This window comes from Dipodomys spectabilis, unplaced genomic scaffold, assembly GCF_019054845.1.
Source record: "Dipodomys spectabilis isolate Male_0828 unplaced genomic scaffold, ASM1905484v1 ptg000190l, whole genome shotgun sequence".
Lineage (NCBI taxonomy): Eukaryota > Metazoa > Chordata > Mammalia > Rodentia > Heteromyidae > Dipodomys > Dipodomys spectabilis.
In genome coordinates this window covers 4,245,084-4,491,211 of record NW_024870867.1, presented here as the reverse complement: position 1 = coordinate 4,491,211, position 246,128 = coordinate 4,245,084, and the positions used below count along the sequence as shown (strand labels likewise).

At 35.9% G+C, this 246,128-nt stretch overlaps 2 protein-coding genes across 7 annotated transcripts; both read left to right on the top strand.

Moving 5' to 3' along the window:
* The first annotated feature begins 46,359 nt into the window (after window positions 1-46,359).
* Prps1l1 (phosphoribosyl pyrophosphate synthetase 1 like 1) lies at window positions 46,360-47,514 on the top strand. Its single transcript, XM_042695815.1, has one exon. The coding sequence runs from the start codon at window positions 46,558-46,560 to the stop codon at window positions 47,512-47,514; it is 957 nt and encodes a 318-aa protein (XP_042551749.1). The 5' UTR covers window positions 46,360-46,557.
* Window positions 47,515-122,801: 75,287 nt separating this feature from the next.
* On the top strand, window positions 122,802-245,384 carry Snx13 (sorting nexin 13). 6 transcript variants are annotated; one of them, XM_042695792.1, is made up of 26 exons: window positions 122,803-123,036; window positions 152,762-152,874; window positions 156,799-156,901; window positions 160,222-160,311; window positions 161,549-161,670; window positions 171,614-171,735; window positions 171,829-171,930; window positions 173,456-173,544; window positions 178,815-178,898; window positions 181,896-182,034; window positions 182,406-182,494; window positions 185,332-185,431; window positions 186,694-186,887; window positions 192,468-192,572; window positions 194,103-194,235; window positions 200,653-200,690; window positions 205,790-205,859; window positions 213,064-213,203; window positions 217,620-217,727; window positions 219,923-220,033; window positions 229,203-229,364; window positions 230,596-230,667; window positions 235,516-235,661; window positions 236,264-236,332; window positions 239,644-239,756; window positions 241,894-245,384. In XM_042695792.1, the coding sequence occupies exons 1-26, from the start codon at window positions 123,025-123,027 to the stop codon at window positions 242,139-242,141; spliced, it is 2,874 nt and encodes a 957-aa protein (XP_042551726.1). In that variant the 5' UTR covers window positions 122,803-123,024; the 3' UTR covers window positions 242,142-245,384. The 6 variants fall into 6 exon arrangements, with proteins under 6 accessions (XP_042551728.1, XP_042551726.1, XP_042551725.1 ...); XM_042695791.1 differs by having other exon boundaries at window positions 213,031-213,203; XM_042695794.1 differs by lacking the exons at window positions 239,644-239,756; window positions 241,894-245,384 and adding an exon at window positions 239,566-239,626 and having other exon boundaries at window positions 122,802-123,036; window positions 213,031-213,203.
* The last annotated feature ends 744 nt before the right edge of the window (window positions 245,385-246,128 follow it).

The following is a 246,128-nucleotide window of genomic DNA, read 5'->3' as shown; positions in this document are numbered from 1 at the left end:
ATTCAGCAATCTCTTACCTGGTATCCTTGCTTGCATTCTTGTCACACAAAAGTCCAGAGGAATAAAAGCCAAAGTCTTGATAATGGCATCCAAGCTCCCTAGACGATCAAGTCCCCATTGCTTTTACTAGTCTTTTATCTAATCGGTGCCTCTTATTCTTCGCTGGTCTCTTATGCTGCTGCTCAGACTCTTTGTATTTGCTGTGTCCTATGTAGGAATGCTCTTCTCCAAAATAAGTACATGGCACACACCCCCTTTAATATATTGTTTATTCATAACCTACTTATTTAGAATTACAAACTAGACTCTTCATTGTAAGGATTCCATCCCTTTGCATCATCTTCCCTGGTTATTTCTAATGTGTGTGCGTGCATGCGTGCGTGTGTGTGTGCGCGTGTGTGTGTGTGTGCATGTGTATATGGGTATAGCTGTTTTACATACTGTAGTTTTTACTTATAAAATGGAATACTAAAACTAGAAAAACTCAGAGATTTTCATCCAGCCCATGCTCTATCCCCAAATTCTTTCAACTGGTGTTTAGCATACAGTTGGTGCAGTTTCTAACAGAATGGAATCATTTGGGGAACATAGAATGGAAAGCTAAGTGGGTAGCTTGAGGAAAATATACTGAAAGTCATAATTTGCCTTTCGTAAATTCTTACAAGTGAGAAATTCATCTAAAAATGAAAATTTGAAAACAAAACTAATGTTACAAACTGATTTTTTAAAATTTTTCTTTCTTTCCTTCTGTGAAAATGACATCCATTTCCTGTGATTTCATTACCCAAAAGTACTAGCTGTGTTGGTATACATGTTCCTGGGACCACTTGGTCCTTTCATACCCATCAATCAACATCACTAACTGAGTTGTCACTGTTGATAGCAGAACTACAATGTGTTTAAAATGAATTGTACCATGTTTTGCTTAATCTTTCCAATTGTCACAAAGAATATCATAAAGGCAACAATACTTCTTTTAATTTATATTGCACCAAAGCTGGAATTTACAGTTAATCAGAAGACCACACTATCTGTACTATCTGCAAAATATTTGATGTGTATATGAACATTTCCAGGAAATATAATGAGAACTATTTATAGTGTTTTAGATCAATATTTTCAAGTGCCTTTAAGAATATTCATTTACACATAGCTCATTGGCAGGCTATTTGGAAATTATTTTGATATACTTAACCAAGAGCAAGAAACCAAGAGCAAGAAAGTTCCATATGTGCATCACCGTCACAGCCTCTCCATGTCTCAGCTTCCTTAACTGTAAAGTGAAATCATAGGAGTTTCACATATTTAATAATTTGTTGTTAATATTAGATGGTTATTGTTGCTAATGTGCTTTGTAGACTGCCTGGTACAAAACAAGTGCTCAACAAATATTTGCACTGTACTTGTTATTATGTCTGGGATAGATAGGCAGATGGATAGATAGACTGACAGACAGACAGATAGATGCCATGTTCAATAGCTCTATGCTTTGTTTCTTCATGCATTTGGTGATGAACGCTATGCTGTCATATACTGGACCCCAACCAAGCCAGCAACATGGCCAAGGCTCATGAAGTTAGGCTTGGGCCCAGGGGAAAAAACAAAACAAAAGCAAACAAAACCGTGTAGAGCCCTATCAAGAAGTAACAAATAAAAGAGTAAAGTTAGATTTGGCTAACTGAGGGAGATCAACACTTGCTAGAAGAGCAGAGCTGCTCTTGCTAGAAGAGCAGAGATAAAAGCAGAGTCTAGACACACAGCCAAGGCCAGATGGATTATGACTGAAGAGTTTAAGGTGGGAAGGAACTAATTCTGAGATTACTGAATGTTTACATTAGGGTTAAGTATGTGTTTCTTTGGCCTGGGACCTGTTATTAAAGTTCCGGGTAGAAGAGAGCAGTAGATAGATGAAAGGGACACTAATTTTGTTTGCCCTCATTCTCCATTCTTCCATCCATTTTCTTTCTTTCTTTTTTTTTTTAATTGTGAAAATACCATACAGAGGGGTTACAATTACACGGGCAAGGTAATGAATACATTTCTTATCAAGCATTGTTGCCTCTTTCTTTGTTTCCCCTACCATCCCTTCCCATCTCCCACACCCCTTCCCCCAGCCAAAGTTGTAAAGTTCGTTTTTCGACATAACGACGGTACAAGTCGTTATGGACTTGTACATCGTTATGTCCATCCATTTTCTTAGTGCTCCCACTTGGCTTCTCTTTTGATATCTTATTTTTATAGGCTTCATCCTTCATCCTCCATTCTTGATTCATGAATTAGTTTCTTGGTAGATCTGGTGGCTCAATCCTGTAATCCTACCTACACAAAAGGTTGAGATCTAATGATCTGAGGGTAACTATTTAAAGCTAGGCCAGGCAGAAAAGTTCATGAGACTCTTATCTCCCATTTATCAGCAAAAAGCTGAAAATGAAGATGTAGCTCAAGTAATAGGACACCAGCCTCGAGAGAAAATTAAGGAACAACACTCATGCTCTGAGTTCAAGCCCTAATACCAGCACACACACACAAACTTTTTTCCAACCTTTAGTCTTCTAGTTATAGTACAACTCCTCATGTTTTTCAATTTATAGGTAACAATAGTGTGTTTATCTAGATTACCATCATCTCATGTATAAGACCCAGATAATTGTGATTATCAAGTGATAGACCACTAGAAGACTATTGTTTTAATCCTAGGGGCTCATTCAAGAGAAATGAATATGTTTGTTTATGTAAAAATTGTACATAAAAGCTTGTAATGGCTTATTCATGATAACTTTAAGCTGAACAACAACCCAAATGTCCTTAAGGCAATGAATTAATAAAACACACTGGTATAGCCATGCAATGAAATGATACGAGCAAAAAAAAGAAGAAAGAGCTACTGTTTCATATAACTTCACAAAAGAATCTCAAAGACCTTCTCCTAAGCAAAAGAAGTCACATCCCAAAAGCATATTGTGTACTGCTATTTACATGATTTAATGAAAAACTCATAATAGAGGTACAAAAGCACATCAGGACTTATCAGAGATTGGGGTAGAGAGCTATTATATAACAGAATTTAAATGGATGGTGGAAAAGTTTTGTCTTGTGTTCTTGGTGGTGGATTTATAAAAGCAATAGACAAATACCATAAACAGGAGGATTTTTTTTACAAAGGCAAATACATCAGTTAAACAGGACTGGTGATAGTAGAGCTATTATGAATCTGAAGCCCACAGAACCAAGGTAAAGAAGGGGAGCCCTGGAGAGAGGATCACAATGAGAAGAGTTGTGTTCTATATTAAAAGAAACATAAACAACCCAAGGAGTAGCTACTAGGAGGAAGCCAAAGAGATAAACACAATAGATACACTTTACTCTGATGCCTTATGAGATTCCTATTGGCTGAATACATTTGAAAGCAAGAATTCATTACCTTACTCCTGTAACTGTAACCCTTCTGTACAGTATCTATACAATAAAAATATATATTAAAATTTTAAAAAAGAGTTCAGAGAAGTAGAAGTACATACAGAGCATCCTTTCAAGGCATAGAAGAGGACCAAGAGAGTGGAATGTGAGTATGGGGAGACCTGCAGAAGATAAATGCACCTTCAGGAAGGCAGCAAATACAGAAGGCAGAGAATAAATGTCCCAGTTTTTCTGTTTTCCTGCATTGGACAAAGCCAACCAGAAGTCAGAAGGTAAGGACACCTGGGCTTCTGCAAAGATCAGCTCTCCCTGCATGGAACCAAGTAGATCAGCTGACTGAGCTGCAGGAAATAAGGTTTGGATAGTAATATAGCAAATAGAATAGTCAGTATACATATACATATATATAATGTATTAAACACTGTACTTTGCATTAATGATACTAATTATATAAATAAATCAGTCATGCCCCCAGAGAACTTACAGACAACTTGGAAGACATCAATAAAAGAAATATGATTAATGACTTGTAAAAAGTAAAGCAGGCTGGTCTGGGCATACAACCAAAGCAACTGGGCTAAGTAAGCCCAAGATTCTAGTGGGGCAAATGGAAAAAAAAAGCCTGAGCCATTGAAGGTAGTACAGACATATTTTGATCTGCAACAGAAAGTAGAAACTGAAGAACAACAGAAATTGCACGTTTATTGTCAGTTTAACTGGAAGGCCCTTGGATCTGCATTGTTGTCTTTCTGAAAGGCTTAGGTATCTTGAGTATGTTTGGAAAGACTTTCCCAATCTCCTTCACCAGTATGAAGAGCTGGCTGCTGACCTCTGGGGACAGAAGGGAAGCCGAAAGGAAAACAAGGAATCACTGGGAGGCACTTTTTTAGCTATGTCCACTCTTGTGCTTTCATGTCTTTAAAAGCCCTTTTCCTGCCATTTGATGGGGTGTCACAGAGTTCAAGTTTTTCCTGGTTCCTAGTTTCTACTAAAATGTAGACAGAGTGGCATACAATACAAGTCTCATTATGTCACATTTCAGTTTAAAACATCTTAGAGGTATTCATTTCCCTTAAACAAATGCTTAAAATCCTTTAATATGTGATAAAAGGTGATAAAAAGGCTCTTTGTAATCTGTTCTCTATATCACAAGCTGCGTTTCTTGGGTATGAAAATTGCATTCTAACTATATCAAGCTAATTCATATCAATATGAAACAGTGAATTCTCTTTGACCTTAGCACTAGTTCCTATTGCTTGGACTCCTTTTCGTACTTCCTCTCTGTTTCTCAACTGCATTAACTTTGGAACATCGAATTGTTCCTTCATTGTCTAGCTATGAAAGTAAAAACAGATATCAAGGACTACCAGACATTTATGAGAAACCCTTTCCTAACTAAAAATCAAGCAAAAGCAAATATCAAATGGAAGGAAGTAAGGAAACTATTAGAAGAGACAGCAGTTAAAGAGTTAGAAAAGACTTGATGAATCTATTACCAGTATCTTCTACAAGATATGGACAAATAGAATAGCCATAAAAAAGAAAATGATGTTGATTACTTGAAATGGAATAGCTTTTGTGTTCATTGAACAAATTATTACACATTTGGTAGCACGCGAACGGAAAGCCAAGATCTGATATCACTGGACTGAAACCAGGTTTTTGGTGGGGCTCATTTGCTCCAGAGACTCTGGAAGAATAGATTGTTTCCCCCTTGTAACTTCTGGTGGTTGTTGGCATTTCTTGGCTTGTGGCCATATCATTTCAGTATGTGTCCCCATGGTCCCAGGACTGCATGTGTAGGTAATTTTCTTTTGCTCCCCTCTCCTAAGGATACTTGGGGTGGGTATAGGGCCCACCCACACATTCTCATATGAAGAGCCTAGATCTAATCCCTTACACAAGACTCTTTTTATAAGTAAAGTAGCACTTGTAAAATCTGAGAATTTGGATATTTTAGATGACTAAAATTCTTTTTTTTTTTTTATTTTTATTTTTTGTGAACACACTGTACAGAGGGGTTACAATTACATGAGCAGGATAATGCGTACATTTCTTATCAAACATTGCAGCCTCCTCCTTTGTTTACCCTTCACATCCCTTCCCAGCCTCTCCCCGATCCCTCCATCCTCCCCGCCTTCCCCCTCCACCCCTCCCACACCCCCACCCCTGCACCAACGTTGCAAACCTCATTTTCAACATGACAACTTGTACTTCTCATTGTTGCAACAGGTCCACCTGTATACTTAAACGACTTGTTTTTCCCCATCTCCTCTACAAGTTATACTGACATCAAATATAGTGAAAGCAGGGGTTATACTGTGGGGGAGGGACATACAAAGCAACAAAGAGATAATCTTAAAAATGCGTTAGAGACAAATGCATGAAAGAAAAAATCATTAAAATACATATCTAAGGGTTCATTTTCCTAACATCACATTATCTGACCTTTTCCGCTTGACTCATACACATACTAGATATTGCAAATAAGGGAAATCATGGGACCTATGTTTCTTTGGGCCTGGCTTACTTCACTTAATATATTTTTTTCCAAGTTTTTCCATTTCCTAACAAATGGGGCAATGTCATTCTTTCTGATGGAGGTATAGAATTCCATTGTGTATATATACCACATTTTCTTGATCCATTCTAGATGACTAAAATTCTTTTTCAAATTTTTAGAATGATTTTTAAGCAGTTGAACAAATGGCTTTCAATTTAACATATCAATTTACAAATACAAAATAGAGTGCATCTTGATCAATGAGAAGATGATAAATCTACCTACCACAGTTTTCCTCTTCCCTATGTAGAAAATATAATAATATTAAAAACTAAGACAACAAAAACAAAACCTGTCTTACTCTTTTAGCAATATAGAGGACAATACAAAAGACAAGAAGCTAAGCCATAAAGACAATCATGACTGTAGAGGGAAAAAAAATGATGGAGGGGGTCATTCTCAACTGACATTGCACTAAAGAGTAGCGATGTGAGCTTTCCTACTCAAAAACATTCATTTTCGGTTGTGAATTATACTTCTGCATTTTCATCCTGATGACCATGGCTGCACCATCCATGGAAAACTTAAAGAAAACAAGAGCTCCAGTTTTTTTCTGTAAGGCTCAGTTCTCTCATACAAGCTTAGTTGAGAACTACATGCAGAGTTCATTGGCAAAGTAAAAATTAACTTCAGAAAAAGTAAAAGATGCAGTTCAGAAACTGCAACTTTTAAAAGCTTTCAGCAGCCTGCGGTTAAGAGCAGAAGACAGTAAAGGTCAGGCTGGTGCACCGAGTTCCTAGAGGAAGGGTTTCGTGAGAAAGGAAAGGCACTTCTTCCAGCACAGCTAATGAACAAAAACCCAAGTGAAATGAATGCTGGTACATTTTAGGTCTTGTCAGGAAACTCACATAGGAAACTTACATAGGATCACTCATTTTCCCTGCAAGATAAGAAATTGTGCATCACTTTACTTTAATCCCTTCTGTATTGTGACTGTCGCCTACTCAATGAAGCCACTATCATACAATAATGTCAGAAAAATCACTGCCTTTAAAAAAATATATTTCTGTTTTAGCTTGGTATTTGGGCTAGCATCAGCTAATAATCATTTCCTGAAATGTTCCATTCAATTTACACCCTTCGCCTCCTAGAAGGAAGGATGCTAGTGGTGAGGAAAGCTGTCAAGTCTTTGATTACTGCCTACAAATGTTATCACTTGCTACTGTTCAACAGTGTTCTGATGAAAATATTACTACTAATGGAGCAGCATGCATATGCCGTTAGGATAGAAATAGTATTGCTACATTCTGTTTGCTTACAACTAAAGTAAACTAACATTGAATTGAGGTGAAAAGTAATTCCCTGAGCAAAGATCTCATGAAATTTTAACTCTGAAGGCAGACATTTCACAGATGATTGCAAGAGACTTTAGATTTGAACGTGTTTTTAAGTAAAAGTGTAACTCACATTAAACATTGCTACATAGTAAAAAACATTTAATATAGCTCCTAGGGACCAATTTTGTATTTCTAGATACTGGGTGCCTAAACTTCCCTGAAGCCCCTCACAAAAGACAAAATACAAAGCTAGAAACCATCATTAATTTGATTTATAAATTTCATCCATACATCACCTATTTAACCAATTATTTTTTAAAAACTTGAGATAATCATGTGGTTCTTTTTTTTAAATAAGTATTTTATTGCGAAAATACTGTACAGAGGGGTTACAGTTACATGAGTAAGGTAATGAGTACATTTCTTATCAAGCATTGTTGGACCATGTGGTTCTTATCCTTGCTCTTGTTGATGTGATGAATTAATTGATTTGCGTATATTGAACCAGCTTTGCATCACTGAAATGAATCCTGTTTGACCACTCTGTATGATTTTTTTGCTGAGCTGGTAAAGTAGATTGGCCAATATTTTGTTGAGAAGTTTTGCATTGATGTTCAACAAAGAAATGTATCTATAGTTCTTTTTCTTTGATGAGTCCCTTCCTATTGTTTCTAACAGATTTAAAATGTACCATGTGATTTTTTTTTTTTTTTTTGCTTCTTTTGTATGTTCTTCCCCGATGATATAACCCCTATTTTCACTGTATTTGATGTAGGTGCTCTGCATCTTGGATATACATTTTTTTAATTTGGGGAGGGGACGGGACATAACAAAATGCTGAATTAAGGATACAGGTTTACCCATTGTAACAATGAAATGTACAAGACACTATGTTGAAAACAAACTTTACAACTTGGCGGGAGGGAGGAGTTGAGGAAGTGGGGAGGGAAGAGATGCTAGGGGATAAACAAAGGAGGAGGTAACGATGCTCTATAGGAAATGTACTCATTACCTTACTCATGTAACTGTAATCCCTCTGTACACTATTTTTGCAATAAAAAACATAAAAACTTAAATCAAATGTATAAAAGTGTATCCAATAGCTTCAAAGACGGCATAACTGTAATTTAAATTTTAGAAAATTTTACTTAGGGGTGCTGGTGTCTCAGGCTTTTAATTCTAGCTACTTAGGAGACTAAGTTCTAGAGGATTATGGATTAAGGCCATGTCAGGCAGAAAAGTTCACTAGATCCCATCTCCAAATTAATCAGAAAAAAGCAGCACTGGAGAAGTGGTTCAAGTGGTAGTGTGTCAGCTATTCAACCAAGCCAAGCACTAAGCTCTAAGTTCAAACCCCACAACCACCAAAAAAAAAAAAAAAGAGAGAGATGACTTTTATTATACAGTATATTAAAACATGAAAAGAATAAATGGGTGCAATAATTTTACATATAAGACAGGAAAGAAATTTTAAAAATAAAACTGCAGAAGATTTATAAAAGGGTAGGGTGGAACTTTATCCCTAGAAAGTAGTATATGTGGGCAGCTATATATAGGTAAAGATGTTTATCACAGATTAGCATTATTCTTTTGGGTTTTTTTGGTTTGTTTGTTTTGCTTTTGTGCTGGTCCTGGAGTTTGAACTCAGGGCCCAGGAGCTGTTCCTGAGCTGTTTTACATAAGGCTAGCACTCTACCTCTTGATTCACAGATCTACTTCTGGCTTTTTTGGTAGTTAATTGGAAATAAGAGTGTCACAGGCTTTACCACCTGGAATGGTTTGGAACCCTAATTCTCAGATATCAGCCTCCTTGAGTAGCTACAATTACACGTGTGAGCCATTGGCATCCAGCTACATTAGCATTATTCTTATTTTTAAAGGTTAAAAAACAAAATCTCTATCAGTGTAAAAGTAGGCAGTGTATTTAACTTTTTAAATACACTGTAGAACTAACATTCAATGCCACTGGATATAGGATAGAGATTTTCTTTCATATCTTACCATGCAAATGCTTAAATGAGTAAAGAATAAATAAGAATGTACATGATGGTAAGATATCCAAAATATATTAGGTACAAAATGTAGGTTTCCAAACCTATGTGCAAAGCATGATCTGAACACGATTGCATGTTTGCATACATATTTATTTATGCATGTGTATACAAGTTTGTGTTTAAATGTATGGGCAAACCTTTGGATAAATAGACTCTAAATCTCACAGTAGTTATTTCTGTGAATACTTTTGCTATATACACTTGTGAATTATTTGGAATTTCTATAACTAGCATGAATTATTCATAGCATGGGATCAGGAAACAAAGAAATATTCATTTTTCAGTTAAAATATATGCTTGGTAGATGTTTTAAATGACTAGCGGGAAATCCTTACATTGAAATGTTTAAGACAAGAATGTAAAATTGCATGTAAAGTCTTAGAGTGTGTTTTCAAAAATTCAGGAAAACATGTGGAATTTTGAATACTGTTTCCTACTCATTTGTACTTTTTTGTAGCTTTCAAAATTTCAGTAATGAAAGTTTATTAGTTTAAAAATAGGGATACAGGGGTGAGGGAGTGTAGTTGTGGAGGTGGGAGGGAAGGGATGGTAGGGGAAAAGCAAAGGAGGAGGTAACAATGCTTGATAAGAAATGTACTCATGGAGCTGTGAAGGTGGCTCAGTGGTAGAGTGCTTGCCTTGCATACATGAGGCCCTGGGTTTGATTCCTCAGCACCACATAAGCAGAAAAAAAAAGCCAAAAGTGGTGCTATGGCTCAAGTGGTAGCGCGCTAGCCTTGAGCTGAAGAGCTGAGGACAGCACCCAGGCCCAGAGTTCAGGCCCCACGACCGGACCAAAAAAAAAAATAGAAATGTACTCATTACCTTGCTCATGTAACTGTAACCCCTCTGTATAGTATTTTCACAATAAAAAACTTATTTAAAAAAGAATTATAATGCTCCATTCATAAGGAAATGGAAAGGCTTAGAAAAAAAAATCACATTAACTGAAGTAGGCCAGACCCAAAGAAACATAGATCCTATGGCTTCCCTCATTTGTAATACTTAGTATATGTCTAGGATAGTCTTACTAGATGAGCAGAATAGCTCAATAACTATGTACATATGACCAAATAAGATGATGCTAAGCAAAATGAGCTCCAAGATATGGAAATAAGAGGTTTTTCTTTCTTGTTGTTAATGTACTAAGTGATTTCTCTTTTTTTGTGCTTTTTATTCCTATGGTTTATCCCCTGTTCTCACTGTATTTGATTTTGGTACCTTGGGTATTGTATTAGGAAAGGGAAGGGGAACAACAAAATGGGGAGATAAAAGACAAAGGGCAAACCAATGCAACAGTGATACTCACAAGACACTATGTTGGAAATAAACTGTACAACTTGAGGTGGGGATTGAGGAGAAGGGAAAGTGAGAGAAAAATGAGGGAGGGGGTAACGAGCTTGACAAGAAATGTACTCACTACCTTACTTATGTAACTATAACAGTCTTACTGTATGTAACTGTCTCTCCATAAAATTAAATTTTAAAAAATCCATCGAGGTTGTTACAGGTATCGACATGTTTCTATTTCTTTTTTCTCAAGTATTGATTATTATTCCATTATGTAGACAAATATTTTTTATTTTAATATGAAGAAATAGAAGATATTTGTTTGTATTCCACTTTGCCTAGATATAAAGCTATATATGCACTTACATACTGATTTTTTAATTTACTATTATTGAAGGGCAATTTTGGGTTTCAATGTGGTTGTGACATATATATTCATTGTACCATTATTAAATCAAGATGTTCCATAAAAAAGAAAGTTTATTAGTTTAAAATATGAAATAGACAAAAAAATCTTAGAGAAAGTATGAATTACCATGTAAAAGTATTAGCATATTAATAAATGATAGTAAATAGTACTACATGTAGTATATATGCTAATATAATATAGTATATGCATAATGTATACTCTATAGTATATAATATACATACTATATACATATATACACATACATGCATCTATATGTATATATACTAGTGCAGGGAGAAAGGATATATATGTATACACACACACAACCTAGATTCAACACATCATATGGTATTTGTGTGACAAGCACTTTCTGCCAAGTGTTCACTTATTAACTTTTGAAAACAATCTTGGTATATTTGGTATAATCTAGAACTCCCCATTTCTGGTTCTGCCGTGTAGTTGACCTAATCATATATTAAAATGTCTGTAGCTAAGGTGACTAAGTCTGGGATGAAACACTAACAGTTGCATAATGTATCTGTGTTACATTGATACCAGCAAAATATAGATGACTATACTTCAAACTGACAAGGTAAGAAGGTGGTGCTTCTATGACTTAAGATAGTTGAATAAACTTGAACTGGGAGTGTAGGGAAGGTAAATGCATGTGTCACTGAAGTTGGACAATATTTGATTAGTTGGGAAACGATTTCCTGTAGTAATTATTTATATACAACAAGTTTCAAAGTTAGTACCTTACCACTTAGATTGGCAAAGAAAAGTCCTTTGTATTTTATAACGAAGATACTAGTTATTGTAAGCCTCATCCTTCAGAGACCTAGTGAGTGGAGTTCTGTAGGTAAAGGAGACAAACATATCAAATGTTGGTTTTCCTGTTCTTATCCACTTATTGATGAGTCATAACTTTTGAGATTGCTGTCCAGGCTTTCATCTGATCATTGGCAGATAAGTAAAGAGTAAGTCCTTATATGTAAAAGTATGTTTATAATCACCAGATTGTGGTTTCCTGATTGAACCTCCTTTCTCATAGATCCAACAAAATAAAACAGAAGTGGTGTCACATTCTTTAATGAATGAACTTGAAGTTAGTTGTGTTAACTTTCCTAAGAAGGTAAGTTATTTAGGGGCAGTATTGTCTAAATTTATATCAAGAATAAAAATGTTTACTTGTTAAGTTTCCTCTCTCTTGTCTTTTTTTTTAATTTCATGCTAGTTCTGGAGTGTGAACTTAGGGCCTGGGCACAGACCCTTAATTAGCGTTTTTGCTCAAGGATGGCACTACCATTTGAGCCACAGCTCCAGTTCTGGCTTTTTTTGTGTTTAATTGAAGATAGTCACAGATTTGTCAACTCAGGCTGACTTTGAACCATGATTCTGAGATCTCTACCTCCTAAATATCTATGTTTACAAGGGTGAGTTACTGGTGCCCCAATCCTCTTACTTCTTAAATAAAAATGTTTATTTCTTCATCTGAAGATCCATACAGAGAAATAATTTTGTTTAAGGAATTAGAGGGTACTTTAAACATTGTTCTCTTTTTTCACAAAAAGTCTAGATATTCAAAACTTCTTAAGGCTCCTTACTTTGGATATGTGCAACCCAGGAGATGGGAAAGCCAGTAATTTTTTAAAGCGTACTAACCTTCCAGTTCAGCATTACGACTATGCTACCCCAGTTATAGCTTCCAAGATTCATCTGTTAGTTTCTGAATAGAGGGACAAGTTGACTACCAGCAACGTGGTGGTCTCAGGTCTGTGGCCCTTTAACACTTCATGGGCAAGAGACTCTTCCAAGGCACTGCTGCAGGAACTTGAGGAAGAAAGATGCTGAGGGAAAGAAGGTCTGGCTTTCTTCTGAAGCAGGTCATACTCAGAGTGGAGTCTTTCTTCTTTAACCCACTGCCAAGAGAGCCCAGGAGTAGCTTTTACTACCAGTCTGGAGAGAGAAGTCAGTGACTAAAAAACCTTACTCATTTCCCTCTGACATATCCCAGTTGTCTTCACAAAGGACTATGTGTGTTTGGTTTTTCCATATCTACCTCAGTTAGGCATGTCTGAGTCATCTACCACTAAATAAATACGTGGTGAATACCCACTTCCTTTTTGGTGCAGAGCTCCAGCTTTAGTCGGAATAACAAAAGACATAGGAAGGCATACCTCCACACTAAAATATGCTGGAGGCTGAGGAGAAGTCAAAAGCAAAGGCAGGAAAATTCCATTGTAAAATTGGAGTGCAGAGGTTCTTAGGGAGAATGGACCCTGCAGGTATCTGGATGGTAAGCTAGGGCTAGCTTGTAGAGAACATTTAATTCTGAGTGAAAATGATGAAATGCTACAAATCTCATTTCTTTAGCAGTGGTATTTCTGTGATTTATGTCAACAGTTTATTTTTGCATCTTTAAAAAAAGTTATTTTGGTCAGTTTAAATATACCACAGGCACATTTTTAAACTCCTAGATTTTGTTAACACCTGCAGCTTTGTCATTGTACAAAATAAGTCACATTAAATGCTAAGTGGAAAAGCTTAAATTAAGTCTTTCAAGAATAGCCTCATCTGGAAACCAATGCTTCTGGGTGAGGTTTTGGAGCACCATTGCTTTAATATCATGCTAATCACTCTTAAATTTGACTCTGTGATAAATACTCAAGGAAACTTGAAGAAAGGAAGCAAACAGCTTATTGATCATTCATCAAAATCATTAGCATGCTCTATTAAGGAGGAAGCTAGCATACATCACTCCCTTTCATATTTATAATTCTAAACTAAATTTAATTCTAAACTCTAATGAAATTTATTTTTTTCAGTGCTAAAGATGTAACTCAGGCCTTTGCACAAGTTCTCTACCTCTGAGCTCCATTCCCAGCCCTCATATTGATCTTTAATCTATCATCATAAATCTATTACATGATCTCTACTTTTGCAAGAATGAATGTTAAATATATTTAAGTGATTTCCATTATCTACTACTAAGCATTATGTGCTAGATTTTAATATATGCTATTCAATTTAATCCTCACAACTCCATGAGGTAGAGTTTGCTGTCCTCATTTCAAAATAAGGAACTCAGTTGTCAGCAAAGGTAAGAAACAGAGTTTAGTTACATAACTGAAAGTGGCCAAGCAAGGACCTAACCCAGTTTTGTCTAATTGTAAAACCTCTGCACTTCCTTCATTACAGATTTCCTGGACTTCACATTCAAGGAAACAAATATATATAATAGATATAATATATGTTATATATTATGTGTGTGTGTGTATATATGGGATTACAGTGTTAGTATATACTGAAAATGGTGGAGTCATAAATATTGTCCCATGGAATCAGTAGCAAAGAAATCTCCCCATAGAAATGTAGAGATGCAGGTCTAGACTAAAGAGTAAATACTAGTAGAGAGATCCTCTAAAGTAAATATGAGTGGAAGAGAAGGTAGTTCTCAGAAACTTTCAAGTAATTTAATAATGTGAAAATACAATATAAACAAGAGGTTTTTCTTTGTTGTTGGGAAGTTATTTGCTATTTTTGCAATTTTTCTTTTTTCCCCTATGGTCTTGTTATCCCTCGTTGTCACTGTATTTGATTTTGGTACCTTGTGTATTATATATATGTTTATCTGAATTAGGGAGGGGAAGGGACAAACAAAATGGTAAGACAAAGGACAAAGGGTCAACCAACGCAACAGTGATACTCACATGACAATGTTGAAAACAACTTGGTGGGGGGGCATTGGAGGGGAGGGAAAGTGGGAGGAGAAAACAAAGAAGGAGGCAACAATGCCAAATAGAAATAGGAATTCAGGCTGGTAGAATGGCTCAAATAGTAGAGCACCTGCCTAGCAGGTGCTAAATTCAAAACCATTATATATACATATATAAAATATACATACATACACAAATTCAAAACCAATCTCTTCTATATACACATATATGTATGTTTATATATGGTGTACGTATAATATGTATATGTATGTGAATGTGTGTATATGTGTATATAATGTATGCGTATGTAGACAGACACACATAGGTGTGTACATAATGTGTGTATATATGCATATACAAATATGCATGTGTGTTATGTGCACACACACACTGTCAGTCACGGATGGTTCATATGTATAATTTTAGCTTCTACTTAAGTAGCTGAGAGTGAATGGATCAGAATTTGAGGCCAGTAGCCCAGGGAGGAAAAGTTCTCAAGACCCCCTTCTCTGAGCACAGTGGCATGGACTGTCTCCCCAAGCTACATGGAAAGCTGAAACTGAGAGGATAGAGGTCCCAGGCTGGTCCATGAAGAAAAGTTTTCAGGACTCTTATCTTCACAGAGGCAAGCTGGGCATGATGACAGGTGCTTGTGATGATGTGATCTTGGCAACAAGGAGGAGCCTATGTAAGCAGATGATGGCTCAGGTACCTGAGTGGAAAGAGATGTCCTATTCTAAAAACAACCAGTGAAAAACAAGGTTGGAGGTATGGCTCAGTGGTAGTGTACCAGGTTAGCAAGATTAGGGAAGGCCTGAGCTCAACTATCAATTATGCCAAAAGAAAGGAAGAAAGAAAAAGCTTGGAACCAGACTTGACATGCCTATAATCCTAACTACTCAGGAGGCTGATATCTATAGGATTGGGGTTCAAAGCCAATCTGGGTAGAAAGGTCTATGAGACTCTCCCTTCAAAGTAATCAGCTAAAAGCCAAGCTGAAGGGGTGATTCAAATATCAGAGCACCAGCCCTGCAAGAAAAGCTGAGCACAAGTCAAGTCTTATATCAAAAAGAAAAACAAATATAGAATCCAGGCAAAAATCATTCATTTATTCATTATACATTTATTGTGTATTACTCTAACCCAGAAGCAGTGTTGATCAGTAGGGATACAAAGATGAGTAAGATGCTTTCCTGTTTAGGATATTCTGTTGGAATTGACATTCGTTTTCTAACCCACCAATGTAACAATGTGAGGATAACCAAATTGCAAGAGAGTCTTTCTCTCTTGCAGGTCAGGGGCCAGTGGCTCACACATATCATCTTAGCTACTCATAAAGCTGAGCTCTGAGGATCCCTGTTCAAAGCCAGCCCCAGCAGAAAAGTCTTGTGAAACTCTTCTCTCCAATTAACTACCAAGAAAGCTAAAAGTAGAGCTGTGGTTCACATGGTAGAGTGCCAACCTTGATCCAAAGAACTAAAGAACAACACCTAGGCCCTGAATTCAAGCCCCTGTACCACGCCACACAGGTAAAAAAAATAAGAGAAACAAGAAAGAATTTTAAGCCAAAGATTCAAAATGACACTGAGACTTCTCCATAGGTGGATAAAATCATTTAAGAAACTGATAGATGAGTTGAGGCAGCCTGATAATTCACATACAAAACACCAGGATTAAGAATAAATGGATGGAATTAGAGAGAGAGAGAGAAAAAAATAGTGGTGAACATGTTCTAGAAGAAGCAAATACAACCCTAACACTTGTAGAAAAGAGAAGCAAAACTGAGAATATGAGTTACAGGAATAAGAGTTACAAAAATAAATGATCCCATAATGGGAAAAATCATTAATAATTGCAATAAAGCTTGCATATCTGAAGTTCTTACTATGTTCCAAGAGTTCTAAGCATTTAAGATATATTAACTCATTTTATCTATAGAGTAACTCCATAAAGTAGATAAAATCTTTCCCTCCACATTTGAAATGAGGATGTGCAATCCATAAAGGTGAACTAAATTGTTCAAGACTTACATCTAATAGATGACTGATTTAAGAAAGAGGTTAAAAACAAATGAACCACACCAAAAAAATCACATTCTTCCTAGTACATTATCAGAAGAGATATTATCTTGCATTGATTTTTATAAATAAAATTTGAACCTTGATCTTATAAAAGTATAAATGTAGATTTTACATTATAATTTTTCAATGTATTGTTAAATAATGTAATAAATCTCATGGTGTATACATTTAAATTATTTTAACTTAGGGAAAGGTCCTTGAAGGATAAGGTTTAAAAGTCAAGTGTGGATGATCTGGAAAATCTTCACAAATCCTTTCTGAAGTTATGATCCCTTTCTCTAGCAAATGAGCACAGTGTCCAGTTTCAAATCTATAGGATTAAACTGACTGTAAAATAAATCCTTCCATAAAGACTAAAAATGTATTGTGTGCATATATGTGTATATATTTATATTATATATTTATATATTTAATTTATAGAATGTATATATTCTGTATGTACATTTAATCTGTAGAATGTACATATTCTGTACAGTGGCAAAAGAATGGCTTCTCCTTTGCAGTCTTGGGGCCAATGGCTCACATATGTAATCCTAGCTACTCATAAGGCTGAGCTCTGAGGATCCCTTTTCAAAGACAACTCCAGCAGAAATGTCTTGTGAAAGTCTTCTCTCCAATATGTATTCTGTATGTATATTCTATAGATTAAATACGAGTACTTAGAGAACAGTATTGGAATGTGGCACATAGTAAATATCTCACATACATATATATGCAAACATATTTCAAAGATAACTATGTATATGTACTATATATAGCATATTTATACTCACATACATACATATAACCACATTTATACCATATATTCACAAATGTACATAGGCATATAAAAGTATAACTATCTGAGTTTGTATACATTTAATTATGTGTGTATACATAAACAGAAGTATATATGTCTAGTATATTCCTAATTTTATATTTGATACACCTAATGAAAATTTTAATTTGGAAGAAAGTAATTTCTATATTCTTTTCTTAGAGTAAATAAAATTGGGGGAAAAACTTAAAAATGCATATATTTTCACATTGCAGTCATCTTATATGTATTTCTTTTTAATTTTCAACTTTTTGGATTGATTTTACCACTAAAATAATAAATAAATCTTTGGTTATCTATAAACAGACATGGCTCCTTTGTTACGTTTCCTCTCCCCACAGAGTCACTCAAGACTCCTAGGCTCTCCACTTCTCTACTTCAATAACAGCTGTTATCAGAAAAGGCTATGAACAACCCACTCTTACTATGGCTAAATGCAAGAGAGGTTTAATATCCACTTACATTTCAACCATAGAAATAACCAGTGTCGGGAAGGATTCAGATACTGAAGTAAGGATTACATGAAGCTGGCCAAACCTATTATTTTGAAGAAATACTTGAAAAAAGGATAAAGATGAAGGGTGGGGAGAGCAATGGGAATAAAATTGAAAGGTATAATTTACATTTCAATCTTATAATATAAGGAAAATATTTTCCATAAATTGAGCATTGAATATAATATTGCTGAATTGTAGTGGTTGAAACATATTATTTGTAAGACTTTCAAACTTACAAAATTAAAAAATCAAACTTACTTTTTTACAAGAAACAAGCAAAGACAATGAAGATCATTTTATATTGATAATGGAAACAATCCAAGAGGAAATACTAATCAATTGCAAAAATTGCACAAAAATGCATTAATGCACCCAGTTCATAAACCAAATACCACTGAATATAAAAGCCTAGACAGACCTCAGCACAATAAGAGATTGACTTCAATACCCCACTCTCACCAGTAGGTATGTCATACAGATAAAAATAAATCAACAAAGAAACTTCAGAATTAAATGATGCTCTTAATCAAATGATTTTAATGGATGTCTTTAGAATATTCCTCTCGACATGGATGTCTTTAGAATATTCTTTCTGGCAACTATAGAATACATATTGCTCTTAGCAGCCCATAGAACTTTCTCTGAAATAGATCATATTTTAGAACATAAAAACAGTCTTAACAAGCCAGGAGCCAGTGGTTCAAGCCTGTAATGCTAGCTACTCAGGAGGCTGAGATCTGAGGATTGCTGTTCAAAGCCAGCCCAGGCAGGAAAGTCAGTGAGACTCTTATCTCCAATAAACCACTAGAAAAACCAGAAGTGGCTCTGTGGCTCAAGCAGTAGAGCGCTCCCCTTGAGATGAAGAGCTGAGGGTCAGTGCTCAGGCAGAGTTCAAGCACCACAACCGACATAAAAAAAAGTCTTAACAAACACAACTACCTGTATTTTAACAAACCAGAAAGAAATACAACTAGAAATCAACAGCAAAAGAAACTAAAGAAAATCAGCATACACACACACACACACACACACACACACACACACACAAAGACAGACTTATAACTCAAGTTTTATTTAGGAGTTAGAACCACAAGCTGGGGCAAACTGAGTGGCTGAAGAAGGATGAATATAGTCAAAATACTTTATGTAGATATGTGAAAATCAGACAAGGAAACTTCTTGAAATAGGTATGGGAAGTGGAGGACTGAGAATGAGGAATTATGATCAAAAAGGAGAGTCTGATTGAGGTACATGTCAAAATAAAATCCCCATAAATATAATTCATTGATAATAATAAAGCTAGGCGGGAGTGTGGGGGGAGAACAATACAAAGAGTTAATGAAATAACAAATGTCTTCTTTGAAAATGTAAAGGAGATGGAGAAACTCTTAGCCAAGCTAACAGTAAAAAAGAGGGAGAAGACCCAAATTTAATGAAATTAGAGATTTAAAAAGATAACACATCAAATACCAATGAAATACAGAGGATCATTAAGGACCATTCCAAAAACTGATATTTTTCAAAACTAAGAAATCTAGAAGAAATGGATAAATTTCTAGATATATTGACTTGCCTAAATTGATGCAAAAAATGTATGAGCAGACAATAAGAAAGACTGTCTTAACAAATAATAAGGCAAAACTGGAAAGATTTGCTGCCAAATTCTACCAAACATTAAGGAAGAACTAACACTAAAATACTCCAAACTATTCCACAACATATAAAGGGAAGAAATGCTACCAAATTCACTTTATGAATCTAGCATTAATCCAATACCAAAAGCAGATAAAGACACACTGAAAAACAAAATCCAAACAAATTTCCTGGATGAACATAGGCACACAAAAAAATCTCTAAATAAACTACTCTTGCAAATACAATTCACTAAGATATCAATAAAAGTCATACACCATGATAGAGTTCCTTTCACTTTGGCATGAGAGGATGGCTTAACATATACAAGTGAATAAATGCAGTAAGGCATAAAAACAGAATAAAAAACAAAAGTGATGTGATCCTCTCAATTTCAAATTGAAGTCCTGACATGGATGGTATTTGCCCCCAAAATGTTTCTGCTATATTGGAACTTTGGCCCTCAATATGGCAACGTTGAAAAAGAGGGTAGGACCTTTAAGAAGTAGGGCTTAGTAAGGTGTCATTAGGACATGTGAATAATTATTCTTGGAAGGGATTATATAGTTTTCCTGGGACCCAAAATTAGTGTCTACAACAAGGATTTTAGAAAAAGAACAAGCCTAGCCTGGGAATGTACCTTAATAGTAGAGTGCTAACCCAACTTTGGTTTGATTTCAGGCCCAAAATAGGCCCAATGGAATAGAATAAAAGACCCAAAAATAAACCTAAAGACCATCTAATATTTGATATGGGAGCTAAAAACATAGGATTGGGGAAAAAAACCTTTTCAATAAATGGTGTTGGGAAAATAATAGATAGATAGATAGATAAATATAGATAGATAGATAGATAGATAGATAGATAGATAGATAGATAGATAGATAGATAGATAGATACCAAAATGGATCAGAAGAAGTAAAAATGGCCAATACGCACACAAAGAAATCTTCAACACCTCTGGCCATAAAGGAAATGTCATTGTCAAGAAAATAAACAACAGAACCAACCAGATATCCCTCAGTAGATGAATGGATCAAGAAAATGTGGTAAGCAGACCAGAGACTCCACCAAGAGACTGGTTACAGACACAAGTGAGAAACAGAATATTCCCATCCATCCCTCAAAAAAAAATCAAAGAACTCTTTTTTTGTACCTTTTTTAAATTTTTGATTAAAAATTTGTTTTCTATTAATCTTATTGTCCTTTTCCTCTTATAATATTTAGTTTAGGGGTGTGTGTGTGTGTGTGTGTGTGTGTGTGTGATTTTTTTTTAAATTTCTACTGACTTTTTGGTCCTTTTTTTTTCTTTCTCATTCTTTTCATTTTTCTTCTCTTTTGTTCTTTTTTGCGTGACCTAATTACTATTTTGCTCATCCTCAGATATACCCGTTGTTGATTATTAGACCTTATCCCCCATTGTGTACACACTTAACCCAGAAATTTATCACTCATTTCAAAACCTCTTAGGCTTAAATTCATTAATAGCAGTATTACCTCTTTATACCTATATAATTTTTTAAGAATTTTTACTTTTTAGTTTTTCATGTCTCCTTTCTATCCCTCCCCTCCTCTCATCCTATCCCCACTCTTCTCTCAATTTCATCTTTAAAATTAGATGATTTTTAAGTTTCACTTTTTAAATTTAAATTTTTGTTTTTTGTCATTTTTTTCTTGTCTCTTTTTTTCTCTCTCTCTCCTATCATTCAGTCCAATTCATTTCCCTCTTTGAGATTAGGGCTTGGTTAATTTCACTCTCCTTTTACCTTTCCACATTCCCCTAATCCTATTTTTCCCCACCTTTCTCCCTAAACCTATAATTTCTGGTTTGCCAAATTCTTCTTTGATGTTCATAGTCCATTAGTACATAATTGTTTGATGTTGAATACATTGGATCTGTTGAACTAGATTGTATCTGCAGCCTTTTGACTGTGCAACTACAGGACTTTGGTTGATGCTTGCCTTAAAATAGTGTTCTAGCACAAAATTGGTGTCACTTTCATACCAAATGGGCAGAACAAGCTAGAAAAAGCACAAGAAAAATGGTAAGTCTGGGTATCTCAACTCCCACTCATGAAATCAGGTGACAGAACAGATAATGAATAATCCAGAGGAGAGTTCCTAAAAAGCTCTACACACATTACTGGTAAACATGGTGAATGAGAAATTGAAAACCTGCAAATGACTCAGTGTGAGCGTGATAGAGAAAGAGAGGAGGCAAACCAAAGATCAATACAGGAATCTCATAAGTGTGAGGAAGCTTCTCAAAGATTGATACAGGAATTGCGTGAGCAGGTTGAGAACAGTCAAAGAAAAATAAAGGAATTGCGTGAGCAGGCTGAGAACAGTCAAAGAGATAGACAGGAATTTCGGGAGCAGGCTGAGAACAGACAAACAGAAAGTCAGGAATGGTGTGAGCAGGCTGAGAACAGTCAAAGAGAACTACAGGAATTGCGTGAACGTGAGGAAGATAAACAAAGAGTAATACAGGAATTGCAAGAGTGGGATGAGAATAGACAAAGATCAATAGAGGCATTCATGGAATCCTTAAACAGACAGCTGAAAGGATTCAGGGAGACCACAAGGGGAATGCTGAATGGAGCCCCACAGAAGGAATGGGAGTCCAAGGAAACCATAACCAATCAATTTGAAAATAAACACTGAACACCAAATTAAGGAAGAAAAGAAGTTCATACAAGATCTAAAACAAAGCTCCAATAAAGAATTTGAAGCCATCAAAGCTGACCAATTAGAAGGAAAAGAAATGAAAAAACAAAGTAGAAAATCTTGACAGTAGGTTAGACCATACAGAAGATCGAATCTCGGGAATGAAGACAGCTTAGATATTATAGAGAAAGAACGTACAACTATCCAAGACAAATCCAAGAAATATGATAGATCTATTCAACATCTATTCAATAGAAGGCCTAATCTGAGGATAAGGGGTGTAGAGGAGTACCTAGAGACAGAAGTTAATGGTGCCTAGGAAATTTGTTTAACAGGATCCTAGCAGGGAACTTCCCAAACATGCAAAAAGATAGGCTTATTCAGATACAAGAAGCTTTTAGAACCCCAAATAGACCAGACCAGAACAGACATCCCACTGTCACATTATAATCAGCACAGGACCAATTCAGACCAAGGAAAAAATCCATAAAGTTGTCAATGAGAAAAGATCAATCACCTATAAAGGGAAACCAATTAGAATCACCTCAGATTTCTCAGCAGAGACAATTACAGAAAGAAGAGGCTGGAATGATATATCTCATGCCCTAAAGACAAACAACTATCAACCAAGAATACTGTACCCAGCTAAACTCTCCTTCACAACCGAAGGTCAAATAAAAACCTTCCATAGCAAGGAAAAACTGAAATAATATTTCTCCACCAAACAAGCCCTACAAAAGATACTTAAAGATGTCCTACACAAAGAAAACCAACAAGACCACAACAAAGGCCAAGAAACCACACCCAAACTGAGAATCCAAGAACCATAGTACGAACGCAGTTGCAGCTGCCCCCAAGAACGTGGCTAACATGTCAGGAACTCCCAAATACCTCTCAGTCCTATCTCTCAACATTAACGGACTTAACACTCTAATTGAGCAACATAGACTGTATAGTAGGATTACAAAAAAAGATCCTTCTAACTACTGCCTTCAGGAGTCACACCTTGCTCATAAAAACAAACACATTTTGAAAGTGAAAGGCTGGAACAAAATCTACCAAGAAAATGGCCCTCATAAACAGGCAGGAGTTATAATCGTAATATCAGATAAAATAATCTGTAAATTAAAATTTGTGAGAAGAGATAAAGAAGGTTGCTACATACTAATTAAGTGATATCTCCTTAAGGAGGATATTACAATTCTAACTATCTATTGGCCAAACAAAAGAGCATCCATATTTATCCAAGAAACACTAATTTCCCTCAAATCTCACATAGATCCAAAGACATTAACTGTTGGGGACTTTAACACACCAGTATGCCCACTAGATAGATCAACTTGGCAAAAACTCAACAGAGAAACTGCAGATCTAAACAACTACATAGATCAACTAGATTTAACAGACATCTACCGAATATTTCACCCAGCAACATCAGAATACACGTTTTTCTCAGCAGCACATGGAATATTTTCCAAAATAAACCACATTTTAGGTCACAAAACAAACCTGTCCAAATTCAGAAATATTGAAGTTATACCTTGGATTCTCTCAGACCACAAGGGAATAAAATTAGATCTAAAAACAAAAGACACCAAAGAAAGTCCTGTAACACATGGAGGCTGAACAACACACTGTTGAATCACCAGTAGGTCAGGGAAGAGAGTAGAAGGGAAATTCAAAAGTTCATGATATTCAACAATAATGAACACACAAATTACCAGCCTCTCTGGGACATAGCAAAGGCAGTTCTCAGAGGCAAGTTTATAGCTCTGAGTTCCTACATCAACAAATTGGAAAGATCTGAAGCCAACAATTTAAGGAGACATCTGAGCCTCCTTGAAAAAGAGCAGCAAGATAAACCCCAACCCAGTAGATAGAAATCATTAAAATTAAATCAGAATTAAATAAATTAGAGCCAAAAAAATAGAAAGAATCAACAAAACAAAGAGTTGGTTCTTCGAAAAAATTAACAAAATTGACAGACCCTTAGCAAATCTTATCAGAAAAAGAAGAGAACACACCCAATTAAACAAATTCAGAGATGAGAATGGAAACATCACCACAGAAATAACCAAGATTCAGAACATTATAAGCGAATACTTCTCAAACCTTTATGCTAATACATTTGAGAACTTGGCAGAAATGGACCTTTTCCTAGCAAATATCGACATACCTAACTAAACCAAGATGAGTTAAACCATCTTAACAGGCCCATATCAAGCATTGAAATAGAAACAGCAATAAGAGACCTCCCATCCAAGAAAAGAATTCTACAAGGCCTTCAAAGCAGAGCTTACACCAATACTCCTCCTACTCTTCAATGAAATTGAAAGTGAAAGTTCACTACCGAACTCATTCTATGAAGCCATCATTACCCTTATCCCAAAACCAGGCACGGACTCATCAAAGAAAGAGAACTACAGACCCATTTCTTTGATGAACATTGATGCAAAACTTCTCAACAAAATTTTGGCCCATAGACTTCAACAATTCATCCAAAAAAATCATACACCACGATCAAACAGGATTCATTTCAGGGATGCAAAGCTGGTTCAATAAATGCAAATCAATTAATATAATTCATCACATCAACAAGAGCAAGGATAAGAACCACATGGTTATCTCAATAGATGCAAAAAAAGCATTGGACAAGATCCAACATGCTTTTATGATGAAGGTTCTGGAAAAATTAGGAATCCATGGAACATTCCTCAATACAATAAAGGCTGTATATGACAAACCTACAGCCAGCATTATACTTAATGGTAAAAAAAATTAAGCATTTCTTCTCTAACTCAGGAATGAGACAAGGATGTCTACTTTCTCCACTTCTCTTCAATCTAGTATTAGAATGCCTAGCTATAGCAATAAGACAAGATGCAAACATAAAGGGGATCCAAATAGGGAAAGATGAAGTAAAACTCTCCCTCTTTGCAGATGACATGATCTTGTATTTAAAGAATCCCATCGACTCCACTCCCAACTTACTCAAGCTGATTCAAAACTTTGGCAAAGTAGCAGGGTATAAAATTAATCCTCAAATGTCAATGGCTTTTTTGTATGCCAACAATGAGAAAAGTGTCGATGAAATCAGGAAAGCAACTCCATTCATAATAGTCCCACAAAAAATAAAATACCTAGGAATTAACTTAACCAAAGAAGTGAAGGACCTCTATGATGAAAACTTTAAAAACCTGAAAAAGGAAATCAAACCAGAACTTAGAAAGTGGCAAAACCTCCCATGCTCCTGAGTTGGAAAGATCAACATTGTGAAAATGGCAATAATTCCCACAGCTATCTATAAAATCAATGCGATACCTATCAATATTCCAACCTCATTCTTCAAGGAAATAGAAGAGGCAATCCAAAAATTCATATGGAACAATAAAATTCCCTGCATAGCAAAAATGATCCTCAACGGAAAGAACACTCCTGGAGGAATATCAATACCAAATTTCAAACTCTACTACAAAGCCATAGTAATCAAAACAGCATGGTACTGGCACAAGAACAGACCTGAGGACCAATGGAATAGAATTGAAAACCCAGTAATGAACCTAAAGACCTATAGCCACCTAATCTTCAATAAGGGAGCTAAAAAAATAGAATTGAAGAAAGACAGCCTCTTTAGTAAATTGGTTAACTACATGTAGAAAACTAAAGCTAGATCCTTATATATCACCCTGCACCAGAATCAACTCCAAATGGACCAAAGACTTCAGAGTCAAAGCAGACACTCTGAAAACATTAAAGAATGGAATAGTAGAAACTCTAGGTCTCCTTGGCACAGGCCAAAATTTTCTTAATAGAGACCCAGAAACACAACAACTCAAAGAAAGGTTAGACAAATGGGATTGCATAAAATTGCAGAGCTTCTGCATGGCAAAGGGCATAGCTAGCAAGATCAATAGAAAGCCCACGGATTGGGAGAAGATCTTCACTAGCCATATAATGGATAAGGGTCTCAAAAAATTAAATCTCCCAACAACAAATTCTTACAGAAACAACTGCCTGATTTACAAATGGGCTAAAGACTTAAAGAGAAACTTCTCTGAAGAGGAAAGAAGGATGACCAATAGACACATGAAGAAATGGTCAACCTCCCTAGTCATACAAGAAATGCAAATCAAAACAACATTGAGATACCACCTCACTCCAGTTAGAATGGCTATGATGAAGAACTCTAATAACAACAGATGCTGGAGGGGATGTGGACAGAAGGCAACCTTACTGCATTGTTGGTGGGAGTGTAAACGACCCAGCAATTCCACTTTTTGACATTTACCCAAATGATTATAAACAAGACCATATTAAATCTACCAGAAAAATAATGTTTATTCCAGCATTATTTACCATAGCTAAGATCTGGAACCAACCCAGATGCCCCTCAGTAGATGAATGGATCAAGAAAATGTGGTATATATACACAATGGAATTCTATGCCTCCATCAGAAAGAATGACATTGCCCCATTTGTTAGGAAATGGAAAGACTTGGAAAAAATTATAGTAAGTGAAGTAAGCCAGGCCCAAAGAAACATAGGTCCCATGGTTTCCCTTATTTGCAATAACTAGTATATATTTGAGACAAGCAGAAAAGGTGAAGTAAGTTAATATTAGATGAAATGAACCCCAAGATAAGTATTCAAATGTTTTTTCTTTCATGCGATTGTTTCTAACATATTTATTAGATGATTTCTTTGTTGCTTTGTATGTCCCTCCCCCACAGTATAACCTCTGCTTTCACTGTATTTGATGTTGGTATAATTTTTGGAGGGGAAGGGCAAAAACAAATTGTTCAAATAGGGATATATTATCTTGCCCATGTAAGTCTTACTCCTCAATACAGTATTTTCACAATTAAAAAAAAAGAAAATATGGTATATATGCACAATGGAATTCTATGCCTCCATCAGAAAGAATGACATTGCCCCATTTGTTAGGAAATGGAAAGACTTGGAAAAAATTAAGTGAAGTAAGCCAGGCCCAAAGAAACAGGTCCCATGGTTTCCTTTATTTGCAATAACTAGTATATATCTGAGACAAGCAGAAACGGTCAGATAAGTTGATGTTAGGCGAAATGAACCCCAAGATAAGGACTCAAATGGTTTTTCTTTCTTGGTATTGTTTCTAACATATTTATAAGCTATTTCTTTGTTGCTGTGTATGTCCCTCCCCCATGGTATAACCCCTGTTTTCATTGTATTTGATGTTGGTATAGTTTGTAGAGGGGAAGGGAAAAAACAAATTGTTTAAATAGGGATGCAGGTGGACCCATTGCAACAATGAGATGTACAAGACATTATGTGGAAAAATGAACTTTACAACTTTGGCGCAAGAGGTGGGGGAAGGGGGATTAGAAGAGATGGGAAGGGGAAACAAAGGAGGAGGCTACAATGCTTGATAAGAAATGTACTCATTACCTTGCTCATGTAATTGTAACCCTTCGGTATGGTTATTTTCACAATTAAAAAAACAGAATATAAACAACAGTAGATATTGGCATGGATGTGGTAGAAATGGAACTATAACACACTCCAAGTGGGAATATAAATCTATTCAACTACTCTATAAATCAGCTTGGGGATTCCTCAGAATACTATACATAAAATTAGCATATGATCCAGCAATTACAAATCAGGATACAGTAAAGCCATTTGTATAGCCATGTTCACTGCAGCACTATTCACCATGGCCAACATATAGAATCAGTCAAGTTACTTCTCAATAGACAAATGGATCAAGCAAATGTGCTGTATATATGCAATGGAATTTTATTCATCCATCAGAAACAATGATATTGCATCATTGGCAAAGAACTTGGAGAATCTGGGGAAAACCATATTAAGTAAAATAAGTCAGGCCCAAAGAGACAAAGGACACATGTTTTTTCTGATATGTGGAAGCTGCAACTAATTTATACATGTACAAGTCAACACATACAAGATCGTATACAAGTGAACTCAACTGTAATCATTGAAGTATGGTATTTGCAGGCAAGAATCTAATGATGTAATTCCTTAGACAAACTCACAGCTCAACAAAGTGAATACCAGGAAACAGGCCCTAGAAAGGTATGTGGGAATATCCAGGGGAAGGGTTTGATGAAATTTAAGCAAATAGAAGGGAGAGGCTGGGTTGGCATGGATGTGGGAAAACGATGAAAAGAACAACTTAGGTCAAGATGTAGTGGAATCAAAAACAGATTTGTTCAGTGGTAAACCATTTGTCAACCTAAAAACAATGAAAATATAATTTAAATGCAAATAAATAAAACCTCTTTCTTTGCTCTGCTTCTTGTCTCACCACGTGGTTTCTCCTTCATTCACACACTCACTGTGATGCCATTCAGCAAGACAGCATGCAGCAGTGGATCCTTTGCTAGCATTGTGTTGTTTGAACTTTCAGCTGCCAAAACCGTGAGGTAAGTAAACCTCTTTTACTTTGTAAAGTAGTGGGCCTCAGATATTTCAATACAGTAATAGCAAAGGGACGATTAAGTGAGATTGTTATGCGCAGCGTGGGGTGCTCTTTTGGCAAATGGTTGTAACAGAGGAGAGACGAATAGGATCAGAAAACGTTAGACATCACAGTATTCTATTTCTTCCTTTTGACAGATGAATCCAGAATAAAGAAGTTGTTGGAACTAAAAAGATGAACGGGTGGGTGAGAATTGCAGTTCTCAGGATATATACAGTTTACATATACAAATATATCCTTGTTGCTATTTTATAATATCCAGAATCACATAATATTAGAGTGAGAAGAAACTGTTGCTATCACATAATATAACTTCTAAATTTTACTTATAAGATAACTGAAGGCTTAAGAAAGTGAGTGACATTTTTGAAATTATCTAGTATTTAAAGAAGGAACGTATGGAAATTAGAATGCAAGTATTCTGACTTCCTTGTCAGTAATTTTATGCGATACCATGGTAGGGAACTTTGAAGTGAGCGACTATCTTAATTCCTCACAAAATTCTTCACTCAGTTCTTAAAGTAGTATACTTCTTAAGAAGAAAAAATTACTTTCTTACATATATCAGTGAAAATACTTAGTGAACAAATGAAATGATTAGCCATAAGGATGAAAGCAGGGCAATGTTTCCAAGTGGAGATAATATATCTGAGTGAATGATACAATTTATAAAAATTAGAGAATTTCAAAATTAAAGTAATCCTACCAGGAAAGTGATAGTAATTTTGAAGTCCAAAAATGTTATATTTCTAAATTCAGTATCAGAACTGAATGACAGAAGTACAAAATTATTTCCTGGATGCTTTTTTAATCCTAGCAAAACAACCAAAAACAAAACAACCTTTTATTTAAAAGCCCCATAATAAACCTGGAAGACAGGTGTTATTGCTGACCCTATTTTACAGACAGGATCCTTAAAGCTGAAAGGAATCAAGTGAGTCATACATATTTATATTTTTGATACATGTTCACATTTCAATCTACCTCTATATTCCTTACTTATATCTACTAAAGCAAACTGCAATCTAGCTAGCCAAAGTGGCATCATAAGCAGTCATAAGGACCCTAGAGTCAGACTGGGGTGAAATCCAAACTTTATAGGCTGTGTGACCCTCGATGAACTATTTAATCTCCCTGTGCCCGTCATTTCTTTCTCTGCTGAGTGGCATATAATAATTAGTGTTAGTTATTACTACCAGCATTGAGGAGACAACTCAAGCTAAAATCAATATTGTGGTGGTCCTAGGCCCAGTAACTTATTCAGTAAACCCTCCATTAAAGTCCATGTCTTTGACTCCTTCATCTAGCGAGAGGCAGGTTTGATAGGACATCTCAAAGAACTCCTTGGTTTCTTCCGCTGTGATAAACAGGCATCTTCCCATGCCAGAACTTGCTTGGAGATGTCAGCCAATGCTTCTTTCAGGAATTATAAGTGAAAAAAGATTAACATTGAAGATAAGCGCATTTTCAAATGGCAAATCAAATCAATATTTCTACTTCTAGAGAAATAGGTGCTTTGTCAATGTGTTCTTAAATATGCCTGGACAACTCTTGGGGTTAGAGCTAGGTTGACTCAGTACCAATTATTTCAAAGTATCTGTGACTGGCCCAAAGATATCTTAAAACTCCTTATGCAAATCTAATGTATGGCCATAATGGGGAACCAATGGTCTAACATTACTGAGAATAATTTTTTAAAAAAATTCTTGAGAATTTGTTGTTGGGGGATTTAATTTTTTGAGTTCTAAGTATATTTCAGATATGAGACCTTTGTCCATTGCATGGCTGGTGAAGATCTTCTCCCAATCTGTGGGCTTTCTACTGAGCTTGCTGGCTATGTCCTTTGCCATGCAGAAGCTCTGCAGTTTCATGCAATCCCATTTGTCCAACCTTTCTTTGATTTGTTGTATTTCTGTGTTTTTATTAAGAAAATTTCAGCCTGTGCCAAGGAGCAATAGTGTTTCTCCTATTTCTTTCTGTAATGCTTTCAGGGGGTCTGCTTTGACTTCGAGGTATTTGATCCATTTGGAGTTGATTCTGGTGCAGGGTGATACATAAGGGTCTAACTTTAGTTTTCTACATGTGCTTAACCAATTTTGCCAGCACCATTTACTGAAAAAGCTGTCTTTCTCCCATCCTACTTTTTTTTGACTCCCTTATCGAAGATTAGGTGGCTGTGGATCTGCAGGTTCATTTCTGGGTCTTCAATTCTATTTTATTGGCCCTCAGGGGGGCTAAAGACTTAAAGAGAGACTTCTCTGAAGAGGTAATAAGAATGTCCAATAGGGCTGGGAAGGTGGCTCAGTGGTAGAGTGCTTGCCTTGCATGCATGAGGCCCTGGGTTCGATTCCTCAGCACCACATAAGCAGAAAATGCTGGAAGTGGCGCTGTGGCTCAAGCAGTAGAGTGCTAGAAGAGCTGAGGGACAGTGCCCAAGCCCAGAGTTCAGGCCCAACAACCAACCACAACAACAACAACAAAAAAATGGCCAATAGACACATGAAGAAATGCTCAACCTCTCTGGCTATAAAAAAATGCAAATCAAAACAACATTGAGATTCCACCTCACCCCAGTTAAAATGGCTATAATCAAGAAATCTAATAACAACAGATGCTGGGAGAGGCGGAGGATTTGGCCAAAAGGGAACCCTACTGCACTGTTGGTGGATGCCTAAACTTGTTCAACCACTCTGGAGGTTCCTCAAAAGACTTCACATAGAGCTCACCTATGACCCAGCAATCCCACTTCTGGGCATTTATCCAAATGATCACAAGCAAGGTTATACTAAAGCCAACAGCACAACCATATTTATCACAGCATTACTCACCATTGCTAAGATATGGAACCAACCCAGATGCCCTTCAGTAGATGAATGAATCAAGAAAATGTGATACACCCCCAACCTCCTCCCCACACACACACTGGAATTCTATGCCTCCATCAGAAAGTATGACACTGCCTCATTTGTAAAGATATGGAAAGACTTGAAAAAAAATCATATTAAATGAAGTAAGCCAGACCCAAAGAAACATAGGTCCCATGTTTCCCTTATTTGCAATAGTTAGTATATATCTAGGATAACCTTAGCCGATGAGCAGAATACTTATGACCATATAAAATGACACTCAGGAAAATGAATTCCAAGGCATGGATACAAGAGGTTTTACTTTGTTGTTGTTGTTTTTAATGTACTACGATTTTTTTTGTTTCTTTTGTATCTTCTTCCCCCAATGGTATATCCTCTGTTGTTACTGCATTTGATTTTGGTACCCTGATATCACATATACACTGATTTGAGTTAGGGAAGGAAAGGGGAACAACAGAATGGAGAGACAAAGGACAAGGGGGAAACAATGCAACAGCAGTATACACAAGACAGTATGTTGGAAATGATCTGTACAACTTGCAGGGGGTGAGAGGGAGGAGGGAAGTAGGAGAAAATGAGGGAAGAGGCAACAAGTTTGACAATTACTTATTACCTTACTTACATAACTGTAACCCCTCTGAACATCACCTTGAGAATAAAAAAATACTAACTAAAAAAAAAACTTTCTTGGGTTTGGTTCTAAAATTTTCAGAAACATTTATGAGTGGTCATATTGGAGTCACTGATTTAGAGGATGTAACACCCCCTAGTTACAGTTAAAAAAAAAATATCAGGCAGAAAATATTTTGGTGTTAATATTTTGCATTGTAGATTATGAACTTGGAACTTTTTTCTCAAGATCTCACTATTTCCTAGACTGTGAACAACATACAGTAATGGGGGTTAAAGGAGAGCTTTAAAGTTTTATTTTCTTCCTCTGTTTTACTTAAATCATGGCAGTTAGCATTGAGCTAATGTATTTGTCTTTTACCTACCAGGAATTATTTTTACATAAAAATTGTGTGAAATTTATTCAGAAACGATAACACAAAAATCACAGCTATGCGGCTCTGAGGAAAAACAGTGCTGATTTATGAAACTTCACAGACTTCGAAATAGAAACAAAGCACTAAATATTCATGAAATCCAATACAGTGCTTGCACATAAGATACATTTTTGTGACTTATAGCTGAGTTATAGGGAAAAATAATAATCTGAGCATCTCCAAACATATGGAACCTTTCAGGTGTTTAATTTTACTAATTTTTGGTCTTACTTTGTTTTGACTTATAAGTATTCATTATCATGTAAATCATTGGTCACAACATATATTTCCCAAAGAAAAAGTAAACAAAGATTTCACCAACAAAACAAGAGTGTAAATATAAAATTGAGGATTTAATTTTTTAAAAAGTCTTCTCTGAAAGGTTTTTTAAAGTGGTAGAAGATCTTTAAAGACATAAGCCATAACTATAGAAGTAAAATCCTATCACTAAGCCAATAATATCATAAATGTATCATGTAAAGCAAAATGGAGTTAAAATAGAACTTTCATTCTTTATATTAAATCGTAAATTCAAGAATACTCTGATAGATTAATACAATAATCAAAAGAATCCTAAATTGTATGGTGTTACCATGACAATTTTGGTTCCTTAATGTGATTATATCAATTTTTTTAACTGTTCTAATGACTGATGCATATTTCAAAGGGACACTATGCAGTCAATCTACATTTAAAGTAGAAAGATTAAAAGCACATTATTTGCGAAATCTAGCAGTTGACTTTAAGAGATATTTATTTAATTTATCCACTTTGGCCTTTTAAATAAATATTATTCTATCCACTTAGGCCTTTTAAATAAATATAATTGAGTTGATCATTAAAAATACAACCTTTGCATCTTCTTAAACCATGTATGTATGTATGTCTATTTCTTCCATGTACAATGAATGAATGACTAATTAACACAAAATGGTTCATAGTGTTAATCTTTAGCAAATATTAAGTTGTTTAATTAGAAATAATTCACAATGACAATCTGCCCCCACTCTACCTCATCTCTGTCATATTTGTTTTCAACAGGCCTGTGACACAAATAACTGCTAGGAGATAATGTATAACCTCCATGAAAATTCTTTTTGTTCTTAAAAAAGCAAGTGTGATAGGAGCTGCATAAATAGTAATTAAACACTAGAAATGTGTGGTAACACAAGCAGTACAAGACTATTCTGGTCAGACTCATAAGAGAAGAATGATTTAGAGCCATTCAAGAGATAGTACAGAGTAGTAGAAATGATCAAAAGATCTAGAAATAGGACAAATAATGAAAGCTATAACACAATGAGATTGTTTAGCAAAAAAGACTGCATAGTAATGGTCCTCAAATCTACAAGAGAAAAATCAGTTGTTTTCCATTTTCACTGAGGACAGAATAAGCAGCACTGAGACTAAACTTTACCAGAGAGACAGAAGTATTATATACATTTCAGTTCTCAAATGAAAGAGCAATTATTAACAAGACCTGTGGATTTTCCTTGAGATACTGTAAATAAGACAAATATTTATAGTAGAATAGTCTACTATCATAGAATGTCAGAATAGAAAGGTCAAGTTGCCCAAACACCATTTATTGCTACAAATAAACCAAAACCAAAGAAAATAGACAGCTATCAGCTGAGCATTTTTCAAGATATTTTATGCTTAATAGTTTAAACTGCTCTTAATGTGTATAAGATAAACTGAGGGTACAGAGAATAATCTTTTTTTGCTTAGCCAATAATTTTCCACATTGCCTCATGATGAAACACATTTTTAAAAGGGCTTCATGTGGAGAAAATCTGCAAGCATAAAGATGCATTAAGATGCCAAAAATAAGGATGAAGACGTCTCAGACATAGTATAAAGAAGTAAATGCTGCTCGCCTCTATGCCTAGCCACCACATTCACCCAAAACCCCCAAATCCCTTCTTGATCTTACATCATTTGTGGTCATTGTGTTGCTATTCTTCATGCAATACGGACTTATTTCCAGTTTTCTAAAGCATCACCCTATTGATCAACCAAATTCTCCATGGTCACCTTGTACTTCAGATTGTGATTGAACAGTGCCTATCTGGCTGACACCCGACTGATGAGATCCTTGGATAAAAACTCACCTGGCTTGAAGACGTACTTTTAGCCACGAGCTCATTGGAGTTGCAGAAGGCATATTTTCACCAGTTGGCTTGTAATCACAGCTCATTCTAACCCCCTGTAGTTTTCCTGTTCTGCTTCATTGTTGGTGCCTTTCAAGAGGAAGATATGTGAAACCCAAGGAAGAATCTGGAGTGGATTTCCATGTAGCCCAGGTCCTGTTGTCACCTGTCAAAACTGTTAACACCTATCTATATCCTGTCTATAAAAAATAATCTACATTTATAAAGTACATGTGCTATACTGATAATTTATAAAATACCTAATGGTTGAAAACTGTTTTACTAATTTCAGTTTCACAAACATAGCCGATTGCTACTACTACTATTATCCATTTAACAAATAGGGTGATACTAACAAAGATGTGGAAAGTAATTTGCCCACAATCACTCAGATATAGAACTACTGGATCAGACTCAAGGCACTCCCGTCCAGCAGCAAAGACTATGTGCATATGCACAACTCCAAATCACATCTCTAGGTAGAAGAATCTTTTTTGTTTTTATATATTTTTGCTGTTTGTTTTGTTTTGTGCCAGTACAGGGGTTGAAGTCAGGACCTGAGCACTTTTCCTTAGCTTTTTCACGCAATCTACCATTTGAGCCACTGCTCCACTTCCAGCTTTTTGCTGCTTAATTGAAGATAAGAGTCTTACCTGTCTTACAGTGTCTTTTCTGTAGAGTCAAATTGTAATCCTCAGGTCTCGACCTCCTGACTAGCAATGGCAAGTACATATGGCATCAGGTAGGTTAACCGAAGGAGATGAGAAGTCAACTATTGCTATTCTATTCACACTTGGAAAGACTATTGATCACCACTTTTCTAGTTCACAGACAGATAGAATCTACTAAAGTTTGTAAAAATAAAATAGTGCTTTAAAATATGTAAGCTTCAAGAAATGAAATATTAGTTGATGGTCATGAATTCACTTAACCACTGTGGCTAAACATCTTTTCCTTCTGCCTACAGAAGGAATGAGACAGATTGACACTAATAAGCTGTTCCTTGTTTTTCATTATAGTTTATTTGAAACTTGAGCTCATGAACTGAATTGATAAGAAGTAAATTAACATATAAGGATATGAAACAGAATGTATTTACACAAAAAGAGACTGTTACTGAAGTAAGCTGCTAAAGTCAACAACAATCACAAGTAACATTTTTAAAGATGAATTATTAAAAGTGTGCTGAATGTACATTCATTGTATGCATTTTGTGTCTATTACAAATGACCTGAAGTATGTCATAAATCCAAATGACACCCTGATTTCCAAGGCTTAATGCACACAGGGAAGATCATGTTGAAATAAATATTTTACCATAATCATGGCATAAGCTTATTAACTAATTTTAAAAACTAGTTCTATCTCCAAGTGTCTCTCAGTGAACTATTTCTGGTAATTTGTCAGAAGACTAGCTTTTTTTATTCACACAAGATCCCACTTCATCCACTCCAACAACCTCATTAGCCACCAGAGCATGGTCTTTGATACCACTAATTTTTCAAGATGGCATCTCTTCAAAGCACAGATCTCTCTGACAATGGCATTTTCTGCTTGCTACTTGCTGCCCATATCATTCAGGGTAAGGATATACACACAAGCTTTAAAGAAGAGCTAAGACTAACTCTAATTTTGGGCTTTCTTTTTACATATGAAATTGGCCAAGGAGGTTGAAAATGAAGACCAAAGGCCTTCCCAAGGTAAAGAATCTAATCAGGAGATCGTCTATTTCTTCTTTCTTTCTTTCTTTCTTTCTTTCTTTCTTTCTTTCTTTCTTTCTTTCTTTCTTTCTTTCTTTCTTTCTTCCTTCCTTCCTTTTTTTTTTTTTTTTGATTGGTTGTGGGGCTTGAACTCTGGGCTTGGGCTCTGTCCCTGCACTCTTCAGCTCAAGGCAAGCGCTCTACCGCTTGAGCCACGGTGCTACTTCCAGTTTTCTAGTGGTTTATTGGAGATAAGAGTCTCATGAACTTTCCTACCCGGACTGGTTTTGAACCGCGATCCTCAGACCTCAGCCTCCTGAGAAGCTAGAATTACAGGCGTGAGCCACCAGCGCCCGGCAAAATCTTCTATTTTTTTTTAACTTTTCATTACAATTTTGTTTTTGTTTGTTTGTTTTTTATTGTGAAAATACTGTACAGAAGGGTTACAATTACATGGCAAGATAATGAGTACATTTCTTATCAAGCATTGTAGCCTCCTCCTTTGTTTCCCCTTCCCATCCCTTCCCATCCTCTCCCTCCCTCCCCCCCCCCCCCCCCCCCGCCCCCTACCCAATCCTCCCCGCCCCACCCCCCCACCCCCTCCCACCCCCCGCACCAAAGTTGTAAAGTTTCTTTTCGACATAACGACTTGTACATCTCATTGTTGCAATGGGTCCACCTGTATCCCTATTTAAACAATTTGTTTTTCCCCTTCCCCTCCACAAATTATACCCGACATCAAATACAGTGAAAGCAGGGGTTATACTGTGGGGGAGGGACATACAAAGCAACAAAGAAACCCAGAAATGTTTTTTTTTCTTTCATGCGATTGTTTCTAACACATTTATAAAATCTTCTATTTCTTAAATGGTACACTGAGCTTCCTCCTCTTTCTTCTCCTCCTCCTCCTCCTCCTCCTCCTCCTCCTCCTCCTCCTCCTCCTCCTCCTCCTCCTCCTCCTCCTCCTCCTCCTCCTCCTCCTCCTCCTCCTCCTCCTCCTCCTCCTCCTCCTCCTCCTCCTCCTCCTCCTCCTCCTCCTCCTCCTCCTCCTCCTCCTCCTCCTCCTCCTCCTCCTCCTCCTCCTCCTCCTCCTCCTCCTCCTCCTCCTCCTCCTCCTCCTCCTCCTCCTCCTCCTCCTCCTCCCTCCCCCCCCCCCCCCCCCCCTCCTCCTCCTCCTCCTCCTCCTCCTCCTCCTCTTTCTCTCTCTCTCTCTCTCCTCTCTCTCCCTCTCTGTCTCTCTCTCTCTCTCTGTTTCTCTGTCTGTCTCTGGCTCTGGCTCTCTGTCTCTGGCTCTCTGTCTCTGGCTCTCTGGCTCTGGCTCTCTGTCTCTGTCTCTCTCTGTCTCTCTGTCTCTCTCTCTGATAAACTATAACTTGCCTCCACAATCCACATTAGGGAGAGATGACTTGTGAGTACAACAGATAAATAACATGAAGGCCTGGAGAGGAACTCTTCAAGAAGTTGTGACCTTGGTCCACACTTTCATAGTTCTGCCATCTGGTGGTTTAACGTTCAGATAAGCTGGATAAAATGCAGCCCTGTGCTGACTGAAGGTAATCCCAAACTAGTAGCAACTAGAGGAGAGGATCAGAAGCAAAATTTTCTCCAAAAGAAAAAACTAGACTTCAAAGAATTTCTTCAAATAGATTCTATTACCATGACATTATGGAATTAAAAATATACAAGCACAAAAGGTAAAAGTCATGATAATCAAGGAAAATAAGTATGCCAAGCCAAACTGAAAAAAAAAGGAATAAAGTTTCTTTAAATGAAAATTACAGTAACTCAAGCTTAAGTTAATAGGCTAGATTTTTTTAATCTAATAAGGCTGAATAGAAGCACAGTAAGTAAACTTGAGTACAGGTCAGACAAAAAGATGCAGAATGTTGTCTAGAAATAGTTTAAAAGGAGAGATAAAGACTGCAAATTTGGGAGAAGTGTTGGAGGAAAGGGATAGTAGGGAAAAAATTAAAGGAAGGGGTAACAATGTTCAACAAGAAATGTACTCATTACCTTACTTATATAACTGTAACCCCTCTGTACAGTATCTTTACAATAAAATATTTTAAAAAACTGCAAGTTAAAGATGCATAAAAAGAATTCTAGATGTATTTTGTTTCATCAGAGTTTCAGTAAGAGAAAGACTTAGGGAGAGGCAGGATTTGAAAATGAAAAATACTAATCCACATGTTCAAGAAACCATATACAATTTCAAGTATTTAAAAAATCCATACCTAGACATAAAATATTGAATCTTCACCAAAACACAGATAGACAGACAGACAGACAGACAGACAGACAGACAGACAGACAGACAGACAGACAGATAGATAGATAGATAGATAGATAGATAGATAGATAGATAGATAGATAGATGCAGCCAGGGGCCAGGATGTATTATCTTCCAAGAGTCTAATTCAAATGTGTCTATATTTTAAACAGTAATTATAAAATTCAGGAAGAGATGACATGATTAATTACTTCAATGGGCTGAAAGAATACAACTGATGAGCTGAAATTATATTTGAAAGTGTCTTTGAAGAATGAGAGTGACTCCGTTTCTAATGAAAGAGAAAAGAAAGAGAAAAGGAAGGAAGGAAGGACACATTTCAGTTAAGTTGGAGACATACCTTAGTGTAGAACCCTCACTTAACACTTGTGAGGTCTTGAGTTTCATTCCTTTCCAAGTATGAAAAAAGAAAAACAAGAGAGGAGGTGGTAGAGGAAAGGGAAAGAGAGGAGAAGGTAAAGGAGAAGAGAGGAGAGGAGAAGAGAGGAGAAGGGAAGGGAGGAGAGGGGATGGGAGGAGAGGGGAGGGGACTTTGAAAACCCAGAGAAAACGTGAATAAATATCTCAACAAGTTAGAGAAAGAGTAGCAAAGAAGGCATGAAAGTAAATAATTAAAAGTAATTTGGGGGTCAACAAAGTTTAAATAAGCAACTGATGGAGTACATCAATAATTTCAAATGAATTTAGAAGGAAGTAGGGGGAACAATTGATAAAATGCATGGACTTGTGAAATTGATTGAGAATAGAAAGAAAACAATTACAAAAATCTAATACCAGTGATAATAAAGTGAAGCACACTAAAGATAGTATAAATAATAAAGATACAAAAAAAAAGATAATATTGAAATCATCTAGCCAATTAAACTTGGAAGTCTAGATGAACTAGATTCTGAGAGCTGTGGTCAATAGAACAGTAGCAATGCCCTCAGCTACTGTTTTCTTTTTTTCAAAATTTTTATTGTGATTAAGTGATTACATAATTTCCCATATTTCACAGTATTGTGGGATAGTGATGCTCAGTTAAAGTCACAAACATATTCTAACTTTCCTGGAGCAAATTGTCTATCATGGTCTATAACATTTATGAGTTCTATGAGCTTTTCGATACAGTTATTTCTTCCACATTGGGTGATATGTACATTTCTTTTGTTTTGCATAGCATCAGCTGTTCCCTCTTTCCCACTTGTTCCCTTCCTCCCATCGCTGCCATTGAGTTGCTTAGTTCATTTTGGTCAATGTCCAGTGCAGCTGATGGGTCCTGCTGTTATGTTTTTTCCTGATTCCCTCTATTCTGTGTCATCTTCCTGGTTTCCCTCCAGTATACACATATATACCATACATGTGATCAGCAGCATGGGGTTATTTAGTAGTGATTCGACCAGATGAGTAGAAGTTCTTTGTTTCTTAAGTCCTGCTAATTTTGTCATATCACCTAACATTTTGGATTTAACATCCACTTATCAGGGAGACCATGTACTGTTTGTCTCTTTGCTCTTGGTTTACCTCGCTCAACATGATTTCTTCTAGCTCCATCCATTTCCCTGCAAATGCCGTTATTTTGTCATTTCTAATGGCTGCATAATATTCCATTGTGTATAGATACCACAATTTTTGGATCCATTCATCTGTGGTGGGGCATCTGGGTTGTTTCCATATCCTAGCTATTGTGAACAGTGCTGCAATAAACATGGAGGTGCATGTATTCTTGTATATTGGTTCTTGTTGTTCAGGGTAGATGCCTAGGAGTGGTATGACTGGGTCGTAAGGGAGGTCAATCTTTAGCTTTCTGAGGACCCTCCAGACTGCTTTCCAAAGTGGTTGTATAAGTGTACACTCCCACCAGCAGTGTAATAGGGTTCCTCTTTCTCTGCATCCCCTCCAGCATTTGTCATTGGCTGACTTGAGGATGTGGGCCATTCTGACTGGGGTAAGGTGGTATCTCAGGGTTGTCTTTATTTTCATTTCCTTCACCACCAGGGATGTTGAACATTTCCTCATGTGTTTCTTTGCCATTTTTATCTCCATCTGAGAAGTCTCTCTTTAGTTTCCTTGCCCATTTGGTAATTGGTTTGTTAGGTTTGGGAGTGTTTCATTTCTTGAGTTCCCTGTATATACTGGATATTAACCCCTTGTGTGATATATTGCTGGTAAATATTTTTTCCCAATTAGTTGGTTGTCTTTCTAGTGGCTGCTATAGCTTTAGCTGTGCAGAAGCTTTTTATTTTAAGGTAGTCCCATTTGTTGAATCTCTCTCCTATTTGTTGTGGCCCTGGGACTCTGTTCAGGAAGTTCCTTCCTGTGCCTATAAGTTCAAGTGTCTCTCCTACTCTGTCCTGCAGTAGTTTCAGAGATCGATTTTGAGTTGATGTTGGTGCATGGTGATAGGCTGGGGTCCACTTTTAGTCTTCTGCATGTGGCCGCCCAGTTTTCCCAACACCAGTGGTTGAAGAGGCTATGTTTCTTCCATTGTATGTCTTTGGCTCCTTTGTCAAATATCAGCTGACTGTAGGTATGTGGTTTTATTTCTGGATCTTCTATTCTATTCCATTGGTCTTCGGGTCTATTTTTGTGCCAGTACCATGTTGTCTTTGTTATTATGGCTCTATAATAGAGTTTGAAATTTGGCATGGATATACCTCCCATGTTGTCTTTATTCCCTAGAATTGTTTTGGCTATTCTAGGTCTTTTGTTGTTTTTTGCACTGTTTTCCATATTTCAGAGTTGTTCGTCATTGGGATTTTTATAGGAATTGCATTGAATTTGTATATTAATTTTGGCAGTATTGCCATTTTCACTATATTAAGTCTGCCTATCCAAGAGCATGGGAGGTCTTTCCATTTCCTAATGTCTTCTGTAATTTCTTTCTTTAACTTTTTATAGTTTTCATTAAATAGTTCTTTTACATCTTTGATTAGGTTAATATCTAAATATTTTATTTTGGGGGAGGTTATTGTGAATGGGATTGCTTCCTTTATTTCCCTCTCTGCTTGTACACAGGAAGGCGACTGATTTTTGTGGATTGATTTTGTATCCTGCTACTTTGCCGAAGTGATTTATGATTTCTAAGAGTTTGGAGTGGCGTTTTTGGGATCGTGAAGGGATAGTATCATGTCATCTGCAAAAAGGGATAGTTTAACTTAATTCCCTATTCAGCTACTGTTTTCTTAGAAACACAAATTCCAGGCTTTTACCTCAAGCCTGAAATCAGCTCTCAGGAGGGTGTAACAGTGCTCGATAGGAAATATACTCATTACCTTGCTCATGTAACTGTAACCTCTCTGTACAGTATCTTTACAACAAAAATATATACAATCTGAGAAACTTTGTCCTAACAAGTTCTCCCAGTGATTCTGATGTACCTGATGTTAGAGAACTGAGAACCATTCCAAACACATTTTACTTGACTTTCCCTTCTGTGAATGAATAGCTTGTCTCAAGGTTTATTATCAGAGCAATTACTACTGAAGAGGGGGAAAATAGACTTTTATTAGAAGTTTGGATAACATAAATAAAATAAGTTTGATAGCATAAATAAAGTTTGTATTCTGTCACTGTATAATTAAAATATAATTGTATTTAGCTGGGTGATGGCGGCTTATGCCTATAATCCTAGCTACTCAGCATTGGAGATCTCCTAGCCAGCTCAGGCAGGAAACTCTCTGAGACTATTACTTCCAATAAACTACTCAGAAAAGCAAAGTGGTAGGGCATAAGCTTTGAGCAAAAAGAAGCTCAGGGACAGAGCCCAAACCTTGAGTTCAAGCCCCAGAGCTTGAGCCACAGTTTAACATACAAGTACATAAAATTGCTATTCTACATGAGAAAGGATAGAAAGGAAACACCCTTTAGCAAAAACTGTCTTACAAACTGCAAAATATTTTATGTAAATGATAGAAAATATTTTCCTACTTGAAATTTACTAGTTATTGGATCATCTTACATAGTGCATTGTCTGACATTACAAAGACATACTACACAGATCATGTAATCTCCTTGTTATTCCAAGATTATTATTTCATGTTAGGACTGTTAAATTCATCAGAATTTTTAAAAATTCCAAAGTATATTTCAAAATTATCTTTATAAATCTAAGATCATTCAGAACTAAGTCTTATTTCTGAGTCACAACATTTTTTTTCTATTCTTTGCTTCATTTCACTGTTTTATTTATCTTTGGGCTATCTACACATTTATTATATAAAATGACAGATTTCCCATGAAAAACTCAGTAAACACACACAGTAGTCAGCTCCAATTGTAAACAATCACAAAACAAACTTTAAAGCATTTATACCAATGTAAAACTCTGTGGGAAACTGTTTTCTCAAAGGATTGTAGATGATTATTACGAAGAAAATAAATGAGGTAAGGTAATATCACAATAATGATCTGGAACTGTGAGTCAAATGAGTAAGATTAAAGGCACAAAAAGTCTTCCTAATAAACAAGCAGATAACTACTGGAAAGAAAAATATGTTCCTTGTTGGAACTGCCACACATTCCCAACCTACACAAAGCTGTCATAAAGGACATCTAAATCTGTCCTTGTTTGTAACGTGTGTTGTGACAAGATTTGACAGTTTATCAAAGAACTATAATTGCCACCTAAACATCTAGCATTTTGTCAACTGCAAGTTTGTTTAGTGAAAGCATTTATTTTCACTTAAAATATAACCCTTTTTCTCTACTTTCTGAAAGAACTGATTGAATTTCTTTTCTCCTAAGCCCATCAAACTGCATCAGGGTTCTCTTTGAATTATTTATGTTGGAATTGTGAAGGGTAAAAGAATAATCAGCAAGGCAAGTAACTATTATCAAAGTAATATATATTTCTGGGTATTGACTCAAAAGACCTTCAATTCTAGATCTGTAGAGATGACATTTAAATATGCTTGCCTTGGGAAGGAGAAAGATAAAGGCTCTTTGTTTTTTTACCACAATTTCCATTTCCAGTGGAATATATTAAAAAGCAAGGTCTTAAACAGAGAATTTATTGTTTAGGATTTTTCTTATTTGTAACTTTTGAAAGAAAGAGTCAATGATAACAAAATAAAATAAATAGGATCTAAATCTTCTTACAGTTGATTCAGAAAACAGAAATATCAAAATAACAAAGATATTCAATGATACTACTTCTTTTGGAATTTTTTTGGTTTTGTTTTTGTCAGTCGTGGGGTTTGAACTCTGGGCTTGGGTGCTGTCCCTGCACTACGCTAGCACTCTACCACTTGAAGCACAGCACCACTTCTGGTTTTCGGGTGGTTTATTGGAGATAAGAGTCACATAGGCTTTCCTGTCTGGGCCTCCTGAGTAGCTAGGATTACAGGCTTGAGCCATTGACGCCCAGCATTCTTTTGGAAAATTGTGTGTGTGTGTGTGTGTGTGTGTGTGTGTAATACAAAGGATTTTTCAGTCTCATATTTGTTCTTCCTTCTAATAATGCAAAAAAGAAACATTTTTGAAACTATTTCTGCACCAATTTTCTTTATTATGATAAACCTCAAAAAAGTAATATAGCAAGGAAAATCAAAGTCATACTTGGAAATCCAGGAATCTCACATTCTAAATCTAATACATACTCTAATTACACAACATATCACATGAAAACGTTTTCTCTGGGCTCAGTTCTCTGTCTATAAATTGGGATATTAAGATGACTGGGGAGGTGTCAAAGGCCATTTCCATCATTAATATTTTATATTTCTAGATAAATCCCTGGAACTATGAGGTGTAGCACCAGCCAAGAATTTGGTGCAAAAATAGCAAGACAAAAATGTCTCCTATTTAACACCTCAAGAAAAATGCAACTAACTATGAGTTTTAAATGTTTACATTAGCATTCAATCCTATTTAGGTAATATTAAATCTATTTTTAAAAATCTGCTTTTTCATTAGAAACTGAAAAATATGTGACATGCTGAGAATACTAAGAGAAAATTAATTTAACTGAAGCTACAGTACTTCTAAGTGCTTCTAAATTAAGTCATAAATTTCTTTGGAAATCGCTGTTTTAGGATAAAGAATATGATATAGGTGGTTCTGTTGATTTTTGGCATGAAATGACAAGAATGCTAGGATATCATTCTTGGATCATTATGGATAGGAAGCAGCTGAGATACACTGTTGACTGTGAAGAAACTGGAGAGTTTTTAAAAAAGCATGTTGATGTCAAGAAAACAGTGATGGGATCATCAGCATGTCACTTTGATGGAGCAGTGTTCATTCTTTATAGCATTTTTTATAACTCATTAAATATACTAAAGTATTTTTAGAACCAAGTATATTCAAACATTGCTGATTTTACCTATCACTGTTGTCTACTCCATTCCTTATCCAATTACTGAGCTTATATTACACATGAAACCAATCCACTGGGAAGTTCAAAAGCTGGTCAAGAAGATATATTCAATACTTACTTGATAATTTCAAAATATATGTGGTGAGAATGTGATTTTAGGCTAAATTTTTAAAATCTCAATTTCCAAGTATCAGGCACATAATTAGCAGACTATGAATATATGATCTGAAATTTCATCCTTCAATATCTTTATGAAACAACCATTCCATTATTGAAATTCTTTGTATTTATGGTCCTTTTTACTTCCATTACCCCAAATTCCAATGCACTATAGAAGCTCTAAAAATTTCTAACCATTATGAAATATAGCTGTACTCTTTAGTATATAAGTAATATCTGCATTGTATGTACAATTAATTGCTTGATAATTTACTTATCATTAGTTGATTTCTAGAATTTGTTTTTATAAACAAATCTAGGGTAGTTACTATTTTTCACTCACCATGCTATACCCTAAACATAGTACCACACATGACACAGAAGAAGCTCATGGAATTCATTTAACTATTATTTATTGAATGAATTATTATTGAAGGAATGTATTTGTTGAATTAGTTAATATACCAACAAACTTGTGAATATTTCTTTGGCATGGATTCCCAGATGTAGAGATAAGCCAAAGTCCACATGCAAAACGGCCCTTTCAAAATCTACATGTTTACACATTCTATAAGAAGACATTGATTTAAATTGTTGGCCTCCTTTATATAACAAAACAATACTATCTTGATAATAGTATTTTTTGTATTTACGGACAAGATTTTTTGTTACCATGACTTGCCTAGCTATACTATTTTCCAACTTTCCTCTTTTTTTCACTGTACAGAGGTACTCTGTTTAAAAACCCTTTGCTGATACTTTTTCCACTCTGTACATTTCCTTCCAAACTTACGTTTGGGGCCTTGTAGAGTCTTTTTGTTTGGGTTTTTCATTCAAACTTGTGTCAGCTGCCCAAGCAAACTCATAAGAGCATCATTAATAGTAGTAATGAAAATAATGCTAAGAGCAATACATCTCATCAGCTAGAAAAAAAATGTGCAGTTTTAAAGAATAAAGCAGGTGAGGTTCAGGATCTATTTGCTAGAGTCACAGTCCGTTTAGTCGCACACACCGGAAGAGGTTCTAACGGCTTCCTAACGGGCAGGGTCACAAACGGAAGCTGTGGTGGTGGTGTGGTGGCCTGACTTCCGGTTGCGTTTCGCTGGCGGGGAGAGATTGCGGAAGACGCCTGGTAGGCCCAAGATGCCGAATATCAAGATCTTCAGCGGCAGCTCCCACCAGGACCTATCTCAGAAGATCGCCGACCGCCTGGGCCTGGAGCTGGGCAAGGTCGTGACCAAGAAATTCAGCAACCAGGAGACGTGCGTGGAGATTGGCGAGAGCGTGCGGGGAGAGGACGTGTACATCGTCCAGAGCGGCTGCGGCGAGATCAACGACAGCCTCATGGAGCTCCTGATCATGATCAACGCCTGCAAGATCGCCTCGGCCAACCGCGTCACCGCCGTCATCCCCTGCTTCCCCTACGCCCGGCAGGACAAGAAGGACAAGAGCCGCGCGCCCATCTCGGCGAAGCTGGTGGCCAACATGCTGTCCATCGCAGGCGCCGACCACATCATCACCATGGACCTGCACGCGTCTCAGATTCAGGGCTTTTTCGACATCCCCGTCGACAATTTGTACGCGGAGCCAGCTGTGCTCAAGTGGGTGCGGGAGAACATTGCCGAATGGAGGGACTGCACCGTCGTGTCTCCGGACGCGGGCGGAGCCAAGAGGGTCACCTCCATTGCCGACCGCCTGAATGTGGACTTTGCCTTGATTCACAAAGAACGCAAGAAGGCCAACGAAGTGGACCGCATGGTGCTGGTGGGCGACGTGAAGGACCGGGTGGCCATCCTTGTGGATGACATGGCTGACACCTGTGGAACAATCTGCCATGCAGCTGACAAGTTAGTCTCCGCCGGAGCCACCAGCGTGTATGCCATCTTGACTCACGGAATCTTTTCTGGCCCAGCCATCGCTCGCATCAATAGTGCATGCTTTGAAGCAGTCGTGGTCACCAATACCATACCTCAGGAGGAGAAGATGAAGCAGTGCTCCAAGATACAGGTGATCGACATCTCTATGATCCTTGCTGAAGCCATCCGGAGAACTCACAATGGGGAATCCGTTTCCTATCTGTTCAGCCATGTTCCTTTGTAACAGAGTAACTTAAGGTTATTCTTACTTATTTTAAAAGCAAATAAGATTAAAATTAAAGCAATTACTGGTTATTATTTTGCCTTGGTAGTTGATGAAGACTCAATTTGTTCTAATGAGGCTTTTCGGATCCTCTATCAGGTATATTAGAGTTTATCTAAAAATTATGCAAAAATACAGTGATTGGGTTGTGTCATTCTGGCTTCTTGGATTCTGTGAGCCTTGAAAATCTCACAATAGATTTCAGGCCGTTTAGTGTGTTGTGTAATGTCTGAGGAAAAACTAGACTGCCACCCAATCCACGTCCCCAATACACACAAGTCACAAGTTCTCCAAGAGCCCTAAGCTACCCTAAAACTAGTTCTCATTGCTGAACTCACTAAAATAAAGAGCAAGTAGCTTTCATCTTGAGATCCTTAAGACCAGGTTAATAATTATTGAGCAGATTAATCTGTCACCATGAATTTGGAAACTATCTTGGATTCTTAGATATACTTGTTTCTTTCCAATTTGTTTTACCTACAATGGACTTCCTCCTGATCAGATAGGCAATTCAACCCAAATGTTTAGTTCATAGTCTTCTGGAAAGCAAACTCACTTCCCACTAAATAATCTCTAGTATTCACATCACATATTTTTATGCTATAGCTGAATATTCCTTTGCCTAGTGATGTCATGGTAGTAGGATTTACATGACATTGCAATCTTTTGATTGCATTCATCATTTACGTTTTATCTTCCTTCCTTGTATTTGATTGGCCTCTCTAATGATTATATTTTTAAATGATGCTACTGTCTCTGCTAAGGAAAGTCAGTAAAATATCTTTGCATTTGGTGAAGGGGGGAGCTCAATATATTATGAAAAATTACTCATGATAATAGAGAAAAGCACTTAAAAGTTTCTAAAAAGTAAAACAAAAATGAGATAGCCTTAAAGATTGATGTCAGACTTCCATTTGAAGTACTAGGCAGTAAGGAAAACAAATTCTTTGAAGTCCTAGAGGATTTAGTTTACTTTTGTGGTAGTAGGAATTGAAACAGGGCCTTATACTTGCTAGGAAATTCTCTACCATTTGAGCAATGCTCAAAGCATAAGAAATCTTATTTTAAATATATTTTTGTGTTCAAACTATGGTTCAAATTTGAAGTCAATATTATGATATTTTAAAATATTAAAAAATTAGTACTTTAGCCCGGCACCAGTAGCTTATGCCTGTTATCCTAGCTACTCAGGAGGCTGAGATCTGAGGATTATGGTTCAAGGCCAACCTAGGCAGGGAAGTCCATAATAGTATATATTATAGTATATATCCTATGCATATACTATATATAATATATAATAAATATGTTTCATAACCTAAATAAAACCTTATTATTGGTAAGAAGCCTCACAATTGTAGAAGTTAATCCTAGCTACTCAGGAGGCTGAGATCCAAGAATTGTGGTCTACAACCTGGGCAGGAAAATCCATGAGACTCTTAACTCCAGTTAACCACCAGAAAACCAGAAGTGATGCTGTAACTCAAAGTGGTAGAGTGCTAGCCTTGAGTGATAAAGCTCAGGGACAGTGCCCAGGTCCTGAGTTTAAAAAAGAAAAAGAAAAGAAAAAATTCGCTAAAGGATATAGAAAACACCCAATAAATATATAACAAACATAGACAAGAAGAATAATATTACAATCCTTACATTTTCATCCAATCATCTAGCTAATACAAACCCAATATTAACCCTAATAGGATATTTTTTATTAAAAAAGAAGTTGATATGCTAAAGTTCATGTGAAAAAATAAGCTAGAATTGTCAAAATATTTTGTTAATGTTTGTGCTATGAGATATTAAAACAGTACGCTATGACATATCAGTGGAAATGTGGTATTGATGCAGAATATACATAAAGTATTTTAGTCTAGATTCCTGAAACAAACCATGTATTCTTACAGGAATTTAGTACAGACACGAAGACCCTATTTAAAGGAGGGACTGATGTTTTAATGGGAAGAGGCACATAACTGAATCAACTCTATAGGCGAATCATTATCACAGAGTCCCTGTGGAGAAGCTTTTCTGATATCCTGCCTTGGCAACCACTTCAGCAGCCTACTCAGATTCTCTGAAGCTGGAATGAGCCTTTAGCCATGGTTTTGTTCTAGCTGTCCTTATGTAATCATTTATTTGAATCGTAGTGGTGCTCATGATGAGCTTCTTACTGTTAGTTTCACATCAATATCCAATTTCTTGATGATCTTAACTTGCTACTTCCTTGAAAAAAAGGCATACACAAATACATATTCCTTGAATATGTATGTCTATTCCTTGAATATATACTGGAATTCACATTTCCAAAAGTTCTTCAAAAAGCTCTAACATCATTTATAATATCATTTTCCTTATTTATATGAATCAGGTCTCACTACGTTTTCACTCAGTCATTTGGGACAAACTTTCCTTCAGAATACAAAATCAGTGAAGAGGATTTACTGTGTAATAAATAATCTGTGATACAGAATCTATTCATAGCAGTATAAATAGAGTTGCTCTGTAGCCTATGCACAATATATTACACTGTATTAGCTAGCAACTCATAACAGTATACAATATAAGGGTGTATCTAAATATGTATCTATAGAGGAAATTTACCCCAAACAGTCTTAAATATGAACATATATGACAAAACTGGTATATCATAGATAAATAATGCACTGATCAATCGATGGTACCAAATAACTACCTATTAATTAGAAAACTGAAGTTTTATCTCATCCTGAAATGGTGCACAAAAGTAAATTCCAGAAGGAATGGCTACTATAAAAACAGAATTGTACAATGGATACATGAAATAACTTTTACATTCTTTCAGTGAAGAAGACCTTCTTAAGAGGGATATAAAAATCAAAACCCGTAAGATCCAGACATTACTTCTTGAATTCCATAGGCAGGAATGGATTGATAGAGCTAATCTGCTGCAAATATGTATTGCTCTTTGAGAGAAAGGCAGAATAGCATTAAGAGTAGAGTTGTCAAGAGTGGTGTAGAGGCTGAGCATCAGTAGCTCATACTTGTAGTCCTAGTTACTCAGGAGGCTGAGATTTGAGAATCATGGTTCAAAGCCAGCCTAGGCAGGAGAATCTGTGAAACTCTAATCACCAGTAAACAGGCAAAAAGGCTGAAATTTAGCTGTGGCTCAAGTGGTAGACCTCTAACTAAATGACAGTGCTCTGTCTAAATGACAGTACTCAGGCCTTGAGTTCAAGCACCAGCACCAGTACAAAGAAAAAGAATGGTTCAGATGCTAGCAGTACCACTGGAGGTTGCCCAGAAACTTACTGAGTATGTGCTAGAGGAAACTGCTCAATTCACGGTGGCTGAGAAGCCAAAAGAAAATGCAAGTGATAGGATGGCCAATATCCTCTTCAAGAATAAGCCCCCAATCAACTAACTACCTTTCATTAAACTCCACTTCCTTAAGGTTCTACCACCCATCATACCTGATGTTTCTTTTGTAGATTTTGAGATGAGGAAAATGTGCTTTACACATTCATAAGCATGAATTTAGGGGTTGGGTCTAGGGGGAAGACTTTAGGAGCTTTAGTGGACCCCCAAAAGATATAGCCAAGAAATAACTCATAGAACCTGTGAAAATGACCTTATTTGAATAAAGGTCTCTGTAGATGTAACAAGTTTTGGATTTTCAGATGAGATCATAATGGATTCACAGAAGGCCTTAAAGTTATCAAACACCCTTAACAAGTGAGAGGAAGACAAATATTTCATAAGAAAAGAAGTGACTGGAGGAATAGGCAGAGTGGAGAAATGAGTGCACAAACCTACCCTAAAGATTGTCAGCAGTCTGCAGAAGCTGCAAGAGTGATATGGAATGGGTTCTCCTTTGGAGCCTATAGAAGAAACCAACCATACTGTAACCTTGATTTTGGAATTGGTCCTCCAAGATTTGAGAAATTCTATTTCTTTTGCTTGAAATCATCGATTTTGTGGCAATTTGGTGCTAAAGTTATAGAAAACAATACAGATGGCATTAATATCTCCTGGTAGCAGGAGATGTAGCCCTGTTTTAACAAATACAAACAATGCGGGCTGGGAAGGTGGCTCAGTGTTAGAGTGCTTGCCTTGCATGCCTGAGGCCCTGGGTTTGATTCCTCAGCACCACATAAGCAAAAAGAAAAAAGCCGGAAGTGGCTCTGTGGCTCAAGTGGTAGAATGCTGGCCTTCAGCTGAATAGCTGAGAGACAGTGCCCAGGCCCAGAGTTCAAGCCCCACGACCGGACCTCCAAACAAACAAACAAACAAAAAAACCAAATACAAACAATGTAAAAGTGGCTTTGACATTGGTGAATGAGCTAGATTGTTTGGAAGAAATTACCTGCAGAAATTACCTGTTAAAGGAGATTATGGAGGTATGGCCTAGAAGAAAGTACATAATGACTATCATCTTGAAGAATACATCTATCACTATCACCTAATTGTTGGTAGACATATGGATACTCAATGTGTTTCTGCTGTGATCTCAAAAGGAAATAAGGACTCTGTTATTACAAACCTAAGGAAAATCCATTCTGGCCATAAAGTAACAGAAAAGGTAGTTGTATTGTATTGTACTATTGGATGGAAATCAGAACCTATAGGTGGTGAACTTGAACATTTACCTGAGATTTCCAAGGTCAGTGTTGCAGACAAGGTTTGGCTCCTCCTTGTTGCTTACAGTAAAATGAGAGAAGACTGGAAAATTATTGAAAAAAGGTTAAGTATAACCTGAGGAGCCAGGATTTCAAGTGTTGGTATGTTCTCAGTTTAGCTGATTTACAAAGGATGCTAAAATAGGGAAATCATTGTTGGGAAAGCATGCTCTGTATGAAAGCACAAGGGTGTGTCCGGATAACCTTTTCCTGAAGAAATTGAGTATGTGACTCATGGACCCAATCAGCCTTCTAGAAGAAGGAACAAATAGAGACTGAATAGATAATAGAGTACTAAATAATCAGGTAGTATGCCTCAATTGAGTTTTACAGGTTGATATACACTTGGCCTAATGAAGAAAAACCAGTAACTAAATATCTTACAAAACTAGGGATTTTGCATTTATTTTAAAAAGCAATAGAGAACTCTTGAAGCATTTTCAGTAAATTTTCAGAAGATGACGTAGCATAGTACTTTGGGGAAAGAACTCAGCAGAGATCAAATGTGTCTGAGTGGGCTGCATTTTAAGAAAGTAAACCTAAACAACATGCTTTTATTTCAATTTATAGTAACAAAGAAGGCTTCATTTTCCCAAACCCTAATGCATACCAGGATTGTTTACAGGAATTCAGTGCGAGTATAAATTTCTAACCCTGACAGTATCTCTTATCAGATGACATGATTAATGATGTTTTCTTCAGAGTAGCTTCAGTTAGTGTTTATTAAGATGCTTCCCAAATCCTAATGCTATTTCAGAGATGCAGGCAGATGATTATACTTATAAGCACACTGCAAGAATTAGAACAGATAAGGCAATGATTGAATGGTTTTAAATAATACATTTTATCCAGATTATTATGGAGCTAGTAACTTTCTTCTTCTGTTTTAATGCTTATCATTCTGGTTCTTCTCTAGGAAAACTATTAATTTTTAAGCCAGATTGTGTTGCAAATGCCATGCAATGAATAGTGTAACTCATGCTTAGTGCAAAGGAAAGGCCTCCCTTTTGCCACATTAGTTTCTGGTTGTGAAGTAGACAATGAATAGCTTCTCTGACTGAAAATCGTGCATTTGTTCTACCTCATTGCTTACTATTTGGTTTTTCAATGGAAAAACTCTACGACTTAAGGAAGGCTTTAGAGGAAAGTAGTCTTGGTAGCCTCAGGAATAAAGATGCAGAGGTAACAGCAAACACAAAGATTTTGAGGTAGGTATATGCACATTGTTTTCTGTTGCTTTTTTTGGGGGGGGTCCAGTCGTGGGGCCTGAACTCTGGGCCTGGGCGCTGTCCCTCAGCTCTTCAGCTCAAGGCTAGCGCTCTACCACTTGAGCCACAGCGCCACTTCTGGCTATTTTCTTTTTGCTTATGTGGTGCTGAGGAATGGAACCAAGGGCCTCAGGCATGCAAGGCAAGCGCTCTACCACTGAGCCACCTTCCCAACCCCTTTTCTGTTGCTTTTTATCCACTGTAAAAAACAACAAACAAAAAACCCTGGGGATAAACAATGTAAAGGAGAAAGGATTCTATATTGACTCCTGTGTTCAGAGATTTTGGTCTGTAATTCCTTAGCTCTGTTTCTGGGCCTATGGTGAGACACAGCATCATGGCTAGAAGCACAGATGCTCACCTAAATCTTCAACACACCAATTCTGGGGACATAAACTGTGGGGAGAATGAGGCCAAAGTGCAGTGAGCTAAAGAAAATGCAGAATGAAGCTAGGTGCTGGTGGCTCAGGCCTGTAATCTGCGCTACTCAGAAGGCTGAAATCTGAAGATCATGGTTCCAAGTCAGCACAGGCAAGAAGTCCATAATATTCTTATCTCCAATTATCCACCAAGAAGCTGGAAGCAGAGCTATGACTCGAGTGATAGAGCAGTAACCATAAGCAAAAAAAATAAGAGACAGTGCACAGGCCCAGAATTCTAGTGCTGGGACTCATTTCCTCCCCCATTCAGTTTCACACACACACACACACACACACACACACACACACACAGCAGAATGAGATGGAGTCAGCAAGAAAGATCAAGTAGTTACATTATCATATGCTCTAAAATTCTTTCAAAACTGGTCACCATTAAATCATTCTTTTGTTTGACATTGCTTTTAAATGCTCCAGTCTCTACCAGGAAGATCTTGTTTCACTTAGTAATTACTTAGTAATAAGTTTGTGTTTGTCCTTCATGGAGAGTTCTTGAATACAATAATTTATATTTGCAAACTTTCAAGATTATAAAATTCCTGGTCTCTACCCATTTCAGCTCCTGAATCAATATATTTTTTGGGGGGGGAGTCCAGTCGTGGGGCCTGAACTCTGGGCCTGGGCGCTGTCCCTCAGCTCTTCAGCTCAAGGGTAGCGCTCTACCACTTGAGCCACAGCGTCACTTCCGGCTTTTTTCTTTTTGCTTATGTAGTGCTGAGGAATTGAACCCAGGGCCTCGGGCATGCAAGGCAAGCGCTCTACCACTGAGCCACCTTCCCAGCCCCCCTGAATCAATATTTTTAAACAAATGCTTTTGATTATTCTTATAATCAAGCAAAATTAGGAAACACTAGTCTCAAAAGTGAGATTAATAAAATTTTGAGTTCAGGAGACAATTTTGAGCACTGTTATCCCAAACTAATGTCTCTGCCCAATATATGGCACGTAAGTTGCCATTTTCCCTTCACATAACCATGGCTTTCACCTCTAATGACTCCTAGGACTCCTGCTATCTCTAGAAAGGATATCAGATTGGTTCAATATGCAGCCATTACCAATTACTAAAACTTAGCATAGTCGACAAAACTCTAATGTTATCATCTTTTGAGATTATTTCTAGACTACGAGAACTTTACACCCAAGTTTTATTTGGAACAATGTTGAAATATGGCATAGAAAAATTTTGTTTAGGGTAAATGTGTATGGTTGACTTTACTGTATTGATTCAGCATGTATACTGATTAGACTTCAAATGTAGTTTCTACAAAAATAAATATCACCACTTTTTTCTATAAAAGTATACACACAATTTTGAAGAGGTAATGGAAACAAAAGGTAAGCTTTCTAATTAAATAGGCCTTCCTTTTAATCTGTATACTTAGTAGCTACATAGTTAATCATTTATCGTTGAACCTCTAATTCTTTTTTTTTTTTGCCAGTCCTGGGACTTGGCAAAGTCAATACACAGGGCCTGTGTACTGTCCCTGAGCTTCTTTTGCTCAAGGCTAGCACCCTACTGCTTGAGCCACAGTGCCAGTTCCAGCTTTTTCTGTGTATGTGGTACCGAGGAATTGAAGCCAGGGCTTCATGCATGCTAGGCAAGCACTCTACCACTAAGCCACATTCCCAGCCCAAGAACCTCTAATTTTTTTTTATCACCATAATGGAGATAAAAATTCCTCCCTTAATGAACGTGGTTATTCATGAACTTTGTTATTCAGATGTTTAGAACATTATTTCTTTCTTTTTCCTTTTAGTCATTCATATTAATTATAAAAAGAAGTTACCTTATGATAGTTTCATATATGATATAATGTACTTTGACTGTACTCACCCATTTCCCCTTTCCTCTTGCACATCCCTAACAGTCTTTTTCCTTTTATGTCCCTTAAATTCCATATGAGAGAAGTCATGCATTATTTATATCTGTGTCTGGCTTATTTCACTTAACATGATGATCTCCAGTTCCAACCATTTCATGCAAATGATAGGATTACATTCTTCTTTATGGGTAAGAAATATTCCACTGTGTATACGGACCACATTTTCTTTATACATCCATCCATTGAAGAAGACCTAAGCTAATGCCATAACTGGACATTACAAATGATGCCACAATAAATATATGCATGCAGGTTTCTCTATAATATATTTACATAGATTCTTTTGGGTACTCAACAGAGTATAGGCAAATACATGATAGCTTTATTTTGAATATATTAGTGCACACTGAAAACATTTAATATGATCATATGCAAAACAGCTAGAACAATTTTGATAGCATCAATTATGTATACATGAAATCAAGCCTAGATTCCTTTCCTTTCATCTTTTTGCTTGACACAGATACTTCCCTCTATCAACTGATTTACTCTTCTAAAACCTTTCCTCCGGTTACCCTATTTGGCAACAGGATTTGAATAACATAGCACTGAAATAAAAGCAATACACTATATTGTTATTCATACTTTAGTAATCACTCTGTATCAAAATAAGCAAATTCCCCAATTAACCATTTTTGAGTTATAATGGGTGTCTAACTGAGCTTTTTTAAGGGAACCATGGATGAATGGGTCTTTCAAGTTAATACATTAGTGCAGTGCATTGAGCTCTTATTATTATTGAAAATGGGGCTCCATTCACAAACATATATGTACTTAGAAAATCTCAAATAGCTCCAGGCATGGTGGTACATGCCTGTAATCCTGACTACTCAAAGGGCAAAGACATGAGTGTTTTCATCTGAGATCAGTCCAGTCAAAATTAGTGTGAGCCATTATTAAAATAAAAAAAAGACCTGGGCCAGGCTCCCGTGGCCCATGCCTGTAATCCTAGCTACTCAGGAGGCTGAGATCTGAGATCACAGTTCAAAGCCAGCCTGGGCAAGGAAAGTCCACAAGACTCTTATCTCCAATTAGCCACCAGAAAATCGAAAGTGGAGCTGTGGCTCAAGTGGTAGAGAGCTCACCTTAAGCTAAAGAGCTCAGGAACAGCACCCAGGCCCAGAATTCAAGCCCCACAACCACTACCACCACCACCACCACCAACAACAACAACAAAAGACGTGGGATGTAGCTCAAATATTTGCCTAGTAAGCACAAGACCTTAGTTCAATCTCCAAGAACACTCAAAGGAACTTTTCTGTGTTCAAAATTTAGTTACTGAAGAAATATTGATTTAGATTCCATATACTCATGGTAAGGTGGTAAAGCTAAGCTAAGCTAAGAAAAACATAAAAAGAGGTTTTAAGTAATGAGGGTTTTATTTTCTTTTAAGGATTGGCATGTCATTTTTAATGAAAACATCGATGCTGGTTCTTTATTTTTCTATGAAGCATTTTTAGTAGCTAAAATTTTTTAATAACTCAAATAATCAGAAATCTAAATAGATAACAATCAAATCTTGAACCTGACAATAATTCAGAACTTTTTTGAAGTTGAATGTAAGTAGATCTCAACTTTTATGTAAATACCACTCACATTTTGCTCTCTGTCCATGTCTATAGCAAGTGTGCTTTCTCTAACACATATCAGTAGGCTATAGTTCCGTTAAATTGTAGGCCATTACTACATGTATATATTTTTGTCAGTCATGGGGCCTGAACTCTGGGCCTGGGTGCTATCCCTCAGCTCTTCAGCTAAAGGCTAGCACTCTACCACTTGAACCACAGCACATTCCACTTCCAGCTTTTTCTGCTTATGTGGTGCTGAAGAATCGAACCCAGGGCCTCATGCATGCAAGGCAAGCACTCTACCACTGAGCCACATTCCCAGTTCTACTACATGTATGTTTTTATCAGTTTTGGGGCTTGAACTCAGGGCCAGGGCTCCTTCCATGAGCTGCTTTGCTCAAGGCTAGCACTATAACACTTTGAGCCACAGCCACATTTCTGGCTTTTTTGGTAGTTAATTGGAGATGAGTCTCATGGACTTCCTTGATTGTGCTGGCTTCCAGTAGCAATCCTCAGATCTCCATTTTCTGAGTTGCTAGAATTATAGGCATGAGCCACAGGTGCCTATCTATCTATTATTTTAGCAGTTGCAAGCCTGACTCCTATTTCTCCTACCTCTTGTTTTCAGTCACATTCCCAGGAACCTGCTTGTCTCTCAACCAATTCTAACAAGTTCTGAATCTGCACTTAGGCATGAGCTTAGAATTAGCCACAGCAATGCAACACCTCTCCACAGTGGTAGGTTCTCCCATGTGCTCTATTCTCCTTTAGACCCATGTGGCTCAATGCAAAATGGCCTCTGTAATGACCTAGACTCAGTTTACTGGCATTTCTTGACTTGACAAACTTTGATACATCTCCTACAATAGTTGTTAGATCAGGTTTTCCCTCTAGGTCTGTCTTTTCTCCATATTCTACCAGCGCTGTGTCCTAGTCCCTATTTGAACTGGGGTCCCTAACCTGAGCCTCAGGTGATGTCAAAGACCAAGAAGTTTGCTAGTCCAAGTGTTGGAGACCTTCCCTGAAGTTGCTAGTCCAACTGTTGGAGACCTTCCCTGAAGTTGTTCCTCTTGCATTGACTATGTTGTCACATATGGTCTGTTCTCATCTTCATCCCACATTTTCTAGATTTTCTCATCTTCCAACTGATCGGCACAACAGGCCAGTTCTTTTGTATCATCCTGCCATTGTGCTATGTTTATCATATCCAATCTTCTGATACTGGCACCTGCCAAGCTGTTGCACCTTTCAGACATGCTAGTTTTCAATCTCTGTATAACCTCATTTGGCTCACTCTTCCTATCCCTGGACCCTAACCTCTGCCTCAGCTCACCACCAAGTTTTGGCCTCAACCTGTTCCCTGCTGAGGTTCCTATGTGCTTTCTCTTTGGATACACAATTCCTCCCACATAACCTTAATGAACTAAACTTGAAGAGCACATTTTAATGTCATCATTTTCATGTTCAAAAGCCCAGCAAGCTAAATATCTCTGATCTAAAGTGCTTAAGACCAAAGTATTTTAGATCTTGTTTTACTTTTCTCCAGATTTTGGAATGTTTGAATATGCAAATAAGACACCTTGGGGATGGTATCCAAGTCTAAACATGAATTTTATTTATGTCCCCTGTCCACCTTACATATGTCTCCTGTCTACCTTATACATAAGAGCTGAAGGAAATTTTATGTAATAATTCTAGTGCACCTGCATTTTGACTGATGCATGACATGAGGTCAGTATGGAATTTTCCTTTTGTGGGATTGCATTGGCACTAAAGATTTTGAAACTTTTTAGCTTAGGATGTTCAATCTGTAACAGCTTTCAATTACGGAATGCATTTAAAAATTTTTTCCCTTTGGCTTTTAAGAACTTCACAGGATCTATTCTATTAGTTATCAAATAATTCCCAAGAGTCGCATATGACCTGCTCATAGGCTAAGACTCTTGCTCTAAGACTCTCGTTAGTACCTCATAAATTGTCCCCCTTCCTCCTCTCTACATACCTGGATTACTAATGGCAAGCTTTAGCAGTAATCCCCACATAAAGACTTCTCTGTTTCCTTGGCACCTAGACCAAGTTTTGAACAATGTACTGTTTACTTCTTTTTAGTTGCTTTATGTGTCTGCCATTCACAAGAAGATTGTAAGGATTCTGAAAGGCATGACTATTTTCTCTACTTTTGTACCACTTGCAGTGCTTAGTAACAGACATACCTAAACTGGTAAGACAAGTGCATTTTAGTTAACTGACCTATAGGCAAATATTTTATTTCAATCAGAAATATTCTGGTTACTAAACTGAAGAGTGATTTGGTTGTATATGATGATGATTCAGTTATATAACTCATTCTTCTACCAAGACTACCTAAATATGGAGGAAAACATGAGAATAAGGTGACTTCACTTTTGAAAAGCAGAAACAGTTATTGCAATTGTGGATATCTATTGGGGGAGGGGGGTGCATAACTGGATAATGCCTGATTCAGCTGAGTTAAGGGACTAGGAGTAACAATCTCTTTCCTGTGGTAGGAGCTACTGAAAATTCTTATGAAAAGGATTTAGATTTTGTTTTCATATTGTTTTGTGTTTGTTTTCTAATAATATCCATTTCTGTGAAACCAATAGTTACAGAGGGTAAGAAGCGTGGCCAGAACTGGGGCAGGAAATGCTGAGAAGGATAGGGTAAAGCGAAGAATCTGGTGGAGCACACAAATTAACTAAAAGAAAAATCTTTCTTCCCTTTAGCCAGAGACAATAGACTTAGCTATGAGTATTTCAGAAAAGTCAAGGTAGAAACCATTTAAGAATGAGTTGACTGAAAAAGATAGTAGACTAACCCAACTAAAAGGTTATGAATATAAATTGATATTAAAGTGATCTACCTCAAATTATTTTGGACAACTTTGATTTATTTAAATGAATCACAACAAAATGTTAATTTATGGACATAATTCGGTAGGCTAATTAGTCATGCAGTACAGCATTGCCCTTCGACAGTTTATTTCCATCAGCAGAATTAATCACAGCAGAGCAGATGTAGGAGGGACAATCCAAGGTTAAAACAAATGATACCAAACAATGAACTAGAGCACAAGATGATAACCTGGAGAAAGTCATGATTTATTATTCTGCCAGGGTCTCTATGGATCAGGCAACCACTTTATGCATGCCTCTATCCCTTTTAACCGGATATCTCTGAGTGTAGTGATCTTTTACTTTGCATTAATTTTATCTGCCTTTGAAGGTAATGTAACTGTGATAAGAGCCAATTAGTTTTGCACGATTGGGAAACACAATGAAATGTGACTTAAGAAAACAAAGATAAAATTAACTGTCTAAATGAGACAACAAGGCAATCTCATCTTTGCTATCTTCTTACAGGGCTAGAGCACCATACGTTCAGCATCATAAACTGAAGGACAACTCTAAGGATATTTGAGTTGGTTCAAATACATGCTATAATGAACACAATTCTTCCAGAGTAACATTATCCAGTAATTTAATGCTAACTTTCCACAGAATTTAAGAGCTGTACCTACAGCTTACCTTACAGACAAACATAAATGTCAGGGTGTCAGTATAGGGAACCAACTCCTTTTTAAACTTTTCACATTTAGAAGTTTTATTCAGAAGTAAAATGTGCAAAAGGTCTTCAGATGGGCATCATCATCCAGCTTTATTCTGCCATCATCATTTCCTTAAACACTAAGTACAATTAAGAACGTACATGTGGTCAAACATCATCTCTGTTTTCCTTTTCCATTTCATCCTTCTCTAAAGCCCTTGTTGTCTTACCAGACAAAAGAACACATATTAGCCATTTAGACTCTTCCAAAGAGTTTTCTTGGGTTTATGGAGACTTCAGCATGCAAATAAAAGGTGATTCAAAATATGGTATCTGTGAAATTGCTTTCAATTAACGCTGGGTCATTGTTACTTTTTTTTAGTGACTTCAAGGTGGAATGAAGTAGCAAAAAATTCTGTTTTCACTTTCTATGATGAGCCTGCCAAGAATTAATGGACAGGACAATGGTGGAGCTAAGTTGGTGGGCTACTTTTACCAAATTATCAGACTAGTTAGAAAAAGATTTTCATTATTATTTTCCAGATTACTATTGATGATGTAACCTTACATTTTCCTTTGGCTAGAGATGTATTGATAATAGCTTACTGTCAATATTTAGTAATAATTTATAAAAAGCATAGCATTTAAAATTGTTTAATAATTTGACATCGAGTATAATTATAACTCAATCTGAGAGATATTTTCAATACCAGCTTTATGATTACATGCAACAAATGTTCGTTCAAAGCCATTATTGTAGCAGTAATAAGTGTCATGTTGGGGGCATATTTTTCTTTCAGAGGGCACAAATAAAAGTGTGATCAATAAATCCTTTAAGAGAATGGAGGCATGGCTTAAGTTGTAGAGAGTACAATTTACAAGTGTGAGGCCCTGACTTCACTCCCCAGCCCTGTCAATCAATTTATCAATCAATCATTCAAGAAATAATTTCTTCCAAAAATAAATAAAAATTACTGAAATAGTTATAATGGGAATATGAAAATAAGGAGGAAAGTGAGCACTACATAAATTGTGATTAAAAAAGCATATCAAAATGAGTGATTGCAGGCATTGAATCACTATATTAGAATCTGCTTATTTCAAAGTATTATTAACAGTTTTCATTGAAAATGTTAATAGTTTAATGCTGTGGAAGTGGCTCGCTCTGTAACTATTTAATCCATAATAAAAAATTTAAATGTTGACTGAAAATTAGCAATGGTATATTTCTTAATTTTTAAAGACATTTTTAGTGAGTGATAAAACAAAGAAATGGAGATATAAAACATTTTATATTTAGCATTTGGTATTTTTATGGTCATTACTTATTGAAGGCATATAAAACTTCAAAATTATTGCTTACTAAGTGACAATTATAGTATGATAAATTGCAATTTAAAATATCTAAAGTAATATGCTAAAATTCTAGCAGTCATTGATAATATATGTTATATCAATTATTAAAGACACATTAATAAGATTATAATATGAATAGTAAGAACAAAAATATGAACAATGATTATCTGTGAGTGGCAGAACTGTGATTTTTATTTTTATCTTTTTCTCATTTTTATACTCTGAACCCACATTATTTACACTCTAGAAAAAATTAATACATGATAGTAAATATATATACATTTATGTGGCATCAATAATTTTACTAAACAATTTTAAAATAAAAATTCTGCAAAATTTGATTCATTGGTTGTAATTCTGAAGGTTTACATATGACATATGTTACAATGAAGACTAGTTTTTGGTCCTAAATTAACTATCTTTCTTCAGGATTCTCCAGGCATTTGTTCTGAGCAAGGATTGCAGAATCAGGGCCCCTAATGGCAATGGTACTACATCACTAAAAATATACGACACAGGTCTTTGCAAAAAAAAAAAAAAGACCAATCAGCAGAAAACATATTTTAACACAGGCATTTCCACATAGCCTTGCATTATAACTTACCTTAGCTGAAAAATACAGAAATAAAGAACACAGAAATAGTAATCAACCAACACTCCACATTGTTTGAATTACTAGTCTGCAAGGAATTCTGAGGCTGTTGAGTGTGCATTAAATCTCAAACTAGTTACAGGTTTTTAAAACTGAGCAGTAATTGGTTTGTAAAAGTGTCTTAAGCATTCCTTTTTACACACATACAATTTTGATGAATTTTCTTTGTAGCTTAGTGGTGAGGCATAGCAATGTATTTTGACATTGAGCTCTTATCCACATTTAGAGGAATGAAAAGTCATTATACTTTCACTCTCAGTGAAGACATTTCTTGATAAATATAGACTGCACAAAAATAGCACCAGGTGATCTTTGGCTAGCAGACAAATGGAGCTCTGCATTGTCCATAATTATAATTTCCAAAGGACTCAATTCCACAAACACTTCGGTGGTGCTGGTTTCATCTTGCATAGTTTGTAATGTCCTGGCCAGAGCATTTCCTGATAATCCTTTGTGAGCACAGTTTTCTTTCGTCATCTAATCCATTGATCCACAATAATTCCTTTAAAAGTTATTTATGTGTTATATTATCTCTAGTTCTTTAAAATTTAGAAAGCAAAGTTTACAAATTTTATCTTTATTTCGTTAATGTTTAGAAGGCTAAGTTATACAAATAAGAGCGCTCTAATAAAAACAAAATCTTACTTTAGGTTGTGTCAGTGAAATATAAATGTTAATGCCAAATGGAATATTTAAAACAAAAGAGTTGGCCTGAAGCCAGTGGTATGCCTGTAATCCTAACTACTCAGGAGGCTGATATCTGAAGATGGTAATTTAAAGCTAGCCTGAGCAGACAAAGCTGAGAGACTCATACCTCCAATTAACCAACCAAAAGCTGGAAGTGGAGCTGTGGATCAAGTGGTAGATCACTAGCCTTGAGCAAAATAAGCTGAAAAAGGGAGTGTGAGGCCCTGAGTTCAAGGCCCAGTATTATATACACACAAAAAGACAATCTTGTATTGGATCTACACTTAATCAGAATGTTCTGGCATTCTATAGGTTAGTACTGAAATATGTCACTTGAGTTACATTTCATGTAGATAGAAATTGCTACCCAAGAAATGGGACTTTGGTTGAAACAGAAGCAGCTTAGAATATATAATAATGAGCAATCCTAATGTACTTTAAGTTTGTCAGACTGGGTGTTTGACAAGTTTAACTACATCTCATATGTTGGTTTTGTCATTATTTAAGTGGAAAGAGTAATTTCTATCTGTACTGCTGCAAGAAAGAATGAAGAGACAAGAAATATTCTACCACCATATCTACCAGATACATCTAAATTGTTCATTAGAAGTCTCAAGTATTCTCTTACATCAAATCCTCATTCACCACTTGTCTGTGAAAAATGGTTGAAAATTTGCTGTGGTGAGAAAAATCTCTATAGCTGTAACAATAAAGCACTACATGAAAGCAATGTTATTTGGATTATCAAAATCTATTTTGGTTTTGGTTACAAATAAAATTATTTTAAACTGAATTTCATGCCACTAGTGATTTAATCATGATCTTATTGATACAATTGTTCAATGCACCAATTATTTATTTCCTTAAAAATCCAGTCATTGCCAAGGCCATCTACTTTAAGTTTTATAACTGCCATTGTACTGTATAACTGAAGTACAGGTATTACATTAAATAAAATTTTAAAGTGCTTTAGAAGCTAAGTGTTAAACAAATATGGTCTGATTTAGCTAAGAGTCCAAAAATAAATGGTAAATAAAGAATTTGTTGTTATGCATAGATTTGCTTTCATTAAAGATCAAATTATTGAAGACTTACTGACAGGGAAATTTTATTAATATAATCCTCTTGAAAATGTAGGATTTAGCATAAAGCAATTAATGAAAATTAATTATCATCCATTCATAAATGGAGAATGTGTTATATAATAATTCTAAGCTGTTTTGACCTTTGTTTCCCAAGGCAATGACAACTTTTGAAGCAATCAAAGTTTAAGCAATAATTATGTTAGTAATTGGGCCAGTTCCCATCCAGATTTTTTCCTGAGACTCCAAAGCTCTTGAGAGGACAATTGTCTCCTAGTGGGACAATTACAAAAGAAATTAATAATGCTAATAATTATCTTATGTAATGCTATTCTGGAAACTTTCATGTTAAAAGGGAAAATTAATTTGAATGTGAAGAAACAATTATTGATTTTCTTTTTCAAGTTCTACCTGTCAAGAATTTGTAATTACAGCCAGGCACTAGTGGCTCATGTCTATAATCTCAGCTACTCAGGAGATGAAGATTTGAGGCTCATGGTTTGAAGCCAACCTGGGCTGTAAAGTCCATGAGACTCTAATCTCCAATTAATCACCAAAAAACTGGAAGTGGAGCTGTGGTAGAGTGCTAACCTTGAGCAAAACAGCTCAGGGACAGTGTGTAAGCACTGAGTTCAAGCCCAGGACCGACAAAATCATCATCATCAACATCATCATAATCATCATCATCATCATCATCATCATCATCATCATCATCATCATCATCTACAATTACTGCAACTTCATTGAAAAAAGTTCAGAACTCTACAGGAAAAAAAAAAGATTTATGAGCTCTTTTCCTATTGAAAGGTTCTAGCTCAAGTTCCCTCTAACCGTTACACTGAGCAGATAAATGCTTGGTGTAGTAAAAATCTCTACTTAAGCAGTTCAGCATCACCATGGAAACATCTCCCCCTCAGAGAAATAATGAGATGGTAATGAAAACAGCTGCCACATAATGAACCTAGGCACAAACAGAGGCTGAGTTACTCATGCCAAAAAGTGAATGACAGGAAGGTCAAATAAATGGGGGGGGGGGGGGGTAATGCTGAAGGAGTAACAGGAAAGCCTGTGCATGAGTATTAGGGCAAAGGGCAGTAAGAATTGACTAAAATTGTAATATTGAAATTGCCAGAGATTGGTTATTGCAAATTATGATACTGAATCTGTGACCGAGAAAATGAGATTTATAACTTTAATTTTAATTCTCTGAATTCAATCTAACATTCCATGTCTAATCCTTCAAACACAGTATCTGTGGCTTGATAATTTTGGATACTCTATTGCATGCTAGGATCAAGAGGACATGATATTATCCCTTAAAACACTCCCTGGTGAATAGAAATTAGAGCCTTGCCTTGGAGATTGAGCTAGAGCCACACATTAGAACTGGTTGATAGAAACTGGGTGTATAGAACAAGAGAGACAATAAAACTTTCTTTTGGAGAAATTTACATCAAAAGACATAAAGTAAAAATATCTGGACCAACTAAGATAAAATATGTTTACATATGAATGTATATGTTACACGTGCACACACATAGAGTGGTCTAAAACCCTTCCTGCTATAGTTTGGATCTTGAATGTCCACCAGATATTCACATGTTAAAGGCGTGGTTGTGGGCCTTAAGTACTACAGGGAAGTGGAGGAGCCTGTCGAAGGTAGAAGGCCCTCGTGTGAGGAAGGTAAGTCATTTGTGGCATGCCCTTGAAGAGAATATCAGGATCCTGGCTTCTCTCTCCTTTTGCTTGCCAGAAGTCATGAGGTAACTTGTACTCTATTACACCATGATGCTCTGCCTTAGTATTAACCTAAATACTGGATCCACCTGGCCATAGACTGAATCTCAGAAACTATGAGCCAAAATAAACCATTCCCCTCCTTCTTTAGTAGCTTTATCTCAGGTATTTTATCACAGCAACGGAACCTGACATAGTTTTTTAAGGAGAAAATGGTTTTTGTTGATAGATTTAGATCAACCCCAGGAGATTATGGCTGTGATGTATCTAGTTACAAAAAGTGACCAGAAAAATCATGATTTGTCTTAGATTTCATACAAAAACTAAGGGAAAAATTAGTTGTAGGATAAATATTCAAAAAACAGTGAAAGACACATACAAATAATTGTATTATTATATTACACAACCTATACTTTTTGGTGTAAAAGTTTTACATTTGACTTCCTGCATTCACAGAGAGAGAGAGAGAGAGAGAGAGAGAGAGAGAGAGAGAGAGAGAGAGAGAGAGAGAGAGAGAGAGAGAACTAGTAAAGAAACATAGAGAACTGTGGGTCATGCAAAGCAGAACTGCCAATGTCTCCAAAAACTTGTTGGTGAGTTAAACTTTATTTTTTCCATGCATCTTTTCATTAATTTAACAGGACTTTAACAAATGTTGTTGAGGCCAGAAACTGTGCTTAGCAGAAAGATAGAGCCATAAGCAGGAAAGATATGTTCTTTGTCCTCATACATCTCCCAGTCTCAAGAGTTTAAGCCACAAGTGTAAACTACTCTTCCAGGAAGCTGGCTATGAAAGTGGAAAATGGAAGTTGCTGCCAAGCAAAGTATCTATCTATCTATCTATCTATCTATCTATCTATCTATCTATCTATCTATCTATCTATGTCTATCTAATCGTCTATCTATACATCTATTACCTATATAGGTATGTTTTAAATATTTGACAGAGTTAAGAGTCTTGAAGACACAGAGGTTAAAAATACTGAAAGCCAGGTGCCTGTGGTTCACATCTATAATCCTAGCTACTCAGGAGGCTGAGATCTGAGGATCTCAGTTCAAAGCCAGCCCAGGCAGGAAAGTCTGTGAGACTCTTATCTCCAATTAACCTCCAGAAAACTGGAATTGGCACTGTGGCTCAAGTGGTAGAGCACTAGCCTTGAGCTGAAGAGTGCAGGGACAGCACCCAAACCTGGAGTTCAAGACCCATGACCGACAAGATAGATAGATAGATAGATAGATAGATAGATAGATAGATAGATAGATAGATAGATAGACAGACAGACAGACAGACAGATAATAAATAATAAAACACAACCCAGAAGAAAGAAGAATCTGGCGTTGGTTTTTCTCAAACATGTCAATGCAAAGTTTGCGGTAGATGTGAGAATAGAAGAAGCAGGAATAAACAGTGGCTCTAGACTGCTTGCTTCTGTTCCTGCAGAAGATTTGAAGACACCTGCTGGAAACAGCTGGAAGGCAGGAGAATAGTGAAAGTTTGGAATAGCCTGTGTGAAGTATGCAAGGCTGCTCAGTGGTTAAAATGGGTTGTTTCTTTGGATTCACAAAGGAATTGGTTTGCACTGTAAGTTGCTCCACTGTAACATGTAACTCTTTAATGTCTTCATCTGTGAAGTGAGGTTAGTAAAGAAGGCTATTGTGAGTTTTAAATGAGATAATGCTTGTAAAACACCCATCACAAGGAATATTTAACAAAAATTAACTTTTATTTTAGTAACACAAATGAAAGTACTGTCAGATTGCTAGCTATTTGGGGGAGAATTTATATCAATACAAGACGTTCTTAAGGGATTTTCACAGTACTAAAGACCAATTGAGATTGAGCAGTCTATATTTGGAATGGTCTCATTCTATGCAGTTAGGCAATAGTGTATAGCTGTGCTTTGCAGTCTGGTTATAACAGAAAACTAACCAGACAAATGGTAAAATCGATGTCTAGTTGAGAGTTCACAAGAAAGGATGGTCAAGGAATTTTTAAGAGTGCTAGTGAGAGATTTGTCATTCACTTGGAATGTATCGCACAGAAAGAAAGGTATGGAAAGTTAGTTAAAATATAGGTATCAGGGGAAAGCAAGTAACCTTAAAGAGGGAGAGAAGCAGAGAGAAAGCTAGAAGGAGTCAATCTAAGAGTTGAAATGCAGTGGTTTGTGACAGTGAAGAGTAATAGCTCATAAGAGTCCCATGAATAACCTGGTCTGTCTAAAGGCAATGTGCCTTTCAAAACATTGTCATAAAATCCCACATCATAAAGTCCAGATTCTAGTTTCTCCAGGTCAGTCTGCATTCTGTTCGCTATCTGTCTTGTATTCTACAGGCTTTCTTGGATGGCTTTGGACCGCAGCTTCTTCCCACTACAGTATTCATACTAGAAACTCTGCAAGTGTCCTCTTTTGGAATCTTGCTCTAGCCACTGTTTCTGCCCCAAGATGCTAATCCAACCCTGTGTTTCACACTGCAGCATAGCTTTTCCTGGCATGTTTGATGACTTCCATATTCCAATTATTCCATACAAATTACAACACAAGTTACAACAGTGATAGACAGGCTGAGTATTCTCTACATGCTTGGTTACAAGGTGGGCATGGTTGTCCTTAGCTGCCAAGAGATTGATGTCACATACACAGAAAACCCTACATGGCAGCTACCAACTGTCACTCCAAAACCACAGCTGTAAGACAGGATGAACAGTGAGGACAAGAAATGATCATTTCTAAGAAAGCCATTCCTGTACTAAGTTGAAAATCCGAGGTTCATGCAGGAGAATAGGGGAATCCTGGGTCTCTGACTGCCACCTCACATTCTGCAGCAGCAAATAATGCTCCCTAAGTGATGTGGAAAAGCCCCTGCCTTCAGCAGCTGGCAGCAGAGAGCAGCATGTTTCTTCTACACAGGCTCCACTCCTGCTAGCAGAGATCAGCTTGTTTCTTCTACACAGGCTCCACTCCTGTTAGGAGAGAGCAGTACATTCTTCCCAGTAAATCTCTATCATGGTTTCAGAAACAATAAGAGTGACAACGCAACTTTCATCTTCACAATCATGAACGAAAAAATAAATATTTGGATGAATCACTAAAGCTTCCTTTCCCTTCACAATCAGTGCACACCAGGCTTGGGAAGAGGAGATTGTTTCTTTGGTTTTTTCCTCCTTCTTTATTATTGTTATTATCACATGGTGATACAAAGGGGTTACAATTTCAGAAGTCAGGTCATGAGTATAATGTGTCTTGATCAATGTCACCACTTCTTTCATTCTCCCCCACTCACCCCTGATGTCCCGATCCTCAAGTTACATGGTTCATTTTTTAGGCAATGTATGTTGGATAGAATGACTGCATTTTCTCACTGTTCCTTTTTCCATTCTTTTGCCTACTCACCTTGTCTGCCCCCCAAAACATGTTTCTACTTCCTCTTATACCAGGCTTGTTTTGATTAACATCATGCCAGCTAATGGGTTTTCCTGAATACTCTGCTTGAAGCCTGACTTAAGGTAGTTTCCCCATGTCTCTGAAAAGGTCATCATTGGTGGCTGGGGAACATCTTCCTCTGACTGGCCTTGGTTAAGGTAGACAGGACGTATGTCAACACTTTGTGGCTCTGTGTGTATCAATAAGAAACACCTCTGCTGATGACAGGTATGGATGATGCAAGACACCAGCCATTAGCCAATGCATCAATTTGACACTTGTGCTTAGTAGGTTTAAACTTTGCAGTCATTACTCAAATGTGTGAAATGTGTAAAAATGCCATCCTGGTATCTTCAACTCATCTTCAAAATGTATTGTCTTTCAGACAGGTAGTAAAGAAAAAGGAGAAGTATATACTCCTCCTCCTCCTCCTCTTCCTTTTCTTCTTTGTTCTCATCCTCTGTCTTCTCTAAACGTACTAATTTCCCTTGGGATTTATTACCCTGATATATCTCTCTGTTGAGAGTAAGGAGAGGGAACATTTGATCCCAAAACTTTGCTCTCATTAGATGTGTCTTGTTCCATCTGGTTCCCAGGCAGCATTTGCTGCATTTTCTTGCTTAGCTGTTAGGCACTGTAAGTGAGCATCTGCTGCTGAGACCCATGATGCCCAGCTGCGTCACTCAATCTCATGCTCTAGGAAGGTATCTGAACATCTAGTTTTAGGACATTTTTTAGTCTCCCAGACTTCTCAGTTCATCTATTACCCCCCTCTCCCTTCTGTCCCTCCCCTCCCCGCCCCCCCCCCCAAGAGCTCAAGGGTATTTAGCTGCTCCCTCTTCCTAACTTGGAATGAGTGGGCCTCTGTCTGTCTGTGAATGTGCCTTGGAAAGATCTTGAGGCTGTGTCCTATCCGCACCAACAGTCTTGCACAGCATCTCAAACAGGGCTCAATTCTTTCATGGTTTTCTTTAATTCCTCAATTGATTTGAATTTCCTAGCTAAGGCAGGATCTAAATCTTAGTCATGTTCCTTGCTTCTTGACAGTTGTCTGAGAATTTTTCTATCTCATGTCATAGTGATGAAAAATATGCCCTGGTAAATCCTCTTATTTTTGTCATTTCTAGTATAAACCAGTGATTCTCAAACTATATAAATTGTGACTCATTAGTCATTTATAAAATACATTTACTCTTGTTGAAGTAAAACAGAATCAAACAGAAAAGAAAATATACCTGTATCCCAAGAAAGGATAGATACTCTTTTGTAAAACTTGAATTTTGCATGTGCTTTTGAATATATTATCAATATGTAAAGTACATTTCTGAGTTAATGGAAAATAAATAAATGGAAAACAAAAGTTTGAAAGACTCCAGTATAAACTTTTCTCAGTTCTCCAAATTGTAAGTTTTTTTGGTTGTTAAAAGCACTTGGGTTTGAACTTAGGGCTTCACTTTTGGTACTCTGTCACTTGAATCTCAGCACCATCCTTCCGTTTTGCTGGTTACATTGGAGACAAAGCCTAGCATTTTTTTCTAGCCGAGTTGTCCTCTAATAGTAATACTGCAGACTCCTGATTAGCTAGGATTAAAGGCTTGAGCCACTGGCAAGCAGTCAAGCTGTACCTTTTAAAATGCTACAATATTTTTCTCCTTTAAGGGGGGATAAGAAAACTATATGAAGTAAATTTCATCAAATACATTATATGCAAGTTACAGATACCAAAATGAAGTTCCTTTGCACAATTAATTTATGAAAATAATTTTTCAAATAAAATATTTTCTCCTTCAAATTGCTTGTACATGAGAGTATTTTGACATCTTTGGCTTTCATGATAAATTTTCAGAAATTAGTATTTGTTTTTAATTGTAAGTTTTATTTTATCTTTCTCTTAATACACTAAATAGCACTGACTAGTTAGATCATGATTCTTGTGACAAGAAGAAAAGATATTTTTTAAAACTTGGCATAAAATCTTCATAAATTGTACAATTAATGCTCTCAGAATGTATACCAACATTTAATACTCCAAATGAGTATAGATTAGAGGATTCCTAAAGATCTATCTATGTGAAATTCTTAGCATTTTATATAATAATGCTTTCTAACATTTATTGAGCATGTGGCTAGAATAAGAATATGGAAATGAGTAAGAAATTTCTGCTCACATTCTATCTCAGTAGACAGACATAAACAGTTAACAATGCAGTAAGTGCTACTAATGTAATTCAGGGGAAGAATATCTATTCCAGTTGAATGCTGAAGATAAAATAGATATGTCACAGGACAGTTATGAGACAATGAAGAAAGGAAGTTTCTTTTTCCCGGAAAAAGGAACTGCAGTATGGAAAAAGCACATAAATACCTGGTGCATGTTCAGGATAACTAGACAGAAGTTCAAGGCAGAAGTATTATAAGGTAAGACTGAAAACAAAGATTAGGGGCAGATAAAACATGGAAAATTCCTAAGTCTGGCAGTAATATAAATCATTGATTTTATTATCTACATGAACCCAGTTTAAGACTCTGTACCAACTTCTGTAGGCAGGTAGGGAATCCAGTGAAAGTTTTCAAACAGAGTATGATGTTTTGATAATTTTGGAATGATAATGACAGGGAGATTAGGGCAACCCCATACATATATGCCACATGAAGACAGTGAATGGAATAAAATCACAGGGTGGTGAATTACAGGTAGGGAACAAAGAACTCAAGGGCTTTCCAGATGTTCCTAGATTTTGTAGATGTGGAGGAAATTATGCAATACTGAAGATGTGGCTCACAGAGAAAGGGCACAGGATCTTAACAATAGTTTGGGTTAGCCAGGGGCCAGTGGCTCACGCCTGTAATCCTAGCTACTAAGGAGGCTGAGATGTGAGAATCATGGTCCAAAGCCAGCCCAGCCAGGAAAGTCTGTGAGATTCTTATCTCCAATAAACCACTAGAAAACCAGAAGTGGTGCTGTGGCTCAAGTGGTAGAGCGCTCGTCTTGATGAGCTGAGAGCAGGGACAGCACACAGACCCAGAGTTCAAGCCCCACAACCGACCAAAAAAAAAAAAAAAAAGAATAGTTTGACGCAATGCCAGGCACCAGTGGCTCAGGCCTGTAATCCTAGCTACTCAGGAGGCTGAAATCTGAGGATCGTGGTTCAAAGCCAGCCCAGGCAAAAAAGTCTATGAGATGCTTATCTCCAATTAACCACCAGTTTTTTTCTGGAAGTAGTGTGGTGGCTCAAGTGGCAGAGCACTCACCTTGACCTGAAGAGCTCAGGGACAACAGTCAGGCCTAGAGTTCAAGCCCCACTACTGACAAAGCAAAAGACAAGAAAATAATAGCTTTGCACAAAGGGAAAGCCTTAGAAAAGTTATCAACTTGATTGGATTAAGAAATATCTAGGAGATTTGTAAGGCAAAGGTGTGTGTGTGTGTGTGTGTGTGTGTGTGTGTGTGTAAGAGAGAGAGAGAGAGAGAGAGAGAGAAAGCATCTATGAGGGGCATTGCCAGAGACAATTAGGTCTTTTAGGCTCTGACCTAAGCAATAGCTTAACACATTGGTGGATTCCAAATTTGAATCTGCTTTAGAATCAGTCGAACTGTGGATAATGGAGCATGTTACTTTTCTCTGCTTCCTGTCTGCCATGTGGTGGGCAGCTCTGCTCCTTCACACCTTTCTATCTTGATGATCTGCCTCCCCACAGACTATAAACAATGGAACTAACCAGCCACAAACTAAACTTCTGAAATCTTCTAAGAAGGAGTAATTCTACCTAGTTAGTATGTCATAATTGCCTGGAGAGTTTAAGCAACAAATGACAATATAATGCATATCTATCATAAAGTTATTCCTTCTTCATGGGCCTTAATGAGCTCTGTCTGGCTTAACCAGATCGGAAGAATATGTAACCTGGGTATAATATTGGTGGGCATGTATAAAGATAATAAACATACTGAAGAATGAGGAAGTCAGTGGTACCTGGAATAGAGACAGGTAGTAGGTCTTTTTCGAACTCCAGCAACAGGCATCTCAAGTTTAATAGAGAGAAAGCACTAAGGATGGAAGTTGCCTGTACTGTCTTTTGCAGTGTGAAGAAAGAATCCAATGAGTAACAAGAATAATGACTTAGGAACTGGAGGATATGGGGTGATGTGTGAAAATCCTATCAAGACACTTTTTCCTGGTCCATTCAGAATTGGAAACTTAGCAGCAGGTGGTCCTTGCACTAGATGATATATTGGGAGAGAAATGTAATGCCTGAGAGATACAAGCAAGGCAAAGGCTTTGTAGACCTATGGAAATGAAAAATTACCTAGTTTTAAAGTAGGAAAAGAAAGCCGGGCACTAGTGGCTCACGCCTGTAATCTTAGCTATTGAGGAGGCTGAGATCTGAGGATCACGGTTCAAAGCCAGCCCAGGCAGGAAAGTCCGTGAGACTCTTATCTCCAAAAAATGACTAGAAAACCAGAAGTGGCACAGTGGCTCAAGCGATAGAGCACTTGCCTTGAGTTGAAGAGCGCAGGGACAGTGCCCAGGCCCAGAGTTCAAGCCCCACAACTGACCCAAAAAAATGAAAAAAATAAATAAATAAATAAAAAAATAAAAATAAAGTAAGAAAAGAAACAAAAACAGGGCTCAGACCTAAGATTGTAGATATAATCAGTAAAATGAATCTTGAAAGACAATAGAAGCCTGTTACCAGCTAATCGGAAAGATCAGAGAGAAGAGTGCTGATAGAATACAGAGTTCAAGTAGCTGCCTGGTTCATATTTTGTAATCACTTGAGGAAGTTTAACAAATATTTTGTCTTGCCTAGCACTGGATCTATACCAATTAAAATCAGAATCTTTGTGGTGGAACCTGAGCATTGCTCTTTGAAACAAAAGGTATCCAAGTATTCTAAGCACAAGTTGAGAAACTCTAGCCTAGAGTGGTCACAGCTTTGGTTGTTGACTGCAATCACCTAGATTTAAAAAAACAAAAACAAAAAAACCTTGAGTCCAGATTCTACCCCAGTGTGGTAGAACGTGGTTTGTATGGAATTTGGGTGGAGAATCCAGGCTTTTATAAGCTGAAATGATTCTAACATTTAGCCAATGTAGAATCAAGGTCTAGAACTACACTACTATTTATGTTAGCTGCTACTTATATGTAAGTATAAGCATATGACATGTAGTTAATCTGAATTAAGATGAGAAATAGTTTTAAAATACAAACTGAACTTCAAACACTAACATTAAATAATGATGTAAAATAGTCATTTCTAACTTTTATAAAATATGTGTTGAATACATTGGCTATACTGGGTTAAAGAAAATAGATCACTAAGATAAAATTTTATCCTTTTCTTTTTACTTATTATAATGGGGTACAAGAAAATTTACAATGATATTCACACTTCATTTCCATTGGATAGAACTGGCTAAGAGCTTCTTATGTTTCTAACTGAAGACTAGATTGGTCCTAAGGACAACAGTTGAGCTGAGTCGGTGGTAGTCCAGTTATGAGGGAGAAAACGCTGTAGAAACTGAGATTCAGAGAACCTGATAGCTTTTGGTCCCAAATATCTTTCCAGTATACCCTTATTTAGTCTTCCTGGTACTATATATTTTGTTTCATTTTGTGGCACCAAATTAAATTCTTCAAAATAGCCTTTATAAGGTAGCAAGCATTCTTTTTATCTTTTAAAAAAAAACAACTTTCTTTTCTGTCCATCATGGGTCTTGAACTCAGGGCACTGTCCCTGAGCTTTTTCCATTCAAGGGTAGCACTCTACTACTTTGAGCCACAACATCACTTCCAGTTTTCTGGTAGTTAATTGGAGATAAGAATCTTACAGACTATCCTGCCCAGGCTGGCTTCAAACTGTGATCCTCAGATCTCAGCCTCCTTAGTAGCTAAGATTATAGGTGTGAGCCACCAGCACCTGGATCAAATTCTTCTTCTTCTATTTTTTTCTTTTAATATTAATAACTTGAACATAAACAAAGTATTAATTAAGCTAACTAAGCCAGACCCAAAAAACATAGACTGCATGGTTTCTCTTGTTTGTAATAACTAGAATATATCTAGGATATTCTGAGGAGAGGATCACAATGGCTCAATAGCTTTGTGCATATGACCATATAAAATGATGGTTATTGAAATGAATTCCACCCCCCATTTTGCTCTCCCCTATCCAAGGGAGAACTGTGGGGCTAATTCAAGATTGGGCAGGTAGATAGGAAGTAGGAAAGGTGGGTACACACTGTACCTTGGAAAGAAGAAAGAGGCTGAGTAGTTATATAGAGGGCTTTTAGAACAGAAAAAAAGGTACTGACTATAAGTCTGAGTGGACCAGGAGGAGACAGTGGGAAGAGAAAATTATACTAAAAGGACATCAAGGAGTTCATTTTGGCTGGGTGTAGTGGTGTACATTTATAGCCCTGGCTTTTTAGGGAAGGCTGAGGCAGGAAGATCATTTAAGCCCATTGTTGAGGATCTGCTCAAACATCCTAGTGAAATACCATTTCAAAACATTTGAAAAGGCTGTCACTTCACATTTTTGCCTGTTTCCAAAAAAGCCAAGGAACACAAGACTTCTCTTTTTTGTAGTTCCCATAGTCTAATTAATACAAGAGTAATAAAGTTTAGTTAAACTCAATTAAATAGGCTTCTTCTTTCATTCATTCTTTTGTTCTCTTCTATTCTCTCTTTCTTTATGAAACAGGGTTTCACGATACAGCAGGCTGGCTACAAATTCATGATCTTCCAGTCTCATATCTTCCAAGTATTAAGATTATGGGCTGGCTAAATGAGCTTTTAATCACCAAGAATTTTCCAGGCAGAATAATAATTACTAACTGGAAAGTTCCTCTGAAAACTTGGCTAAAAATAGGTGCAGGTGGCTTGCACCTGTGAATACTAGGATGAGATCTGAAGATCGTGGTTCCAGCCCAGGCAGCAAAGTTTGTGAGACTTTCTCTAATAAACTACTCAGAAAAAGCTGGGAGTGGTGCTGTGGTTCAAGTGGTAGAGAGCTAGTCTTGAGCACAAAGAGTCTCAGGGACAGTGCCCAGACCCACAGATCAAGTCCCAGGACAGGTGATAAATAAATAAATAAATAAATAATAACACACACACACACACACAAAACTTGCCTAAAAACAGCCAGCTTTGCTAGGCATGAGCAATCTGGGAGGGAAAAATCTAAGAATAAAATAGACTCCAGAAAACAACTCCTAGGAATTGTAACCTTGATGGCCATCATCTTTGAGTTGGATACTTTGGTGGGGAAAGGGAAATAATTGAGTTCACACCTTAGAATTTGCCCCGACATTTCAGAGAACAGTAAAATGAACAGTTTTTTTGGGTGTAGATATTCAAACCTAACTGGTAATATGGGGAGCCAATGATTTCTTTCTTAAAATTCCATTCTGTGTTTCTTGAGAGAGAAGTTTCTATGTCTCCTTTCACTTACTCAGATGACACTGTTGATTGCTTAAAACCAGTTTTACCATGTGCCATACATAGCAGATGCAATACTCTCCTTTTGGATAAGAAAAAATATTCTTCAGTAAGATGTTAAAAAAATAAATTAACCAGGTAAAGGGAGTTATGCAAAGACCAGGCCCAAATAGATTTAAATTTATAGCTTATCCTAAGTGGATTATTGGGCAATAAATCTAAACAATTCTCACATAACCTCTGTGACAAGAAACAGATCTGACAGAAAATTTGACAATAAAAGAAATCCCCAAGATCATAGTTGCAATGTGCTTAGTCAATAGTTTCAGAATACTTTTTTGTAGTAATTTAGATCCTTACTGATATAGGAGCCCTGGTCTTCTTAGTATTATAACCAAGATCAACCTCCTAGAACATAGTATATCAACTAATTTCTACTTTCTGGATCCCAGAAATATCTCTTTGTTATTATTATTATCTATTATTATCTAGTATCTATTTATAATCTCTTTTCAGCAATGGTTTCATCTACTAGGATAGTCTTTCTAAAAAAGAATAATTTTATTAAATACAAATATTTTTGACTGTGAATTTAACAGGATTTCCTTTGATGGGAACTAATTTCTTTTGATAACTTTAACAAAGTAGCAGGATACAAAATTTGCCCACAAAAATTAATAGTCATTTTGTATATATACGCAGAGAGGGCAATCATGAAAACTCCATTTGCAATAGGCTCAAAAAAATCTGAGAATAAAACTAACCAAGCAAGCAAAAGACCTTTAAAGCAAAAACCTGAAGAAAGAAACCAAAAACAACATCAGGAAATGGAAAGCTCTTCTATGTTCATGGATAGGTAGAATTAATATTGTGAAAATGGCCATAATGCCAAAGATTATCTACAAATGTAATGAAATCCCAATGAAATTTGTTACCAAGATAGAGAAAACAATCCAAAATTCATATAGAATGATAAAAATCTCAAATAGCCAAAACAATTCTAGACAAAATAAAGCAATGCAGGTGGTATTCCAATCCCAGACCTCAAGCTGTACTACAGAGCTATAACAACAAAAACAGCTTTTTAGGGAAAAATAGATCTGAAGATTAATAGAACAGACTAGGCAACCTGGAAATAAAACCACATACTTAGTTTTATGATATTTGATAAGTGAGCCAAAGCCATAGTTTGTGAAAAATAATTGGTGTTATTCAATGATTGGTGTTGGGGAAAATGGGCACCCATATGCAGTAAACTAAAAGCACATCCCCAATATGTAAATGTACTAATCTCAACTCAAAGTGGATCAAACACCTCAACATCAGACCGGAAACTTTGAAATTACTGCAAGAGAAAAAACACTAGAACATATAGAAACAGGCAGAAACATTTTGAAAAGGTCTCAGGGGCTCAGCACATAGGAGAAATAGGAAGAAAACAAAATGAAGTTTCTGCACAGCAAAGGAAATAGTTACTAAATTAGAAAGACAGCCAATAGACTAGGGGAAGATCTTTACCAGCAATACATGCAACAAAGGCCTCATATCCAGAATATACAAGGATCTCAAGAAACTAACCCCTCTCAAATTAATAAATCAAACACTAAATGAAAAAAGAAGCTAAGGAGAGACTTCTCAGAGGAAGAGGCAAGAATGGCAAAGAATCATATGAGGAAATGCTCAATATCCCCTGGCCATAAAAGGAATGCAAATCAGGGCTGGGAAGGTGGCTCAGTGGTAGAGTGCTTGCCTTGCATGCCTGAGGCCCTGGGTTCGATTCCTCAGCACTACATAAGCAAAAAGAAAAAAGCCGGAAGTGGCGCTGTGGCTCAAGGGGTAGAGCGCTAGCCTTGAGCTGAAGAGTGGAGGGACAGCGCTCAGGCCCAGAGTTCAGGCCCCACGAACAGACCCCCCCCCCAAAAAAAGGAATGCAAATCAAAACAACTCTGAGATTCCATCTCACCCCAGTTAGATTGGCCATGGGCCTTGAACTCAGGACATGGAAGCTGTTCCTGAGCTTAGTGCTCAAAGCTAGTGCTCTAGTGGAGTCACAGCCATACTTCTAGTTTTCTAGTGATTAATTGCAGATAAGAGTCTCAAAGACTGGCTTTGAACCTCAATCTCATATCCTCAGCCTCTTGAGTAGCTAGAATTACAGGTGTGAGCTACCAGTACCCTATTTTTTTTTATATATAAACCATATAAATCTAGCATTAGACTTGGGCTTTGGTCCAAATGTATTACAAAAATCTATGACATCTTCTAAATAACTTTTAGCAAAACAATGTGACTTTCATTTATAATCTTTACTTACATTTTATGTGGTGTGTGTGTGAGAGAGAGAGAGAGAAAGAGAGAGAGAGAGACAGAGACAGAGACAGAGGCAGAGAGACAGAGAGAGAGAGTCAGTCCTGGGGCTTGAACATCAAAGCCTGGGCACTGTCTTTGAGCTTTTTGCTCAAAGCTAGAACTCTACCACTTGAGCCACAGCTCCACTTCCAGTTTTGGGTTTTTTCTTTTTGTTGTTGTTTTTGTATTGGCAGTTGATTGTGGATAAGAGTCTCACGGACCTTCTGGCTTTGAACAGTGATTCTCATATCTAATCCTATGATTACAGGGTAAGCCACTGGTAACTAGCTACTTGTAGTTTTTAAGTATTATTTTATTGGGACATAATATTTTTGTGCTAGCTCTGGGGCTTGAACTCAGACACTGAGCATTATCCCTAAGCTTTTTATGCTCAAGGCTAGTACTCTACCACTTGAGCCACAGCTCCACTTCTAGCTTTCTTGGTGCTTAGAGATAAGAGTTTCACACATTTTCCTGCCAAGACTTGCTTAGGACCACAATTGCTCATTATATCTCAGTCTCCTGAGAAGCTAGGATTACAGGCCTGAGCCACTGGTACCAGACATGAACAACTTAACTTTTTGTTTTGCAAAGTCTTTACATAGGTTTTTAAGTCTCTAATTCATTTATTTCTGATCTAAATTTCATTATTTCCACTGGTTTGAGGTTTGGCTTGTTCTTTGTTTTCTAGGAGCTTGAGGTACATTATTAGAATATTAATTGAGAATTTTCTAGTTTGTTGATGTAGGCACTAATAGCTATAAAGTTTCCTCTGACTTTTGCCTTAGCATGACCCAGAGGTTCTGGTATGTTGTGTATTCATTTTCATTGGACTCCAGAAACTACTAGATTTCCCTACTTATCTAAAAGAATGAAGTATTGCAATAATTTATTTGCAAAATTCATCTAATGCTATATGATCAAGAGCCCAAGAACAACACTGAACAGAACAGGTTACCCCAACCTGTCCCACATTTGCTTCAAATAACCCTTGATGATTGGCAAGGGATTTTTCTCAAAGCCAAACACTACTGGGATCTTTAACTGATTTTTACTGTGAGTTTATTCCTTTCCAGGTGGTTTGAGGCCTATCTCATCAAAACTAAAAAGTGGTTTTTTTTTTGCTAAAAGAGGTCATTTCAACTTATTTATAAGCAGTGTTTCCATCATTAATTAAGAGTGACAGCAAGCCAGGTGCCAGTGGTTCACGCCTGTAATCCTGGCTACTCAGGAGGCTGAGATCTGAGGATTGCAGTTCAAAGCCAGCCCGGGCAGGAATGTCTGTGAGACTCTTATCTTCAATAAACCACTCAGAAAACCGGGAATGGCGCTGGGGGCTCAAGTAGTAGAGCACTTGCCTTGAGCTAAAGAGCTGAGGGATAGCACTCAGGTCCAGAGTTCAAGCTCTACAACCAAAAAAAAAAAAGTGACAGCAGACCTCCATTCATGAAAGAAGTTAATCAACAAGTAAATAAAATCTTTGATATTAAATAGAAACTTCATTGGCCATGGAGATATTAATCTACCAGAATAACTAGAAACACTAAACCACACAATCAGAAGTCCTAGGTCAGAAAACACCATGAAGTGGGATAAGACACTTCCAGTTTCCCACATAGAATGGGTCCCCAGAAAGTGGACATAGGTTTAACTACTATGAAATGTGGTTAAATGTGGGTGGAAGGATCCATCCCTGACTTTCAAATTTGAGGTAAAAATAGGAGCATTAAAAAAGAAACAAAAACCAAACAATATGTACAAGAAATCATTCAAACCTTATCACTGTTCCTAAGTATCCTTCTTCCTATCCTCTACCACACCAAGTGAGCACATCTCCTTCATCTCCTCAGGACAACAGATAACTACTTCTGGAATTTGGAAAATAGAACACTTTCAAAAACCCACTGAAAAAAAAAATGAATAGCATCTCACGAATGGTTCTGGACCACACTTGTCCTGTTAAAACAACTAGAATCAAGCCATGAATGACTCACAAAGGTGCCCCTGGGAGGTAACTTCATCAAAACAGATCCAATAATCAGAAAACCAAGGTTTATTTAGGAAAAAGACATCGTGAGGGTCATTTTATGATGATTAATTTGCTTATATTCTTACTTACTCACTTCAGAAAGGTTCCATACTGCTTAAAGACTGGCTACTTGAATGCAGTGCTTGATTTGTTTTGAGTATGTTGTGGTAGATAATTAAGTGGTTCATCTACAGACTAGCTGAGCAAGTAGAAGTATGTTTTTTTGCTAATATATCCTCTTGTATATATATAAATATTGTATTTTGGCAAGGAGTTACATAAGATTAGAAAATAAGTTATTTGGTAACCAACAGCATGGAGCATGGCACAATCAGTCTGGATAGCTTGTTGGTTGATTCACAGACAAGTTACCACCTCTGGGACATTCTAGACTGACATACATTAGGGGTCCTTCTAGCACCTACCTCATCAAGCCTAGGGATATTGCTAGGCCTCCTGTAGGTATTCATTGAGGAGGTCCTGTCTCCAAAGCCAATTAACAGGGTGTAATGGAATCTGTTCTGTCAGGAAAGAAGAATGAAAATGAAAAGACAAAGTAGTAAACTAGCACATCGATGAGCTCCTGGGACTGGACTTGGAATAACACAAGTTCATCTTCGGAGAAACATCATTTAGCTGACTTGTACTCTCCTAAAAAGCAACCTTCATCTATGATGTCTCCTGCTGTGGACTGGATGAGTGTGCTCAAGGCTACGTGTGGATTCCTAATCAAGAAACACAGTAAGATACTGGAAGACAATGAGCCATCCATATAGTTTTACAAAATGGTCTCCAGTCTCCCTAGAGGGGAGTATGACTGATAGAAAAGTCATGTGGCAGGACCTGAAGTCATCTGAACTGTCTGCAGTTTTTAGTAAAGTTTGCCATGCACCTAACTTGCTTTAGAGATACAGTAGAGTAGCAGAACAGCTCCTTACTTCCTACTCATTTCTGAGAAGCAGAGTACCTAACTCAAATATTTTAGAGCCTGGACCTGAGCTCCCAGTGTGGGATGGGATACTAGCTCCAACTCTGAGGAGACACTCTCAAAAATAATAGAAGAGGCACTTTTCATTTTACTCCATCAGAAGAGAAATTAATCTCAGACAAAGCCTCAAGAGAAAACTAGCCAAAGCACACATTAGGTTGAGGTTACTCCCCTCCCCCATTATCCCTGTCCTGCCCAGAGCGGTCCCTGTGCTGTGCCAGAGAACCTTCCTCTCACATCACAATTGCTCCATTTCACAGCTCATCTCATGATTCACTCCTCATTCACAACTCAGTGTTGGGGCTGCACATCTTGGGAGAGAGGAAGAATGTGTGTTCATATCTCCAAGATGATGATGCCATCCATAATAGTGCCTCTGCCATAAATTCCTGTGTGCATTCATTGTTGAAAATCCCAATTTAAAAGTAGACATGTGCCAAACAGGCAGATATGCTTGTAAGAGGGGGACAGTTGAAGACATGTTCAAATCTTATGGTAAATGTAAAAATAGGTGTCAAACTATTTTAATAAAAGACGTTTTTACAGGCTGGGAAGGTGGCTCAGTGGTAGAGCGCTTGCCTTGCATGCCTGAGGCCCTGGGTTCAATTCCTCAGCACCACATAAGCAAAAAGAAAAAAGCCGGAAGTGGCGCTGTGGCTCAAGTGGTAGAGCGCTAGCCTTGAGCTGAAGAGCTGACGGACAGCACCCAGGCCCAGAGGCTCCACGACAGGAACCCCCCCCCCAAAAAAAGATGTTCTTTGAGCCCTCCAGTGCCAGATATCATAATTCAAATATGTGGTATGGCCATGTTTTAAGTGCAAAGGGTCACACTTGCACACACTATAACAAAATCTTTAGCCAGTGACTTTCCACCAACAGATATTGATGGCTCACAGCAGGTCCAGGATCAAGGCCTGAACCCTGCTTTTTTGATCAGAGATAACATGTCTTCACTGCCCTTGCATGGCTGGGAAGTGGTCTTTGTCTCCATAAATGCTCTAATTCCATTCCAAACTGTCTGAAGTACAGTAATACATCACTCCTGGCATAATTACGATGAGGGTGGGGTTTCCACAGGTGAATCTGGGGGACATAGACATCCAGAACACATCAGAGCCTCCTGGTAGGAAGCCACAGGAACAAAGTGATCTTCATTTTCTCAGACCCTGAGAATGTCACAAACCCAAGCCTCATCCCTCGAACTCACCACAATTCCCTAAGTTCTATTCTTCCTAAGTAAGCATCCTACCTGAAATAGGGAAATTATAGTCTCAAAGGCCCCACAAAGGACCAAACTACATCCCCCAAACTTAACTCTAGTGTCTATTTAAGTAAGACCTCTACTGAAGATAGGTGAGCTATAGCCAGTCAGAACTCACACAGGACTAAGACACTCTCTCTTAGCCAAGCTCCATCCCTAGAGACTATTCTCTTTACCTAAGGACCTTGCTCCACATAGGAGAGCTAAAGACTACCAGCACCCACAGACTGAGCCACACCTCTTACCAGAACCTTCTTCTCCCTGTACTCTCTTCTCTCCTCAGTCCAGACACTGTACCATAATCACAGTGGAAATTATCTCAACATGAAAGCAGCTTTTCAGGTAGCTGCAGATGGACTTCATATGACTAGCAGGAGGGGTTCTTTTCAGTTAACTGACATTCTGAGATCCCTTGGTTGTGTGTGACTTGGAGAGACAGAGAAGAACCACAGAGGGCTGCATTCATGTGTCTTTGCACTCAATGTGCTCATCCTTAAATAAGTGCCAGCTTCTTGCTCTGCCTTCCTCACAGGGAATATAGAATCCAGGATAAAAAAGCATTTTAAGGTGAAGACAAGTCAGGGAATGGTTTAGGTCTTGTCTCACATGTTTAAAGCCCTGGATCTCATCCTTATGACTCAAGTCAAAGCTGCTAACTGCATGCAATAGGTGTCTTAATATATTACTATTTATGGGTTTAAGTCACATGAGTTGCTTATTAGGTAGAAAAGAAAAAGAGGCCTAGTTTATATAAACATCCATAACCGAACCATTCCCAGAATTCTTCTTTATTCATACATCTAAGGAACACCTCTAAGAAAGATGAAATTCCCACTTTTTCAATCCCACTTTTTCAGGGTAGAGCTTTAGATAAAAATAAATTCCTCAATCTTTGTGTTGTCATTATTCATTCATTTCTGAGGGAGCCAGATGCTGGAATGTCTACTGTTGACAAGATTTGAGGTGTGGTAATTAGTATATTCAAGGCTGAATAGATTGACCTACATCTCTCTGGCTTCCCTTGCTTTTGATGAGAAAATTAATAATAATCTTCTAGGAAATCCTGAAGGGCATCTTTGGATCAGCAAGGTAGATAAATTTTCATAGTGAACTTTAGTGTATGCTCTAAATGTCCTATCAAACGAGTATTTGACCTCCATCGGAACTGAATGCAACAATGTGTTCAGGGTAACCCTCATTCTAACTAAAGATAATGGCAATATTAAAGCAGAAATAATAAGTATATTAAAAGGTATCACAGATTAGGGGTTTGATGAAATGTTTAACCATAGGGTCTCATATTTACTAAGCTGGTCCTTTAACACTGAATCATTCTTCCAGCCATTTCTGTGCTGGTGATTTTTGAGAAAAAGACTTGCTTCTGTTGTGGCAAAGCCCTGGACTTTCATCCTATTTTTTACTTGCCATCAGGGCTGGAATGAGAGTCATTCACTACAATGCCAACTTCCTCCCTTGACATGGACTCTTCTAGACTATATTGCCCAGGCTGGTTTCAAACTGCAATCTACTCTTAGAACAGAAAAACAAAAGCACAATGCCTATGTGCCTCTTAGTGTATGTGTGTGTGTGTGTGTGTGTGTGTGTGTGTGTGTGTGTGTGTTATATAGTGCATAAATATGTTTATACACATATATTGAAACAAACTCCAAGATATGGAAATGAGAGCTCTTTCTTTTTAATTTTTATTTTTGATGATTCTGTCTTCTTGTTTATGTATGATGTATTCACATGTCTATCTTCAGAAGGGTGGTAGGGAGGGTACAGAACTCAAGGGAAAAAGGGTGAAAAAGTACAGTGGTGGAATTCACTGGACATGAATGAAAGTGAGCTGTGAACTATACAACTCATGGGTAGAGATGGGAGAGAGGGACTGTGAGGACATAAGGGAAGGGAAGACACTGCACCAAAGGAAATTTACTGAATACCTGACTCATGTAATTGTAACCCGTCTGTATGTCACCTCTATAAAAATAAATTTATTATAAAAAGTAAAAAAGTTTACATTCCCACCAACAATGCAGTAGGGTTCCCTTCTGGCCACATCCCCTCCCCCCCCCCAGCATCTATTGTTTATTAGAGTTCTTGATTATAGCTATTCTAAGTGGGGTGAGGTGGAATTTCAATGTTATTTTGATTTGCCTTTCTTTTATGGCTAGAGAGGTTGAACATTTCTTCATGTGTCTATTGTCCATTCTTATTTCCTCTTCAAAGAAGTTACTCTTTAAGCCTTTAGCCCACTTATTTATTGGGCAGTTGTTTCTTTGAGGATTTGTTGTTGGGGGATTTAATGTTATGAGTTCCACTTATATTTTAGGTATGAGACCCTTGTCTGTTGTATGGCTAGTAAAGATCTTCTCCCCATCCATGGGCTTCCTATTGATCTTGGTAGCTATGTCCTTTGTCATGCAGAAGCTCTGCAATTTCATGCAATCCCATTTGTCCAACCTTTCTTTGATTTGTTATGTTTCTGGGTCTCTATTAAGAAAAGTTTGGCCTGTGCCAAGGAGACCTAGGGTTTCTCCTATTCTGTTCTGTAATGTTTTCAGAGTGTCTGCTTTGACTCCAAGGTCTGTGATCCATTTGGAGTTGATTCTGGTGCAGAATGATATATAAGGATCTAGATTTAGTTTTCTTTTTTTTTTTGGGGGGGGTCCGGTCGTGGGGCCTGAACTCTGGGCCTGGGCGCTGTCCCTCAGCTCTTCAGCTCAAGGTTAGCGCTCTACCACTTGAGCCACAGCACCACTTCCAGCTTTTTTCTTTTTGCTTATGCTGAGGAATCAAACCCAGGGCCTCATGCATGCAAGGCAAGCGCTCTACCACTGAGCTACCTTCCCAGCCCTAGATTGTTTTCTACAGGTGATTAACCAATTTTACCAGCACTGTTTACTAAAGAGGCTGTCTTTCTTCCATTCTATTTTTTTAGCTCCCTTATCAAAGATTAGGTGGCTATAGGTCTGTGGTTTCATTTCTGGGTTTTCAGTTCTATTCCATTGGTCCTGAGATCTTTTCGTGTGCTAGTACCAAGCTGTTTTGATTACTATGGCTTTGTAGAAGAGTTTGAAATTTGGTATTAATATTCCTCCAGCACTGTCCTTTCTGTTAAGGATTGTTTTTGCTATTTGGGTCTTTTATTGTTCCATATGAATTTTTGGATTGTCTCTTCTATTTCCTTGAAGAATGAGGTTGGAATATTGATAGGTATCTACATTGTTGGGAGTGTAAACTTGTTCAACCACTTTGGAAAGTAGTATGGAGGTTCCTCAAAAGACTCCACATAGAGCTCCCCTATGACTCAGCAATCCCACTTTTGGGCATTTACCCAAATGATCACAAACAAGACCATATTAAAACTACCAGCACAACTATATTTAATGCAGCATTATTTACCATAGCTAAAGTATGGAACCAACCCAGATGTCCCTCAATAGATGGATGGATCAAGAAAATGTGATATATATATATATATATATATATATATATATATATATATATATATGCCTCCATCAGAAAGAATGACATTGCCCCATTTGTTAGGGAATGGAAAGACTTGGAAAAAATTATATTAAGTGAAGTAAGCCAGGCCCAAAGAAACATAGGTCCCATGGTTTCCCTTATTTGTAATAACTAGTATATGTCTGGGGCAAGCAGAAAAGGTCAGATAAGATTATGTTAAGCGAAATGAACACCAAGATAGGAACACAAGTGGTTTTTTTCTTTCTTGCTATTGTTTCTAACATATTTATAAGGTACCATATGGTTTTCTTGTTGCTTTGTATGTCCCTCCCTCACGGTATAACCCCTGTTTTCACTGCATTTAATGTTGGTATAATTTAGGAAGGGGAAGGGAAAAAAATTGTTTAAATAGAGATACAGGTTGACCCATTGCAACAATGAGATGTACAAGATGCTATGTTGAAAAACAAACTTTACAATTGAGGCGGGGGGGGGGGGGCGGGGAGGGGAGGGAGTGTATTTGAGGAGGTGGGATGGAAGGGATGGTAGGGGAAAAACAAAGGAAGAGCCAACAATGCTGGCTAAGAAATGTACTCATTACCTTGCTCATGTAACTGTAACCCTCTGTACAGTATTTTCACACACAAAAAAACTTATTTAAAAAACAGTAAAAAAGTGAAACCAACCTGCAGTCTTTCCATTCCCCACACCACAAGTAGTTAGGCTTACAGATATGAGCACTGGTACTCTGACTAGACTGTAATAAATAAAAATTATGAAATATCAATCTAATAACCACCTAAGAAAACTTCTAATGTCATGATTAACTCCAAGTGTCTTGTAAGCATATGGCTAAGGCCTGTAATCCTAGCTAAGCAGGAGGCTGACATGTAAGGATGCCAATTCAAAGGCTAGAAAGTCCCTGAGATTATTATCTCCCATGTACCACCAAGAAAATAGAATTTTGGCTATGTAGAGTACAAGTTTTGAGTATGAAAGCTAAGGGACAGTGCCCAGCCCCTAAGTTCAAGCCACAATATAGGCACATACATAAAATATGTGTCCTAGGCTGGGCACTGGTGATTTATACTTGTAATCCTGGCTACTCAGGAGGCTGAGATCTGAGGATCAAGGTCAAAGCCCACCTGGACAGAAAAGCCCAAAAGACTTTTATCTCTAACTATCCACTCAGAAAACCAGAAGTGGAGCTGTGGCTCAAAGTGGTAGAGCACTAGCCTTGAGCTGAAGAGCTGAGGGACAGCGCCCAGGCCCAGAGTTCAAACCCCATGTCTGACAAAAAACATTTTTTTTTAATTTAAAAATTACAAAACTAAAAGGTTGTCCAAGAACTGAGATAACCACCATGGATGATGCCCAGGTGGGTTGGAGTTCCCAGCACCTCTGACATCAGAGAAGCCATTATGAGGTAATAGTAATGTGTATATATATATATATATATATATATATATATATATATATATATGTATATATACATATATATACATATATATATGTATGTAAATTGGTTGTTGATGGACTCATATAGCTAGATTGTTGGGAGGTAGAGTTGGTTCGCTCATTTGTGATTTGTCTGGTTTGTGAATTTAGTTTGTAGATTTGGCTTTGAATTGTTGAGTTCGATTTATTCCCCCCCCCATTTTTTGCATTATTGTTTTTTCTCTTATTTTAAATTTTTTTCCTTTTACTTTATTTCTTTTACATTCACTTTACTTTTACTTTTGTACTTTTACTTTTTTGGTTTTTATCTAGATAGCATTTTTGGTTTTTATTTATTTGCTCATTCTTTAGTTACATAGATTTGTTGCATTATTTTACATAATATTTGCGTTTTATTATACATTCTATTGTTATTATATAGTCATATGTTATAGAATTATATATAACTATTTCTTTTACATATTTACATATTATACTTTAATTCACATTTTATTGCAATTATTATATTTCACTATACTTATTTTAACTTGTTCCTCTAACTTTTCCTGGATAGCATAGTAGGGCATGACTAGTGATAGTAGAGAGGTGAGGTCTCAGCAGGGCCTTGAGGCCAGCTCTTCAGATGAGGAGCTCCTCAGGGATCACTACCAGGTGCTGAGAACCATCAGACATGGGGGATTGCCCTCATCAAATTAGCCAAGCACCTGCTCATGGACACCCTGGTGGTGGTGAAGGTCCTCAATAAGAAGGAAAACCCCTTCTTTGCCACCGAAGTGGATATTTTTAAGTCTTTAGACCACCCGAATGTGGTAAAATTACTTGAAATTATAGAAACAGAACAGTGGTTGTATTTTGTGATGGAGTACCTCGAGGGAGGAGACCTGGTAGATTTCCTCCAAGAGGCCGGCAGGATGGAGGAGGAGGAGGCCAGGCCTCTGCTTAAACAAATCCTCAGTGCAGTCAAATACTGCCATGACAACCGCATTGCCCACCGCGATATCAAGTTAGAAAATATCTTGCTAGACCAAAAGGGCAAAGCTAAATTGTGTGACTTCGGGGTAAGTACACGGTTCACACCTGGGGAGGAGCTGGATTGCGAATGTGGAACAGTGTCCTTTTGGCCCCCTGAGCTGTTCTTGCACCAGAAATACCAAGGCCCCAAAATGGACGTTTGGAGTCTAGGCATAGTACTATATTGTATAGTGATGGGCAAGTTGCCTTTTAGAAGGGAGAGCTCAGCTAATTTGAAAAGACAAGTATTGAATGGCCCATTCCCAATTCGAAAAACCTTCTCCCAAGAACTGAGAGGCCTCTTCGCTTTTCTATTAACGGTGAATCCTGAGCAGAGGCCCTCATTGGGGCAAGTAATGAAGCACCCCTGGTTCAGAAAAACCGAGCCATTTGCACCAACTCCCAGCCAGACCGTCTCGAAGGAACCAGACCCTGCCATCTTAGACATCATGTATGACTTGGGATATGACTCATCTGAGGTGCGTGCAGCCCTGTCAGGCAGGACATACAACGGTGTCCGGGCAACATATTTCCTGCTGCTGGAGCAGAAGGACCAAGGGCAAGACCTCACCCGCTATATGAGGCACTTGGTTCCTGGGCCTCCACAATGCTCCGTGCGTGTGTACTCATCCTCCTCCGTTACTCCCAAGACAGCCTGTCCTTCTGCTCCTCACACTACCACCTGGCTGCCCGCTGAGCAGCAGAAGCAGGAGGGAGGCCAGAAAGGCACCAGCTCTATGTGTTTTCCCCGCCACCTCTGCAACCCCTGTATAAGGGGCACAGAAGGAGAGACTGGGGACAAGCAGCCACTTCCTGCTCCAGCAGCAGCAGGAAACTCCTGGGGCAGCGAAGGGGAGATAGAGGGCAGGGGCAGCAGCAGCCTCACTCCCACTTAGCCAACTCAATGGCTTGACCTGCCCTCCCACAGAGCAGGAGTCCCAAGAGAGCAGCCTGAACTGCCCCAGAGCTGACTCTCTCCCACCTCTACTTTACAACGGAGAGCAGCTCACCTGTCCCATATCGAAAAGATCCAATAGTCTACTGGACGGGCCAGGAGGAGGAGGACGAGGAGGAGAGCAGCAACTTGCCGCAAAGCCCAGCAACAACAGAAAACACATTAAAGGGCACAAAAAAAGGCAGAAGAGGAAGAGAAAGAAGAGGATGGTGAGGAGGAGGAAAAGAAGAAGAACAAGTTACCCCCAGGCCCAGGAGCTGCCAAAACCACTGTCCAGGGCACAATGCGGGAGACAAAGGGCAGCACACCTCCTCTCCTGAGTCCAGAGGTTGCATCTTCTCAGCCCACTGATTTCACCAGACCCCCAATAAATAATGAAGCCAGGGGCTGGAAGAGGCTGAAAAAGAGAATTGGAAAGTGCTTAAGAAGACTCTGTTGCCTGCCTTGGTAAGAGAACCCCCAAAGGAAGTAGTTCCTCCTTTCTGAGTGGAGAACAGCATTGAGGCCTGTAAACAAGCCACTGAGCTGTGCTCTGTGTTTTATCTATGCTTCAAGGAAATCCTTGTAGGTCATCAACCCTGGGAGGGAGGTGGGGAGGTGAGAAAGAGAAAAGAGGGAATGAGGAGGAGGGGGGGCAGGATCTAAAGGGATAGAGTTTCAGAAAGAAGAGAATGTGACCTGTCAGATGTCCTGTGCAACTCAGTCCCTGCATTTTTTTTCTTCCAACAACTGATGGGAGGGAGAAAACTTATCACTATGGTACCTGCCTTGACTCTGGACATGCCTGGACACTTGAATCCCTTCCTGCTCCTAACTGGAACAAGCTACACAAACCTCTATTTCTTCCATTGTAGGTATTTCCTAGTAAAGTGCCTATTGTTACCAAACTTAATGGATTGATATTCCTGTGAGATGATGACCACATATACTCTGAGTATCTATTCTTCATTTTCACAGTGAGTACTGATGCTTGACTGGGAGTTAGTTCAAGAGTGTACTAGAGCCACTAGTCTGTGGCTCTTGCTTCTAATCTAGCTATTCAGAGGACTGAGTCCTTGGAGGATTGCTATCCAAAGAGAATCAGTACAGAAGTTCTTTCTCCAATATTATCAGCATACAGGAGGGAGGGAGAAGGAGGTGAAGAAGTAGATTGTTATCTTATTAAACACAGCAAGTGCAAGGTATCTACTTAGCTCCCAAGTACCCCAAAGTGCAGCTGTGTTCAAGTAGTAGAGGTCTTGCCTGGAGCAACAATTGCTCAGGGATAGCACCTAGGCCCTAAGTTTAAGCCCCAGGAGAGGCATGTACCCAGAAAAAGTTTCAGCATACAGAGGGCAAAATGCATGTCTGAAACAGATGACTAGTTTATTGAGCATAGCAAATTTGAGGACTTGACTTCAAAATATTGATACTAGTTTTTTTAAAAAAGGTAATTACAGGGCTGGGAAGGTGGCTCAGTGGTAGAATGCTTGCCTTGCATGCATGAGGCCCAGGGTTCGATTCTTCAGCACCACATAATCAGAAAAAGCCAGAAGTGGAGCTGTGGTTCAAGTGGTAGAGCGCTAGTCTTGAGCTGCAGAGTTGAGGGACAGCACCTAAGCCCACAGTTCAGGCCCCATGACAGACAAAAAAAAAGGGTAATTACAAAGAATTCCCAGACCCTCAAGCAGCATCAAATATGTCTTTTTCAATGCAGAAATGTGGCCTCTCGGTGTAACCTACACACCCTACTTACCTGCGTATAATGTTTAGGAGCATTGCCTGCATTTTAGGCAAACATATCTAACTCACAGGGATTCAGTAATACCACACTGAAGTCCAGTAAGAAGAATGAAGGAATGGATTTCTAAATATGCTCACAACTCTAGTTTCAGCCCAATAACTATTGCTTTAGCTACTAGCACCTTTTATCTAAGAGGGAACTCGTAAGACTTCACAGCTCCAAGAATTGCAGTAGGGCTAAGAAAGAGTCAAATCTAAAGTCAAACCACTCTACAGTTCCATTCTGGTGGCTCAGACTGCAATCCTAGCTCCTCAAGAGCCTATGGGAACCAAGCAAAACAATCCATGAGACTCTCATCTCTAATCAATCTGAAGATGTGGTGTGGCTCATGTAGTTAGTGCAAGGGTTGTGCCATAAAGCAAACGCCTCTAGCACTGTTATCCTCTCAGCTGCCCAAGTATTTTAGTGTTTATGGGAAATTTCAATTAAAAGTATGTAGAACAGGGAATATATATGTACATATATATGAAAATATATCTTTGCAAAAAGAATTATAAAATTATACCAGATACTATTGTGACCCCAGTGATTTGCAAAGTCAGGGTGGGTGTCAGATCTTCATCTAGAACCAAACTCTGTTCTGGCTTAGGCCAGGTGGGCCCAGCTTACATTACTGTAATGTACCTTTGCTTCTAAAATGGAAGGTTTTCTCTATTTCTTAGAAGAATGACATAGGGAGTTGGGTGGGTATTGCATTGAATTTGCAGATTACTTTTGGCCTTGTTTTCATTGTCCCAATTATTTCCAGAAATCTGGGAATTCTTTCCATCTTCTGGTGTCTTCTTTAATTTCTTCCTACAGAGTTTTGTAGTTTTCATTGTAGAAGTCTTCACCTCCTTGACTAGTTTTTTGTTTAGGCAATTGCAAATGACGTTTTTCTCCTAATTTCCCTCTGCTTCTGAACACCATGGGTATACAGAAAAGCTACTTATTTATTGGAGAATGATTTTATATCCTGTTTTATTACAAATGTCTTTCTCTTTATCAGCTCCAAGAGTTTGGAGGTTGAATCTTTATGGTCCTATGTATAACTTCATATCATATGTGAGGATTGATAGTTTGATTCCTATTTTTTTATTTCAATCACATTTTTTCTGTTTCTCTTGCTTTTTTTGCTTTGGTTAGAAATTCCAGTACTAAATAGAAGAGTAGAGAGACTGAGTATCCTTGTTCTTAATTTTAGAGAAGAGTTTCCATTTTTTTCCTATTTAGAATAATCTTGACTGTAGGTTTCTCATATATAGACTTTATTATGTTAAAGTATAATCCTCCTATTCCTGGTTTCCTTGGAGCTTTCGCATAAATGCGGGCAAACTACCACTTCAGCCCTGCAAATAGTTTAACTATTTGCTGGTTAATTGGATATAATGGTCTCCTGGGCACTAAATTCCTGCCTAGGCTTGTGTGTCATTCCTGGCAATATTAATGGGAAGTTGACTAGGAAATATTTTGTTGAGATTTTTATCTATGTTCATTAAAATAACTGGTCTACATTTCTAAGTTACTATTGTTGTTGTTTTTGAGTTTCTGTATAGTTTTTAATTGAGCGTAATGCTACCATCATAGAATAAGTTTGGTAGTGATCCCTCAACTTCTATTTCATGAAAAACTTGAGGAGTATTTGTGTTAGTTTTTTTGTTATTGTCTGCCAGTCTTGGGTCTTGAACTCATGGCCTGGATGCTGTCTTTGAGCCTCTTTGTCCTCAAGGCTAGTGCTCTACCACTTGAACCACAGACCCACTTCTAGCTTTTTCTGAGTAGTTTATTGGAGATAATAGTTTCACAGACTTTCATGATGGGCTGGCTTTGAATCATGACCTTCAGATCTGTTTCCAGAGTGTGTAGGATTGCAGGCTTGAGCCACCAGCACTTGGCTTCATGTCCTTATTTAATTGCTATGTGTGGATATAAACAAAGAACGTATCAGGTTCTGGCTTTTCTTTCTTGGAAGATTCTTATGTCAATTCAATCTCATCTCAGTACTTGTTATAGTCCTGTTTAAACAGTTTTTATCTTCTTGGCTTAACTTTGATAGTTGGAGGTTATCTAAGAATGGTTGTATTTCTACTATAATTTCAAGTTTGTTTGAGTAAAGGCTTGCAAAGTATTCCTGAGTTACATCCTCAGACTCATTCAAAATCTTGTGATGTCCCAATCTTCATCACTCATTTATTTTTGTTTCTTCTTCTTTGGGTCAGAATGCCTAATGATTTATCAATTTTCACACTTTTCATTTTTGAGGAATTGGTTTTTAGTTTTGTTGATTCATTGTAGTTTGTGTGTGTGTGCACATACATGTACATGCATATGTACATGTACTTCTTCTTCATTGATTATTGCCCCAATCTTTATTATACACAAAAGATTTCATCCCCAGAGTAGTGCTATTGAAAGATGTGTGTGAATTTTAGGAGGAGGGCTTAGTGGGAAGTCCTTAAGTCATTGGGGATGTTCCCAAGAAGAGTGTGTGTGACCCTGGCCTTTATCTGTGAAGTGAGTAGTTGGACCACCTATATCCTCCTTACCCCTTGGCCTAACATGTCTACCAAAGGCCTAAAGCCTAAAGCAGATCCTTTGGATCTGCCTGATCTCAAACTGGTATCTCCAAAACTTTGAGGCAAAATAAACCTTTTCTCTGTCTAAGTTCATTATCCACTTTCATTATTTTGCTGAAAAGCTGACTGATATTGTTCTTATCCCACATCCTGCATAACAAAGCACTTTGTGCGGCTACTTTCTATATGCCTAGATTTTCTGTGCTTCTTCAGTCTTTATTATTCCTTCAAACAGGACTTAATCTTTCCCTTTCTAAGTTTATTTCTCAACTATGCATATTATAAACATGTAGGCATATATCATATACACCTATATATGCATATATATAACCTACATGTATATACCATTGAGAAATGCAAAAATCATTCCAACTTTTTACAAATATAAATTTATATTTTGTTTTATAAATAAGATACAAATTTTGGAAACAGTTTATTTTTATACTACAATAACTAACATCCTCTATGTCCCTGCCATATATTTTTTTCTGTTTCTTTTACACATAGGAAAGTACAGAGGCAGAGATAGATTCAAGGGAACCAAAGACATTCACATCCATAAATACAAGCTCCCCATGATTTTGTATCATTGATCAGCCCCTCTGATGTTCTATTTAACTGTTGACTAATTATTAATTACAATAGGAATAGTAAGAAAAAGAAAAATCAGTATGTAGAATGTCAGGTTCCTCACCATGCTCAAACATATCTTATGTCATACAGAAACACAGGAAAATAAGTGCTATTTTATCTTTATTTGAATGAAAACCCAGTTTTAGGATAAAGTTTAAATCCTCTGTGCATTTTTTGCTTGCTAGAACTAAAAAATAAAAATAAATAGCATACTGTTGTGCTTAAAGGTAAGTGGTAGGAGGAAGCATTGTTTTTAACTATGTTGCCTATTTTGGATCTTGGCCATAAATTCCCTTCCATTAAATTCTAACTGGCAAGTTAAAGAAATATAGAGAAACAGAGATATGAGTATGTCATGTTCTGATACTGTAATTATCCTTCAATGAAGTCAATATCCTTTGACTGTATCAGAATCTCCTAAGTCTTAGATATCTTTGATCTCTGAAAATTGGTATATTGATAGAAAAATTATTCATATTAAGCTCTGTTTCACAGGGCAGAAACACAGCTTTGACACAAAAATGTTGCTATGACTTATGAAGATTATAGTCTTCAAATAATTGTTTAAAAGGTTCATCTTTATCTATTCTCATTTATCTTATCAACTTGATAAAACCAAGAATGACAAGATACAGGGAAAACCTGCATCTCAAGCCATGATTTTTATTCCCAGAAACTCAAGTCTATTTTTAACAGCTGCTGAGAACCAGGAACTAATTTTTACACAAAATTATGCATTCATGAAAAAACTGTGAATGAATGTACTGCTTGTTAAAGGAATGTAAGTTAAGTGATGGTGTAAACTGCCACCTAGAGTTGAGATTTGAGTTTAGTTCAATGTATAATATAAAAATGATCTTGTCAGTCTATAATTTTAAATGTTTTATATTTAACATACACACAGAAGTCTTTACTATAGAATCTGTCCATATGTCTATAAAGTGGGAAGTTGTGCTGCAAAAAGAGGGTGTTAAATCTTTTTAATAAGGAAATATAAGACTATTGGAATTAAGATGCTCTTATTTATTGGCTATATTATGAAATCCATCTTTGAGAATAATCTTTAGTCTAACAACATATACAAATGTTCTAAAACAAAAGACTGAATTATTTTGAATATTCTGTGTTAAATCTTTGGAACAAAAGTATATTTGTTGGGGCTGGGAAGGTGGCTCAGTGGTAGAGCGCTTGCCTTACATGCATGAGGCCCTGGGTTTGATTCCTCAGCACCACATAAGCAAAAAAGAAAAAAAAAAGCCAGAAGTGGTGCTGTGGCTTGAGTGGTAGAGCGCTAGCCTTGACCTGAATTGCTGAGGGACAGCGTCCAGGCCCAGAGTTCAGGCTCCACAACCGGACCCCCCCCCCCAAAAAAAAAAAGTATATTTGTACTCATAACCAAGCCCAGAGGTTTCTACTGCATGTTAGGATGATCAAAATCTAGAATTATTCAGATTTTAAAATATCAGTTAATTTTTCTGAAGTCTGGTAAGCTGCTATTTTACTTTCTTAAGTAGGTTGCTCTAAAATTATATCTGAAGTGAAATCAATACAGTAACCATAATGGAACCTAAGCTTAATAAATTGTACATAGCCTATTCCTACCCAATTTAGATTTGGGAAGATTTTCTACATCTAACCCCCTGTGTTAAGTGAGGGTCAAGCCTTAACTCTTGGTGTGTCATTATAGAGTTTCACCTTTGAGCTAAGCCAAGAGTATTTATGAACTGAGAATGGAGACGTGAACTATTTCCAACATTTTGCTATAAAAAAATCTTATGTTGTATGTTTGTTACTTTTTGTATCCTCTTTCAACCATGGCCATGCATCTAGTTTATCTTTGTCTCCTGATGGGGGGAAAATAGATGGTTAACTTTTCCGCCTATTTCTTTTAGCTACTCTAATACTTCCTCATTCTTATTCTCCCCACCCATCTTTCCAGAACAAAATTATTATTCACATTCTTTTCCATAGTTAACTTTAGCCTCTCTCTCTCTCTCTCTCTCTCTCTCTCTCTCTCTCTCTCTCCTCTCTTCTTGATGCCCCTCCTCCACCCCCTTTCTGTCATGGTGCTTGAACTCAGGGCCTGGCCATTGTCCCTGGGCTCTTTTGCTCAAGGCTAGTACTCTACCACTTTGAGTCATACTTCTGGTTTTCTGGTTTGAGCTCTACTTCTGGTTTTCTGGTGGTTAATTGGAAATAAGAATTTCATGGACTTTCCTGCTTGGGTTGGCTTTGAACCATGATCATCAATTCTTAGACTCCTTAGTAGCTGGAATATGGGTGTGAGCCACCAGTGCTTGCTCTCTTTCTCTTTATCGCTATTATCCATCCTGTACAATGAAGCCAAACTTACACTCAAACCTGTTTTCATAGCTTCCTTCCATTTCTTTAAGCCATTCTCAAGTGCCTGCATTTCTTTTAGCTTGCTCTATGAATCTCTTGCCTCCAAACACCTTTATAATAATCCAGAACAGAGGCAAAACTAGTATCCTCATTACTTCCTACAAGTTTCTGTATGGGTCAGCTGCATTCTTTTACTTATTACTTGATATTTACACCTTGTGCATTAAGGCTGGCTTGCCTATAAGTAGGTACCCATGCATCTACTCTCCTCCCTTTTTTCAGTAACTTATTTCTATTTTGCAATCTTAACCTTCATTATCCTCTTGGTTTCTACTCCTGTAGCCAGTCATAACACTGGTGTCCTGTCATTATGTTGAAATATCTTACAACGTGACTTGAACACTTCCTGTGTGAAAGGTCTTATTCTGCACACTTTGCATTATGTTTTACTTCATGTTTTGAAGACATTCCTTTACAGAGCTGTTACCATTTCCATTCTGCAGATAAGCAACCCGATTCACATGGATGGTTTAAGTAACTTGTTCAAAGGAACACAAGCAGTGAAGAATAAATTTGGAATTTGAACCTCAGAACTTGGCCTCCAGAGTCTATTAGGATGTTCTGCTTTTGGGATTTCAGCTTCTTTTAAAAGCTACATTTAGGCTACACTATTCATGACTTTCAAGTCTCAGTAAATCTAGGTTGAAGGTGGTGTGAGAAGGGAAGGGGAAAGTAAACTCACCTCAGACTATGGCAAGAACAAATCACCATAGAAGGTGGACCACTGCTCTAAAACCCAAACCTTGTAGAAAGGATTTGGATCATATGAAATTAGATGTGAGGCTCTACCTTTATGTGTAGTGACTCTATGTAGTTATTGACCTATTTTTCTGCTTTTTTCTGCTAAGATTCAAATTCAATGTTAAATCTTTTCTTCTCTGGAATTTGTTTTCCTTTCTGTTCCTAACTACTGTCTCTTCTAATCTGATCCTGTCTCTTAGCTTGTGCTATTTGAACTGATTAAGATACTCAGCCCCAGACCCCTATCCTTCCTCTTTCTAATTTCTCCTAATCTCTCTAATTTTGTCACTTATCAAATGATAAATGTCAGGCTAATATTTCTGATAGAGCTCATAGGAAGAAATAAGCAAACATATACTGAACAAAAGATATTTCCTATCAGAAAAAGGTCAATATAGGATGACCAGAGGAATTTTCATAATCTTCATAGAATCATAGTAATGAGAGAACTAGTGTATGCATATTCAGAAAGTAAGGAAATGCACACTAATGTTCTTTCATTCATCTATTAATGTATTAAGTATATATAATGTGTGGACCATATTGTACATGAGAGTATTTAGATGAGATCATGAAAATCTGTTGCAGCACTGTGCTGGGCACATGGTAAGAGATCTGTAAGTATTAGCTATTATTTTCATTACTGTTCTTTAAGTGAGTCTATGCATTGAATATTCGAAGTCTAACTTATATTTCACATAAATGAATATAATAGGGAACAATTGCTTGGTAAATGGGCACATTCTACTTTCTTCTTTTTTGGGGGGGGGGGGCGGGGGGTCCAGTCGTGGAGCCTGAACTCTGGGCCTGGGCGCTGTCCCTCAGCTCTTCAGCATAAGGCTAGCGCTCTACCACTTGAGCCACAGCACCACTTCCGGCTTTTTTCTTTTTGCTTATGTGGTGCTGAGGAATCAAACCCAGCGCCTCATGCATGCAAGGCAAGCGCTCTACCACTGAGCCACCTTCCGAACAGCCCTCTACTTTCTTAATTGTGTCTTTTCAGACTGATCTAATAGATGTCATGACCAATTGTACTATACTTAAATTGTGACATATTCTATCTTAAAAAAAAATTCTATGTTTTGCTGAGCACCAATGGCTCACACTTGCAATCCTATTCAGGAGGCTGAGTTCTGAGAGTTGCGATTTGAAGCCAACCTGGGCAGGAACAAACTACTCTGAAAAAGCCAGAAATGGAGCTGTGACTCAAGTGGTAGAAAGCTAGCCTTGAGCCAAAAAAGCTCAGAAATAGCACCCCCAGGCCCAGAGTCCAAGTGCCAGGACTGGAAAAAAACTTTTTTCTTATTGTGAAAATACTGTACAAAGGGGTTACAATTACATGGGCAAGATAATGAGTACATTTCTTATCAAGCATTGTAGCCTCCTCCTTTGTTTCCCCTTCCCATCCCATCCTCTCCCCCCTCACCTCCCCACTCAACCCTCCTCCCCCTGCCTACCAAAGTTATAAAGTTCGTTTTCAACATAACCACTTGTACGTCTTATTGTTGCAATGGGTCCACCTGTATTCCTATTTAAATGATTTGTTTTTTCTCTTCCCCTCCACAAATTATACCAACATCAAATACAGTGAAAGCAGAAAACTCTTTTGAATGAGCCTGTCAGATAAATCCTATAAGTAATATCAATATTTAACTTACATATATAAGGGCCAAGCAAGAGACCTGCCTGAAAAATAATTAAGTACAAAAAAAATAAAAAAGACCAGCAATGTGGCTCCAATAGTAAAGTACTAGTTAGCAAGTGCCTGAATTTGAACCGCCAATACTACCACCAATAAAAACACAAAAGGTCAATCCACACATTTGCAAATACGTTATACCAAGGCACTTGTTAAAAGTGTTTAGGAAACAAAATACAGGGGATTATTTCAATTTTCATTGTTGTTCATATCCTGTGTACCATACCCTGTGACAGTAAGACAGGACTATGGCAGGTTCTATAGGCTTAATTCTAGCACCTAGCATTGGATGTGGATATGGGTTTCAGTCGTAAATGCATACAAACAAGATAATTCTTCCTGAGAATAGAAACTTTCCAAAACCTGGAGAGAGTTTGAAAATAACTGGACAATTGAAACCTGTTAATGAAAGTGGTCAAGCAGAATTCATATTTGTTTTTGCCTTCTAAACTATCTGGTTTATTCATTTAGATATATAACCACCATTTTGCCTTAGTATGGTGATATCTCAAAGGTTCTGCTCTGTCTGTGAGACTTCTGGGGAAATCGTGAGTGAGATAGAAGATGAAGTGTCTAAAGTCACATGAGTGCTCAGTAAAACTACTAGAAAGCTACAAAAGTTTTAGAGTGGCCCTGACCACAATATTAAGTTCTCTGTATCCATATTTCTTAATCTCTGAAACAAAATCATAGTAAACCTGGAGAATAAAACTGCCTAGAAAATGTTAAGAGCAAATACATAGAAAACCAATTAGAATACTTGCAGAACTTTCCTTATACTGTAAGTAGCATCCCCTTCTTTTACTCTTCCTCATTATTATCATCTTCATCATCATTTAAGTTTAAAAGAGCAGAGTAGGTAGCACTGGTAACTAACAACTTTTCTCTGTTTTGAAGTGTTTCAGTTTTGTTATAGGATGATTGTGCATTTCCTTCCTTCCTTCTTTCCTTCCATCCTTCCTTCCTTCCTTTCTCCATCATGGGGCTTGAACTCTTGACCTGGGTGCTGTCCCTCAGCTCTTCAGCTCAAGGCTAGTGCTATACCACATGAGCCACAGCGCCACTTCTGGTTTTCTGGTGATTCATTGGAGATAAGAGTCTCACAGATTTTCCTGCCCAAGCTGGCTTTGAACCTTGATTCTCAGATCTCAGCCTCTTGAGTAGTTAGGATTACAGGTGTGAGCCACCGATGCTTGGCTGATTGTACATTTTCTAAAGATCTATCAGTAGAAAAATTTCATTAATATTAATGGAAGAGAACTAATATTTTAATATTAATGAAAGAGCATCACATTCTTTAGACTTCTTCCAGTCCTGGGATAGATATAGATATAGATATAGATATAGATATAGATATAGATATGTTGTTATTTCATCAGCACACATCCCAAGAATGGTATACCAGTTCTTCATGTCTGAGAAGGGCTTGATATTTTCAGAGTAACTTTGAGTATTAATTAAATGTCTCCATGAAGCAGGTCCGTGCTTTCATCTTTCAGAGTAGATAAACAGGACACATAAAAGAAAAATAATAATTTGCCTATACCTCAAGCTAGTTGATATTTGACTTTCAGCCTGGTAGGCCAAGCTACCATAAAACAATCAAAATAATAATGTTATGTCTTAATGAGTCATCAAAGCACCCTGTACTTCATTAGTCTGAACTTTTCACTTCATGTTCTAGCTGCTTGAATGACCTCCCTTCTCCAACTTGTTATTTTTTCTGCCAAATTTCTACCCATAGTTCATTATTTCACTCACTGAAACCTCCCCTGATTAGACTTGCTTAGGCTGGTTGTCTCATTCAAAGGAAGCTCTTCATTGTTCACACAACATTCTGGATTCTACAACACCTCTCTCTCATGACATTCACTGAACCCTCTTGTAAGGAAAAGTAGTACTTATTTCCTTTTCTATATTCTCTAATATAATGCCTAGCACATGGTATTTGGTTAACAAATATTTTGAAAGCTGGCTGTTGGCGGCTCATGCCTGTAATCCTAGCTACTCAGGAGGCTGAGATTGAGGTTTGAATCCAAGCACAGGCAGGAAAGCCCATGAGATTCTTATCTCCAATGAGCTATTTAAAAAAAAAAAACAAAACTTTGGCTTAAGGGGTAGTGCACTAGAATTGAGCAAAAGAAGCTCAGGGACAGCACCCAGACCCTAACTTCAAGTATCAGGACAGGCACAAAAATATTCTGAATGAAGAATGCAAAAATTGGCTGGCACCAGTGGCACACATCTATAGTCCTAGCTATACAGGAAACTAAGGATCACTGTTCACAGCCAGCCCTGGAAGGAAAGTCCATGAGACTCTTGTCTCCAATTAATCACAAAAAAACTGGAAAAGTGGAGCTGTAGCTCAAGTGTAGCCTTGATCAAAAGAACTCAGGGATAGCTCCCATGCCCTGAGTTGAAGTTCCAGCATAAGAAAGGAAGGAAGGAAGGAAGGAAGGAAGGAAGGAAGGAAGGAAGGAAGGAAGAAAGAAAGAAAGAAAGAAAGAAAGAAAGAAAGAAAGAAGGAAAGAAAGAAGGAAAGAAAGGCAAGACAGAAAGAAAGGAAAGAAAGAAAGAAAGAAAAGAAAAGAAAGAAAGAAAGAAAGAAAAGAAAGGAAAGGAAGGAAGGAAGGAAGGAAAGGAAGGAAGGAAGGAAGGAAAGAAGGGAAAGAAGGGAAGGAAGGGAAGGAAGGGGAAAGAAGGGAAGGAAGGGGAAAGAAGGAAGGAAGGAAGGCAGGCAGGCAGAAGGGAGGGAGGGAGGAAGGAAGGGAAGGGAAGGGAAGGACAGTGAAGGAAGGAAAGAGAGAGAAAGAAAGAAAGAAAGAGAGAGAAAGAAAGAAAGAAAGAGAAAGAAAGAAGGGAAGGAGGGAAGGAAGGGGAAAGAAGGAAGGAAGGCAGGCAGGCAGAAGGGAGGGAGGGAGGGAGGGAGGGAAGGGCAGTGAAGGAAGGAAAGAGAAAGAGAAAGAAGAAAGAAAGAAAGAAAGCAAGAAGGAAAAGAAATGAAAAGAAAAAGAGAGAAAGGAAAGGAGAGAGGAAAAAAGAGAAAAAGGGAGAGAGAGAAAGAGAAAGAAAAAGAAAAGAAAGAAGAAAGAATAAGAATGCAAAAATTGCATATGCATCAGTCAGAATAGGAGAAAATGTACTACAAAAAGCAAAAACTATGATTGGTTCTCATTTAATATAAATACCACAGTTCAGAAGGAAATGGCATAAGGATTCAGGTTGACCAAAATCCACCATTTTTAGTGCTAAACCAGGTAGACTTCTAGGTTGCCATGGTCGGAGGAAAACTTGTGGAAACAGTGAAAATTGGGAAGGAAATTTCCTGTGACAGTCACTTCTTCATCTCCCAAACGTCGGAACTACTCATGATTCCTGAAACACACAGGGTCTGAACTTTGCTTAAATTGCTAGTGCCCTCACATTCAAAGGCCAGCACCTGTGACTCTTCAGTTGGCCAGCTTGGATTACTAGTATCCCTTTCTCAGAGCAAGAAGTTCCTTGCACATATCCCAGAGGTAATTCTAGATTAAGATTCTATCTTGTTCAGGAACATTAAATGCTTGACAACTTTGCTTCAAGTTAGGAAGCTTAAAGAACTGTTTATCATCTAGAATTCTGAAATTTTACTCGTTTGCCTTCAGTATTTGTTTTCAGTCTCTTTCAGTCTTTGTTTTGTTTCTGTCATTTCATAGAATGTGCCCCCATATTCATGTGTTAAAGACTTGAAACTATTAGGAAGCAGTAGAAACTTAATGATGTGAACAGGACTACTGGTGATTTGGGGTCACTTGGGTCATGCTTTTTTTGGGGGGGGTCAGTTGTGGTTGTTGTGCTTGAACTCAGGGTCTAGGCACTATCCCTGAGCTCTTTTGTTCAAGACTAGAGTTCTACTACTTTGAGTCACTGTGCCACTTTTGTTTTTCAAGTAGATAATTGGAGATAAAAAGGGAGGGGCGAGAGGAGGGAGGAGTTGGGGAAGTGGGAGGAAAGGGATGGTAGGGGAAATATAGAGGAGGGTCTAACAATGCTCCATAGACAATGGACTCATTACCTTGTTCAAGTAACTAGTTAGGGAGGTGGGGAAGGAAGGGATGGTAAGGGAAAACAAAGGAGGAGGCAACAATGTTCGATTAAAAAATATATATACTCATTACCTTACTCATGTAACTGTAACCCCTCTATACAGTATCTTTAAAATAAAAAATAAATATTAAATAAAAAAAAGAATCTCCTGGGGATTTTTCTGCCCAAGCTGGCTGTGAACCTTGAGCCTCAGATCTCAGTCCCCTGAGTAACTAGGATTATAGGTGTGAGCCACTGGTGTCAAGCTGGGTCACGCCATTTAAAGGGATTGTGAGACTATTGTTCCTTCCTTTTTATCTCTCTTTGAGATGCAACCATCAGGTGAATGGGTTCCTCTATTATACTTACTCTGTGTATTGTTTTACCACAGGCCCTACCACAATGGGACTGAAACCTCCAAAGCAAAATCGATCTTTTGTCTTTAAAGGCTGATTCACCTATTTGTTACAGTAATAGCTGTGTAAGATATTTTCTTATCAGTCTTTCCTAAGAATGTATTCTAAATACATCACTGGGCACATAACAGTCTTGTTTTAGTGACTGCAGTTTATGGACAAAATTACTAATTTTAGCAATTAGGTAAGAAAAAATAACAAGTCATTCACTTTTATTCCCAAACTGTTTTTCTCTGTATCTAACTTTTCCTTCTAGAAGCTCAATACCTAAAGCCATGTTCATTTGCATTTTTATTATAATGATCTATTATAAAAATCTGAGTTCCATTACATTCCTAGGACTCCTTTTCTCTCTCTCTCTCTCTCTCTCTCTCTCTCTCTCTCTCTCTCTCTCTCTCACACACACACACACACACTCTCAATGGCAAAATATTATTTCAGCTTGTGAACAGGGTCTTCATAGTTTTCTGTGTCATACTTACCTATCAATCTGTTATAATGCCAAATTAACCTTGTTAATAGAATAAGAGATTTTCTTTTCATCCTAGTAGGGTGGGGCTTGAACTCAGGGTCTGGGTGCTGTCCCTGAGCTTTTTGTTCAAGGCTAGTGCTCTACTACTTGAGCCACAACTCCACTTTTGGCTTTGTTAGTAGTTTAGTAGAGATAAGAGAATCTTGGGGCTGGGAAGGTGGCTCAGTGGTAGAGCGCTTGCCTTGCATGCTTGAGGCCCTGGGTTCAATTCCTCAGCACCACATAAGCAGGAAAAAAGAGCCAAAAGTGGTGCTGTGGCTCAAGTGGTAGAGCGCTAGCCTTGAGCTGAAGAGCTGAGGGACAGCGCCCAGGCCCAGAGTTCAGGCCCAAAAAAAGAAAAAGAGAATCATGGACGTTCCTGCCTGTGCTAGTTTCCAACTGTGATACTTAGATGTCAGCCTCCTGAGTACATAGGATTACAGGCCTGAGCCATTGTCACCTGACTTGAATAAGAGATCGTTTACAAGATAGAGTTCAAGAATCAGAGCTAGCTTTACCAGTTAGGCTAACCCAATTAACCATGAAATTAGTATAGACTGTGCAGTCTTAGAACAAAGGCACTCTTTCCTTTTTTGAATACGTTTTTTATTGTAAAAATACTGTACAGAGGGGTTACAGTTACATGAGTAAGGTAATGAGTACATTTTTTATGGAGCATTGTTGCCTCCTCCTTAGTTTTCCCCTTACCATCCCTTCCTTCCCCACTTCCCCAACTTCTCCCCCACCCCAAGTTGTAAAGTTTGTTTTTGACATAGTGTCTTGTACATCTCATTGTTACAATGATTGTTACAATGGGTCACTCTTTCTTGATGTGGATTCACAACTGGAAACTTAATGGCTTACTTAACTGAGGCACTACCTTAAAGTTGAACTAATAGTATATGTTTAAATATAGTACATGTCCTTGTAAAATGGTTAATTTTATAATTTCAGCTCCTAAATTCATATCGCTGCTTACTCTTAGTGCAGTGGTATTTATGTAGACGCCTTAAATATTGCTTATTTACTCCAGCCCTGCTAGGATATTTATAGTGTTGTCTATTGATGCTAATAAAACAGTGTTCTTTATTTTTTTAGAAAAAACTTAAATATACTGTTTTAATTTTTAAACCAAATCTGCTTTCAGAAAAGTACTATTTTGTTTATACTTAATATTTTAAGGGGATTTAGATAATATCTTTTTCTTGCAATTGGTCTAATCAACCAAAACTCTTACAAAGGCTGACATAATACTGCTTTAGTCTGGTGAGTGGGACCTGCCAAACCTCTTGTGTCATGCTTATCCAAGCAATAAATTACTTCTTTGAGATGAAAATCATGCTTTGAAATTGCTTTAGCTATTTCTGAAGTAAAGGCATTGTATGAATAGCATTGGGAACACTCACTATAGTTTGCTCTTTATCAAATGCAATTATTATTTCTGCTAGATAGCTAACATCACAAGAAACCACATAGGTTTCTTATGGTCTACTATTTTCTCATTCACAGAGTTCAGTTGGAATTTGTTCCTCATGAAGATTATTCCCATCCTATCACTTGATCCTTCAACCTATATGTCTTTCTGAAAGCAATCTTAAAACATCTGAGGGTTAGTTTTGGTTTTTTTTTGCCCAGCCTGGCTTCAGACTCATTTTCTTGCCTTCACCTTCCAAAGTGCTGAGACTACAGGCATGGAGCTCTAAACTTGGGTTCAAATTTGAATTCAATGGCTAACATTATTTCTTTTAAATTTATTTCTAAGCGTATATAAAAGTCATCTTTAAAAAGTTTTGACAGATACTGACTTATTATAGGCTCATCTTCTTTGGAATTTCATAAGTCAAGTGAATAACAAGTGTGTCCCATTTTAGTCTCTTGAGAAATATGCTAACACTATCACACATATACAAATAGGCTAGTATGTGAAGAAAGTAGCAAGGAAGAAATTAAATGAAATTTAGGTGTTTTTAGTATTTAAAATTCTTAGGAAACCATGAAATCTAGGTTGAAAACATCAGACAATGACACACTCAAATTTATACTTGGGTGAATGTAATCACATAGATGCAGTGCCTGCTAAGCAAATTCTGGACAGAAATCTATTTTGATTCACATTAACTTTAGTCAGCTCTTGTGAGTTTGTAGTTTTTTTTTTGTGAATTGAGGAAAGCCAGGAGTCCTAATCCTGGGGAGAGAGAAAAGAAAGAGAAAAAAAGTTTAAAAACAATTAGAAATGTTGCATATAGTTATAGGAAAATTGCAGATTCACTGAAGCCTAGAAACTTGCCCACTTACTGCATTTCTCTCTCTTTTTTATTTGGGGGAGGTGGGAGAGGAGTCAGTTGTAGGGTTTGAACTAAGGACGTTGGCGCTTTCCCTGAGCCTCTTTGTGTTTAAGGTTAGCACTCTACCACTTGGGCCACAGCTCCACTTATGATTTTTGAATTGTTAATTGGAGATGAGACTCTCAGGGGGACTTTTCTGCCCAGGCTGGCTTCAAACCATGATCCTCAGATCTCAACCTCTTGAGTAGCTAGGATTACAGATGTGAGCCACCAGTGCCTGGCCCATTTACTGTGTATATATATATATATATATATATATATATATATATATATATATGTGTGATATATATATATATATATATATATGTGTGTGTGTGTATATATATATATTCAGGACTACAATTCTGCAAATAAGAGAAAACTAACTGATGAACATGTTGGCCCAATGTTAAGGACAATTGTGAACTAATTCCCTGATTGTAGAGTAAGAATTGAATTTGGAGCCTTCACCAGCTCAATCTTTTACTTATTTCTGCTTGCCTTTGCTGTAAAAAATCATTTCAATTTTTTCATTAGCATTTATTAATGGTACAAAAATGAGTTTGTTCATAGTAGGTTCCATTATGATATTTGTTCATAAATGCAAGTATTTTTTTTGCCAGTTGTGGGGCTTGAACTAGAGGCCTGGGTGCTGTCCCTGAGCTCTTTTACTCAAGGCTAGTGCTCTACTACTGCTACTTCCAGTTTTATGGTGGCTGATTGGAGACAGGATTTCTCACAGACATTCCTGCCCCAGCAGGCTAGGGATGACTTTGAACTTGGATCCTCAGGTCTCAGCCTCCTGAGTAGCTAGGATTGCAGGCATGAGACATGAGTACCTGGCTTCTAATGTATTTTTATTTTTTTAATTTTTTTGTTTGTGCTATTTTTGATTACATTCCTTTTTCTTCATACAATGTACTTTGATCACATTCATTTTCCCTTCCTTTTTTGTCTCCTTTCCTTATTGTAATTACTCTTCCTATTTTCAAATTGTCTCCTATTTCATATTCCTATTTTTCTAGCAATAGAGTTTGAACACTTGGCTCAGCTTGATTTCCCTGCTGGAGCTCTACCAATTGAGCCATACCTCCAGTCTGGCTTTTTGCTGGTTGTGGAAGGGGAGTTTTATACACTTTTCTACCTTGGCTGGCCTGAAACTGCCCTTTTCTAGAGCTCAGCCTCTGGCAAAGCAAGGATTACAGGCATGAGTCACCAGATCTTTTTATTTTTATTTTTTTAATATCGATTGAAAATTCTAGATGAATTCCAGGAAATGGAAATGAGGATTTTTTTCTTCATTGTTTTTGTTTTCTTTCCTTTTTATCCTGTTTGTTCATTTATCTGCCTTTGGAAAAATAAGGGGACTACAGAAATGGAGGGACAAATGGTGAACAAATGGAGCAGTGTATAGTAAGTACTATGCACTCTGTTGAAAATGAACTATGCAAGCTGTGGATGGGAACAGGAGGAAGAAAAACTGGGACAGAGGGAGGGAAGGGGTGACATTGCCCAAAAGAAATTTATTCTTTATCTGACTATGTAACCCCTCTTTGCATCACCTTTATAATAACAACAAAATATTAAAAGTATAAATATGAGAGGAAACATGGAACATTTTTCCTTCTGATACTTTCAATTTCCAGTCATTTTCCAGCACATAATTTTGTTCTTCCTTATGGATGAATAATTCATTATGTGTATATACCACATTTTTGTTATCCATTTATCTGCTGATGTGTTCCTAGGCTGGTTCCACAGTTTGGCTACTGTGTATACAGTATGGCTATAAACATGGACATGCAAATACTTATGTTATAACTTGATTTGTATCCTTTCAGATACATACCTAGGAGTGCTATAGCTGGATCGTATGGTATTTTTATTTTTAGATTTTTTTTCATACAATTTTTTACCATGCTGGAGTAATTTACATTCCTACTAACAGTGTATAAGGATTTCTTTTATCCCTGTATCCTTGTCAGCATTTGGTGTTTTCTTGTCATTCTGACTAGGGAAAGGTGGAATCGCAATGTAGTTTTTATTTGATTTTTCCAGAAGGCTTAGGATGGTGGACATATTTTCATGTATTCATAATTATTTTCATGTACTTACTATTATTCACTCCTTTGGAGAACTGTCTGTTCAATTTATTAGCCCATTTATAGATTAGATTATTTATTATTTTAGTATTTGAGTTTTTACTTCTTTTAATACTCTGGATATGAATCCTTGTCAATGAATAGCTGGCAGTTTTTTTTATTCCATTCTATATTGTCTTCTCTTTTATTGGGGGTGGTGTAGTAATTTCATTTTATCATGAATAGTACTTTCACCCATGGTTGAAAACATACCTGCCAGCAGATCTAGCATGGCAATCTCAGGTAAAACAGCTATCCTGAGCACATATGCTTCGAATCTAGAGAAGAATTCTAAGCTAGCGTGTATCTCAAGTGTTGGAGCACCTGTCTAGTAAGTGTGAAGTCCTAAGTTCAAAATCAACCACCAAAAATAATAAATTAAACAAAAATAAATAATAGAAGTTTTGTTTCTTCTATCCATTATTGCTGTTCTTCACATTAGTTAGTCTGAGTTTCTTGGCTATCCTTGGCAAGAAAGCGAGAGAGATAGTCTATCACTAGAAGCAAAAGGTTTAAACACTAAAAACACTATAACCAATATTCGTGGTCTCCTACATTGGAAGTCTAATATAACAGAGATAATGGTAAGGAATTACCTTTTTCAATCAGATTTGCATTTTTTGCTATTTCTATACTTTTCATATCCATTTTCTATTAGTGAAAATAATTCAGAGATTATTGTGTCACATTTACAAAACATATAGTTTCTATACATTCATAGCTAAGTTGAAGAATTAGGCAGAGGTAGAATCTCAGAATGCCTTTTCTAGTCTGTATTAGTATGTGTGTGCATGACCAAAATTTGACTTCCATTTCTCCATTTCATGAATTCTATCAGAATCTTTTTACACTCTAATAATCTGTTTTGAAACTGTAGTCAACAAAGTGTGACAGGAACAGTAGGAATATGTTGCTTATTTCATACTCTGCTATTTTTTAGTGAATGCGATTTTGATAAGGAAAAGAACTAAATGAAAATACTAATGAGAAACAGATGATATTTCTTTATTTTATGTATTTCGTATTGAATACAGAAGTGTTTTCTTGGTGGCTTTCCTTGAATTCAACCTCTTAGGTGCTTTAACAAAACTTGCAACAAAAGAAATACATGAGAATAATCATGGAATAAATTAAGTTGGAAACTAGATAGTAACTCTGTCATTTCATTATTTTTCTTTGATGTTGAATAAGTACCTGATGCATTTGAACTGTATAGTTATGAAACTTGTTTTCATATATATGTTTTCAAATATATATGTATACATACATATATATTTAAACTTAATGTCTATTAAACTAAGTAAAAACAAAACAAGGAAAACTGTACAATTATGTGAGATATAATGCATCAAAATATTTGTAAGGAATTGGTTAAAAAGCATAAAGAAGCAATAAAAAGGTAATTTGGATTTCACCATTCATGCTTGAACAAGAATTTACATTAGGAGTTTGGAACATCACCAAGAAAAGACTTTGCAAATTAACCCTGAACTTCTCATTAATATATCCATGTGCTGTAGAAGGGACTGCTAATGAAATGCATTTACAATTTTACATGGAGTGCTTTTCTAATAATGACAAATCACAGAATCATCTGATTCTGCTCCCATGAGATTTAAAGGTCTCCTATGCTCATGCTCATGAAGGATGTTTTAGGGATTACCCTATGGAAAAAGAAAATGTGTTGGCCAATGATGGACTTATCGTCGTCCTAAACAAGTAAGGAGAGGGATATGAAATTGGTTTAAAAAAGAAAAACTAACTTACAAACACACACAAAAAAAAGCACATCAGATTTCTGAAGGAGGAAAGTAATGAACAAAACTGACACAGCTCAATTCTGGCATCCCCTTTAGAAAGGGAAGGAAAATACAAGAAACAGCATTACAGTCACAGTATAATCATGAGGCAGAGGCTCATAGATAGGAGGCAGATATATACAAATTATACTGATGTATATAAATATGCTTCAAGTTAGTTTTGTTAGATTAGCTGAATGTCAGTGATAAAACAATCTTGTTCAGCTTTAAAAAATTTTAATGAATATATGAATTTAGTAGTTTAAAGAAAGATGGATTTTGTTTCCATTAGAGTAGAACAGCGGTTAGATTTCTAAAAATAAGCCAAATGAAAGTAGGTAAAATTCTACTGGCTCATAATTCTTATCTCTTTTCATAAGAAGGGGAAAAGTAGATAAACTGGAAAAACAAGTGATTGCTAAATAGATAAGATTATTGCAAGAGAGCCTCATGAGATATAGGTTATAAAAAGCATGAAATACTTGGCAAAAGAAACAAGTTTTTATTAGCTAAACATAAGGTTTATTATTTCTTAGAACTGAGACTAACCTTATGGGAGGCACAGTAGATAGAAAAGTAAGTTTTGAGTCAGAAAAGTCCAAATTCAAATAAACTTGCCATTACCTGAGGACTCTTGGGTAAGTCATTCACCTGAATTAATATATTAATTAATTATAAAGTGCTGGCAACAATAATTTACCCATGAGGTTTAAAGGTAATAAGGTATATAATGTGCCTGAATTCAATGACCATTGGTTCCCTTGTTCATCTAAATGAAGGGCTCAGTGTGGGCCTTGTTTATCTTAAGTGAAGGGTTAAGTGTGGGTGACTCTCTGCCAGAGAGGGCAGAGAGCAGGGCAAAACCTGCTTCAGTGCAGGTCACAGATCACAGGACCATCTCATTCTGTCCTAATTGGGGTTGAGTCAGCCACAGTCTGTGGTCATAAAGATCTTTGATACAGATCCCTGAGTCAAGCACCAACTGCACTCCCTCCCTTATTTCTCCATTTGGCCATAGCTTTCTGTAATAATGATCAGAATTTTCTGCTAAAGTCCTTGTGTTTTTTTCAGATTTTCCTGATTCTGTTTTCTTTCCCTACCTTCCTATTTCTTTAATTCCTGGTAGGATGAATGGTGCAGGGTCTTCAGGTCACCCTCTACCACTGGTTTTCATTTTTGTTAAATGTACATCTAATCTATAACATCCAGTCCATGACATATTTAAGCAGTTCTCCTTTTTTTGGGGGGGGGGGAGGTGGGTCATGGGGCTTGAACTCTGGGCTTGGGCACTGTCTCTCAGCTCTTCAGCTCAAGGCGAGTGCTCTACCACTTGAGCCACAACGCCACTTCTGGTTTTCTAGTGCTTTATTGGAGATAGAGTTTCATGGAGTTTCCTGCCTGGGCTGGCTTTGAACCATGATCCTTAGATCTCAGCTTCCTGGGTAGCTAGGATTACAGACATGAGCCACTAGCGCCTGGCTAAGCAGTTCTCCTTTAGAGAACTGTGAATGTACTAGAGATCACTTTAAATGATATTAATTAAAACCATTACTTCATTCTGAGGGAGAGGAAAGAAGAGGATGTGGGGTTGAGTGAATTGGTAATATGTGCGACTTGGGAGGCAGAAAGTGGGAGAACTGTGGTACAAGGCCAGCATAGGGAAGAAAAGCTAGGAAGACCCATCTCAAACTAGTAAGTCAGGTTGAGTGATATGGTCTGTAGTCTCTGCTATGTGGAAGATTGGTAGTAGGATCAAGGCTGGCCCTTGGTAAACACTGAATGCCCTACTTGAAAAATAAGTAAAGCAAAACCAGGCAGGGGGCATGATTCATGTGGTGGAGTGTTTGAGTAACAAGTATGAGGCCTTAAATTCAAACCCTAGTACTGACATTTAAATTTTAAAAAGGAAAGAGAATAAAAGAGAATGAGTATTTCTCAAGTTGGGGACCTTCTGCTTTCTGTAGAGTTGGAGAGTGTTTTAATTCAGAGTAAGCGAATGTTATTGCTCATGAAAAATGCACATTTTCCCCCAAATCTGGTTGGATATATTTTTTGAGTTTCTATAGCATGCAGGTTACCTGGGAAGATGGGAAGGGAAGGACTGCTATGTTCCACTGATCTAAGCTAGGTATACAACCTTATGTAGGAAATGAATCTCTTCCAGTGCCCAGGAGGAAAATGAAATGAGTAGGTGCGCACACAGCATCACATACCGGTGATTTGGGGGCTATTTTTTCCCCATCAGTTTTCGAGTGACAACTTGCTTCTACCAACAAAAATGGAAGTTGGAAGATATATTTTCACAGTACTAACCAATTTTAAGGTAACTAATATTACTGGTATATCTATAGTAGTCAATGAATTTCACAGAGGAGTGGACACAGCTTCAAATCGTGAAGGCTTCCATGGAAGTTAATAGTCTTCCAGAGTACTGTAACTAATATATACACACACACATATATATATATAAACTATACTATATATTTTATATGTATGTTAATTTCAGTGCAACAAAATAAATTTAAAAATAATTTTGTTTTTTCTATCTCTTTTGTTTTTGAGGCAAAATTCCACTACATTACCCAGGCTAGCCTTAAACTTGTGATCTTCCTGCTTCAGCCTCTTTCGTACTAGAGCCTCAATTATGTACCACCTTGCTTGACCAGATGGCCACTTAGTCATGTAGTTTTGAACATAGTATATAAAAGGCTTATTTTATAATATGTTGTCTGAGATATTTTACTACAAATTCCCTGCCCTACATAGGTAACTCTATGATCTTCACATTAGAATAGTTAGCCCTTTTAAGATAAAAGGGAGAAAAAAAAATGCTGCAAGGGTACTATGTTGAAAATGAAGTATACAATTTTGTGGTGGGGGCTAAGGTGGAAAAAAATGGGAGAGGGAAGGGGTGACATTGTTCAAAAAGAAATGTACTCTTTACCTGATGTATGTAACTGTAATTACATTGTATATCATCTTTATAATAGCAATTAAAAAAATAAGTGAAAACAAGCACAAATAAATGAGCAAATTTCATGATTCTATTTAAAAAAAAAGTCTGATAATTAGTCAATTAAATACTTTTGCCCAGAAGGCAGATATCTCTCTTACAGAAGCAGAAAAAAAAAACAAAACAAAGCAAAGCATGTATTCCTTCATTCATCCCTCTACCACTCCTACCAATAAAAACAAACAGGCTGTCTTCAAAGCAGAGCATTTATCTCTCTGTTAGCAACAGAAAGAACACTTCCCCAGCAACAGGAAAACCCGAAAAGGACATCTATTTTTAAAAATAAAATGTGAAGCTCTCAGCATTTTGCTGATTTGGTGAACAAGGCAAGGTATAAATCTTATCTATTCAAATTAGGTGAATTTCCTATAGATTCAGAATAAATAGGCTGATTTTACATGGCTTTTATGTATTTGCTCTGTTTTTATATACCATAATTTTTGCTGACATTTCTGCTGATTTCTCTGTTCATGGATATTTGCACATATGGCCATGATAAAGTGGGAGGTGTTTCATTTTAAGTGGAAAGGTGGTAATTCAAAGAGTTCATTATCATACATAAAACCATTCACAGCAGCCTGTGTCAGTACTCAGTATCCAGGTTTTGTAAAAGGTGGTGATGAATCTGCTTGTTGAAGAACAGTGATAGGAAAATGAAGTGCCACTTGTTATCATTAAATATCATTTTTTTTAAACAACAACAAAAGCAGCAGCTTTTGGTTCTGAGCAACAGGACATTGTCCCATGGTCAAAACAACAATTTCCTAAGCAGCATTTGGTTCTAAGCAACAGGACATTGTCCAATAATGAAAAAAACAATCTCCTGTATTAATGTAGATAGTATATTAATGTTAATCTGTTTCAATGTCCTAACTTTATAGTAAAGGAAACTGAAGCTTAACAAATGATAACTTTTCACTTCAAAGATATAAATCTAGCCGGTGGCTCATGCCTGTAATCTTCTAGCTACTCAGAAGGCTGAGATCTGAGGATCACGGTTCAAAGCCAGCCCAGGCAGGAAAGTCTGTGAGACTCTTATCTCCAGTAAACCACTAGAAAACCAGAAATGGTGCTGTGGCTCAAGTGGTAGAGTGCTCGCCTTGAGCTGAAGAGCGCAGGGACAGTGCCCAACCCCAGAGTTCAAGCCCCACGGCCGACACACACACACACACACACACACACACACACATCTATTTAATTTCAAAGGCAAGGGCATAATGCAAATCTTCTTAAACTTTATTATTTATCCTAAAGCCAATATTATGGGACATATATGTATTATTGCTTCCATTTAGTACAAACTTTACATTGTACATTTAGTATAGTTTCACTTTACAGTATGTATTGAAAGAAAACAAGATTATATGTGGAGGGTCCTCATACCAAATTAACTATGACAACTAACATATGACTGAAAGATAATAGTAATTATTAGAATAACTTTTTTATTTTTACCTTAGTTGTTAAGGATAAACAGAAAGTATATAAGGGCAGTCTTTAATTTTACCTTTCCTCTGCAAAAATGGTTTTAGGGTGGTGAGCCTTATAAATAGAGACAGACTAGTCTTGATGTGAATATTGACTCCTTTCCTCCTTTTCTCTTTGGGCTGACAGTAAAAACAGGAGGTCAAAAGGTATCCATAACACTTATGCTGCATGTAAAATTGAGGATAAGAATGGTTGAAAATTTTTAGTTTTTAAATTAGTTTAACATAACTGAAGATAAAATCTACAATGATTTTCAATTATACAACTCAACATGGTATCGACGTTTAAGCATGTATTTGTGCATAAATGTGTACCAGTAGATATGTATGTATCCTGTAGATATAAACACCTGCATAAGTATACATGCATATAAAATTAAATGTGCCTATTCATACATACATACACATTACCTGTGTATGCCACTAAACTTGGGCAAAGAAATTTAACTCTCTGGATTTAATTTCCTTTTTTTCTGGTACAAGGTATCAAATCCTGGGCTTTGCTTTTGCTAGGCAAGCATTCTACAACTTGAGCTATATGCCAATCCAATCTATCTCCTTTATTTTTAAAATGCAGTAACAAAAATTTTGAAGCACTTAAAAATCACTCGTCTGATGCTTAATTAGAACATAACTATTAGTAATTTGCTATACATGTTATTAAATATGTATGTATTTAATAGATCATTGATTGTTTGGGACTAAAGACACACACGTCAAAGCAATTTTGTTATGAATTATCCTATGTTTTCAGGCTAAGAAAATTATTCTCTGGAATACTACAATGATGAATACATGAAATTATGTGTTTGTAACTTCACAGCACAGAATATAGCAATGTATGTAAATAAAAATCAAATCATTGAGAAGATAGGTCTCAGGAAAGAATGCAGATTTTGAGAAGAGACTCTAACCGCATTATAAATATGGGAATGATCGCACTAAAGGGGTAGTGGTTGGTAGAAGAATATTTGAAGTCTCAAAGACAAAAGGCTTAAGTCTTAAAGAGTTCATTCATTTAGTTTCATAAAGCTATTGGTAGCCCTAACAATTCTGACACTGCTGAAACTGAACAGTTAAGAAAATATTAGAAATGGGAGGAGACAGGTTTTTCACTGATGATGGAGGAATTATAGATAAGCAGGAGAGGAAGCAGGAATGATCCTTTTGGTAACGGGTTAGAATCGGATACATTAGTATAGGCTTACGCTTAGCTTAGTAGAGATACAGTTGATAAGCAGGTGGAACTATGCATACGTATTGATGTACATATGTTATTTCCTTGCTCTGTTAGCTGCAATGGCCTAAAATAGATTTTAAAAAGCCACTAGCAGCAAATAGCACTTCTAGAGCCTACACTTTCGTTCTACTACCATTCCTCAATAAAAGGAAAGCAAGTTTCTTAGAGAAATGGTTGATTCTAGGCCTGAACAAGGCCTAGAATCTTCTATTACCAGAAAAGCAAGGACAAAATAAAATCAAACACAAACAAAAAAAATTCCCACATTGATGAAAATATGTTAGAGGGTATAAAGCTTTAGGGATAAATTGAAAAATCAGACAAACTAGTATTGGACTACTATCTAGAGAATAAAACACTTATATTCTCATATTCATACAAATGACTGAATACACAAAACATGGTGAAGTTATCTGTTATGCAAAATAATTTCAAATAATTTATGTACTTTACCATGAAAAGAGGTACATTAGTCTCAGCTCTCCAAATAGGGGCTGCACAGTACTTTGTTGAACAGTATCAAAACTGAATAGTATTAGATGATGTGTGGTTAGCTCTCCAGTGAAGAAACTTGATAAACACTCAGTTTCAGTCTAGGGATAAAAGGTCAATATTAACAGTAATAGTATATGTCGTTGATAGGTGGCCTACAGCAAGTTACTGAATCTCTCCGGGCTTCTAAGGAGAAGACATCTATGGTGTTTGTTGGCCTTTCTCTTGTCTTGGTTTTAATTGAATTATTCAGATGCTTTTGGGGAAGCTTTGTTTTTAAATTATCTTTAAATAGATGTAAAAATGGATTTCAATTCCATGGTCAATTTATGGGTATAATGCATCTTTATGTGTCAACCATTGGTGATGGTCTTTTACAATATCTGAAATTGAGAATGTTTGAAAAGTGCTGTAGATCCATTTTTTTGGTAATCTGATAGTACTTGCTTCTTAAAATTTCTCACTGTGGTGTCATTAACTTAGTAATATTTTATCTGGAGATTAGTGTCTTGGATTTGTGTACTGGGGGCAGCTTGGCTAGTTTCCAACCTCAATTTTCAGGTCTAAGCTCCCTGAGTAGTTAGGATAATAGGTATGAGCCACAAGTGACTAGCAGTAATATTCTTAAAATATACCAGACTTTAACACATTACAATATGGTCTCTTTTATGTAGATGTTTTAGAGCTGTTACTGAAGACTGAATGTTATTGCTTTATAGCTGTATTTGCTGTTAGCAGAGGCCTCATAGTATTTCTGCCTCTGTCCCTCAGTCTTGAGTTAGCTTAGTATTTCCTCAAAAAGGACCACAGAAGAAACAAAACAAACACCATATATTGGGTGAATGGAAGCTTAAACTTTGGAGCAGTACCATGCGGTCAAAATTTCTGCTTACCATTGCCCTATTAAAGCTCTAACAATTGGATATTCTGCTGTTGCATGTTCTGAGTACTTACTGTTATTGATGTATTCTTCCAATACTGAGTTGCTAGCTTTGCCGTGGACCTGGTTAAAGTATATATATATATATATATATATATATATATATGTATGTAGATATATACACACACACACATATATATACATATATATGTATAAAAGTGTATACATATACTATATATACAATATACTATACTCTATATATGATATACTATATATACTATATATACCCTATATACAGAGTGTATATATATACATATATTATATATATATATATACACACAGTATCATTTAAGTATTATTTAATGTTCAGTACAGGTGGTAGATGACATTAGTAGTAATTCTATGTTCTGAAGAAATTAGTTGATGTTTTTAAGCCAATCATATGCAAATTGTATATTTTAAATTACCTAGAAGTTAGGATTTTGAAGGTTTCACCACCAATAGTATTTAAGGAGATAAATATACCAATTATCCTATTTGATCATGACATTCTGCATACACATACCAAAACATCAATCTATGCAATGTGTGTATTTTGTGAATTTAAATACTAAAATTGCCTATGACACCAAAAGACCTAAATGTGACAAATGGTAATGTCATATACATTTCCAGTTTCTCCAGAAAGTATTAGGGACAATTTGTGACACCTGAATATCCAGAAATTATTTGTTCTTAAAAGTTAGGAAACCTAGATATTCTCAGTCTTTACTTTCTTGGTTTAGAAATCACAGGCAGTGGCTTGTAGACCTGGGGGCTGTCCCTCAGGTCTTCAGCTCTTCAACTCTACCACTTGAGCCACAGCACCATTCCCAGTTTTCTGGTGGTTGATTGGAGGTAAGTCTCATGGGCTTTCCTACCCAGGTTGGCTTTGAACTGCAATCCTCACATCTCAGCCTGGCTTCATCATTAACTTTTGCCATATCTCTTTTTGTTATCCTTCCCTGGGTTAAGCTGATTCAACACTGCCGGCTGGGAATCAAACCTCTTGGAATAACAGCCCTGGACACATTATCATGTGCTTCTTAGATAGCTTGCTTTGTCTTAAATTTCTTATTGATAGCCAAGGAACTCAGCATTACAGATCACATCACATTTCCTTTTTAACAAGATATGAAGAGGATGTTTTTAAGAGGATGTAGAATGAAATTATAATCCATTTAAATTAGGTGCTTATCTTTTTAAAACATGTTAGTTGATTCTGTAAGAATTCCATTAACAGCATACATCTATTTTTATAACTTTCTGAAATAAAATACCTTACCCCACTTTGTTTCCTTCCTAGTTGGTAAATTAACATCAGCTGTCAACTCTTTAAAATGGTAGAGAAAGATATTAACTTCCTAGCATTCTAGGCTCACATAATGGTAAGAACACAGAATGTCTCAATGTCTAATTTTTTTGGAAATTTAATTTTCAACACAAAGGATTTTACTTTTAATTAGTTTTATTTAGGCCTTCTTCATGTGATCCTTTAGAAATGATTTTCCCACCCACAGGAGACATTTACTGGGCATACTGAGTTTACAATCTACCCCATGTGATAATGTAGTGTTTTAAATATAAAGGAGAGATCACTAAATAAACAGAAGCATCCTCATGGGGCTTACATTCTAGTGGAAGATTGATAAGAATATACTAATTGTGTTAGAAAGTTTAACTACCAAGAAAAAAAAATAACATGAAGGAAAGAAGGGAGGATACTAGGGGAGGGGCAGTGTTTTGAACTGGATGATTAGAATAGGCTTCCTAGTCTGTGTTTGATGGAAAGATCTTTCTAGATAGAGATACTAGTCAGTGCAAAGGTCTCAGGGCAAGAGGATGCCCTATTGTTATAGGAGCAGAGAGCCAGCCTGTGTAACTGGAACAAATTGCTTGGCAGAAATAAGGTCAGAGAGGTGGGGGTGGGGTAGGACACTAGAGGCCAGCTAGCACAGGACTTTCTAGGTTGCAAAAAGGACTGAGAAAATTGGGAAGCTACTGTTAGAGCTAGTGATCGTGCCTTTCTCTCAGCTCTACAAATTTCCGAATATTAACAGCATATCCATGTTATATCATAGGCTTGTTCAAACCTCAAGTTATGCCTCCTTTTAATTTACTGTACCACCTTCAAAATAGGTGAAAACGTGTTGCTTTTTAGAAAGGGAAAAAGATGCAGAGAATAGAGTTAGAATAACATTCAAGCTAGCTATCTAAGTTACAGTTTGAATTCACTTGTTGGTATCTTATTAAACATTAATGAGCTACCTTCTCTGTTCTTATTTACAGGTTGAAACAGTATCTTTTTCCAGGTTCCTTGTTGTCTCTGATATCTCTTGAATTCCTTCAATACAGAAGTACAACTTGTATTTTCCAATCTTACTTCCTATTTATGGTCTGCTTATGCTAGTAAAATATTTTACTGTAATGCCAAAGTTAGGGTTGTGTTGGTCTAGCAATTATATCTCAGATGTAGGTTAAAGCAACAAAACTTTCGCTACAATTAGTCAAATGGAGAAAAGTCAGGGTTTTTCTGCAATGTCTGCTCGAATGCTTTAGATGAGCCTTTCCCCCCTAGATCAGATCCCAAAAGAAGATCCATAAAAGGTTTGTAATACCTTTACTTACCATTTTGAAATTTTATACTAAACCTAGCAAAGTAAGACCCTTGTTAACTCAAGGGGAAAAATTCCAGTCAAGGAGCAGGAACTCGGGAGTGTCCGTTTTCCAAAACGGAGTCTGGTTAACTTTTGTGGGCAGGTGATGAAAGTGCTGGACTTGTCAGGCTGCCAAAGGCACGTTTCCTTTTTCTCTGGAAAAGTCTCCACGGTCAGGTACACTTGGAGATGGCGACCGGGTCAGCACTGCTTCGAAGGAGGAGTTCCGCACAACCATCCCCGCCCAGCGCCGGGTGGATGGAGCACTCTGCCTCGGGGGCCTCGGCGCGCCGAGCCCCAGCCGGTCAGCGACTCGCTCGGGTCACACAAGTGACGGGGACCAAAGAAACCAACACAGCCGAAGAGCCACAGCTGCTTGGATCGGTCTTAAAGGTCTCTTTATACCCAGGGGCGGGGTGAGTTGACAACCCGAAAGCCTCAGGGTCAGGCAGGTACTGGCCAATCACCAGTTCCCCAACTGTCCTACATCTGGCGGGCAGGGCTCAGGGTAAAGCCGAGACGCCCAGATCGCCCCCACAACCTGACGGGCACCCCAGGAAAGAACTCAAGTGAGCTCAGGTGGAGACCGCAGACACTTTCTGACCCAAGTTGGGGGGGGGGGCGCGGGGTGTCGTTTCAGATGACTCTTTAAGCCAAGGAGAAGAAAGCCCACCAGCTCTCCCCCCACCTCCCACCTCCAGCCTGGCCTCTGCGTCCCCGCGGGGACGGGGAGAGGCCAGATGATGGAAGTTTCTCGGAAGAAATTCGGACTCCAGGTCCCCGAACGGCGCGAGATGAGCAGCGCCGTCAATCAAAGCCTCGGCCTCGGCCGCTCCGGGCCTGCGACGGGGCCGGCCGACCCCGGCGGGGGGCGGAAGACCAGCGACCTCCGCGGCGGCGCACGCCGGGCCCCGCGGGACCCCAGCCCCGGTCCTCCCCTCCGCGCCCAGCGCCGCCAAGTCGTCCCGGATCCCCGGTCCCGAGGACCCCGCCGTCGGCGCCGAGGCGGCGACCCCGCGCCGGCCTCCGCGTCCCCCACGCGCCGGCGCCATGGAGACGGTCACGAGACGCCGGCGTCCGCGCCGACCAATGGGAACGCACGTCGCGGGGAGACGCGGACGTCGCTCTTCCAAGATGGCGGCGCGTCCGTCGCGAGCCGCCGGGCCGTGGGGAAGCCAGCGAAGCCGAGTAGAGCCGCCGCCCGGGAAAGGATTGAAGGAACAGTTGCCGCCGTTGGCAGCGGCCCGGGCAGTTTTCGCTGCTGCTACGGCTGTTGCCATGCGGCGAGGCTAGGGAGGACCTCGCTTCCCCGGGGTGTAATAATGTTCACGGAGGTAAGCGGCCGCGCCGGCCGGTGTTTACCTGCGGTGCCGGGAGGGGGCCGGCGCCGGCCCGTCGGGGAACGCAGCTTCTCCGCTTCTCCCTCCGGCCCCTGGGCCCCGGCGCGCTACGGCGGGGCTCCGACAAGTGCTCTCCCCTCCGAGCCGGAGCGGTGCTGACCCGACCCGGCGCCGGCAGCCCGGGCTGCCCGCGCCTCGCCTGCTTCCGCACCCGCCCGGAGCCCGCTGGGGGCCGGGGCTTCCGTCCGCCGGCGCCCCGTCCTCACCCTGCGTGTCACTTAACCCACCTGCTCCGTGGCAGCCTTGGTTGCTCCGCCTTGACCGAGGTTCCCCCTGATCACGTCCAAGGCTCCAGGGCCTCCAACTCCGAGCTCTCTCGGGCAGCATCCTGGAGACGGGTTTGGCTCCGAAGGGTGGTTCCCCTCCCTCCCCCCCCCCCCCCCCCGGCTTGGTGAAGTGGACCTTCCCCCTCCCCCCCTGTAAATCGTGGTGATTCATAAAGTTTTGCTTAGGGTCTGCCCTTCTGGTGTCGCCTGTGCCCTCCCCCACCCCCTCCCTCGCTACTCTTTGAGGAACAGTTTTCCCCTTTAGCTCTGAAATAAGAAGTAGGGCAACAATGATGAGCCAATCAGTTTCCCTTTTCTCCTGTCGACTGTCCGTTGCAAGAAACAAAACAAGACCAAAAAAAAAAAAAAAAGCACGGATTTTTTTTTTTTAAGAAGTGGAGTTTGCCTTTACTACTTTAAGAGGAAGAACTGAGTTGGTGCAATTGGTTACTTAACCCAAGTTAACAGAGCTATGTGTATTGAACCCTGCAAGTGTGGACATCAGTTTTACGTAAGCTGCTGAAGCTTGTAGATTTGATAAAATGTGCTCTTCTAAATGGTTCACTTCAAGGGCTTCAAGGATCCTGTTGGGAGGGACTGGTTTGGGCATCTGTGGGTTGACCCTTTTAGTTCTGAATTGTCTCCTACCAAGAGAGACAGTTAATTTGCAATGAGAAGTATCCCTTATGTGCCAACAAGGAAACAAACTGCAGATGAGTGTCTTTTGTGTCAAAAGCAACATTACACTTCGTTTTCCAAGTCCTTGGAACTTGGTCAACTCTGAGAAACGTCATACTTCGGTGTACTTAACCATTGCACAGCTTGATAAAACATCTGGTAAAGCCCTACTGGTTGATTATTACTTTGGAACTATGCATTTCCAGTAGGTAGAAGTTCACTTTGTGTTTCCGAGTTCAACAGATTTTTTTTGTTTTGTTGTGTGTGTGTGTGTGTGTGTGTGTGTGTGTGTTTAATTCCAGGAGTTAATTTTCTTGTTAGGGATTATGGTTACATGATTCTGTTGTCAGTAGTAATAGATTCAAAAGATGTAAGTAGCAGTTCTGTTTTTACCTTGAGTGTGATATTTTGGTGAGAACAGTAGGTCTTAAAGTTTCTGTGGTATCTGTACTGTATCTCATGAAATGATCTTTTGATAAAGATTCTCAGAATAGTGTCTTGTAGCCCAATGGTAGTGCCTTCCTTTGGAAAGATTAAACATTATACAAGTGTTTTTGTACAACTTGTTGTGTCAGTCGAGTCTTGGGAACAGTCAGTGGTAGTGGTAAGCTGTACTTTGGTGCCTTGTGCGTGCATTGCACAGGTTTGTGTCACAGCCAGGGTTCTCAGGCTGGCAGTTGCCACAGAGCTATTCTATTAACCTCAACTTTGGATTGCCTTTCCATGGAAAACCCAGCTTGATTTATACTTGCTGACTTTCAGCAGTGATTTTATAGATTAGGAAATTGAAGCAGAGACCTGTCCAAGGTCAAACAAGTTGGTGACACAGTTGAAACTAATCGCATCTCCTGGCCCCTCTGTACAGAATATTGACCATTTTGCTCAGCTGTCTTTCTGTTAACATTCTTAGGTTCCCTTGATAGATCTTAGAACATGCTATTTCCTTGTCTGACTATTGTCAGTAGTTAAAACTGAAAAACAATCATTACACTTTTTGCTTTATTTCTTTTTAAGTCTTGTCTTCCTTTTATCTTAAACTTTAAACCTATTTCATATATAAATTTCACTAAATATCAGTTGGTAAAAATAGGAGTGTGGAATTTCTTTTTTGTGTCTTTTATTGCTTAGATCATCAGGTTTTAGTGAGATTTAATTCACACTAGATCTTAAAATATACAAATAACATGTGACACTATGGAAGATTCTCCTGTCTTTATGTCAGTTGTATTCAGGAACTATTTTCTCTGCTCAGAAAACAGTGATACAAACTTTGTGTTTTACTTTTATGATAAATGATATCTGTATTTGCTATATGAAAAAACAGGTTCAGAAAGTTAAAACAGCTTGTTTAAAATATAACAACTGGTGGAATGAAAGTAATATTTTAAGTCTCTTACTCAGAATATATTTTTGTAGTTTGAATATCAATAAACCAATTCTTTTTTTCTTTCTCTTTTTTGGTAGCTGAAATCACTATATTATGTAGGGCTTTATTTTTTTAACCAAGGTGGGGATATTAGATACATAGATTATAGCAATAATGATAAACACTAATATTAAAATTTTCAGTCTCTTTGTTAAAATATATCATTAATTGAAACATTAGCAGAAAGAGAAGCCATATGAATTATCCATTAAGGACTGGTTTAAGGTAAAAGGCAATTACTCAATGAGCAAACTAAATGTACTTTGAAACCTATGCAAGATATTAGATTAGTGTGAATTGAAAGTGCAGATGTAGTTACATCTCATTTCTAACATTTTGGCTTTAATTTATATGGAAATTAAAAAAATGTAATTGAATTACTTTGACAACTTGCTAATTGTTTTTATGTATTTGTGTCTTTTTAATTTTTCCATAGGTGATGTATTTGGAATGTCCAGTTAAGTGTTTTTTTTCCTCTCTTTGTCTCTTTAAGGGCTTCCTACTTTCAATGTTGTTTTTGTCCTTGTTGGTTTTTTTTTTAAACTTAGGGTTTGGTCTTTATCCTTGAGCTTTTTGGCTCAAGGCTGGTATTAGCTCTACCACTTGAGCCACAGGGTCACTTCCAGTTTTCTGGTGGTTTATTGGAGGTAAATATCTCACAGACTTCCTGCCCGACCTGGCTTTAAAGTATGACCCTCAGATCTCAACCTCCAGAGTAGCTAGGATTATAGGTGTGTGCCACTGGTGCCTGGCTCAGTGATTTTTCAGTAACACTTGGTAAAAAGTTTGCAATAATGTATTTGAAAATTGTTTTGTGTTCATCTACTTTCACATCTTATTTTACCCCCTCTTTACTGACAGTAAACTTTGGCTATCAAAATTAAGATGTGGCATGTCTTTTTAATTTCAGAATTTGTCTGAATATGAATTTTCATAGCATTAGAAACATTCTCAACAAATTTCCACTAACTTTTAAAAACATCTGTTGATGTTTTAGAAGCTATTAGAATTACAATTCTGATAACTTACTATTGAGAACTTAAGATACAGAAGCAGAATGAGATTGGATGCCAGTGATTCATGAATGTTATCCTAGCTACTTAGGAGGCTGAGATTTGAGGATTTCAGTTTGAAGCCACCTCAGGCAGGAAAGTCAGAGTGAGACTTTGCCAATTAATCACCCCAAAAAGCTGGAAAATGAAGTTGTAGCTCAAGTTGTACACCACTAGCCTTGAGCCAGAGAGCTCAGGGACAGTGCCCACGCCCTGAATTCAAGCCCCAGGACTGTTTTAAAAAAAAATTACAAAAGTTGAAATGAATTGGTTCCAGTGTGGAGGCATGACTACGCCAGGTGCTGGTCGCTCATGCTTTTAAGCCTAGCTACTGAGGAGGCTGAGATATAAGGATCATGGTTTGAAGCCAGCCCAGGCAGGAAAGTCCATGGTACTGTCAACTCCAGTTAACTACCAAAAAGTCAGAAGTAGCACTGTTGCTCAACTTGAGGCGAGCTCTGAATTTAAGCCCTTGGACCAGCGCGCGCGCACGCGCACACACACACACACACACACACACACACACACACACACACACACACACACACACACACACACTGAGTAAAAATGATAATTATTTAAGGTTATTAGTTGTGTATGTGGAACATTAAGTGAATGTTAAAAATAGTTTTTATGTCTGTGTTAAATTATTTCCAGCTTTTTGCATTTTAGATATCATCACTGATCATTGATTTTGAGGTTAAAATATGGGAAAAGGCACAACTTGCCGTGCTCTTAAAAATATGAGGTTAATAGTTGTTAAGGAATGAAAAGGTTTTGAGTTCATATGAACTTGAAGGATGTTTGTCTTAAGAAAAATTAGGCTTTTTCTGAGGAAGTTGTACTTTATTTTTTTTTGATCGGTCGTGGGGTTTGAACTCTGTGCCTGGACGCTGTCCCTCAGATCTTCAGCTTAAGGCAAACACTGTACCACTTGAGCCACAGCTCTATTTCCGGTTTTCTGGTGGTTTATTGGAGATGAAAGTCTCACGGAGTTTCTTGCTTGGGCTGGCAAGATCCTCAGATCTCAGCCTGCCGAGTAGCTAGGATTACAGGTGTGAGCCACTGGCACCTGGGTGAAGTTTTACTTTTGATGGGTGATGATTTACTCACAAAGAAAGCGATAGAATTATTTACCCATAGAATGCTTGTTTATATTTCATTTTGGGAAATCCTGAAGTATAGTGGATGAGTTGAGCTCAAGGATAGTTTCTGAAATTCTGTAGTTCTATTTTAAAGACACCCGCACACACACAAATCTTGCCCAGAGTAAATAGTGTAGAATAGTATGTTTTACTTTTTTGATTAATACATTCATGGTAAAATTACTCTTGAGATGGATGAATCCTTAAACTACATAAAACTAATTATTAAGTAATGACATTATAAAGGCCCTTAACCAGAACAAGAAGTTCTTGGGTTCATTGGTATTCAAAGGATGTTAAGAGATATGGAAAGGAATTTTTGAAGAGAATGCAAGGCTATCATTCTCTAAAGTGAGTCTGGTTTGCCACTCCACACATAGCATTGTTTGGTATGCTTTGACTATGAGTTGAATATTGCTAACTATTCTTCATACGTTTTATTAATATTTTATATTGATAATAATTTTTTACATTTTGAAATACACATCCAATATGAAATGATTAAGTGAAGCCAAGAAATATACTATCACCTCCTTTATTTTTGTATGAGACATTAGAAATTTAGTTACTAAAATATATTATCATTATTCACTCTGTTTTTCACTGATCTCAAAATTTCTTTCTCTAGTTTGTCTGAAACTTTGTAACCTTTGACAATTTTGTTTTTTCCTATAGATGTTGGTAATAATGAACATTCTCTTTTTATATCTTGAGTTCAATTTTTTAAATCTGCATCTAAGTGAGATCTTAAGGTTGTCTTTCTTTGCCTGGAGTACTTAACATAATGTTTACCTATATTGTAGCAAATATTCTCTGTTCATCTGTTGATGGACCCTCAGGTTTTGTCCATATCTAGATATCGTGAATAATGCCGCAATACATAGAGAAATGTAGATACCGTTGGGCATATTTACTTTAGTACTTTGCATGTATAACCAAAGGTGGTGAATCATATGGGATTGGTAATTCTATTGCTAGTATTTCTAGCTGTATTTTTAAAAATTTGTTTGTTTGTGCTAGGCTTGAACTCAGGGCCTGGGCACTGTCCCTGAGCTTGTTTTTTTGCTCAAGGCAAGCACTCTACCACTTGGACCACAGCTGCATTGCTGGATTTTGTTCTTGTTGGAGTGGTTGTAGTAGACTGGAGATAAGAATCTCGGAGGCATTCCTGCCTGTGCTGGCATTGAACCTCCGTTTTCAGATCTCAGCCTCCTGAGTAGCTAGGATTACAGGTGCGAATTCATAGCACCTGGCTCTATTTCTACCTTTTGTGAAATCTACATATCATTTCCATTCACATTACCACCAAAAATATGTAAGAATTTCTCTTTACCTATAGATCAGTTAGTTCCCTATTGTCTTTTGAGAAATACTGCTCATGTTCGATTCCAGTTTTAAAATGGAGTGTTTCTTATAGTTGAATCATTAGAGTTCTTATGTGTTTTGTTTTCCTTATTTAAAATTATTATCATTTAGTAGTTGTATAAAGGAGTTATAATTTGGTAAATCAGAATATGAGTACAGTACTTTTTGGTCCTTGATGTACTTTGAGCATGAACCCCTTAACAGATATTTGGTTTGCAAATATTTTTTCCATTCTGTGAGTTCTTTGTATTTAAGATAAGCTTTGCTACCTAATAATAATGATGTATGTATATATTTTCAGGAAATTTAAATGATTTTTCATTTAAATTTTTGAGAAAGATTATAATGACTATATACTGAGTAATTATTTTTGTTCTGTTTTATTTACCCAACACATATCCTTTTTTTAAATTTTTGCTTGTTTGCTTTGGATAGTGGCTCACTGTCTAGTCCCGGTGAGCTTTGAACTCATGATCCTCCTACCTTAGTGCTACGATTACAGGTGCTGTGATTACACTACACCTGGCTATCTGTATACCTGTTGCTCAACACTTCTGATTAGTACCAAGCTAGTTAGTATCAAGATAAAGAACTGATTAAATTCTAAGCAAAGCAAGTTTATGTGATATCTGAGTAAATTGCTACAGTTCTGTGTTAGACAAATTACTTTTAACATGAAATATTTTGAACTATTAAAAGACAGGTTTTACATTTTCACAAGGATCCTTGGGACTTGAGAAAGTAGGGCAATAATAGTGTATAAGACCATAGCATTGCTAGGTGCTGGTGGCTCATGCCTGTAATCCCAAGGGGCTAAGATCTGAGGATCTCGGTTCAAAGCCAGCCTAGGCAGGAAAGTCTGGGAAACTCTTTTCTCTAATAAACCACCAGAAAACTGGAAGTGGTGCTGTGGCTCAAGTGGTAGAACGCTAGCTTTGAGCTGAAGAGCTGAGGGACAGCGCCCAGGCCCAGAGTTCAAGTCCCACGACCGAAAAGAAAAAAAAGAGACCATAACATTTCAAACTTTGGAATAAAGTTGTATTTTTTGAAAATATTCATCTATTCGTTTATTGATACTGGGGATGGAATCCATGGCCTTCTGCCAGCTAGTCCAGCCCTCTACCACTAGTTACATTCTCCTCACCAGCCCTTTGTTCCAAAGTTTGATAAACAAATTTCCATAGAAATTAATAAAAGTACACACTGCATTATTGTGGTTAAATTGTCATTGAAAATGATGTAATATTGCTGCAAATTTATAAAATTGTTTTACTCTTTTTGAAAAGAAAAAGAGTTAAATTTCATGTAGGAAATAAGTAGATTTAAGGATTTAAGGCATTTATGCATCATAGGGCCACTGCAAGATATACGGCATTTCATCTGGTAATGTTAAAACCTGGGCTTCAGCAAGTTATGAAGAAGGCAGTATGTCTTAATCATATTGCTAGATGTAGAAATCATGCTTAGCATTTGTGTAGTTTCTAGTTTAGCTATAGAGAAAAGGCTGTAAAATGGTGATTGCTTTCGGTATTAGCCACTAATAAAAAAGGGATGGAGCATGAGCTTTGAGAAACTAGGCTTGTCACAACAGAGTTTATAGAGCTGATCACTAGCCATTTGAGGGTAAAACTGAATGACTTTACAGCTTTCCCTCAGTGAAGTTCTCAGATTATGGCTTTTTAAACTTGTTTGATATAAGTATCCCATAGTCAATCAAATATTTCCTCACTTGACAATAATCTAGAATTAACTTTCTGTTTCAGGATCAGTTTTAATTTTGGTTACTAGAAAAATTAAACACTTAAGAATATTTTAAATATTAAAAATACTTTAGACAATGTCTTAAATATTCAAGAGAGAACTTTGAAATCACATGGTTGAAATTGAGCAAATGAATAGGCTGGAATCATCATGGTATATACTTAAGTTAGCTCTATTATTATAGTCATAAAACAACACACAAATTAACCTATATGTTGAGTATCATAAGTAGTGAGTTCCTGTTTCTTGTTTCCTGTTGGGAAATTCCTATCAACTTTATAATTGTAAGCATTACTGTCATTGTGAATAAAATTGCAGTAATAGTACCTTGGTAAATTCTTTTTTTTGGGGGGGGGGGTCCGGTCGTGGGGCCTGAACTCTGGGCCTGGGCACTGTCCCTCAGCTCTTCAGCTCAAGGCTAGTGCTCTACCACTTGAGCCACAGTGCCACTTCTGGCTTTTTTCTTTGTGCTTATGTGGTGCTGAGGAATCGGACCCAGGGTCCTCATGCATGCAAGGTAAGCGCTCTACCACTGAGCCACCTTCCCAGCCCTACCTTGGTAAATTCTTAAAAGGAAAAGCTGTGTAGGATAAGTATTTACGAATTGGTTTATAAATTGTACTGCAAGTTGATCTTTGTGGGCTAATTCATTGACCCACATATGAATATGCCACCTTTTAACTGGGCATATGGTAAATTCTGGTGTTGAAGTGATGAGTCAGACTAGAAACCTTTCCAGAAATCCATCAGGGTTAAATTTAACTCTGTGGCACTTTGGCTATCAAAGTTAAAGCCTTTTCAGAATAAAATGAGTCATACAATTATAAGAGCAAGAAAAGGCTGGAAAATGAAGTTAAAATGTAAATGTAATTCACATTAGCTTTACTACTCAAGGCACAGTTACTATTGTAGTTTGGATGCTGGAGCAGAAGAGTCCTTTGTCTGCTGCTCTCATCATTCTAAGGATGGGGGGACAAAATTCTATACATACATACATACATACATACATTAATTAGTGTTAGGTATCACCCAGAGCCTTCCCCATGCTATAGGCAATTTGCTGTACCCCAGGCCCTATGTAACTTTCTTTGCTTTTCCTTTTCTGAAAAGATTCTTTTGGTTTCCTTAGAGTACCCTATCACATTTTACTCACTGCTGAGTTCCATTGCCCTAGTGTAAGTAACCCTTGATATTCATCTTCACAAAATATTTTATATGTGTTTTTTCTTACTAGAGTAGGCACTCTTGAACACTGACTGTTATATTTGGGATCATGTGGACACACCCATTCCCCTTCAAAAAATAGTTGAACAAGAAGACTTAGGTAGCAATACAATAGTTTCAATTTTTCCTTCTGGGGAAAATCTGACTATGTTATCATTTAGGTATAGCCAATTATAAGTGCAAGAAACATTGTTGTTTTGCATGTTTTACTTGATATTTATTAGAAGTCCATGAGTACTATGTAAAATTTTATTTCTGATCTAGGTGTAATGAAGCTGATTTTCATGGTATTTTGTGTGATGCTTTGAGATTTTGCAGATGAAAATGAAAAATGAAAATTCTGAGACCAAACTTCCATTAGGGGGAGAATTGCTAGCATAGTCTCCTGACTAAAATGCCTCCTAGTATTCATGCTCCATTGTGACTGCTGCTAGGTCATTTTAGCTACCCATACATCTGTTGTATACAAAAGTAATACATACCAGAAAAGTTCAATAAAATAATTTTGCTCTCTTCAGACTGTTTTAAAAAAACTACGGGGCACTGATGACTCACATGCGTAAGTTTAGCTAGTCAGGAAGCTGAAGATTTTCATTATAAGGCAGGAAAGTCTGTGGGACTCCAAAAACCCAGCAGAAACTGGGCTGGAAGTATGGCTCAAGTGGTAAAGCACCAGCCAAGAAGTCATGAGACCCTTAAGTTAAAACCCTTGTACCTGGGTTACAAATAGAAATCTAAGAAAAAATAAAACTAATGTAGTGGCCTGTATAATACACTTTTGAAGTTTGTATGAGATTCCTTAGTATCAGCTGGAATAGTTCATTGTTGATGTTATTACACTGTTATCCTCAGTTTCCTGAGAAACCCTTTTAGTCTCATGCATCTGAGCATTCACTTAAGTGAATCCAACTTTCCTTTTGACCTTAGATGTGTGTTGTTGAAGAATCCTTGGATGCTACTGCCTTCATTCCTAAATGAGTTTTACTTTTGAAACCCTGAGCCTATTTTTAACCTGCATGTGATTTGGCTAAGATAAACATGCAATTCTTTGTATTGTGACTTTTCTTTTGGGCCATGAGTTGTGTGATTACATGAATGTATGGAGAATGCCCTTTGGATTTACCATCTTTTGAAGCTAGAAATTCTAAAACTCATTGAAATGGTATTTCGGTGGAAGAGTTAAATATGAAATAAAGTTTCACATAATTTCAGTTTTTACATTGATTTTGGGAAATAAAGATCCAACATAGGATATTGTGTTACTTAGTATTCCTATAGGCCATATACACTTTACTATTTGCACTAGAATTCTCCTCCTAGCCTTTTTTTCCCTTAGTTGACAAATACTTTATTAATATAAGCAACTACACTGCTTATACCTGATCTTTTCATCTTATACTACCTGTATGTTTAATACTTAAGATATCACAATGGCACAATCCGATTAGGTTAGGAAAAAGAAATGGGCTTCAAGGGAAGTTGGAAAAGTTGGAACACAACAAAGATACAGAAAATATACAAGTAGTGAGTATTAGCTATGACAAACTTTTAGAAAAACCAATAAGCTTTGATAATATTTTGTGACTTACTGAAAGTGTTTCATGAACCAAAAAACTCTACAGGTTAATGTCTGATAATTTAAAATATCTTAGCAGATGAACAGAATAGCTCAATAGCTATGTGCATATGACCATGTAAGATGACGCTAAGCAAAATGAACTCCCAAGACATGGACACAAGAGGTTTTTCTTTGTTGTTGTTGATTTTAATGTACTATGTGATTTTTTTTGTTTCTTTTGTATGTTCTTCCCCCTATGGTATATCCCTTTGTCACTGTATTTGATTTTGGTACCCTGGTATTGTACATGCATTTATTTGACTTAGAGAAGGGAAGGGGAACAACAGAATGGTGAGATAAAGGACAAGGGGGGAACCAAATGCTCCAGCAGTGTACACAAGGCAGTATGTTGGAAATGATCTGTACAACCTTTGGTTGGGGGTGGTAGGAGGGAAAGTTGGAGAAAAATGAGGGAAGGGGTAACAAGTTTGACAAGAAATGTACTTATTACCTTATGTCAGTAACCACTCTGTATATCACATTAACAAGAAGACAAAATTTAATTAAAAATTAAATATATGCATAAAATTAAAATTTATTACTTGGTAGATTATCTTTGTATAAGGTCTCTGTTATTTTCCTATTTCATAGTGGAGTATTTACTTTCTAAGAAATTGGTACACATTTGGTTAAGAGTGATGGCTTATGTCAGATTACTTGGAGTTGAATGTAAGTTTTGTCACTTCCAAGCAATTTTTTGTTGTTGGAAATGTCCTATATAATTCAGTTGTTAATAGTACTTATCCTATAATATTTTTAATGAGTATTGAGTAGAATAACAAATTTAAGAAGGTGCAATATTCCACGTAGTAAGTACTACGTTTTGTTATCATTCCTTCTGGTATAAATAGCAAGTAGTTTTATTTTCAAAACTTAGAATTTAGTATTTGAAGTTATTTTCTGATTTTTCTTTGTTTCATTGAAGAAGTTTTAAAATGTTCAACAGAGGAATACTCTTTGATCCAGAAGATTTTTTCTTGATTTCTCAGTTTTTACTATCTAACTGTATGTATACTACATCTCTGAAGTGAATGCTAGGATTTAGGCTTAGATTGAATTTTAGGAGAAATCAAGAGGAAGACACCTGTGTAATATAAAGTGATGATAAAATTTTGGCTAACCATGGTATTTCTTAAGGCTACTAAAGCATTTAGTGTAGATGAAATGAAAGGAGAAAATACTTTCATATTATGGTTTTAAAATGCTGTTTATCATTTTTTACCATTGAAAACTACTTGTAATTATCAGTTTAATAAAGTTTTATGTAAAGTAGCCCAACATTTATATAAGTCTTAGAAAAATCAGGTAGACTTGGGTATGTTATCATTTGTGATTTTTTTTAATTGGTTGGTCTAGGGAACAAAAAGATAAAAAGATGAAAAATGTTTCCCTCCCCTTTTTTTTTTTGGGTCCGGTCATGGGGCCTGAACTCTGGGCTAGCGCTCTACCACTTGAGCCACAGAGCCACTTCCGGCTTTTTTTTTTTCCTGCTTATGTGGTACTGAGGAATGGAACCCAGGGCCTCATGCATGCAAGGCAAGCGCTCTACCACTGAGCCACCTTCCCAGCCCCAGTTTCCCCTTTTTAAAATAAGTATATAGCTTAGTCATATTGTGCTGGGTAGTAGAATTATTACAAATAAAATTTGTAGTTATATAAATTGAAATTGTGAGTTTTAAGCATATAAATAATTTCATTCGCTTTATATAATAGGTGCTTTTCAGGCTAATGTACCATTATAATAAACTCTTGTTCTCAAGGATGTTCATGTCCCAAATACAATGACTTTTTACTTAGCTGGAGGTTTTTCCATCAAGGTCCTTTGTGGGTGAATCTATGTTTGTCTCTTTTCCCTTCTATATTGTTTTTCTTCCTTGTCACTGTTGCTTTGTGTGTTTTTGGTCCCTGCTTCTGTCTTTATTCCCTATGACTGAAGGCCTGTGATGTGTTGTCATTATTTTACTCCCAAGTTTTCAGCCTTTCTTCCCCATCTCAGATAAATTGAAAATAGTAGGAAATATAACTTATTTATTTGTAACTTTATTTTTTATATTGTTCTTAAATTATGGATTTAAAATATTTTTAATAATAAATTTGCGAGCTGAATGAATAAAATGCCATCTGTCTGTCTGTCTATCCAACTATCAATATCACATCCAAGTATAATTTCCCTATATGTCTCTGGCCTAAATTTATGTTAAAAAGTTTCATGAATACATCATCTTTTAAAAAATTCTGACCAAAAAGGTTTTAGTTTGTTTTGTACATATGTTGGGGCTTGAAATCAGGGTGTCTTGCTTTGCTTAACATTTTTTTGCTCGTGGCTGATGCTCTTCCAGTTCAAGCTTTTTATGGTTAATTGGAGATGAATTACTCAGCTTTGTCTGTCTAGGAGAGACAGAAACCCTCAGATCTCAGCTTCCTGAATAGCTAGGATTACAGGCTTGAGCCACCAGTGCCCAGATTGAAGAGGAGCTTAAAGTACTTTTTGAATCAGGATTTTTGATCTAATAGTGAATTGTTACAATGAAGCTCTGGAGATTGCAGTGGAAATTTCTTTGAATCTATACTAACCCTGGAACTACTTTGAAAGTTAGTTTAATACCTACAAAATCTACATCAAATTCTCATTCATTTTACTCTCTCTCCCTAAACCTCTCTTCCTCTCTCCCTGTCTCTGCCTTTCTGTCTGTCTCTGATCTGAGGATTGAAACATAATAAATGAGGATACGGGGCATCAGAGTCTTTGAAATTTTGAATCATGAAGTTCAAGATAGAAAGGAAAGTGAATATAGAAGTGGGCGAAGGAAAAATTATATTGAAACAGATGAATTGGCAATGAAACACTGATGCAGTTTGTATAACTAATTTAGAACTGTAAAGTTGTATTCAGTCAAAGAATCAAATAGTTTATGTTTGCATTTCCCTTTCCACATGGTGATGATGGGATCTAAAGTATGGTCTTGTAGTGTGTAGAGTGGGATTCCAGTGAATGTTGGTGATGTGGAACACTTATGATATTAAAAGTAGTTTATCAGTGTGCATGCTGAGACAATTCTCATTTATGAAGAATATGAGATAAAGAAGAATGTTTTATGCATATGTCAGTGTTTTAGTGAATGATTATTATATAGAATTTTAGGAATCAGTAGTTGTGATTGTTGATTGTAACCATCTGATTGTATTCTATAAACTGTAAGTGTCCTATTTTTAACTATGCTTCTCATTGGAAATTATGATGCCTGGCTCCGATCTTTCATTCTTTTGATTTAATTTGTATCTGGAATACCTGGATAGTGAGATTTAAAAATGCTAAGTAGTTTTAAGGTACAGGAACAGATGTATTTTCTTTTTCTTTTTCTTTTTTTTAAAGGAAATTGGGTTATGTCTGGCTCAAGCTTGCTTTCCAAATTTGAGGTGATAACAAATTGTTTCATTTTAATTTCAGTTAGTAAGAAGTAGGATAGACTTAAAAATAGAGCAAAAGATCTTATCTAATTCAAATTCTTCCTTATTTATGTATTACAAGTTTAAGTATAGAGAATTAGAGTGAAATTGATAAGCCATTTAGGCTTAATTACTTAAAGGATAAACTGTATGTGGGAGTGGCCATTTGTAATTATAATAATTTATATTTGGTGTAACAGCTAGGTATGGTTCACAAGCCTGTAATCTAAGTTATTCTAGATCCAAGACGGAGATGGTGGTGGTTTGAGGCTATCCTTGGCAAAAATTAGTGAGGAACTCCCCTTTTCCCATTTCGTGAAAGAAGCCAGGCATAGTGTTTTATGTCTGCTAGCCTTAGATATGTGGAGAGTATAGGTAGGATGATTGCCTTCTGAGGCTTGCCCAGGCAAAAGTGGGAGACCCTATCTGGTAAACAGCTAATCCTATAAGCACTGGGGATTTGGCTCAAGTGACAGGGCTCCTGAAGCCCTTATTTCAGCCCCTAATATTGCCTCCTCCCCTTTCCCCCCAATAAAGAAGGGGGAAGGAAAAAGTTGAAATATCTTATTAAATTAACATGTAACTTGATATTTTTGAACTTGGAAATATGAGATAATCTACATAACAAGATTTTTCTTTTAAAAATAAAGCTTGTAGGCTTTAAGAACTCCCCTAGTTATGAAAGAGAATTATAAAATTAATTTTGAATGAAATAATTCAAAACATTAAAAAATTACCATCTATTTTTATTCAGAATAATGTAAGCAGTAAAATGGCAAATTTGATAATAGCTGCTTGTAGAAATGAGAAAATAGTATGCTAAGTGAAAACAAGACTTTCACATAATTATAGTATATCATTTTAACTAGTAATTAAAACCCATGTGCTTTTACTGAGCAAAACATATCATGATTAAAGCTTTTATTCCTTTTATTTAGATAATTTTGTATATAGTAACTTGATTTCACTTGTGTTTGCATTATGAAACTCAAGTTTCTGAGGCTGTGATATTAGGTACATAAAGCCTGTGATGGGTTATGGAGACTTAATAGCTGGGTTATGACATACCTTTTATAGGTGTCTTTATATTCATAGTTATAGATGTGGTTAAAAAGATGAAAACTGAGGAGCAATTACACTAAATGGTGCTTATTTTACTTTCCTGCTTTTAAATTGCTTTTATTGATTTATTTGATGTGTTGGTGGGTAGGGCTATTACTCATTTTAAAAAAAGAACAACTCGCTGGGCACCGTGGCACACGTGTAATCCATGCTACTCAGGAGGCAGAGATCTGAGGATTGCAGTTCAAAGCCAGCCCAGGCAGGAAAGTCCATGAGATTCTTATCTCCAGAAAGCCGGAAGTGGTGCTGTGGCTCAAGCAGTAGAGCGCTCGCCTTGAGCTGAAGAGCTGAGGGACAGCACCCAAGCACAGAGTCCAAGCCCCACGACCCACCAAAAACAAAACAAAACAAAACAAAAAAAAACTCAATGAGTACTCATTAAAGGATTCTGTTCAGCATAAGTGTTTTCTGTGTTATCTATGCGTATTTTTTTGTTGTTGTTGTTGGTCGTGGGGCTTGAACTCTGGGTCTGGGCTCTTCAGCTCAAGGCCAGCGCTCTACCGCTTGAGCCACAGCGTCACTTCCGGGTTTTCTAGTGGTTTATTGGAGATAAGAGTCTCATGGAGTGTCCTGCCTGGGCTGGCTTTGAACTGCCATCCTCAGATCTCAGCCTCCTGAGTAGCTAGGACTATAGGCGTGAGCCACTGGCACCAGGCTCTCTAGGCATATTTTTTTTTTCAGTTTAATTTTATAGGTACATATTTAGACTATTTGTAGGAATGCTATTAAGACTTTGGGCATGACACGTGACATCATTTTGATAAAAGATTCTAGGCCAAGTTTCTTTGTTCCTTTATCTTTTTCCCTCTCATGTTGGGGTTTGAAGTCAGGACCATGTCCTTACTAGGCAAGTACTCTGCTACTTCAGCCATTCCCCTAGCACTCCAAAATTTTTTTCTGTCATATTATATGATATGAAATTCTGATAACAAGTCAGCTTCTTCCTGAGGAAAATTTGGAATTTTTGTATTCAGCTTTGCTATTGTCTAACCTGAAAGTTGGAGTATGAGACTATAGTTTTTATGGCTTACTTGATATGGGTTAACTTGTAATAGAGTAGATACTAAGTATATATTACTAAGCACAGGATGTCAGTTTTGTGAGAACTATATGATAGTATTTCTCAAAACCTGAATAAAGGCATTTGGAAAAGTGCCTACAAGTAATTTAATTCAAACTTCTAGATTTTCTATGTTTTTAAGATTGGTTTCATTTATTTTCACACATGGTTAGATTCCCTAATTTCTGTATTTGAATATAGATTACTGGAAGACTGTAATATTGCAACAGATTTGTTGTATTCTTCACAAGAATTATGGTAAACTTTTTAATGACTTTCCTGTAAAAGTGTTGTTGAAAATATTAACGATAGCATACTGTGCTTTGCCTTTCAGATATATTTACATGTGATTCAATTCTTTAAAAATTCAGTGATATGAAATGAAGTCCAGGAAATGGGAAAATAAATTCACTGATACAGAGCAGCATAATGTGAGGCACATTGGCTATCATCTCTTACCTACCTGTTTTACAGGTAAAGACATAGAGGCTGTAAATAGCTATCCTAGAAATGGAGTCTATGAAGAAAAATATTGACCTAGTACTTCTCTTTTCTTTTATTATTTATTATAAGGGTGATGAACAGCAGGGTTACAGTTAAAGAGTAAGATAATGAGTACATTTCTTTTTGAACACTGTTACCCCTCTCCCATTTTCTCCTGCTTTCCCTTACTACTCCTCTCCTCCCAAGCTATAATAAAGTTCATTTCCAACATAGTGTCTAGTGAGTATCGTTGTTGCATTAGTTCACCAGTTGTCCTGCTGTTTCTGTGATTCCCTTTCCTGTCCACGGATCAGATAAACTCATATTCAGGACAAAGGGTACAGAAAATTAAAAACAACAAAAAATAGAAATAACTGCAAACAGAACATAATAAGAACCTCTTATTTCCAATTCTTGGAGTTCATTTTGATATGTTCTATCATATATGGTCATATGCACTTAGCGATTGAGCTGTTGTGATCCCCTGCTAAGAATATCATAGACATATTCTAGTTATTACAAATGAGGGAAACCATGCAACCTACATTTCTTCAGGACAGCCTTGCTTTGAGATTATATATATATATATATATATATATATATATTTGGTTTTTTTTGGTCTGTTGTGGGGTTTTTACTCTGAGCCTGGGCACTGTCCCTCAGCTCTTCAGCTCAAGGCAAGCACTCTACCACTTGAGCCACAGCACTACTTCTGGTTTTCTGGTGATTTATTGGACATAAGAATCTCACAGACTTTCCTGCCCGGGCTGAACCACAATCCTCAGATCTCAGCCTCCTGAGTAACTAGGATTACAGGTGTGAGCCACTGGTACCTGGTGAAATTATATTCTTTTTTTTTTTTTTTTTTTTTGCTCCAGTTGTGGGGCCTGAACTCTGGGCCTGGGCACTGTCCCTCAGCTCTTCAGCTCAAGGCTAGCACTCTACCACTTGAGCCACAGCACCACTTCCGGCTTTTTCCTTTTTGCTTATGTGGTGCTGAGGAATCGAACTCAGGGCCTCATGCATGGAGGGCAAGCACTCTACCACTGAGCCACCTTCCCAGCCCTGGAATTATATTCTTAAAACATAAAATTAAAAGCCATTTTGAAGTGAAACAACCAGTTTCTTTTACACAATGATTTTGTGTATTTTACATATCCTTAGCTAAGGTTCTTTTCCCCTTCCTCCTGCTCCATTTCATTATGCTGACTTAGAAATAAAATGAGCCAGAAAAAAATCAAGATACCACTTTTTATTTGATCCATGTTGATTTTCAATCACTTTCATTTACCCATCTTTTCCAGTGATTACTATATTTGATGTTGGTTTGTTCTTATAGTCAAATTGAGTTGCTCTTGTGTTGCATTCCTTTATTTTCCTTCTTCGTATTGATGTTAGTGTCTCTGGGAGTGATTTTGGAAGCAAATTTAGTCTATTACACAACATAAGTGGGCTGTAGTCAAAAGAAATAGCAGTTTGAAATTGTCTCTGGTACTTTTAAGGAATTTATATTATTACTATATGTTATTACTATATATTTTATATGATATAAAATATATGGCATATTATATATTATTTATAGATTTCAATTGCATATCAGATTTTCCCCCCACCTTTGCTGTAGTAGTTGGTTGGACTTGGCAATTGTTTTTTTGAGTATCCTTAAATTTGAGGCCATTGTGTAGTTAGCTTTCTGTTGCTGCAACAAAATATCTGAGGAAATGAACTTAAAGGAGTAAAGACTTCTTTAGGTACATAGTTTTCGACATTTCAGTTCATGATCACTTGGCTTTGTTACTTCTGGGCCTGTGGTAAGGCAGAAAATTATGGTGGAGAAATATAGTGGGAGAAAGTGGGTCACTTTGACCAACAGAAGACAAAGTCAAGAAGGGCCTCTAGGCAAACTGTAGCCCTTGGGGCATAACTGCAAGGACCTACTGCCTTCAACCAGGTCTTACTAAGTTTCCATCCCCACAAGCCCATCAGATTGTAAGTCCATTGGATGATCTATTGATTAGGTCAGAGCCCTCATGATAAGTTAGTATTGTAGGCAATTTAAAATTAATGCTTTCATATAGCTTAAGTAGAGGTCCAATCTCTCATTTTGGGCTCAGTGTTTACTAAATAATGACCCTTCATCATCATGGAAGCCTGTCTGCTGTTTGTAATGGTTTTCATTCAGTGTTAATCATAAAGTAGGCATCACCAAATTATTTGCTAAGAAAAAATAAGTCTTTGACAACAGCAAGACTTAATTAGGTCTTGCAGAATGGACATGGGCCTATTTCTTGTTACTAGCTAGATTTTTAAATGTGTTACTAGTTTGAGAACAGAAACACTTAGGTCCTGCAAAAATGATTAGCACATTTTCTATTAATCTGTTTTTTAGAGTGATATTGAAAATATCACATTTATAAATACATATCAGTATTTAATATATTAAAAAATATGTATGGGTTGGTACTAGGAGTGAACTCAGGGCTTTGTGCATTAAGCACAAAGCTTTAGCACTTGAGCCATGCTTTTAGGTCTTTGCTCTCTGGTTATTTTTGAGATAGGGTCTCACTTTTTACCTAGGCTGGCCTGCCATCCTTCTGTATTTATGCTCTTTGTCAGAATATACCATAATTACTGTAATGCCAGGTCAGTTGGCCAAGTTATGTTTTTTTGTCAAAGGCTTGGTACCTGCAAAATGGTAGATACTTTTAAAAGAGAATTATGTATCTTCATTGTTAACAAATTATGAGAAATCATCTTGGAATCAGTCCTCATTTTTATCAGAAAAGGGTATCCTTTTAACAAACCAAAGGGACCACATATGGTCATATAAGTAGTATTCAATGTATCATTTCATTAATTAAAAAATATGTAATAGCTGGGCCCCACAACGGCATTACAGGCTCATGCCTGTAATCCTACTACTCAGAGGCTGAGATATGAAGATCACGATTCCAAGCCAGCTGGGGCAGGAAAGTCCGTGAGACTCTTATCTCCAGTTAACCACCAGAAAACTGGCTCAAGTGGTAGAGTGCTTTCCTTGAGCTGAGTAGCTGAGGGACAGCACCCAATCAGGCCCCACAACCGACAAAAATAAATAAATAAAATATATGTATATATATGCAATAGAGAAATAGGAGGAAATATGTATGTGCATAGTGTATTGTTTCTAATTTATAAAAATTAGCCTTTGATGAAATACAGAAAGCCATCTTATTCATTGTTTATTATGTAGTTTTGACTAAATGTGATAAAAATAAAAATATAAACATCAGAAGATTTTTCAAACACAGAAGTGTTAAACTCCAACAAGTATATTATACAGCTCTGTCAGTGAGTCCTGCGTTATCCACATTGAGTTTAAATTATTGTGTGATTTGTTAAGGGTTTCCTTGTTCTTAATTTTGTGAAAAGCTGCCTCCCAGAAGGCATATGGTGCCAAGAAAACAAGGCAGAAATTAAGTAATCCTCCCAAAGCTGATGGGAATCATTCAAATTATTTAAAACAGTTATTCCTTCAGCAAAATAGTCTGTCAAGTAAGCATGTACTTGTTTTGAAATTTTTTTATTAGACACCGTATCTACCTCAAGTAGTGCATTTTGCCTTTCAAATAGCCAGATGTATTGCATATATATAACTTTGTCATATACTTAACAGTAGAGTCTTCATAAGGTATTATTTATACTTCACAAGTTTATACCTCTTTTTTGCAGTTATAAAGAGTCACAAGAAAAGACTAGAGATTGCTTCAATAGTACATCTTTGAATTTTTGTGTTCACATGTGGGTGCATGTGTGTGTGTGTGTGTGTGTGTGTGTGTGTGTGTGTGTGAGCGTGTGTGCGTGCGCGCGTGCGCGCACTGGATCCATCATCCAAAATCATTTTAAAGCTATTTAAGCAAATGAATCTGCAATCCAATTCATTCCTTATGCTAGAAGTAAGTAAACAAAGAGTGAAAGATAATTTGATTACCCCAGTTCACTGTAAGGGATAGAAACCAGAATTCTGACTACTTTTGTGTTAAAGTGTGTTGTACATACTTAGTGACTAAAAGAAAGTAAAGCAAAAAGGACGATCACATTGGCCATCACCTTGCCTTTAGGACTTTTTTGCTAAAGATTTTATTTTTAAGGACCAGGAGTATACCATAATTATTTTGTGTATAAAAGGGTATCCATGAATGTAAACAAGAGATAGGAACTAAAAAGCCATGAGAAGCAAAAATTGGCACTTCATTTCAGCATGAGTTTGCTTCATTGCTGTTCCTCTAACTGGCTTTGTTACCTACTCATTTATCTAAATGTCCTGTGAAAGTGGCTGTTAAGAGTCCCAGAATGCACCCTCCCTTTTCATGTTTACCTACTAAGTGTTGAATTTATAACTTTTCAAGTTAATGAGAAGCTAGCTTAAATTGCAATGGAGCTACATCTTATTCATTCTATGAATAAGGTATTCATTATATGAGAGACAGTGAGTTGGCCACTGTTATGCCAGGTTTAATTGACTTTTTTAGAATGATGGGAGATGATGGAGAGAAAAGCAGGTAGAATAATGTAAACCTCAAGGCCAGAGGATGGGATAGACACATAACAGGTACCTTTCTGATTATATGTTGGTTTCATATCTATTTGTTTATTGATATAGCACATGCCTTGTAATAGATATGCGTGCCTGCAGTTTTACTTTCTATATTGCTTTGTAATTATATATGTATATCTCCTACAAGATGATGAACTTGTTGAGTCCAGGAACTACTATTGCGTGATTTGCCTTTGAAATTGTAAATCCTGCCTTTCTTAGCCACATGATAGATTTTAGTATTTAATGAATTAATAGATGAAAGAAGCTCCCAATCTAAAAGAGGCAGGCAGATAAACATAAATAAGTACCATAGAATTTTAAATAATACAGTTGTTAGGTTTTTAAAAAAAGGTAGCGTAAGAACCACACCATGCACGTGGTATACAGGTAAGGGGTAGGTTTATTCATTGTTCCGGCTGGCACCAGGCCATGTTGGCACTCCACATGGCTGGGAAAAGACCTGGGAAAGAGCTCTGGCCATGGGTTAGACCTTATCTAAGGGTATAGGGGGGAAAGGTGTGGCCACATCAAATCCAGATGTGACCTCAGCGGATGCAGATATGACCTCTTCCAGTTGTGCCAGTTGCCTAGGTAACCTAGGTACTGGGCGGAGAGACTTTGCTGCAAGGAGGGTGGCATCTGCTCACCATCCAGGAGCGGAGCTTACAACATTGAGGTCAGAGAATGCGTAGACCAATATTCTGTGTTGGAATAGAGAAAGATGCTTATTAGGAAAGACTTCCCTAAAGGAAGATAAAATTTTGAGCTGGTCTTTTTTATGTGTGATGCTGGGGCTTGAACGGGGGGCCTTACATTTGAGTGGCTTAGTTTCCTCAGCTGCTACTTTACTACTTACTTGAGCCACATCTCTAGTCTGCTTTTTGTTGGTTATTGTGAAGATGAAGTCGTATAGGCATTTCTGCATAATGTGTGGGGTAGTGAGAATGGATGGATTATGGAACACATTAGTTGGATTAGTTGGGGATAATGTATATAGTCAGACTATAAGAAACTAAAAACATCTCTGAGAATTGTACACTTTCTTCTGCTTAAAGATATTCATGGTGTACTTACAAAGTCTTCTCATTTTCCTTGGTCCCTTATTTCCTGTAATCTTGTTTAACAACTTTAATAGATAATAGACAATTCCCACTGACAGCTCCTATTTATGATTTTCTGATTTTTTCTCCTTCATAAAACTGAATGTTTCTTAAAGCAATGAGTTTATTGTCTTTGAGTTTTTTGTCATTAAATTGGTGAGAAGGAATGCTTAAATCAGATATACCTTTGTGAAATGGGCATATGTGTTTATACCTTAGTTTCCACTATGTTTATTAATAGTTATTATTCAAAGGGTTTTTTCTGGGATATTTTCATGCATGCATATAATATATTTGATCAAATTCATCCACTCTGTTACTGTTTTATGGTTTTTTTCCCCCCTTCTTGAGCAATTTTTAATGGATTACATTTTATCAGTATCTTTATGATCTCCTGCACTTAAATTTGTGAGTTTTCCCATCCATTTTTCAGTTCTTTCTGGTCACATCATTAGCCCCATGCTTCTGGCTTCAGCTCCTCTCTTGATATTTGGTATCTAATGCTCTAGGTTCATCTTCAAAAAATATCCTTCCCGGGACTTGTGTATAAGTATTCTGCCAAGTAATCCTGATTTCATTTTAGTGCAACTGTCGATATTTCTTTTTGAAATACTAAATACTTCATTTTTTCTGTTACATTTTGGTTTTTCTTTTTATGGTATATTCTGAGGATTCACAGTCAAATTACTATGTGATAAAATTACTTGAAGTAGTCTCTTTGTATGTGATTATTCTACTTTTTCAATAAATAGTTAGATTGGTTTCTTTTTTCTTTCTTTACTATGTATAGTTTGCACTGTTACAAAGTCAAAGCTATAGAAAAAGGCAGTTTTAGAGATGGGTAGTTCTTATCCCTGAACCCTGTATCCTAGTTCCTTCTTTCTCTTTATTTAATTTTGTGTTTTCATTTTTAAGAGTTTTGGTATATCCTTACCTTTATAAAAAAATGAGTGCAGGGCTGGGAAGGTGGCTCAGTGGTGGAGCGCTTGCCTTGCATGCATGAGGCCCTGGGTTCGATTCCTCAGCACCACATAAGCAGGAAAAAAAAGCCGGAAGTGGCGCTGTGGCTCAAGTGGTAGAGTGCTAGCCTTGAGCTGAAGAGCTGAGGGACAGTGCCCAGGCCCAGAGTTCAGGCCCATGGCTGGACCCCCAAAAAATAAAATAAAATAAAAAATAAGTGCATATTCATAATTCCTTTACCTTTCTTGGATGAGTGATAGCTAATTCATGCTTCATTAGTATGTAATTATATTTAAGAAAAACAATCAGTTAATACGCTGATAAAAAATAATTTGTTCAAAATAAATAGAATTGGTGTTTTCTAGTATAATGGATCTATTAGCTCACATAATGGATCTTATATCAGGAATTTAGGAAATGGTAACAGTGCAGTTTGTGATTGAGTATTTGATGGAAGTCTGTAAGGATTGTTATTTTCTTCTATTCCATTAACAGTTTAATAGGCTTACTATTCTTCCAGCATCAGAGAAAGCCTTTAATAAATAGGATATAAGTTTTTAATATTGTGGTTTCCTCTAGTCTCTAGTTCAGTGATTCCTTGTTAAAAGAGTTTAGGGACAAGGGAGGGCATTTGTAACCTAGTTTGTATATTGGATAAATGATACACATTATGAATATACCTACTGACCTGATATTATTGTAGATGGTATAAGTATTTTGTAATCAATGGAATCAGTAATTTTTTTAAAAAAACATTGAATTCATAGAAGATTGCCTTTCTGTGTTTGTGTGTGTTGGAGCGGGGGGGGGGGGAGGGGGGGACTGGGACTTGAACTCAAGGCCCAAGCACTGTCTCTTATTTATTTTTTCTCTTAAGGCTAGTCTGTGCTCTACCACCTAAGCCACAATTCAGCTTCCAGCTTTTTGGTAGTTAATTGGAGATGAGACTCTTGTGGATTTTCTACCTAGGCTGGCTTCCAACTGTGATCCTTAGATTGCAGCCTTTCTGAGTAGCTAGGATTCATAGGTATGAGCTACCAGTGCCTAGCTAAGATTGGTTTCTTGTATCTTCTTTGTCACTGTATGCTAGGACTCTTTCTAACGCCATATGGGAGTACATGACTTTTTACTACTACTGTATTAAAAATAGTGAACTAAAGTTTGAAAGTCAGTTACCTGTATGTATGTAATTCAGTGTTGGAAATGGATAAAGTTAAACCAAAAGTGAGATGATTTTGTTACTAAAGAACAGAAGATACATATGTGTGTGTGTGTGTGTGTGTGTGTGTGTGTGTGTGTGTATGCGTGTGTGTGTGTATATATATGCGTGTACATACACACATACACACACAAAACCTAAGTGTTGTGGTCACCCCAGTTGGGAAGGAGAAGCTCTTCAGCTTTCTGGGGGCAAACATGATGGGTGAGTGGATGAGGATCTTTATTCTTCTTTTATGGGAACATAGAAAGAGGTTTGAGGCTAGTAAGTCAGGATAATTGAGTCCTAGATCTAAATCTCAGTATTCTGTTGAAATCAGTCAGAGAATCGCTTTTAACTTGTAGATGAAATAAGGTGGTGGAAACAGACCATGCTAGTAATGTCTGCCCTTAGCTCTATTGGGTTGTTGAATATTATATAATTTCTGTGACTCAAGTTGACATTAAAGTCATAGCAACCTTCAGTTGCTTGGCCTTGTTTGTCTGCCCTTTGCCGTATAAAGTATTAAGGTGTATCATGTTAATATATCTCTGATCTAAAATGACTGCTTTTTACTTGGTCCTACTTTTTACATGGGCCAGGATAATCTAGACCTGGCTCTAAAATTAAATTAGCTATTCATTTATGAGCAGGGTTACTTAAGTAATCTGCTATAGCTGGACCTGATTGGAGAGGTGATTTCATCTCAGAAATTTGGAAAATTATGCAAGAGGTGACAAACTGGAACCTGTAACTTTTGGTTCTGTTCACACTACTTTACTGCCTTTCCAAGGATCAAATGAGATAACTGTCAGTATGCCTTGATAGACATAAAATATAAGGTAGATCATTTCCACTTACTTTGTATTGTCAGGAGGCATATATGTTTCTTTTCATTGTCATTTCAACATTCTAATATACTTAGACATAGTTTTGTGAGCATGTTTCTGGGCATGGTAAATTGACACGCTTTGAAATGGAAATTCTTTCCATTTGGGGATACAGAATTGATTTCTTAATAAAAAATGTATGCTTTATTTTCAAATTGAGGATTTATTATGATAGTTTTTGGACTGGTTTCTTAGGAGGCATTTTAACTCATTAATACTTAGATGAAGCCAGTTTCCTATAGCTCACATTTATAATCTTAGTTACTGAGGAATCTGAGATCTAGAATTGAGGTTTAAAGCTAACTAGGCAGACAAGTCCAAAAGACTCTTACCTTCATTAAACACCAGAAACTGCATCTGGAGAGGTGGCTAAAGTGGTGGAACACCAGCCTAGAGCAGAAAAAAACCCTAGTAAGGACTTGAGGCCTTGAATTCAAACCTCAGTACTGGAAGATACAAACAAAAATACTTAGCTGAAAAATACTTAGGATACTCATATATGATTTTTCTTAAAATCTTAATTTTAAATTCAGGTTGACAAATTTCAGGGTTTATATAAGAAACTAGGATTTGCTCAGGGTTATATTGCACTTTTAATAACTTTGTGACCTTTATAAAGCTTTTAAATGTCCCTGTGCCTTAGTTTTAGTATAGTTAAAGTAGGTATAATAAAGGTGACTAAGGTAAATTGACCACTGGACCATGGATTCATTTGTAGTTCATAACAGCCACATTATCTAGGAGAGGAAATAAAGACATATGTGACTACATTACTAAAAAAACAAAAAATGGAGAAATTTGAGCTTGAGTAGTATAACTCCGTCACTTTTGAGCATTTATGTTCTGCTATCTTCTCCACTACCTTGTAAGTTGTTCATAGCAGTAAATGAGGTGGTATATAGAATGCTTGGTACAATTTTGATTTTCATATATTGAAATTATGAATAACCATTCATGGATATAGAGATTAATTTAGGAAGGCTTATAAATAAACAACTATCCTTGGTTGAGATAATTTTGGCAGCTTGTAAGACATGAATCACAGGCTCTGCTCCAGATATACTGAATGAAAATGTACATTTTAAGACTATTCACTGCCAGACACTGGTGGTTCATACATATAATCCTAGCTACACAAGAAGCTGAGATCTGAGGATTGCAGTTGAAAGCTAGCTTGAAATTCTAGGAAGAAAATGGACATTGGAGTCTTACCTATAAGTAACCACCAGCAAAAAGCTAAAAGTGGAATTGTGGCTCAAATGGTAGAATGGTAGCCTTGAGTGAAAAAGCTTAAGAGAGAAAACCTGGGTCCTGGTTTCAAGCTCAAATATGGGAAACAAAAACAAAACAAAACAACAACAACAAAACAATCCCAAACTACACACTTACCTTTAGTTTGTAAGTAGTACAGAATAGGATCTTGAGGGTTTCTTAGATTACATAAACAGCATAAGTATTTCAGTGTTGATTATTTTTCTTTAGCAAAGAAAATGGTAATATATTAAAAACTAGCTATTATAACTTTTTTTGCTTTCATTGTAGGCCATATGTTTAGGTAATACACTGAATTTGTGAAAGATTTTTGACTGTGTGTAGGACAAAATTAGCTTAATTTCATTAGCATTATTATTTTAGGAAGTAATTGGAACTCAAAAAACATTAAGTGATGTTTGATTGAATGATTAATAGCATGAAATCATTTTTTGACACTTCACAATTCTGAAATTTCAGTGACGCAGATTAATAGCAAAGCAAATGAACGAAGTGTTTGTCTTGCTTGATAAGAAATGTGTAATTTTATTAGTCTTTGGAATTTAAAAGGTACTACAGAGATGGGTTATATCTAAGTGGTAGAACATGTTGGAGCCCATCAACAACAAACAAAAGCAACAAGATGGAAAACAAAAATTTCCTTTTATTTTATTAAGATTTTGAAAAAAAATGTGGTAGTAATTCCTGATTACTGCTAAATCATTAGCACTGGTAAAGTGTAGATATTCATAGATTTTGTTTGAGTGAAGAGGAGTGTGTGTGTGTGTGTGTGTGTGTGTCTGTCTATGTATATGTATGAATGTGAATGTGTGTAGAATTTTGCTGTCTTTTTCAAATGGTAGGAGACCTGTAAGGTTCTAGAAAGATAACTTTTTTTTTTTTGACAATTTGAGGGTCTCCCTTTGCTAATTTACTTTGTTAATTTTTTCCATACCAACTATTTTTGATTGTTTTTTGAAAATTCTTTAATTGTGAAAGATATAATTCAAATGTTTGAGCATATAAAGTATTTTTTACAATTAAAACCAATTACCTGTAAATAAAAGCAATTTGAGAAACTATTGATGGTTTTCCTCCCATTATATACTTCTTTATCCTTAGATATAAACATTTCCTTGGTTTTGGTTTTAAAACCTATGAATATATTCCTGAGCAATAAGTTGTCTAGTTTTGAAAAATAGATTAGCTAACATAAATTTGTGTACAGAAAACATAATAGTGCTAACATTAGACCAGATCTTATTGGAAAAGATAGGTTGAATAAATTATCTGGGTCATGAATGCTTTCAGTTCTATGAGGAGTTTACAGGTACTCTTTTCTTGAGATATTAGTGGATACTTTTGTGTGGGTCTTGAGAAAAAAGCATCTTTTTTCCTGTAGTTGAGTCTTTGGTAATACTGTAGTATACATCCAGTATTGTATGTTCAGCAGAAGTGTTTTTGGAGGGACTGGGTTGCTCTGCTTTGTTCTAAATCACTATGTCCTACTTTCAGCTCTGAAAAGGAAGTCACAGGGGACCACTTCTGTAGGTAAAATAGTATTCCCAACTGACTGAGATAGCAGAACATGAAAGCCCAGCATTCTGTGCTCTGGTTAAAAATTAATAGTGGTCAGGATGAGGAGAAAAGATTAAAAAAAAAATAGCTTTGAACAAGTCATGTCATGCAGTAGGGGAAAAAGTAAAAGACAAAAAGACACCAGGGAAGGACATAGAACAAGGTATGAATAAAATAGAAAAATACTACTTTGTTACAGGAAGACTTGCTATTCTAAATAAATCCTTTCTAAATAATTTGTCAGGATTTCTGTTAATGTATTCCTTTTGATTCAGAGCTGCTTAAAGTAGTCCACAGTTTTTTTCTCCATGATACTTTCCCCCATCTCATACAATTAATATGTTTATATATTTGTGTTTCCATGCTTTGAACTTAGGAGGGTATGCTTATGTTTCTCCTCTTGTTGAAGATGGAAGGTGGAATTATGAAAGGTACTTTCTGTTCCTTGTTTCTTCCTTAGAACCTGGAATTGTGCTTTAGCACATAGGACACAGTCAAAGACTGGTGAATAATGAATGAATGAATAAAACTCTCCTTTCTTTCATAACCACAGCAGTTACTGTCTGTTTCATAGTCTTTTGGTCATTAATTTTTTTGGATTAGCATCTTATAATGCTTTCTATTATTTTCTTTTAGTTCAGTGTCAAATTGTTTCATTCCTATAAGACATTCTTCTCTGTGCTACTTAATGGTGGAAGTGGGACAAATACTTTCTTTGTGGACCTCACAGTGCAGGGCACATAGATGTAGATAGAAATTTGCTGAATTGAATACATTCACTTATTCATACTGACTGAAAATTCCTAAAATCAAGTTGGCCCTTAAGAAAAGGAGTATTTTTACTAGATAAAACAGGGCAGTTTTATATAAAATGATTTTGAAAAAAGGTTGGAGACTTTTTGGAAATACTTTGCTTTTGAACTTATGGTAAAATTTGGAAATTGGAAGTGGAAACTTTTGCTAGTAAAATTTTATTTCTGAACACCATTTGAACAAAAGAAAAATATTACAAAAATCTATACACTTTTTACCTTGAAATTCAATTTTTAGAAAATGTCTCTTGATGTTATAGTTTGTGAGACTTAATTTTAAAATTAAAATTTCTAAATAGGTGTGACTACCTGTTCAATGTTTTGCATGGTGTATTTACAAATATAAATATACAGATACTCTACAAAAACTTTGTTTTTCATGCTAGCTTTTCACTTAGTAATGTATGTAACTTTCTTGCTATACCTTTTTTTTGCCTTACACTAGATTTTATTTTAACCTTTGATGATGTTCTGTAAATTTCTATGTATTTTTTATTTTCAAGAGTGCATTTACAGAAGCAAATATTTTAATACTTACTGAAAAATTATAAATATTTAAAATGAAAAATTTTAAACTAATAATTTTCTTGGTTTGTTTCTAATTCATATAAAGAATTATTTATTTTTGTTTTGTTTTATTCTAGGCCAGTCTATCCATATGGGGATGGGGAAGCCTTGGCATTGTCCTTTTTCTGATAACCTTTGGACCCTTCGTAATATTTTATTTGGCATTTTATATCCTCTGCTTTGTGGGTGGGTAAGTACACTGAATAATAATTTTATAGTCATGTAGTTTACATTGTTTTAAACAAAATAACAGCTAAGGATATGATTTATTTCTGAATGGTGTTTTTACAAGCTGTGTTTGCATCAAATATAGGTGGCCATCTTTAGAATTAAATTTCACTTTTTAAGATTTAAACATTCATTTTGACATTTTCCTTTTAGAGGTGAAAATTTTATTCTTTATGATAATAATTAATATGAGATACTATACCAAATTTTGCATTGTAAAAGATGTTCTATTGATTAAATGTCAAATAATAATGTTAATTATTGCTGCTAATGAATGTTGTCTCCTTGGTCTAGACAGATAAGTACATGATTTTGAGCTTCCTCTTCATTTATTTGTTTTACAATATTTATGTTTTTCCTTAAGTTAATAAACTTTTACAAAGGAGGTTTTGGCCATACCCTACAGCTTCTTATGAAAGGCATTTGACATTAGAGGAGAATTGTAAGAAAATACATAGACAAATGAAATGCTTATTGTTTACACTCTAACAATTGTAGGTAGCTTAGCAGAAAGTGTTTTGTTTTCAATATATACTCTATTCTTAAATAATTAGTTGAATAATGTATACTTAGGAGATCTTTTTGAAAAAATCTTTGAGACCCCCTAAATGTTAGGATGAATGGCTTGAGCCTGTAGGTTTAAAGAATTTAGCTGAAATGAACATAGCATAAGTAAACAATTTTAAGCAACACTGTATGAGACACTGAAGGAAGGAGAGTGGCTTTTGAGTGCATTTGTCAACTTCTTTCAGGATATGGATTTGAAAATCCTATGTTCATTCAGTAATGTAAATGAAGTTACAGTAATTCAGTAATATGAACATACCATTTAATGAGAAATCATTCTAAAGAAAACAGTATTGGGCTGGGAAGTTGGCTCAGTGGTAGAGTGCTTGCCTCATATTCATGAGGCCCTGGGTTCGATTTCTCAGCACCACATAAGCAGAAAAAAGCCAGAAGTGGCACTGTGGCTTAAGTGGTAGAGTGCTAGCCTTGAGCTGAACAGCTGAGGGACAGCTCCCAGGCCCAGAGTTCAGCCCACGACTGACCAACACACCCCCCCCCCCAAAAAAAAAAAAAGAAAGAAAGAAAAACTATTTTTGTTAGATTCCAGTATTTTCATAATACTTGTCTAAATCTGATACTTTGTTTTGAAATAAGTAAGTTTATTTCAGCCTTAGGAGTCAAATAAGTTGGAGTTAAGAGTTATCTTTATTGATAATGATTGAAGACTGTACAGGTCTGCAACCAGGTGGGCTTCAAAGTACACTCTCCTCACTTACACATTAAGGGCACAGGTTACCTTTCCTACTCAGAGTCAAGGCTGATTTCACTGCAAAGGTGTTTGTCTTGAGGAAATACTGCTATTAAAGGGGGAAGTTTATTCTTATTTCACTAATTGAACTGATCCCTGTTAAGAGTGAAAAATTTTAAATCCAATTGGGATTTAAAACTACCAAGACATTGTCAGGGAAATAGATTTCAGAGATGAAGATAAGAGTCATTGGACAATTGAGAGAGAGAAATCATTTTTCTTAAACTCTATGTGATTTGAAACACAGAGGATAATCAGCCTGTTTGTTTTAATCTCATGTATATAGTATATTTTATTAATATTTTTCTGAATTTATTAATTTGTCAGGGAATAACTTTAAAAGCTCTTGGATTATTGACAAAATTTGGTATAATTTTAGATTTAAATTGGTTATTGAAATTTGTGGTATGTGTTCTAAAAACTGTTGAGATCATCTTTACAGTCATATTATACAATATAATATTTCAGGTTCATGCTAAGACATAAATTTAGATCTAGACTATGTTGATCTCAGTGAATGTTACTAACATGGTGAAGCTATTTCTGTTTCTACTAGAAGATCTCTGAAATTCATTTCAGGAAGATTAAGCATTTATAGACTACTCTATTATGGTCAACGATTATCATAATTTCTGTGTCAAACCTCTTTTACTTGGTTCTAATGAAGAATGATTGTCCCTTCTTTAATGTAATTTAGTACAGCTTAATGCGCTATGAATTAAAAGAACAAAGATAAGCCTTTTAAAGTCAAGTGATGACATATTTCATAAATTTAGAATAATTTCTTAGGGTATATTTTCAGATTGATGTAGTGTCCCCTTCCCTTTTGAGGGGGATAATGAATTCAGGGCCTTGTGCTTTCTCAGTAAGGGCTCTACCACTTGAGCCACATCCTAGATCTTCACTGAGTAAGTTATTAAAGGTTTTGTTGTCTTTCTTAAAATGCCAGATGTGAAAGGAATTATTAATACAGTTTTCTGTAGACTCCTTTTTTTTATTTGGTGAAAAATGTTAAGTTCTGCTGTTTACCCATCTAAAATGTACACATTTTTCTTACAGGGAGAGCTAAGCTTTTATTTTTTAATATAATGGAAACTTTTGGATATTAAAAATACCTGTCAATACCATATTATGGTTATTTTATGGCATTCTGTACCATTTTGAGGGTTGTATATGCATTTGTAGCATATGATTTTTCTTAAACCTCAGAGCAGGAGCTATTAGATTCTTTATAACTTCAGATTACTTTTCCGCTTTCCTATTTTTGTTTTTTGTATCACAGGCAGTAGTTAATTTTTTTCAGTATGTTTTGTGAGGATATTTAGGAATATAAGACTGACAATGTAAATTCTAAATTGTGTTTGTAAGTATGCTTAATATTCAGTTTTATAAATTGTAAAGCTGAAATATAAGACCAACTTACTTGAATATAGAAGTATTAGATATGACATAGTTTAAATTCACTGGTGATCCTGAGTAATAGTTATAACATTGTTTTTGCATTATAATGTATGACACAGATCATTTTTAAGTTTACCTATAATTCTGTTTTAAACCTTTTAAAAGAATTAGAGCTGGGGGTATGGCTCAAGTGGTAGAGCACCAGCTGTGAGCTAAAAGAGCTTAGTGAGACTGTGTGGTCCCATTTTAAAGCTCAGGTACCAGGACATACACACCAAAACAAAAATTGAAACATACCAGAATTGGTGTAAACTTGTACTTGAAGATTAGTAGAGTGGCAGGTAGTAACAAAAAGCAGCCTGAAACTACTACTTAAGAGTTTGTCACGGGACTGGAAAGGTGGCTCAGAGGTAGAGAGCTTGCCTTGCATGCATGAGGCCCTGGGTTCGATTCCTCAGCACCACATAAGCAAAAAGAAAAAAGCTGGAAGTGGTGCTGTGGCTCAAGTGATAGAGCGCTAGCCTTGAGCTGAAGAGCTGAGGGACAGCGCCCAGGCCCAGAGTTCAGGCCCCATGACCAGACCACCACCGCCCCCCCCCCCCCCCAAAAAAAAAAAAAGAGTTTTTCACTATTTATTTAGTTTTTCACTGTTTCCTAGTTCCTTCTATTTTAGAAACACTGTAAAATTACTGTGAAATCATAAAATTAAAAGTCCATATTCTTTTGTGTATTTCTAAGGCTTTGTTTAATTGACAAAAAGTAGAATGAGAAATAGCAATATGGTTTATTCAGTATTTACTATATCTAAACCAGTGATTATTTTACCTAGTTCCTTTGTTTTAAAGATGATATTTTGAGATAAATTTATACTTAGTTTCATAATTTTAGTCTTGTTTCAGACCCAGTAACAGCTTGGATCAAGTTATGTTAATATTAATGCTTCACCTTACTTAACAGAACTATAGAATTAGGTCCTTTAGTGATATTTTCTTCTTTCTTATTTTTAAGTTGCAATAGTTTGTTTTAAACTTGAGGATATAACAAGATCTATTTCTTGTTTGCCAAATTTCCAAACTGAATTTGTAATAAAAAAGTTGTAAGATCTGAAAAAGATATTTCATAGTAGATATTTTTGTATCTATAATTATTCTTTTTTTTCCCCCCATCTAGGGGCTTAGTGGTTACTCTTCTGTTTGGGAAAACAAATTCAGAAAAATACCTAGAGCAGTGTGAACACTCATTTCTTCCTCCTACATCAACTGGGGTTCCTAAGGTAAATAGTGTAAGGGAATGGCAAACCTCAAAGTTAATTTCTCTACAATGATTATAAATGTGATCATCAGTTATGGCTTGGCAGATTTTCCTGTTGATTAATGCTCACTAGGAATTTATGGGTGATTATCTGGTCATACTTAGAAAAAACATTTTAAGGGAGCTGAGAATAGAGGAATTGAAATATGGTAGAGGAAGTAAATATATTCAAATGTTATGTGCTGTATATATCTATGGAAGTACCATAGTTAAACCCTATCACTACAAATAATTAAAAATTAACCTGTAATCATTCTCAGTGTTATGTAAAAATGTGGTAATGCAAATTTGAGAAAAAGGTAGCTTAATTTAAATGTTTTCTTAATGTTTTAACATGGAATGTCAAAATGCTGTATTATATTGCTATAATTAAATAATTTTACTCCTAGTAACTTTCATATGGATAATGTTTACTGAATTTTTTAGCATTATTGTTAATGTATATCAATATATATGTTTATTGGTTTCACTGTGACATATATGCAAATATATGTATATATCTTGCTTTGATCATATACAACCTACCCTTTGCTTTTTTACTTTCCCTTTTCTCATCTTCCTTTCCTTTGCCCTAACAGTTCCTCTTCTACTTTCTGAATTTTTTGTTTTGTTTTTTCTCTACAGGAGAGTAACATATAATATGATACTTATTTTCCTTAGTTGAGTATAAGTCTTTCAGTTCCATCCATTTGTCTACAAATGACTCAAGTTCTTTCTTTGTTTGACTAATACTTCAATTTTTATGCATGTGTTATTTTTAAAATTCATTTTTCTGGTTAGAATCTATGCTGATTTCATATCTTGGCTCTTGTGCACAGTGCTGCAATAAGCATGGTTAGTTGTCTTTTTTGTATACTGATTTGATTTCCCTCAGATTAATACCTTCCAATGGTATAACTGGATTTCATACTTGTAACTTCTTTGTAATTTGAGACTTAAAAAAACAACCTTAGCCGGGCGCCAGTGGCTCACGCCTGTAATCCTAACTACTGAGGAGGCTGAGATCTGAGGATCGCGGTTCAAAGCCAGCCCAGGCAAGGAAAGTCCATGAGACTCTTATCTCCAATAAACCACTAAAAAACTGGAAGTGGCACTGTGGCTCAAGTGGTAGAGCGTTCACCTTGAGCTGAAGAGCTGAGGGACAGTGCCCAAGCCCAGAGTTCAAGCCCCATGACCGACAAAAAAAAAACCCCAACCAAACAAAAAAACCCAACCTTTTGCATTAGAACTTTCGTTAATATATATTCTTTGAGTATTGTTTAGTAGTCTTTTCTGAGGAATTAGACCTTTGCTTTTTTTTTTTTTAAAGGAAAAAATGCCTTTCTTTATTTCAAGTAGAGCAATTATTTTTTTTATTGTAAAAATACTGTACAGAGGGGTTACAATTACATGGGCAAGATAATGAGTACATTTCTTATCAAGCATTGTAGCCTCCTCCTTTGTTTCCCCTTCCCATCCCTTCCCATCCTCCCCCCGCACTGCCACCCAATCCTCCCCGCTACCCCCCCCCCCCAAGGTTGTAAAGTTCATTTTTCGACATATCGACTTGACCTTTGCTTTTTTTGAAGCATTTCATTCTCTTCTAGTTTATCTACTTAAGATCTTATGTGGTCTACGCTATTGCTCTTAGGCAGCAAACCTAGATAGTATGTCACTGTAATCAACACTAAGCACTTAGGTTATACTAAATTTGTAAAAATGTACATATTTATTCAATAAGTAAATTTTAGGTTACTGTAACTTTTTCTATATAAGCATGTTTTTAAAAAAATAAATTAATAACTTATTTTTGTGCTAATACTGGGGCTTAAACTGAGTCTCATGTTCTTGCTTGGCTTATTTCATTTGTGGCTTGCACTATACCACTTGAGCCACAGCTCCAGTTCCAGCTTTGCTTGTTAATTGGAGATAAGAACATTTGTCTGTTAGCTTGGAACTATGATCCTCAGATCTAAGTTTCTTGAGAAGGTAGCAGAGCCACTGACAGCTAGCTTACGTTACAAACTAAAATAAATTTCGAGCCTTTTGAAAGAACAGTTTAAAACACACCAGTGCCAGCCGAAAAACACACACATACATGGACATACATGCACATGTGTGACACAGACACACACACACACACACACACTCACACACACTATCCTTGGCTTACTCAGGGACTTCCCCTTCTATACCCTATCTTGCTGGAAGGCCTTCAGGAGAAGCCACTGTCCCTGTGATGACGCAGTCTTCTGGCATCCCTCTTGAAAAACTTTCCTGGGGCTGAGGCAGTGCAGCTGTTTTCAGAAAAAAGTTCATGGTGGTTTGTTTGGTTTCTTTTTTTCACCATAGATTTGCTTATGTTGGAAGTTTTTCAGTGTTGGGGTCCATGTTTTCAGAATTTTAAAGACGTACTCAATTGAGGTCAGGAAAAGCTTCTGCCCAATCTTTAAATTTTCTTGAGCCCCCTTCCCCCTTCTTTGTTAATTTTCTTTCTTCTTGCCTCTTCTTCAGCTAATATTAACTAGGCAATCAGAATTTTTTAGGACCTTTGTAACTTTACAGGACCACTGCAGTAAATTTGGTCCATTGTTACTAAAATGTGATGCAGTGAATGACTGTATATACATATGCCTGGAATTATATTTTTAAAGGATTTCCCACTTCCTGGCACTAGTGGCTCATACCTATAATCTTAGCAACTCAGGAAACTGAGATCTGAGGATTGGGGTATGAAGGCAGCCCAGAAGTTTATAAGACTCTTTTATGTAGTAGAGTCTGTAGAGGAGCTCTGGCTTAGGTGGTAGAATGACAGCTGAGAGCAAAAAAGCCAAGCAAGAGCTTTAAGCCCTAAGGTCAAGCTCCAGTACTAGCACCAAAAGAAAAAAAAAGTCTCCCTCTACTTTTTACTTCATGCCTCTATTGACCTTTCTAAGGAAAAGGAATACATTTTCCGTAGTTGCTTAAATTGTCCTTAAATAAAATCATTTTTTTAAAAATCTATTCATTTTGCAGCTAATGTGCTAGTGATTAAGACTGAGAAGTGAGAGGAAGGAAGGAGATTTGAGTCTCAATAAAGCACTGTAATTTCTAAGTTCATTGAAATATGGCAGTTTTTCCACATTCTAAATAATATTTGCCAATTTAAATTTTTGTAGATAGTGTTTTGCAAATGCTAGATTCTCAAGAAATTAGTATCTTGAGTATTATAAGGCAATGTTACAATGAGAATTCAACTTGAAGTGAACTGGAAAAATCTTAAATCAAGAAACTACTGAATAAAATACTATGATTTCTTTTAAGTGCTTAGAAGAAATGAAACGGGAAGCTAGGACTATTAAGATTGATAGAAGATTAACGGGTGCCAATATAATTGATGAACCTCTCCAGCAAGTAAGTTTCAGTGTGTGGTATTTGAATCGATATATTGTTTGCTAGGGTATACTGTATTTCTTTGGAGAATACTAAAATACATTTGGTTTAAATAATATGCTGAAATTTTATGATAATGCTACACATGAATTTTGTACCTGAAGATTCTGTCTTATTTAGCATCTGTTATAAGGTAATTACTTACTATGAAAGTCTTTGGGTAAATCTATATTTGAAAATTGTTTGGCTGACAATTGAAATTTTTTTTAATAATTTTCTTTCTTTTTCTTTCTCTCTCTTTTTTTTCTTTTGGTCAGTTGTGGGGCTTCAACTCAGGGGCCTAGGCACTGTCTCTGAGCCTCTTTCTGTTCAAAACTAGCTGTCTACCACTTGAGCCATAGCACCATTTCCAGTTTTTGAGTGGTTAATTAGAGATAAGAGTCTCACAGGGACTTTTCTGCCAGGGCTGGCTTCAAATAGCAATCCTTAGATCTCAGCCTCATGAGTAGTTAGGATTACAGGTATGAGCCACTGGTGGCCAGCTTAATTTTAGCATTATAAGCATCAAACTATTAATTTTTGATGATAAATTAGCTCAGTGGGTTTTAGAAACAGTTTTAGAAACTTTTCTATTTTATGATTCTTTGAAAAAACACAAATTTAAATGGTTTGATTAAAATATGCTCAAAGTTAGAATTAGGTAAAACATTTCCCCTCCCACATTTTCTTCATCATTTTGATTATATGAGCATTATAAATATTTTGTACTTTAAAATCTTAACATTTATTTTAAAACAAATGCACATTTAATTTATCTTATTTGTAAAAGATGTATGTACATTGATTTGTATTTGCCGCTTATGAACTAATAATCCTATTGGCTATATGTGAATTCCAATATTATTATTAGACATTGTTTTGAGAATTGGTGTCTATCTACATTGTTTTGGCTCTTATTTCATCAAATCGATTTAGATTTATACCACTGAATTTTTTCTCCTGCAAACTATCCTTACCTGAATTTGGGTGGAGTTTGTCTATAGATAATATTTTATAAAGTGTTTGGGCAGTAAATAAATTGGAATATCAGAGTAATTTTAAAACTTTAAAAGAGTTTTTAAATGATGGTAGTTTTATAGTAATGGTAGGGATTTAAGATGTACATATTGACAGATAATCATCTTTATTTTTAACTTTCTGTTGTTATTTTAAGAATTCTAAAATGTTGAATTTGTTCCCTCAATATATTTTGTTATAGGTTATCCAGTTTTCCTTGAGGGATTATGTCCAGTATTGGTATTATACACTAAGTGATGATGAATCTTTTCTTCTTGAAATTAGACAGACTCTTCAAAATGCCCTTATTCAGTTTGCTACTAGGTAAGATCACTACATTGTTTTTATGCAGAAAAATTGATATGTTCTGATAGGGAAAAGAACTTTTAAATGACATGGGGCTATTAATTAAAAGGTAAGTAGAACAATATACTATTATAGTGGGTTAGTTTCCAGATTATTAAACATGAGGATTTTATAGAATACTTAAGCTCTGCTCTCTGTGTGTTGTTTTGTTTTTGTTTTTGTTTGAAAATGTGGTCTAAAAAGGTAATTTTCAAGTCCTTTATTCCACTTACTGTGTATATCCTCCTATTTTCTGTACTATGAAAGAAAATTAGTGGTGGTATAACTACTCTTCATAACTGCAATTTTAGAATAGTGTTGTGTTAACATTGGCACATACATGGTACAACTCCTCTCAGATGGAGGAGAGCATAGAGCATAGGCAATGGAGAATATTCAGTTTATTCATTTATTTTATTTTAGAAGAGAACTGCATTTTCTTGTTAGCTATACTAGAATGCTGACTTTAAAAATGGACTGTTTACTTATGGTTCATTATCCTAGTAAAATGGATTTGATTTCTAAAGGTAGATACTCACTTTGAATTTAATGCTGACTTTCATTTTTATTTTTGATAACCTTTTAACTGGAATTGTTATATGAAAGGGAATGATCCTGAAGTTACTTTTGTTGTTGTTGTTGTTGGTCATGGGGCTTGAACTCTGGGCGCTGCCCCTCAGCTATTCAGCTCAAGACTAGTACTCTACCACTTGAGCTACAGTGCCACTTCTGGTTTTCTGGTGGTTACTTGATTAGAGTCTCACGGACTGCCCGCTCTGGCTTTGGATCACATAAGTTTATTTCAGATATAAGAGCATCTTTACATTTGATAAGCTTAATTTTTAACTGTATCAAGTAAAACTTACCTGGTATTTTGAGCCATTTCTGTCCAAGGTGTTGAGGGTACAGCAGTGACTATTCATATGTTTCTGCTCTGAGGACTGAAGTGCAAATAGGAATATGAGAATGTTGTAGAGATTGGGCAGGCAGAGTTTTAATTTAAATTTAAGTTACCATATCATCCAAAACTCATAATTATATAGATTAGGTATCAAAGGTCCAAAAAAGTTAACAGTTTAGTGTTTTCCAATGAATTCTAGTTAAGAGTCTGATGTTCCTTCTCTGATTGTCTATCAGATACGTTCAGATCTAGGTTATTCATCTGTTTCTTGCCTTTCAGTTTTCCCATTGAAATGATTTCCTTTGATCCACTCATCTCTTTTCCTTCTCTCATTCCATATCTATTTTTTAAAAATATTCTGTACTATCAAATATTAAATGTAATATCAGAAGCCAGGTACTGGTGGCTCACACCTAAAATCCTAGCTATTTAGGAGACTGATAATCTGAGGATTGAAATTTGAGGCCAGCCTGGCCAGCCAAAGCCTAGAAAGTCAACTCCAATTAATCATCAAAACAAAACAAAACTGAAAGTGTGTGGCTTCTCAGGTGGTACAGTGCTGAGTGAGAGTACCTAGTGATGGTGTGAGGCCCTGAGTTCAAGTCCCATTAGTAGTACCACAAAAAAGAAAGAGAGAAAGAAAAGTAGTACTTGTTTAATCACTGGAAAACCCTTGTGCCTGCCATCATTTTTTTTTTTTTTTGGCTGTGGGTCTTGAACTCAGGGCCCGGGTGCTATTTACCTCAGCTCTTCAGCTCAAGGCTATCTCACTCTACTACTTGAGCAATAGCACCCCTTCTGGTTTTCTGGTGCTTTTATTGGAGTTAAGAGTCTCAAGGACTTTCCTGCCAGGGCCGGCTTTGAATCTCCATCCTCAGATGTCAGTCTCCTGAGTAGCTAGGATTACAGGTGTGAGCCACTGGAGCCTCGTGCCTTCCATCTTCAGACTGATTTGAATTTATATTTTTGGTTGGCCATTGGCTTTAAGTTTTGGCAAACTTAAAAAAAACACTGATGCTGATTTAGCGGTTCCTTTGAGGCTAAAAAATTATATCAAGTAAAGCCCTTAGCATACAGCAAGATTCATTTGTTATAGATGCCTTCTCTGTGAACAACTTTCCTAAGTTGGCTCTGTGTGTGTGTGTGTGTGTGTGTGTGCGCGCGCGTGTGTGCGTGTGCATGCTCATGGGTGTGTGCGTGTGCGCACAATCACACGTGCACATGCGTGCATGTGTATGCCAGTACTGGGCTTGAACACAGAGCCTGAGTGCCTTCCCTTTGCCTTTTCTGCTCAAGGCTAGCATTCTACCACTTGAGTCACAATTCTACTTCTGGCTTATAAGTGGAGATAAGAGTGTCAGTTTTTTCCTGCACAGGCTTGCTTTGAACTCTAATCCTCAGATCTCAGTTTACTGAGTAGCTAGGATTACAAACATAAGCCACAGATGCCCAACTATAAGTTGGCTTTTTTAAAAAATGTATTTTTTAAAGACGCTGTACAGAGGGTTATCAGTAAGGTAATGAATACATTTCTTGTGGAGCATTGTTATCTCTTCCTTTGTTTTTCTCCTACTATCCCATCTCTCTCTTACCTCCCCCACTCCACCCCCCCCCCAAGTTGTAAAGTTCATTTCCAACATAATATCTTGTATCATTGTTGCAATGGGTCATCCTGTGTCCTTGTTTCAGCATTTTGTCGTGTGTGTGTGTGTGTGTGTGTGTGTGTGTGTGTGTGTGTGTGTGTGTATGTATGTGTACACACACAATGGAATTCTATACTTCCATCAGAAAGAATGACACTGACCCAGTTGTTAGGAAATGGAGAGACTTGGAAAAAATAATAGTAATGAAGTAAGCCAGACCCAAAGAAATAGAAGTCCCATGGTTTCCCATATTGGCTTTTTTGAATACTACAAAAATATACATCTTACCAAAAACTCCATGACTGTTTCCTATACCAACGTTCAGGAATTAGGTCTGTTTACAGTCACCAAAGTGCTATGTTTATCTTTGTTCTGTATTATCTGCTATACACTGTGGAGCATATAACAGCAAGAATATGTTAGCACGTATCTCAACCAGGATCCCACAAATCTGAAAATATATACCAAAGTAACTTTTATTTTTCTGTTGAGTCCTTCTGTAGATTGGATTTTTGTGTTGTTTTTGAGACAGATCTCATTATGTATCCTAGGCTGACTTTGAACTCTTGAATCTTCCTATCTTAGCCCCTTAAATTCTGGGATTACCAGTGTGTACTACCACATCTGGCTTATACTTGACTTTTCAAATGCCTCTGTGAACCGTAACGTATTTAGAACCAATTCATCAACCTTAAAAAAGTTACAAAATCTTGGCATAAAACAGAGAAATGTTGAGTGAAAAATTTGGGGAAGAAATAGACATAACTTGAGTTTCCTAGATTTGAACTTTATTACTTATTAAGCTCTGTGACCTGCAATGGGTAAAACACAAATTCTTTGAGTTCAGAGTTACTAACCCATATCTACTAATCAGGTAGGACTAAATGATTTCACATGTTAGAGTACTTTATTATGACACATTTTAGAATAGCTTTAATATTTGTTATTCCAAACTCAGTTTGGGGATGGAAACTCCTTAGATACCCTTGAGTTTCTCTGGACCTTGAGTGTGAATTAAGCTATGGCTGTTTTAATAGGTGAATCCTCAATAATAGATGCATTTTTATTCCCCCTTTTAAAGAAGATATATAAATCTGTAAACCAACCATACACTAGATGTCAGAAGATGCTTATTATAATTCTGTTTCTACTATTAAGTGACAGGTACACTACTATAAAAGTTCTTTTTTTTATTGTGAAAATACTGTACAGAGGGGTTATAATTACATGGGGAAGGTAATGAGTCTTACCAAGCATTGTTGCCTCCTCCTTTATTTCCCCTTCTCATTATAAAAGTTCTTTTTTTGTTTGTTTGTTTTATGGGCCTGGTCATGGGGCCTGAACTCTGAGCCTGGGCGCTGTCCCTCAGCTCTTCAGCTCAAGGCTAGTACTCTACCACTTGAGCCACAGCGCCACTTCCGGCTTTTTTCTTTTTGCTTATGTGGTGCTGAGGAATCGAACCCAGGGTCTCATGCATGCAAGGCAAGCGCTCTACCACTGAGCCACCTTCCCAGCCCCCTCACTATAAAAGTTCTTAACATCAGTAAAATAGTAATATAAGTACTTGTAGCAAATGTAGAGTATTTGAAGGACAAATGAGATGATGTGGGTAAAACATTTTGTAACATATTCATAAACTAACAGCCATATCTTGGCTTTCTGCACTTCAGTTATTTGGTACTTTGCAACTATTCAATAATTATTTTTGTCATTACTGTTTTTGACCTTGTCTCAGGTTTTAGTGATGAGTACAGAGCAAACAAGGAAAACAATATTAAAGAGAGTGAAAGGTAGAGAAATAAGGCAATTACTTAAATTGTATCAAAACCATTTGTTATGTATAGCTAAAGTAGAATAAAGGAAATGAAGACTTCATTTGGGCTGAGGCTACAACCTAAGAGTAGGTTTTAATTTGAGTGTGAGTGGCTCACACCTTTACTACTCAGGATGCTGAAATCTGAGTATTGCTCAAAGCTAGATGAGAGAAAAATCCTCAAACCTCAGAAAGCCTGAAGGTAGTGGTATGTGTCAAGTGGTAGACCTCTGGCTTGGAGTGAAAAAAGCAAAGCAAGATCACTAATTAGGCCCTTAGTTCAAACCCCAGTACTAACAAAAAACTAACAAAAAAAAAGTGTTAAGGTGGAGAAGGGCTGTTAGGAAAGAGGAATAAATAGTGTGAGCAGAATTCTAAGAAAGAGGATAGGATAATGTTGTAGAAACCATAAAGACATTCAGATGAGTAAGAAACCTTGTTTTGTTCCTGAAAGTGAAATATGATTAAGAAGTCCTTTCACCTCTGTTGCCATAACTCCAAATTAGCAGAAAGACATATTCTGACATCCTGGTGTTCTTACGTATTTCTTTCTAATGAGTTTTTCCTGTAGGAAGGAGATAGTGATATGTAGCTTCCAGGATTCTCTGGTCATGATAGTGTTCATATTACTGTTTCAGAAATGAGAGTGGGTATCTTAAAAGTTTTACTCTCTTTCTTACTATTGCTATGGAAATAGTGAAAAGAAATAGTATATTACTTAACTTATGTTTAAGAAATGACCCAGAGAGTAGACAGTTGCAACAATTGAGTTTCATACTTTTTCTTTCTTTTTTGTATTCTTTGGCATTTAAAAACTTAGATCAAAACTGTCATTACTCAGAAATAGAGCAAATATTATTAGAAACCACTTAAATATTTATAAGAAAGTGAAAGAGTAGGGCTCATGCCTGTAATCTAGCTCCTCAGGAGGCTGAGATCTGAGTATCAAGGTTAAAAGCCAGCCCTGGCAGGAAAGTCCATGAGACGCTTAGCTCAAAAACAAAACAAAACAAAACAAAAAACAGGAGTGGAGCTGTGGCTCAAGTTGTAAAGTGCTAACCTTGAGCAAGAGAAGCCCAGGGACAGCACCCATGCCTTGAGTTCAAGCCCAGGTCTGGCACAAACAAAAAGAAAAAGAAAAAAGAAATGACTTAATAGTTTCAAATCTATAAAACAGACCAGGAGAAGGTTATTACGTATTTATTTTCATTTCTCTACAGTATATACCTAGAAATGTGATGTCTGTGTCATATAAGTGTTGTTTTAGGAAAATGCCCACTCTTTCAAGGTGACTATTTTTGTTACATTCCCACCAGTAATGTATGAGGGTTCAGTGTTTTCATATCCTGTCAATACTTGTTTTTGGCTGTCTTTTGACTATAACCAGCCTAGTGAGAGTGAAGTAGTAGTTCATCATGATTTTGATTTTCATTTTTATGGTAGCTAATCATATCTTTTCATATGCTTATTAGGCAGTTCTTTGTCTTTGGGTATCTATTCAAATCTTTTTCTTTTTTTAAATTAAGTTTTTTTATTGTGAAAATACTGTACAAAGGGGTTACAGTTACATAAGCAAGGTTATTCAAATCTTTTTCTACTTTTAAATTAGGTGGCTTGCCATTTTGCTGTTGAATATACAGTATACTGCCTGTTATTTTGTAAATACAATTTTACAGGACCATCATGTTCATTTGTTTGTAATTATCCATAACTGCTTTTGTACTATAATGTGAGAGTAAATTGGCTATGGTAAAGGGTTGTATTTTGTAAGACCTAAAGTAGTGTTAATTTGCTCTATCACAAAAAGCTTACTAATACCTTAAAGAGACATTTTTGTAGCCATTCAAACAAGATTAAAGATACAGAAGATCTATTAGAATGAAAATCACACAAAGTACTACTTACCATATGATTTCAACTTTGTAAACTTTATAAATATTTATGTATAAAAAAGATATTAATCAGAAATACTAAATATTAATAGTGATTTTGGGGATTATTGGTTTATATTAAAACTAGCTGCTTTAAGAAGAAAATTATATTGTAGAATGTTACATTATAGAGAAAGTCTGTGCAGAAGCACTTTGACACATTGGAGATGTATATTGGAGTGCATCTGGAGAACCGAGAGGAAGGAAAAAGACAAAATAGTCAACCGAGAGGGAATAAAGAATTTAGGTATGCAAATTCTGAGAGAATATATTTATTATTAGCTCTGGAAGTAAAGAGGAGGTATTATTGTAAAACTCTTGTTTATATTTATATGTATATGATATATAAACAATGATGAATGAAGAATAGAATGGAAAGAAGATGGGAGAAAAGTGGGTATGGGAAATCTAGGATTAGGATAATGGTGAGAAGATAATCTAGAGATAAAATGGGGAAATTTATGCTCAGAAATGTGCCTTATGATTTGTCTTTGCCTTTGTATGTTAAACTTTTATTGCTTGTTTCTTTTCTAGTCAACTTAACTTTCTCTTGAAACCAGTTTGTCACCAGTTTGTCAAGTATATAAGCTACAGAAACTTACTATAAATTTTATTTTTCTAGGCTCGTGTTGATTGGTTCACATTATTTAATCTAAGAAATATGGTTATTTTTAAATCAAGTAAACTTCTTTAATAAAATGGTAACAAGTTTGTGTAATAACTCAGTATGGTTTTACTACAGTAGGTATCATATAGGAGAATATTTTAAATAAAGTAAAGAAGATTTCATTTGACATTATTTATGGATAATTGATATTAAGAGCTTCAGAAAGCTAGGTATTGAATATAATTGAAGGAAGTATGGTTATAACATAACTGAATGATTTTTTAAATTCATGTTTTATTTGTGTGTCATTCACTATAATTTTAGAAAGTATTTCACTGTCATTAAAATCTTAATTTTCTTAAATGTCATTAGAAAATTTTAGTGTATATTCTCTGTTTATAAATAAGAACCAATATATTTTTCTTCCTCATTTACATAAGATCTTTGGAATTGATGTCTCATACTTTTATGTAGTCATTGGAAGAAAGTAAAAATGAAGGAAAATAATTATGTTGAAAGTAGAGATTGAATATTCTTTTTTCTCTGTGTCTGTTATAAATAGAAATGAATGGTTATGAGTGTGTGTGTGTGTGTGTGTGTGTGTGTGTGTGTGTGTGTGTGTGTGTGTGTGTGTGTGTGTGTGTGTGTGTGTGTGTGTGTGTGTGTGTGTGTGTGTGTGTGTGTGTGTGTGTAATGGAGTTTGAACTCATGGCCTTACATTTTCACTTGGCTTTTTGGCTCAAAGCTGGTACTCTACTACTTGAGACACAACTTAGCACCTAGGTTTTTGCTGGTTAAAATAAGAGTCTCACCAACTTTTCTGCCCAGGCTGGCCCACCAACTTCAGATCTCAGCCTTCAGAGTAACTAGGATTATAGGCATGGGCCACCAGCAACTAAGCCAATTTTACAAATTTTAAATGTTACTGACTCCTTTAGTGACTTGAAAGGGGTTTGACTGAGATGTTTTCTGATATTGGTAAATTCTATTTTTTTTGAAAATTTTAGTGAATTAAATAGTACTGTACCATTAAACATAACAGATATAACTTGAAGCACTATAGTTTTTCTTCTAAATTTGTTAGAATGTTTGTGGATTAAATTAACCATTGACCTATAGTAAGTGAATTGTTTTTATAAAATTTTCAGTATAAATGACTGAATATTTATAAAAAGAGTTTTGAAACATGCATACTAAGATTATAAATTTATTTTATTAAATAAAAAGAAAAGCTGTCTTGAGATAACCTAAATTTTAAGTTTTCACTTTACACTTTTTTATGATGAGGTTGATATTGTTACTAGCTTTTGTTATTCATATATGAATGTGTCTTATATTGTAAATAATATTAATTTTATAGATTCTAAGTTCAGGGATGATTGCTAATGTTTATTTTTTGGTTTATGTACTTAATTTTTCTTTCCATGTATGTAATAAACCATAGAGATATTTTTAATGATTAACATCTGAGTGTTAATAGCTGATTTCCTTTGAATAGCCATCTGTTATTTTCTCAGTGCCATTGCTATTTAAAGTTTCCTTCCAAAATGGGACAGTGATCAAGTCATTTCTCTGTGTTGATAATTACCATAACGAATTATTGGATATTTTTCTGATTCCCTATTGCCCTTGGTCCCTTTATTGCTCTGTATCTTTATGAATAGATTCTTTGTGTTCTATTTATTTGAAGTGTTTCTAAAAGGGTGAATTGATGTTAGTGCTATGTTAGGAAAAACTATATGGGAAGAAATATTTATTTAAAAATATCATTCGGTGAAGAAAAGGATGGGAAATACAGTAATAATATTCAGTACATATATGTAAAATGGAACTAGGAAAATTGAGGGAATAGGTGGGCTTCGGAAAGATGCAGGAGAATCATGAAAGGGGTGACATTGATTAAGATGTGTTGTACTTATAAAGATAATAAACAGGGGCTGGGAAAGTGGCTCAGTGGTAGATTGCTTGCCTTACATGCATGAGGCCCTGGGTTCAATTCCTCAGCACCACATAAGCAGAAAAAGCCAGAAATGGTGCTGTGGCTTAAGTGGTAGAGCACTAGCCTTGAAGAGCTGAGGGGCAGCGCCCAGGCTCAGAGTTCAGGCCCCATGACCAACCCCCCCCACCCAAAAAAAAGATAATAAACAGATAATTTTGAAAAGTTAATTTTTTAAAAAAGTATTCATTTTAAGGAGATATGTAATTATATAAAATTTATTTTGTATGCCTTGCTGTTGTATTGAATTAACAAGTTTCTTGAAGTTTGTTCTTTTTGAGAAAGAGTACTAGATAATTTCATAAATTTCAGCAGTCACTGCTTTTCATAAACATTCTATATGGTATTTTATATGGTGATACTTCTATATGACTAGTTATTTCTAATGGTCCTTTGTTCCTTTGGCTTGAACTCAGTGCCGGGGTGCTGTTCTTGAGCTTTTTTGTTAAACTAGTACTCTATCGCTTGAGCCATAGCTTCACTTCTTTTTTTGGTGATTAATTGGAAATAAGTCTTTCTTACTTTCCTGCCTGGCCTGGCTTCTAATAACCATCCTCAGACCTCAGGCTTCTGAACAGCTGGGACTTTAGACATGAGCCACTGGTACCCTACCCATAATCATGTTTTTAAGTGCTAGTATTATAAATTGAATTATAAGTAAAGAATGTGGAAAATTCAGAATGGATGCAGAAGAAACTGAGAAATGTTTAAAATACAAACAGAAACATCTGATCCCTTATGTATTCTTACATCTGTGCTAAGTATATGATGTACCTGTAGTCAAACTTATTTCAGATTGAACTGGGAAACTATTAAGAGTTTAATAGTACTTTAAAGCTTTGGTGTATAAATGATATCATTAGAATAAGGAAGTATATTTGGTATACTTTGGGTCTAATGAAGTAGAATCTAAGATGTAAAATAAATTAATAAACATAATCTGAGTTTCTGTGATAATCATTCTATCAGTCATTAAAACTTATTTTCTTTAAAGAATGTTCATAATGCTTTTATAATGTGTTTTCTACAAGGTCAAAGGAAATAGACTGGCAACCTTATTTTACAACACGCATTGTAGATGATTTTGGCACACACCTGCGAGTGTTCAGAAAGGCTCAACAGAAAGTAACAGAGAAAGATGATCAAGTAAAAGGTAATATTTCCATTCTGTGTGAAACAGGATTTAAAAAATATGTTGTATCACTTTGTGTATCATTAATTATTTCTTAATTATTTCTTTTTCCAGGTACAGCTGAAGACCTTGTAGATACCTTCTTTGAAGTTGAAGTTGAAATGGAGAAGGAAGTTTGCCGTGACCTAGTGTGCACTTCTCCCAAAGATGAAGAAGGTTTTCTTTTTAATATAACTCTTTTGAGAACAGTAACAGGTTAAACACAAAATAGCAAAACAGATCTAAAGGGAAATTATTCTTACACAAGACAGATAACATAGTGAAGACATTATTCGTTTTACTTTTAACTCAAAGTTTCTACGTTCTTTTTTTTACTATACAAAGAGAACACTTTATAATTAAGCACATCACAAAGTATGATTTCTTTTTTCCTTGAACTTATTAGTTTTGCTTCAGGAGTCTAAGAGAATGATGAAATGATTTTAAATAAAATATATAGATTCCAATGGACATTGACTTGTCTTTTCTTTTTAAGAAGTTAGCAGGTTTCAGTCAAGGCTCTTCAGTTTTTTTGTTGTTTGTTTTGCCAGTCTTTGGGCTTGAACTAGGTAGGCCTGGGCACTGTCCCTGATCATCTTTTTTTTTTTTCTTTCTTTTTTTTTTTTTTCTCAAGGCTAGTGCTCTACCACTTGAGCCACAACATTTCTTCTGGCTTTTTCTGTGATTCATTGGAGATAAGAGTCTCATGGACTTTCCTGCTCTGGGCTGGCTTGGAACCATGATCTTCAAATCTCAGCCTCCTGAGTAGCAAGGATTATAGGTGTGAGCCACTAGCATCTGGATAGAAGCTTTTCAATTTTACATTACATCTTTTCTAATTTTGAAAAAGTGCTGAACTTTCTTTTTTGATATTCTTTTCTCATTTTACATTTTATTATAAAATTTAGTTGCTTTGTTGTTATTACCTGTGCTTACAGTGGAACTTGAAACAAGGTCCTCATACTGTTATTCTTCAGCTTGCTTTATGGTTAGCAAGCTGTATCACTTGAGCCATGCCTCCAGTCCAGCATTTTGCATGTTATTTGGAAACGATGTCTCAAGGGCTTTTCTTTCCTGGTTGGCTTCAAATCATGATAGTCTAGGTCTAAGCCTCCAGCATAGTTAGAATTACAGTGTAAGCTACTAGTGCCTGGCTAAAATTCAACTTTTAATTGCTGCTTTATTTTCATTATTATTAAATTATAGTTAAATCTAAGAAGTGAATATAAAGATGTGCAGTACTTTTATGTATGTTACATCATCTTTTATCAATAGAATAAAAGAAAGGTACTCTTTCTTTGTTATTTTCTGCAGAGGTAGATTCTTTTTTTTTTGTTCTCCCTTGAAAAAGATACAGTTTTCAGTGCATGAATAACTTCTAAATATGCAAAGTTAATTAATACATGGTAAATGTAGAAAATACATGGAATATCTACATGTGTTTTGGAGAAAAATGTAATCAGAATTTGTCATTATTTAAACACTGGTTAAAACTTAAAAAAATTTAAAAAGTATTAGTAATTTGATTAGTGAATAATAGCTACTTAGAAAACTGTGGAGTAATTTTTATTGAATGTACTGATTACTAAAATAATAAGCTATGTAACCAGGGAATAAATTATTCCTAACATTTTTCTGTTTCTTAGGAGTAAGTGAATATTCGATTTTCTTAAGTTATTACAGCTACTTTCTCTGTTTTTAGCGTTCCTAAGGGATTTGTGTGAGGTCTTATTATATTTATTGCTACCTCCTGGAGATTTCCAGAACAAGATCATGCGCTATTTTGTCAGGGTAAGTATAAACTTATACTAGATAATGACTATATTAAAAGTAGTAGGTAGTTCTCACAGTTTTCAGCCTTAAGACCCTGAGGAACTCTTAAAATTTGTTGAAGACCTCAAAGAGCTTTTGTTTCTGTAGATTCTCTTTGTAATATATATGTATTATAATTAAAAGAAAAAGGCACAAGATTATTTATGCATATATTCCGTTAGTTGATAGATGTATGATATCATACCATCATGTTCCTTTTTAAAAAGTCTTACTATTTGCTTGTGAGAGAAATATGCTTTGACTCAGTTAATTGATCCTGAGAGGATCTTGGAGGACTTTTTTTTCCCTCAGAGATTTCTGGTTTATAATTTAAGAACCATCTGACTTAAGTTAGTTGCTTGGATTTTTTGGTTTTAACAAAAGTATACTTTAAAAAATTTCATTAGTACTAAAAATTTAGATAAATTAGGCTAGATAAAAGTAAAATCTCTGAACAGAAACTTCAAACTAAAACCTATGCAGCCAAGATTGTGCTTTTTATACCAGAATATAAGTAAGTTTATTAAAAGTAGTAATCTTGAATTCTGTTCTTTCAGTGTTTACCTTTTAGAGTACAACTGTGTGTAAATGTAGAAGAGTAAATTTAAATTTGGCTGCTTGTTGTGGTTGAGAAATGCTGTTTGTCTTTATCCTGGTTGAATGGATAAAATAAAAAAAATTATTTAACATTGAAAGCTTGTATTTTTTGTAGTCTTTCTTCCTATAGTGGATACCAATTCCCAGTTTGCTTTTATGTATGTTATCACACACAATTTTCTAACATCTACCTATCTTGAATTAGTGTACTTCTCATTAGGTTAATGGCAGTTAAGTGAAATAAGTAGAAAGTGCTGTTTTTATATAGTGCTATATTAACTATAGTCATTATCAAAGGTGGTAATACCTGGTGTGTCTACCATTAGGTTTGCATCTACTATATGCTTGGCTGCTTCTGCTTCTGCTAAACTGTTCAAGTTTTTCCATAAGCATTCCTCTTGCTCATTCATTCTTGTGGCTTTAAACTCTATCGATATGCTAATGAGTTTTAAGTTTATAACCTTAGTTCAAACTTTCCTTCTGAACTCTAGGCTACTGTGATTAGGTATTAGGTGTCTCCTTGAGATTACTATTTGAAATTGTAACTTTTAAATGTCCAAAATTGAAATAATATTGCCTGTATAACTTTTCTGTCTTTTCTGCATCTTTGTGAATAATGTGACCATTGAGTGAAATGTTTAAATCCAGAGTCCTTCTAGAGGCTTAGGAAGCCCTATGTGATAGAGCTTTTATCTTTCTAGCCTTTAGGAATGCCACATAAGCTGAGTGCTGGTGAATCACACCAATAATCCTAGCTTCTTGGCAGAGTGAGATCTGAGTATCAGAGTTCAAAGCCAGCCTTGGCAAGAAAGTCCATAGGACTTTTTTTTTGGTCGGTCGTTGGACTTGAACTCTGGGCTAGGGCGCTGTCCCTCAGCTCTTCAACTTAAGGCTAGTGCTCCAAGCCACAGCACCACTTCGAGTTTTCTGAGTGGTTTATTGAAGATAAGACTCTCACAGACTTTCCTGCTCGGGATGGCTTTGAACCTCGATCCTCAGATCTCAGCTTCCTGAGTAGCTAGGATTAAAGGCATGAGCTACCAGCACCTGGCTTCCATGAAACTCTTATCTCCAAAAAACTACTCAGGAAAAGTTGAAAGCAGCACTGTGGCTGAAGTGGTAGAACACTATTCTTGAGCACAAAGAAGATCAAGGACAGTTCCCAGGCCCTGAGTTCAAGTCCCAGTACCAGCAAGGGGAAAAAAGAGAGACAGAAACAGAGTCAGACAGAGAGACAGAGTCAGAGAGAGAGAGAGAGAATGAATGTCATGGAGTATCAGATTAATGGAGTATCAGATTAATGCATAATGGTTAAAATGATAGAAGATTTTTATTTCAGAAACAGTTCCAGTGAAAGAAATGAAACTTCAGTATAGATCTAGGCTTGATTTGGAATTCAGTAACAATTACAGATTATAGCGCAGGAACATGGTAAATGTAAAGCTACTAGGAGGTATGTGAAGGAGAGACTACTAAAAAAAGTTAATACTAATCTTGTGAAAAGTAGGCCAGAGTGATGAGATATTAAGAGTGGGGATGAACAACTTGATCACATAGAGGCTTTGAGAGTTTTGGCTAGAGATAATTTGACAGGATTCATGCTAAAATATGTCATGCATCTGGGTGCTGGTGGCTCACGCCTGTAATCCTAGCTACTCAGGAGGCTGAGATCTGAGGATCGCGGTTCAAAGCCAGGCCGGGCAGGAGAGAGACCGTGAGACTCCTATCTCCAATAAACCACCAGAAAACTGGAAGTGGCGCTGTAGCTCAAGTGGTAGAGCGCTTGCCTTGAGCTGAAGAGCTGAGGGACAGCGCCCAGGCCCAGAGTTCAAGCCCCACGACCGACAAAAAAAAAATATGTCATGCAATGAGAAGCCAAATGTGGAAGGTCCAAGCCTAAATGGGAGGAGGTCTCTAAAGTTTGGTCTTTGTAAGTAGTTACTTATTAAAGCCACCCTAATTTTCTACCCCAAGCCAGTTTCCTCCTACTTACTACAGAGCTGTCTCATTGCTTTACCTTTAGCTTAGAATGTTTCTTCCTTTTTTGTGTGTGAGATAGTAGTCAGTTCTCTTATGGTACTAACATCATTTCCTCAGAGATTCCTTCCTTACCTCTAAATCATAAACTCCTTTATAATTCCATATTTCTGTGAATGCTACCCAGTTTTTTTCTTTCATAGCATTTGCCCTATTTAAAGTGAAAATTTTGTTCTTATGTTTAATTACTTGATAACTTTCTTTAAAATGCATTACAAATTCCTTGAGGGTAGGGCATATGTATATTATCATTATATACCTAGTGGCTAACATAGTACCTGGCTCATAGCAAGGACTAAATCAGAGAGGCTCAGTTGTAATTCTGGAGGGACAAACCCATTTGCCTGCTTACTAGTTGTTATGCAGATGTTACTGTAACTCTTAAAGGATTAATCTGACTCTCAAGAGCCATGAATGAAGAACTAGCTTGTTACATGAACTGTTTAAAATAAGTAGGAATATAATGAGCAATTTTTTCAAGTCTATTTGAATATTGAGTGCTACATTCAGTAGGTCAGTTTTTGTTTTTCTCAGTTGATACTTCTTGATCAGTTTTGTCAGTAATTAAGTACAAGTTTCCCAAGACATTTTTGTTTAGATGAAATAACAGAAAGAAGAGCTCTTATGTGGGTTATTTGTATAGATTATATAATTGTGAGTTAATCTCCTCTACTTTATTGCTATTACTGTGTTATTCATGTAAAAATATATAGCTTTGATTAGTTTATTCCTTGCAGGCCCCTATATTGGCAGCTGGTGCTATCTTGTAGAAACTGGGATCTTAAAGCAAGAATTATCATGGAAATGGTACTTACTATGGAATAAATTTAAAAAATTAAAAAAATAAAGATTTCATTAGAATCTGTTCAGAAATTGAAGGTAAATGAATAGTCCTCCCCTAACCAGACCTTTGCTTAGGAGATCAAAGTTTAGACAGATTCACAAAGTATATTAACACAAAATTCTTTCCAATGATTTTTTTCCATTTTGAAAAGAAACTTTTGAAAAACAGTTGAGTGTGTGAATTTTTTCCTTTCAGAGTACATTTTAAAATTTAATCATGTGTAGCCAGAGATATAATTTGCAGGAAGAAATTTGGTAGATTAATGTAGTTTTAATAAGAGACTAAAGTTAATCTTGTAAGATGCAGTTCTTGGTAATTTTTGAATGTATCTTGAAACATTCCTGAAAGTTAATATGCTTTCATTACTACTAATATTAATAATGACTGTTGAATTAATATGTGATTCACTACTAATATTTAATATATTTTTTCAGATATTAATTCACTGTTATACATTCTATGAACTGACGTAAGAAAATCATCCAAATAAATTAGAGACCTAGTAAAGAGGGATATATTGATTTTGTACTTAGAAAAGTAAAACATCTTATTAACTTTATGATTTAGCCTCTCTAAACTGCTTGAGAAATTATATTTTATAAATTTAGATATAAATTTAAAATTAGATTTAGGCATTAAATTTAGATTTTAATTAAACATTAACACCACATGAGAACAGAGTTAATTTAATTTTATTGTCAAGGTGACGTACATGGGGTTACAGTTACATATGTAATGTAGTGAGTACACTTATTGTCAAACTTCTTACCCCCTCCCTTACTTTTCTCCCATTTTCTGCAATTTGTTTTTTATATTTAACATTTTATTAGGGAAAAATGTCTAAGATAGTGGTTGTGTATTAGAGCAATATAAGATGTACAATAATATTGAAAATAATAAGTGATAAATGCTAGTAATGCAGGTCAGAGTATATTTTAGACATGTAAATAAAAGAGTCCTGATGAGCTGATCATGTTCATTTAAAAGCATAATCAACTCTTCTGTAAGGCCTTAAAAGAAAGGCAGGAATTTATTAGCTTGAAATGGTATCATTAACTTAAAAAAATAAAAAGGTACATTTTAAAGAGCTAAAGTAGCTTATTTTAAACATTTATATTAGGAAAAAAATACAACAAGGGACGTATATGCTAGCTACTATAGTTATTTCTTCCCTTGAAGTAGACATGATTGTAAAATTGGTATGTATCCTTTTTTTTTTTTTTTAAGTGTTTCTTTATTTTATTGTTGATCATGGGTCTTGAACTCTGGGCATGGGTGCTGTCCTTCAACTCTTCAGCTCAAGGCTAGTGCTGTACCACTTGAGCCACAGTACCACTTCTGGTTTTCTAGTGGTTAATTGGAGATAAGAGTCTGTCTCTGAACCGCAATCCTCAGATGAGAGTCTCCTGAGTAGCTAGGATTGCAGGCATTAGCCACCAGCACCCGGCTTTTTCTTTGTTTTTATATTTGAATGTAGATGTAAATCTACATTAAATGCTGAATGTTTAGACATGATATGTTTAGAGATTTATCTTTTTTTTAAATTGACAAATAGTTTTCAGTGGAGATGTGTCCCAAGTTGAAATATGTATAGCTTTATCTCATTTAACAGATACAATAGCTCTTTTATAAGACTGCACTGATTATCATATTTTAGTTTCATATATATATATATATATATATATATCATACCCATGTTATGTAACATCATTGTTAGGATGTTTGGACTTGAGAAATATGTAGGGTTAAATTTGTCTTCTTTACAATTTAGGAAATCCTTGCACGAGGAATTCTTCTTCCATTAATAAATCAACTCAGTGATCCTGATTATATTAATCAGTATGTTATATGGATGGTAAGTAGTTTCCTTTTAAAGTTCCAACTTTTTTTTTTAAAGTATGGTTAATGTAAAAATTCAGTTTGGTGATCAGAAGGTCAAGCAACAATTTATAAGCAACTATATACATATACATGTATATACATACACACACACACAGACACACACACACACAGATACATTTCCAATATATCTTCTTGTTGAATGTGCTATCTAAATTTTCCACAAGAAGTTCATTGGTTATCTTCCTTCCTGTTTGGGTACTAGCACTATTTAAAAATAGGCTATTTCATTTCCTGTGTTCACAGATACTGTGTACTGAGCCTCAGATCACACTTCTTCGCATATAAAACAGCAATATATATAGTCCAAAAATCTATGAGAACACCAGAAAGCAGTTATGAAATGTTGGTTCCCCAGGCAGTCTTTAAGCCAAGCCAAGTATACCTGCATTGAAACTAGTAAGGAAAGCTATTTCATTTCAGTTGTGTCAGCTTATTTCACTAAGGTGGCATCAGTGACTACTGATCAGAAGGGAAACTCCAACTTGTAGCTTGTCTGCTCTGGCTTTTCAGGGATGTGCCCAAAGGACTGGTTTCTTTCTCTTCTGATTTAGGACTGCTGATGAGAAGAAACAGGTGTACTTTGGGTGCCTGAGACCACAGAGGACAGAGAAAAGTTTAATAGCTTGTGGTAGTGTCAGAGAACCTGAAATACTTCAGAGAGAAGCAAATAAACCTCACTGTGTTTGGTCAGCTCCTGGCATGAGAGGGAAAGACAAGTAGAACTTTGTTCTAGTACTTTGGGTCTTCATGTGGAGGATTCCTTAGGTAGTGTTTTCTATCTCTTTTGAATTGGGAAACTGTTGAAACTACCTTGAATGCCTGAGTTCTACCAAGAACATAGGAACTCAGCAGTTTCATTTTTGTTTTTGTAATACTTCTACAGACAAGACATGTGAAGGAGCAAGGATGATCAGCTCCTAGAAAAGAAACTCAAAGGGAAATTACACATAGAATCCCAGAAAAGGTACAATCCTAAAAAAGGTTGGAGCCATGCCTAGATTTGTACCCAGACTGATTAGTGAAGATCTTTGTCTGGGTGAAACAGCTTTGTAAAATCTGTTTTTTCAAGTGTAAAAATTACAAAAAACAGAAAGTGAACAAAAAGGCCAAATATAGGCATTTACTTAAGGCTAGTTAAGGGTAAACCTTTGTGAGACTCCATGTCAACCAATAAGCCATGTGTGGTTCATATCTGAGAGGATCACAGTCTGAGGCTAGTCCTGGGCAAGTATGCAAAGAGCAAAATAAAGCAGTGGGGGTTTTAGAGTAAAAGTCTGGGCTGTGGAGAGAGAGAGCAAGAGAAAGAGGGAGGGAGGGAGGGAAAGGGGAGAAAGGGAGAAGGAGAGGGAGTAGGGGGAACAAAGAAGGGGAAAGGAGGGAGAAGATTTGGAAAGGGAGAGAAATGTGAGAGAAAGAATGAACTTAAGAAGCCCTGAGTTTAGATCCTGGTACCTTCACTAGAAACAAAATATGGCAGGGGGAGATAAAAAGAGAGGGGGAAAAAGGGAAAAAAGGAGTGAAGGCAGAAGGGAGGGAATGAAGGAAAGAGTGAATCAAATAATTATCTTGGGACTAACCTACGGAAACCTTAAACTCAAAACAGACAGACAAATGTAATCAAGAGAATGATCATGAATAAAATTGAGAATATCAATAAAGAAATAAAAGAATAAAAGAATCCAAATTCTGGAACAGAAAAATATAATTTAAAATTTACTCTAGTAGAAGTAATAGTCTTGACCAAGAATAAATCAGTGAACTTGAACATTGCCTTTTTTAAATTATTTAATAACAGCAGCAAAAAAAATAGGAATTAAGTGAAGAAATTAAAGTTTAAGAAACAGAAAAAGATATCCTAATGTGAAATAATATGTGTATTATTGAAATCCTAGAATAAGTTATGAGTAGAATGTGTAGGCAGTTGTTCCACTGGGCTTAAAGTTCTCACATCTAAGGAAGGAAATGTAGGAATTATACATTCAAATTCAAAAATTCAAAGAACTATCTAGGATAAAGCCAAAGAAGACCATAAGCCAAAGACAATTTTGAAAACAACGAGAAAAAAAAAATTCTCTTGTTAAGTAGCACCTAAAAGACTGTCAGCAGATAAAACATGAAGAAAACATATAGGGAAAGTATTCGGCATTTGACTGATTTCTTGACTTGATACCCAAAACTGGTGCAGCACATGCAAAAATAGACAGTAGGTAGAGGCTAAAAAGCTATCTGCAAAGAAAACTGTAACCAGAATGTTGAAAAGGAAACCAACCTGTGGAACTGGAGAAAGTATTTGTAAGCCATATAACTATGAATGAATATCCAGCACATATAAAGAACTAGAAGTTGAACAAGAGTGCAGAAAAACCATCAGTTTTTAAAGTGGCCCATTCTTGAAGAGAATTTTTTCATAATTAATTTCCTTTCTTATCTTAAATTTATATTTTTATGTCTAATTTTGGAAACTCATGTTCTTTGCTGTTGATCTCTTATACAAATATTGTACTTGCTTGATTATGTTAGCTTTATAGCGTGGCCTCATCTTTCTACTCTTTAGCCCTTTTTTGTGTTTTCAGCCTTTATGGCTTCCTTACTATCATCTATATTATGTGCTTGTGTTCTTTATACCATGCTGGTTGTTCTACTTGTTTTATTTACTGTGTTTACCGCATTAAAAGTATCATGGGAAGTGGCACTGTAGCTCAAGTGGTAGAGCACTCACCTTGAGCTGAAGAGCTGAGAGACAGCGCCCAGGCCCAGAGTTCAAGCCCCATGACCAAACAAAAACAAAAAATAAAGTAAAATAAAAAAATAAAAGTATCATGAACACAGTCCTTTTCTTCTTTTGTTATTAAAACTGGGTATGTTATGAAAAACAAAATCATTCAAGGTTCATGTTTTTTCCCATAAGAAATGATCTGTATCACACCCATTTTTCAATCTTTATTTTCAGATCCGAGATTCGAATTGCAACTATGAGGCCTTTATGAACATTATTAAATTGAGTGACAATATTGGAGAGCTGGAAGCAGTCAGAGATAAGGCAGCAGAAGAATTACAGTATCTTAGATCTTTAGATACAGCTGGTGATGGTAAGTGATTTGTTTAAGTAAATGAGTGTTTCTTCTTAAAACATTACTGTACCTTTAAAGTTTAATTTACCTAAATGCCATTTTAAGCTAGCAGTTGTTTTCCTCTTAACTGTTACTATTATGCTAATATGTTTAGAGCCAAAAACATTGTTTTCTGAGTGAATCTAAAACAGTCATCATTGTTCTCTCTAGGGAGAGCACAATTAACTTTTAAGTTTTTATGGTTTAAATAATCTTACAATATAGTTTCAGATTATTTCTTTAATTTTTGGATTAAAAATTTTCTGATTATTTTGTTAAATTCAGTAAATGTGTGGCTTTTTTACAAATACTACCACTTTCTAGCTCATAATCAATTTGTTTGTTTTTAGATATCAACACGATCAAAAATCAAATAAATAGTTTATTATTTGTAAAGAAGGTATGTGATTCAAGAATACAGAGATTGCAGTCAGGAAAAGTAAGTATTAGGTACTTTTGAATTAATGATGTTTTGTAAAGAGTGACTAAAGTATGTATGGCAAAAAAATAAATAGATGGAATAATACCCGATGTAGCACTCCACAATAGGCTTGAGAGAAAGTTGTCTGTTATACACTTGTAGTGATAAATGTTTGGCAAAGCAAGTTAGAGGTCTCTTGTAATTCTGGGTTTCACAGGATAGAGTTCATTAAAATCATAAAAAGTAAACCATACTTGAAGAGGGTTTGAATTGAAATTTATAGCTATGTTATTTAACTTGAAATCTGAGAAGACCTTTTATCCTCCCTATTACAAATGAGGCTGCAGTGAAGACTTTTGCCTAAGCTTTATCTGTGAAGCAGTTGCTGGACAGGACATAAATGTAGCATTTGAAGAAGTGAAACTCATTTAGTATAAATCAGGTGCTGGCACTGATTTAAGTCTGTTATTAATACTTTTATGAAGGAAATCTAATGACTAAGATAGATTTATCTTTTGCTTTGTCTTTTCTTTTTTTTCAAATTTCCCCCATCTTCTTTATTAATGTACCACTTATGCTTAATTTGTATTGGTCCCTGACTAAGACACCTTGTCCAATTTACATTACATGTATCTAACCTTTTTTAAAATAGAAATTTGAGAGAGAGGGATTTGGGGATAGCAACTAGTAAAATATAGTTTGCAAAAACATGGGTTTTAATGGAAAGGCAGCAAAATTTGAAAATATATACTCTTGTTGATCACCTTTGTGATGTCAGGCAAGCTTTCTCACATTTATTTACTTACTTATTAAATGAGATTGGTAATGTCTTATAGTATATCTGTACCACCTGAATGAGGTGATATGTGAAATGTAATTACAGTGCTGGACGGGAAATGCCGTTTGGAGCCATGTTTTCCCTGTCATGTCACTTTGAAAAGTGGTATATATATCACACACATACATAAAGTTATTTCTCTGTTTACATAGTTTAAAAGAAATACAGTTTCAGCCAGGCGCCAGTGGCTCATGGCTGTACTCCTAGCTACTGAGGAGGCTGAGATCTGAGGATCACGGTTCAAAGCCCGGGCAGGAAAGTCCATGAAACTATTATCTCCAATAAACCACCAGAAAACCGGAAGTGGCACTGTGGCTCAAGCAGTAGAGCACTCGCCTTGAGATAAAGAGCTCAGGAACAGCGTCCAAGCCCAGAATACAAGCCCCATGACCAATAACAACAACAACAAAAAATACAGTTTTTATGATCACAGAGAATCTACTGTGTTTGAAGCAAAATTACACTTTGAAATACAGTACAGAGTTTTGCCAAAAGTTGAAAATATTACAGTTTACTCTGCATATATTAAACTTTTCAGATGTTCTCTTACACCCTCTATTTTCGGGAGTGTTCATTTTCATTTGGAATATGTAGAGATAGAGAATATATGAAACTACAGTGATTTAGATTTATTTTTATTTTTTTATTGTGAAAATACTGTACAGAGGGGTTACAATTACATGGGCAAGATAATGAGTACCTTTCTTGTCAAGCATTGTTGCCTTCTCCTTTGTTTCAAAGTTGTAAAGTTTGTTTTTCGACATAGCGACTTGTACATCTCACTGTTGCAATGGGTCCACTTCCCCTCCACAAATTATACCAACATCAAATACAGTGAAAACAGGGGTTATACCGTGGGGGAGGGACATACAAAGCAACAAAGAAATCATCTTATAAATATGTTAGAAACAATACGAAGAACAAAAAAAAAAAAACATTTCAAGCCTTATCTTGAGGTTCTTTTCCCTAACAGCAACTTATCTGAACTTTTCTGCTTGTTTCAGACATATACTAGCTATTGCAAATAAGGGAAACCATGAGACCTATGTTTCTTTAGGCCTGGCTTACTTCACTTAATATAATTTTTTCCAAGTCTTTCCATTTCCTAACAAATGGGGCAATGTCATTCTTTCTGATGGAGGCATAGAATTCCATTGTGTATATATACTATATTTTGATCCATTCATCTACTGAGGGGCATCTGGGTTGGTTCTATATTTTAGCTATGGTAAAAAATGCTGCAATAAACATAGTTGTGCTGGTAGCTTTAGTATGGTCTTGTTTGTGATCATTTGGGTAAATGCCCAAAAGTGGGACTGCTGGGTCATAGAGGAGCTCTATGTGGAGTCTTTTGAGGAACCTCCATACTACTTTCCAAATTGGTTGAACAAGTTTACACTCCCACCAACAATGAAGTAAGGTTCCCTTCTGTCCACATCCCCTCCAGCATCTGTTATTAGAGTTCTTGATTCTAGCCATTCTAACTGGGGTGAGGTGATATCTTAATGTTGTTTTGATTTGCATTTCTTTTATGGCTAGGGAGGTTGAGCATTTCTTCATGTGTCTATTGGTCATCCTTCTTTCCTCTTCAGAGAAGTTTCACTTTAAGTCTTTAGCCCATTTGTAAATTGGGCAGTTGTTTCTTTAAGGATTTGTTGTTGGGGGATTTAATTTTTTGAGTTCTAGGTATATTTTACATATGAGACCCTTGTCTGTTGTATGACTAGTGAAGATCTTCTCCCATTCTGTGGGCTTTCTATTGATCCTTCTAGCTGTGTCCTTTTTCTTAATAGAGACCCAGAAAAACAACAAATCAAAGAACGGTTGGACAAATGGGATTATATTTATTTTTTATTGGAAGAAATTAATGTTTATCATTTTGGTATCTATTTGCTAAATACCTCTTAAAATAAACTTACTAACTAGCGTATTTTATTGGGAAAAACAAATGATTGAGCACACAAAATTCCTCACCCTGTTGAATAAAACATTAATCTCGTTTTACTTTTATCCGTAGGAAATCAATACTGTGAAACTGGCAGCAAACTTTGGAAAACTTTGCACAGTCCCCTTGGATAGCATTCTTGTAGACAATGTTGCACTACAATTTTTTATGGGTAGGTAAATTTTATTTCAATAATATAACCATTGAAAATTTTCTGACCTTTTTTTTTTGCAATTGTGCAGTCAAGTACACTGTTAATTTTCAAATACTATGTTTCTAGAACTTTTTGTGTCTGGTAAAGGTGAAACTCTGTACATATAAAAGTGATTATATAGTAAATTGCCCTCATGTTTTATTGATGTTGTAACCTTCCTTTTTAATGGGAAGTGTTTTCATTTCCCCCTTGTCCTCACAAACACACACAAATTTTGCTTATCCGTTCATCTATCAGGGAAATCTTGGAGTTGCTTCCACATTTTAGATAGTTTGAGTTTGTTCTAAATATAGGTATACAGGTAGCTTTTTGAAATTCTACTTTTAATTCTCTTTGTTTGGTACTCAGAAGTGGAATTACTGAATCATATAGTAATTTTGTTATTAGTTTTTAAGAATAACTATTGTTTTCACAGTGACTATTTTATATTTCTACCAAAATTTAACTTTATCAGACCTTTACCTGTCAAGTTGTCCCTTGCACGTTGCAGATTTTCAGTAAACTTCCAAGTTTCAGATTGTTTATATTAGATAGTTTCAGTGCCATCTTTGTGTAGATGGGGAGTTAGATTCCTGGTACTCCTCAATCCCTGTGTCTTCCTGGATATTTTAAATGTACTGAATTTGGAATTGTTAATATGTCAATGTTTGACATGACAACAGGAGAGAAGCTATGTGTATGTGTAATGGTGTGCATCTGTAATCACAACTGTTAGAGATATGTTGATAGGAGGATCAGAGTTTGAAGCAGGTCCTGGGGGAAGAGTACAAGACACTATTTTTTTAAAATATAAATGTGATTTGTTAACTTGCTAATCTTTTAAATCTTTTTAATGATTAATAATTTTATCACAAATATTGAATGTTAGTGTGAACTAGTTCTAATGAAGGCTTATATACTGAATTTATTCACTAAATATTTTTCATTAAATGTGAGATTTAAAATTTTTTTCCAGTGCTCACTTGGGCAGCACATATGTCAAAATTTTTTTCCAGCTGGTATCATAGAATATGTCTCTAAATCCAACACTCTGAAACAGGATTATCTTGAATTTTTGGCCCTTCTTAACTACATAGTGAGATGGTCTCAAAAACAATAAAAAAATTAAATATTGATAACTTAAATTCTTGAAATTACTTCTTCTCAAATATTGATTATGAAGCTTCATGAGCCCCCAGTTGTGTAATTTTAATATCTCCTTTGTTGTGGGTAATTCTTAGATTATATGCAGCAGACTGGAGGTCAGGCACATCTTTTCTTCTGGATGACAGTGGAAGGATACCGAGTTACAGCCCAGCAGCAGCTAGAGGTTTTGTCAAGTCGTCAGAGAGATGGAAAACATCAAACCAATCAAACCAAAGGTCTCTTAAGAGCAGCCGCAGTTGGAATTTATGAACAATACTTATCTGAAAAGGTCAGGCTATAATTTGGTTATTGTTTTCTTATCTTCTTTGGCATTATCATTAATAATATTTTGTGTAATATTTATAAGTCTGCCATGCATGATTGCCTCACAAAGTTTTATTTAATCCTAAGAAAATCTCTCCTGTGGATTTTTATCCTTTGTATGTATCATATTGGTACCTAGTGTTTAGAAAATCAAATTAGGTCATGCAAATTATAAATGATGAAGTCAAGATTGCTGGTCACACACACAAAGAAAACAATTGAAAATAAAAGGATAAAAGAAGAAAACATGCAAAAGTAAATGAGTGAAACTAGAAGGAATATGTTACTGTCAGGCAAATCGAACTTAAGATAAAAATTATTATTTTATCATTTTGAAATGATAGAGAAGTGTCAGCTAGTCAAGAGAATAAAACAAACATGCATCTAACAACAAAGCTTTTAGATAAATAAAACACAAACTTACAGAATTAAAAGGAAAAAGAAATTTCAACAATAGTATTTGGCTGCTTTAATACAATATTCTCAATAATTGGTGATATATTTATGTAGAAAATCATCCTGATCACATAAGACTGTAAAATATTTCACCTCACAGCCAAATTTACTTTAGTTTTTAAAAAAATACATGATGCATTCTCTAAGATAAAACATATGGTAGATTATTTTTTAAAAATCTTGAAAGTATTGAAATTATACAAAGTATGTCCTTTGATTGGAATAAAATCCTATAGGAAGATAATAAATGTCTGGGAAATCTATAAAGTCTACAAATACTTGGAAATTAAATGCTATATCTAATTAGCTTCTGTGTCAATAAGAAAGATCAAATGAAAACTAGGAAGTTTTCATCTTAGTTTTTAAATTGGCAACTGAAAAATATGTATTGTATATAATGTGATGCCTTGAAAAACAAGTCAGTGTTTAATTAAAAAATGAAAACATTGGATTAAAATTTATGGGCTAAAGCAAATGCAGTGCTCCAATGGACAATTGTAGCTTAAAATGTAATAAAAAAAAAAAACCAAAATCTAAGTTGTGGGTAGATGGGAGAAATGGGTTCTAGTGTTCCCTTGAACAGTGGAGTGACTGGATAATGATAATATGTATTTTAAAGAAACTATGGGGAGAAATTTTGAGTATTTGTCTCACATAGTAGTGGTAAATGTTTGAAGTGATAGGCATGATTAGCTTCTTTGTGAACAAAACTGTATACATGCTTTGAAATGGTCCTCATAAATCTGTGCAATTTTTTCAATTAAAAAGTGCAAAGAAGAAATACCTAAATTCAGCAATTTTAACTTTTCACTTTACAAATCTAGGAAAATTCAAAGGGAAAATAAACTTCAGGCAAATAGAAGGGCCCAAACTATAAGAATTAATGAAATAAAAACTATAAAGACATTAGTTACAATCAGTGAGAGTTCATTCTTTGAAAATATCAACAGTGTAGCAAACTTTTAGGTAGATAGACCATCAAAAAGTGGGGGAAAACACAGATCCTCAAACTCGTGAGTGAAAGAATTATCAACTATGACTATACAGAAATGAAAAAGAATATAAGCAAACATGAGCAACTTCATGACAAAAGATAAAACAACTTGGATGAGATGTACAAATGCCTAGGAAAATGAAAATTGCCATACTGACCCAAGAGGAAATAGAAAATCTCATATAATAATTAAAAATTGAATTAACAATTGAAAATCATTCCATAGAGTAAAAGATCATTCCCAGATGATTTCACTGGTGAATTCTAAGTACTTCAAGAATAATATCTCAATGTTTTCAAGCAAACCTTTTAATTTTACTTTATGAGATTGGTTGATTCTCATACCAAAACCAAAGACGTCACTTAGGGAGAAAAATCTCACCATATAGACAGAAAATTCTTCAAAATTCCAAAATACTTTTTGGTACTGAAGTTAAAACTCAGTGTCTCATGCTTGTGAGTAGATACTCTGCCACTTAAACCATTCTACCAGTCCCTCTTTTTGTTGAGTATTTTCAATATAGAATTTCACTTTATTCCTGGGTAGCCCTGGTCTCCAATCCTCCTATTTGTGTTTTTCTTAATCACTAGGATGACAGGTAGGCACTGACTGCACCCAGCTATTCTGCTTTCCTCATAATAATAGATGAACACCATCACTCTATCATTGATTGAGATGGAGTCCATAAACTTGTGCTTGGGCTGGCTTCAAAACAGGATCCAAGTAATTATGATTGTAGGTTTAGTCCCTATGCCAAGATCTGACTGTAGAATTTTGAGTGTGTGTGTGTGTGTGTGTGTACGCGTGCGTGCACACACACACACGTGCATGCCAGTCCTTTTACTTGAACTCAGGGTCTAGGTGCTGTCCCTGAGCTTTTTTACTCAAGGCTAGCATTACCACTTGGGCCACAGCTCCAATTCTGGCTTTTTTTCCTGGTTAATTGGAGATGAAAGTCTCATGGATTTCTCTGCCTGGGCTGGCTTTGAACTATAATCCTCAGATCTCAGCCTTCTGAGTAGTTAGGATTACAGGTATGAGCCACTTGTGCCCAGCTTTGTAGAATTTTTTTTTTTAATGCTGTGCTCTAGTAACATGTTTCTTACTAGCACAGTATTTTAAATTTTTTCAGCATGAATTTTATTTGAAAATTGCTCATTAATGCATATGGTAATATTTTGCCTTATGAAACACACCCCCAAACAAACCCCCAAACAAATACTCAAGTATTTATTTAGTTGCTTTAGATATCAGACAGTACGTAAGCTATTGTTTACAAATTAAGTATGCCTTATTGCAGTGAAAACTTTGGAAATGTCCTGAATTTAAGACATTAAATTGTGTTCATGGTGCCCCACCCAAATATAGTTCTGATACCATCTAGCTCTTAAATTCTCTTCAAGTGTAAAATTTCCTTCCTTCCTTCCTTCCTTCCTTCCTTCCTTCCTTCCTTCCTTCCTTCCTTCCTTCCTTCCCTCCCTCCCTCCCTCCCTCCCTCCCTCCCTCCCTCCCTCCCTCCCTCCCTCCTGCCCCCCTTGAAGGGGTCTACTTCTAAGTACCTTACTTGGTTGCTAAGTAGACTGACATTAATGAAAAGTGGAGTGTATCAAAAGTGCTTTGGCAAAGAGGGTGAAGTGAGGTAGATTTAAATTCCTTTTCAGCTGACTTGAAACATAAAGCAAATGTAATTACAGGGAGGAAAAGTATAATCAGCTACAATTTAGAGCATTAAGAAGAGAAGACACCCAATTGAATAACAGGAAAGACATATTAGTAAGGAAATCATCTCATTAGGCTTAGATTAAGTACAAAATTTCTAAAGACCAAAACATAGTTTTAAGAATAACCACATATTAAATCACTATCAAGTTAAAAATAAAACAGTGTACCTTTTCTGGTGTGTGTGCCAGTCCTGGAACTTGAACACAGGACCTGGGCTCTTAAGAAATGTCTACACTGTGGCTAAATTGTTAACTCTGCCGTAAGATTGTATTTTAAAAAGAAGTACAAGAAGAATGCTCTTCTCTAATTTGAAAATACTTTTGAGAGTAGAATGGAGGAAAGAATTACAATAAATTGAATTTGAGTTAGTGTTTCTCTAAATTTGGTAGGTGATCTTTGAAGAGAACAAAAAGGATGAATTGATTGATCTAGGTTTACTTTAGTATGTTTTGAAGCCAACTTCGGTTTCATAAGTTGAAATTGTCTCATATGTTTTAAAGTTGTTTTCCCTGAGAAAGTGGCATTTATCATGTTGACATCATTAATGCCCCAAAGTGATTAAAAATGGTTATTTTAGACATGGATAGCCACTATCACGAATTGAAAATTTGGTGGACTTTTTTTTAGTGGTAGAAACTTAGAGATAGATTATTTTAAGTAGACAAAATCTCAGTTGATACCAAAATTACTTTTTGATGATATATATAACTTTATGCCACATAGGATTCAGAAAATTTAACAGTTGATTAAATTGTGCAAGAGCAAGGGTTAAAAGTCAAGGTGAATTTTACACTTGACTGTATCTTGTAGCATAATACAAAAGAAAAGTGTGTCATAAAGGTTATAAGCAGTTCACAAAGTTGTAAATGTAAAAGGAAACAAAAATATTAACATTTTATTTTCATGGAACATATAGAAAATTCATGATTTTCTAAAACTTAAATATATAATATCTTGTTTTCTATCTCCTTTCTCTCTATATATACATATATATATATATATACATTTTAAAATTGTATACTTTTGTACTTAAAGGATACAAAATAATATAACTTACATTTAAATATCCTACCACATCCTACATGGGGATGTGGTTTGCTTTCCTAGTATGCATAAGGCCCTGTATTGAATCTTTATGACCACAAAAACAAAGTGAAGAAAGATTCAGAAATATCCTGCTGTGCATACATTCAGCTTGCACAAAGTCTTATGTTTCTGTATTTTATTAATTCAAAATAGTATATCCTAAAATCTTCAGTGTCTAATAGTGGTGCCCCTCCTACTTTAACAATGCAAGGAATTGAATCCAGGTTCGTGTACATGCCAGTGAGCTACATTCCTAGCTAATAAAGAGTATTCTAAAAGTTAAAGAAGATACTTGTTACTTTTCACAAGAACATTTAATAATTCCTGTTGGTACTAACAGCCACTTTTTATTGTCACTATTTTATTTGTATAATAGGAAAGTGGAGTATACGTTAATAGATACTTTTGGGGGAAAGTTTTACTTTTTATATTAAAATTATACATATATAATTCTATATTAATTTTTTAGGAGAAAGATCATTTTCTAAGCATATGAGGGTCAGATTTTGTATTTGTGTCCTGTATTTTGAAATAAGTTGCACCTGCTGTTGCATAGGTGATTCAAATAATTATAGAGTAAATTAGTCTCTTTAATGGTCACTAAAAAGTACTCTCCCTTGATAGATAAATCAGTTTTATTCTTTGCAGTCTTTATACACATTTAGTACTAAACAATGATTTACCTCCTAATGAAATCAGGCTTTGCCTAGGTGACAGGAAAATTAGACATTGTATCAATATATCTGAAATGATTCTCTTTCTATTCCTTTACATTGATCTTAAATAACTATATGTAGTATTATCTCCATTTTACAAAATGGCCTACTTGGGGCTAGGAAGGTGGCTCAGTGGTAGAGCGCTTGCCTTGCATGCACGAGGCCTGGGTTCGATTCCTCAGCACCACATAAGCAAAAAAGAAAAAACCGGAAGTGGCGCCGTGGCTCAAGTGGTAGAGCACTAGCCTTGAGCTGAAAAGCTGAGGGACAGCGTCCAGGCCCAGAGTTCAGGCCCCACGACCGGACCAAAAAAAAACCAGAATGGCCTACTTGTAATTTGCTCAAGAAATCAAGATTTTAAATCCATGGTTTTCTACTCTTCTTTAACATAGTACATAGTGAAGAGAAAGCCATATCTGTATTCTAGCTTTCTTAAATATCCAGGTATTTATAAACCAAAGATTTTTATCTCTTAATTACTTTAGTATAATTAATTCCCCTGCTATCTATTATTAGTTTGTACTTATAAATTACAAAGGTCATTATTCTCTTGTTTTTTGTATTCCTTAGGCATCTCCAAGAGTTACTGTTGATGACTATTTAGTAGCAAAATTAGCAGACACTTTGAATCATGAAGATCCAACTCCTGAAATCTTTGATGACATTCAAAGGAAGGTATTAGATATTTTGTATTTTTTAAGAATGTGTATGTTTTTATTAATTTAACTAATGAAATAAGAGTGAATGAAGCATCATAAAAAACCAGATGTACCCTGTGGTAAGTGTACCTCTTGGTTCCAAGAAGGTGGACCAGTATTTTTCGTTTATTTCTTTAACCATTGATGAGAGAAATCCATATTTTAGCTTTCTTTGTTTTAATCTACTGAAGACACTCTGGCTTAGAACTTGATGATCTTATGTTATACTTGAAGTTATAGCCAGACAAAAAGTTCCTGAATAAGACTCCTAATAGCTCAGAAATAAGAACAAAAGTTTGTATTAAAATTTCCAAAGCCAGGTGCCAGTGGTTCATGTATATAATCCCAGCTACTCAGGAGGCTGAGAGCTTAGAATCATGGTTCATAGCCAGCCTAGATGGGAAAGTCTGTAGGAATCTCGTCTTCCAAAAAGCCTGAAGTAGAGGTATGGCTCAAGTGTTAGCTTGCTAGCCTTGAGTAAAAAAGCTAAGGGGCAGTGTCCAGGCCTTGAGTTCAAACCTCAGGATCAGCACACACACATGAAAGGAAACAATCACCAGATGAAGAGAAAGCCAATAAAATAGGAGAAAAATCTTATCTCTACCATTGATTCATTTCACACATGATAATATCTAGAATAAAGAGCTCCAGACATTAATTACCAAAAGAACAAATACCATTATTATACTGCAAATTTAATGGGTGAAGGAGGAAAGGAAGGGAGGAAGTGCATGTCATGATAGGGAAAGAAGATAGGAAAGGGTGATGTGAGGATAAATAATCTAAGTCTATTCATTATGAAAATAGCATAATGAAATATACTAAAAATGTTCAAAATAAAATGGAAGGAAGAAGGATAAGAGTAATGGAGGGAGTGAATATGAAATTGGCCTTACAAATTTATTTTAATATGAACCATGATCATTTATGTACATTTGTTTTTAAGAAAACACTACTCAGCTGGGCACCAGTGGCTTGCACCTGTAATACTAGCTGCTCAGGAGGCTGAGATCTGAGGATCACAGTTCAAAGCCAGCCCTAGCAGGGAGTCTGTTAGTCTCTTATCTCCAATAAAATACTAGAATATTGGAAGTGACACTGTGGCTCAAGAGGTAGATTACTTGCCTTGAGCTGAAGCACCCAGGCCCAGAGTTCAAGCCCCAGAACCAACTGTTAAAAATTATATATTAACCTACTATCATGTGACTTGTGTTATTGTGGGGCCCTTTCAGTGTAATAGAGTACTGGAGGAATAGAAGAAATTATTAGTTGTGACTCAAACTGATTTGTATACTACAGTATGCTTATAGTCTCAGCATCCTTATTTGAAAAAATGAAAGGTTGAATAAATGACTATGGCTTCTTCTAGCTGAGAAATCTGAAAAATTACTGGATATCTTGTAACTATGATATGTTATAGCAAAACTTTACTGAAGTCTTCGGTGGTATTTTAGTAAAAATCACCACATTTGAATTAATTATTTAATATCTTGATTATTTCAACAAGGTATATGAATTGATGCTGCGAGATGAAAGATTTTATCCTTCCTTCAGACAGAATGCACTCTATGTTCGCATGTTAGCTGAGCTGGACATGTTAAAAGATCCCAGCTTCCGAGGATCAGATGATGGAGATGGAGGTAAGATGGCACACTGTGTGTGTGTGTGTGTGTGTGTGTGTGTGTGTGTGTGTGTGTGTGTGTGTGTGTGTGTGTGTGTGTGTGTGTGTGTGTGTGTGTGTGTGTGTGTGTGTGTGTGTGTGTGTGTGTGTGTGTGTGTGTGTGTGTGTGTGTGTGTGTGTGTGTGTGTGTGTGTGTGTCCCAGCTTCCGAGGATCAGATGATGGAGATGGAGGTAAGATGGCACACTGTGTGTGTGTGTGTGTGTGTGTGTGTGTGTGTGTGTGTGTGTGTGTGTGTGTGTGTGTGTGTGTGTGTGTGTCCCAGCTTCCGAGGATCAGATGATGGAGATGGAGGTAAGATGGCACACTGTGTGTGTGTGTGTGTGTATTTACATATTCTAAACCGAAATAACAGCCTTTTAAATAAGATAGAAATGTTTTTGAAGCTCAGGTATAAATTGTATTTTTCAATGGTATTTTTCAGTTGTATTTTTCATTGCTTCCAAGGCAAGCACTTTGCCACTCAGCTACATTCCAGCCTATTAAATGGATAAATTTATAACAATGTGGTAACCATATTAAATAAAAATGTTGAAAATTCATATGTAACTGTAGATAACTAGAATTCTTGAAAAATTATGTTTTCTTGAGATCGGTAACTCCTGTGTTCTTAAGGTAATTTCTTTCTCTTTTGTTAGTAGATAATAAAGTCATATATCAATAGGTCTATTGAGAAAAGTAGTTGTGATAGTAAATAATTCAATGTACCATAAACGTAAAGGTATATAAATAATAATAGGTTTTTCCCACTCTTTTGGATTGTATTCTTTTCTAATTCTTGCACAATATGAGAGATTGTTCAGACAGAAGTGATAGTCACTTATTCAACCTTTCATTTTTCAAATAAGAATTCTAAGACTATTAGCATACCATAGTATACAAAACAAGTTTGAGTCACATTGTTTATAAAATACTTCCCACTTGCTACTTGTCATCTGTTTTGACATTCATGAACCATACATTGTTTTATGCTTCATTTTTCTCAGCTATAAGTCTGAAATTATATGATTTTTTAAAGTAAAGCATAAGTTTCAGCTTTTATTGATAGGAAGTGGTGAATTAACTAAGAATTACAATGATAATTAGAATACAAGTGTTCAGATTCTTATGCTTAATGACCATTTTACTTTTGATTCAGTGTAGAATTGTTTATTAAACTGTAATAAAGTACCTAGGGCTTGATAATCATTGTGGTATGTTCTTCCAAGTAAATAATTAAAAAGAAAGCAATTTAAAAAGTAAGAAAGACTGCAGTAATTAATAATTAATTAATTAATTAATTAATTAATTAATTAATTGTTGGTGGTAGGGCTTGAATTCTGGGCCTGGGCTCTGCCCCTGAGCTCTTCAGCTCAGGGTAGCACTCTTATCACTTGAGCCACAATGCCACTTCCTGCATTTTTCTGCGTATATGGTACTGAGGAATCGAACCCGGAGCTTCATGCATGCTAGGCTAGCACTCTACTACTAGGCCACGTTCCCAGCCCTACAGTAATTTTTTGAGAGAATACTTTAACAATGGCCGCTTACTTATGAACAGATTGTATAAACAAAACCATATGAGGACAAAGGTATAAATCTGTTAGGTTTCAGTCATTTCTTTACAATTTTTTTTTCTGCTATAGAGTTTTCTAGCCTTTCGTCTCTTTTGGCTGTTGCTTCACTATACTAGTAAGACTTTTTAAAAATAATTACAAATTACAGTTACACATTTTACATTAGAATTTTAAGAATGATTTTTGATCTGATAGCTAAGTGTCTTTAAAAAGGCAAGGTTTCTCCTAGCTTATTTGTTGAAACTGACAATTTATTAGCTAGCTTTCATTGTATAATTAAGGGAGTTGTTTTTTTAAAAATTATTTTTTTGGTGTTACTGGGGTTTAAACTCGAAGTCTTACACTTGTTAGGCAGGCATTCATCCGCTCGAATCACACCTTCAGTCTTGTTTTGCTTTTCTTATTTTACTGATAGAATTTAGCATGTTTTTGGGGGGCAAACTATGGACTGAGTTTCTTCTACTTCTACTTTCTTCATAAGTAGCATTACGGTAATACACCACCACAGAGTGCTTGTTGGTTCTGATGGGGTATTGCTGTTTTTCCTGAGCAGTACTTGAATTACTGTCTTACAGATCTCTGCATTCTGAGTAGTTGTGATTACAGATGTGGTTCAGTATACTCAGTCTTTTTTTACTTTTTCTATTTTGACTGTACTGTATTACAATTTGATCTCAGCTTCATGCTCACTTCGCTTGTTTATTTTGCTGACACTCTTGCTTACTTGAGTGGCACCAAATAATCCATGTCTCCAACCCAGTTTTTATTGGTTATTTTGGAGATGGACTCTCCTGGACATTTCTGCCTGGGTTGACTTTGAATCACAATCCTCTACATTCAGCCTGCTGGATAGCCATGATTACAGGATTAAATTCCTGGCTAAGTAGTGAAATTTTGTGTTCTTCTATTTTGTAGTGTACCTACATTTTCTGTATTTGTTGCAAAGTTTTTTTTTTAAAGAGCTGCTATGAAATAAGAAATAGGCAATAATAACTCCATATCAGCTAACCATCCTAATAAGATGCTTGTGATTTTTTTCATAGCCTAAGATGTAAAGGTTAGATTTTTTATATAAATTTTTTATTCAAAAAATGTCTTAGTAATTATGAAGATTTCTTGTGTGACTAAGAATAAAAGCAGATAGAGATATAAAGTGACTAATGTGAGACTTTCTCAATAAATTGGGATTTAAAATAATAGCAGTAACATAATTATTATCTAAATCTAGTCTTTCAATGTGGTTTTTAGTTTCCATTTATAACTTCTTAACCAGTCTTCTTATCCCCCCATTCTTTTTGATGGCATTTGGGTTTGAACTCAGAACCTTGTACTTGCTAGGCAGGCAAGCAACATTCTCAGCCTTTTTGCTCAGTTTTTGAATAAGATTTCACTTTTTATTGGATATTTTTACAATGCATTTTAATACATTTTTTCCTCCATCTTTTTTCTTCCTGTTTTTTTTCTTGCTTAGTAAATAAATGCTCCTTAAGCAGAGTAGATAAATACATCTAGTTGGCTTACTAATGCATGCCTTCTCTTTTTTCTTTTCTGTCTTCCTTCTGTATTTTTATTCATGATTACTTTCTTTAGGTAGAACAGCATCCACTGTAGGTATGCATCTCTAATCAATCCAAAAATCAGAAGTCCAAAATGCTCCTTCCATTCATTGTCTGAAAGTTTTTGGATGTCATGACTTCAAAAATTTTGAATTTTGATATATTTTAATTTCAGAGTTTTTTGATTAGGAATGTAGATATTAACTTCTTTATTAAAATAAGATCTTGTCTTTAAAAAATTTAAGTTATGCTGTCCTTTTAAGATTTTAATCTCAATGAAATTTATGTCAACATGTTCAGCAATATTTTTATGTTATGTCATAATTTGGAGAGGGTGATATTAGAGTTTGAACTCAGGGTTTCAAGTTGGCTAGGTAGTTGCTGTGTGCTGAGCTATACCTCTAACTTTTTTTGCAGTCATTACTTTTGAGATAAGTATTTCATGTTTTTTGTTTAGGCTGGTGCCTGGACTACAGGTAGATCACTACCTATTTTAGGCTTCTCTTCATAATTCAGATGACAGGTACACATTGTTAAACTTAGTTTTTGTTTTTTTTTTCATTGAATTGGAATCTTCTAACTGCTCTGAAACTTCCAATTTCTATTCAGCCATTTAGCTGGGATGATCACTGCATGTTGCACAGCATCTGGTTGAGAAAGGGGTCTTGCATGTATGCCTTAGCCTGAAATCTCCATCGTCCCAACCTCAGCCTTTCAAGTAGCTAGGATTACTGACATGAGCAGCTGGACCCCATGTGTTCTAATATTTGTACACATTTATTAAATTTTTTATTAAATGTGGACTCAAACGCTTTTAGAGTATATATCTTGAAGTGGTTGTTGTTTGTCTAGTACATTGACTATATTTTAGTTGTTCCAAATTAAAAAAGAGTGATTTAGAAGACAAATTCTATAGTTCTGTTGTGGGAAAACTGAAGAGGTTGGCATATCAAAGACAAAAACAGAAGGTATATGATTAAATGAGGAAAATAGTTAAGATTTGTTTATTTTGATTGTCCTTCCTGTAAATTAAGGCACAATGCCCTATTTGGCCTTTGTGACCACATGTCTGAAGAACTAAGAAGTATTCTTGGGCACTGAAGTTCTAGGGAGGAAGCACTATCAGCTGCCTCCTTGTAGAAGTAATGCAGCATTAACTTTTAAAACTCATTTAACAAACTCAAAAACCCTCAAAGAAACAGCAACCCAATTAATAAGTATGTTAAAGACTTAGAGACTTTTCAGAAGAAGTAAGAGTAGCCACTAGACACATGAAGAAATGTTCAACATCGAAACAATATTGAGATTCCACTTCATCCCAGTTAGAATGGCCATTATCAAGAAAATGGCCATTATCAAGAAATCTAACAATAATAGATGCTGGCAAGAATGTGGCCAAAAGGGAACCCTATTACACTGTTGGTAGGAATGTAAACTTGTTCAGCCACTCTGAAAAGCAATATGGTTGTTCCTCAAAATACTAAACATAGAGCTTTGCTATGACCCAGTAATTTCACTCCTGGGCATTTATCCACATTTAACCACAAACAAAGCCACACTAAAGCTACCAGGACAACCATGTTCATTGAAGCATTGTTTACTAGAACTAAGATATGAAATCAACCCAGATGTCCCTTATTGGACAAATGAATCAAGAAATATGGTATATCTACATAATGAGATTCTATGCTTCCATCTGAAAGAATGATATTGTACCATTTTTAAGGAAATGAAATGACTTAGAAAAAAATGTATTAAGCGAAGTAAGCCACACACAAAGAAACATAGGTGGCATGGTTTCCCTCACTTTGGTAATAGGCACAATGTGCCTATATATTTACTAGTAAACACACTGGATGGTAAAAGACAAAATATACTGGGTCATGATAAATTATACAGGTCTCTTAGATGGTCACACAGTGACACTAAAAGAGAATATCACAAAGGTTCAATAGCTATGTGCTTATGATCATATAAAATAACATTTATTGAGAAACTACAAGAAAGGAAACAAAAGATTTTTCTTTTTTTCTGTGTTGCTGTATTTGTTTTCTTTACCTTTGTCTTGTTTGTAACTTTATCTGTTTTGGGGAGCATAAGCAGGACTGCACAGAAAGGATGGGACAGAGATTGAACAAATGTAGCAGTGATACTCATGAGATACTATGTAGAAATGAACTATACAACTTGTAGGTGGGGATGGGAGGGAAAAACTGGGTGAGAATGAGGGAAGGAGTTTATACTGTTCAAAAAGAAATGTAAGCTGGGTGCCAGTGGCTCATGCTTATAATCCTAGCTACTCAGGAGGCTGAGGTCTGAGGATCGTGGTTCAAAGCCAGCCCAGGCAGGAAAGTCTGAAACTCTTATTTCTAATTAGCCACCAGAAAACTGGAAGTGGTGCTGTGACTTAAGTGGTAGAACACTTGCCTTGAGCTGACGAGTGCAGGGATAGCACTCAGGCCTAGAGTTCAAGCCCCACAACGGACAAAAAAAAATGAAATGTACTTTTTACCTGACCTATGTAACTGTAACCCCTCTGTATATAATCTTTACAATAGCAATACACAAATAAATCTTTTGAAAAAGTAAAAAAAAAACAAATTTACAAATAATTTCTTAAAAGCTAGAAAATATATACTACTTTTGAACTACATATGAATGTTGCTTTACCACTGGTTTGTGTTTTATACAGAGAAACCTTTATTACTAACTTAATTTGCTTAGATATGAAATAAACTGAGTAAAAAGATTACTGCTTGACATTTTGTACCTTATTCTCTAATATTTATTTTAAAATTCATATCTTTTCACTTAATCCAATACTTTTGAACCAAATCTACTACAAGAGTAAATTGACTGGATAGATACCGTCAGTCCATTTGTAGCTCACACTAATGATTAATTTTAATTTGTAATGTTTCTTAAATCGGTGAGATAGAAGCAACAAAAGTAATCTGACATTTCCTAATTTGTATTATGTTCACGTGGTCAGTCAATAGGAATAAGATAATATTAAATATACATATTTTATATTAAATATAATATTTACTTGGTTTTTGCTAGCTGTCAAGTACATTTATATTCACTAAAATGCTTGTTTATCTTAATAATTTGGAATTTATGAGATTAGGGGTTGGGGAATATATCACTCCTTTGCTTCTTTTATGTCTTGGTTTATGTGATTTGTATTTTTGAACCTTACTAAAAAAAGTAACTGTTTCACAATTTTTTTTGCTACATTCTAAGTTTAATTTTTTCCTTACAGAATCTTTTAATGGCTCTCCTACCGGAAGCATAAATTTGGTAAGTAGAATTTTTAACAATTTAATTATTAAAATACTTGGAAATAAAGGCTAAACTTCTCCATACTGAAATAAATGATATTTTAGAAGCCTATAAATTTTCTTTCAGTCTAGTACTGTATAGTTTTTAAGGAAATCTTAAGTTCATACATAAGGCATCTGTGAATTAGAAGTTAGAAAAAGTATTTTTATTTCAATAAGTAGAATTAGGTCACACCTTTATAATTGCCTGTTTATTTTCTAAAGATATTTATTTCATTATTTTTGGTTTGTATTTAGGATGTTTTAAACGTTGTAATGAATTTTTTAATTTTATTTAGGAAAGTATAAAACTGGTTGAGATGATTAAAAATGTCTAGATATTTCTTAAAGTGTTCAGTAAAATAAATTTTAAGTCATTCTAATTTTTTTTTTTTTTTGCCAGTCCTAGGGTTTGAATTCAGGACCTGCTCTGGGCTTAGTACCTGATAGTCTTTGTGCTCAAGGCTAGCCCTCTGCCACTTGAGCCACAGTGCCACTTCTGGCATTTTTGAGTAGTTTATTGGAGATAAGAGTCTCACAGGGACTTTTTTTCTCTGGCTGACTTAGAACCATGATCCTCAGGACTCAGACTCCAGAGGAGCTATGGGTATAAGCCACAGGCATCCAGCTTCTAAAAATTTCTTTTTAACTCATAGAATGTTTTATACCAGCAGTATTTTATGATTAAAGGTTTAAGAATGACAGGTTTTTAACATATAAACTGCCATTGGATTTTCAGGGTGAATTGTGAGATAATGCCTGTGGCAGTGCTTTTATATATTTCAGATTCAGCTATACCATAGTATATTTTAATAATGTTTTTCAGTATTTTATCAGGTTTTTAGTCCAGAGTGTGGCTAAATAGGGTAGGTGAGGGGGAAATGTGGACAATTGTTTGTTTTTACTGTCCTTTTACCTGCATCGGCTTTCTTTTAAATGTTTTGAAATAGCCATATGGTTTTAGATGTCTTTTCTAACAATGTCGATTATACTATTACTCTTATTTCTGGAATAGTTTTAGTGAAAAGTAGTATTAAACACATTTTATTATTATGAAAAAAGGATAGTCTTTACCAAAACATAAACCAAATCATCAGTAAAGGTATTTCAGTTACTTTGTAACTTTTTAAATGCTTTCCTAAATTATTTGACATCTTTACTCTTTTCTTACATTCTAAACTGTTTAACAGAAATTAGCCCTAGAGTTAGAATATGAGGTTATCTTTCAGTAATATTTGCAATAATATCCTTATGTAAAGTTTCCAAATGATGTGAAACTTTTCTTTGGTTTGAAATGTTCTATCATTCATGAGCATAATGTTTGTACAAGTGTTTAAACACTAGTTAAAAACTTTATGTCTGGAATAAATGCTTTCTCACACATAGTAATATAAACCCAGCTGTCTATGAATCATAGTCTTATTTAAGGTCAATGATTTGTGCTACTTTGCTGTTCTCAAAAATGTGCCAAATGAACATACTTAAATAGAATCTTCAGAATCTTTCAAAAGTATGTATACAAGTATAACTGCATTTTTTAAGTAATCTTAAATTACAAACTAAGGATAATTTATTCCACTATACTAAGCAAAGAAAGTATTCAATATCTAAAGTACAATTGAGATTGCCAGGTAAATTATTTTCTAAATTTCCATTGTTGTCCTTGGATTTGTATTTACTGAGACATCATTCATAGAAAATATGTACTTTTCAGCTGAGTATAGTAGTATATGCGTATAGTTCCAGTTATTTTGGAGGCTGTGGCCAGTGAGTCACTTGAGCCTGCGAGTTATAGGTAAGCTTGGACAATGTAGGAAGACTATATCATAGCAAAGCAAAAATTTTAATTTTTTTTCAGGTTCTGCTTAGCATAATGTTTCAGTTTTTTTTCTTGCTTGAAGCTTAAATCAGGGATTAAGCTGTAAATTTTTTGTTGTTTCAGGACAAATTAATGAATTTATTTTGAAATCAGAAGTTTCTTTTACTAATCAGTACTTATGTTCCTAAATGAAATGTAGTTCTGTGGTTAACATTATTTTACCATTTATAATTTGTTAGTCAACTCACTATTTTTTTGTGCATTATTACTATAAATAATTTTTAAGAGACTTTCATCAGATTTTTCATTATTTTTAAAGTATTAAGGAAGATATTTAATCTCAAAGTCCTTAACAACAAGATTGTAATAGTAGGAGAGACTACATGCTTAAAGTCATAAGTACATTTGCTTTTTAAAATGCTATTTTTATTATTTTTATTTTAGCATTTTTACTATTATTGCCTTTTATTTTTTTAGTTGCTAGTTCTGGAGCTTGAACTCAGGGTGTGGGCTCTGTCCTTGAGCTTTTTTGCTGAAGATAGCACCCTACCACTTGAGCTACAGCTCTGCTGCTGGCTTTTTGGTTGTTAATTGGAGATTCTCACAGACTTCTCTGCCTAGGCTAGCTTCAAACCTTATAGCACATAAACTGCCATTGGCTTTTCAGGGAGAAAGAGACTGAATCCCGAAATCTTAGCCTCCCTGAGTAGCTAGGATTACAGATGAGCCACAAGTGCTCAGTAATGCTTTATTTTTTTAAATAGTTTTCTGTTCTGGCTTATAGTTGAAAGATGCAAAAGTAGATAATTAATAGATAAGGGTATTGGTAAGCCATACTACTTCCTTTGAGGCTTCTTTTTTTCTTCCTCTGAGGCTTCTTGTGTTTTTCATTAAAAAAAAATTAAAGGATTGCTACTATGTATGTTTTCATAAAATGATGAAATTTTTTTTCCAGGAAAACAATTTATTTCTAAAAGCAAAAACCTTGAAAAATTTAACAGGTTGTGCTGTTTCTATTAAAGTACTTTATTATGGACCACATAAATATTAAAAAATTAAGTACATTTCCTTTTCAATATATTTTATTTAATATTTTTACAGACAATGTAGAGCAAGTATTTTTTTTTTGGGGGGGGGGTCCAGTCATGGGGCCTGGGGGCTGTCCCTCAGCTCTTCAGCTCAAGGCTAGCACTCTACCACTTGAGCCACATCGCCACTTCCGGCTTATTTTTTTCCTGCTTATGTGGTGCTGAGGAATCGAACCCAGGGCCTCCTGCATGCAAGGCAAGCACTCTACCACTGAGCCACCTTCCCAGCCCTAGAGCAAGTATTAACACCACTTTGTCATTGGGAAAAATGAGATACAAGAAGAAGTGGGTTTTTTTTTTAATGTCTCTCAAAGTATCAGTAGTAGAACCTGTAGTAAGTCCATATAATGATTCCACCACTTGAATTGGCCAAGATGTCTATATGGAATGATCATAATTTGCTTCAGTTACTTTAGTTTAAATAGCTTTATATCATTTATTATAAAGATGGCTACATTAAGTCTACATTTAAGTCACTCTTGTCTTATTAATTTGTTAGACAACTCATTCAGATCTTACAGTTTTTAAAATATGGCATATGCCTAAATTATATAATACTGGTATGTTAGAGGTCCCCAAACTACTCCAGGTTCAGTAATTTGCTCAAAAGGCTCACAGAACTCAGACCCATGACTAGCATTTATTATCATGAAAGAATATCGCGCAAAATCAACAAGGAAAAAGGCATACAGAGAAAAGGCTAGAAAACTAGGCACAGGCTTCAAAAAGTCCTAGGGACATCACACAAATGTGCTTAATTCCTCAATGTGTTATAACAACATGATGTGTTGCCTCCCAGAACAAAACTCATTGGAGTGCATAGGTTTTATTGGAAGAAGATGAGATTGTACCTGTTGTTTCTATTATATCTCAAACTCTAGACCCAGAAGTAATCCAAGCATTGAGCATTAACCATCTTGTTTTAACAGTGTTAGGTACAGTAAGCCAGTCATCAGTTAGAGAATAGTTGGAGCTTTTCTTAAACCAGATGCTATCCAAAGGACAACCTTATAAGCAGTTTCTTCCACGAAGAGCAGTTTGACTGCATATTGACACTGCCCAGTGTGCCTTTACTTATATGATTATGTTTTCTTCTTTGCATGTGAGCATAGCAAAGTGTTTAGTTAAATTCATTTAATTTGTTTCAAGCAGTGATAGGCTTTGTTTGTGGAATTACTTTAGCTTATTTTTTGGTCCTGGTACTGGGTCTTAAACTCAAGGCCTTTTCATCCATTACTGACCACTATATCACTTGATATACATTCAGTCTTTGCTGTTTAAATGGAGAAGATTTTCAAATATTTATTTGTCCAAATTAGGTTTGATTTCAGCCTCCTACGTGGTAGTTAGGATAGACATGAACCATTGGCACCTGGCATGTGAAATTATTTTAGAAAATTATAATTAAGATGATACTTTGAACAATAATTCTATCAACAAAAATTTCAGTGTATGGATTCACTTCATTTAGTAAATAATAATAAATAATGATAACTAATACTGGCTATAATAGGCAGTTTTTAACAAAATATTTTGCATATTATACTTTACATATGTTATATGATCCATATAACCATGATAAAAATACTATAAAATTTATAGCAAGCAATTAAATTAACTGGGAACACTCTAAGTAAACAAAATGCCAAGTTACAGAGCACAAAGATTATTGTATATTTTGACAGTTTAAAAAACTTAAATTATTAGTAATATGGCTACTTATTTTTGTTCTGCTTTTTATTTTTTCTTCCATCTATTGAATATAATTAAAAAGTAGAAATTTAGCAGCATATGGATGATGACTAAAAGGTAATCTGATAAATTATCTTGATTCCTAAATTATTTTGGATTTTAATTTGTTTCAAGTTTCAGTTTTTGAGACAAGATCTTACTGTTTAGTTCAGGCTGGCCTTGCACTTGAGAGCCGCCTGACTCAGCCTTCTCACATTCCTGAGTGCTAGGATTATAAGTATATACTACTATACCTAATTGGTCTCTAAAACTTGGCTTTTCTCTGTTTTTAATATAAATGTAGAGGTCTTACCTGTGGGAAAATGGAAATACTAAACTGTTTATACTTAGAGTATGAATAAATGTATATTTGATAGAGAATTCTTTGACTATTTTCCTAAAAATTTTTAAAAATTGTTATCCTGATATTTTTTTCTTCAGTCTTTAGATGACCTTTCAAATGTATCTTCTGATGACTCAGTACAACTTCATGCTTACATTTCAGACACTGGTAAGAGACTTTGTAGTTGGTAGTCTTAAGTGTGAGGTTAAAGCTGTTGATTATTCATCTCTTAAGTTATCGTTCACAATCAATTTGTTTAAATTCATACTTTTAAGTTAGATATTTTATTTGATAACATAGTCTTTATTAAATTCTATTTGTGTGTTGGTTTTTTTTTGCTTATTTTTTACTTGTTCATTTGAGTATTTTCTTCCCTATGATTGCCATGATTTAACATTTATAACACTTATATCCTAATTATTTTGTTATCCTAAGTAAACTCCGAAGCCAGAGTTTTTCTTTCTGTATTTGAATCTAGTTGACAATTACTCTTTTGGGGAGAGCTATCAGGTAATATTTACTTTCTAGAGTTAGACTAGGTAATTAGAGTGAAAACAAAGCCACTGAGTGTATGCATTTGCTGTTCACAAAATGCTTGATTAGGGTTAGAGACTTTTAGGGCTTTATAGTCTACCAGCATATAGAACAGTTAGCATACCAGAAAACTATTACCAATCTCCGTCATTACCACTGAGTTTAATGAGTATTAAATGATGACAATTTTTTAACCTGGCCTCTTAATTATTCCTTTAAATACAGAAGCATGTTTATCATATACATACTGAAGTGAAAATATACTGAAGTATATACCTCCATTCAATTTCATGCTTACTTTTTTTTTTAACCATATCTTTTTTTTTTTAATTGTGAAAATACCTACAGAGGGGTTACAATTACATGGGCAAGGTAATGAGTACATTTCTTGTCAAGCATTGTTGCCTCCTCCTTTGTTTCCCCTTGATATAAACAAATATTATAGTATAAGTGTGGTTTTAAAACTCCTAATTTTTATTTTTTTAAGATTTTTTTATTTGATTGTTTTTGTTTTTTCCTTCTTACTAGAAACATTCCCTTTCCTATCAGATTTCTAGTATAATCTTTTATATGTAGTTGGTACATAGACTACTTTACTCTATAAAAGATCTTTGGATTACAATAGTACCAATAAGTCTTTTTCTTTCTTTATGTAAATTTTTAAAGTTATTTTCAAACTCTCTATATTCTGTTGGTTTTCTTCTGGTTACAAAAGTCTTTGATAAGGTTCAAATGTTTACTATTCTGTCTTTTTATTTCCTGGATTTTTTTTAATGCTGGTCCTAGGGCATTAACTCAGGACCTGGACCTGGGTGCTGTTTCTGAGATTTTATTTTACTTTATTATTTTTATTAATATGTATTTATTTATGCTTAAGGCTAGTACTCTACAATTGAGACACAGCTCTACTTCTGGCGTTTTGGTGATGAATTGAAAATGGGTGTCTCATGGATTTTCCTTCCTTGGCTAAAGTCAAGCTTCAATTCTCAGATCTCAGCCACCTGAATAGTTAGTAGTATAGGTGTGAGCCACCAGCACCCTGCATTTCCTGGAGATTTTAAACTTGTCTAGAGGAAAATTTTTAGGTCTCTGCTTCTAATGTTAATATTTTTTTGAATCACCCCAGAAGCCACATTTTGGAATATGAGTATTGGAGTCTTTATTATACATTTAGCAGGTTGTAAAGAGGTCCGGTCTGGCTGGCTCCATATTGGTCACATGGTGGATGGCAGGGTCTGGCATCTTGTCTTCATGCAGGGGGGAAGAAAACCCCTCTGCCCATCATCTGCCTCCCACATGATGGGCGTACCCGTATCCCTGCAGGCAGGGGTGGCCACTTGGCTGATAGGTTACTGAATCTTTCAGTCCAGTGCCTAGGACTGGCAATTTCCTGAGAATCTGCTCCCTGTCCGATCAACATCGAAACCAGGACACCATGCCACGTGTGTCTCTGTGATTGTGTCCTGTCTCCTGGCTCATTTCCAGTCATCATGGTGTCCAAATTCAGGTCTCCATTGGAGCTTGTTGGTATTGTTTTTGTTATTTCTTTCCTTTTTGCCATTTCCTAGATGTGTTATGTGTATTTGTGTGCTGCAGGTCTTTGTAACAACTGGCAGCCTGCAGCCTGTTAACTGTATAATAAAGACTCCAACATTTATATTTTAAAATGCAGCTTCTGGGATGATTCACCTTAACAACAGTTGCAAGTAGCCAGATCAGGCAAGGGTGCAGATCCACAGGAAATTCCCAGTCCCAGGTACTAGACTGACAGATTCAGTAACCTATCAGCCTAGTACCCACCCCTGCCTCCAGGGATCCAGGCATGCATCAGCTGGGAGACTGGTGATGGGCAGGGAGTTTCCTTCCTCCAGCATGAAGACAAGATGCCAGAATCAATCATCTAACCATGTGACTAATATGGCACCGGTCAGAGCTGACCTCCTTGGCATCTATTGATTATTCTGCTGAGATATTAACTTTGGTGGAGTGGCTTGGCGTCTGTTGATTATTCTGCTGAGATATTATCAGCAAGTAAAGAACTGGAAAGAGGAAATGCTTTGGGCTGAGGAAGGACTTGTGAAATGTAAGGTTTTTTCCTTAATTGGGTGTAGCTACTTGGAAGTAGAACTAAGACACATCTCAAATATTTTGGGAGAATTGCACAGGGTGTGAGTATTACTTTATGTAAATCTATCATACCCACTTAAATAGCCAATCATAAGCATATTGTAGCCCTGAACTCAGTGAAGTCGAGGGGAGGCAGAGCTGGCTGACATAAGGGTAAAAAGGAGCAACCTGCCTGTTCTGTGTGCTTGCTTGCCAGAGTTTTGGCTGAAAGCACACCCTTCAGAAATAAACATAGCTCAGTTCAAAAAGTTAATAAAATCAATAAAATTAAAATGTTCTATAAATTAAGCAGTGGCATTAGTGATGAGGCTGGTTTAATACCTGGTGTTAGTTACTTACTTACTTGTGGATTAATAACAAATGGCTTTCAGATAACCTGTCATGAATAGCACTGGCCTATTTGAAGCAAACAAAATCATCTAGATATGTCACTGTCTTGTCCCAGTCAATACATGTAGCCTTGTTATCTTCTGTTAAAATTAAATGACATTTCTCTGTTGTGCATTTTAAAACTAGCATCTTCCTTATTATTCCTGTTGTATGTACAACTGCATGATCTCATAGTTTGCATTTTTTGTAGATCATTTTGTTGTTGTTGTTAATGCTTTCTTACCTTACTCTTTTTCTCCTATTACTTGTTGTTCCCCTTATTCTTGTTAACATCTGATTATGTCCAGCTGCCTAATCAGCCTCCTGTTTTCTATTTCCTTTTCCAAACCTGTCTTGGACATACCTGATAAGTTATTCCCTTGTTCTCATCTCAATCCTGTTTAGAAACCGTGGCTTTCTAACAGTATAGGTGGATTATGCTCAATCTGTCTAGGTCCCCACAAGAATGTTGATTATAAGAGGTGAAAAATGAATGCAGTCAAAGACTCTTTGTGGTGGAACAAGATGGCCGAAGTCTAGTTCTTTGTCCTTCTGTTTGCCCTCCGTCCCTTTCTTCTCCCCTGACCCCTTCTTTCTCCTTTCTTCCCTAATAGAAACACTGGTATTAATGGAAAAGGAATGCAGGACAATTTTTTAGTGAAGTGCAATTTTTTTTATGCCAGTCCTGGGCCTTGAACTCAGGGCCCAGGCATTGTCTTTGAGCTTTTATGCTCAATGCTAGTGCTCTACCACTTGAACCACAGCTACATTTCTAGCCTTTTTGATAGTTAATTGGAATTAAGAGATTCACAGACGTTTTGGCTAAGGCTAGTTTTAAACCATGATCCTAAGCTCTCAACTTTTTGAGTTGCTAGGATTACAAGTTGAACCAAAAATATAAAACTGAAAAGTTCTGGTGAAAGGTGAAGAGAAGCTTGTCATTCACCTATTCTTACCAATATAGATATCAGACTTTCATGTCATTAAAACAATTTACCAAGAAGCTACATAGAAGGTCCTTTTGTGTAATTACTTATAAAACAGCAAAATATTTAGTCAGCTCTAAAACTTGTGCACTTTTTTTTCATGATTATGTGTCAGCACAATAATACATTTTTAGATCATCTTTGACATCTGGTCAATGTGGCTGGCTAAATTGCTAGGGAAATCCTGCCTCCCACAATTGAATAGGCTACAAACAATATTGTGAAAATGGTAAAAGAGGAAATTGACAGCTGCTATAGACTGTGGAAAAAAATTCTGGGAGGTAAAGAAGCTTGAAGCTAAAGGTCATAGGAGCATAAAGACTGATGTTTTGATTTTGATAGCACTTGGTTGCTTTCAAGTTTGGATGAACATAGGAAGCTGGAAACAAGTCCTTTACATAAATCATAAGTCACAAAGGGCAGCTTGATGGGGAAAAACTTAATGTTATCACACAAAAAGTAAAACCCACTTTGTTACCTAATATGTGTGTGGCCAGATTTAGCTGTCTGATTCAGTTTAGTGACTGAATATCACATAGTCTTCAGCCAGTGAATAAGTCCAGTTGTTCCCCAGTATTTGTGGGACTTTGCTTCTAGGCCCTATGCAGATTAATAGAATCCATAAAAATATACCATATTTAGGGGCTGGGAAGGTAGCTCAGTGGTAGAGCGCTTGCCTTGCATGCGTGAGGCCCTGGGTTCGATTCCTCAGCACCACATAAGCAAAAAGAAAAAAGCCAGAAGTGACACTGTGGCTCAAGTGGTAGAGCGCTAGCCTTGAGCTGAAGAGCTGAGGGACAGTGCTCAGGCCCAGAATTCAGGCCCCCACGACCGTACCCCCCCCCCAAAATATATATATATATATATATTTTTACTATATTTACATGTAACATATACATATCCTCTTATAAACTGTAGATCATCTCTAGATTACAAGTAATTTAGAGAGAATCTACACTAGGTATTACAATACCTACATTATTACAAGTTACTTATACAATGTAGATAGTACTTGTAATACTATAGGTATTACTGTAATAGTTAAAACTGAAAGAGGAATTTTTACACCTCTATCCCAAATCACAGGAGTTTCACATGTCAGGTCCTGCCATGCTGCCATATATGACAGAGACATAGTAAAGGACAAAGAAAGGAGGTTTATTACCTGGCACAGAATGCCATGAGAAGACAAGTCAACCATCTTTATGGTACAAACATGAGTTTCAAATTTTATGGACTAAGAATTGGGGGCAGGAAGATGGATGAATGTATAATTTTCTAACAGTCCTCGTCAAACAATGGCTTTTTCATTATTTCACTCTGCTTTAAGAAGATTCTAGAGAAGTAGCTATCTATCACTGACATCAATGGTCGAGATACCCCAGTCATCAGTGTTACATGAATGACCTGTCCTGAGGAGGCCATCTTGTTCCTTATATGTAGTTTAGGTCCTTTCTCATGAAGATATTATCAGTCTTTTCTTTCCTAGATCCTATGGCTACTACAAAATGACTGCAGAGAGAATGGCTTAGAGCAGACACATATAGAATGGATATAGGGATATGAAGCTTTTCTCCTGATTTTAGTTAAATTGGTACTTTTTAATAAAAGCATCTTTTAAGCTCCTCTTATAAAGGTGTATGCAACATAAATATTTGTTTGCTCTATTAGCTATAGAATAATGTCAAGGAAAAATGTCTATAGGTATTCAGTACAAAAACATTTAAAGGTATTTTCAGTGTATGGTTTATTGAAAAAATAGACCACAGGATACAGAGAACCAACTCTACAAAAATAGCTTCAGAACCATGGAAACCAGCAGTTATAGTGGTGATACTGGTCATTGTAAATTTGCCCATAGCTCAGGGTACTCAGAATGCCCAGACAGAAGCAATACCCATTGATAGGATGTGGAAAGCAAAAGTCCCAGGAGTAAATAGGAACTACACTAAAGGAGAGTTAACAGAATCAGCATATGGGATAAATTGTGTTCTAAGAAACTAGAGATGAAAAATCTTAATATAATTTGTTTTTAAAATATTCATAAATAGAGCCAGGTATTGTGACACAAGTCATAATCTCACTTATTTGGGGGGATTCAAGGCCACCCGAGGCAAGAACTTACTGTGACCCTCATCTCAACAGACAAGTTGAGCAAAATGAAACATATCTGTAATGTGAACTATGTAGGAGGTGTAGGTGGGAAGATCACAGTTCAAGTCAAGATCACAGTACAAAATTTGAGACCCTGTAAAATAAAGTTAAAAAGTATGGGGAATAGCTCAAATTGTAATATTTACCCAAGTTAAAACCCCAGTATAACACTTTTCAGAAAAAAATCATGAAGATAAAATATATATAAGAATAAATGATAGAAAAACAAACCAAATAAGACAGAATTCATATAAGTGATGGATAAGAAAATTATCTAGACACAGGTAAGAGGAAGACAGTAACTTTTAGAGACCTAAAACAGAGGACAAAATATGTGAGGTCAGACAGCTTAAAAACATGAATCAAGCCTAGTGCTGGTGACTCATACCTGCAATCCTAGCTACTCAGGAGGCCGATATCTGAGGATTGTGGTTCACAGCCAGCCCAGGCAGGAAAGCTCATGAGACTCTCCAATTAACCACCAAAAAACCAGAAATGGAGCTGTGGCTCAAAGTTGATAGCACACTAGTCTTAAGCAAAAGAGCTCAGGGACGGCGCCCAGGCCTCACAACCAACCCGAAAAAAAGAAAAACAAAGATGAATCAAAGTTCATTTCTTTTATTTTAGACTAGTATAAAATAAGACTTAATGAGTTGCCCGACTTGTATGTGGCAAATCAGTAGGCAAGTGATTTTGTTATTAAATCCCTAATTGTTGAAATTATCAGAGAAAAGCAGAATGTCAAGGAGAAAAATCTTATTTTATTTAGTTGAACATATTTAAATTGAAGGATAGCTAACTAGAGAAGGCTAGTGAAAGGTTTGATTGTGTCTTTGTTGTTTCCTCAAACTTAAAAGTTCCAACTGCTGCACTCCCACTTTGTGCTGCAGTAATATTCCTAGTAATCCACAGTGGCTCTTGGGAAGAGAATACAAAGTACATAGACATCAGTTTGTGGTGGACACTACCATCTTAATGTTGATAGCTGTCTTCTATTGTAGCAATTGGTTTTTACAGCTGTACATGTGAGTACAGAATCCAGGAGCCTATTCTTCATCCTTTTGTCGCCGTCTGTCATTTCACATTCTTCTTCATTTCATGTTGACCTTTTTTGTTTCTGTTCTTCATCTTCCTCCTTTCTGTGTCTTTGTTTGGATTTGAATGACTAGTATGTGCTGACTATGACCCATATGCTGTGGCAGGCGTTTGTAATGATCATGGCAAGACGTATGCCTTGTATGCTATCACCGTACACCGGCGCACTTTGAACACTGAGGAGATGTGGAAAACTTACCGGCGATACAGCGACTTCCATGATTTCCACATGAGAATCACCGAACAGGTATGAAGGTTTTTTAAAAAATTTAGTTATCGCCAGGCACTGGTGGCTCATCATGCTTGTAATCCTAACTACTCAGGAGGCTAAGATCTGAGGATCGTGGTTCAAAGCCAGCCTGGGCATGAGACTCTTATCTCCAGTTAACCACCAGAAAACCAGAAGTGGCGCTGTGACACAAGTTGTAGAGCTCTAACGTTGAGCCGAAGGGCTCAGGACAACACACAGGCCCAGAGTTCAAGCCCACTACTGACAAAAAATAATAATAATAATTTTCATACTAAAGTACTCTAAGAAATGTTCAGATCTTAAAGTTAATGAGATAAAATAAGGTAATATTTTATATAGGCAGCATAAATATTTTGAGTTTGGGTAATTAGTAGATCTAGTGTTAAAAATTTGATCTATTAAAACAATGAAGAGAAAGTGTAAGAGAATGAGAGTCAGTAAAATCACTCTTAACATGAGAACTAGTGACAAAATACCAGTGGTATATTTTGAAAATTTTAATGAAATATTTCTGATATATGCATATTTTTTAATGTGTGTTTATATGCTTGCTTTGCCAGAGGTGTTTGGTTTGAAGTAGAGATGGGATTGCTATAGGGAATTTTAATGCTTTTGTATGGAAGCATAATTCAGAGCATACTTGTGAATGGTATGTACCTCTTATTTCACACCGTAACAGTGTAACTGTTAAATCTTAGTACCATTGCTGCACTTGCTATGAACTACATCCTAAAATAAACTTATTAATCAGATAACGTTTTTAATTCTTAATGTATATAATTTTCTAATATGTAACAGTAACTTGAAGCACTTTTTTTCCTGGAACAAGAGTTTGAACTCGGGGCCTCATACTTACTTGACTTTCTTGTACAGCTGGTGTTCTACTTCTTGAGCTATGTCACCTGTCCTTTTTTTTATTGGTTATTTTGGAGATGGAATCTCTCCGGAATTTTCTGCTAAGCTGGCATCAACTTGCCTTCCTCCAAAACTCATTCTCTTTCATAGCTGGTATTACAATCATGAACCACTGGCATCTGACAAGTTTGTTTTTGGGGTGTGTGTGTGTGCACGTGCGCGCACCAGTACTGAGGCTTAAGCTCAGGGCCTTATGTTCTTGTTCCACTTTTTTCCTTGTAGCTAGAGCTCTACCACTTGAACCACTTGAACGTCTATTTCTAACTTTTTGTTGGCTAATTAGAAGTAAGTGTCTTGAGAATTTATTTGCCCAGGCTGGCTCAGTTCTCAGCTAGGTCTTTTAAAGCTATCAAATACAAAGACACTGTTTTTCTTATTTTTTTGATTGAATATTTTATTCAACTTAGAAAAAAATACCAGGTGAAGTTGAATAGATGATCTCTGAAGCTTACTTTCAACTCTTAAAAGTCATTCATTCCCTTAGATATACAAATTGTATTAAACCAATAAAAGTAATAAATATGATGCCTTATTGGATGATAAAATTCTGAGATGATATCGAACACTTCAGAAATAAAATTTCAGTTAAGATAATAGAAAAATATAATCTGTACCATGATAATCTCATGAAAATATTGTGTATGTAGAGTGACATCATTAATAGCTCAAAATGAATAAAGTCAGGTCATTTTTGACTAATAAGCCTCCATATGAACAATAAGAGTTTGATTTATATTCATAAGGAAATTAATAATTTTGGACAGGGATGTTTATATGTTATCATAAAGTTTTTATGTTCACCTTGCTTTGTGAAGTAAAATAATTTTCTGACAAGCACTGAAGAAATAATTGCTTTTTTCCTATTTGAGAATTGTTTTTAGTGCTTAGATATAGCTCATATATCTTCTCATTCAACTATTTTGACCAATTATATTCTCAAGGCTTTTTAAATTAAAATTAGTTTTACTTAATATTAAATAATGTGAATTTTATTTTAAGTATTTATTTGCAAATAGTTGTAATTTTTATTCTAAGAATAACATTTTTATTTTAAATGTTCAAAGGGATGTACATATTATGTTCTATATAGACAAGTGTAAATGAAGAACTTAATGACTTGGTTTATAAGTCAGCACTTAGAGACATTTCCATTTTCACTATAGCATCAAAACTTTTACAGTAGTATAGTTTTCCAAAAGGTTTAGTGCAGGTGAAGTGAGCGTGCTTGACTTAGTATTTCTGTTAAAGTAATAGTAGCTATGATTGATTGCTGTTTAGATTGTTTCAGAGCTTAAGAAATTAACAACTAAGCCTATAGATGAAAACTAGGTTTTTTCATATTATATGCATCTGTAAATAAAAATTGTTTGCCTTTGAGTCTGCCTAATCTGCATGTTTTTAACTTGAACAGTGTTACAGAAGATTTCTAATTCAGCAGTTGGAAACAGTGCAAACAACATCAAAAAAAGCAACTCCAAAGAGCCCATAAATGATTTTAAAGCAGATTTCATTTTGTTTCACTTTGTGAGTGAAACAATGAACAATGTGCTTTTTCCCTGTTTAAATATATGAACAATACATTATTTCCCCAAAGAATTTAATCGTGTAATTTTATATTTCATGGGGTTATAAAATTAAAGGAAAACAATTAAATATTTAAATGTCTTATGCTTTTAAAAACAGCCTCACCTGCCTCCCTTTTTTACTTGTTTCTTTATTGTTTTGGTTTTCCTGTGTATGTGACACTTTTGTTAAAAAATAATAATGAACACGACAGGCAAAGTCCTTGCCTGTAAGAGTATACATTCTGTAGATACTGAATCTTTGTTTTATTGGGTGTAATATTTTATGTATATATAAAATACTAGTGATTTAAGTAATAGTGTTATATATAATGAAACAGTAAAAGTTTATATGATTGAATATTACAAATTTTGAATTTCAGACTAGCTCTTTAAAATTTTATATTAAGAATCTAAACCTCATATGCTTAATGTAGACACACAGTCTTTGAATTTAGAATGTCTGTGACTTATATGTAGTATTTGCATCCTTTGTAAACATTCACATTCTGACCTAATTTTTGTGAATCCTTAGATTTTTTTTGTAAATTTCTAATTTCTTTTAAATGCTTTAGAAACATATTCCCATAATTTTTTCATTATTTTTATTTGAAAATTCTAAAAACAGAGGGGTTTCAGTTACATAAGGCAGGCAAGAGTACATTTCCTTTTAGAGAAGGTCACTCCTTCCTTTGCTCGTATAATATTTTGATGAGTTAATATAGAGTATAAAATTTCCTGATTCTTACTTTTAGCATAATAATATTTTAGGAACAAACTTACATTTTTGTTTCAGATATATAAGAACAAAGAAAGATTGTCTTGAAAATCTTGACTGACTTTGTTATATTGTTCAGGGCTTTTTTAAAAGATTTAGTTTCTAGAATTATTGTTTTAACGGATGCTATAACGGATGCTGGCATATCAAAATGCCACAGAATATGTAGCTAACACACAAGAATTTACTTTCTTCCATTTCTAGAAGCTAGATGTTCAAGATTCAGGTGCTGTCAGAGTCAGTTTCTCCTGAGGCCTCACCCTTGGCTTGGACAGATACCCGCGGGTGCGCGCGCGCGCACACACACACACACACACACACACACCATACAATGTACTAGATGCGCGCGCGCTCACACACACACACACACACACACCATACAATGTACTAGATGCACACACACACACCATACAATGTACTTGTTTGCATTTTATTTCAAAGTAACCATCAGAATTTGAGGCAGATACTATACTGCTTGAAATTTTCTTCTCCCAGTCCAAGTATCAGTTTTCGTTTAATAATTCTTCCGAATCTAACAGTTCAGAATTGAAAAGTAGACCTAATGTCAGTATCTCTTGCTTTCACTCTCCTTATTAGGAATTGTTTTTCTTTATTGAAAGTATTGCTGTTATTTGAAGAAAAAAATGTTTTTTCTTTCAAGTTTGTTTTACTTCAGTGTGCATCACATGGGAAAAGCAAGGAAAATGTTAAAAGTTCCAGTCACTGCCTCTTGGCCGGGCACAGTCATAGCGAAATGGCTTTGCTCTTAAATTCTTAAGTAGAGTTAGCATGGTTAAAATCCTATGTTTGAGCTAAGCATGCAGATTACTGTTGTGGTGCCATTGGCACCAAGCAAATTTTTACATATTAATAACTTACAAGTCAAAAGATTAAGAAAAATGTTTCTTGTGACTTTTATCATGTAAATAGTAAATCTCATAACTATTATGATTATATATGAAACCATATATGGCCAATATACATTTTCTTTATTTATATTTGTCACTCTTAATTTCTTGTAATTAATAAATATTAGAACAGTATTTTGGGTATATCTGGATAATATTTTCTGATTTTTGATATGTTGAGAAATTGTCATGAAGAATTGTATTTTTGTAAAATCATGGAAGAACTGTTGATTATATTATGTCTTTATAGTTTGAAAATCTGTCAAGTATATTGAAGCTTCCTGGTAAAAGGACTTTCAATAATATGGATAGAGATTTTTTGGAAAAAAGGAAAAAGGATCTAAATGCATATTTACAGGTAAGTCCATATTTATTATTTCTGGTAGATTTTGTTTGATATAACAGTGCAAAATTTTTTTTTCTGCTTATGTGGTGCTGAGGAATTGAACCCAGGGCTTCAAACATGCAAGCCAAGCGCTCTACCACTGAGCCACCTTCCCAGCCCACTGTGCAAAATTTTTTATCAAATAATATTAGGGGATTAGAAGCTCAGTGATAGAACATATGTGTCACATTCTTTTGGAACTTTTATTTAAAAAATAACCATAATTAAAAATAACATTTTTACCATATCAGGAGGAACATAACCACTTTTGAGTAGTGTGCCAAATGTGACATGACATACAGTTTAGTCAGTTATTTATAAACATTATAAACTGTGTTTACTGATTAACTTAGAAATTTTCTAATCACGTAGTATAAGAGATTTTGCAGCTCCATGTTTAGATAAATCCACACATAACTTTTTACAAATTACAGTAAAATGCAGGTACTTTTTGATAGACTAAAAATTGAACATTCCTAATTCATTGTATAGTAGTAGCATTTCATGTTATATCAAAGCCCAATAGATTTTCACTTATGTGTTTATTATAACCAATTAGTTTTACAAGGGGCTTTTATTTTGACCAAACATTCACAGAGTGTATGTTGATCACGTTTTCTCCCTCTATCATTCTCCTGATCATGTTCCCTCATTCTTCCTTTTCACCTGCCTAAACCAGTTTTTAACAAGCTCACTTGAAAAACTAATAAATTTTTATTCCCACATAAATGTGTATTGTTGCCTGTCATAGCCCAGAATTAAGGCTTCTAAAGCTACAGAATAATTCAAGAGAAGGATTTATCTGAAAAACTATTTTTAAAATATAGTAGTTTTCTCTTGAGGAATGTCTCATAAGTTGTTTAGTGCATAAGTTGTTAGAATTCCCAGAAATAACTTTCTTTTACACCTGCGTATCCATATTGTAGATACAATATTAATAACATTTTACAATTTTTTAAATGAAGTAATAACTTACAGAGTTTTACTTGTATTAGTCAAGGCAGCAGCTAAGGTCTATAGTGTTCCCTTATTTAGCTCTGTCTACTCTACAAAAGGTATGAACAGCTATAGATGCCAGCTACTATGGCTTCTTTTATAAATAGTAGAGTGGAAGGGAAGACTCTGAACTATAAAACCTAAAGTAATTGCTACTACTTGCCTCTCTCAGAAAAAGTTTTCTGACCTCTACCTTAGAACTTACAAATATACTGAAAAGAATATTGAACACTGCTTAGATAACTTGTGTTTAAATCATTATTAGAATTCCATATTCTTATTGTGTAATAAAAAGGACCATAGAAATACATAAATATCTGCTCTTATCCATCATTGTCCTTTCTTGGCTTAGAGCTGAATGTCAGATATTTGGCTCTTGTTGAATAGTTTTTTTTTATATATTTCAGTTTAATTGAAGATGATGATCCTTTTCCAAATCTGTTAAGCATATCTTTTGAATGTGGCTGTACTGTATACTGTTTAGCTCATGAACTCATTGGTTGTATTGAAAGCAATTATAAGCAATGTTAAGTTCATTTGTAGTTTTAAAAGCAGTATCTCACTTAAAATTTCTTTATAACATCTGAAAAATTTTCTTTGGATTCTTTTGTATACATTGTTTCATAAAATTCTATTTAATATTAACTATATTTTGTATAACAGTTGTTTTTTTGGGGTTTTTTCTTTTGTTCTTGTTTTTTGTTGGTCATGGGGCTTGAACTCTAGGCCTGGGCGCTGTCCCTCAGCTCAGCTCTTCAGCTCAAGGCTAGTGCTTTACCACTTGAGCCACAGCACCACTTCCAGCTTTTTCTACTTATGTGGTGCTGAGGAATAGAACCTAGGGCCTCTTGCATGCAAGGCAAGCACTGTACCACTGAGCCACATTCCCAGTCCTGTATAACAGTTTTTTAATGTGGCTCTTTAGTTAATGTGTTATATCAGAAACTAGAATAATAAATATATTTAGGCAACTTACACATATATTCTGAAAATCAAAATACCATATGTAGAGAATATACATCAAACTCAGTATAACTATACAATTGATAATTTCATTTTAACCTTGTAATTTTGTTTTTAAGTATAAGGTTAAAATTTTATTACATATTCTTAACTTTTTATAAAGTATAAGTAGTAGTTATCAGTTCAAAATGCCTTTTCCATCTTTTTAGTTGCTATTAACACCTGAAATGATGAAAGCATCCCCAGCTCTGGCTCACTATGTATACGATTTTCTTGAGAACAAAGCCTACAGTAAAGGAAAAGGGGACTTTGCTCGAAAGGTAAACAAATGGCTGCATTGATGTCTCTCTCTCTTTCTCTTGTGTTGTACTTATGGGTTTCATCATGACATTTCACAAATGCATATATTGCACTTCAATTAGATTAACTCCTTCTATTGTTCTGTTCCTCCATCCCTTCTGTCAGTGTGTTTTCTTATATATTGTATTCATCCACACATATGATGTATGTTGATATTATTCACCTTTCCCCCATCTTTTCCACTCCACAGTCCCTGCAAACAGTCCTACAACAATACTGCAATAAAAATCATGTGCAGTAGTCTCTATTGTATATTGATTTATACTCTTTTGGATATATGCCCAATACTGCTATCACTGATCATATGGTAGCTCTATTGTTTTTGTTCTTGGTTTTAGTTTTTCACATAGTGGTTCCACTAATTTACGTTCCTGTGAATTGTCTTGAGGGCTCCTCCTCAGATACTCAACCAACAATTGTTTGTGTTCTTCCTGATAGCCATTCTGATTGGAGTGACATGGACTTTCAGTGTAATTTTGATTTGCATTTTCTTCTTGGACAGGATATTGAACATCTTTTTGTATATTTACTAGCCATTTCTTCTTTTGTTGTTGTTTTGTGGCAGTACCAGGTCTTGAACTTGGGGCTCAGGGATTGCCACTTAGCTTTTTTTTCCAGTGGCACTATGCAACTTTATTCCTCCACTTCCATTGTTTGGTGGTTAACTGTATGTAAGTCTCATGGACTTTCCTTCGCTGGCTGACAGGAGCACTGCAGTTTGAAAACAAATTCTCAAATCTCAGCCTCCTGGGTAACTAGCCATCAGCACCCACCTTCTTTTGAAAATTGCTTTTCAATTCATTTGTTTACTTATGAATTGGGTAGTTGGTTGTTTTGGAATTGGGTTTTGAGTTCTTTTGTATTTTATTTTTTGAATTCCTTATATAACCCATTGTCAGATATATAGTTTCCAAAGGTTTTTCTCCCATTCTATAGGCTACTTTCTCATTCTAGTGACTATTTGTGTTGCTGTGAAGAAGCCTTTTATTCTGATCCAATCTCATTTTTGTCAGCCCTTGCTTGGATTTACTTAGCTATTAAAATCCTATTCTGAAAGTTGTCAACTATGCTTAAAATTTCCAATATTTTATCTTATTTTATTTTATTTATTTTTGGTGTTGGTATTGGGCTTGAACTCAAGACTAGGGCCCTCTCACTGAGCTTTTTTGGCCAAGGATAGTATTGTAGTTCTCCCTGAGCTTTGGTGGTCAAGGAAGTATTGTATCACTTGAGCCTCATTTCCGCTTCCAGTATTTGCATAGTTAATTGGAGATAAGAGTTGCATGAGTTTTCCTGCCCAGGCTGACTTTATACTGCGATCCTCAGATCTCAGCCTCCTGGGTAGCTAAACTTACAGGCATGAGCCACCTGAATCAGATAAATTTTCTTTATTTAAATATATTTTTATTGTAAAGATACTGTAAAGAGGGTTTACAGTTACATAAGTAAGGTAATGAGTACATTTCCTCTTGAACATTGTTAGCCCTTCCTTTGTTTTTCTCTTACCATCAGGCACATTTTTTTTAATGAAAAAAAAGATTATATTCGTCTGTGTTTTAAACCTCCTTTTTGGGGGGGGGGATGGGCAGTCCTGGAGCTTGAACTCTTGGCCTGAGTGCTGTCCATGAGCTTCTTTGACTCAAGGTTAGTGCTGTACCCCTTGAGTTACAGTACCACTTTCAGCTTTTTCTGTATAGCAGATACAGGCAGACTTTCCTTCCCTGGCTGGCTTTGAACTGTGATTCTCAGATGTTAGCCTCCTGAGTGGCTAGAATTACAGGCTTATCTTTTGTACTTTATTTAGTATACCTCTTGCTGATTGGAGTATCTGCTGAGTAGCTGCTAGTTGTGAACTAGTTGTGAGCTAGTTGTGAGCTAACAGTAGGTTCAAAGAAAGGAAAACAAATGATCATTTATAATAGTACATTAAGAGAAATTTGCCTGAGATTACCAGCTTTTCATTATCTTGAGCAGGAAATGTTTGAGGCTGAAAAGAAATTCTTTTTCCTTTGAGTAGGATGAAATAGACTATGTTCTGAAAGGATTTATACCTTTTAAAATAAATGTTAGTTATTTAAAATTCTTTAACATAAAAAAGGATAGGGTACTGTACTTAGAGTAATATGTCACTTAAATCCTTTAAATAACATAGGATATGAAACCTATACTTACAGTAAGGTACTAAGTGAAAAATAAGAAATGATAAGCTTTGAAACTAGACAGCATTCAGTTCAAGTCATTGTTTAATATTTATTGGCTGTGAACTTGAGCATGTTACTTATTATTTTGGTACTTTAGTTTCCTCAAAGAATGTGGATATTACCCTTCATGTGAGAGCATTGTATGAGTTGAATGCAATATTCTGTGTTTAAAAGTACCTAGCACATAGCTTCTAAATAAGTGTTCTTAATAATGTCAACAGCAGCAATAATTTGGCACTTCAAAATAGCACCAGTAATAGCAGCAGTTAGGTAGGTGGGTAAAGGATATGCAGGAACTACTAGTATTTTTTTCTACAACTTTTTAAAAGTCTGAAATTACTTTTAAAATAAAAATTAAAAAACGAAAAGAATCCTACTCTTCTTCAAAGATTCCTCTTAACAAAAAAATTAAGTTACTGATAGACAATCAATTAATAATTTGAGGTAGAAATTTGTATAGTTACTTTAGCGTATTGTATTTTTAAACTCTCTACCATTCCTACATTAAATACTTTGTTTAAATAGAAAATTCCAGGCCATAAACATATACATATGGTGAAATATGTTGGTTTATTTATTTATTTTTATTTTATTTATGATTGAAGTGATTACATTTAAAATCCAGCTTGAAATAGCTTTATTAAACAGAATGGTGGTAGCTCACTCCTGTAATCCTAGCTACTCAGGAAACTCGGAGGATTGTAGTACAAAGCCAGTGAGGGCATAAAAGTCAGCGAGACTCTTATTTCCAATAAACTATAATTAGGAAGAGCTGGAATTAGAGATGTGGCTCAAGTTATAGAGTACTAGCCTTGATCAAAAGAAGCTCAGGAACAACATTCAGGTCCTGAGTTCAAGGACCAATACTGTCACAAATAAATAAATAATAAACAAATAGTTTTATTGTCAATAGAGATACATTCAAGTCTTCCGTCTCTTTTATGTTTTCCTTCTGTCTCAAGATTGCATTAATTTTACTAGTATGTAACTAATGGTTAAAAACAGGGTTTTTGAGATAAAAGAAACATTATATATACATAGCATTTTAGCAACCAGAAGTAGTACATCTGTATGTCCAAATAATTACTAATAGTCCATAATTCGATTTTTTAAAGTTTTATTGTAAAGAATACTGTCCCGTGGCTCTTGTTGTTGCAACGGGTCATCCTGTGTCCCTGTTTCAGTGTTTTGTTATTCCCCTTCCCCTCCCCAGATTAGACAAATGTATTTATAAGATGAAGGTACCATAATCAAGTACAGTGACAACAGGGGATATACCATAGGGCAAAGAACATACAAAGGAAACAAAAAAAAATCACTTAGTACATTTAAAACAACAACAACAAAGACAGACCTCTTGTGTTCATATCTTGGGGTTGATTTTACTTAGCATCCACTTATATGATCATATGTACATAGTGTTTGAGCTTTTCAGCTCATCTGATAAGATTATACATATACTAATTAATGCAGAAAAGAGAAACCATGGGGCCTAAATTTGTTTGGGACTGGGTTACTTCATTTAATAGGATTTTTTCCAAGTCTTTCCATTTCCTAACAAATGAGGCTGTGTTGTTCTTTCTGCTGGAAGCATAGAATTTCATATATATAGACATATATATGTATCTATACTATATTTTATTGATCCACTCATCTACTGAGGGGCATCTAGGTTGGTTCCATATCTTATTTATGGTGAATAATGCTGCAATAAACATAGTTATGCTGGTAGTTTAGTATGGCCATGTTTGTCTTCATTTGGGTATATAACCAAAAGTGGGATTGCTGGATCAGAGGGGAGGTCTATGTGTAGTCTTTTCAGGAATCTTGATATTGCTTTCCAGAGTGGTTGAACAAGTTTACACTCCTACCAACAATGCAGTAGGTTTCCCTTTTGGCCACATCCCATCCAGCATCTGTTGTTATTAGATTTCTTGAGTATAGCTATTCTAACTGGGGTGAGGTGGAATCTCAATGTTGTTTTGATTTGCATTTCTTTTATGGCTAGAGAAGTTGAGAATTTCTTCATGTGTCTATTAGACATTATTTCCTCTTCAGAGAGGTCTCTCTTTAAGTCTTTGGCCCACTTGTTGATGGGGTGGTTGTTTCTTTGAGATTTTGTTTTTGGAGAATTAAATTTTTTGACTTCTAAGTATATTTTAGATATGAGGTCCTTGTTGTTGTATAGCTAGTGAAGATCTTCTCCCAATCCGTGGGCTTCCTATTGATCTTACTAGCCATGTCCTTTGCCATGCAGAAGCTCTTTAGTTTCATGCAATCCCATTTGTCCAACCTTTCTTTGATTTGTTGTTTCTGGGTCTTTATTAAGAAAATTTTGGCCTGTGCCAAGGAGCACTAGAGTTTCTCTTATTCCTTCCTGTAATGTTTTCAGGGTGTCTGCTTTGACTTTGAGGTATTTGATCCATTTGGAGTTGATTCTGGTATAGGGTGATATATAAGGATCTAGCTTTAGTTTTGTACAGGTGTTTAACCAGTTTTGCCAGCACCATTTATTGAAGAAGCTGTCTTCCTTCCATTCTATTTTTCTGGCTTCCTTATCAAAGATTAGTTAGCCATAGGTCTGTGGGTTCATTTCTGGGTCTTCAGTTTTTTTCCATTGGTCTTCAGGTCTGTTCTTGTGCCAGTTCCAAGCTGTTTTGATTACGATGGCTTTGTAGTAGAGTTTGAAGTCTGGTATTGATATTCCTCCAGCACTGTTCTTTCTGCTAAGGATCGTTTTTTGCTATTCAGAATCTTTATTGTTCCATATGAATTTTTTGATTGCTTCTTCTATTTCCATGAAGAATGAGGTTGGGATATTGATAGGTATCACATTGAATTTGTAGATAACCTTTGGCAGTATTGCCATTTTCACCATGTTAATCCTCCCAATCCAGGAGCATGGGAGGTTTTTCCACTTCCTTAGTTCTGCTTTAATTTTCTTTTTCAGGTTTTTAAAGTTTTCATCATAGAGGTCCTTCACTTCTTTTAGTTAAGTTTATGCCTCAGTATTTTATTTTTTGTGGAGCTATTACAAAAGGGGCTGCTTTCCTGATTTCAGCTGCACTCTTCTCATGATTAGATATTTTTTATAAATCATGATTGCAGTCATCAAGGTTATCTTGACCCACTTTAAACCAGGTGCCATTGGCTCAGGCCTGTAATCTTAGCTACTCAGGAGGCTGAGATCTCAGGATCTCAGTTCAAAACCAGCCCGAGCAGGAAAGTCCATGAGACTCTCTATCTCCAAGAAAACCAGCTGAAACAGAAGTATAATATGTGATCTATGCCCAAATGAAAGGATGATGAGGTACAAGTTCTTTGAATACACTTATAAAGGTGAGCAGATTGGCAAAGTGGTTTAGATTTACACGAAGAAGTATGTCATCTACTTTGACCAGGTACCAGGTACAGTAGGAAAAGGCAATTTGGGGCACCACTGTCCACGTGCGCATTCACCCCACTAAGGTGGTTAACACCAGGCTGAAACTAGACAAAAACTGGAAAAAGATCCTAGAATGGAAAGCAAAATCTTACCAAGTAGGAAAGGAAAGGGCAAATATAAGGAAGAAACAATTGAGAAGATGAAAGAATGAAGTAACCTTATATACAACTTCCATTAAAACATTTAAATGAAAAAAATTCCATAATATATCTTGTTACCAATACAAAGAATGTGGTTGAATTAGTAATAAAATGGGCAGATAGCATCTATATAAGTCAGCTTAAATTTATCTATTGATAATTCACAATTTACTCCAATACCTGGTAATTTGAACTTTTATTTATTTTCATTTTGAACATCTGTTTTAATCTAAATATTGCTTTGTAAATGTAATCATCCAGTGACAGACTGTAATGTGCTTATGAGATTCTCTTACATTTGCTTAGTAATCAAAGTTATAGGTGGAGGTTTTCTCTCCCTTGATTTACCCCATTCCCTTTCAAATATGATACTTTGTCCTTAAGTCATAGAAATTGCACATATACAAACACATAGGGGGAGAGAGAAACTAAATCTTTAAGTCTGAAATGGTAAACTCATAAGTTTTTAATTAATATCTCACAAATATTGTAATATTTACTTGTTAATAGTATCCAGTGGTAATTCAGCCCAGTGCATTGATAGCATATGTTCATTTAACCAATTCATAAGGTTTTAGGTGCACTCAAGTCTCTGCTATAACATATGAAACATGTAAATATCTAAAATATGTTTGAAAGTATTCAAATGATCTCCATTCTGGTGAACCAAATAATTATATAAAATTATAGATATACATGTACACATATATACATATGTACATTTACACAGCACACACGAGAATTACTTTAATTTTTAAATCTTTGTATCTATTATAATGTGGTAATTTTTCCTTGTTCTCTACTTTGCTTCTTCTCTTGACAGGCATTCACTGTAGATTGGAAATTCCATGACGCACATTTGTTGTATTGTTGGCTCAGCTTAAGCTGCAGGAATAATCAAAACTCCCAGCCATTTTTTAGTTATCTTGAGATTCATGTTAGGTTGTCATTACTACTTGTTTCAGCTCTTCTAGTTTTTCTTGATGAATGCATAAATGGAGTGAAGGAGATTTGTCTTTTTTCTCTATTAACATTGTGCTTCATTCCATGTAAACAATAATGTTTAGTTTGTTATTATTTCCTTTTTTTCTCTTTTACATAGAATTTAATTTATTTTCCTTGGTAGTTTTCATGTGACAACACTCTCTGGGGATTATTATTAAAGTTTTGTTCAACTTTTTAAAAAAATTTTTTTCACTTTTGTTAGAAGTTGCCTTTCAAAGAGTCCCTTGTGAAGCTTCTTCATTTGTTTAGATTTCTTTCCCTTTCTTACTTGAAATGATTTGACATGTTTACAGTCAAATATAAAATTTTGTGTCCTACACTCTGGAAATTTTTTATATATCTCATCACATTTTCTTTTAAATATAATTCTTATACTCTGCCTTACTAAAATATGATTTACCTGTCTAATTTTAACTGATCTTTGTTTTTGAATAGACATCATTGCCTTAATAAATACTAATTGAGCATGTAATGAATTTTTTCTTTTTCCTCCTTTTTTTATTACTCTTTTCTTTAAAAATATTTTTATTGTCATTATTAAGATTTTGTACAGAGTGGTTAGTTACTATTTCATAAGTCAAGTAATGAGTGTATTTCTGTTTTGGACAGTGTCATCCCTTCTTTTCCCTTCCCATATCTGCCCTCAGGTTACACAGGTCATTTTCTACAGTGTATAACTGCATAGCATAATTGCATTTGTTCCTTTCTGCGCTTTCCCTTTACTCTCATGAAAAAAAAGAAAAGCAAATGCAAAAACAAACTGCACATCACTACCAAAAAAAAAAAACAACCCATGTTTACATTTCGTAGAGTTCGTTTTGGTAAATAGTATTTTTAATGTTCAGAGAGAAGTTACACCTTTGGGTTTCTTCTCTGAGAGTATCCTTCTTTAGTCTGACTGTGTGTGAATGCGTAGTCTTGTATAGATTATAATATTTTAGATTAGCTTCCACATATGAGAGAAAACTTGTGCCATTTGTCTCTCTGAGCTTGGCCTATAAACTCTTAGAATATTGTTATTTTAGTTTTTCATTTATTTTACTTTCTTTTCAGCATCTGTTGAAGTCTTGCTTTTAGTTGTGGTTGAAGTGTATAATTCTACTTGCATGAGTTTCTGTTTTGGAAAACCTTTTTTTAATTTTTTTTATTGTAGAAATACTGTACAGAGGGTTTACAGTTACATGAGTAAGGTAATGAGTACATTTCCTATCGAGCATTGTTACCTCCTCTTTGTTTTTCCCCTACCATCCCTTCCTTCCCCATCTCCCCAACTCCTCCCACCCACCCACCCCCAGTTGTAAAGTTCATTTTCAACATAGTGTCGTGTACATCTATCTCATTCTTATAATGGGTCAAACCTATATCCTTATTTCAGGATTTTGTTATTTCCCTTCCCCTCCCTAAATTAGAAAAATGTATATACAAGATTCAGAGCACTGACATCAAACACAGTGAAAACAGGGGTTATACCGTGGAGGAAGAACATACAAAAGAAATAAAATCACATAGTACATTTTAAATATGTTAAAAACAATAGCAGGAAAGAATAAGCCAGTGTGTCCCTATCTTGGGGTTCATTTCCCTTAACATCATCTTACGTGATCATACTTACCTTTTCTGCTTGTCTAGACTTATACTAGTTATTGCAAATAAGGGAAAACATGGGACCTATGTTTCTTTGGGCCTGGCTTACTTCACTTAATATAAATGACCCAGCAAATCCCACTTTTGGGCATTTACCCAAATGATCACAGACAAGACTATAGTAAAGCTACTAGCTCAACTATGTTTATTGCAGCATTATTTACTATAGATAAGATATGGAACGAACTCAGATGCCCCATATATATAATGGAATTCTTTGCCTCCCTCAGAAAGAATAACATTGCCCCATTTGTTAGGGAATGGAAAAACTTGGAAAACCTTGTTGTTCAATATTTCTCTGGTAAAGATGACTGAGACTGGGCACAATAGCACATACCTATAAACTTACCACTCAGGAGGCTTAGACAGGAGGATCATGAGTTACTGTTCAACCTGGATTATATAACAAATTCAAAGCTAACAAAGTGAGACTTTATCCTCCCCTCCAGTAAAAGGACAGTGAGTGACATATTCATTCTCCAGCAATAACCTCATCTGTCAATTTTTAAATCATTTATGTAAATATAAAGATTCATTTTTAAGACTCATCCAAGACAATTGTTCTATATTATGTACTGATATAATAAATACTGGAAAATCATTTTGTATATTGCATTCTTTATTTTTCTATACTTTTAAAATGAGTAACATGAATGAAACAATGAAATCATCCTACATATGTTTTTCTGTTTAGATGGACACTTTTGTAAATCCTCTTCGAAATTCTATGAGGAATGTTTCAAATGCAGTTAAATCCCTTCCTGACAGCTTGGCAGAAGGAATGACTAAAATGTCAGACAACATGGGAAAAATGTCGGAAAGATTAGGTCAAGACATAAAGCAATCATTCTTCAAGGTAAGAAAACATTTTCAGTAATACCTAAAATGAACCTTTAAGTCAAGTACAATATATTGACCCCTTTTCCAAAGTTCTTCAAACACATAGTCTTACGTGAAATAATAGTCTTATGAGAAAAATAAATAATTCCTATCAGAAATAGATACTAAAAAGTCTAGTCATTTGTTAGCTTGCTATGGTAGTTTTAAAATTCATTTAAAATGAATATATAAAATGAGTTAATACTTTATGTACCTTTTTTAATATTCCATTTCTTATTGTGCAGTGCTATAAGTTGCTTAGCAAATAAGTAAGTGCTATTTGTAAGTGCGTTGTATTAGTTTTTGTTCAGGAAACAAAGTCAGTTTTTTTTCTTATTCACTCATGGAGGCACTACCAGAATAAGGGAAGGAAGAGTCCTTTCCACATGGTCAGTGTCTGTCACTGTAGATCTCTGAGTAGCATAGAAGAGTCTGTCTGGATTGTCTGTCCTTTTTCATTAGCTTGTCCAATATTTGATCAATCCTTTTAGCATACTGTTGAGAACTTCTGTGGTAAGAAAGATAATTATAGTCATGTTCTTGACTTGGTCTTCAAGTTATTTAACCTTTCTTAGTTTTAAATTTTTCTACAAAATAGAGTCTAAGAAGTCTCTCCCTCTGTGTTAATAGCATTCTCCTCACTATTACAATATACTTGGTAAAACAACAACACTTTAAAGGAGCAAAGATTTATTTTAGCTGAAAAAAATAAATCATTGGATCATGGTGTATAGGGGTACAGGGGAAGTTTGGCAGAGCAATACATCCAAGAAAGCACAGAGAAGTGGGGAAGGAGAAAGGGGGAAGATAGAGACAGACCACCAGATGAGGGGAAGGATATCTTTGCTGGCTTTCTTGCTTTTCATGTTTTTATCCCAACCTTTGGGATGGTCTTCTTCCCCAACCTTCCCCTTTCCTTAGTTCTTTCTGAGAAACAGTATTATGGCACAAGCAAAGATGTGGTTTCCTAATCTCTAGGCATTTCTCTGTCCAGTTAAGTTGACAATAAAGACAAATGTCTCGCCTTAAAACTGAAGTTAGTTTTTTTCTTTTAATGCAAAAAAATCTTTGAATAATTAAATAAACATCCTAAGTTTTCTTTCAAATATTGGTGCAAAAAATCAATCAAGTGCTTTGGTGTATTATTTTTCTTTGTCACAGTTGAATGTGTTTACATTACATTTTTTTTTTCTTTTTTAAAATTCTAGGTGCCTCCTTTAATTACAAAGACTGATTCAGATCCTGAACATTGTCGAGTCTCAGCTCAACTTGATGATAATGTGAGTTAATTTTATTCTTGGTAATAAGTACAGAGGTTATAACTCAAATCATGCTTGGCAGATCTTAACTTTTTAACAAATATGGTATGTACATGTGTCATTCCTGTGTACACACTGTATTAGATAAGCTGGATAAATTCTTACAGACTGTGTTCATGAAATCAGTGCTTTAATGGAAAAACAGAAAATGACCTTATGCATGACCTTTTTCCCCACCAAGGATGATTACTATCTTAACTTTATCTGCTTTTTTGCTATTAGTAAAACTATAAAGCATATTAAGTCTGGCTCTCTTTACTCAACATGGATACATTCCCTTGCTGTTTTGTGTGATATTAGTTTCTTTATTCTTTTTTTTTTAATTTAATTTAATTTTATTTGTGAACATACTGTACAGAGGGGTTACAATTACATGGGCAGGATAATGTGTACATTTCTTACCAAGCATTGCAGCCTCCTCCTTTGGTTTACCCTTCACATCCCTTCCCAGCCTCCCCCTCCCCCCCAATCCCAATCCTTCTCCTTCCCCCCCAACTCCCCCCCCCCCCCCCCCCCCGCACCGACGTTGTAAAGCTCGTTTTGGACATGACAACTTGTACTTCTCATTGTTGCAACAGGTCCACCTGTATCCTAAAACAACTGGTTTTTCCCCATCTCCTCCACAAGTTATACTGACATCAAATATAGTGAAAGCAGGGGTTACACTGTGGGGGAGGGACATACAAAGCAACAAAGAGATAATCTTATAAATGCGTTAGAAACACATGCATGGAAGAAAAAAAACATTAAAATACATATCTAAGGGTTCATTTTCCTGACATCACATTATCTGACCTTTTCCGCTTGACTCATACATCTACTAGATATTGCAAATAAGGGAAACCATGGGACCTATGTTTCTTTGGGCCTGGCTTACTTCACTTAATATAATTTTTTCCAAGTTTTTCCATTTCCTAACAAATGGGGCAATGTCATTCTTTCTGATGGAGGCATAGAATTCCATTGTGTATATATACCACATTTTCTTGATCCATTCATCTACTGAGGGGCATCTGGGTTGGTTCCATATCTTAGCTATGGTAAATAATGCTGCAATAAACATTGTTGTGCTGGTAGCTTTAGTGTGGTCTTGTTTGTAAACATTTGGGTAAATGCCCAAAAGTGGTGTTTCTTTATTCTTGCAGTTTTTTAGTACTTCATAAATTTCTCTGTAAATTTGACAAAATTTTCTTATTACATTATGCATAGAACTCCTTGAACATTTTAGTATCTGTCTTATTACCAAAATAACATGTGCATATTGCTATTGAGTGTGTAGTTAGCAATATAATTCCTCAGTCAGAGGGTATGCATAAATTTAGTTTTGGAGATAGCTGCCACATAGTTTATCAAACTGTCTGTACTACTTACAATGCCACCATTAGGACAGGAGAGTTGCATTACTGCACAATAGCCAGCATATTGGGTCTTTTTAATTTTAGCCATTCTATTTGTTGTATTTAATGTGAGTACACATTTCTCTAACGACTACTGAAATGTTGAACTTTTTTCATATACATATTGGCCATTTGGTATCTTGTCTTATTAGACTGTCTAGAACTTTTGTCCATTTTTCAATATGCCCAGCTGCTTTTCTTAGTGATTAGTAGAGGCGCTTTACATAATATGATTTTGAGTTTTGGTGTGTGGTGTGTGCATGTGTGGTGTGTGTGTGTGTGTGTGTGTGTGTGTGAGAGAGAGAGAGAGAGAGAGAGAGCTCTTACTCTGTACTATTTTGTACTTTATATATAATCTGTGCCTCTTGTAAGGTCACAAGGATTTTCTTTACTAATCAATTTGGTTTTTCTATGCTAACATTTACATTTGTACTTCATCTAGGTTTGATTTTCTTTTTGGAATGAAATTTAGGAGTCAAGTTGTACTTTTTCTCTCCTATCACAGAGTAGGTTATCAGTATGGTACCATGTTTACATCTGCTTCTGGGTTCTGTTGTATTAGATGGAAACTGTTCTTTTGCTTTATTTTTAGAACATTTTGTGAGTGTTGCTTGTGTTCTTTTTTTAAATTTTTGTTATAATTGTCCTTTGCCACCAAACTCATGTAAATACCTTTCATCAGAGAACTGAGCAGTTTTAGTATGCCTTTGTAATGAAATGAGTCCTCCTTCCCCTCTTCTTTAAGCTGTAAGCTCCCAGTTTGGGTGATCAAAAGTGCACTCAAGAAAATATTTAAAGTATGGTATGAAGATGTGTAGCTTGTGCTTTTATGAACACTTAAATTACAGCATTAATAAGGAAATAATTGCAAAGAGTATCTTAGTAAAGCATACAATTCCACTTACCTTACATTCATTTTTATGTCATTAATTAAATACTCCCACAATACAAGCATATAGTTTTAAGTAGTTTAAAAACTTAAAGAAAATTGTAGTACTTTAGTGAAATGTGCTTTTTATAATAGTAATTTACTTGTGTATTGGGTCAGATTTCAGCTCCTTTTTCCTGAAATATGTCAGATATATTCAAATTATTAAATAAAATCCATTATTCAATGTTATATTTTAATTGTAGATATTAAGAATATTTTATTCTTTTTTTCCATTTCCTTCTTTAATAAAGCATTAAAAATTTGGATTTTTCCTTTTTGAGACTACCATCCATCACCAAAACATATTTCCTTGTAGAAAAATAAAATGATGGAAGATATCAATATTATAGCTTTTACTTACATTACTAATTACAAAGGAAGTGTGAAGTGGAGTTTTCATGAGTTCTTATCTGACCAATGCAGATTTTCTCTATAGACCTGGCTATAAATAGCCAGCAATACCCATGCCACAACTTGAATGCTGTGCTGCCGTAAGTTTCTTCACCATCATAAATTCTGTCCCTACAGAGTCATATGGCATGAGAAAAATATAGAAACATCCTTTTATAAAAGAAAATAATTTTCTTCTAATAGTTAAAGGAGTTGCCATTCAGTAGAGCAGTTTATGACTGTCGTGTCTCTTGATCAGTGTTACCCCTTTTAACATTCTCGTCCAACCCTCCCTCCTTACCCTTTCCCACATTTAAAATTTTTTTATTCTTATAAAAAATGCACAGTAAAGCGCAGAGGATGTATTATTTACATCAGCAAACCAATACATAGTTCAGCATCTCTAAAAGGAGAGCAAAGTCATTTTTTCCTAGATTGTCATGAGCTCATATTTTTGTAAAAGATAACTGCAGAGGCTGGGTAGGTGGCTCAGTGGTAGAGAACTTGCCTTGAATGCATGATGCCCTGAGTTCAATTGCTCAGCACAACATGAGCAGAAAAAGCCGGAAGTGGTGCTGTAGCTCAAGTGGTAGAGCACTAGCCTTGAGCTGCAGAGCCCAGGGACAGGGCCCAGGCCTAGAGTTCAGGCCCCACGACTGACCAAAACAAAAAAAAAGATAACTGCAATTTTAGTTTTTAGTCATTACTGTAGGTTTGTAAAATACTGTATTCTAATAGAGTTATTAGAAATATTTTTTCTAAATTAGAAATGCCATTCTGAAGATCATAATGCAATATTTTAAAAATCTTTTTAAAATATAATTTTAGTATCGTTATTAAGATATTGTACAGAGGGGTTACCATTTCATAAGTCAGATGATTAGTACATTTCTTTTTTTAAATGCGTTTTTATTGTAAAAATAGTGTATAGAGGGGTTACAGTTACATGAGTAAGGTAATGAGTACATTTCCTATTGAGCGTTGTTACCTCCTCCTTTGTTTTTTCCCCTACTATCCCTTCCCTTCCTATGTCCCCAACTCCTCCTTCCTCCCCCCCACAAGTTGTAAAGTTCATTTTCAACATAGTGTCTTATACATCTCATTGTTACAATGGGTCAACCTGTATCCCTATTTAAGCATTTTGGTTTCTTCCCTTTCCCTCCCCAAATTAGAAAAGTGTATATACAAGATGCAGGGCACCACAATCAAATATAGTGAAAATATGGGTTATGCCATGGGAGAAGAACATACAAAAGAAACAAAAAAAAAAATCACATAGTACATTATAAGTACGTTAAAAACAATAGCAAGAAAGGAAAAAACCACTTGTGTCCATGTCTTAGGGTTCATTTCACTTAACATCATCTTTTATGATCATATATACATAGCTTTGACTTTTTTTTTTTGACAGTGTCATCCTTTCCTTTGCTTTCCCTCATTTTTCCCCTCCTGTCCACAAGTTGCATAGTTCATTTTTCACATTTTACTATGATGGTATTTGTTCACCATTTCTCCCTCCCTTTCTGTGTCTTCCTCTTTATGTTCTCCCTAAAAAGACAAAAAAGAGAAAAGAAAACAAAAGCACCCAACACAAAAACAAACACCACTACCATCACCACCATCAACAAAAACCCATGTTTCCATTTCCTGAAATTCATTTCAATAAATAGTATTTTAAGTGTTCATAGGAATTATATGCCTTTGGTTTACTTCCCTAAGAGTATCCTCTTTTAGTCTCTGTGCAAATGTCTAGAGTCCAGTATGAGTTAGCCAGTTGTATTTTGGATCTAGCTTGCATATATGAGAGAAAAACATGCACCATTTGGATCTCTGAGCTTGGCTTATCTCATTTAACATGATTTGTTCTAGGTCCATTCATTTCCCTACAAATGACATAATATTCTTTCTAAAGGATTAGTAAAATTCCATTGTGTGTATATACCACGTTTTTATATCCTCATCTATTGTAGAGCATCTGGGCTGTTTCAGTAACTTGCCTATGGTAAAACACAACAGTTTTATAAAAGTAACCATTCATAGTAAATAGCTACCTCCAATAAATTTATTTTCTTTCTTTCCTTATTTTGTCAGGTGGACGACAATATTCCACTTAGGGTCATGCTGCTTCTAATGGATGAAGTATTTGACTTAAAAGAGAGAAATCAGTGGTTGCGAAGAAATATCAAAAACCTACTCCAGCAGCTTATTAGAGCCACCTATGGTGACACGATTAATAGGTACCACTTTTTCTTCATTGTTTTTTCTTGCATGGAGTTTGATTAGCTTTTAACTTTTACTTCACGAAGTCTATTACTCAACCTTTATAGATAGACTTTCTTGTCTGGTCTATTTTTTTTTCTTTTCCAGTGTTGAGGTTTGAACTAAGCTCTATCATTTGATTCACATTTCTAGCTTCTTTTATATCGTTTATTTTCAATAAGCAAGGGTCTTGCTTTCTACATTGCTCTGCTCAGGTTGTAATCCTCCTACTTGTCTTTTTCTGCATCACTGGGGATGCTGAAAACATGCTACTGAGCCCATCATTTGTGCTTCCCCCTGTATGTGGAACAACAAGTGCACACAACTGGGCCCAGTTATTAAATGAGATGGAGTCATTATTATTTAATCTGGAAACTGATTTCCCCAATTCTAGCTCCCAAGTAGCTTAAGATGCCAAGCTTGAGCCACCTTGAGTCTTGGCCTATGGGCCTTTTAAGATCCTTAAAGAAATCTCTTGCTCTCAGAAGTAGCATATACCCTCTTGCTCCATGAAAGTCCTGTTTATTTTACTCACTTTATACTATTTTAAGCTTTTTCATTTAACTTTCTTTACTTTTAGAAAAATAGTTGACCATGTCGATTGGATGACTTCACCAGAACAAGTAGCCGATTCAGTGAAACGTTTCAGGTATATCTTAAGACCCAGTCACTTCTTTCAGGTAGTACAGAGTTTAGCATTGTTTTAACTAATTAACTTTCACTACTTTTGTTTCTTTCCTGGACATAAAGTTGGTTTTAGTTATCATTTCTGAGCAAAGACTTAGAAATTAGGATAAACATTTTTCCTAGGGACCTGTTAATCTTTGTTTTTTAAAACCAGAATAGGGGCTGGGGAGGTGTCTCAGTGGTAGAGTGCTTGCCTTGCATGCATGAGGCCCTGGGTTCAATTCCTCAGCTCCACATGAGCAGAAAAAGCCAGAAATGGCGCTGTGGCTCAAGTGGTAGCTCACTAGCCTTGAACTGAAGAGCTGAGGGATAAGTCCCCAGGCCCAGAGTTCAGCCCCATGACCAACAACAACAACAAAAACAGAATAGGATAAGTGTGAAAGATAAATGCTTAAGATAGGCTACATTTTATCGAAATGCTAAGTTAATTAAAATATTAACAAGAAATAGCATGGTCATAAATTAAGTGGCTAGTTTGAGGGATTTGTATTTCTCAGTTATATTTACTAATTTTGATTTTAAGTGGTGTTTTAGAACTTTATGTGTATATGTCACAATAGTATTATTAATAATTAAATTTGAACTTTTGAAAATGATATACATTAAGCAGTATTGATACATTAATTCATATGGTCATGCTGCTAAAGTATTAGGACTGTCCTCTGTGCCCAGCACTCTGCAGAGAGATAAAATATGTTGCCTCCAAAAAAGCACAGACAATAGGGAGGGAAGTAAACTTTCTTTATAAAAGTGAAGATAAACAGTAAGTGAAAACTCACGAGATCATGTATTAGAAGGTAGGGAAAGAAAGCAAAAAGCAAGCTGTTAGTATTGAACAATAGCTATGTATTTATATATACTTTCTGACTTTATCCTGTTTTATAAAGTAGTTGTTTTTTCCTCTTATTTCATAATGAGTAAGTTGAAGATTAAAAAGGAAAGTAGTTTTCCCATAATATCTCATGATGAAAAGAGAAGAGTTTTTTTTGTACTCTAAAGTGTAGTTTCTCCCTCTGTATCCATACTGTTTCTAAAAGTTCATCTTCATACCCCCACATATTTAGCATATATAAATGATGTTCTCCAGTACTGGAGTTTCAATTCAGGGCTTTGTGATTCATAGGCAAGTGCTCTACCACTTGATCTCCAGACCTTTTGTTTTCATTGTTTTTCAGGTAGGTCAGACCATGATCCTTTTACCTATACTTTTCATGTACTGGGATTACAGGAATATACCAGCACACCCTGCTTGTTATTTAAGTTAGAATGTTGTAACCTTTTTCCTGGATTGTTATTGGACTTCCTATCTCTACCCCTGAAGTAGCTGGATTTACACATTAGCCAATGCTTAACCACTAGCCAACACTCAGTTATGAATGATTTTCTTCCTTAGTTCCCAGCTTTAGTTATACATTTGAATCAGCTGGAGAACTGTAACAGTGCCTGGATTCCTTCTCTACAGATACATGTCTTAGTCAGGTAGGAAGCCTGGGCAATTAAGAGATATAAAAATTCCCAGTGTTTTTAGTGCAAGATTGAGATTGATTGCTTGGGAATCTCCCTTTCTCAGAACAGTTTTACCCAGATGGAAGCAAAGATGCTGTGCTCAGTTCTTGCCTTTGTGCTACACATAGCGGACAGGAATCAAGCATCCTGTGAAAGTAAAGGAGAATGGATTATATGCATAAAGACCATTGTACTTAATTCATGTGTAAGAATTTGTCCTGTTGGCTTAGTTACAAGAGAAGTAGAATGGCACAACTAAGAGGTAGGGTCACAGAATGGGATGAAGTCAACAGTCGCCATTTTTTAGTTTTAATAGTTACAATATGTTAGTTCTTCTGTTATTTCATTTGTTGTCTTTATTAATGTTTGTACTCTATTGGACAGGTGTAATCTGTTATTTTTCCTGTATATATTCTTTTTTTTTTTTTTTTAATTTTATTTTATTTTATTTGAGAACATACTGTACCAGAGGGGTTACAATTACATGGTCAGGATAATGCATACATTTCTTACCAAGCATTGCAGCCTCCTCCTTTGTTTACCCTTCACCTCCCTTCCCAGCCTCCCCCCTCCCCCCCACCCAATCATACCCTCCCTCCCCCCCCTCCGACATTGTAAAGCTGGTTTTGACATGACATTTTGTACTTCTCATTGTTGCAACAGGTCCACCTGAATCCTTAAACGACTTGTTTGTCCCCATCTCCTCCACATGTTATACTGACATCAAATATAGTGAAAGCAGGGGTTACACTGTGGGGGAGGGACATACAAAGCAACCAAGAAATAATCTTATAAATGCGTTAGAAACACATGCATGAAAGAAACAAAAACATTAAAATACATATTTGAGGGTTCGTTTTCCTAACATCACATTATCTGACTTTTTCCGCTTGACTCATACCTGTACTAGATATTGCAAATAAGGGAAACCATGGGACCTATGTTTCTTTGGGCTTGGCTTACTTCACTTAATATAATTTTTTCCAAGCCTTTCCATTTCCTAACAAATGGGGCAATGTCATTCTTTCTGATGGAGGCATAGAATTCCATTGTGTATCTTGATCCATTCATCTACTGAGGGGCATCTGGGTTGGTTCCATATCTTAGCTATGGTAAATAATGCTGCAATAAACATAGTTGTGCTGGTAGCTTTAGTGTGGTCTTTTTTGTAAACATTAGGGTAAATGCCCAAAAGTGGGATTGCTGGGTCATAGGGGAGCTCTATGTGGAGTCTTTTGAGGAACCTCCATACTACTTTCCAAAGTGGTTGAACAAGTTTACATTCCCACCAACAATGAAGTAAGGTTCCTTTCTGTCCACATCCCCTCCAGCATCTGTTGTTGTTAGAGTTCTTGATTTTTGCTGTTCTAACTGGAGTGAGGTGATATCTCAATGTTGTTTTGATTTGCATTTCTTTTATGGCTAGGGATGTTGAACATTTCTTCATGTGTCTATTGGCCATCCTTCTTTCTTCTTCAGAGAAGCTTCTCTTTAAGTCTTTCGCCCACTTACTTATTGGGCAGTTGTTTCTTTGAGGATTTGTTGTTGGGTGGTTTAATTTTTTGAGTTCCAAGTATTATTCTTTTATATCTAAAATCAAATCATGTACTTAGTTGATGTTTATTGAATTATGCCTATGTAAAATTTTAGAAATACTTGTTTTTCTGTTTATATTTGTGTTTTCCATAGAAATTTGGGATAATTTTATCAACTTGTATCATTAGAAAGTGAAAATGCTTACAAAATTTATTCAATCTTCTTAAATAGAGATGCATTTTGGCCAAATGGCATTTTAGCAGAGACTGTTCCATGCAGAGATAAAGCTATTCGAATGAGAACAAGAATTGCAGGAAAAACTAAATTACTTGCCATCATGCCAGGTGAGTGGATATATTTGGTTAAAGCTCATTAATTTGTGGTTCTTTCAAATTCATGAAGATAACTACTATTTTCATGGCTGACTATATACTAGACAAACTTTCTTAACTAATCTTTGTGACAGTCAAATTAAGTGACTGTTAGCACAGTTTTGTGTATAAGGAAGCAGAAGCTGGAAGTAACCATCCCAAGATTGATAGCTGCTAAGGAACAGTATTCTGCCTTTTGTTTGAGTGACTAGAAAGCTTATTCTTTTGATTACTTCCTTTTGTTGCTTTCACACATTTTGGGAATTAAGTTATTAAATAAAGAAAATAGGAGCTGGTGGCTCATGCCTATAATCCCACCTGTTTAGGAGGCTGAGATCTGAGGATCGTGATTCAAAGCTAGCTCTTATCTCCAGTTAGCTACCAAAAAAGCAGGAAGTGGAATAGTAGCTCAATGAGTAGTGTTCTAGCCTTGAGCAAAAAAGCTCAAGAATAGCACCCAGGCTCTGAGTTCAAGCCCTAGGACCAGCACACACAAAAAGAAAATACAAAGTAGATATAAAATACCATTAAATATCAATATCTACTTACAGAACAAGAGTCCATTTACATTTGTAATGGTTATATTTCTGTTAATTAAGTTAGAGATCTGACAGATGATTGTACTGGTGGTATAAAGCAAGAAAAATAACATTGGAAAAAGAACTTAAATAGCCGTATTATTTACTATTACAATAAATCAGATTATGCTATAAGAATTAAGTTAAATAGCTGAACGATATCTTACTTCATTTAGCAAATATTTATTGAAAATTTATCATATATCGGACACTTTTTTAGCATATTTCTTTGTCTTCTTGAAGTTTATATTTGGTAAGGAAATACAAACAAAACAAGTAAGTAAAGCATAGCCTATGTCAAATAGTGGTAAGTGCCAGGAAAGGAAGAGGCGCAATGTCAGGTGAGTTGCAGTTGGATAAAGCGTAGCCAGGGAGCACCTCACTAAGAAGATGACACTGTTGTGAACATGTGAAGGAAATGAGGATACATATCATACTATGATTTATATACTAATCTCTTCCCTGCTTTTTTTTGTAAATTTGCAAGTTTCCTTTAAATTGTATTGTATACATATTTATATATAGACTTTTAGGAAGTTATGTATTTTAATGCATCAACATGGCTCTTACTAGAGTGTTGATGATGAATATTTCTAGAATGATCATCTGTAGTGGTCCACCATCTCAGAACCTATACTAACTTGATGCTGTCTGTGGCCAACTTGTCTGTGTCATAGTCATAGCATATTTACTACTTCATTCTTTTCTCTGTTCTCTATTACAGAAATTCTAAAGTGTAGCCAAATTTTCCTACCTTTATATTTAAATACATTGCTTATGCATTTATGGCTCATTTGTCTGTTGATGACTAATCATCTCTTAGTACCAATCACTATAGTAGAAAAGTCCACTACAGTTTTCATTTCCATGAAGGGAACGTTTCATCATATCTCACTATAAATGTTGTGATACCTCTGTGTGTGTGTGTGTGTGTGTGTGCGTGCGTGTGTATATGTATGTGTATGTGTATGTGTGTGTGGTGGTAAGTTGAAGAGTCTCACAGTCTTTCTTGACCCAAGTGACTTTAAACCAGTATCCTCAGATCCTGAGTAGCTAGAAGCAAGTTTACAGACATGAGCCACTGGCACCTGGCAAGTTCTTACACACACATGTGTGTGTGTGTGTGTGTGTTTATGTGTGTATGTATGTATAGATGTATGTATTTATGTATGTGCATGCTGGTCCTGAGGTTTGAACTCAGGGCCTGCCACTGTCCCTGAACTTTTGTGCTCAAGGCTAGCACTTTACCACTTTGAGACACAGCTGATTTCCAACTGGTCAGGATTGTGACTGTAATTTGGAATCTCTGAGTCTGGATGTTAACTCTGCTGTGTAACATCAATTTTCATTGCCTGTTCTATAAGTCTTTGGTACGTGCATGTATGCAATGTAGACAGGCATATATTTTAAGTGTCAGTTATAAAACATAGGTAAAACTCATTAACTGGATGCCTGTTATTTATCAGTTAACTCTTCTGTGTAGTTTCTTTTATCTGAGTGATGAATTATGTGTATTTTTCCCCTCCATTTAGATGAACTGAAGCACATTATTGGAGCTGAGACAACACGGAAAGGTATTCTTCGTGTTTTTGAAATGTTTCAGCACAACCAATTAAATAGGAGAATGGTGTATGTCTTCTTGGAAGGCTTTTTAGAAACCTTATTTCCACAGTATAAATTTCGTGAACTTTTCAACAAACTGCATTCACGATCAAAGCAGATGCAAAAATACAAACAGAAACTTCAACCTACTCAAGCGCCTTCTTTACAGAAAAGGTGACACTCCAATCTATGAAGTTGGTGTTCATTGTGTCAAGGATTTATGGTATGGACAGTCGATCTTCTGGGGGCCTAACTCATACTGTTGTGTTTGCACCAGTCTTTTAGTGTCTCCGAATAGATTATTAATACATCCATAAGCCTCTTGTTCATCTCCTTTTCATCTATAATTCAGCCACCACCAAGAGAAGTTTCTGTCTTAAATGATTTGGTGCAGAATTTGCAACATTGAGAGGATATTGCCCCCATCTCATGCAAGAATGGAGTTGGTCTCTTCTGTTTGAAATTAATCAGCATTCTCAAGCAGTGACAAAGTGCCAGAATGTATATATGAGAGCCAAGGAAAGCACAAAATCATGGTCCAGATTGACTAATTTGTTTAATAGTTGGAGACTGTGCAGTGTACATTTTGGAAAGATGTTTTTCCTAATGAGTTTTTAGGTATACATCAGCATTTTGATATTGTGTGGATTAGCCAGGTGAATGGGACAACGGTTTCAGGTCTGGAAAAAGTGAAAGAATGCCAGTAAAGTAAGAAATATTACAGTTTTGTGACATAACACTATAATATAAAACCAACCAAAATCAGAATTTGGTTAGATTTATTATTCATTGACATAAAGCAAATTTTTGATTGATTCTTATGTGCTGTAAGGGCTCTGTTTTGTTCTTATGGTTATTGTTTTATTTTAGCATTCTGTTTGCAAAAGGAAGCAAATGGTAACCCTCATTTATGGTTCAAAATTATTAGTTTTGTCTTTTAACAGATAACTGATTATACAGAAGCAGAATTTATTGGAAGAACTGCCAAGTGCATTCTGCCCTAAAAGAAATAGAAATTGAAGGAAAACATATCTCAACTGAAAGTTACCATATGATATTTTTAAGTTATATGATCTAGACATGCCTTAGGTAACTACAAAAATAGCAAATCAGAGGATTAATGAGCTTGTTAGTCATATGTAAACATACAGATTCCTAATTCTATTATGTGTACATATATAAAATCAATAATGAAAACAGAACTGTACTATTTTTAAAATATGCTTTTATTTATATTTCACATAATGTAAATTCTAAATAAAGCTAGTATGTAAAACCCCTTGGTGTATACATTTAAGTCCCTGAGATAATTTTCTACCAACAATGAACAAGATACCTTTTCCAGTTTTAAAGCCTCTCCATTTCCTAGTTTTCCCTTTATTTTGTTCATCTTGAAAGTCTTCATATCTCTTGTATGCAGGGCTTCTAGAGAGTTTAAAATATTTCCATTTACTAAGAGTTTGGATGTATCAGCGTTTTTGTTCTAAACTATTTAACACTAAAACCTTAAAATAGTGAAGCTATTTATCAGACCACTGAGCCAGTATCCTGGTGTTAAAAGAGCGTTGGGTGCTTAAGATAAAGGGACAGAGAATTGGTATCCCAGTTATTTGGGAGCTTTTAAGAGTAGAACAAGATAATAGTGTCTTGTTTTCACGTAGATGTTATTTACAAAGTGAAGCCTGTTAACAGATAAAGCCTTCCTTTAAACTTTATAATAATTATATTTATTAATAATGCTGTGTGCATACTTACAGTATGCAGATATTCAGCATGTGTTGCATGTTGAGAATTACATAAGTAAAATTCCTTTCATTGCAACTTGCAAGTGAGTAAAGGTTCTAGAGGCTCTGGTGGAAGAAAAATGTGTCTTCTGCCCCAGTGTTATCCCCTGCCTCAGCTCCTCTCTGTGCTTTAAAAGTGGGATATGTGTAACATGTCTATATGAAGCATCAACATGGCCGTAAGTGCAATGATTGTCAGATATACCCCTGCCCATTTCAAATATATTTTTGACATGAATAAATCTAAGAGTATGTATAAAAAAGAATTCATGCAAGAGCCTAGAGTGTACATGTGAAAAAGCATTTCTGTATAATGTGAAAAAAAAACAAAAACAAAAAAAATGGCTGTCAACCAGGGAAAGAAAAGTCATGAAAGGCTGCAAATTTTCCTCGAGCCCTGCAAGATAACTGCACTCATACCAAAAACTGTTTGAGTAAATGGGTTTTTAAAGTAATTTTTGTTTAAAAGAGTTTATATTTCAAAAGCAGAAGTGTCAAAATGGTAGTCTATATTATCAGTGGTGCACCTTCTCTATGCACATCTGTGTTTTACATCAGAGAGAGCCGTGGTCGTGCTCAAATAGAGTTACTTTTTGAATGACTTGGTTAAACTCTGTAAAATATTTAACCCATTAGTCAAGTACAGTGTACTATGGTTAATATGCATTTGTTGCATATGTAGATACATTCATGAAGAGGCTTTATGTCTTCTGATAGTTGATTTTTGAATGTGATTTCAGTCAGTGGTGCCTTTAGGCAAAAACCATCAAAATTAATCATTTTTTTCTTTGGTTTTTTTTTTTTTTTTCAGGTAACGTACATACTACTAGAAACCATAGTTTGTTCACCTAAGAATTGATTGTATAATTTAAATATAGCACTTAGATGAACATTTCCTATCATTAGGGTGTTCCAAATAGTTGCTGAAAACAATTGTGCCATTGACCAATGGATGCACTCGGTTAGCCTTAATTTTTTTAAAGAAACAAAAATAAAAACATTTAAGACTTTGTTAAATATTTCAGTTTGCTCATTATAAGTAAGTTTGTGCTGCTGGTGTTGGGGCAAAAATAAAACAGAAAAACAGTTAAGTGCTACCAGGAGTGTACCAATTTTTCTAAAATAAGAACAAATAAAAATTTCACAATCTAAAATTTTAATTTTGTGCAATATTTTCTTTTAATGCATGTGTATTTCAGTAATTGTAAAATAAATGAATTTTTAATGTTTTAGAGATGTAGTTTAAAACTGTCTTCTTAACCCAACAACTTACATTCCGTTGTTTCTGTGTCCTCTTATTTAAGGACTTGTTTTAAAAGTCTTCTGCCCACTCCTTGTAAAGTTCTTTTATTAGTAGTAAGTTTTGCTTATGGGAGTATGGCTCCTGTATTACAAGGGAAAATTGATAATGAGCACATTTTAGGATTATAATTGTTAAAAAGATACCTTGTGCATATCATTGTACAGTAAGTGTCAACTGTGTGCCTAACTGTTCTATCAATGCTTTCCTTCTTTAACAAAGAAGATACAATCACAATGTCATTTATTTTTATTAACTACAAAGAAGGTTAAAATTTTTTATTTGGTTTGCGTTATGTTCTGTCCAATAGAAAATACTAATAAAGTATTAACAAACATCTTTGTTGAGTTTGTTTAGTAATATATTTTAGTTTTACTCTAAAAATTCTTGCTCAATCATCTTATTTTTAGAATCTGCATGTATTTGAGTTTTGTTTTAGGAACTACGTAATTCAATTTCCAGGATAATAGATGTGCTATTCAGTGATTATTCAAGCTCACTGAATTTAATTTTGCCTTTTTGGTGGCAAACCAAATACTACCACATTGGCAAACTTCACATTTCCCTTTCATAGAATTATAAAGTCATTTTCCCACTGATAGGTCTGTAATTAGGTAATCCATTAACAATTGTTACTTGGTGTCATTTTAAATTTGTATCTAGCTTATACTTTACACAGTTTCTGTTCTCAAAGGCAGTAGACTGCATGCAGCAATGTAGTAATGCCTAGTTGGTTGTAATATTTGTGCTTCCTTGGAGCTGTGTCCACAGACTTCTCAGACACCAGAAGTGATAACTGCTGTCTTAACAGGGACACATGTAATATTTCTTCAAATGATACTGCAAAATATTAGTCCCTTTAAGATGTTCCTGGGTGAAAATCTTTACGGTTTTACATAACTCAGGCAGAGCTGCCTATCCACAGTACTAGCCAGTATCCCTTCAGTATTTGAATGGAAGCTGGATGCCAGTGGCTCACACCTGTAATCCTAGCTATTCAGGAGGCTGAGATCTGAGGATCACGATTCAAAGCCAGCCCAGCCAGGAAAGTCCGTGAGATTCTTACCTCCAATTAACCACC

Coding starts and splice junctions, on each gene's coding strand:
- Prps1l1 (XM_042695815.1), top strand. CDS start 46,558: ATGCCGAATATCAAGATCTTCAGCGGCAGCTCCCACCAGGACCTATCT.
- Snx13 (XM_042695791.1), top strand. Junction 152,875..156,798: donor ATCCTCTGCTTTGTGGGTGG/GTAAGTACACTG, acceptor CCCCCCATCTAG/GGGCTTAGTGGTTACTCTTC. Junction 213,204..217,619: donor ACATGAGAATCACCGAACAG/GTATGAAGGTTT, acceptor ATGTCTTTATAG/TTTGAAAATCTGTCAAGTAT.